Source organism: Mirounga angustirostris, unplaced genomic scaffold (assembly GCF_029215605.1).
Source record: "Mirounga angustirostris isolate CCGP_5_RB_7025 unplaced genomic scaffold, mMirAng1.0.hap1 SCAF_14, whole genome shotgun sequence".
Classification (NCBI taxonomy): domain Eukaryota; kingdom Metazoa; phylum Chordata; class Mammalia; order Carnivora; family Phocidae; genus Mirounga; species Mirounga angustirostris.
Genome location: NW_026991722.1, coordinates 64,002,634 through 64,252,758, shown reverse-complemented (window position 1 = coordinate 64,252,758; position 250,125 = coordinate 64,002,634). Strand labels below are relative to the sequence as shown.

At 57.3% G+C, this 250,125-nt stretch overlaps 7 protein-coding genes and 1 non-coding gene across 13 annotated transcripts; 3 read left to right on the top strand and 5 right to left on the bottom strand.

The window, feature by feature from the left end:
* Nucleotides 1–28,124: 28,124 nt before the first annotated feature.
* RTN4R (reticulon 4 receptor) lies at nucleotides 28,125–54,242 on the top strand. The gene is made up of 2 exons (XM_064578035.1): nucleotides 28,125–28,429; nucleotides 52,570–54,242. The coding sequence occupies exons 1-2, from the start codon at nucleotides 28,408–28,410 to the stop codon at nucleotides 53,967–53,969; spliced, it is 1,422 nt and encodes a 473-aa protein (XP_064434105.1). The 5' UTR covers nucleotides 28,125–28,407; the 3' UTR covers nucleotides 53,970–54,242.
* A 78,092-nt stretch (nucleotides 54,243–132,334) lies between these two features.
* On the top strand, nucleotides 132,335–135,351 carry CCDC188 (coiled-coil domain containing 188). The gene is made up of 9 exons (XM_045886404.2): nucleotides 132,335–133,152; nucleotides 133,332–133,439; nucleotides 133,600–133,704; nucleotides 133,821–133,877; nucleotides 133,988–134,047; nucleotides 134,191–134,255; nucleotides 134,442–134,499; nucleotides 134,754–134,803; nucleotides 134,894–135,351. The coding sequence occupies exons 1-9, from the start codon at nucleotides 132,619–132,621 to the stop codon at nucleotides 135,078–135,080; spliced, it is 1,224 nt and encodes a 407-aa protein (XP_045742360.1). The 5' UTR covers nucleotides 132,335–132,618; the 3' UTR covers nucleotides 135,081–135,351.
* A 444-nt stretch (nucleotides 135,352–135,795) lies between these two features.
* ZDHHC8 (zinc finger DHHC-type palmitoyltransferase 8) lies at nucleotides 135,796–151,756 on the bottom strand. Of its 3 annotated transcripts, none has more exons than XM_054510395.2 (12): nucleotides 151,553–151,756; nucleotides 144,299–144,420; nucleotides 143,967–144,124; nucleotides 143,704–143,876; nucleotides 143,421–143,523; nucleotides 142,917–143,008; nucleotides 142,609–142,750; nucleotides 142,269–142,389; nucleotides 142,087–142,196; nucleotides 139,724–140,724; nucleotides 136,545–136,766; nucleotides 135,796–136,191 (listed from the first exon to the last, which is right to left on the bottom strand). In XM_054510395.2, exons 1-12 carry the CDS (start codon nucleotides 151,654–151,656, stop codon nucleotides 136,185–136,187), a joined length of 2,355 nt encoding a protein of 784 aa, XP_054366370.1. In that variant the 5' UTR covers nucleotides 151,657–151,756; the 3' UTR covers nucleotides 135,796–136,184. The 3 variants fall into 3 exon arrangements, with proteins under 3 accessions (XP_054366370.1, XP_054366371.1, XP_045743105.1); XM_054510396.2 differs by having other exon boundaries at nucleotides 142,302–142,389; XM_045887149.3 differs by lacking the exons at nucleotides 135,796–136,191; nucleotides 136,545–136,766 and adding an exon at nucleotides 137,391–138,562.
* Nucleotides 151,757–155,511: 3,755 nt separating this feature from the next.
* On the bottom strand, nucleotides 155,512–163,111 carry RANBP1 (RAN binding protein 1). 2 transcript variants are annotated; one of them, XM_045887145.3, is made up of 6 exons: nucleotides 162,942–163,111; nucleotides 161,451–161,587; nucleotides 159,390–159,547; nucleotides 157,171–157,299; nucleotides 156,479–156,544; nucleotides 155,512–155,937 (listed from the first exon to the last, which is right to left on the bottom strand). In XM_045887145.3, the coding sequence occupies exons 1-6, from the start codon at nucleotides 162,954–162,956 to the stop codon at nucleotides 155,813–155,815; spliced, it is 630 nt and encodes a 209-aa protein (XP_045743101.1). In that variant the 5' UTR covers nucleotides 162,957–163,111; the 3' UTR covers nucleotides 155,512–155,812. The 2 variants fall into 2 exon arrangements, with proteins under 2 accessions (XP_045743101.1, XP_045743102.1); XM_045887146.3 differs by having other exon boundaries at nucleotides 155,512–155,934; nucleotides 162,942–163,110.
* LOC123853342 (small nucleolar RNA SNORA77) lies at nucleotides 156,321–156,446 on the bottom strand. The gene has a single exon (XR_006793115.1). It is a non-coding gene; the product is annotated as a small nucleolar RNA SNORA77 (small nucleolar RNA).
* A 261-nt stretch (nucleotides 163,112–163,372) lies between the features above and the next one.
* TRMT2A (tRNA methyltransferase 2 homolog A) lies at nucleotides 163,373–168,113 on the top strand. The gene is made up of 12 exons (XM_045887144.3): nucleotides 163,373–163,699; nucleotides 163,931–164,493; nucleotides 164,755–164,863; nucleotides 165,057–165,238; nucleotides 165,426–165,540; nucleotides 165,633–165,748; nucleotides 165,827–165,938; nucleotides 166,506–166,628; nucleotides 166,809–166,884; nucleotides 167,182–167,298; nucleotides 167,412–167,508; nucleotides 167,609–168,113. Exons 1-12 carry the CDS (start codon nucleotides 163,676–163,678, stop codon nucleotides 167,838–167,840), a joined length of 1,866 nt encoding a protein of 621 aa, XP_045743100.1. The 5' UTR covers nucleotides 163,373–163,675; the 3' UTR covers nucleotides 167,841–168,113.
* A 1,867-nt stretch (nucleotides 168,114–169,980) lies between these two features.
* Nucleotides 169,981–198,172, bottom strand: DGCR8 (DGCR8 microprocessor complex subunit). 2 transcript variants are annotated; one of them, XM_045887142.3, is made up of 13 exons: nucleotides 197,453–198,172; nucleotides 196,817–196,976; nucleotides 194,500–194,642; nucleotides 194,055–194,337; nucleotides 191,576–191,773; nucleotides 191,214–191,315; nucleotides 190,361–190,459; nucleotides 188,220–188,302; nucleotides 174,954–175,054; nucleotides 174,516–174,622; nucleotides 173,182–173,309; nucleotides 171,620–171,733; nucleotides 169,981–170,628 (listed from the first exon to the last, which is right to left on the bottom strand). In XM_045887142.3, the coding sequence occupies exons 1-13, from the start codon at nucleotides 198,170–198,172 to the stop codon at nucleotides 170,545–170,547; spliced, it is 2,322 nt and encodes a 773-aa protein (XP_045743098.2). In that variant the 3' UTR covers nucleotides 169,981–170,544. The 2 variants fall into 2 exon arrangements, with proteins under 2 accessions (XP_045743098.2, XP_064434103.1); XM_064578033.1 differs by having other exon boundaries at nucleotides 171,620–171,730.
* Nucleotides 198,079–246,400, bottom strand: TANGO2 (transport and golgi organization 2 homolog). Of its 2 annotated transcripts, XM_045887138.3 has the most exons (10): nucleotides 246,274–246,397; nucleotides 234,849–234,944; nucleotides 225,558–225,646; nucleotides 220,209–220,328; nucleotides 219,578–219,692; nucleotides 215,763–215,833; nucleotides 211,911–212,064; nucleotides 210,349–210,453; nucleotides 203,194–208,822; nucleotides 198,079–198,453 (listed from the first exon to the last, which is right to left on the bottom strand). In XM_045887138.3, exons 2-9 carry the CDS (start codon nucleotides 234,902–234,904, stop codon nucleotides 208,702–208,704), a joined length of 831 nt encoding a protein of 276 aa, XP_045743094.1. In that variant the 5' UTR covers nucleotides 234,905–234,944; nucleotides 246,274–246,397; the 3' UTR covers nucleotides 198,079–198,453; nucleotides 203,194–208,701. The 2 variants fall into 2 exon arrangements, with proteins under 2 accessions (XP_045743094.1, XP_064434104.1); XM_064578034.1 differs by lacking the exons at nucleotides 219,578–219,692; nucleotides 220,209–220,328 and adding an exon at nucleotides 217,147–217,270 and having other exon boundaries at nucleotides 246,274–246,400.
* Nucleotides 246,401–250,125: the final 3,725 nt, after the last annotated feature.

Sequence of the window (250,125 nt, the reverse complement as noted above, 5' to 3'; positions counted from 1 at the left end):
CCTGAAAACCCTTCAGGGGCTCCCTGCTGCCATCATGACAAAGCTGCATGGCTCAGTCTAGCTCATCCACCATCAGCAGCTGGGTCCCTGCCCACACCCACCATGCCTCTCTCACCCACGCTGGTCATTTTGCCAGCCCCCCCTCTGAGCTCCGGGCCGCTGTTTGCATGTTGCTCTCGGGTACCTGTCCTTCCCCCGCACCCCAGATTCCTTCCTTCTACTCCTCAGGGTCAGTTTGGCAGGCATGTCCCTGGCTACAACTCCCTCTTCTTGCATTAGTTGCTGGCTTTAAATCTTAAAAATAAAGCTTGCAGTTATTTTACAAAAAAAAAAAAATGGGTTTATTCGGGAATAGCAGAGAATTGCAATTCAGGACAGGGAAGATGTGGCAAAACCATAGGCAAGTCGGGAGAACAAAGGAACAGAATGCTCTTTTATAGAGGAGAGGGAGGAATTTGGAAGGAACAGTCATAAACCAAAAAAGTCCTTTGGAGTAAACAGGGAGTCTGAAGTATAGTGGCTTTTCATTGGCTGAGCTGTGACAGTCTCATTAGCTGGTGGTTGCTGGAGGAGGAGAAAAACCTTTCTCCTGCTGGCAAACTGAAGCAGCTAAAGCGCCCGGACTTGCAGCAAGCAGCTGTTCCTGTTGGGCGTGGGAGCTCCCCCTGCTGGCTTCCTGACTCCATTTCTAAACCACTTTCCGTTTTATTAATTTTCACACTGGTGACCCTGCGTGCAGAGTCCCAGCCATCTGCCCTGTTCCCCACACTGCCTCCTTAACGTGTCTTTATTGAATGAAGGAAGGAGCGAGCATGTGTGATGTGGGAAATTTGACCTCAGGCTCTAGGCTGCTGGCTGTGGGTTTGCGACGCCTTCTGGGCCCTGCCCTGATCCCTGAATCACCTTGGACCAAACCCACCCCTTGCCCAGCATCCTGGCTCCTGCTTTCCAGCAGACATCCCTTTGATGCCACATTCTGTCCTTCTGTTGTGCACACCAACTGCCCAGGCTGCGGTGTTCCCCCAAGAGCATCTGTACCCAGGTACCACAATTGGACCCAGCTTCTCAGCACTCAGACTCCCCCCAGGCATTGTGCATCAGGAGAAACAGTGCAACTGAGCAGGAGGCACAGTCCTGCCTCGTGGACAGGTGCACACACCAGTCAAGATTGGTGACATGCAAACCCAGGGCTGGGGAGGGTGGGAAGAGCGGACCCTAACCCTGATCCTCCCCACCAGGAGCCAGTACTGTGCTCAGCCCATTTGGGGGATAATCCTGTTGATTTTATCTGCTCCTGCCCAGCGACCTCCCTCTGATACACTCATATTAGGGGCAGGGAGAAGGAAGTACCTTGGCACCACCAGCTGTGCCACCTGTCACTGCCCTGATAACGGAGAAGGCTCACAACTATCCGTATCACATATACTTTGGGCAAAATGATCGAGCACATGAAATGCCAGGTCAGCCCACAGTCTAACGGTCCCATGCAGCTCTCCCCCGACCTACCAGGCATCTCCATTCCTGCTCCGACTCAGGAAATACCAGAGTGGAGTCTAAGCCAAAACAAAGCTGACAAGGTCAAGGCTAGGTCCAGGCAAAACTCACAGATGAGGTGGCCATTGTCATGCGGTGGTCAGTGATGGGGCCCGTCCTGGCACCGGCACCCCAGCCACCCGGGACTGTCCCTAGGGCTGTTCAGTCCAGCCTCAGGCAGGTGGAAGGTCACATTGGGTTTATCACATGTCTTAGAGTAAAACATTCATTCTGTAGCCTGTGGCTCATAAGCAAAGGATTCGAAGATGGTGGCAGTCAAACAGTGGAGTAGGAAGCTCCAGGAAGTCATCTCTCCACTGAATGAACAATTGAACTGTCTTAGGCAACTATTTGGGGACTCTGGAGCCTAGTAAACCACTTGCAGTCTCCAGGGGACAGCTGGATGAAAAAGCTGGTAAATTTCAGTCCATTTTAGTCAATTTCCACCTTCTTCACAGCATCTACCAAGCCCTCACCCAGGGGCAAGCAGCCTTGGGGACCGTGACAAGTAATCCTGGCTCCTGGCAGCACTATTCACAATAACCATAATGTGGAAGCAACCCAAGTGTCCACTGATGAGCAAATGGAGAAACAAAGTGCGGCCCACTCACACGGTGGGATGTTATTCAGCCATGAAAAGGGAATGAAGTATTGACGCATGTTCCAATGTGGACGAACTTAGAAAACACTATGCTAGGTGAAAGAAGCCAGGCACAAGGACCACGGGCTGTGTGATTCTGTTTTTATGAAGTGGCCAGAATAGGCAAATCTATAGAGACAGCAAGTAAATTAGTGGTTGCTACTAATAGGTATGGACTTTGGGTATGAATTGTTCCAGAACTAGATAGTGGTGATGGTTGCTCAACCTTGCAAATTATATTAAAAACCATTCAGTTGTACCCTCAAAATGGGTGAGTTGTATACTATGCGAATTGTTATAAAAGGCAAAGGGTTCACAGTCAGGCCATTTGCTTTAAGGAAGCCTATGACCTGGGGAGAGGACACAGACGCAGGGCACACACAGTGTTCGCTGAGATAGTCCACTCACCTCCAGGCTGAGGCAGGATGGGGATGAGCATCACAGCGCACCAGGTCCCCAGGGAGGATGAGGATGACCCACCTGTGACTGTGCCTGCAGAGACAAGGCTGGCCTGCAAGATGCCAGCCAAATACGAACATAAGTAAAACAACTGAGTTTTTCACAGGTGCTCAGTCAATGCTAAGACTCCAGATCTACTGGGAGTAGCTGCTGGCACATTTTGAAAGAAGGATGGCCCCTGGTCCAGAGATCCTGGTGGGAGTTTGGTGGGGAGGCAGAGGGCTGGGCTACTGTCCTCCAGCTCAGAAGACCAAGGTGGACCCAAGAGGGCCAGACTTCAGTGGATTCAGTCATGTGGCAGTCACCTGCTGGTCACCACCCCCACCCGCAAGGTTGGGCCAGTCAGCAGGGCCAGGGGATCCCAGGGAGGAAGCAACCAGGGGACAGACCTTAGCAGGCAGCCTGCCCAGCCATCTCAGGACGCGTACAGACCCCCTTTTGGTGCAGTCATGTGCCATTGCTCTTCCCAGACAGCCCTCCCTCTGAATTCCTCCTGTGTCCATTCTCATATGGATACTCGGTGAAATATTTATTTTCACTTCAGCCATGAACTTGACATTGGAACTCTGTCAAAGTTATTATTTTGCCGTGTGCCTCTTACCCATATTTCCTGGAATATCTGTCTACCCGGATCGTGGCCCCCGCGTCAGAATTCATTCTGATTTATTGCGTTTTGCCACTTGCTCTGTACCCATTTTTGCTGATATATTTGCTCTGTCAGCTCGCAGAGGAATTCATTCACATTTGTTTAATTTGGGGCTTGTTTTCCCGTTATCGGCCTACACCAAACACTGGCCAGTATTTGCTCCCCCATCGTGTAAATTCCCTCATCGGCACATTATCCCCTTATCCACTCCACGCCAGCATTCACAGATTCTGCTCAAGCTTTATTTAGCTAAGGGATGTTATTCATTGTTTTCAGAGCTAGTAAAACATGATTGTGTTTCCTGAAGTTAAGATTGTCTGCTAGATCCTTTGTACCATGTTTACATGAATGCAGTCACACTTTGCCACACCAGTGACTTTGTATGGTCACTTTCAATGCATGTGTGAGAAAAGGCACTTCGATCCCTCCCCCACCAGATTCCTTGTAAAATCAGGGTGTACTCCATATGCTGACAAGTGTGGCAATCACAACCTTCCCCTACAGGAGCTACAATTACCGCCCCAGTTTATGCGGGGGAGACTGAGGCTCACAGAGGAGGAGCCACCTGCCCACGGGCCCACAGTAGGATTTGAAACCAAGGTGGCTGCCCCCAGAGCCTCCTATCACCTTTTCCAATTGTCAGGTGTGTGCCAGGTCTACAGAGCCTGCCACCTCCCACTGGATCCCTGGCTGGCGGTGGCTGGGGAAGCAGGAATGTGGGAGCCCAGCATGGGCACAGGCCTTGAAAGGGGGCCAAGCTGGAGGGACGCTCAGCCCCTGGCAACAGAAGGGAAGCAAAAATGACAGGGTTGAGGGGTGCCTCGGTGGCTCGGTCAATTAAGCGTCTGCCTTCGGCTCAGGTCATGGTCCCGGGGTCCTGGGATCGAGCCCCGTGTCGGGTTCCCTGCTCAGCAGGGATCCTGCTTCTCCCTCTGCCTCTGCCTCTCTCTCTCTCTCTCTCTCTCTCTCAGTCTCTCATGAATAAATAAATAAAATCTTTAAAAAAAATGACAGGGTTGAGGCTGGATAAACATGTGCATCTTTGTGGTGGACAAAATAGAATCCTGCACATGAAGAAGGTGGCAGGCTCGGGCTCAAGATGCCTTTAACAGGACCAAGTAGGTGTGTGCCGCATGAAGACTGGAATAACACAAGGACAGCAGGGGCCACCCCAGCTCCCATTATGTCCTGGGCACAGCCCTGCACCAGGAGCACATGGCTAGCAGAGCCAGGCCACAGATGGCATCTAGGACCGGAGAGAGTCTGGGACTTCTATGGGGAGATGAGAAGAGTAACAGTACCCATCCCTTGGGGTCATTGCCGAGATTCAATGGGCCCCAAAGGTGTTTAGCGCAGGCCTGGCACCCGCTAAGCAGCTGACAAACCAGGCTGTGGCTTTGCCACCTGTGTGGGGCGCCTGAAAGGGACAAGGAAGCCTCAGGAGACCAGGTTCCCCGCAAGCTGGGCGGAGCTTCAGGGGAAAGCTAGCTGCTGCCTTGGAGAGATCCAGGCAGGGCTTGAAGATGAGCAGGTTACAGGTCGGGGACTCCACATGGAAGAGGATACTTGCTGCTGGTGCTAGTCCTGAGGACACGAGTGGGGCAGAGCCGCCCACAGCTTTCCTGTATGGTGGCTGGTTGTCTGAGGGGTGGTGGCAGGTCACCAAGGACCTGGACCTTGGGAGGGGCTGACAGGTTTTGGGTCAAGTCTTAGAGACAAAGCCATCCTGAGAAGCTTGACTTTGGCTTCCCTGCAGCCCTTTCTGAAGGGCCCCCCCACAGAGAGAGACCTCAGAGCTGGGCAGGGTGTTGTAGATGTGCCACCCTTGTCCTGTGGGGTCGACCAGGAGCCAGAATGCAGGCCCAGTAGGGTCTCCTGGGAGGTGTGGTGGGACAGAAAGAGCCACTTGTTACTTGGCATATCTCTGCCTACTTTGAGCTTTTTTATCCCAACAAGCATGAGTGACTTCTGTGATAAAATATATATAATGTGCTTAAATAATAGCCATAGAAAAAAAAGGCAAAGCAGAAGTCCTGGACACTCGTGAGGGGCTGGCCTGAGTCTGGATTACATGACCAGCCTTTCATAGTTTTGGACACTGGTGGAAATGGCCCTCATCCAGCCAGCTGCCTTGCATAGGTAGAACGTCCTGCTCCCTGGCTGGGACAGTCTGTTGTCCCAAGGTGGGTGGCCCCTGGTGTACAGGGATAAGCTTGTCCGTTGTCCCCAGGGCCCAGTCTGGCTGTGTATGCCAAACTGGCTGGTAGCCAGGGCTCAGTGCTGACTGTGTTTCCTGGGTACCCATACAGGGACTGGAGGGCTTCCTGGTGGAGGCGACAGCTGAGTTGAGACAAGGAGGACTCTGGCTTGGTGAGGGAGAGCTGGGGCCTGGGGGGGGGTCACAGTGAAACTTGGAGATGGAGAAACTGGTACCCCTCCACTATCAGCCAAACTCAACCTGAGTTGCCCCTCTAGCCAGCAGAGTGTCCTGGGGGAGGGGGTGGCTCGCAGTCTCTGCTTTTGATTTCTGACCCTTTGCTACGGGTACCCCATGCCCTTCAGCTCCCTTCAGCCGCGCAGGAATGAGCCCAACCCCAGCAGTCACCATCAGTCCTAGCTCCCAAACTAAGGGTGCCAAACCACAGCCTTTCGTGGTGCTCTGGGCATAGGGGGAGGTAAGGGGCTCCCTACTCTACATAGCATGGCTGAGGGCTCTGGTCTTACCTGCTGCCCCAGTGCCTCCCAGGGCTTCAGGCCTCCTGTAGGGCAGGCTCCTTGAGCTGCTTGGGAGGCATTTCAGCCCAGGTCTTCCTGAGGGTCGCTAGAGGCAGGGGCAGAGTAGGCCTGGCTCACTGGGTCCTTGGGGGTGGGGGGGTTGGACCAGGGCCTCTCCCTGCACCTGCTGATAAAGGTGGTTCAGGACATCCTTAAATGTCACCACTGGGGGCACCTGGGTGGCTCAGTAGGTTAGGCGTCTGCCTTCAGCTCGGGTCATGATCTCAGGGTCCTGGGATCGAGCCCCGCGTCAGGCTCCCTGCTCAGCGGGGTGTCTGCTTCTCCCTCGGCCTCTGCCTCTGCTCCTCCCCGACTTGTGCTCTCTCTCTCTCTCTCTCCCTCAAATGGATAAATAAAATATTTTTTAGAAAATAAAATAAATGTCACCACTGGGGTTGAAGGGCTCGGAGCACCATGGGGCATCCTCATGATGATAACATGAGCATCTACTTGGGTGTTGGGGGGCGTCACTGATACACAGGGAGGGAACACCCTTACAGGTGAACTTGTGTGCCCACAAAGGCAGTGGGAAGGGGACAAGAACACACGAGCTAAGGAAGGCAAGACTAGGGATGACCCTTGTTTTATAAAAGCAATAACACCATAAAATAACCCTACAGCTTAGTTTTTCAATGTGGGATCATTTGGACCAGTTGGAGATGTGGGCCACCAGGCAGACTCCTAGCCGGTGCCCTTCAGCCCAGGCTCTCCGTAGCTTATCTGAGATTGATTGGCTGGCTCTGTCCAGGATGTCTCTGGATGCTGTTCAAGGCCTCTGGCTGCTCTCTGGGAAACGCCCCAGGGCACAGTCAGCACTTCTGCTCCCTGCGTGGTGGATGGGTTCCCCCAGGGCTGTTCACTGGCTGCCCCTTCTGCAGGTGCCCAGGGTCAGTGGAAAGGCTCTCCAGGCATGTGGAGCCCGGGCTGGTGTAGCGCCCCCTCCGCATCCGCACCCCTGTCCCTGCTCCTGTCGCTGCACGAGTGCGTCTGAAGCCACGGTTAGTCTCTCAGCCCAGCATTGATTTTCATTCCTCGCTCCAGCCACGCTCTGATGTTGGTACACACTGTACCTCCAGGTGCTGAGCGATGCTGACCTTGGCCTCCTTGTCCCCGGCAGAGCACACGGCTGACGTCCACCCGTGCATCCTGCCACTGTCCCGCAGAGGCAATAAACGACCCGGCCCGCTGGCAATCTGTGTTAGATTCTGTGATCACAGAAAGCCCTGCGGCTGGGCCTCCCCCTCCTCCGATTAATGTTTAAACACACGTGGGGTGGGGGGAAAGCAGGGGGTCAGGGGGAGGCAGAGGGGAGGAGAATTGTGTCCCCTGCCAGCCCAGAGGCTGCCAGCTGGTGAGGCTGAAGGGGAAGTAGGAAACCATGGTCCTGTGTCCTGTCAGGCGCCTGAGCCTGGGGCCAGGGGTGGGTCTGGAGGACTGCAGTGAGTACCTTAGGGCAGAGTGGGGCTGTGAGGCCCAGTGGGGAGGTCCCACCTCTGGGCCATAAGGAGGGCAGCCAGGAGGAGCCCTGGCAGAGACTGGCAGCTCAGAGGTTGTGGGGTAGCTGGGGGAGAAATGTAATACACAAACACATGGCTCTAAAACAGAGCCCTACAGGGTCCCCCCCCACTCAGTGCCGCCCTACTTCTGCCTTAATCTCCACCCCAGTTTCCAGGAACCTGGCTCTGGATCACCCAGCCCTCACCCTCAGCCTCTCAGAGGCCTTGGCTTGCTTTGAACACGACCTGATGTTTTGAAAAAGCTCATTTCCTCTCTGATTATAGAGCTAGCAGCATCATCTGAGACCCCAGCACCCAGGGTGGGAAGCCAGAGCCGAAGTTCGGGTGTACCTCTCACCAGTCTCTTCTCTTTGCAGGCCTGACACACATGCAGGCACACACATCGGGCAGGTGCACACACAGATCCACGCACACCTACCTGTGCCCACTCAGCACACTCACCCCGCATCATGCATGTGCTCGTGTGTGCACACGCACCTTCCTTTCTGGGACTTCCCACCCCTCCTGGCTCCCAGCTCCCATGCTCCTGCTGCTTTCACAGCATCCTGATCCTCACAGGGGCCTGCCTGCAACCCACGGCAAGTCCCAGTTGGAGGGGGGGCTGTTCCAGGATGAGTTCTCAAGGGACCAGACAGCCCTGTGCCAGCTCATAGTAGCTCGGCGGGTGCAGAGGCCCCAGGAATGCCGAGAGGCCCTTTCAGCACTGCCCCCCACCCAGCTGCCTTCCGGGGATCTGCCGTAGGACTGGCCTCCACCCAGCGAGGGTGGGTGGGATCAGGAGCTGGAGCAATGGGGACCTGTAACACGTCAGCCCTCCAAGAGCAGGGCAGGTTCTGCGCGATGTCCTAGAAGAGCAGGAGCCTCGGGGGTGATAACTACGTGGAAGGGGAGGGATGTCCTGGGGCACCAAGGGCTCCTCAGCTAGTGGGTTCTGTCTGAGTTCCAGTGCCTCCACTCTGAGCCCTTCATGACCCCACCACTGTGCCCACAGGTAAAGACCAAGCCTCGGCTCAGCATCTGGCTGCCGAGAGCCACCGAGCCCCACAGACACAGATGGAGAACAGTAGTTACTACCTCGTGACAGCAGGTGCCAGTCACTGAGTATGCACTGGACCTGGGCACCAGGCTCAGCATCGAAGTCCCTGGACATCTGGAACAGCCCACAGGCCTTTTAAAACTGTGGACAAAACACCATTAAGATTGGTGGAATTTATTTTTTTCATGCATAGAGCTCTGGGCACTCAAACATTCTCCCCTCGATATGCTGCCCTTCACACAGTAGGTCTGGGTGGCGAGCCCTGCAATGCGAGGGGGCTGGAGGAGCTTGGCCCAAGTTCAAGGTGAAGTTGAGGGCAGAAGGCAGGAGGTCCTGACCTTAGCCTCCCTTATAGCCCCGCTCAAGGACCAAGAATGGGGAGCCATAGTGCAGGGCACACAAGGTGATGTTTCCGGTCCCCCGGCTCCGGCCACAAAGAGGTCCTCCAGCTGCTGCCTCTCTTCAGAGGGCACATGCCAGGTTGGCCCCTGCGGTCTGCCAGAGAGAATCCATCAGGAGCTCCTGGCGGGAGTGAGGCTGGGCACAGGGCTGAGCACAGGTTCCCAGCCCTGTCAGACCTCAGCAGTTCAACCCCACGCTGGCCCCTGGGCTCCAGCTCCAAGGATCCAGGGCCACAGCGGGCAGGGTCCAGGCCCACAATGACAGAGCTGGCCAGCAGAGGGCAGCAGAGGGTTATGGAGTCACCTGGCAGAGCCCCCTGCCCCCCGGGGACATTGTCCTTCCTCCAGGACATCTAGACCCTGACCCATAGCTGCAGGGGGATGTCAAGGCTCACCTTTTCCTTTCCCCACCCCAGGCAAGCTGCTAGCCTGGGGACTACCTCCCCTTTAGGCCATTCTGCTGCCTGCTCCCATCACACACACATACACGTAACACACACACACGGATCACCCTCCGGGACGCTGTCCTGGCCAAGCCTGCAGCCCCACTCAGGGTCTCCCTCCTGCACTGCTGAGCCCCAGAGGGTGGGGTGAGGCTCCAGAATGTTTCAGGCGGTGCTCATGACAAACGCGTCCCAGGGGCCACGCAGCGCATCTACGTGGCCGTTGCACCACACGTCCCGAAGAATGCAGCTTCCACAGCACAGAGACCGCTGCTTGGCAGGTGAGCTGGCGGCACCAACAGTGCTGTTTGTAGACAGACCCTAGGTCCTCCTCCATAGGCAGGGGCGCAACTTCACGGAGCAAGACAGCCTCCACGGGTCCAACTTCTGCCAGTGAGGGTCCCAACAGAGGTAACCACGGGCTGGGCCCACGTGCGGCTCCCTCCTGCCCAGCATCTTGAGGGCTGCAGAGCTTAGTTGGCTCAGCTGATGATCAGTCCCTTTTCATCCTTCAGGGAAGGGGAGCTCACCCTTTTGAGGCTGCTGGTTCCAGGACCTTCCATAGCTCCTTCCCAGCAGCCCAAGCTCTGCTCGGTCAGATCCCTCAGCCTCAGGGATGGTGTTCCAGAATTTGCTGTTAATACCCTCAAGCCCTCCTCCTCCCTGCTTCCACTGCTGGCCCTGCCTCGGTCCTAGGCCCCTCCCTTCAACAACCACCTTCTTTCTGTGGTGAACACATCCAGTGTCTTGGCCTTAACTAGGATCTACCACCATCACTAGTGAGGTCCACGGTCCTATCTCTAGCCTGGCCACTCGAAGGACCCACCCCTGGGCCCAGTTGGCCCCACACCGCACCTGACTCTTCTAAAACTAGCCCTGGTCCTGTCCTCCCCAGCCACTAAAAGGCGCTACTGGCCCTAGAGACATTCTCCTTCAATCATCACCTTTTCTGCCCCCCTCTCCCCTTCTCACTTGGTTGGCCTCTTTTCTGGACAGAAGTTTCTAACTGTCCCACTGCCCCCACCTATGCCTGAGAAACCTCCCAGGGCCACCTGCTGCACTTAGGGTGAGCCTCAGCTTCCCCCCTTCTAGCCACATCAGCACCACCCCTACCCTGCCTACAGCAGTTGTGACATAGCTGGGCCTGACCCTTTCCTGTTATGAGGACCAGGGCCTGGCTGGCTCCGCTCATCAGCACAAACTTGTCCCTGCCACAGCAGTTGGTCCAGATCAGGCAGAACCCAGGCGAGCCAAGTCACTGTGTCCTGCCCTGGGTACAGTGATGGTCCAGGTTGGTGCAACAAGAATGGAGCCCAGGGTGGCTACTGGATGGCTAGGTGAGAGATACAGACTGGGGGCTACCGGGATGAGTTGGGCCCACAGGGCAACACAGCTGAGGGAAACCCAAAGAGCAGAGCTAAGCCCTGATCAAGCATCACCTGAAACCCACCCTGCAGCAAATCCTCCCAGTTACATAAGCCCACAAGTTCCTTTCACCATCGTACTCGGTTTCCAGTGAGTTTTCTGTTCCTTGGAGCCAAAAGCTCACTGTGGATGTATCATCACCGTCCACCCCCACCTCACCCCTACCCCAGGCCAAAGCTTCTTCCCTCCGCAGCATGCCAAGTGAGCTCCAACTGCAATACCTTTGCCCTTGTTGTCCTGGTCTGGAGCATGCCCAAAGACCTGACTGGCTCCATGCCCACTCTTCCCCCACTCTGGCCAGGGTCTTTGCTGAGTGCTAGTCATTCCTTATTTATCTCTCACATCCCTCTCAAGTCAGAGGTGACTGGATTTGTCCTGGGAGAGCCATGCCCCCCAGGAGGTAGAGTGAGCTGGAGCACTGCACCCCCACCCTGGAGCCCCGGGGTTTGCAGTCAGAGGTTCACCCACCCATGCTGGGATTCACCATGCTGGTCTTCTCTCTTCTTGGGGGCCTGGGGGTGTTGTGACAATTCAGGGGAATCATGTTAGGGGCAGGGGACGAGGGTTCCATCTGTTTTAATAGGAAACTCGTGTTTCGGTTTTTCCTTTTCTGTTTCCCAATTAGGAGCGAGGAGGCCTAGGAGGCAATGTGGCTGCTGGCCCCATGGTCCGCAGGATGAAATGCAAATATCCCCTCCACAGACAAGGGGCTGTTCTAGGCCATGGTGATCTCTGGTTTAAGGACCACTGTAGTTCTCTGAGAAAGAACAGAGTGGAGGCTTCTGGGAGGTAGAAAGGAGAGTATGGGGGTACCGACTTCACTTCCAGGGTCCCCAGGCATCTGATCCGCCACACCTCAGTCGCCAAGAAAATGCCACCTCCCTAGGCGGAAAGTGGTACACCAGTGTTCCCAATTAGCCATGGGGCACAGCGAGCCGCTGAATCCCCGAGTCCCAGTTTGGGAGGACGCACGCCTGTGCTCGGTTCCACGGCCTCGTTAAAAGCCTGTCTTCCCAATTATCTGCAGCCCTCTTGCCTTGGGGATAATTGGCTCCCTGCAGCTCTTTGCGAGGTACTCTGCCTCCAGAGGAAGCAGGGGCGGGGCGGGGGCTGGGTGGTGCCCACCCCAGAACAATCACATTGGCCCACAATGAGCCCCAGAGGTGCCCATTGGCCCTCAAGGGCCCAGTGCCAACCAACAGGGATGTGCATCTGGAAGTCATTGCATAGAAGAGAAGAAGGCCCTCAACCCAGACCCTCAGGTCCAGATTCTGGAGGGACCCCTACCGTCCCCCCATCCTGTTCCATTATCCAGGGAAGGCTGTCCCTCCACGCCCCCTGGCTGTGCCCACTGCCGCACCTGCATCCACACCCTCGTCCTCAAGGGCCCACAGCCCCACAGCACCCTTTGTCCACCCTCCTGGGCCCACATCAAGAGTCTGCAGCCCCCTACCCCACATAGGGAGCACCGGGAAGACAGGCCAGGCCTGATGTGTGGCACTGGGTCTGTGGCCGGGCAGGTCGGCGGAGCAATGGCCTTGGCGGGGTCTCCGATGAGTTTGAGAAGCTGGTAAAACCCATGAGCTCCCTCTAAGAATGGGTACAAACAAATTCCGAAGCCTACCTCCCTCCTCAGGGTGTTGGGATTGATACCCCCACCCCACGTGGGCCCCCCCACCCCCTGGTAAACATTTGCAGAGTAAGTGACAGCCCATGGTGGTGAATGAGCCCAGAGGTGCACCTCAGGGCCCAGCCCAGGCCCCTGATCCTGGTGATGCCAGGCCTTCTGTCAGCCCCGTAGAGTGAGGGCTCGGCAGGGTGGTCACCTGAAGCTTTCTCCATAGGGAACAGATCTAACCCAGCTTCACCTTGCTCCTTCCAAAGCACAGTGTTTTCAAGGAGAAGGGCATTTTGTAATGAAAGGGTTTGATGAGTAACAGAAACAAATTCTCACTTACAAAAAATTGAACAGAGCCCCCGCTACAGGCTCTGCATGCAAACAGAGGCCTCCTACCTGGCTCTGCTCCCTGGAGGAGGTAAGGTAACCCTGCTGTCCCCCTCTGCGCCTGGTACCAGCCTTGGGCCTCTTAGCCTGTCACTGGGTTTCCCGGACCCCCTCATCTCTACTGTCCCCAGCAGTGGGTCGTTCTCCACAACCCCAGCCAACTGGGGACTCCAGCTGGTGCAGGGCAGTGGTCATGGTCTCCCAGCAGCTGAGAGTATCTCCAGGCAGGGTGGCTTCTGGGAGGGTGGGGAGGAGGCAAGACCGCCCACCCTGGCAGCCTGTTAGCAGCACCTCTGGGAGAGGAGTGGGGGTGGGGGCTGCGGCTGTCCAAAGGAGAGTCTGGCCACCCAGAGGCCAACAGGGGTGTGGCGAGCCCTGGGTGGCATTGACGGCGACACTCCCCCCAGCATATCTGTGGCTGGGACAGGGTCCCAGCCTCGTCACAGGCCTGGCAAGAGAAAGCCCTCAGGGGGATCGGAGAAGGGTGGATGGGAACGGGGGGGGGGGGGGGGGGGGGAAGGGAAGCACTCGGTAGCCACAAGCCTTTTTTTTTCTGAGCATCAGGAGGAGTTGGGCTTGTCTGGGCTGGAGCCCTGCAGTGGTGGACAGTGGCTACAGCTGGGAGATACCATTTGTTGCTACTGGCAGTGTGGTTTGGGGAACATCCTCTAGGCTCCCTGGGCTGGAGGGTCCCATCTTTGGAATGAACGGGCCAGGGGCTCTTCCAGACACAGTGCCCATGGGGAGAATGGGCTCTGGGCTAGCTGCCCACTCCACCTTGGCCACCTTCCTCCCACTGTGTGCTGATCCGTGCTCGCTGAGCCCGTGTCCCCTAGCCGGTCTGCTAGCTTCTCCTCCCCCTTTCCCCTTGGTCCCGCCTGGTCCCCTGGAGCTCTCCCTCCCCCGCCTCATGGTTCAGACCCCAAAGTCAAACACATGGGAGACCAAACTGACCCACGGGAAGGGAGGCAGCCTAGCTCAGGGCAGAGGTGGGAGTGGGACGGCGTTGTCTCCAAATGTGATAGAATGAAAGCTCTGAGTACCCTAAACTGCCCTGAGGCTGGTGCTCAGGGAGTCCGGAGTTGGGGGGAACACTGTGGAAGGTACCAAAAGTTCAGACGGGTCACACGGGTCTCAGGCTCCAGGCTCGCCAAAGGACTTGCAGCTTCTCAGGAACCCCGAGGCCAGGTCGCAGGTTGGGGGACACAGCATTTCCTACAAGCCCCTCTTAAGCTCCATGATTTGGCTTCTCAATAAACTGTGAAGACCATGGGGGTGGACACCCTCCCACATCCCTCCCTCAGCTCAAACCAGAAAATGTGTGCGTGGCTCACTGTATGGTTGGTTTTGAATTTCCAGTGTGGTTCCTCCAATTTCACAAGCTAATGCCCCAGTCGAGACATTTACAAGGAAAGGAAATGGGGCTGTTGTAGGTGGACATGGGGGGAGCAGGTATGGGGTTATGACACTCATCTCTCTTCCTCTCTCTCTGTCTCTGTCTCTTTCTCTCTCTCTCTCTCTCTCTCTTTCAATCTGGCTCAGATTTTTTTAAAAATGAAAATCTCTGCTCCATGATGGTGGTTTCTGCACTGTGTCCTGGGTCTCTGGGGTCAGAATTCCCCCTCATGGCACCCTATGTGCAGTTTCCTACAATTTGGGGGCTCAGAAGAACTGAGGAGAAGGTGGGACTGGCACCGAGACACCAGGAGTGGGTGACAGCTGCATCTGAAGTAGTCAGGACCCAAGGCACCCGGTGCCCAAGGCCTCTGATGCCGGCGGCATGGAGTTTGCGGCCAGGTGTGGGGGCAGGAGAGGCTGCAGTGGGTGGATCTGCCCCCTCTCACTCCTGGCTTTCCTGCCTGTCCTCACACACTGGCAGCCCTGTCCTGACGCAGGGCCCTTGCACACTGGATCTTCTGCTCCTGTCTGGCTCCTTCTGATCTCTTCTGAGCGATCCTTCTTTAGTACCTAGTAAAGCAGTCCCCCGCCCGCCCCCCCCGCCAAGTTCTGTTTCTGCAGCATCCCGTTCAGTTGTATTTCCTCACTGCCTACACCTGCCCTAACACCTGGCACGCACCTGCCCTGGCACGTGTGCCCTATAGAGACTGGGGTGCAGTGGAGAAAGGGGCTCCCTTGCCCCCCGGGGGACCTCTGGGGTCATTTCTCAGGCTGGGCGCATGCTGGACTCTTGCCCCTGGCTTTGCCCTCCGTTTGCCCACGTTCCATCCTCCTAACCAGGCAGAGTATCTCAGTGGTGCTGGGAGGGTGCTAGGTCAGGGGCCTGGCTATGGGGCAGAAAGCACAGCCTCAAGATCTTGGCCTAGCTATGGGTGTGGGCGCAGCCCAGCTCCCCGACACTCCCTCCCCATAAATAAAAGATTCCCTTCCTCCTTCTAGCTTTGCGCAGCCACAGCCTGCTTGTTGGCCCGGCCCTTTGTGCCCACGCGTTGCCATGGAGACAGCGATTCAAAGGCCTGGCACTTCAAGGCTTCCCTCCTCTCCTGGTGGGCCGGGCTGGGGCAGGGTAGCTGGAATGGTTGCAGGTGCTGTCCCCTCTCTCTGTCCAGCTAGAGGCCCGGCCCTGACAGGGCTAGGGCACCCACTGCCTCTTGCTGACTGGTCCACCCAGGAACAGGTATGCTCTTACAGGGACCTTATCCAAAGTTGGCTATCATGCCGAGCCCCGGTGAGACCTTGCTCCCCTTGGTCTCTCTGCAGCTTGGCCTGGTGCTTGGCACATGGAGGGTGCAGCATGCCACACGATGGTGGCCAGGTGACTCTGGATGTGCCCTCCCCACCCCCCAGCCCAATTTACCATCTGTACAGCGGGCTATTGTCTGCCTGGGCTCCCAGAGGGTCCTCGAGGCTCTGGGACACAGGCCTGGGGAGATGCTGCCCCCTCCTCCATGCCCACAGCATAGGACGGCCTGGGGCTGGCAGGGGGGCTGGGCTGCACGGGGCCCCTGATCCAGGACCAAGCCTGTCCCTCCACTCCTCCATGTTCCCTGTGTGAAGCCTGTCTCTGAGTCACCCCATCGAGAGCATAGCAGGGTCTTTGAGGCTCTCTCACTTTCTCTACGTCCTGTGCATCACTCATACTTTTTATCTCTGCGCAATCCACCTTTAATCATCTCCTCTGACTCCTGCAACTAGAAAAATCTACAGCAGAATTTGATGGTTGCAGCCACTCCCTCCCACCCACTCTGGCGTGGCAGAGGGAGAGGCGGCCATTTGGGATTCACTGCCACTCAGTGCGGCGTTCAGGCACATCTGGGAGGACTTCAAGCCTCAGTTTCCTCTCCTGCATCTGGAAGTGGCCGTCCACCCTTTAACAAATGTCTGCAGATGGGTGGGCCCAGGAACAGGATGCCCCGTTTATTTGGGGAGACTCTGACCCTTTGCTCCAATCCTGGATCTCTGGTGAGGGTGGCCAGTCAGAGACCTTCCTCTTGCCCCCAAGCCCAGGCAGGCTGGACTAACCAGGCACTTCCCCAGGAGTTTACAGATGGAGAGAAGGAAGCCAGAGAAAGGCAGGAGAGCTGGCTGTCCCCTGGGCTAGATCCCCTGGGCTAGCTCCCCTGGGCCTGGGCTTTGCACCCACTTTCCTTGGCAAGGGGTATGGCCATGAACAAACCCAGTTGTGCAGACCAGGGCCGTGTAACAGGGGACAGCAGGAGCTGAGCAACATTCCTAGACGTTGTCCCAGCTCAGCAGCTAGGTGACCCTCCATGTTTTCCCTTAAGCTCCTGGGAGCAGGTTCTCACTTCTGGAAGGAATTGGGGCTGGTTGGACGTCCCTTTGTAGTACAGAGTTCCCTTATGACCAGGCAGTGTCCAAAACGCAAGCTCAAGGTGTCAGATGACACCACTGGGCCCAATCCTAGCAGACAGGAGACCAACAGCCACCTCCAGACACTGCCCACTAGCGTCTTGGGTCCAAAAATGGGTGTTTAAGTGGACACGGGTGCCTTGGGGCTGGGTCAGGGCTCCAGGCTCCCAAGCGGGCCCCAGGTGAGGCCTCCAGGCCTCATAAAGAGAAAGCAAGTGTGTTAGCTGCCCCACTTCCCAACCTGAGGTTGAGTCCTGGGCTCTGTTGCTTGGTCTACTGTGGTCTAAATGTATGCCCCCCCATTCATATGTTGGAATCTTAACCCCAAAGGTGACAGTACTAGGAGGTGGGGCCATTGGGAGGTGCTTAAGCAAAGAGGGTAGAGCCCCCATGGATGGGATTAGTGACCTTATAAAAGAAGCTCCAGAGAGGTCCCTTGCCCCTTCTGCCATGTGAGGACAAAGGAAGTCTATGACCCAGAAGAGGGCCCTCACCCAACAGTGCTGACACCTGATTTCAGACTTCAGCTTCTAGAACTGTGATCAATATATTTATGCTGTTTATAAACCAGTGGTATTGGGGCGCCTGGGTGGCTCAGTCGTTAAGCATCTGCCTTCGGCTCAGGTCATGATCCCAGGGTCCTGGGATTGAGCCCCGCATCGGGCTCCCTGCTCGGCGAGAAGCCTGCTTCTCCCTCTCCCACTCCCCCTGCTTGTGTTCCCTCTCCCGCTGTGTCTCTCTCAGTCACATTAATAAATAAAATCTTTCAAAAAATAAAAATATAAATAAATAAATAAACCAGTCTTATTTTGTTATCGGACCCTGGGACAAACTGAGACAGGCTCAGTGCCTCTTCTCCACCGCATGAGCCTCCAGTGGGCCTGCCCCGGGCCCTAGGACATGTCTGGAAGGCAGGAGGCTGGGTCTGACTCTAGGGGCCTCCGGTGTGGTCCATCCTAGGGCCTGGAACATAGCAGGTCATCAAAAGAGCTAGGCCTTTCCTTACCCTACCCCCTATTGCTCCATCACTCCCAGACATGAGCTGGCAGATATCACCAGGGCTAATTGGGGCTCCCCAGCCCAGTGAGCAGAACCCCTCTTGGCCCCTCCGTAGGTAGGCATGGTTGGCTGAGCACCACTGTCCAGGAGCCAGGAGGCACCTCCCCTATGGCTTCAAGGGGGCTAAATGGTGCCTGTTCTACTGAGATCCCTCAGCCGGGTAAGGGTTAAGGCTATAGTGTGGGGTCTGAACCCAGCCTGTCTGACCCTCAGGCCTGGGGGTCCCCCAGCACACTCTACTTTCCACAGAAGAAATGGAAGGAGGCCAGAGAGTCTGGGAGACACCATCACAGCCTCGCAGAAGACAGCCCCCTGGGACTGAGTCCACGGCCCCCCTCCCCTGGGAGCTCAGATGGGCCCGCCCTCCTTCTGCCATCTGCAAATGGGGTCACCCATGGAGGAGGGCCTGACCTCAGCCCACCAGGAAAGGGACTCACTACCACGTCCAACAGTGTGGGATGGAGGGATGGATTATACCCATGGGGTCTCCCACTGCCAGGAAGCGCAGTCCAGAGGCTGTTCCAGGCAGGGCAGGTGTTGGGGGGGTTGTGCAGAGGAGAGTGTTTTGGGACTAGGCCCCACAGGGTGGAAAATGGGCACATACAAACCGTCTGAGCCACAGTCTGGGTCACCACTGGAGGGCGTGTGATCTCACTGCTCAATTCTGTATATCCCAGATTTTTTCTAACAGACCTGTCTTTTTTTTTTTTTTTTTTATAAACTTTTTATTTTAGAACAGTTTTATATTTATAGAAAAATTGAGAAGATCGTACAGGGAGTTCCCATGTATCACACACCCAGTTTTATCTATTAACATCTCACATTAAGATCTGTAATTGATGAACCAATGTTGATACATGATTATCAGCCAAAGCCCATACTTTATTCCTATTTCCTTAGCTTTTACCTGATGTCCTATTTCTGTCCCAGGATCTGCCTGATTTTTAGTCACTGAAACTCCCCAAGAGCAAAGGAACATAGAAGTGTGGTTGGCTGGCTGGGCCTCCAGCCACTTCCTCCCCCAGCACCCCCCATCCCCAGAGCCCCAGGCATCTCAGCGGCTCCCCCAGGAGGCAGGTCTGGACGAAGTAGAGAAAGGGACTCACCACACATCTGGTTTGTTGCCCTTCGTCACTCCTTACTCCTAGGGAGACCTTCCTGGGCCTCAGTTTCTTCATCTGTGACATGGGCCCAGGCTGCTGCCACATCCACACCCTGCTTGGGCATGCAGCAGAGCCTTCCTCCTGATTTTGGTGGTGGCCAGATGCTTTTGGGGCTGGACTCCCTGCTCCCAGGAGTCTGGGTCCCCCAGATAGGGTGTCCCTGTCCTAGGGCCTGGGGGGGGCACACAGCCTGCTCCTCGAGGGGTACACGGGAGGTGTTTCCTGACCTGGCAGGTGGAGTTGCTCCTGGAGATGCCTCCCCAGTTCTTACTCCCCCAACTAGTGCTGCCATCCTCCCACCTCCAGCTCAGCCTCAGCTGAAAAGGTGACTTTTTCCCCAGAAAGCTCTGCCAGGACAAGACAAGCTGGTGAGTTATGGGGCAGGGGAGAGCCACATGCTCTGCCTCACTGAGAGTCACTCTCCCATCACTCTGGTCCCTGAAGCTCAGCCCTAGGGCTGTCCAGAGCTCCAGCTTCTCAGGTACCCCCCTTCCCCGACATGAGTAGATAACGGTTGGGCAGGCAGAGGTGGGCACGTGGGTCCTTGCAGAATGGACACTCAGCCTTTGCCACCTGGCTCGGCGCTTAGGGACTAGCAATGTGGCTCTTCCAGGAAGCCCTCCCTAGATCACTGTCCCCTTCTCCCAACCGATCTATATCTCTGCACCTCCCAGAGGGACATCCCTAGGTAGGCCCTGCAAACTCAGGGACGCTTGGCGCTGCTGTTCCCCCCACGTTCCACTCTTCTTGTCCTCCCTGTTCCTGTTACTTCTCCCTCCTATAAAGTAGGTCTCATCCCATTTTGCCATCAGAGAAACCGAGGCTGGGAGGGACAGGGATGCTTAGGGACACGTGGCCAGTCTGTGGGAAGCCTGGGATTTGCTGGCCACCCGTAACACATGGGGACAGCAGGGGCTGATAATGTGATATGGGCGAAGTCGACTAGACCCAATGAGGAGGAGTAGAGCGGGCTGGAGTTAACCTGGCTCTGCTCCCCAGAAGCAAGACAAGAGACTAACTAAAGCAGGCCTCTGCCAGCACAGGACCAAATGAAGACAAAGGGGGCGCAGGTGCTTATAGGTGCTTTTCGGCAGCTCGCCACAGGTGGGAGAGCCAGGAGAGCCCCTGCCTGCCTGCTGCCTTGTCCGTAGTGGTGGACAGGAGGAGATGGTGTCATGTGTTTTATTTTAAAATAATGCTTTAGGGGTGCCTGGGTGGCTCAGTCATTGAGTATCTGCCTCCAGCTCAGGTCATGATCCCAGGGTCCTGGGATTGAGCCCCGCATCGGGCTCCCTGCTCAGCGGGAAGCCTGCTTCTCCCTCTCCCACTCCCCCTGCTTGTGTTCCCTCTCTCGCTGTGTCTGTCTCTGTCAAATAAATAAATAAAATATTTTAAAAAATAAAAAATAAAAAAAATAATGCTTTATTTCCTATTTTGGATCCCCTGGCCCATGATATGGAATAAAAGGGGCACAAAGAAGCATCTCCCTCCCTCCCCATCTCCAGTCACCTGATACCCTCAGCCCTACCTTCAGGTGTCCCCTCTCCTCCCCCCCAGCAATATAAGTGGGTTTCCTCCTCATCACTCTCAGGACCCTACAGGCAGATGTCCTCTCCCTCACCAACTCCAGCGACACATATAGGTGTCCCCTCCCCTCACCCCCCAGCCATACATACAGTTGTCTCCTCCCTCCTAACAGTAGCTGCATGTGCCCCCTCTCTCACCAGAGCGGGTACACCACCTTGATGAACTCTGCTGCCCTGTCAGGGGGTGGGGGAGCTGCATCTCACTGTAATTTAAATTTGCATCTTTCTCGTTTCAAGTGAAGTTGGCCTGTCTCTATGGGTTCATTTCAGGTCTTGGCCCATTTTTCTCTTGGGTAGTTGGTCTTTTTCTTACCAATTTGTAAAAATTTGTTATAGCAAACTGTGGCCCTTTGAGAAATGAGTTGCCTATATTCCTGGTTTCCTGTGTATCTTTTTATTCTGTGCCCCCCGCCATGCATCTGCCTTTTATTTTCATGAGAGTGAATATATCCGTCTTTTATTTTATGGCTTCTAGGTTTTGTGTAATTCTTAGAATGATTCAAAATTACAGACTTTTTTTTTTTAATCCTTCTAGTAGTTTTACAGTTTTGTTGTTCCTTTTTAAAGCTTTGATCCATTTGGAACTTATTTTAGTGTCAAGGAGCAAGGTAGGTATCCAAACGTTTCCCCCAAATGTCTGTTTAGTTGTCCCAAGACTGTATATTGAATTATTTATTGAATAATCCATTTTTTTCTCCTAGATTTCACCTGCTCCCTTCTCATATTTGCACCAGAGTCTCTTCCTGGATTTTCTTTCCTGTCATCTGACTGTCCATGGGCTGTGTTAATTATTGTGGTTCTAGAACATATTTTAGGATCCCACATGGCTGGTCTACCTCGGTTAGCTTATTTTTAAAATTTTTCCTGGATTTCCTTGCTCACATATTCTTTCATGTGAACTTCAGAATTGCTTTGGCAGGGCCTCTTGATTTATTCAAATAACAAGCAGTTAGGACTTCAGCAAGGCCAGAGAGAACGGAGCACCCAGGGCCCAGCGTTGGGTTCTTCTAGTTGACCTGTGCGCACCCACCGCCCCAGCCCTTGCTCTCCAGGCAGACCACGCCCCCCACGGGTGGAGTGCGCAGGCGCGGTGCTGTCCAGGGTGCTGGACTGTGGTTCGGCCCCTGGCCTTGGAAGGAGAGTGTCTCAAGGGAGTGGCAGAGGCCCAAGACCTACAATCTGGGTGTCTTCACTTGCCTATGAAAAGGGAGATAGTCGTGGGGTTCTTTGGGCCCAAATGTGGGTCGTTCTGTCACATGCACCTGAGCAGAGCCAGCCTGGCCCAGTGGCCAGAGCAGGTGGGCAGCCCTGGGCACGGATGTTGAGGAGAGGATCCAGGCCCTTGGAAGATGGTTATGGTCACTTTCCTGAACGCTCATTCCAGAAAAGGCCTACAGGCAGGTGGGAGGCAGCAGCCAGTAGACTTGTGCATGCTCAGCCCAGAGCCTGGAGCCTGGGGCCTGGGGCCTGGGCATTGATTGGAGTCTTCCAGGAACCTGACCCCCCAGGCTGGTCAAAAGCGGTGTCTAGGATATTTGTATCCAGGACATGGGTAGCCCATGGTTCTATGCCCAGGTTTCCCTTGCCTATTCCTCAGCTGCATCCCTGGAGCCCAGGCTCAATTTTCACAGTGGCTGACCTGGGAGAGCCTCATCCAGGAGAAACCAGCCACTTGGATGGGCTGGTGAGGCAAGGGCACAGAGCAAGGGCTAAGTTGGGGTGGGCAGACCCCAGATGTTCTGATGCAGGCTGGCAACAAACCTGGGCCCGCCTGGACAGCCAGAAGAAATCCTGGCTAAAAATACCCCAGTCTCAGAGGCCTGCCCGCTGCCACTGCCTCAGAGCCCCTCCCCACACCAGGCACCAAAAACGTGCCCTTCAACCTGTGTGCAAGACACTGGCAACAGGGCCCATTGAACAGATGAGAAAACTTGGGCCCTGTGCCCAGTGAGTCCCAGCCCAGGCCCCAGTCTCCAAGACCAGCCATAGAGAACTCTGTCTCACCTCAAGGCCCTGTCTGGTCCTTGCCCTTTTCCTTGCCCGTGACCCTGGGTAGAGGTCAGAGCAAAACTCAGTCCAGAATAAGCTAGGGCATGGGGTGAAAGCTCTGCCATCCTCACCCTGCTCGCTCTCTGTCCTGTGGCTCTTGGGGTGTAGAGCCACTTGGTGGGGGCCAAAGTCCAGAGAGCTTCAGCTGAGTCACCCTAGCAGAATGTGGGGTGTCAGGTGAGTGTCAGGGGCACTCTGTCCCAATTGCCTGCTCCATCGGTGCATCAGTCCCTGTGGGTGACCAAACAGCATAGACACACCCTTTGTTTTGGGCTTAAAGGCTGAGTGATCCAGGACAAATCCGTCCTCCCTGGGGCTCAGTTTCCCTACCTGTATCCTGTGAGGGTGAGGGGAATGGGAATCCAGCTGAGCTATGAAGGTATCTGGAATTGGCCTCCCAGTGTGTCTGTTGAATGACTAAATTACTGAGCAAGAGACAAGATGAAGGCATTGAAGGGAACAAGGTGAAGGGGTCCACCATAGTGCCCTCTGGGTGGGAGCTCTGAGCTCTAAGGGGCGGGGTGGGGGGGGCTGGCCCTTCTCTGCCCTCAAACTCTCCATCTGGGAAATGGAGCACATCTGCATGTCTGTGGATCATGGCAGCCCAGAGGAGGGGCTCAGGGGCCCAGGGAGCCCTAGGTAGAGCAAGTCTGGGCACTGAGTCTGAGCCCAGCAGTAAGCCCCTCACTGTGGCCCCAGAATGGGTCTATGATACCTGTCCTGCCCTTCACATCTTTCCACTCCAGCTGGCAGCTAGTTCCATGCCTAGTCCTGCCTTCCCCAGCCCACTGGGTGCTCCCAGGTCCCCTCACCAGGTGCCCCCCCCCCCCACCGACCTGGTTTTGACCACCTGCTGGGATCCTAGTGTGAACAGAGAATCACAATTTAGCTGTCACTCCTGGGTGGGTGGCTCTGGAAGGATCCACATTCCCTGCAGGGGTGGAGGAGGAGCATGAATCAAGCGCTGATGCCTTGGGCACAGCCTGGGGACCCCACCTTCCAGAGCTCTGCCCCTGCACCCAACTTCCAGCCCTCAGGGACCAGAAGTCTCTTACTCATCCCTAGTTCAGAGACTACCAACCTGCTGTACCTGCTAGGAGAAGACCCTGCGCTCACCCTTCAGTGACCACCAGGGAGCCCTGGGATCTCATGCCTCCCTTTGGAAGCCAGGAGAATGGGCAAATCTAGCCTTGGGGGCCAGGTGCCATCAATACATGTCCCATTCAGCCTGAATCTCCTCCCATCTCCAGGCTCAGGCTCCCATCCTGGATTCTGGCCACAGGGGCTCCAGGTCAGCAGCAAGGGGGTGGGGGGGGGAAGGGCAAGGTGGTGTGGTGAGAGCCACCACTGTGCAATGTACATGCTTCATCCGCAATCCCCAGCAGCCTCTCGGAGGTGGAAGGTGCACATGGCCTGAGGGGCACACCTAGTATGACAGGATCTGGGGCTCTGTCCTGTAGGAGGAGGCCCCTGTTCAATGCAGAGGTTGGAGGTATTTGGAGATGAGCAGACCAGTGGGATACCTTGGGATGCTGCCAGGGGTCAGGCTGTTGTCCCCTTCTCTATAATGGTTCCGATTGCTACCGTGTGTGGCTTTAAGGAATAAGAGATGAGGAAGCAGATTAATTATGGCATAATATGCACCAAAGTTGGGCAGAGGGACTCCTCAGGGGTACAGGGCTGATGACAGAAGACCAAGACACCCCCTGAAGCCATGAGGCTGGGGATGATGAGGGGTTTGTGGGGGAAGCAGTGGCTTTGGGCAAAGGTGGCCCTGCGAGGGGCTTCCAGGAGGTAGGTCTACCTAACTCCCCTGACCTCTGTTTTCCTGTCTATAAAATGGGTAGTGGTGGTGGTGTCTCCACCACAGGACAGACTGGAACGATGCACTTAACAGGCCTGGCACAGAGTCGTCTCAGGCCTCGGGCAGGCAGCCACCCTCTGTGGTGCCAGCAGATGGCAGGCCGGTGCCCCCCAGCTCCCTGGCAGTGGGACCACATTCCCAGCCGCCCACTCAGAGTGCCAGGAAGGGTCACATTGGAGCAGCGCCTGGGTGGCAGGCACAGGTTTGCTGCAGGAACTTTGGGCTTCCTTCCAGGTCTCTCCTTGCACTGCCCTGGGGTGGCCCAGAATGTGTGCAACAGAGACCATGTCCCTTGCTTCCCCACCCCCTCCCTGGGAAAGCACTGGGGGCACTGAGTGCCTGTGGGTCCCCCTCTGGGCTGCCAGAGCAAAGCCACCACAAGCCTGTCTCTCCAGGTTAGAAACAAGCTTCTGGGAACCTGTGGAACAGCAGCTTTCTAAGGAGGTTGAATTGTGTCCCTGTCAACACAGGACCAGCCGCAGCAGAAGGGTCCCCTTGTCCAAGCTGGATTCTATGAGTAAACGTGGAGGTTTGAGTGACAATCCCACACTGTCCACTAGGGCCCTGATCAGCCCTCTCAAGGGATAGGAGAGGTGGACAAAGGGGAGACAGTGACCAGCTGACCTAGCCCAGGAAGCATTAGCATCTGCCTTGTCTACAGGCTGCACTGAGCCCAGAGAGACCAAGGGACTGGGCCAAGGCCACACAGCTGGGAGAGCCTTCTCATGCCTGACATGCTGATTGTGAAGGCTGGTCCCCAGGATGGGGGGTGTTGGTGAGGCAGCCCCACAACTGTACCAGGCCTCACTGGAGGGGTGTGGTGGACTGGGTGAGCTAGCAGAAGGCCATACCCTATGTGTGGTATATCTGAGGGGGGCAATGCAGGCAGAATTCTAGCCCAGGCAGGAGTGACGGATCTGTGTAGCCAAGAGAGCAGAGCTGTCTAGAGTCTTCAGACCATGCCTACTCTTGGTCCCCAGGGCCATGTGTCCAGAAAGCCTAGGGAACTCAGATCAGTGGGACCCAATGGCCTGTCATCTCTGCACCCCTGCTGGACCTTCCAGGAATTGATTGGTGTAGACTACGTTAAAAGGGCAGTGTATGGCCAAGCTCTTCTCATGGGGCCTCTGGCTTCCCCCACAGGGGTTGACCCTCAGGGCTGGCTGCAGCCCCTGTCAGCCCTCCCCACTGACTCCTCACCAACTGTCATGTGCCCCCTCTCTTTCACCCTTTGGGCCCTGGCTGATGATGACTCCACACCCACCCCCCTGGGAAGTACTTGCACCATCCCTCATACTGTCCTGCACCTGCCCACATCCTGATAAATATTCCTCACCAAACCCTTCCCATGTCTCCAGCCTGAAGAGTGAGCCTTATCCAGCCACCTAGCCCTGCTCAGCAACCTCTCTCTACCTGCCCTCAGCCCCCTCAGCACTGGTCCACACCTACCCACCCCAGTCAACACCTGCAGCCAACACCCAGGAGTCATCCCACAGGCTGGGTAGCCCTCAAGGAGGGTGCTGGCCAAGGTACTGACTGGGAGCACAGGAAACCTGTCCTAAGGCCCATAGTGGTGGGCTCTCCCTGCACAGACCTGTGGGCAGGTGGGAGGCCCAGATGCCAGCTCAGAGCAGCCAAAAACATCCGAGCTTGGCAGCTGGAGAGGATCCTGGTGCCAGAATCCTCCACACGGCAACACTGGCTCCCCGTTCCCTCCTATCTGTACTTGTGCCCCAGAATGATTGTCCCAACTGCCCTCAGGAGGGGACTTTGAACCTACAGGAAAATGGGATCACAATCTTCAGCAGTGGCAGGCCAGCCTGGGGTCCTGGATCATTATAGCCACCAAGGAGCACGAGATCCTGGTCCACACTAGCTCAGACCACAGACCGATGGCCAGTGCCACATGACTTGTCATTTGGCCTGAGGTGGCCTTGTGGAGAGAACTTCTCCTGATCGGGGAGCTGCTGCATGCAAGGACCCTGGAGGAAGGGTGCTAGCACGGGCATAAGCCTCAGCCCCTGGCTGGCTCTGTGAGTTTGGCCTCAGGTTCCCCACTTGTACGATGGGGACACACCTCCGGTGTGGCTGTGGCAAGGATTCACTGGTGGCACTCAGCAACCAGCACCCACTGGAGACGCGACGGTGGGTGCATGGCTGGGGGCAGGAGCAAGTGCACAGGTACTGGAGTGGTCTGGGCTCCACCTCACCTCCTGTGTGTCTGGGAATTAAATGTACTCCACAATGACCTGGTAAACCAAGGCAGGGAGGAGAGCGACAGGGACAGAGCAGGCAGGGCCACAGTGCAGCCTGAGGGATCTGGGCAGTGCAGCCTCTACGCCCGGCCAGAGGGCCAATCCAGCATGGGCACCACCATTGGTTTCCACCCCATGAGGCTGCCATGCTCAGATGGGAGCACTAGGCTCGGAGAGTTACCGGCTTTCCCTTGCAGAGGCTGACAGGCCACAAACCCAGTACTCTGCTGACCTCTCCTAATGCCACCTCTATGGCCAGGAGGCTTGGTCTGGTGGGGAGGCAGAGGGCGCTAGGCTCTCTAGTGCCCAGATCGCTCAGATTCATGTCACCAAGTGACACTGGCTAGGGCTCCCAGGGGGAGCACCAAGCCCTTAGCCAGGATGGTGTAGTCACAGGGAAGGGTCCAGAGCCCGCCCTGGGCACAGGATCCTACAGATTGGTACCAAATTTGTCAGCCAGTCTCTTATCCACCTGGCCCTTGTACCTGCCGGGTGGGCTCAGAGAGGCCCAGGCCAGGCTGATCAGCTCCCAGCACTCCTCCATGTGCAGGGCAGCTGCAGGGATGCTGGCCTGGCAGCTGGCTGAAGACTCCAGGATGCACCCAGGAGCTTATCTGTGAGGCCAGATAGATGCCCCCCCCCCCCCAGGAGAGGGACAGAGGGAATTCTGTGCAGGTGTGTTTGTGGAAGGGGCAGGGTCAGTGGTTTCTCTGGCCCTTGAGAGCGGGCTGGCTTTGTGGAGGGTGGGGGTACTAAGCAGGTGGGCTGGAAGGGAATCTCCTGGGCTTCCCCATTCCAAAGGAGGAAACAGGTGGGGTGCACCTGTGGGTAGGGGCAGGACTGTGACTGCGTCCCCTCCCTGGGTTGGTGCATAGAGGGCCACAAAGACGGGTTGGGGGCTTCAGAAGTTTGTTGAGCTTTGAGCCTCAGTTTTCTAACTGCAAAATGGAGCAATCCTACTCCCACAAAGGGTTGTTCTGCGGAGGGGGCTCCAGGATTTAGTGAGGCGAGGAAGCGAGTGCACCTGGCAGAGGTGCCCCCCCTCCCCGGGCCTCCGGACAAAGTCCTTACCAACGGCTGGACCCATCGGGGATCCCCACACCCGGGCAAGTCCTGGCCGCCACGCCCTCGGGCCAGCGCCCCCAGCCGGCTACCGCCGGCGCCGCCATGCCCGCGGCCGCCTGCAGGGGCCGCCGCCTCTTCAGAAATGCGCCGCCTTTGTCTGGGGCCGCGCGGCGCCGGTGCACGGGGCGGGCTGAACGCCTCCTGCGGCCCGGCCTGTGCGCCCCGGGACCGCGCGCTGCCCACGCTCCCTCCCCCTTCCCCCGCCCCGCACCCCCCAACGCACCACGCCCGGCCCGCGCCCAGGTGAGCGCCCCGCCCACCGCGAGGCCCCGCCCCGCCCCGCCCCGCCCCGGCCGGCGGGGGGACCGGGCGGATTCCTCGCGCGTCAAACCACATGATCCCATAAAACATTCATCCGCTCCCGGCCCGCGCCGCGAGCGCCCCGCCAGTCCGCGCCGCCGCCGCCGCCCTCGCCCTCCGCACCCGCGGCCCCGCCAGCCCAGCCGACCCGGGGAGCGGAGCGCGCCCAGCCTCGTACCGCGGCCGGGCCGGGGCCGGGCCGGAGCGGCGGCGCCTGGATGCGGACCCGGCCGCGGGGAGACGGGCGCCGGCCCCGAAGCGACTTTCGGTCCCCGTCGCGCCCCGCCCGACCCCTAAGATGAAGAGAGCGTCTGCCGGAGGTGAGCGCCGTTCGGCACCCGAGCCGGGCAGGCGGGGTGGGGACGGTGGGGTCGGCCCCTCCTGGAGCCGCAGGGCCAGGCTGGGGCTGCCGAGGCAGGCAGAAGGGTCACCGGGCGGCCGTGAGGGCCACCGCAGTGCCGCGCCGGGCTGGGGCCGCGGGCGCCCCGGCCCCGGGAGGGCGGAGCCCGCGGCAGCAGGAAAAGTTGCCGCTTCCCGGGAAAGTTGGCCGTGGCGGCGGGGCCGGGGGCGGCGGGGCCGAGTGGCCCCGGACGCCGGGCCGGGGCCGGGGTGGGGTCTTCCGGCTGGAAGGGCGGGGTCCAGCCTCGGAGCGCCCCGGCCTCGAAGGGGTTAATGAGCAGGGTTGCAGAAACGTGGGTACCAACCAGGGGTGGGGGTATCGGGTCGCTTCCACCCTTGCCCCAGGACTCCGCTCTGGACCTCTGGTTTCTCTGGGGTCAGGCCGCAGCGGGATGAATCGGGGGCGTTGGCGACAGTAGAGGGCGTGGGGGGCGGGGCTGGCCCAGAGCTGCCCCCTGGGGGGGGCGGCTGGCGAGGAGAAGAGGCAGCCTTAGCAGCCCCCACCCGCAGCCTGAGTGCCCCTGGGGGGCTCCGCTAAGAGGCTCCAGAAGTGGTGGGGCTCGCAGCATCCCCTCCCTGGCAGCCCTCATGGGACCCCTTCCGCTACCTGGTGCAAGGTCCTGAGAGAAGGGTCTGGGGCGGGGGTGACCTCCTGTGAGGGAAGTTGGGCATGCCCTGCCTGGAGGGTGCTCCCTTGGTGCCCACCCAGACTGCCCTGCTGATGTCCACCGTGCCGCAGGCGGCACACACGTTTCCTTGCACGTGCACGTGTCTACAAGGGCTGTACACTTGTACACCGCGTGTGCACATGCATGCCAGGCTGCCCCAGTATGCACGCACACACACGCTGTGGATGCACATCCATGTCCTCGCCCCCACCTGCACGCCCACGGCCACACATGCATGCACATAGCATGCCTGCTGTGGTCTCCACACTTGGCACATGCTGGGGCCCCTTAGTGGGACCTGCTGCCTTGCCTACATGCACATGTGTTGAGGGGGAGGCTCTGGGCAGCCAGAGCTCACAGATGGAGGGGCGAGAAACCGGCTGCAGGAGCATGGCCCCACCTCTGTCTGCCTCCCCATCGTGTCCTGGGAGTCTCCCCTCCACAGCCCCTTGGGTCTTTGTGTGTGTGTGTGTGTGTGTGTGTGTGTGTGTGAGAGAGAGAGAGACTCAGTATGCTTCTGCTCGTGTGTGTCTCTGCACGCGTGACCGTATGTGCTTGTGGTCATATCGGCATGTGTCTCTGCCTCCAGTGTGGGTGCCCCTGTATGCCCAGACAGGCTGTAAGCAGGTTTTACCCAAATCTTTAGCAGAGGCACAAAGGTTGTGTGCTGAGAAGCTAATTCAGTGCACCCAGCCTAAGGTGTGAGGCCAAAGGGCTCCCAGCCACTCTTTGCCGTCCCCCGTGCTGGAGCAATGGTGGCCGATGGGGGCTGGGACTCACCTGGGCAGGGAAGGCCCATTTCAAAGCTCGAGGTCAACACAGTGGCAAACAGGCCAGACCCTTCCTCCATGCTCTGTAGTCACTGCCACTGAGCCCAATGGGGAGCAGGTGTGTGCCCACCCTGAGGTTGACCCAGGGTGACCTCAGGAAGGCCCTGCCCTCGGGCCTCAGTCTCGCTGTGGTAGGAGCCTTATTGGTAAGGTGTTCTATGGTATGTCACCTGCCTCAGGTGTTGTGTGGGGCACTGAGGTAAGGGTGTTGGTGACCCACTCTCACTGTAGTGAGGGGGACCTTGGGCCGGGGCTTGGAGGAGGGGCCATACTGCCTGGTCCCCATCTGTGTCCTTGTCTATACAATGAAGACAAGTGGGTCATCCTTATAGAGTGTGCGGGGGTGCAACAGAGGGGTGGGCCGGAGGTTGGGCCCCGTGGCTGGGCAGGCTGAGGGGCTGGCCACTCCTCTTTTCTAAGCCAGACAAGGTGAGGGAGAAGCAAGCTCCACGGGACGGACTGAGCCAGGTGGTGGCCAGCACCCTACCACCTGGCAGAGGGCTGCTCATAAACCCTGGCTGCCGGGCGTGGGATAGCAGAACATCCTGGATTTGGGTCCTGGTGCAGCCACCCATCGGTGGTGTGACCTTGGGTATGACAGTTCACCTCTGTGTGCCTCAGCCTTCTTGCCCATGACACGGGCCAGTAATCAGGCCTCCCTTCTGGATTGTTGGGGGCACTTCCAGGCCAAGGTCCCCACGGGGTTCTGATGCCAGTGCTTTTGCCTTCAAAATACCCAAAACATCTCTCCCCAACACGCACCACCCTAGGCAGTGGTTCCCACAAATGGAAGTCCTCCTGGAACACTTACACTGCCAACTGGACCTCTTTTCTACTGATTTGCAGATGGGGAAACAAAGGCAATAGAGGTCACAGGGGAGTTGGAAAGGGGTGATGGGCAGTTGGGGGGCAGGAAGTGAGAGCACTGCAGAAGGTGGGAGGTGGCCAGCAACGTGCTTCCCAAGCTGCTGTGCCCCTCACCGGCAGGGAGCCTGTAGAACACTTGAGCCTCAGTTTCTCTACGTGAGGATTAACAGCCAGCTGTGTGTCCTGCAGTTGGGGCTGACCTTCTCCCTGTGGTCGCAGATGGAAAGTAGCAAAGAGGGCCCAGTGGGTCTCAGGAAGCAAGAGGGCTTGTAGGGGTGTGTGTAGACGACCCCCCACCACAGGATGTGCGGGGGCTCTGGAAGGCAGAAGAGGAAGTCTTGCTGTCTGAGGAACCCGAGGGCTGGCCCGAGATCCATGTTTGTTTGCTGTTACCCATTCTGAGTGACAGACCATGAGGGGCTGGCCGTGTGCGGCCCTGGTTCCCCCGTGCTCTCTGGACTCCAAGCTCCCCCTCCCTCTGCTGCTCCCAGGCCAGGGGACTCGTGCTCACCGTGCTCACCGTGGCCAATGCTGCTGCTGGGCTCCAGCCCCTCCTTGCTCCCTGCCCCGGGCCAGAATTCATGGCTTTGTGGCACGGGTGCCCGTGGCAGCTGGTACAGCACCAGGAGGGTCCCGGCTGGTGGAGGCAGAAGGAACCCATCCCCCGGGGCTGCATTTCCTGATCTCCTGGGCCTGTGGCCAGAGAGTCTCCACAAGAGCCTCAGTCTGCAGCCTGAAGGGGGTTAGAACAGGAGCACCAGGAAGGAGTTCCACGGTGAATAAGTGAATTGCACTGAATGAGTGAATGGGTGTGTGAACGAATGTGACACTCCTGCCCCTGGGCCCTGTTGTGGGGATCCTGAGGGCTCTTGGCTGTGCAAGTTCATGCCGCCCTGCCCTCAGCCTGGTGGGCCCTGCCCTCTGACCACCCCTCCCCGCCCCCCCCCCCCCCCCGGGCAGGGCTGCCTGTCCCTTGGTGGCCACCCAGGGCCTGGGCCTCAAGGTCCATAGGAGCCGGCCTGGCTGCCCATACCCCTCTCCCCTGTCCCTTCAGCGGTGCTGGGGCACTGGCCCCCAGCCCCCACTTGCCCTCTCAAGGTAACGCCTCAGGAACCTCGGCACTCCTCGGTGTCCCCCCACTCTGTGGCCCAGCTGCCCCGTCCCAGACACTGCGTTTGCTCCTTTTCCGTTGACTCAGACACCCATTCATTTACTCATTCATTTGTCCCTAGCCTGCCAGACCCTATTTGGAGTCAGGCAAATAAAGGGATGTGATCCTTGCCCTCCTGAGTTTGTAGGACCAGATGCTTTAAGGGACAGGTGGTCACAGAGCCCAAAATGGAAGCCCAGCCAGAGGGTGAGCACGCAGTCCACACTCCCTGCCTCTCCCCGAGCCGTCACTGGAGCGTGTGGGCCCGGCCGGGTGTTGTGTGCTGCAGTTTCTTCTTTTGTCGCTGTATTTTAAACATTTTGCACGTCGGGAACTATTCTTGTGCATCATGGGTTTACTGGTGTATGTGGAATCCCTTCCTGAGGATTCGCCATAATTTATTTATCCGAACTTGCCTTGGCTTCTCACACTGTCCATGGTCCTGCAGGCGGCCCCCAGGGAGGTGCACTCAGCACATGCCCCCGGTGTCCTCACTGCAGGCCCTGACAGGTACCCCCCACCCCCAAGGGCCTGGCCACAGGCCCCCCTCCCCACTGCAAAGGTGGCAGGCCCTGATCCCCACCCCCTCCCAACATTTTATGGGTGGGGCCCCTGGGCCTCTCCCTCACCTGGGGTCCAGTTTCTCACTGGTAGTGGTGGAATCTGCTTCTGGGCTTTGATCAGGATTCTGACTCTGGGGATGGCCTTTATGCAACTGGGCTTCCGGCTGCCTCTCTTCTGCCCCCTTCACACAGCGTCTACCCTCACCCTGCAGCGTCCTGACAGTCCTGTCTCCACGTGGGCCCGCTGCCTTGCCCTGCTGAGAGAGGATGGAGGATGGGCCATGCGGCACCATCCTACAGCCTTGACCACCCCCTCCCCCCACAGGACAGGGCAGCCAGGCCCAGGAGGTGCAGCTGAAAGGCAGGACTATGGGCAGACTTCCTGGCGGGGCCGTGGAAGGTGCTGTATGGGCAGAGGCCAGGGGCTTGGGTTGGCTCAGATGGGCCTGGCAGCCTGTGAGCCCTGTAGGGGCCCAGGCACATGGAGCTGGGCCGGCGGTGATGCAGGGAGCCCAAGTGGAGGGCCCGGGGTGTCAGGAGCTGACATAGCTTTGTTCAGGCAGCCCACCCAGCACCCTGGGGGCGCTCCTCTGCTCTCTGGTCAGCACCAAGGCATTCCTAACTGGCCAATCACAGGTCACACTCCACATAATTAAAGTTCTACAGAATGTTGGTAGGGATTGAACAAGGGTTTCATGGTCAAGCAAATTTGGGACTGGCTGGGCTAAGTGGCACTGACAGATCTCCTTTACCGCAAGGTGTCTTGGGGCCTTGGGTTTGCAAGCAGATTGGGCAGGGCCTCTGACGGGCACCCCTATGCGACACACTTCAGGGACTGGTGTGTCTAGAAACTGTTTTGGGCTACAGTGGCTGAGATTCCTCAGAGGGCCTGGGAGGGAGACCTTCGGGCCCCCAGGAAGGGCTCCAGGGATGGGTGGGCCATCCTACACAAACGCTGCAGCCACAGCATCTAGTGGGTGGAGGGACCACACTTCTCCTGGCAGTGTGAGGCAATGTGCAAATTTAACCTTTGGGTTTATGACTCTATTTCTTTGCAGCAAATGTCACGGGAAATGTCAGGCTGAGGCTGAAGCTGGTGAAGGGCCCATCGAGGAAGGGGGTGGAGTGCTGAGGGGCTCAGGCCAAGGCAGCGTTCTGGGCCCCTCACCTCCTCCAGGGAGCCTTCTCGGATTGCCCCTCACTTGCCTAGGCCCAGTGCTGTGTCCTCCATCTGTCCCAGCTATTGTGACCTTGTTGAGATGTTGCCTTTATTCACCTCCTGCCAGGGCCCAGATGGGGCGGGCTCAGAGACCTGCCAGAAGTCTCCCCATCCTGAAGTCTGGGCAGGCATTGGATTAGCCCGTGTAGTGCCGGCTCGCTGTGTGACCTTGGGCAGCACCCGCCCTTTCCTGGTCACCAGAGGCCTCATCCGTAATCCACGGCTGTTGACCAGAGGTGGTGCTTCTGGATCAGTGCCTTTGTGGGTGGGAAAACGCTTGAGCCTGAGGTATGTAGGGTGCTGGGCTCTGGGGGAGACAGATGGGGGCTAGGTGGCTGGCTCCCGGTATCGTGTCACAGCCTCAAGCACACAGTAGGTGCTCCATAAAGAGCAGGGGCCAGTGAGTAGACTTGGAAGGCGAAGAGGTGGAGGGGGCGCAAGACCAGCTGGGAATCCAGAGCCTCCAGACTTCCTTGCCTCCCCACCCACCCCAGCAAGGCCAGCTCTGAGGCCCAGCCTGGCCCGTCACTGAGTTCTGCTGTGGTCCTCCAGTCCCGGAAATTGCTTAGCAAGCGTTTATTGCCTCCTTGCTGTATGCCAGGCCTATGCAGTTGAGCAGGGGTCTCAGGGCCCTAGGCCGCCCCCACCCAGCAGTTCTACATGTATTTCCCCTGCATGTGTAGCTCTGCTCCAATGGAGTTTCAGGTCCCCCCCGATCCCGTCTATCTGGTGCTAATCACCCCTGTACGACCTGCCCCTCCACCCCCAACATCTACACCCAAGGCCCAGGGTCCTGGCTGCCTCCCATCCCCAAAGGCACATCCAGTGTCAAATTGGGCTCCAGGGAAATCCATCCCCTTTTATCCCTCAGTGAGGGCCTGCTCTGGGCCAGTCTCCTCCCAGGTCCATGGCCACAGACGCCCTCAGCTGCCTGTCTGCCATCTCATCCTCCCTTCAGGCTCTGAGATGCCTGCCAGCCAGACCCCTCCTGCTCAAACTCTCCCATGTCTACCCCTGGGTGAGCCCGCATTGTTTTCAGGGCCTGGGCCATAGAGTCACATTTGGGAACCTTCTCTTCCACCCTCACTGGGGGAGGCCTCCAGCTCCCTGGTCTTAGCACCTGATATGCGCACCTGTGCCTGCCTCCCCGTCTCCACGTCCCCGAGTCCAGCCCAGGCCTGGTGCTGGGACACAGGGAGTGAGCTCCCAGGAGACACAGGAGGTGGCAGTCCTGGCCCCTGGGGATGGATGGCTGCTGGTGGTCAGGTGCAGGCCAGTTGCCCAAGGTGGCTACAAGAAGGCGGCCCCCCTCCGGGACTCAGATGAGCAAAGACATGGGTCTAGAGAGAGACAGAGACGCCATCCTGTGGGGGATGCCCTCCAGGCAAAGTCTGGGCAGGCAGTGTCTGGCCTTGGGACCCTCTTGGCTTTAGCCCCGAACCAACTGAGCACCTGGGTGTGTCACTCACCTTCTGAGTCTTTGTCACACAGGAGACTCTGAAGGGGGAGTCAATGTTGAATGTTGCCCACAAGGCCCATCCCCCTTATGGGAACCTGATTGTCCCATTCAGGTGGGACCCACCTGCCCTAGGCTGGAACTTCCTATGGAGACAACAGGTTGGTGATGGGGCTTCCAGGGCCCTGAGCAGGTCATGGGGGCCCCCACCTTCCAGGGGCGCCCTTGGTTTCCCAAGTCCTTCGCAGCTGCCCTGCCCGGAGGGGGTCTATGGTGGAACTCGGGCAGCAGGGTAGAGAAGCATGTGTGGGCCACTGTGCGCCCTAGAGCAGAAGACTCTGTGGAGCCATGGGAGCACAGAGGAGGAGCCTGTCTGGGCCTGCCACTCCCCCATCAGTCCTCCTGCCAGGAGGGTCTTTGCTACCTGTCCCAATGGGAGTCTGTGACGTATCAGTTCATGCCAAGGGGAGCCAAGTGAGGAGTGGGGCTGGGAGGCCCCGGTGGGCTGGGGATGGGATGTGCAAAAGTCCAGGCAGGGCCAGAGGCAGGGGAGCCTGGAGGGGTGTCTGGGACCCACGTAAGGTGAGGAGTCTCTAAGTCCCAGCAGGGGTCTGGGGCAGGTGGGCACTGGGCCTGGTCACCCCATACTAACTCAGAAGGAAATTCTGAGTCCCTCTGCCTTCACAATGTGGAGACTTCTGCCTCCACAATTCACTTTGCAGCAGCTTTGTGTTACGGTGGAAGGGCACCCCGTGGTCTTTGGGCAGGGTGGGGTGCAGGCAGCAGGAGGTTGGGCCATCTACCCCCTGGGTGTGGCTTCCGGCCCCAAAGCACGCCCATCCCCAAAGATGTGGCTGGAAGCAGAATTACAGAGAAAGGCTAATCCTGGCCAGCCACCAGAATGGGTGGCTGTGGGCCCCAAGGTCACACAGGATGCTCACACCCAGCTCTCCTACCTGCTTCCGCAGGCCTTCACCTGCCTCCACAGCACACCCCAGCCAGGAACTGGGAGTGGGCCTAGTGCTCAGCCCTGCCCCCACCCTTCCCAGAGCCCTGCCACATTCCTCCCACAGCCCTCTCCTGTCCACTTCCCTCAGCCGCCCTGCTTGAGGCCTCCCTGCCCTCCCAGGACACATTCAGCCCCCTCCTTGTCCTTAGAGAGCACAGTGCTGGCTAGTCACACCCCTGCCCAGCCCCCACCCCAGGCTCCAGGGGGCCTCCCCAGGGATGAAGCTGTGTGAGGCAGTGGCCCATGAGCCTGGTAGGAACTGGGCTCTTAGGTTTCCTTGGGGGCTGAGGCCAAGACCCCCAGGGCCACCATCACTATCTCCTTGGCAGTGAGCTTCCCCACGTGACAGGGACTGATGGAGGAGCTGAGGGGGGTCCTGGGGTGTGGTTCTGAAGTATGTCCTGGCAGCTGGTCCCCCAGCATCCCCTGGGCAGGACCCTCCCCACCCTCGATGGGATTAGCCAGGCACCAAGATGGACACTGGGGGGTGGGGGCTGGGAGGGAGACCTGGGCAGGTCCCCGAGGGTCACTTTTCTCTCCCTCCATTCTCTTGGTGAAGTGTTTTCTAGCCTTTAGTTTCAGGCCAGCCCTGTGTTAGGCAGCAGGGACCCCTAGATTCTTGTGACACATTCTGCCCCCCCAGGCCTCCAGGTCCCAGGGAGATACCCCAAAGCCCATGAGGTTCCCAGGAGAGAGAAGTGCTGGTGGGGATGCGGTGAGGACTCTGAAGCCCAGGCCCCTGCCCTGAGATCACACTGGCCCTAGGTCTTAAAGAGGCGCTAGAGCTATTGGTCTAGATGGGGCACTCCTGGTGGGAGCAGAAGCCGGGAAACTGGGACAGCGTACTCCAGGCCAGGGGACTGGCTGGGGCTGCTGAGCTGGGCCTAGGCTGTTTGGCAGGGGGAGGGGAGATGGGAGTTAGGTGAGGAGCTTGTGGGGGCCAAGAGGGGAGCCAAGGGGGGGTGTTGGGGGATCTCAGGCTGAAAGGACAGGGTGGAGTGGGCAGTGGCATGCCCCCCCCCAGCCCAGCCCCAGCGGGAGGCCAGCCCCCTGCTCTGTGTGCTCCCGGCCATATGACACATGGCCCCTGCACACCGGCCGTGTCCAGGCTGTCTTTCATCTCCCTGTCTCAGCCCCAATTTATGTCAGGCAGAGGCTGACACGGGGACAGGTGTGACAAGTGTCTGGCTTCCTGTTCGAAAATTGGCAAAAGAAAAACTCTCCCCATAAAGATATTCCATCTACATACCTCCTGGATGTCACCGAGCGGACCCATCACAGCTGAGACAGATGGTGGCCCTAATGGACTCCATTCTTTACCTGCTGCCGGAGCCACGGCCCAGTCCCCAGGGTGTCCCGAGGCGGGTGGTGGCAGTGTGTGCGTGTGTGTGCGTGTGTGTGTGTGTGCGCGTGCGTCCGTGCTCCTATGGAGCCCTCCCCAATGCCGTGGCTGACTCTCTCCCACCTCCAGATCACAGGAAGCCTGATACCGGCATGACCCTCTCCTCAGAGACAAGGGGACTTGTCAGGGGGGTGTGCAGTATGTTCCTAGAGCAGGTGGTGGGAATTAGGGAGTGAGGGGCTACCGACCTTCACCCTCAGGCCCTGCCAGGTGGCCAACACCAGCACTGGTAAGTTCACTATCCCCACGTTGCCCCGAGACCCAGGTGGGGTCAAGACCTGCTTGGCATGTCACTCACGCAAGAACCCTCAAGCCTAGCTGATGCTTTTCCCCGGCCATGTGCCCCTTGGTGGGAGCCCACGGCTGTGACCCTGGCCAGGCTCCAGGGCTCTGCTCGTTCACCTGCTCCCTTCAGTGGCCCCATTGGAGCTGAGTCCAGCGTTGGGGGCAGGAGTGAGGACTGACGCCACAGGCAAGGTTGTGGTGTGGGAGGGGAACAGGTTGGGAAGGGTCTAGCTCCAAGGGCTGGCATGGCGGGACTCTGAGGAGAAGAGCCCTTCCAAGAGGATGTGTTGGGAATAGGGCAGGCATTCTGGAAAGGGGAGCTGCCTGAGCAAAGGCTCGTGGAAGCCACAGGGTCCAGTGCACGTGCCAGGGTCAGAGCTGGACTGAGGCTGGGTCAGGCACGAGCGTGCCCTTTCTAGCTATGACTTGGCCTCCCTTCTGTCAGGTGAGGACAGTGGGTTCCTGTTGGGGGTGACATGAGGCACTCCTGTGATGATCCCACGGGTGAGCCAGGCATTTCCACTGTACCCACTGTGCACCAGCCCTGCGTGGGCTGTGTGGTCTCTCCATACCCTGCGAGGTGGGTTTGGTTATCCCCATTTTCCAGGTGATGGAACAGGTCCCAAGAGGTTGGGACACCTGCCTGAGGCCCCAGAGAGGCAGAGTCAGCACCAAAGCCTGGCCTTCTCCAGCCATCCTGCAGGGCTGGCTGTGGTGGGCAGGGACCCCATGGCATCGGGGGTCTTGGAAGGGGGTCTGCCCCCTTGGACAGGGCTGCCTGTCCAGTGTTGGTACATGAGACCAAACAAACCAAACTGAAAACATTTCTGATTTTACTGGTTCGTGTGTGTTGTAAAAAATCTGGGAAGATATATCAGAGATGTAAGAAAGAAGTTGTATTAGTCAGCTCAGGGTGTCATAACAAAATACCGCAGACTGGGGTGGCTTAAACAACAGAAATTTATTTTTTCACAGTTCCGGAGGCGGGCAGTCTGAGATCAGGGTGCCGGCGTGGTCCGGTTCTGGTGAGAGCTTTCTTCCTGGCTTGCAGATGGCCACCTTCTCACCATGTCCCCACATGGAGACAGTGAAAACAAGCCCTCCAGTATCTCTTCTTATAAGGGCCCTAATTCCATCATGGGGGCCCCACCCACATGACCTCATCTAGGTCCTGATCTCTCAAGGCCCCTCTTCCAAATACCATCACGTTGGGGGTGAGGCCTTCAACACAGGAATCTGGGGGTGACAAAAACATTCTGTAACACAAGTGAAATTGCCTTTGGCTTCCGGGTGCAGCTGCTCCCATGGGGATGCGAGTACCTGGTGGACTCTCCTAGGGACTCTCTGAGCACATCCTCGGGGAATGCTGTCCCTCGCAGAGTCTGCAACTTGCCTGTCTGTAGTGGTGGACATTTCTTACACTCATGTGTGACAAACATTTATGGTGTGTGCTGGTCACCAGCTGGGGTCCTGTCCCCATGGAGCCCACAGCCCAGAGGGACAACCGAAGGAAGCAAAGCAACATGGAGACCTGCTAAACTAATCAGCGAGGTGTGTGTTGAAGTGGGCGCCCTGGCAGTGGACGGCGGTGGGGGGTGGCAGGGACCCTGGGTCCACCACAGTGAGTGGAGTGGGTCCACCAAATGCCCCCTACCCCCAGGATTTGTCAGGTTCTCAGACCCAACCTCTTCATTTCACAGATGACCAACCCAGACCTGAGAGGCGAGGTCACCGCTGGTGCCGGAGCGGGGCAAAATGGCTGAGCTAGGAGGTGCCCCAGCCCCTCAGGCCTGTAACTGCTGTGCCGGGGGGCAGGGAGGCAGCTGGGGAGGAGCAGGAGTGGGGATAGGTGGGCACAGCCTGGCCTGGGAGCGAGGCAGCGACTACCTGACTAGTGCATTGCAGAGTTTTAAGTACACACTTCCCCAAAGAGGTGCAGCTCTGGTGCATGGGCCAAAGGCACCCTGTTCTCTGGTCATCTGCTTCCGCCTCTTCAGGGGGCTCCCCCGGCCCTGTGGGGCCACGAAGGCCGCAGGGTCAGTGTGCAGGGTGCGGCCTTCGGGAGTGCAGTCTTTCTCACCTTTGTTCAGTGTCGGCTGTGTGCGGTTCCTCACGCAGATCAACAAATAAGCACGCTGAGCCCCTGGGAGTTGGGAGCCAGCTAGGGGCACTGTGGGGGGACCAAGTCTGTCTGACCTGGGCCTGGGCTTACACCGGAGACCCTCGTGTATTGAGCTGGGGGAGGAGGCAATGAGGATGGGGGCAGGGCTTGAGGTTTCGGGGGCTCCTCCCCCCGCTCCCCCAGCCTGACCCTTCTTTGGCCCAGGGTACGTATGTGCCCTGGCTCTGGTGGGGTAGGCTGGGCCCCTTTTGGAGCTTCCAGCAGGTGTTGGAGGTGGGGAGAGTCCATGCTGGAGCACCTACCCTGACTCCTCCCAGGTCCCAGGAGCAGGTGCTGAGGAATAAGGCCGCCCTCCCTAGCCCCCGCCCCCAAGGCAGCCAACCCCCTTCCACATGCCAGCTCCTGGCACATCAGCCTCAGGAAGTAGCCGAAATACATTGACCTGCTTTTCCAGGAGGCAGCGGCACCTGGTCCTCCCACCCTCACTGGTGAGAAGCCGCCAACAAGTTCCATCCCAAATTGATTTCAAATAAGGACGAGTTATCACACACAATCATATAGGAATAATTTATCACTCGTTAATAAAAGAGCAATTACTTATTCACGTCGCCCCTGCCTATGTGCCTCGGGTTCGGTGGCAGAAACGTAGCTGGGGCTCTCACTGAAGCCGAGGGAGGTCTGCGCTAGGCCAAGGTCAGGGCAAGCCCTCCCCAGGGGCCACAGACCCCCACTCCTGAGGCCCCATGTGCACACAGCCCCCTGCCAGGATTACCTGCTGGGCCACCTGTTCTTGGGGGTCCTCAGTCTGTAGTGGGTGGTCTCAGGTCTGTGAGCTGGGCAGAGATGAGAAGGAGCTGGGGTGGGGCTTTGTCCAGATGTGGAAGGTCTGAGCACACTGCTGAATTTTCAGGCCAGAAGCTGTCCCGTCAAGTGTCTGACTTGTAGAGGCCTCTGGAGCCAAGAGCCCAGAGTGTCCCCAGAGATGGGGAACAGCCTCGGTGACCCTTGGCTGAGCATGGTGCCAAAGAGCTTTGTCCAGGGCCATGGAGATGCTGCTCAAGCAATCACAGGCCCACTTTCTCCTCCTGGCCCTCAGAGATGCCTGCTTCTAAACCACATTCATCTCCACCGTCGGGCAGACACACACTTTATTTTCTCTTTTTTATCTATCTCTATTTCTGAAATTTCAGTGCAAAATATGTAGTCATTTTGAAAAGATAAAATGGTCAACCATATCTTGCTCAAAGTTAAAACCTGCACCCAGTCCTTTAGGGCTAGTCTGAGAATTGGCTTGCTCTGCCCCAGCCCCATTCCTCCTTGAAGGCAGCCACTGTTGCTCTGTTCCCTGTTTTTCCTAGTGCTTGCCTTCATATTTCCGTGGCTCCTACCCCAGCCCCCTCTTCCCTAGCAGACTTCCCAGTGTGGGTGTCTCACTACCATCAGTTAAATTCATAACCAGTGTTTCCCAACCCAGGTCACATAAATGCCCTTCACCACCCCACCCCAGGTTGGAGGAGCAGGGGGTACTTACTTTGGTGACCTTTCTGCTCTTCTATGGCCTTTGGTTTCCCTGGAGTTTATAGCTGACTGTGTCTTTTCTCCCTTGTCCCATCTACTACCCTCATGCGCTTTCTCTCTCCACCTCGGGCGGTCTACTGAGTGTCTCATTTAACTCCAGGGAGGTCTGACCCCAGGCCTTTGTCTTGCTGTCCCCATATGGACCAGGCATGCTGTGGTCCCCTCATAACTGCCCAGGACTTCTGTCATCACCCAATGTTTCCTGGGCCCCACATTTTCCTCTTTCTGGGTTTATATCCTAGTTCTAGCTGAAGCACACCCCCAACTAACTCTCTAAGGAATTCACAGTGAAGAATCATTCTGAGTCCTCATATGTTAGCAAACCTATTCAGGCTGGATTGGCCTGATCCAGAATCCCATGTTGAAAAGGATGTCCCGGGTGCCTGGGTGGCTCAGTCGGTTAAGCGACTGCCTTCGGCTCAGGTCATGATCCTGGAGTCCCTGGATCGAGTCCCGCATCGGGCTCCCCGCTCGGTGGGGAGCCTGCTTCTCCCTCTGACCCTCCCCCCTCTCCTGCTCTCTCTCTCTCATTCTCTCTCTCAAATAAATAAATAAAAGCTTTAAAAAAAAAAAAGAAAGAAAAGGATGTCCCTCAGAATCTTGAAGCCGTTGCAATTTTGTTATCTTCTTGGCATCCAGTGCTCTTTAGAGAGGTCTGATGCCACATTGCTTTTCCCTCTGGAGCTTCAGGCCTCTTTTCACCCCCAGGGGACTGAAATCACATTGTGAATGTCACCTATTGTGCTAGGCACTTACTTGCCCAGTGGAGGGCTGGGTCTTCAGCTTTGGGAGATTTTCTGGTGTTATTTCTTTGATAAATTTTTTCTCCTTTATTTTCTCTGTTTTTTCAGATATTTGACCTATATTTGTCTTCTGAATCTCATCAATTTTTTTTTCTTTCTTTCTCTTTTTGTTTTTCTTTCTGGAAGACTTCCTTGACCTTGTTTTCCAACCCTTCTATTGATTTTTTTTTTTTTTTGGTAATTTTAGTAATTCTATATTTAACTTCCAGGTACTCTTCGTGTTTTCTGATGGCTCCTTGTTCATAGCACCCTGTTCTTGTTTTAAATCTCCTTCTATCCCTGAGAGGACACTGATTAGATTTTTTATTCCTAATTTTTATCTATTCCCTGCACTGTCTCTGCTTCTTTTAGAGTTGTTTTCCCTCTTGTCTGCATTAGAGTCTTTTCCAGATGCCTGGTTTTCTGGTCATGTGTTCTAGGGAAGCACTGTTGAGAGTGGGGCTTATCAACTGGCAGGTTTGGCGTGATCAGGAAGTAGTCACCCTGAGCGCCCCCAGAAGCCCATGGTGGAGACACTTTCTCTGGGTGTTTCTCCAGGGGAGCGGCCCTATCTCCCTGGTCCTTGCCCTTCTGATAATACATACTTCATCATCATCATCTTGGCTCTTGAGGAGGGGGGCTGACCACTTGTCTCTAGCACAGGTGGTGGGTGGGCAGGGAGGAGAACCACCAAGTATGTGCCCATGTTCCTTGAGAAGAAGCAGCAACTTGAGGCCATGCTGAGCACAGGCAGCGATCTCTCATGCCTCAAGTTGGGCTGCACAGGCCTGTCTGGGAGCCCCCTCCCACAACTGAGGCTGAGCCTGATGGCGGGGGTGGGGGAAATGGCTCTGGGCATGCTTACAGTGTGCAGCCTGGCTGCTGGGCCCTCCTCCTCTACCCTCCTCCTGCCCAGTTGCAACCTCTCCTGGACAAAGCAGGGCCGTCAGACCAGGCAACCAATCAGTATGGCTCTGGGATGCCACCTCTGAGTTATAGGCCTCATCTCCCTGGGTTCCTCACCTGAGATGGGGCTGACAGAAGGTCCCCTGGGGAGGCAGGACACCAGCCACAGCGCTGGAGGCATCTCAGGGCCCTGGAAAGGCTGGTGCTAGCCTGTTGTCATCCTCACCGCATGGGTGTTGACACAGACCCAGAGCTGGCCAGCAGCATCCCCAGCCACTCCGTGAAGGGTTACAGAGCCACATCTGAGCCTGGGACCACCAGACCCGAGGGCCCACTAGCCCAGGGAACAACAGGCTTGGGCTGAGGATGAGGTGCAGTAGGGGTCAGGGAGCCCAGAGCATGGGGGTGCGCTCAACAGTTGCCCCTCTGCTGTATGGGTCTCTAGGGCTCAGGGCCTGCTCTGGTCATCTGGGGCAGTGGCAGGGGTTCTTAGATCCTGTCCCCTGGCCTCAGCTGGTACGCATGGTCACCTCACCTCACTAGGCTTCAGTGCCCTTGTCTGAGGAGTAGGGTTGATGGTCATCCCCTTGCTGTGCTGTGGGATGTCATGAGACCTCAGGAAGTCTGTGCCTTGAGCAGTCCCAGGGAGGCCAAAGGTCCTATCTCTCCCCTCTCCCTCCCTGTCCCCTGGTACAGGCCCTGTGTGGACTGACTGGGCCTTGGGCCTTGATGGGAGACGTGCTTGGCCAACAAGCCCCACGCAGCCTCAAGGCTGGAATGGGCATCCTTGGGCCACAACCCTGCTCAGCGGTGTCTGGTGTCCACCCCACACTGGCCTGCTGCTCACCCACTTCTGGGGCTCCCCACCCTTGTATGAGGCTGGCTACACTCCAGAATGGCCTCAGGTTGGTCCCAGGCTGGTTCTGAGCTGTCTGTGATCTGAGGACCTTGCACATGCCTGGTGTGATGAGATGGTGGTGGTGGTGGTGACAAGGATCATGGGCCTTCACAGCCCACTTTCCGTTCAAGATTCTGGCCAGAGGTCCACAGGATGGTCCAGGGAAGCCTACTTGCAAGGAGGCCCCTACACTCAATGCCTCTCTCCTTTTCTGGACAGCGTCATCCCACCTGTACTTCTTCTTTGTTCTCAAATGGGAAGATTCTGCCAGCCGAGGCTTGGACCTTGTCCCACATCCTGGGAAGTGCATCAAACCTGACCTGCCATGTCCCCTCCTCCCGGCCCAAGTGGACAGGCTGATGGTAGTGGGCCAGCAAGCTGCCCTCAGTGTGACCTGGCCACAGAGCCCCTAGAGGAGGGCACAGGGTTCTGGTGCTGTTGGATTGGCATGGAGGGGGTTGTGGCCCAGAGACCCCAAGACCACCCCTCCCTTAGATTGTCTTCCTAAAGCACAAGCAGGTGCCGTGTGCGTCAGTGCCTCCCCCCACCACCCCAGAGCCTGAGGACATCCTCCTTACAGCCAGCTTTGTTCGACAGTGTTTTAAGTGTCCTCTTTAATGCGTGTTCCATCACCAGCCCCTCAACAGCCTCTTTAGCAAAATCACTGTGTTTCTTCCGACCTACACACCATTTGGGGGTCATCTTCCCTCCAGCCCCGTGGGAGGCCACCAGGCTCTGTCCATCCCAACAGTGTGGTCGCAGCAGTGTGGCCCTCCCGGACCCTTGGGTTCCTTTTCGTTAGGTGGGGATTCAAGCGACCTCTGCAGGACCCCTGTGAGGGTGAGGGTGGCAGCAGGTGCTCTATGTGCTCCAGTCACAAGCCAGGTCGGGAATCTGTTTCTCTAAAGGGCCAGATCCTGAAAAATTCCAGCTCTGTGGGCCACACTGTGCGTGGGGACTACTCCACTCAGCGGTGGTAGTGCTAAAGCAGCACGATAAACACCCAGGTGTGGCCATATGCGGATAACCTGTTATTTACAAAGACAGGTCGCGGCTGGTGGTCTGGTTTGCCAGATGCCGATAGAATAGGAGGCATGAGGACCCATTGGCTCAGACAAGGGTTTCACTCTGGTCACCTGAACACGGTGCCCTGGCCGGTGGTGACCCAAACGAGAGCATCTCATCACTGCCTCTGGAAACCCTCGTCCCCTGGAAAGGGCCAGACCCCGTGGCCCTTCCCACTTGTCTCTGTCCAGGGGTTCTCACCCGCCCCCAATGGACATCTCCATGGTCTCAGCAGGTGCTGCCCCCCACCCCCTGCCGTCCCCAGCAGTCCAGCGTAGTGACAAAGCCCCTGAGCGCCCTTCATTCTTTACACCCCTCCCCGAGGCCTGACTGCCCTGGTCAGGGGTGTTTGCCAGAGCTTGGCTGTCCTGGGACAGTTCAGGTAGGCTGCAATCCAGCTGCTCCCTCAGGACTAGGGCTGATCCGAGGCAGATGGCCGAGAGGTGGGACTGGCTGATCCCAGAGGGCGAGGGAAGAATAAATCCCACTCTTACAGAGGCCACCGGCCTGCCTTGTCGTTGATATTTGACAAGTGCCGAGGGCTCGGGAGCATGTGGGGACACGCCCTCCTGTCTTGTCCCACCACAGAAGAGAGCAGACCCTCTGCAGCCCTGCTTCCTGGCAAGAGCTCCCCGTGTCTGTCTGGCCTCATCACAGCAACCCTCTGCTACTTGGCCGACTCACCCACTGTGCCCTGACCCAACCCGGCTCTGGCAGCCGAAGGCCCAAAAGTGTATCCCTATTGTGTGTTCCTACAGTGTGCACCCCGTGTGTGTTTCTCTAGCAGGCACCCTCAGTGGGTGTGACTATAGTATGCACCCCAGGTGTGCATTCTTTTAAGTGCACCCAAGAGTGCACTCCTGCACTGTGTCTGCCCTGTTGGAGGCTGATGCTCTGGGCCTCACAGGGATGGTCAGCTTCTGGTAGGTATCAGATGCAGGGCCCTGGGAGGAGGTGGGATGTATCGGGGTGGGGGCTAGGCGCCCAGTCCTGGATAGGAGCTGGCAGTGGGAAGGGGTCAGAGAGGGCAGATGGGCATGGTGGCAGGTATGTGGTAGTGGGAGTGCCCCACTCCTGAGCTGCCCCCCCTGGGGTGGGGCAGGGCCATATTGGCCACCAGCTGATTCCTCATTAACATCCTCTGGGGACTTGAGCCCATGCTGGCCGCCAGACTGAATTAGTTGAGGGACCAACTGATGAGTGGTTGTGGAGACAGGTTCCCCAGGTAATTAGGCAGTGGGTGTTTGTTGGTGGTCTTAATGGAGGGGGGTAGGGGATGCCCACCCCATGTGAGGGAGGGGATGCTGGCTGAATCCCTGGAGCGAGGGGGGTGTGTCCTGCACCGTGGGTGGATTTTCAGGTGAACAGAGCCTCCAGATGCTGAGCATCATCAGCCCCCAGTGTGGGGCTCCCTGGGGTGGGGGCCAAGGAAGGTGGGCATCAGGTGGAAACATGGGCTGGACAGGGTGAGGTTCCCAGCCGTCTGGTCCAGCAGCCCACCCTTGACCAAGGATGGATTCCCAAGGCGTGATTACGGGGCCAAGGATCCCACCCATCAGAGTGTCTGCCTGGACACTCACCCTGGCAGTGGGCTCCAGTGCTCCTCCCCTGGTGTCCCCCTGATGTCTGGGGCCAGGTCAGGATTCCATGGTCCCTTAAATCCCCCATGTGGCACATGCCATGCAGCAGGGTGACCACCGATGGTCAGCCTGCTCCTTGACCATACGTGTTATAAGCCGGGGACTGGTCTCACGCTGACAGTGTCCAGCGTGGCCCCTATCGTGGGGTATCCCCTCAGGAACACACCCTTAGTGTAAGCTCTGCAGCCAAGACCTCCAGCTCTCCAGTGGGCCAGTCCCCTCCCCTGGCAGCCTTGGTTTCTTTGCTTTGAAAGGGACCCAGCGCCCTCCCAGGTGCTGTGTTGGCTGGAAATTTTAAGCGGGAACATAGCTTGGGTTTCAGGGGTGGGGGTGATGGTAAGGTGGGGACGGGGGAGCTTTAACTCTCTACTGCCAAGCAAGGCCTTCTAGTGATTAGACACCATGGGGTTGGTTGGTGTCTAAAACCAGATTAGACACCTGGTACTGTGAGCAAGTGGCTTCCCCTACCAAACCTCATTTTCCTCTCCTGTAAAATAGGAAAATAAAACAGGTCCCAAGGAGGATTCAGGAGACCTCTGTTGGCCCTGAGTCCACCTGAGCACTGAGTGCATTCAGGAGGCTGCTCCCGCTCCCTCTGCCTACGCTGGGCCTCAGTTTCCCCTGGTGCATGCAGTGTGGCCTGCTGGAACTGCTCAGCCCTGGGTCCAGTGCCCTCCTTCCCTGGCAGGTGACCTTGCCTGTTATCGACCTGGCCTGCCCCTGCAGCTACTGCCCCGACAAGATCGATAAGGAGTGGGGCCTTGAGGGGCATGACCGGCAGCAGGGGCTGACAGCCACACACCCCCAGGAGATGCAGGCCCTCTTGGGGGCGGCCTGTCCCCCCCGGGGAGTTGCTGCCACCCTCCGCCCCCTGGAGCCAAGGAAGGGGCCTAGGAAGCGCCAAGGGCGTGCACACTGCCTCCTGCGTGCGTCTATGGGTTGGAGGACAGACAGAAGGTGGGAGGTGAGTGTGAGCAAGGAGTGAAGACTGAGGGGGGGACAGATGGACGGTGGGGGGTGGGGGGTGAGCCAGTCACTGGTGGAGGGCTGGCGGGGGTGGGGAGCAGGCACGGGACAGGAAAGCGTGAGTACAGCACTGCTGGGGTGCCCTGACTCTCTGCGGTGTGTGGAGGCCCCCAGCCCTCCACCCCCGCCCAGAGCTATTTCTGGCCTTGGTGTGCTGAGCTGTGACCTCTTGTTCTGCCGTGTAACTGCGGTCTGGGACGTGACCCTTCTGGGGACGTTCCCGGTGATCGAGAGGGTCCTGAGCTGGCCAATGTCCCGGCTGTGCTGCAGCTGCCCGGCCCCCCTCTCCCAGCCTACTCACCCCAGGCTCCTGGGGGGGGTCAGGGGGGGACAGGCAGCAACTCAGAGCCTCCCGGGAGATGTCCCCTCCCAGCCCCAGATGGCACAGAAGGGAGCTAGGTACCCCTGGTGCCTGCCTACGCCCTCGCAGCCTGGGCTCCATTCCTGGCTTGGCTGGACATGGCCCCTCCTGGGTGGCCCCTCCTGGGTGGCACCGTGGCCCCTTCTCTTTCCCACCCTTCCTCCTGGACCATCGCCAGGTGGGAGCAGTCCAGGGCTTAACTGCTCTCTCCCTCAGTTACCTAATCTGTAAAATGGGCTTGTGATATTATAAAGAAAATGGATTCTGAAGCAGCTCTGACTCACGCCTTCCATGCCAACTGGTAGACTCTCGGACTGCCCCCTGGAATAGGGTGTTTCTGCCACCCCCCTGCAGCGGGGAGCCAGTGCCCTCGGGCAACCAAGGCTGCCAGCCCTGCGCTCTATCCATGACCTCATGGGCTGGAGGTGACGGGCGGTGGCACAAGTGTCCCGTAGCACCTCAACGGAGCTGCACCCCCGCATACGTCGGCCCAGCCCAGGCTAGGGGAGCCCCGAGAGAAGTAGAGGCCAGGAAACACCCCAAAGACCTCCCCTGCGCCTGCAGCCTCTGGCAATCCCTGCTCCCGAGCTGCTGACTTCAGCAGCCGCCTGCCCGCCTGCCCACTGGCTCCTGCGGTTGCCGGTGAGTCCCCAGAAGCCTCCACCCCTCCTGGCTCCCCTCCCCACTCCTCCCCTTCCTCCCCCCACACCCTGCAGTGACCATGAAGGAGAACCCGGGCCTTTTGCCGCCCAGAGGATGGGGCAGCGTACGCCCTGCAGGTGCTCTTTGGGACCACACCCAGGCGTGATGGGATTTGGGCTCCAGGGCCGCATCAGCCCTCATTCCAGCTTCGTCGGCTGCCCCAGTGGGAGAGACCTGAGCAGAATCCAGTCACCGCCTCCCTCCACAGCCTCCCGGGCAGGAGTGGCCCGTCCTTCCCCAATGGTGGCCTTTGTGTCATCACCACTGCTCCTGAGGCAGACCTGAGCTGAAAGGGGAGCCCCTCCCATGACCCCACGGGCCTCTCCACGGGGGCGCGGGGGGGCACTGGGGAAGACCCCTGACAGGGCCCTTCTGAGCCGAGGCCTAAGGAAAGAGGAGGCAAGAATCAGCCCCAGGGATGGCAGGAGACGCACTGGTTTGGGTGTGTGCGAAGCTCAGGTGGCCAGGTGGCCTGGTGTGGGAGCGTGCCTTGCTGCGGTTCCCGTGCATGAGCCAGGGCTGTGGCGGGGCTGTTTTCTTGCCATGTGTTTGGAGGCGAGCTGGTACTGAATGCTCACTGAGGACAGGAACCCAGTGAGGCTGGGCACAAGTGGGAGGTGGGGCTGAGGGGATGGGCTAGGAGGACAGGCTGGGGGGACCAGATGGCCGGGGGCACTTTTTAGGGTTCAGAGGGGTCAGATGAGTGACTGGGTCCAGTCCCTGGGGTGGGGGATCACCATCCCCGCAACCTGGCAGGGCCTCCTGTGTCCCTAGGGCCCCTGCTGTGACTATGAACACAGGTCGCAAAGTTGGGTTTGATTATCTCCTAAAAAGATGCCCCCTCTGCTTGCTCAGCAGAGGGGTTGCCATGGATACCAGCAGGCAGGCCCCAAGGGGGGCCGGGCTGGAGCCAATTACTGTGGCTGCAGCAAGGAGAGAGCCCACCGCTGGCCGCTGCCCTGACAGCAGGCCCGTGTAGGGGGACCGACCCTCAGAAGTTGGTTTCTGAAAAGCAGTTGGCTCAGCGGGAACGGAGCCGTGTTTGTGCCTGATGCCGATTCCCAGCAGCGCTAAGCCACACAGCTGCTCTGCCGCTTGCTCCCCACGGCCTAGCTCGGCCCCGGAGCCTCGCTTGGGCCCTTCTTGGAGAGGGGGTACCCCAAGCAAGTGGCTCACAGCCTCCTGGGGGCCCAGGCTGGGGAGGGCTGGAGGCTGGAGGAGCAGCTGGCCCTGGCGAGGTCCGCTGAACCTGACACCCGCCGAGCTCCCAGACCACGGCTTCGGGCCTGGCAGCCACCGGACCGCTCAGGGGGTGATGTGGCAGGCGTGGTCACGAAGGGTGGCCGCTGACATAGCCTGGTTGGTGGTGTGGCCCAGTTCGTGGCAGGGCGCGGTTGAGGACATTGGCACTGCTGTGACGTAGCGTGGTTGGTGACGTGGGCCATCCTTGGTGGTGAGGTCCAGAGCCCAGCCTGGTGAGTACCCGGGGCCCCCATCCCACCCCATCCCACGTCTTCCTCTTCCGTGAGTCCTCGGGGACAGGAAGCGCTGTTTGCATAGGCATCGTTACATCCGGTGACAGGTGAGAGGCTGGTGAGAGCAGGCATAATCAGGCCCGACCTTCCTGAGAAGGCCGGTAAGGAGAGAGCCTGAAGAGGATGTCAGCAGTTTAAGTAGAACAGCAGGCTGAGGGGGCCCCCTCACAGCCTCCTGTGCATGGCCAGCCCGGGGAGGGGTGTCCTGGGTTTGGGGAGTTCTGGACCAGGCCTGCCTCTCTGGACTGCCATCCTGGGGCTGCGGGTACCCGGCAGCTAACAAATGGCCCCGCCCTGGAGGCTGAGACAACGCAAGAGACAGAGGAGCCCCCAGGATGTGGGTGCCTATCCTGGGGACCAGAGTCCAGGAGGGCACACTCCTTATGACCACTGAACATGCTGGCCTTGCTAGGGCTCTGGGCTTGGGGCATGCATCGGCACCGGCCCAGACAGAGAGGATCCAGTGTGGCGAGGGCCCCAGCATGAGTGGGGGGCCCCCAAGGTCACAGGTCTGGGTGGGGGAAGGTGGCCCGTGGTCCTCTCCTTCCTCCCACCTGGCTCCAGCCCCAGCACTTAGCCGGCCTCCTGTCTGCAGAATCCTGCTCTTAGCTAACTGCCAGGAAAGGTGTTAGCTGTCAAGGAAGGTGTTAGCTGATAACTCAAGTGTTAGCTGATAAGCCGTAACCCTCCCAGGGGGATTCACATTTTAATAGACTCACTCCTGAAGGAGGAAAGAACCTTTGGCATTCAAAGAGGGGGGCTCTAACGGTGGGATGATAGGCAGAGAACTTCATATTGGGGTGTGTGGCCCCGATGGTGAGGCCAGGGTGGATACAGTGCCCCAGGGGTATAGGGTCTTTGGTGAGGCCCTGTGTCTGGCCTCGAGATGGTGGCAGGGGCGGGGGGGTATGAGGAATTGTGCAGGCATCGACTGGCTGGAAAGGAGTAAGCACCTCACCCGGGGAGGAGATCAAGCAGAGAATGAGGCCGAAGGGAGGAGGCTGCAGGAGGAGCTCCATGCCAAGTCAGGATGTGTGGAGGAGGGAGCAGCCTGCCTGGAGGGGGCTCGCAGGGCGGGCGGGCGGGGCTGCTGTTGCCTGCCCTCCTGACCCTGCCCTCAGGCACCCAGGCTCCTGATCCTGTAAGAACAGAGTTGCTCTGGAGCCCATAGTACCTGTAAGTTTTGTGTGTCGTGTGGGTGGGACCCAGACCCCCCTACAGGAGGGCTGCTGGGGGTTGTGGCTCCCGGCTCTAAGGCCCTCGCGGTTTCCTCATTAAAGCACAGCTTTCTGCAGTGGTGAGGCCTCCTCAGAATCCGGGCAGCCCTGGTGCCTCAGGGGCTCCGGGAGCCTGGGCAGGGGGCCTGTACAAAGCACAGGGTCTGGGCCACAGCCCCTCCCTTCCTGCAGCTTGGGAGGGCTCTGAGGAGGTGCTGCTGCAGAAGCTGCTGGAAGCCCAGCAGCTGGCTGCCTGTCAGGCCTGGGAGTGAGCCTCGGCTCTGTGTGAGCTCAGCTGGCCTGATCCTCAGCCGATAGGCCAGTGGGGCAGGGCACAGGCCAGGGACGGTGCTGGGACTGACGGGAATGGTGGGCAGGCCCAGGGCGCTCGCTGGTGTACTGAGAAGGTATCTGCAGGCATGAGTGTCCGTCTCAGGAGGGCTTCATATGGTCCTTGGTAGTGACCCCGCTAACCTCGAGCGGCTGGTGTGAGCCTGTCAGCTTGTATGTTTGAGCGCTGGGCAGGGCGGCGTGGGGCATCTGCAGGTGAGCTTTCTCAGTGTGGAGCGTGGAACTCCCCAGGCAGGTTTCAGCCAAGTCGTTTCCATGTGGCAGGTGGAGCAGGGGTCACAGCACCTGAGTCTTCAGGGGTGACAGCACGTCCTAGGCCCGGCTCAAGGCTACTCCCGAGGACTGATCCCAGGGGCCAGCCTGGCTCCAGCATGACCCCCAGCCTCACGGGGCCCCCTGCCTGTTAACCACCCCCTCCTCTGCCCACAGGGAGCCAGCTGCTGGCCTGGGTGCTGTGGCTGCAGGCGTGGCGCGTGGCCGCCCCATGCCCGGGGGCCTGCGTATGCTACAACGAGCCCAAGGTGACGACGAGCTGTCCGCAGCAGGGCCTCCAGGCCGTGCCCACTGACATCCCGGCCGCCAGCCAGCGCGTCTTCCTGCACGGCAACCGCATCGTGCACGTGCCCGCGGCCGGCTTCCGCGCCTGCCGCAACCTCACCATCCTGTGGCTGCATTCGAATGCGCTGGCCCGCATCGACGCGGCTGCCTTCACCGGCCTGGCCCTTCTCGAGCAGCTGGACCTCAGCGACAACCCGCAGCTGCGTGCCGTGGACCCCGCCACGTTCCATGGCCTGAGCCGCCTGCACACACTGCACCTGGACCGCTGCGGCCTGCAGGAGCTGGGCCCTGGCCTGTTCCGTGGCCTGGCCGCCCTGCAGTACCTCTACCTACAGGACAACGGGCTGCAGGCGCTGCCCGACGACGCCTTCCGCGACCTGGGCAACCTCACGCACCTCTTCCTGCACGGCAACCGCATCCCCAGCGTGCCCGAGCGCGCCTTCCGCGGCCTGCACAGCCTCGACCGCCTCCTTCTGCATCAGAACCGCGTGGCCCGCGTGCACCCGCATGCCTTCCGTGACCTCGGCCGCCTCATGACGCTCTACCTGTTTGCCAACAACCTCTCGGCGCTGCCCGCAGAGGCCCTGGCGCCCCTGCGGGCCCTGCAGTACCTGAGGCTCAATGACAACCCCTGGGTGTGTGACTGCCGGGCACGGCCTCTCTGGGCCTGGCTGCAGCAGTTCCGGGGCTCCTCATCCGAGCTGCCCTGCAGCCTGCCCCCACGCCTGGCCGGCCGTGACCTCAAGCGCTTGGCCGCCGCCGACCTGGAGGGCTGCGCCGTGGCTGCCAGGCCCTCCCGTCCCTTCTGGACCGGCGGGCCTACTGACGAAGAGCCTCTGGGGCTGCCCAAGTGCTGCCAGCCGGATGCGGCAGACAAGGCCTCAGTGTTGGAGGCGGGGAGCCCGGCCTCCGCCGGCAATGCGCTCAAGGGACGTGTGCCATCCGGCGACAGCCCGTCAGGCAACAGCTCCGGCCCGCGGCACATCAACGACTCCCCCTTCGGGACCCTGCCCGGCTCGGCTGAGCCCCCGCTGACCGGGATGCGGCCCGAGGGCTCCGAGCCACCAGGGCCCCCCACCACGGGCCCTCGCCGGAAGCCAGGCTGTTCCCGCAGGAACCGCACACGTGGCCAGTGCCGTCTGGGCCAGGCGAGCGGTGGGGGCGGCGGCGCTGCGGATGCGGAGGCCTCGGGCGCCCTGCCCAGCCTCGCCTGCGGCCTGGCCCCCCTGGGCCTCGCGCTGGCGCTGTGGACGGTGCTGGGGCCCTGCTGACCAGCCACCAAGCGGGAGGCCTTTCTCAGCAGTCAGGTGTGTGTACATACGGGGTCCCCTGGGCACCGCCAGCCAGCACCGGGCGGCAGGCCCTCCCTGATGGACGCGTCCCGCCCGCCCACCCCATCTCCACCCCATCATGTTTACAGGGTGCGGCGGCAGCGTTTGTTCCAGAACGCCCCCTCCCACCCGGATCGCGGTATATAGAGATATGCATTTTATTTTACTTGTGTAAAAATATCGGACGACGTGGAATAAAGAGATCTTTTCTTATGCTGTGGCCTCTCGGGCTGGGGCGCTGTGGGCAGTGAGAGGCATGGGGGCCCTGGGCTGCAGCCCCGCCGCAGTCACAGGCACGTGGAAGCCCCGGCAGGGAAGGGAGCTGCCTGCTGGTGCAGCCTGCCCTTTCAGCCCCGTAGCACCCGTGGTGGTCACCGGGGATGTGTCATGCCCGCCCCCTCCCCACCCCAGCCACGAAGACTAACGTCCGTTAGCCCGCCAGGCACCTTAGCCACCCTCCCTCCCAGCTGGGTCGATAGCAGCGTCTGTCCAGGGAGAGGCGTGTGTCCGGCACAGGCCACACAGCAGGCCCGCGGAGCAGGTTGGGGCTGCCTTTCCGGGGGTGTCTGCACTGCCGCCACATGGACCCCGGGAGCTCCCAGGCTTCCACCGCCACCAGCGCCCCCCAGATCTCCCCCCAGCTCCAGGTGGGTTGGGGTGGTCCCAGGAGGACCCCGTGCGGGTAGACAGGGTGGCCCTGAAGGAGCGCTGAGTGGGTGAGGCCAGGCCCCTCCCTCCGAGGTGTGGCAGGGCTCGTGTGTACCCCCACCCCATGGCACACGGTCTCATGCCAGACCCGCAGCCGTGCCCGCGTAAGCGCGTGCCCGGGCACGTGCGCACTTACACCACGCCACACCCCAAACCCGGGCCTGCATGGTCTGCGTGACCCTGTGCACACACGCGCACACGGCACGTACGCAGGCAGGGCGAGGACCACGCGTATGCACACCCATGCACGCACATGTGTGCTTGCAAACACAGCACACACAGCACAGGCAAAGATATGCACACGCACGCACGTTTTCTCAAGGCCCGGGCCCGTGAGGACTCAGACACAAAAGGGAAAGAGGCCACGTGGCCTGTGGCTGAAGCTCCCCCATCCCCCTGGGGCAGGGGCCTTGGGGAGCAGGGTGAGGGAGGAAGCACAGTGAGTTGGGGGAGGGAGTAGGGGGAGCCTTGCTGGTGGAACCAGATGGCGGTGGGGGCGGCCAGGGCTCCAGAAGCCCAAGGGAGGGAGGAGGAGGGGGGACTTGCTCAGCAACCAGGCTCCAGGCTCCCCTACCCAGCTCCTCTGTGCACACGGTGTGGGCTCAGGCCCTCCCCACCCCGGGGCTCAGGGCAGAGGTAAGGGCCTCTTCTTGAGCCTGGGCACACTGGCGCTGCCTGCCCCCCCACCCCCCACCCCCCACCCGCCACTATGGGCCCTTGCGGGTTGTCCCTCTGCACAAAGGATGCCAGCACATCTAAGCTCAAAGACCTGACTGCTTTGAGACTGCCCAGGCTCAGACGGGGCAGCTCAGGCAGACCCCACAGGGGTAGGGACACGGTGTGCCCAAAGCTCCTGTCTCAGCCCCTCTGGACCTAGGAGACCCTATTGCTCCCCCTTGATAGCCTTCACAGAGGCAGCTCGGTGGTCTGGTGTGGTGGTGTTGGACAGCCTTGGCCCTACGCCCGAAGGCCCACCATCAGTGCTCCCTGGCTCCTTGTCCCTGGGCATCGGTGGGCAGAGGGAGCATAGGATGAGAGTTTTTTTAATCCAGTTTTCACCTGAGCAGACCCTGCCCTGCCAAACTGCTAGGTCTGGGGAAGGGGCAGAGCTCCAAGCTGAGGCTGAGGGGCTTTTGCATAGCATGGTGGCCCCTGGGCTCCCACCACCTTCCTGGCAGCCAGGAAATGGCAGATGCCCATTGGCAAAGAGCTTTGCCGAGAGCAGATACCCACCTGAGCTCCTCAGCTTGCATGCCTCCCAGGACAGGGCACTCACTCACTATGTTGAGCCTGCTCCTCTCTGAGAGACACCTCAAGGCACTTTGAAGGCTAACTGTGTCTATCACCACAAACTGGCCCTCACGTCTGGAAGCCCACTGGCAGCTCGGGAGACCCCAGGGCCCCATGCTGAGCTGCGTGTGCCTTGGCTGACCCCCCACATGCCCTGGATGGGCCCTGCCTCCACAGCACACGTTCCTCGTGGTGCTGCCAGAGCCCACAGCCCCTCCCTTGGGACTCTGCACCCTCCTTTCCCCCAGGAGGGAGAAACCTAGGCCATGGCAAGGAGTGGGGACAAGGGGCCAACCAGGTTTTCAGAGGGTGAAGCAGGTGGATGTGTGAGCCCAGGTGGAACTGGAGGGGATAGGGGGTCGCATCCCACAGACCTTGGAGGCTTTGTCCTGAGAGGGGCAAAGGCAGGATCTGATTTCCAGAGAAGGTCCCTCTGGCTGCTGTGTGCGCAGTAGAGGCTTGTGCAGTGGGAGGGGGGCCAGGCCCGAGTAGGGTGGGGTGGGGGGCTCAGGAGGGACATGGCTGCATTTCGATTTGGATCTGGCAGAAGGCAGAGATGGTGGGCAGGACTCCCGGCGTCTGCCCTGAGCAGCCGGCATGGGGCGCCCATCCCCGAGGTGGGGGTGCAGGAGGAGCGGCCACCGTCGTCGAGGCCCAGGAGACATCTGGGCGGGGGTGTCGCGTGGGCTGTGCGGGCTGAGCTCAGGAGAGGGGCCTGGGCTGGAGGACAATTTGGGAGTCGTGAGCGTTTGGGTGATATTTACAGCCCAGGAAGTGATGAGATCACCGGCCGGTGCTGGTGAGGGGCAGGGAGGGGTGGGAGTGCTGAGCCTGAGGCTGCGGGCTCAGCTCCTGCCTGCCCCCACCGGACCCCCAACCCCTTAGCGGCCCCCTGCTGATTCCCTGAGGTGGGGCCCCTGGCCCCTGGTGGGCGGGTGGCTGATGTCCAGCCTCAGTCTCTCGAACCCTGAGATCTGCACTGGAAGCTAATTAAAACCATGAGAAGTGGTGTTGAGTGTCAGCTCCCCCCGCCACCCTGGCAGCGGCTGCTGGTTTACAGCGAATGCTCCTGGCCTCCATCCAAAGATGCCAGGCCAGCCACAGGGCAACCTGTGGACAGAGCATCCTTCACAGCTCACAGGTCAGCACTACCAAGAGCAATCGGGAGAGGATGACCCCGGGTGCCGGGGCTCACTGGGGGTCAATGGGGCGGGTGAGCAGCCCTCTCGGGTGCTTGGCTAGGGCTGGGCTGCCCCCAAGGGTCACTTCTCTGCCAGCCCTGACTCCGGGGCCCTAGGAGGGTAGTGAGGCACAATCGCAGGCCCTCTGGGAGCCATAGGGTCCCTGGGGGCCGCCCTGGGTTGCCATCCACCCCAGGGGCTGCAGGGTTGGTTCAGGTCCTAGGATAGAAGCATCTGCCCCCATTTATCTGGCTGCCGGGGCTTTGCACAGTAATCAAAAGAATTATTTTTTAATGCTTAAATTAGTTCTGAAATAATAGAAGCAGCAGAATATTCAGCAGCTGATGGTCGACTGATGTCCAGTGAGACCGAGAACATGCCGGAAACATGTTTAGAGAGAAGTTGTGTTTATCTGTTGGAAGAGCTGGGGCTTGGGGCGGCAGGGTGGAGGCCCCTCCTCACAGCCAGGGTGCCTGCCCTGGTCACGGCCCTGCCCCAGCTCTCGCCGGGGCGGGCACCTCACACACCTCGTCTCATTCATGTCCTCACAGCAAGAGGCTGCTGACGCCCCCAGTGTGCAGATGAGGACGCTGAGGCCCAGGGGCGTGAAGTGATGTGCATGGGCAGCATTGGACCTACCTGAGGCCAGCACACTTGCTCAGACACACCCCGAGAGCTGGGGCTGGCACATGGCTTCCTCACCCCAGTGCCAGGACAGCACATGAACTGAGCGTCAGTCTCTCTGCCTTGTGCCAGTAGCCTGGGGGTGTCAGCCCAGGGGTGTCCCTCAGCCTGAGGGCAGCATTCAGCCCTGTAGGCAGATACACCCCGAGCTGTAGTGGACATGTGACCACAATGACACAACTTGTCCCCCTCCCACCCAGCCTCTCTAGCAGCCTTGTTCCTGGTCCGCCTTGCTCCGCACCCCCGTCTGTCTTCTCCCACCCTGCCTCGGAGCCCTGGACAACAGGCCCAGTCACTGTGTGCAGCACAGCCCAGGAGCCTGGGAAGGCTCCCCAAGCAAGACATGGGCAGCCCCAGGGGCAACAGCATTCTGGTTGTGCCCCGCCCCATGTGGCCAAGCTGAAACCCTGAGGGAATCCAGGGGTCCTGCCTCATCTCCCACCACTGATGCCCACCCCAGCTCCCAGTGCCAGAGTGCCTCAGGATCCTCTTCCCAATACCCTCCCCTTTGCTTCAACTCTTAGCTCCGATTCAACCCCCTCCTCCAGGAAGGCCACCGTGATCCTCCCAGGCTGATCCTCACCCAGCTAGGTGGTCATGGAATAGATCCATATCACCCAGATCTTGCACAGCCAGGGCTCAGGGAGGTCCAGAATCAGGTTCTGGCCCGGGGGCAGGTCACCACACCTCACTAGCTCTCAGTTTTCCTGCCTGTCATGAGGAATGAGTAAATCCTCATGGCAGGGGTACCTGCAGCCCACAGAGCGGCTGTGAGAGGGGCCCCATTCCGACCGAGCACCGGAGAGGCTCAAAGACTGCCAATATGGCTGAGGTCCCTAGCAGAGGGGCTGGCGGAGGTGTTCCTGCTACACCATCCCAAGGCAGTCCCACCCTCCACCGACCCACCCACAGCAGGCTTGTCTTCTTGTCCCTCAGACCTCTGTGCAGAACACACACTTGGACTCTCAGGCCCAGGCAAGCCAAGGGAGTCCCCTGAGGCCATGCAGCCAGTGTTGGGGCCAGGCGGGGCCACCAGAGCATACCTCACCCCAACGGGACTGCTGGAGCTGGCCTCAGGGACCCCTCACCCTGACGTCAGCTGAGTGCCCAGTCTACCTTCTGTCCTGAGCACTGCACACACAACTGTTCCTTCCTTCCTGCAGCCACCTGGGGGGCAGGGCGGCGGGCCGAGGCCCTGCCGACCACAGGAGGGCAGCAGGACTCACAGCCAGCTATAGGGGTGACCTGGCCTCCTTGCTGGGGTGAGCTCTCCTCCAGCACATGGCTGGGCTGGGCTCAGTAAAGGGGGTCTTTATGCTCTGGCCCAGGTTGGGAAAGGGCGGGGCCCATTCATCCAGAAACTTACCAGCTCACCATGCATTTATTAGGTACCTACAGTGTGTTGGGTAGAACTAACGGGACTCCTTCCTGGAGACCAGCGGGGTACTGCTGGGGCCTCTACCATCCACCCCCTGGGCCACCTGGGCAGGAAGGGTCAGCCTGGGACTGGGCGTGGGGAAAGCCAGTTACATGGTCTGGCGTGTTGAATCCACACAGATGGATGCGTGAGGGAGGAGCCTTCTGTTGTCCCTGCACGCGCCCCAGCCTTGGTCCCCCTAGACAAAAGCACAGGGACAGTGAAAGGCTCCTTCCCTGGCCCAGGCCCAGCCCGCTCCTCTGAGGGGAGGGCTAATTAAACCCGCCGCCGACAAACACCAGGGAACTGGAGGCCTCCGATCTGTCTTCACAAAGGGCTGTGCAGAGATTTATAGGCAATAAAGGAACATCCATCTTGGGGCAGTCAGAGGAGTGGCAGCGGGGCAGGGGGTGGGGGTGGGGGAGGCAGCCCCCTCCCAAGGAGCACGGCAGCCGCATTTTGATGCCAGCAAAGGAGGTGGGGGCCAAGGCTTCAAGGGACGCTCACCAAGGCGGGAGACAAATTAATGTGAACAATTAAGGAATGATGAAGACCTTGCAGAGAAAACACCTTGACACACACATCGCGGCCTGGGAGGGTCTCAGGGATGCAGAACCAGCAACGGTGCCGGGGGAGGGGGGGCAGCCTGACAGGGAGCGGCTCAGCGACAGCCTGATGCCACACAATTATTTTTGAAAAATGATGGAACGGAGAGAAAGCAGAATCGGCGGCGGGGGGTGGGGGCGGGGGCTGCTGCTGCAGCTTCCAGGGTTTCAGGGGCTTCCGGGAGGCAGTTGCTCTGTCGAGTGGGGGGAGGAATGTCTCAATCTCGGGGCAACAGGGCCCCTGAGAACGGAGCAGCGTCCCTTGGCCACCAGGAACAGCCGCAGCCACACCTGCCCACCTCAACGTTCTCACTTACCAGCACTCTCTGGCTCTCTGTCCCCCACCCCCACCCCAGGACCCCTCTCCCGTGACTGGCTAGCCCCAGTCAGGATCGGACTCTCCCTGGGTACCAGCTGCCCTGTCCGTGCATCGCAGCCTCCTGTCTATCTTTCCACCCACCACTCAGTCCATCGATAACACCTTCCCTGCTCATCTCGATAGGTCCCGCTCTGTCCATCAGATCCTGGTTGGGGGACCATGGTTTTCCTATCCCCAGGGTCCATATCATCCAGGACATGCTCTCCCACTCTGACCACAGACCCCCTCCAGAACTGCAGAGGGACAAACTGGTCACAAGGCCACGTCCCGGGCCAAACGGACCCGGAGTGACCACCCATGCCAGCCCAGGGGTGCTATTGTCCCCATTCCTGCCTTGCCTGGGGAAGGCTATAGTCCCTCACCAAATGCTGAGTCCAGCCTGGAGGATTTGGATGACTTTAGCCCTGACATGCCCAAGAGGCAAAACGCCCCCCAAACCCGCAGGTTAACTGGAGCACGAAGACTTGCAGATTTTCCCACCGCATTAGGCTCATTCTGTAAAAACCAACCCCAATTAACACACCAAATAGAAGCACCCGGCGCCGCATTCTAGAAATAGGACATGTGCTGGGGTGAGAACGGTGGTGGGGGCGACGTGAGGGGGCGCCCGGCATCCACCATCTCCACGGTAGCATCTCGGGAGAACCTCAGTGTCCTCACTGGCTGACGTGGGCATTCCAGACAGCAAGCACAGTGTCTGGCACCCGGTTTCCTCCACCCAGTGAGTCCTACAGATGCTCTAAGACCAGGCTCTGAGGCCACCTCCTCCTGGAAGCCAGGCCTGACTGCATCCGCTCAGCCCTGGAGTCTGAGCCCTCACCCAGCGCTCCTCCCACCGCTGACAAAGCCCCAGTTGTGTGAGGTATCGACTCAAACCCTCCAAATGTAACCCAGGGTGACCCTGTCTTCTCCCTGTGACAGGCAAGTGTCGGGCACGCACCAGATGCTCCTGGAAAGGCTTCCTTGGTCTGGAGAAGGGATGAGAACAAGTGTGACACCTAGAACAACATCCACCTTCCTGGGACCACAGGACCAGCCTGAGCCAGAGCCAGGCATTGAGGACACATGGCACCGCTAAGGGGGGACCTTGGTATCCACCAGCCCTGAGTCTGCTCCCCCTCCTGCTGGCTGAGACACGGCAGCCTGCCATGCAATCAGTCGTCTGTCTCAGTCAGGGTCTCTCCTGTGGCCCTCGGGGACTGGGACCCACTGTCACCATGAGGAGGAGGGGACAGGAAAGGACAGAGGAGGAAAAGTTGGGGAGGCAGTGGGGGCCAATGCAGCTTGGATGGAAGACAGCTCTCATCCAGGGACCCTACACCAGCAGCCCCTCATCTCCCACCCAGAGAACTGCTGAAAGCCAGTGGGGAGCTAAGAAGCAGCTGTCCCTCCAGACGAGGGGGGTTCCCAGCCCAGCCGGAGAAACTAAAAACAATTTTTCCTGGCCTTGTGGAGAGCCAGCCTGTGGTAGCCAGCATCCTCCTCTATGTGTGTCACAACTGCTCAGTCCCTGAGGGCCCCGTAGAAGGAGGGACTCCTTCCTCCCCACCCCCACCTGGCCATGCAGGCACCAGGAAGGCCATCCTGGCAGAAGGAACAGCCTGTGCAGGGCACTAACACAGGAGAGCAAGAGGCTGATGGCTTACCCTGAGCTTGGGGAGCCTCACTGGGGGATGGGACAGGGTAGGGACCTGAGCCAGGTGTGCATGGCCTCACCTGGCTCCCTTACTAGCAGCCTGTGAGGGATGGGGGTGGGGGTCTTCCCAGGAAACCCGGTGAAGGGTGCTGAGCAGGGCCAGGGTGAGGCTGGGAACAGAGGGAGGTGACCCCGGACGCCGGTAGAAGGATGAAGCTGTAGGGTTTGCCTCATCTGCCTCTGGGGTCCCAGGCCCTTTTGATGGGTGACTGCTGACGCCTGACACAAAGCCTTCCTCGCTCCCAGCTGGCCTCTAGCGTGGCTGGCTGCAAACCAAGCTGGAGACCCGAGCAGGTGCTCAATAATGCAGGATTTGACTTGCAAAATTGGCGAAGCAGTGCTAATAAGAGGACACGCTCATATGGGAGTCGGAGTAGGGACCTGAAAGCCAGGTTTTGAGGGCAAAACACCCCCGGCTTCAGGGGACCCTAGACCTGCCACTCTGGCCCTTGCTGGCTCAGGGCTCAAGGGCATAAGGCGTTGTGAGCAGGCAGGCAGCCCAAACTGGAGGAACAGTGCACCCCACCTGCCCGTCCCACAGCCTGAAGTAGGCAAAACCACTGGGGCCAGGGTGGGGGATTGCAGTCCACAGCGTGTGGCAACTTTTCCTTCCCTATGCCCTTGTGGGGAAGGGGCTGGGGGCGGTTCTTGCCTGACCTCTCCCTCACACCATCTTGGTTCTGGGGGCCTCACACGTCCCTCCTGCCCAAGCCAGGACCTCCACTGCTGTGGCTCTGTGTGTGGGTGGTCCTCAGTCCTTACAACAGCAACTCACCCCCTCCTCCTGGTCCCCCATGGGGGCTCGGGGGCTGGCAGGGTGGGCCAGGCAAAGCCAGGGACCTGAGCACCCTCAGCAGGGGCTGAGCTCAGCACATGGATAGGGTGGCCTAAGGGTGACATGTGGGGAAAGCTGCTGCATCCGGGTGGGTGTCCCCATGGGACCAGCCACAGGCACATGGCTGGCGTCAGGGTTGAGGACCCCTCCCTGGGCCGTGTGCAGGCTGAGACAGGCCTGGTCTGAGCTGGGGGGCCATAGACCATGAGGAGCTCCTTCATGGACCCCTCCAGCATGTGGGGCCTTTGGGAGGGGGACGGAGGGAGGAGAGTGAGGGGCTGGCCAAGGTCCCCACTAAGCCCCAGGGTCTCAGCAACACATTCTCCTTCCCCTTCTCGACGTGTCCCCATCACGACGCCGGCCACGCCGAGTTGTGGGCCAGACCGTGATGCTGAGGAGGACCCAGTCCAGCCTGCGTACTGTGGCCAGCTGTTCATTTAGCCAGGAAATTCCCCAGTTACGGCTCTGTCACTGAGGCCGGCTGGTGCACTGGCTGCGTGTGGCCATGGCCCAGAAGCAGAGCTGATCTGGAACATCAGGGAGTGCAATGAGGAGGCACAGGGCGCCCGACAAAGGTTTGCAATCACGTGGCATTTTCCCAGCAATGGCTGAGTGGATGGGAGGGGTGCTGGGCCCCCAGCCCCTGCTGCCCACAGCAGGTCCTTGTCCTCCCGTGTCCTGCCCAAGGACTCTGTGCCCGCCCTCCACCTCCTCTATGCACTGGGCTGGAGTCTGTGTACCCAGGTCCTGTGCCCAGAGTACACCCAGCACACTGGCTGAGGGGGCGGGCAGGTGTGGCACCAGGTGGGCACCTGGGGAAAAAAACTCCCTCTCTGGTACCCAGCATTGTCACCACGGTGCTATACAGTCCACCTGCTGCCATCGGTGCCCAGAGGCTGTGTATGGCCGCCCTGGGGCAGGCAGGGCCCAAGGGCCCCCCTGCACTCAGCCTGGCCTGTGGCACACCCCCACACTTCCCCTTTTTTTTTTTTTTTTTAAGATTTTATTTATTTATTTGAGAGAGAGAGAGTGAGAGAGAGCATGAGAGGGGAGAGGGTCAGAGGGAGAAGCAGACTCTCCACTGAGTGGGGAGCCCGGTGTGGGACTCGATCCCGGGACTCCAGGATCATGACCTGAGCTGAAGGCAGTCGCTTAACCAACTGAGCCACCCAGGCGCCCCCACACTTCCCCTTTTAATTGGGCCTTCTCCCTGACAGAGCGCCATGCAGGCCTGTTCTGTCAGCGTTGGCACAATCTTTGCTCACCGAAGCCTGGCAGAGCGGAGAGGCCGGTGCAACAGAAATAGCTTTGGGCCCCTGGGAGACACGCAGCAGCAGCAGGGAGGGGCGTAGACCCCGGGTGTGTCGGCGACAGCCTGGGTCCGAGGAGGCTGCCCGGAACTCCCCTCCTCAGACCACGGCTTGGTCCAGGGCCCAGACACCTCCAAGGGACTCGGGGAGGTTCCACACGCAGCTCAGGCCACATGGGCACAGGGCCAAGACAACGTGCATGGTTAGCATCTGGTGGGGCAGCCAGCCTGGGCAGCAGGATGCAAGAAGACCCACAATAAACTGCCATCCCTCCTCCTCCTTGAGAGCTGGTGTGGGGCCCACATGGGACTTAAGTCTCCCTCCACCAACCACCTTCTCCCTACCTGCCTGACACAGAATGCCCTGGTCCTTGTTACAAATGCAGGTCCAGTCCCCTCACTGGAGGATGGGTTGGCGAGTCTGGGGATCTGAAGCTGAGCAAGTACCCTGGGTAACTCCTGTGACTGGGCACATTTGGGACATGGACCCCGAAATGCTGCCCTTCAAATGGAGAGATTTAAGTAGGAAGAACCAAGAATAAACACTGTGATTTTGTAACCAGGGAAACTACAGATAAAGACACCAAGAGGAGCATGGAGGGGGCCGGGGAGGAGATGGAGTGGGGCCATCGGGCTGGCCTCCTGTTGGCCTCCTGCTGCTGGGAGGCGGTCACTTCTCCTCCTCGGGCCTCGGTTTCCTGGTCTGTGAAATGAAGTAATGATGAGACTCATAGCAGTGCCTTCAGAGAATCATCCAAAGGCCCTGGGCCAGCTTGTCTCTGCAGTGCAGCCATGAACACTCACTGAGAAAACTGGGCACTGTGGGCTGCACCCAGGGAAGGCCAACCACAGGTGCACAAACCACATGCACATGCAGACTCTCATGCACGTATGTGCACAGAGGGAGAACCCAGCGCCGCGCCAACACATGGCCTAGTCCATCAGCGCCCAGGCTGGGATTTCAGCGGATTCATCTTCTTCTGGGGTTCCTGTGTCTGTCGCTCCCCTCCTCCAGCCTGTGTCCCCTTCGTCTAAGGCCTCCACCTATCACCACACAGCCCACGGCAGCAGTCGGCAGCAGACACTTTGTCAGCCCAGGGAATCTTGCCAGGATGCTAGGGGTCTCCTTATAGGTGCCCATGGGGAGACTCCAGCTCCTAGGGCTTGAGCTCCTGGCATAGGTTGCTGCAGGATGGATTTCTCTTCCACCCAGCCAGCCCTGGGAAGCACCATTCATGCCCACACTGGGTGTGCTGTCACCTCCAGACACTGGTGTTCAGTGCTGGAACACAAAGGTGGGCAGGAGGGTTCCACCTTTTTTTTTTTTTTTTAAGATTTTATTTATTTATTTGAGAGAGAGAGCACAAGCAGGGCAGCCGCCGACAGAGGGAGAAGCAGGCTCCCTGCTGAGCAGGGATCCCAACACGGGGCTCAATCCCAGGACCCGGGGATCATGACCTGAGCCAAAGGCAGACGCTCAACCGACTGAAGGAGGGCGCCACCTTTTAGCCCTCCCATCTGTGGGCTGATCCAAAGCAGGAAACTGTGCTCAACCTATAGTGTTGACCTCTTCCCCAGAGCTTTGCCCACCTTGACTGTGGAGTCCCTGGGCCCAGTTCAGGCAGGGAAGGTGGCCTGGAAGGACCTGTTCCCAGAAGGCTCCAGAAGCCAAGGTCCCTGAAGTCCCAGCTCTGTTCTGTGTGTTCACACACTCTTCGTTGTTGCATGGTGTGTTGTTCACAACTCTCTCAACATTATAATCAGAAGCTGCTGCTGAAACTCCAGCAAATTCTGGCCCCAAGGGAAGTTGCTTCAATGAGCAGTGAAACATGGCGGGAGCAGCTGGCTTGACCGGAAGTAGGTACCTAGCCACAAGTGCCCACACCCGGGCGACTGCTAGCCAGGAGCCTCCTGAGAGCTCAGAGCCATCTCCAGAGATGGGCATGCGGCCACTCTGGCCCCCTGCGAAGTAAAGGAGAGACCAGAGATGAAGCCAGCCCCTGACCCAGACTCAGACCCTGTCAGGGGGCTGTGGACCCTGTGGGACCGTGGGACTGTGGCACCCAGACACCACCAGGTCCTGCCTGGGTCCTGGGGCCATCCAGTGATGTGGTCATGCAGTCCAAGGCCCAGCTTCAGTCACTGGGAATGTTCCCCAGGTGCCTGGCAGGGACACTCACAGAGGACACTGCTGTGCTCCTTCAGGCCCCTTGTAGGGCAGCTGTGCCCATGGGCCATCACACAGGGACGACACAAGGTCAGACTGAGTTGCTGAGAGCTGACCCCAGAACTGTGGCTGCCCCCCCCAGACTCGCTTCCACATCCTCCCCTCAGGAGGCTCCCGGCCCACACCTTGGCTTCTCTCTGGCTGAAAGTTGGGCCACAAGGAACACCCAAGAACCCTGGCCCACTTGCCCCAGAGTCCACACTCAGCTTGCTCCTGGAACCTTTCTTTTGAAGACCCCAGGGTCAGGCTTGGACTTTGAGGGGCCTTAGTGACCTGGGTGGGAACAGCTGACTTCTCAGCCACCGTGGACATGGACCTGGGAGTCCCCATGGTGAGCCTCAGACCTATCCCCACCTCTCCCAGGCCTTCTGGCCGTGCAGTGCTGGGGCCCACTGACACCCACCCACTGTCCCTCCAGAAGCCTGTGGGCACCTCAGTCCCTGCCAGAATCACCCTGTATGTCTCCTGTCTGCTCAGGAGTCCCCTCCCCAGCCTCAGGACTCCTGCAGGGTGGGAGTAGGACAGAGACAGGTTTAACAGGCAAGTGGAGGGGACCTGGAACTGCAGAGGTGTCCCCAGGCAGTGGGCACCCTGCTCCTTGTCCTTGTGGTGTGGGTATAACCTCCGGGCCACTGCATACTGGACTCCCCCAGAGAGCAGCCCCGGGCTCCAGGCAGGCAGCGGGAGACCCTGAGTGTGCACAATCCTATGCCTCAGAAGCCCCTGTTTCAGACTGTCATTTTAAAATTCAGCAAGTATTTACGAGCACCTACTGCATATGCACACAGTTGAGGGAAACACTATGCGACCTTCATGACAGGCACAGGTGTGCAGAGTGGGAGGAGCTTACGGGTGGCACAGGAGCCTACCCCTGTGCCTTTGCACTTGCCAGTCCCCCAGCCCCACTCCTTCTCTGTGCACTCTCTCCAGGCACACCTTCACTCCTGCTCTGGGCCTGTGCTTCTAGCCCACCTTCTCAGCGGGGCCTCCCAGACTGCCCAACCACACCCCATACCTTCCCCCTCAGTGGTCCTCCCTGACCCCCTCAAGCTCACCATGGGCACCCAGGTCAGCCCCATAGAGTGCTCCCTCTCTGCATTACCACAGCACTCCCTCAGGCGGGTATCCAGAGGCCCTAATGACTACCCATGATAGCTGCCAAGGGGATGTGGACCTGAGGGTCAGAAACATCTCAGGGTCGTCGAAGTGACCAGGAAGAACATGGCCCAGCCTTCCATGGCATCCTCTGCCCATTCTGACCCTCGGCCTGGCATGGCCGTTTCTTATACAGGAAGCCAACGGGAGGCTGGATCCAATAGAATCACCACCCCAGGGAGTGGCTCAGACACGCTGACTATAAACAGCTGTTAGTTTCTTGGAGCGCAAAATAAATTGTTTTAATGGCCGAGCGGTTATTCTTCACCGTGCAGCTTGGGGCTGAGGGCCTTGGAAGTTTTGTGTCCTGTCAGTTGGCCCCCACCATGGACAGCCTAGTCAGCCTTGGAACCTTGGGTAAGCTTGTGCAGCGAGTGATGGATCCCGCCCAGGAGCAGCCTGGGTCCCTGGAACCCTCACAGGACCCAAGCTATGCCTGAAGTCTCATTCCCTATCTCCCACCCGAACATGGCTCTGGGCCTACATCTCTCATTACCTCCTTCCGCAACTTCACCCCACCCCCCTGCTGCTATACTGGGCAATCTGGGAACCTGGGAGGCTTACAGGGACCTGGGGATGTTCAGCTTCAGGGACCACACTGCATAGTCTCATGTCCCACAGCTCCTGCCAGGGGGAGCTTCTAGCAGCTCCTGAAACACTGTACGGTGAGGGTGAGGGCCGCAGAGCCCCCTCCCAGAGATGGGGTGCAGCTGCCCTTTGGCTTTGGGGAGGGTGAGCCAGGCACGGCAACCCGGGACCAATTATCACTGCAGCACCTGGCCCTGCATGCCCAGGGCCCCTGCTTTCCTCACCACAGGCCCGACAATGAGTTCTGAGTGTGCATCTGTGAACAGGACGGGTGGGGGGTGTGGGGGGGTGTGCATGTGGATACATGTGTCTGTGTGTGTGTCTACATGAGTGGGCATGTGTGAGTGCTAATGTGTCTACCCGGGAGGTCATAACATCTGTCCTCCTGTGCCTGCACCCCTACCTTTGTCTCTACCTGGCATCTTCCCCTTCCCCATCCAGGGGTCCCCAAGCCAGCCCCCCGGCCCCAACTCTCTACCCAGCGCGATGGGGGGAGGGGATCAAGGACCAGAGTGTGCACTTCTCCCAGGGCCTGGCTGCGTGATGCCGAGTGACTGATGACCCCTCTCTGGACCCATTGCCACCATACTGTCCCCCACATGAGGTCAAATGTGTGCAGAGCTCGGAGATTTTGTCCCAGTCACTCCAGCTCTAGAAAGGCTCTCGGGGTGGTGCCCTGCAGAATGGGCAGAGGGTCCTAGCTGGGGAGGGGTCTGGCTGGACAGCTGCCTGCACCCCAGGGCAGGGTCCCGTGCCCATGCCAGGTGAGGAGCCGCCACAGGCAGGAGGAGAAGCCAGAGTTCTGGGCAGCTCAGGCTCACTTGGTGCTCCTCAGCCACAACAGAAAAACATCCCCAGGCCGGTGTCCGCTCAGCAACTGCACCAGCCGTGCTCACAGCAACCTCGGTGAAGACAGGAAATCCATACTGAGCTGAGCAATATCTCCAGTGAGGTCAGACCTGTTGGCGAGGGGGAGGCTGGTGCAGGTGGGGGGATTGAGCCAGACTGCCTACCCTCACCCACTCACAGGCTGAAAGCAGGCCAAGGCATCCGGGCCAGCTTTCCACATGCCTCTGTGAGCCGAGCCAGGCCATCCAGGGGCCAGGCCCCGCTTGGGGCCAGCTTCCCTTGGGAGACATCCAGCATATGAACCCTGGGGCCAGGTCTTCTCTAACACGCAGCAGGTCACAGGCACCAAGCCACGCCCGCCCCAGTATGGGGGAGGGGGCGGCCAGAACAGGGATAGCCTTGCCGACCAAGACGGAGCTGGGCAGCCTTCTCCCAGCAGCCCTTCTCTCCCTCCCCCGCCTGCTCCAGGAGCTGGCAGAGCTTCAAAGGCCCCTGCTGGGGTCCCCCTCCACTGCTGCCTGAGGGCACAGCTAATTTCCACAGGGAGCTGTAGTCCTGCATACCACCTGCGCCCCACCCGCGGCTGGCACTGCAGCTCCGAGATGCTCCTCTGGGCCCCCAGACCCCTTGACCTGGCGGGGGTGACTGACGGGGATCAGGCTCCTCTGAGTTCTGGGGAGATCTACCTGCCAAGCGCCAAGCGTGAGCCCAAGTTGCCTGGCCCCAGGCGGGGGATGGAGTGATGCCTCTGGGGTGTTTGTGAATGAACAATGGATGAATGAGTGAATGGATGAATGAAAAAAAGGAGCAAATGCCTCAGGCCTCCCTGGGGATTGCCCCAGGTGATGACAGGAGCCAAAAGCTCCAGGGTCCCATGGGGGGGGGGTCCGTTTAGGGCCCCTGCACCCAGCTCTGTTTGAGGTCCCTGTCAGTGCTCGTGGGCCACCGCAGGACGGCCAGGGCTTCCTGGGACCAGTGCCCCGCTGCACACGGTGGGCAGAGTAGGCTGTGCGGCCCCCGGGGAAGTGGAAGCTGGGGGTGCGAGGTCTTGTCGCTGCTCCCCAAGTGTTTCCCATCGGCGCCTTTCGGCCGCAGGAGCCCACCCCTTCGCACCTGGTGGCATGTGGCTGGTTCTGGCCAATGGACTGCGGGCAGGAGTGGGGTAGGGCACGTCCAGGCTGGTTAAAGACTACAGATTCTCTCCCTCTCTCCCTCTGCCCAGAAGCCAGCAACATCCCCGTTCGGTAGCTGCCCATCCGCCTGGGTCAGCAAGTGACTTAGAACCGGGTCCCTCCGCCAAGTGTTGCGGCATTCAGTGTAAACAGGAAATCCTCCTCTGCCGCTTTAAGATTTGGGACTATTTGTTTCACCAGCATCACTTGCCCAGCCTGACTGATAGAAGGGTGAGCCACTGGGTGGGCTCCTCACCAGACACAGGATCAGGGCGACAAGCAGGGTCTGAGGTGCCCTGAGGAGTCAAGGGCAGAACCCTCCCTCCCAGGCAGATGTCCGAGATGGTGGGACAGCCCATCTCTGCAGACGTGAGGCCCGTGAAAGTGAGCCCGAGAGAGGGGACTTGACTGGGGCAGGCCAGCAGGACAGGTGTGCAACCACTGTCGCCGGGCCTTGCCAGGGTGGGTGGTGATCGCTCTGTAAGATAGGGAAGAGCCTTGAGCTACGTCCCCAGTTTGGTTGGTCTCTCCCTCAGGAGCAGCGGCCTATTGGCCCAGGGGGGCTGACTTGCCGGCGTGTCCACCCAGCTGCCCCCTGCACTGAATCATCTCATCAGGATGACCCTACCAGCCTTCATCCCTGTTTCCCTCCTCCAGGAGGGGCCTCTGCCACCCAGCCAACCCCCCTCCCTGCTCTCTCCTTCTTTCCCCACATCAGATGCTACCCTGCTCCCCTGACCTGACTGTAGAAGCCAGGGATGCATGTGGACTGGCCCCGTCTTGACCAGCACCCACTGCTCACTCCTCCAGGCCAGTCTATGTCCTTTGTCCCCTGTTGGGTCCCACGTCCTAGTGCAGCTTTCGCCTGACACACACTGAACAGCCTCGAGGGGGTACCATAGTCACCCCATTTTACACAAGGGGACACTGAAGCTCAGAGCCACGGGCCCTGGCCCCACGGGGTCTGCCACACAGAGGCCCATTGCCTGAAACACCCAACTCCCTACCCTCAGGCCAGGCTTATCAAGGAGCCCTGAGACCCCCGTGAGAGGGGGGGTGCCGTGCCGTCTGCAAAGGCATGTTTTCATTAGCAAGAGATGAATAATTAATGCCATGGTGCCTTTAAAACTGTTTTGTTTTTATTTTAAACCTTTTTTTCTATGTATAGAAAGAGCACTTCTGTTAGGCACCAAATTTATATTTTAACAAACATGGCTTTATTTATTCAATCCTTAGTGCTCCCAGGGGCCCAGGGGCATCAAGGACCTGCAGGGCACCGCCGTCAGCTCCACCTTGCGCCAGCGCAGCCTCCAAAGCTCACAGTGAGGACAGAGGGCAGAGGACAGAGGTCATGGGCAAGGGCACGGATCCTGAATGCCCCTCCTGGTTCTTCTCATCTCCTCCATCGCAGGCCTGGGCTGGAGTGATGCGTGGGTGGTACCAGCTCTGAGAAGAGGTCAGGTGGAGCCCAGGGTAAGATGGGCCCCAGGCGGAGCTCAGGTGGAGGCTGGGAGCTCCCGTGGCAGGGAGAGCATGTGATGGGGGGCGGTCACCTGTCCTGGGTGAGGCCACTGGCCCCAGGCAAGCACCTGCTTCCCACCATCCATGAGGCCCTCCTTCCTTCCGGAACAGAGCCTGTGATCCAAGTTGGGGGCCTGGATAATTCAACTCTGTGATTCTCTGGGCCGCGAGTCTGCAAAACGTTGATTCCTTGGCTCGGCAAGTCCATCCTCAAATGGTGCTTTCTCAGAGAGTAAGTCAGAAACACTTATTTTTAAATTACAGGCCAAGGAGAGTGTGGGCAGCATCTGAAAAACAATATGTTAACACTCTCCAAATGCACCTTTCCAGGGTCGGGGCTCTGAGTGCCAGGATGCCAGAGACTCCCACCCATCTGCGGCCAAGGTCACGGAGTGGCGGCCCGACCCCACACTCTTGTCCTGCTGCCCAGCCTCATTTCCTTGGCTAGACCATGACGCTAAACAAAAGAATTAGGATGTAGACTTTTTTTTTACCTCGCAAGAAGTCATCATTAATTTTTTAAAGTGTGCAATATTGTCCTCAATGAAACATGTGAAAAATGAGTTGTCTGTTCCTAACAAATATTTTCTAGATTAAGTATTTGTAATGCTATCAATTATTTATCTCCATATATGGAGAATGCCTAATTTGTAATAAATACAGAAAGGGTTTTAATTTTTCTGCACAATATATGAAATTGAGTTTTTTACTAATACACAAATAAATTGACTCTAATCCCATCCTGTCATGGTGTATGGTATTGTTTTAGGTATAAATCTCTTATTTTATAAATGTTTTCAAAAAATTAATCTCCAATATTTAAGGATCGGAGTAAATCTCCCTAACGGGGCGTTTCAGTGGGTTCCCATTTATAAGACTTGTCATTTCCACATGCCCCCTCCATCCCCAAATCGTCAACTGCACATGCCAGAATCTCGCCGGGCCTCCATAAACACTTACAAATGTTCATAACTCACAAAAGAGATGCTGCGTTGCTTATCATGAGGAGACTCCGGGCCACTCGACAGCGGGAGCCCAACTCCGAGTGAGGCTGACAGCTCTGCAGGGTACATTGCTGTTGGGATGGCTGATACCCCAGGCATCAGGGTGGGCCCAAGGCCCAGGCGGGGACAACCCCAGGACCTCCTCCTAGCCACATCACAGTGATTGGATGGAAGGAGAGTTACCTGACTTGAGCCAGGCTGATCAAGATGCCTTCTTGGAATTTTTCAAATGTAAGCAGGAGGGGGATCCCCTTTTTCCCTGGAAGGAGTTTGGGAGGTGTAAGCCTGGGGCCACAGGACCAACTTGGGGATCAGCCAGCCAGGAAGACTGACCATGGAGGGAAGTGGCAACAGGGGCTGGGAGGGGCCTCCCAGGCACTCTGCATCCTGAGCTCCTGTGTCCCAGAACCAGCTCATCCCTGTGGTCCTGAGGCCATCCCGGGAGCCATGAAGTCTTCACTCCCACTGTCCTGAAACACTTCCTTGGGCCCTGGGGGGTCCCATCAGAGCCTGGGTGCTCTTGGGCCCGCAAGAACACCCACTCACGGAGCCAGCGCTGACGTCCTCCTAACTCAGGGGATAGGCTGGAGGGGCACAGAGCCCAGGGGTCTGCATGTTAGGAAGTGACAAGTATTGTTTCCGCACAAGCACCTGATAATTGCAGAGCCAGAGGGTCAAGTGTATTTTTGAAAACCGGGACTCAAGCCCTGAGAATCAAGAACAGGACATCTATCCAGTTTACCACCCATTGCTGCGGAACACAGAAAGCCAGAATGCCAGGCAGGAAAAGGTTATAAAGCAGAGGGGTGAAACAGGCCAGACACAAAAGGACAAATACTGTCGGACTCCACTTCCGTGAGGTCCCTGAAGCCATCAGAGTCATAGAGACAGAGAGCCAATGGGGGTTGCCAGGGGTGGGGTGGGGACTGGGGAGTTGTGTTTAATGGGAACAGAGCTTCCGTTGAGGAAGATGAAGAGTTCCAGAAGGGCTGGTGGGGATGGTTGCACAATAATGTGGATGTGCTTAATGCCATTGAACTGGACACTTAAAAATGATTAAAATGGTAAATTTCATGCTACATATATTTTATCACATTAAAGGGAAAAAAAAGAATATTTCCCCTCCAAACCTTTACTCCCCAACATTATAAGTCTATATGCTATTGAATTTTTTTTAATATATAAAAATAGGTCTCTGGTTCATTCTAAGATTTACTATGCAGCATCACCTAACGAGTGAATGTCCTGAATATGCAATCTTTAACTCAATAAATGGATCATTTTAGTTATAAAAAAAAAAGGGAAGGGGAAGAAAAGAGCATAAAATGGGGCCCATTAAACTGGACGACTGAAGCAAGACCCAGCACCAGTCATGAATGATGTTGGTGTTTCACATTGTCCTTCTGGAAGGCAGATGTCCTCGGACAGGGACAAAGCCATGGAGGACTGCCTGTGCAGCCTCAGCAGAATTGGCGAAGGAGTGCCAGGCAGGTAGTGCCGAGAGCGAAGCAGCAGGACAAGCCAGGACTTGCCTCCTGAGGGCCTGGACTCGAGGCCACCGCAGCTAATGGGGCAGAGAGGGCTTTCCCAGGGGATAACTCCAGAGAACAGGAAAGAGAAAATGCCCATGTCTGAGAGGTCCCCTCCAAAAGGGATGGCTCCCCCTTCTCATACTCTTAAATTTTCCCCAAACAAAAACTGTAATGAAAGGCCACAAGAACCATGGGAAGATGGGCTCCCAGGAGGGACCCAACCTGGGACAAAGGGCCAGTCTTCTTGGGGCTCTGCCCACCCCCACCCAGGCAGGTCTCTGGATCCCAGGGACTCTAGTGGGTGACAGGCCTAGATGGCTCCATGGGGCAGGCAGGGAGGGTGGGCCCTGGGATTCCTCTGCAGACAAGGGGGGCTTGCTAGGGGCCATCCCCCTTGCTCTGGGCCTGCCCAGCTCGTACACTGTTAACCATGCCTTTTATTTTCTGTGTTCTGGTGCTCTGACATCTCAGGTCCTTGCTGCCCCTGGAGGGACTGCCCCTGCCAGGCTTAGCCAATCCCTAGAGAGCAAACAACTCATCCTCAAGCGTACATTCCACAGACAAACCAACCAATCCAGAGTCCACTCCCAACTACCTCCTCCGTGGCTTCCACACTCTGGGCCACTGCCTACGTGTCCTAATCACCCAGGGCCACGTAGCAGACAACCAGGGACAGCCCCTATGGCCCAGAGCGCTGAAACCATTCAAACTAGCCAGTTGTTAGGTTGCTTGCCCCGCAGCCTTCCCTCAGAAACCACAACAAAGGCTCCTGCCCCAGTGTCCCTCTCCCAAGCTGCCTGCCGACCCACCTTGCCCTGTGGCTCCCTGGAGCTTGGCATGCCCCCTCCTCTTAGGATCTGTGAGTAACCCACTATCTTCGCAATGACAATCGTCTCCTGGTCTTTTGGCTTTGCCAGAGCAGAATAATCATAAAACCTAGATTTAAAACAGCTCATGACAACAGGGACAATGGAAGGGGGTGTCACAAGCTGTGGGCAGCTAGCTGCAGGGATGTGCAGGGGCACGGTGGGCCCCATCCCTCTGGGCCAGCTTCTCCCTCACCCAGGAGTCAGGGACCTGAGTGTAGAGGGTGGGCAAGCAGCCCTCCCCCTTGGGCTCCGGGGCCTCGCTCGGACCACCAGCTCCCCAGAGTGGCTCAGACTGCAGTGGGCATGCAGGGGTGCTGGGAGGGTGCTGAGAGCTCTACCAGGCAGAGGCGTCCATGTGAGGAGGTGGGAGGCTGTGGGGGCACGCTGAGCCCAGCGTCCCTGTGACTGTGGCCTTACGCTGAGCCGGACTGCCCATCACACTGGGAGGACCCAGCAGCCCTGAACCCTGGCACATCTGTCTAGCATGGAGGACGTCTCTGAGGCCAAGGACATGGGAGGCTGAGTAGAGTGGTTACCAGGGAAGCTACACAGCCTCAATTTCCCTGGGGGGTCTCCCCATCCTGGGCTTGACAGACAAGAGAATCCGTCTCCGCAATGGTGGCAGGCAGGATGGTGTAGGAGCGGCTGAGGCAGTGGCCTAACTGGACACTGGGCAGGTACTAACCAGGAAGCCATGTCCTCAGAGAAGCAGCAGGCCAACTGGAGGTTTGGAACGCACGGCTGTGGGGCGCTCAGGGGCGCCAGGGCCAGGAGGGGCTGAGGGCGGGGGTTCGGGGTGGATGCAGAGCAGTGAAGGGCAGGGTGGGGTGTTAGGGAAGGCCTCACGTGTCTTCATGCAGAGAGGGCAGGGGCAGATGTGGGTGTGTGCCCCTGCCCCCCCACTTCTGCCCTCACCCCAGGATGGGATGGGAGCTCGAGTTTGCCAGCAAAGGATCCTGCAGTGGACTGGGGGGCCCGAAGCCCCAGTGCGCTGAAACCGAGGATGTGGGTGACTCTCAGGACCCAGGTTGAGGGATAGGGTAGCCTATGGGCCAGAGCTGGGTGTGAGCCATGGGTTTGGGGTGTGAGTGGGCAGCACAGGCCAGGGGACAGCGAGAGCCAAGCTGCCATTCCCTGCATGTGGCACCCCAGCTGCCCCCGGGAACCTCCCAGAGCTGTCCTCTCGGTGGTCAGTCCCCGTGAGGGGTCTCAGGGGCAGTGGAAGAGGCTCCTACACGACCGTTAGCAACATGCAGGGAGACCAGCCAGGAGAGCGGGGTGCAGGCCCCTCCGGCTGTCGGGTGGCCCTCTGGGAGCGGGGGCAGGTCTATGGGCCTGGTGGGCACAGGTGAGGCCCCATTCACTGGCCTCTTACCCACAGGGTGGCTTGGTGGACAGCAGAGGAGCCTGGAATCCTGGAGTGGCATCTGAAGGGCTTTGGGGACTGACTTGGAGCAGTGCTTGAGTCTGCAGCCCAGGGCTCGCCGTGGTCAGTGGCACTCAGGGGCCTCAGCCCCTTGGCGTTGCTGGGCATGGGTGCACTCCCAGGCACAGGCAAGACTCATCCACAGACACTGCCATTCCTGGGCTCATGGGTCCTCGGCCAGCCCGCGACCGTGGTGCAAGGCAGTGGCCCACAGCATTCCACAGGCCTGATGCATCTCCTCTGTGTCTCCTGCACCCCGGGTAGTGGGACCCCATGTGTCAGGTGAAAGGACTTGTCTGACACCCCTGGCCCTGAGCTGGGATTCGTATCCCCAGCTCAGATCCAAATCCTGGCCCCATTGGCTCCCTGCCTCCAAAGAGAGCCCCCCTCAGGTACCTGGAGGGTCCAAGGCCCAGCCCCAGCCTGCCAGCAGGCCTGACTTCCCTAGGCCCTAGCTGGCCAACATCTCTCATCTGGCCTCTCTGCCATGAGCACCACGTGTGTGTGTGTGTGTGTGTGCGCGTGAGCATGTGGGCACATGTATGTAGACATCCAAACTGTGGCGCCCGCCCTAAGGACCAGTCTCTGAAGAGCTCTGCCCCAAGTCCTCATGTCATCAGACATGTGGTACACCATGGGAACAGATTCCTAAATGCGCCGAGGCCAAAGCAGCCCCCACACTGGCAGGGCACTCATGCCCAGTGCCAGGCTGCAGGGAGCTGAGGGCCGGGCAGGGCCCTCCTCAACCAACACCCAAGTCCAAGCTCAGGGTGTCGGGGCAGGCAGAAGTAGGTGGGCCCCAGGAAGCACTCAAGGGATGGATTCTATTACTTAGGAAAGGATAGGCACTTCCTGTGTCTGAAGGACGGCACTCCCAAGACAGGGCACCCACCCTGGAGGATAGCAGCTCTGCCCACCAGTGAAGCAGGTCCCGGATCCCCCTGAAGAGCCACTCGCTTGCTGGGGACAGAGACATAGGATGGACAGAAGCTAGAAGCCTGGAGAGAGCAGAAGAGCACAATCTTCTCCTCCACATGGATATTAGGTGCCATTATTAGGGGAAATTGAGGGTAGGGGGTTGGAGGCCTTGACCAAGGAGCCAGAAGTTTCTATGGGGCCTCAGAGGGACCCCCAATTCTCAGAATCTCCAACAAAGGCCAGAAACCGTGGTGAGGTTCATGATCCATGGCAGGATCCCTTCCGTGTGAAGACAAGGGTGGCTGTAGGTGGGTTTATTGACAAGAAATCCAGAAATTGCCAACACATGACCCCAGTGGGGTACCAGAGCTGGGCCCAGAGGATCAGGTGCCAGAAGGAAACCAAGACCAGAGGGCAGCATGGCCCCAGATAGCAGGGCTGCTCTGTGCGGGAGGTGGGATTTATACCCAGCTACCCCTAGACTCGGTTCCACAGCCATTGTGGACTATTGGGGAACCCGGGGCCAGCACCATCCCCTCGGGCCCCGATCCCATGTGTGTGGACCCTTCTGCACCCACCTTGCCATGCATAAGAACTCACAGGTGCTGCTGTGAGCACGGAGACATTCCTCTTGCCTTACAGATCAACAGCTCAGGTAACGCCCCAGCCGTGCACCCAGGATCTGGGCCCCTGGAACCAGCCAAAGCCGGGCTGTCCTGATCTCCATCGTGCCCCGCAGATAGACAGAAGGTGCAGGGCCCAGCTGGACACTCCTCATGCCAACCCACAGCCTGTGCCTGCCCTGGGCCCTCGATGTCTCAGTTTACCCTCCGCTCCTTGCCTGGAGACTCTGGAGACATTTCAGTGGTCGGGCGTGGATCAGGGGAAGGCACAGTCCAGCAACTCGCCCGGGCTCCCCCTGGGCTGGGACCCACTGCCTCCCGCCCCATTCCCTGCGGGACTGCAGAGCTGGTGATGCCCCCAGAGCTTCCGGGTCAGCGATGCTCCTTCAGAACTGCTGTGTCCCCCTGCCCCAGCCACCGATGTGATGGGCCCAACAGCACCCTATTCTTTTAAGGTGCATAGCTCTGATGACGTAGAGCCAAATCCTCCTCCTGTTTCCCAAGAATGCTTATCATTTTGTTGTAAATCGCAGAGCATGCAGTTTGCCCCCTTTCTGTCCTTTTCCCTTCTAAGCCTCAGGGGCGGAGTGGAGTTCACGCTGGCTCATGAGACCTCTGGACATCAAGCCCACGGACCTGCTGTGCCGTGGGCAGCAAAGATTTCTGGGAAAACCTTCCTAACAGTCCTCATTGTGCTCCAGCGGTTCCTGGGAGCCCAGCCCCAAGCAAGGGCGGGAGGTGACGGAGCCACAGCCAGCCACCTCGGTCCCTCCACCAGCAGCCCCGGGACAGGCTACGAGGGTCAGGCTCCGAGCCCAGGGTCACGAGACTGGCGGGAGCAATGCCCGGATTCCAACCCCCCTGGGCTGATGCCCGCTCAACCTGGGGCTGTCGCCCACCCCATAGGACGTGTGTCCTGCAGGCACAGCTCCTGCCCCGCCCCCAGCAGCTGTGCCTACCCCGGAGACCCTTCCTCGGGCTCCTGCCCACCCGTGTGGTCCCTGTCACTCTGTGCCGCCCCAGGCTGGAGCCGGCTCCCTGAGTGACAGCAATTAGGGCCATGGCTGGCAGAGCAGCCTGCTCCCCCCAAAGCACCTGACGTGGCAACAGCTCCCCGGGGGGCTGCCGCACTCTGGCTGTGGCTGAGGCGCTTGGAATCGCTGCTTTCTGCTGTAAAAATGGAAACATCCCCTACGTGAGACACAAACTGGCAAGGAGAACGCCACTGTGAAATCTCGCACCCCGAGGCGGGCGGCGGCGGCCAGGGGCCAGCCAGGCAAGAAAGGCTGGGCGGGGGGGGGGGGGGGGGAGCTAAGAACTGAGGGGCGCAGGGGCGAGGCGCAGACCCCCCAGCCAGACAACCCTGCTGGGAACATGGGCTAGGCCCTCCCTGCCTGGAGCGGCCGTTTTCCAAAAACGCCAACGGAGCCAGCCGCACCCGGCTTCCAGCCCCCGCCCCACACTGGAAGAGCCGTGAGCAAGGTGGGCGAGCGGGCACCATCAGGGGGGACATCCGAATGAAAGCTAGAGTGCTTCCCTGGGGCCCAGAGGGGCAGGGCTGACCCAGAGTCTGTAGCTTTGCTGCCAGGAGGGGTACAGGGTCAGTGATGGTGGTTCTGGGCCACAGGAAGGCTCCCTGAGCTATGCCCGGCTGTCTTAGCCAGCGCTTCAGAATTCAGCATGCAAGCCAAGCACACACAGGACCTAGGCCCGTGTGTACCAGACACAGTCAGGCTGGCGGGGGCACCCTGATGACCCCCATCTGGCAGTTCTTTCCCAGCCAGGACCCTTCTTCCCAGCACCCCTGGGCACTGCTCAGCCACAGGCTTGGCAGCTCAGGTCTGAAATGTTCTTCGTGCTAACTAAACTAGCGCCTGCAAACACCCACTAGGGCCAAGAGCCTGTGTTGTGCATGTGAACCCCCCGCCCCCCACCTGGCAGGGCTGTTCTCACCCCCAGATTCACAGAGAACACTGCACGGTGCCCATTTGTTCTACCGACGGTGGCCCTTGACCAGTGCAGGCCCCGGGCTGGGAACCCCGGGGGCCCTGGTGGGGAGTGGAGCCTCCGTTTGCCCACTGGGGACAGGGGACTAAAGCAGCCACCGCTGCAGGGTGCGGTCAGGGTGCCCCTGGCAGGCCTGCGCTGTGGGCACTTTCCTTGGGAGTTGCTGGTTATCCTGAGGAAAAGAGGAGGGCCAGGGCCGGTCCTCTAGCCCTAGGGCCCAGGCCCAGCTCCCAGGCTGGTCATGACCTCCCCGCCAACACCGTCTGGCCAAGGACTCCACTCTGAGGGCCCTGGTCTCCTGTGCATGGCATCAGGCACTCCCGCCTTAGGACTGCCCCGAAGCTTGGCCACCGTCTTGGGCCCCCCAGCTGTCCAAATTAATTCCCTGGAAGCCAAAGTCAGTGTAAACCTGGACCGCCCGCATACTCACACTTATGTGCACACTCACAGACATTTGTTAATACAGACTGACTCACACATGCATACTCACGCGCTCATCAGAAACGCACTCATTCACACCAGTGCACATTAGTTGTGCATGTGCACGGACATGCGTGCACACTCGTCTCACACTTGCACACCCATATGCACGCATGCATACACCACCCAGGCACACTTGGACGCTTGCTCACTCACATTCTCATACTCCCGAACATGCACACTCACACATGTGGATGCTGACATGCTCTCCCACATGCAGCCTTGCACACGCACATGCTCATGCTCACAAGTCACATGCACACACACGAGCATGTTCTGGCTTTTCATTCTCACTCAGGCCCTTTGTGCAGGCCCCTCGCTGACCTGGAGAGGCAGCGTCCCACCTGCAGCTGCTGCCACGTGCCCTCTCCCACGTGTCAGGCAAGGGGCCGAGGGCCTGCCAACTCCTCCAGACCTTCCTGGGCACCCCCGTGACTCCAGGTCTGCCCGCATCACCCAGACAGGCCCTGGGCTGAGCGGTGAGCGGGTGGGTGGGGAGTGGCTTCAGAGGGCTGGCAGCCGGCCAGTGTGTCTGCTCAGTTGCCCACCTGCTCAGTGGCTGTGGAGATGGGGCACCCTGGGGCTTGGCGCTCTGGAGCCCTCTCTGGAATGGGTCCCCAGGAGGGCACGCAGTGGGGTGTGAGGACAGGCAAGGACTTGGGTTCTGCCCCACAGAGCTGGGAGGGCAGAAATAAGGCAGCAATGATGAGAGCAAGGCCCCTCCCCACACAAAACTCACCCCTGAGATTACCAAAGGCCTGGAAGTTGTGTGATCTGGAGGGGAACTCCCAATGAGCGGCTTTGCTGGCCTCTGGCAGCACAGGTCAAGAGGACCTTGGGGCAGGGTCCTGTGCCAAGACAGGGCAGGGCCCAAGGTGGATCCCTGGGGCCCAGGCGCCGGGAGCCAGACCGAGGGGCATAGTCAGGTGCACAGCATGGGGTCAAAGCTGCATGCAGACCCCACAGCCTGGGGCGGCCCCGCAGGTCTCAACGTGGGGCTGGGGCTGCGCAACCAGAAGGAGAGGCCACAGCCCCCCCTCCCACCCTCACTGGCAGTTCTGAGGATGCCGGGAGCGCCTTCCCCAGGGAGTTGGGGTCTGGGTCTCGGGGGGAGCTGGTCGGGGGGTGAACGAGAGTGGCGTACCCCCGTGGTGGCAAAGTGAGAGCTGTAGCCGCTGTCCGCGTGGCCCTCTGTGCCTCTGGCTGCCAGCCTGATGTGACTTGGGAGGTGCCAGGGGCTCTGAGGCATTTGGAACCCGATGCTGCCGTAGAGGCCAAGGCCCAGCCAGGAGGGTCTCCTCCGCAGCCAGGGGTAGCCTTGCCCCTCCAAGCGCTAGGCAGGAGCGCAGGGCGGCCGTCCCTGCAGGGCTGGTAAGGTGGGGCAGGACCAAGATGGGAAGGGAGGCTGGGAGACTGACTTACTGGCAGTTGCCTGTCTTAGTGCCACCGTGCATAGAGGCTCTGTGGGCAGAGTGAGGGAAGCTGCCCAGAGGAGGGAAGCCGAGCAGAGATGAGCACTCCGCGGGGCTGAGGCCGACCTGATCTCATGGGAGCCCTGGGCATGAGCGGCATCCAGCCTTGTCTGGCCCCGGGGCAGAGGTCAGCTCTTGCACCCCGCCCACATCGGTCAGATGCTGCAAGCTGCCCTGAGGGCACTCCATGCCCAAGCCTGAGCCCCCAGACCATCCTCCTGCCTGCCCAGCCCCTGTCCATGCCTGAGCAGCCCCTGAGTGTTTGGCGCCGAGCAAACAGGCTTGTTAACCAAGTTTGCACTAGGTTTGTTCAGTGTTCCGGGCCTCCCAGCAAAGACTACCTGCAGCTTCAGGCCCTTCCCAGTGCCCTGGGCCCCACCTGGCATGGCCCAGATTCCGCACTCCCAGCTGTGGGGCCCAGTTCCAAAGTGGCTATCCACGGGGGCTGCCCCACCCCCAGGCAGAAGGCCAGGCTCATTCGCACAGTGGGCTCTGGGCAGACAGTTCCAGCTTGCAAGAAAGAGGATTTGGGGTTCTAGGACAGCACCCCGGGGCGCCCCCATGCCTATACTCACAGAGCAGCAAGTGAGGAGAAGCCCACCCAGCTCTTGAGGGCTGGCTGGGGCAGGTGGAGTGTCTAGCTGGCATGGCAAGCTGCCCTCCTCACCTGAGGGAGCCCAGACCCCCCAAGAGTAGACTGAGAGAGTGAGTAGGGGGACATGGTGCTTCCACAGCAGACAGAGATGTGCGGTGCTTCAGGAACAGAAGGAAGCCAAGCTGGACGGTGTGACTCAGCCAGCTGTCGCCCCCACAGCCTGGGGGGTTCTCCACTTGCTCTCACTTTCTGTCACGTGACTCCCAGGCCAATCTGGCTTTGAGGAGGGATTGGCCTGGGGAGAGGGCCTGGGCAGAGGCCAACACACCGGTGGGTGCTGTGGTCAGGGCTGGGGCTGGATCTACCCGCTTCCCTCCCCATTGCCTGCTGTGGCTCAGACATCCGGAGCTGAGAGGCCTGAGCCTCCAGGGATGGGGGGTCTTGGGTGTGAAGATGTGGCCAGCATGGCGGGACCTCAGCTCGAACCTGGTTAGCATCCTGGGCACTCAGCCTCCCATCTGCCCTGGACACTGGCCCGAGTGGGCAGTAGGATGCTTTGCCCTGGGTCCGCATCCATTGCAGCTCCTGAGGTCGCCCAGGGAGGCTAGCCTTCAACGTGCCCTTTGGTCTCCCAGCTCAGCATTTCTCCTGTAGTCCATGCGGCCACTAGGAAAGGGCAGGGCCACAGTCGGATTGGGAGGGACCGTCAGAGATCACTGGACAGGGGGTGCACAGGGGCCCTGTCTCACCCTGGACCAAGGTCTGCAGCCTGGGTGTTTAATCAGGGGTTAAGGGGTGCTGCTTTGCTGCCTCACCACACGCTTACACCAACCCTGCTGGGCAGGTTGCCAAATGCAGGGGGAAATTGAGGCTCAGACACACATTTTGACAAGCGCTGGGATCCCTGGCCAGATTCTCAAAGAGGGGACGCGACAACACAGAGCTTCCTAGGGGGGACCAGTCTGGGCCTGGGAGTCCCAGCCCTTACCCAGCCTAGCCTAGTCACTACCAGCACGGCTTCATTTGTGCCCTTCTCTAGGGAGGGGCACTGTGTGTGGGGAGATGTCCAACATCTGGGAGGAATTTCACAAGGCCGATCATGCTGATACTACCCTGCAGCCCCCAAATCACAGGGCCTGGAGTGCCTCTCTCCCAGGCTCCAGGAGAGGAAGCCCCTTCTAGGCCCCCTTGGAAAGGGCTGACCCACTGCCTTGGGCCTCCTGGGCCCCTCACAGTCTCCCAGGATCAGGCTGGGTCGGGCCTGCAGCACCTCGACCAGGCGAGGCACTGGCTTATCTGCCCTTCCTCAGCCGGTGCCTGCCCACTCCACCTGCCACGGCTGCCAGGCCCAAGGCAGGACACAGCGGAGACCACAATCCGGAGGCTCAGGAGCCCATCCACAGCCCAGGGCCACCTGAAGTGCCCACAGGGTCCCTAGCCATATTCGCAGGCTCCAGCAGCCGTAACAAGGGGGTGCCCACCCTGCTTACCCTAACTCAACCCACGCCTGGCTCCATAGCAGAAGATGGATGGGCGGGCCGGGGCGGGGACTGCAGAGCAGGGGCCACAGGTGAACGCCAGCAGGCAGACGCAAGTGCGTGTCGGGGAGGCTCCGCACACCGGTCTGGCCTATCTTGGTTGCCACCGTGCGTCCTGCGGAGGCTCATCACTATCCCTTCACCACAGGGCTTGTCAAATGCATGAATGATTGAGCGAGAAATGAGTCACTGGCTCCCCTGGGCTCTCACTTAGGCCACCAAGACATAGAGGGGAGAGGATTGGCCTGTTCACACAGCCGGTAGGGAAGGGAGTCAGCCTCTGGTCCCTGCACAGGCAGAGAAGGGACTTGACACAAGATTCCTCCCAGAGACTGGGCAGGAGCATGAGCCCACCTCTGTCCCCAGGGCCACCCCCTCACTCCCACCTCTGTCCCGAGGGCCGCCCCTGCCCAGGAGTTGATGACCTGATTGAGAGTAGCATTTAAGTGCCCAGGGAGAAAAATCAATTCTCCTGGTTCTACTTTAATCCATCAGTTCCAATTCTGATCAATTTCCTGGTGCCCAGGGTCACCATGGAGCTGTAGTGCCCAGCGGAGATTGACTACCGGGGCAGGACTGCTGAGGTGCAGGGGCCGTCCTGGGGCCTCTCTTCCCCACATGAGTACAGTCTAGGCCCACTGCAAGGCCACCCCAAAGCCCAGGCCCTGCCTGTCGGGGGCCACTCCAGCAGCTCACTCTCTCTAAGACGTAAGTGACGGCCTCAGCCTCGGTTGGGAAGGTAGGAGGCATCGCACAGGTGGGCCCAGAGAACAAGAACCTGAGAAGCACTGAGCCAGAGGGCCATTGAGACCGGACATGGCTGTCCCTCCTGAGTCTAGCTGACCAGGAACCAGACTCCAGGCCCTCTGCGGACCCAGTTCAGACTCCACCATGCAGTGGCCCATAAGCACAAGGCGTGACAGAGGCGCAGTGCCCCTGAACCCTCCCCTTCTGGACCCCTTCTTGACACCCCCCAGGCCCCCACCTGCTGGGGGCCTGGCAGAGCCTCAGCTCCCTAACTATGACCCAGTGACATTGTTGGGGACCAGATCAAGCGAGCTGCTGTGGCTGCCGAGCTGGGAACCTCAGAGGAACAAGCCAGCGCTGGAGGACGAGTGGATTAGATGGTGGTCAATATTTGTGGAATTGAATTGAATCCGTCATCTGGGAGCTGTGTGTGTTCTGGTTAGTTTTGTGGTTTCTGCCGCGGGCTAGCAAAACCCAGGGCAAGGGCCCCTCACAGGCCCCAGTCGGAGCACAATCCAGCAGCAAGGGGCCCATGGGGGCTCTTTGTCCTCTGGGTGCGGCAGGCTGGGCTGGGTGGGCAGGGGGCTGAGGCCAGAGCAGGCAGTTAGGGACAGGCAGATCCTGGGAGTGCCGGCATGGCGGGTGGGTGGGGGGATTCAGCTGAGGTCTCAGGTTTGAGGGGAATCTGCCCTGGCCCCCCAGTGAGGCTGAGATCCCACAGCACAAGTCCCACCCCACTCCTGGCTCTCACCGGTCCTTCAGGAAACGGGGTGCACTGGGTCTGGTGTCCCGGGGGCCGGACGACAGGGCTGCACCGTGCACTGTGCTGGTTCTCATCCAGGGTGGACAGACAGACGGAGAGGGAGACAAGGTGGGGGTGAAGGCCCAGAGTGGCCCTTGCCCAGAGCCCACCCTCGCAGCCCCAATGCCGGCCTCAGCCCCAACCACAGATCCTCCGAGGACCATCCAGTGGCTGGCGCTACCCACCTCCAACCCCCAAAACCCAAATTGGATTAGTTGTGTTTAGAAAGAGGCAAAGCTGCTTATATTTGAGCAAGGGCTCAGCAGATTACGCTGGGCCGAGAGGGTGCCTGGCTGCAGGCCGGGAGTTTGACGGAGGAAAAACTGCACCAAGCAAGTGTTCATTGAAAAACTCAAGGGCTTGATCTACCTCAGCTCAGGCTTCTGCCCACCCTGTAAACACCTTCTCGGCTGTGCGCTCCAGGTTCCACGAGGAGCAGACACCGGTCTCCACCAGTGGGCCCCAAGGCTGCCCACGGGAGAAGAGTGTGGTGGCTGATGTGGTGGTGGTCACTTCATGTGCCTGTGAGCCGGCTGCCCGCCCGTCACACCCATGCCAGCAACTGGGAAAGCCTCAGAGGGGCAGAGGTCCCAGAGGCCAGACCTGGTCCAAGGGCCCTGAGCACAGGCCTGAGCCTACAGGGGACACTGAGGCAGGGCCTGTTGGGTGAGCTGTGGAGCCACATGGCTCTTCCTGGCAGTAGTTCCGGGGTGGGGAGGCCTCTCTCCCTCACCCTCCCCAGGTCCCTGGCCTTGGTGCCACAGGAGATAACCCACTTGTGACCCCCCAACCCTGGGCCAGCCACAAGGGAGGATAGCAAACATTTATTTGATAAAAATACTAATAGAATCCCTCCACTGTAAAAATCCTGGCTGGTTTGGGAAGAGTAAAGTGAGCAGGAGGTAGGGTGGGGGGGATTGCGAGCACCTCCCTTCCTGGAGGAATGCCACCTTGGCGTGGCCAAACATGTTGTCACGGACACCCCCATTACCAATAAAGAAACGCTCAAGGAGGGGGCATGTCCAGGCCTCACGGTGGTCTAGGCTCCAACCTGGCAGCCCGTTTGGCCTGGCAGGTGTCCCTCCTGCCTCCAGATCCAAGCTCAGTGCCCCATCCCCACCTGGAGGGCTCTCGGGGGCGCTCCACCCTGTCCCTGGCCCACCTGCATCCTTGGGCCAGGGAGTGGTACCCTGCTGCTGGAGATGGAATAAGGGGCAAGAAGAAACAGAGAAGAGAGAGCATATAGGAGATGAGGACAGATGTGTCCGGCAGATGAGGGGGTGCTCCTCAGAGGGAAGCTGAGGCTGTCAGGGAAAGGGGTGCTCAGAGTGCCACAGCCCACCCCCAAATCCCCTACCTCCACTTATCTCCCACGGCTCATTGGCTGAGAGCAGAGCCCAGAGGCCGAATGGGGACCACGTCCAGCCCAAAGGGGCAAGGGGCAGGCAGCAGAAGGAACAGACAGGACTGTGAGGTTGCTGGGTTGTGTGGACAGGGCGTGAGTGGGGGAGTTGGAGATGAGCTGGCCCTGGAATCTCTGAGTTCTGCTCCTGGGTACACTTGCCCCGAGGTGTCTGTGACCACTGCGGTCCCCCAGTGCCCCCACTGGTTTCCTGGCTCTCTGTGGCCAGCACCCAGCCACCCCCTCCCCTCATACCCTAGCCCTCCCTGGCTGATCCCCGAGTGAGGGAGGGCCATCAATTATTTAGCTGCTGCCTCTCAGCCTTCTCTCTGTTAGGACCTCGTAAAGTCGGGGAAGATAAATCTCTCGGCTTGCTTCCGCTGGCTGACAGGGAGTAGGCAGGCGCCTGGGCTGTGAGAGCCCGGCCCCAGCCCCCAGCCCCCGGCCCCCCGGGCCCCTGAGCCCCCGAGCCAGCGAGGAGCCTCCCCGGCGGCCTGCTTAGGTCTATTAAACCCCTAACTCAGTGGAAACGAAGCTGGGTGCGCTGCGTCTCGGTCCCCGTGCTGAGGCGAGGTCCACCCATAACTGCTAGCCAGAGTGACATTCTGGCCGAGAACGGGTCTCAGGAGCTATGTTTAAATCTGTGTCCGGTGGAAGGTTCCTGGGCACGGCCCAGGTGAAGCACAGAGTCCGGCGGCTCCCAGGGGAGGCCAGGCAGGCAAGGAGCCCAGGTGCAGGACCTGCAGAGGCAAGTGAGGGCGGAGGACATCTGGGGCACACAGTGGGCCCTGTCTGCAGGCCCCTGGCCATACCCAGGATGACCAGGGAGGTGACCCTGGCCACCCGTGGTGGAAGAGGCAGTCCCAGACCACCTTTCAAGAGCAGAGCCGTCTGCCACCATGGTGAGCTGCAGAGCCTGGGGGGCCGCCCAGAGAGGACCAGCACCTTCCCCGGGCCACCCTGGAGGAGCACTCGCAGCCCTGCGCCTCTAGCAAGGCACCTGTCCCAGTAAGAACAGATGGACAGTGGCGTCATGGAAGGTCCAGGTCAGGCCCCTGCCCCTCTGCATAGCCAGGAGAGAGTTTGTTGACTGAGCGAGTCCATGACCCCCCCCATCTCGGCAGGACTCAGGGTGGCCCCTGCAGGATGTGGAGTGTGAGCAAAGGGGAGCAATCACAAGACAGCAAGACAAGGTGGGCCAGGGAGGTATGGAGTGGGGAGCGAGGGCAGAGCCATGGGAGTGGATCCCACCCTTGTCAGAGTCATGCCCACCCTGTGGACCCTACCACACGGTAGACCTACCCAGGGGCCTACTCTTAGACCCCTTGGCTGTCTGGTGAGACAGAGCTCCAAGAATCCTGATGATTCCAGGCCAGGGGACTAAAATGCATGCAGAGCAGAGGGGCCTGGCCCAGCTGCGGGGACTCGGCAGCTGGAGGCCCCGCCAGGAGGCACGGCCCGACTGGAGCTCCAGTTCCTGGTGGGCATTCCCCTCCCACTCCCCACTCCCACTGGCTTCAATGGGGCAGAGGCTGAGACCCAGGTAATGAGGGCAGAGGTGCCACCAGTCCCCACAATTAGCAGTAACGAGTTGACAGGCGCCCGGTGCAGGCCACAGGTCAAGTGCTAATCGAGACTGGTAATTACCTCGACAAGGCTGGGAAGTGGAGCAGTCCCTCCCCACTGACCATTAATCCTCTGGATGTAGCTCCTGCCCCGCCCCGGAGCTAATGGGGTTGCATTTCAGCTGTAACCACAAGGCTACTGCACAGAGAGAGGCTGGGTGGCAGGGTGAGGGACACCCAGAGCCAGGCGGGGGCCTCAGCGTCTTCCCCCACAAGCCCCCAGCCCAGAGGCCATGCTGGCCTGCTCACTGGGTCCCTCTCAAAGCACTGGTTCTGACTCTGTCTCGCAGCCCTGCAGGTTGGGTACACCAGCAACTGTCCCAGGCCTGTGTCACAGCCAATCCAACTCTGCAAACTACCTCGAGCTCCTAACACAGCCCGCTCGACACCAGCTGTCCCAGAAACCTGGCCTTCCTCATCCACTGTTCTGTATCCCAGGCAGCCGCCAGGCCCACGCCCAGCTTTGGTACCAACCACCTGGTACCTGCTTCTGCCGCAGCTTCAGGCTCCTCCCCACCCTACAGACCTGTCCCCTCCCTCCCTCCAGGCCCCAGCCTCTGTTAACGTGGCCAGTGCTGGTATCTGAGCAGTGTCCAGCCACATCAGGGACTCGTGGGGCTTTGTAGCCTGATTCCTCCAAGTCTCTTCCTTTTCTGTGGCCAGCCAAACCGACCCTCTACCTGACCCTGGCCAAAGACCAGGCCCATCCACCACAGTTAGGGCCCATCTTGTCCCATCTGTGCTCAGGCCTAGTCTCGTCCCCACCTGTGCCCCTTGGGCCATGCCTGACTTGGTAATGCCTCCACAGTGTCCCCTGGAAGCCTACCTGGCAGGACTGCAGGACAGGAGCTCACTCCTGGGGGCCTGTTCCACATTCCATCAGCTCACTCTTCCAGAGCCTCTCCCTTGGAGGGGGCACGGCCTGCCTTGCCCGTCCCTCACCGCCCATCGGCTGGGGCTGAAGGCACGGGCTCCAGGCTTCCTCTAACCTGCCCTCATTGCCAAAGGGGCAGGAAGGGGCTTCCCTCCTGCTCTGCTTGCATGCTTGCCCCCCCACCCCCAGGCCCTACAGCCTGCCAAGGTCGGCTGCAGCACGAACCGCCATCAGGGAGAGCTCGTTTCAAGAGAGCATCCTTGACCCAACCGCCTGGCTTCCCGGAGCACAAACGTGCCTTCTGTCAACTTCATTACATCAACTTCCCTGACTCGATTGCCCTTCAAGGGTGAGGGGATCAAGCGTCAGTGCATATGGCGGGGGGGCGGCTAAAGCAGCAAGATCCACACAGACCTGAGCAAGCCGCACTGAGAGCCAGACCTTCGTGGCACAGAACGGGCTGCTGGGCCCCCCGCGTCCCCTGCCCCGGGCGCCACTGCCTGCCTTGCGCAGGCCACCTCATAGCTTTCTAAATCAAACGCACTCCGGGGCTGTGAAGGTTTTATCCCGCGTTCCCGTGGTGGCCAACGAGCAGGACCCATGGCTGCTCTGGGCACAGGACAGAGATCTGCCTTCAGCGGGCTCTTGTCCAGCTCCTGCCCCACTCTGCCACTTCCCTGCTTCCCTCTCTTGCCCTACCCCCTGCTCCAGGTGTTCCCAACGCCTGACACAGGGACAAAATGGGTCTCCTCAGAGCACTGTCCACTTCTCCACTACCTGGCCAAGTCCTGCACCACCACCACCCGCCAGTCATCACTCCAACAAGAGTTTTCCGGCATCCGCCACTCACTCGGCCACCCTCTCCTCCAGCCCCCAGCTCAGACCTCCCCGTCCTCAGCCCTGACTCCACACTTGCTTTCTTTGCTTTGCACATCTGCGCTGAGGTACCTGCCCTTCTGGAGGCCAGGGTCAGGTCTGTCCCCTCAGTAGCCACGGCACCAAGGCTATCGAGAACAATTTTGCAGGAAGGTGGGGAGGGAGGGCATGCAGGGCCCGCAGATGTGGACTGAAGGGTAAGGTGCTGCAGGCAGAAAAGAGCTGAAACCATTGAAAGGAAGCGGAAGTAAGCAGGCAAATATTGACCAAATACCCCGTGGGAAAGAACTTTCTAAGAACAAAGGCAAAGATAAGTACACTTTGCGTGAAAGCTAAATTCTCAGGTGGCTCCAGAAGAAACCGTAGATTTCAAAGAAAAGCGATGAATCGGGCAAATTTTTGACACTAACATGACAAAAAATTAATACCATTAACATAACATGAGACTATCCAAAGCCAAAACACCAAGGACTTGAGCAAACTGCAGACGAGGCAACACGCCGAAGACGAGCCCCGTTGAATGCCCTAGCCCCTCTGGCCAGGCACTGCAGAAGCCCCTTGTCCACCGAGGGCAGCTTCAGCGGGCCAGATGCTTGGGGCCCTGAGTCATGAGGACTCCCAGCCCCTTCCTGGAATCTGTGCTCATGGGGTGTGACTCAGAGGGGCAGACCCATCTGTGTGGACTCAGTGCAGCCACAGCATTTACTTGTCACTGCAGAAAAGGTGGAAACAGCTAGTATACCCAACCATACAAAGTGAAAACGAAGACCAGACAAGCCCAGAGTCACACATGAACTGAGGATAAAGAGTGTGTGCACACACCAAAATCGGGAGGAAATAAATAAACCACCGTTAACCCACGGGGGTCTCCATTATTTAGATGAAATACATGAAGAATACAGACATGAGGAGGAGGTTCCTGGGGCCTGAAGCTCAAGGCAAGAGAGCATGGGGGCTCTGACCGAGGCCAAAGCAAAATGTCAGCATTTCTGCATGGTGATATAGGTCCCCAAGGCTTTCCCAGGCTTGGGTCATCTCTGGGGGGGACAGCACAATCCCTGGGTGAGAGGCAGCTATGTGGGGGAAGGACAAATGGACAGGTCGGCAAATGGGTGGAGGACGAATGAATGGGTGGACAGACAGACAAGTAGATGAGCATATAGTTGGGTGGATGATGGTTAAGTGGACAGGTAGATGAATGGAAGGATGGACAGAGCAATGGATGGATGGATGGATGGATGGGTGGATGGATGGATGGGTGGATGGACGATTAGGCAGTAGATAGATAGATAGATGGACAGACAGATGTGTGGTGGGATGGTTGGGTGGATGATTGGGTGGGTGGACAGGTGGATGAGCGAAGGGATGGGTGGATGAGCCTCTGGTGTGTATAGCCAATGGCCCCTCCTTTATTGAAGCTGCAATAAATATTGATTCTGGCAAATCGATGCATTTCTGAGGACCTAGCTCGATAGCAAAGTTACAGGATCAGGGCAAAGTCATCCACGCACCCAATTCCAGCATCACTAGCATCCAGCATCCAGCCTGTTCCTTTGCCCCTCCCTGCCAGGAGCTCCGCTGGAATCACCACTTTTTGGGAGTGAAACATTCCCTTTGTTGTGGCCTCTGCCTCAGCATCCCCAAACCAGCCCCTTGCCTAAGGGCTGTGGTCCAACCCTCTGCCAATGAGCCTCAGATCCCTGGTGGCTAACTCTCTCCTCTGCCTGCCCTCTAGGCTGTTCAGTATGCAGGAGGACAGGCCCTGGCATGGCCACCATAAATCCTGCCCCCATCCTGTGGCCAATCAATCACTGATCGGCTCCAAAGCCCCTGGATGTCTCAGTGGCTCAGCCTGCGTGGCCCACTGGCCCGTCCATGAGAGCCACAGATGCAGCCGGCTCTGGATGCCATTGGCTACATATATTGAACTTGAAGCATCGGATTACATGTTTGTTCAATAGCAATAAACTCCCAAAGTTTTATGGGGTCATAAAACCACTGCATTGGCTCCCACTTAGGCAGTGCGTAAGGTACACAGGCCGGTTTCCCTGCTAATGGGGCAGCACGGGTGATTTGGGGCTATTAGCTGGAAACATCACATCTGCATGTCCCAAAATCTCATAAATAAAGCCACCCACCAGAGCGCACCAGAACTAGCCTTGAAGTTCTAGAAGAAGGGAGAGAGTCAGAGTGGACTGGAGACATGAGACATGATGGGTGAGTGGGGCACCAGATCAGGGGGAGCAGTGGGGGGAGGGAAGAATTATCCATGAAACAGAGTGGGATGGGCAGGTGCCCAAACACCCAAACACTGTCCCTGGAGCTATCCTGCTCAGCCCCTCCCTCCAGAGGGACGCAGAGGGTGTCCTCTGAGGGCCCTGGGCCCCCAGCCTCACCCTCCAGGGAAGACAGTTCCAGGCAGGTGGGAGCTCGGAGGAAAGATGGATGGTTGTTGAATGGTCCCTCAGAGGAGGGAGGACGAGAGCTCCAAGCAGGGGGAGCACCATGTGCAAAAGTGGGAAGGGACAATGAGATCCCCAGGGACCCCGTGAGCCAGTCAGGGATCCAGACTGATTGAGAGCGGAAGTGATCAGAGAGCTAGAGGGGCCAGATGAGGTGGCGACCGCAGAGCTGTGGGGGAAATGGCCAGAGTGACCTTGAGCAGGCAGAGGCCACCTCCTGGAGTGTGCATTGGTGGGAAAGGGTACCGCCTCTGTGGGTCTGGGGCCAGGGTGAGGTGCTGGTGGGGGTGGAGATGGAAGAGGCAGCTTAGGAGGGGGTGAGCTCCCCATCTCAGGGGCATGTCGCAAGGGGAAGGAGAGCAAGGGCTGCAGAGAGAGCCCTGAGGAAGGGGCTCTGCCCTGGCCTGGACCCGGGCCACCAGGCACACAAGTACTCATGAGATGCTCAGATGGCCTGGCATGAGGAAGGCCCTGGCAAGCATGGGGACACCCCCTCAGCCATGGTCAGGGAGGTCGAGGAGCTGGTGTCAGCCAAGCCCCTCAGGTGGCCCCAGCCATTGGCACTGGCCCCCTGGAAATGTGGCCAGGCTCTTAGCGATGCTGGAGCTGGGTGCGTGGATGACTTTGCCCTGATCCTGTAGCTTTGCTATCGAGCTAGGTCCTCAGAAATGCATCGATTTGCCAGAATCAATATTTACTGCAGCTTCAGAGTCTGGGGAGGGGGGAGCTTCAAGCTGATGAATGGAGGCCAAGCAACCAGGGAGTAGCCGCCCTGCCCCCACCCAACAGCCCAGCCCAGGCGTGCACCCCGTGTCTTGGACATCCTAATGTCCTGTTCCCTGAAGGCTGTGTGCTCGTTTGGCTTTGAGCTTCCAAGTAACCAAGGCAATCCAGGGTTATGTCTCCCCCGCAGAGGCCCCTCGCTCCAGGAATACTTTCTGCAAAAGCCCCAAGAGGGTTGGGAGGTGGGATGGGTGGGCAGTAGAGGGGCCCCTTCCCGTCCACACAGAGCACGTGTCTTGGCTCTGGGCCTGGGCCAGCAGCCATGACGCTCGCTGGGCAAGGAAGCAGAGCATCCATCTCGAGGAGACCCCCTTGCCCCGGGAGAGGGCTGCACTTGACCCATGAGACTTCTTCATGGATGACCGGGGTGCGTGGCAAGCCCCATGCCCGGCCAGTGTGAGGTTCTGGTCAAAGCTTCACAACCCGCAGGAGCTGGGCTTTGATCTGGAGCATCTGTGGGTTTCTGGGGTATAAGCCCTGCTACCAGGGCAGATTCTGGAGTGACCAATGGGCTGTCACTGCAGTCAGAGCTGGGGCGAGCCAGGTCTGACACACCACTGCCTCGAGGGAATCAGCTCCGGAGCTGCTCCCGCCCCCCAGGAATGCCACCGCCCTGGAGTTTAGGCCAAGGACAGAAGGAGGCCCCCAGTGGGCCCAGAGGCTGGGCCTATAGGACAGGAGGCTAGGAGGCTCTGGCTAGACCCCATCAGGGTGCTAGAGGGGCAGGCAGTCCCTGGCCCACACAGCACCAAGAAACTCATTTCAGGAGACATCCAGGCCCCTGCCCCCCACACAGCACAGAATCAAACAGTAGGATCAGCCAACTGAGAAGGGCAGGGGCGGAAGTGAGGCGACCAGGACACGGAAGGCAAGTTCACAGAGGCGAGTTCGAGAGGCCCGGGGCCTGTGGTGGAGCTCCTCCGGCTCATGATGAGAGAGATCCCTCTGAGGGAGCCCCTGGCGGAGGCAGGGAGTGAGCAAACCGAGAACCTGGGTGGTGGGTGCTCCCAGCCCACCCAGTGCTGGCCGGGAAAGACCGCCGCCAAGCCCAGTCAGGGAGGCCACTGGGCACCACGGCCAAGGAGGAGGACAGATGGACCCCTTCCCTCTGAAGGTGACACAGGGCTGTAACCTGACGTCTCAGCAATGCATTGGCCACAGGCCACCCTGACCGAGTCCTCCCCTGGAGAGGGTCTGCGTTCATGTCCATCCCCGCCCCGTGGCTTTCCTGCTGTCCTTCCCTGGGGCTGGAAAGGGCCTGAAGCCCCACTGTCTGGAGGTACCATCCCTGGAGAAGCCAGTGTGCCAGTGTGAGCTGGAAGGTGGCCCAGGGTGGCCGTGCAGCCTTTTAGGGCCACTGCCCCTCACAGCCTCAGCCTCCCAGCCTGCAAGATGCTGAGAGAGGCTGGAGGAGGTGGTGTGCACCTGGCAGGCAGTGGGCTCTTACAAACTAGTTTCTTTCCCATGCTCCCAAAGATGGTGGTCCTGCCAGGCTGGCCCACAGCCCCTGGGCAAGGAAGCAGAGGAGCCAGGTTGGGGGCGGGGAGCGCGGCAAGGACTCGAAAGATGGCCCTGGCCACAAAGGGAGCACCCAAGGATCAGGGGCAGGAAGGGGCTCCTGGCACAAACACAGACCCCTCCAAGGCCTGACTGGGGCTTAGAGGGATTCCTCACCAACCCAGGGTCCAGGGCGAGAGAGGGGCAGACCAGCACGGAGGCCCAGGTCTGGAGATGTCTCTGGAAGGCTTCTTGGAGGAGGAAGGCCTGTCCCCCACAGCCTCTGAGAAGCACTAAAGCTTCGTGGTGGGCATGGCCGGTGCTTGCACTGCCCTGATCCCCACTGGTAGAGAATGGAAATTGGAAGGAGGCCAGGGCCTGGCAGACAGGTGCCCTGTGGCTGGGTTCAATCTCAACCAAGCCCTGAGGCATTCCCCTCCCTCTTCCTTCCAGATCTGGGCCAAATGCCTTCTCCTGTCCTGTCCTTGGAGGCGGATGGCTGGCTCCACTGACCACTGGCCCGCCATTATTAACACACTGTTGCTTGTGCCCCGAGCCTCTCAGCCTTCCAGATTAAATACAACCGTTTAGGAGACCCTTCCAAAAAGCTGTGAATTCTGACACCTCTTTGGCAGGGGTTGAGAGCACAGCTAGGATGGCTCAAAAGGTGGGACCACTCCCCCTCCGGGGCCTGCTGGGGGGCCCTGGGACCCAAGAGGCCACGGTGGGCAGAGGAGAGGCAGAAGATGGGCCCGTGTGGATGGGACAGCGTCAGCCTCCAGGGCTGCGGGAGGCAGCCCCACGAGGACGCTGCGAACACTGGGAGAGTAGGTGCCCAGGTGGGTCTTGGGGCGGGTTGGGGAGGGGCCCGGGCAGGATGGGAGCTTTCAAAGCCCCCGGGAGCTGGCAGCACTCTGCCCTGACTGGGGAGCCCCCCTGACTGGGGGCCGGACAGTGCTATCACCCCGGTGTTGCTGTGTGTGCGCAAGGAGACACCCCACTACTGTTTCACAGACACACAGGGAAACTGAGGCTTGGAGGGCTGGAGAGGGGAAAACCCCTGCCCAGTGCGTCCGTCTATCCAGGCTAGTGTAACAAAATACAAGACTGGGCAGCTGAGAAACAACCGAGCGGTATTTCTCACAGTTCTGGAGGCTCCCAAGTCGGAGATCAAGGCCCACATAGACTGAGTGGTTCGGTGAGACGCACTTCCTGGCCCATGACGGTTTTCTCAGTGTGTCCACACGTGGTGGAAGGAGCGAGGCAGCTGTCTGGGGTCTCTTTTATGAGGACTCCAATCCCCTTGGTAAGGGCTCCACCTTTACGACCTATTCACTTCCCAAAAGCCCCGCTGCCAAATGCCATCCCCTGGGAGTTAGGATTTCAACATAGGTATCTGGGGAGGGACCCAAACACTAGGTCGATAGCACTCGCTTATACCCAGCTCACGGACTGACGTGCTAGGGGCTCCAACCGGGCCACAGCCTCTCAGAAACCGGTTTCCCCACCCCCAAGACACTCACTCATCCCGAGGCCTTGGCCCCGGACAGCGAAGCCTGCCCCGTCTCCACCTTCTCCAGGACGCTGCCCGCCCCAGGACCGCCTAGTCAGGCAGAGTCTGCCCCGCATCTGCCACCCTTCCTGACTGCGGCCCCTGCTCCCTGAGCAGAGGGAGGGGTTGGGGGTTGCTGAAGTGGAGCCCTGGATGGGCAGTAGGGACTGCAGAGGCCCAGGGAGGCCAAGGACCTTGCCTGGAAGCCGCAAGCAGGACAAAGGCCCAGGGCACCAGCAGGAGGCCCTCAGCAGCTGCCCAAGCAAGCATTAGGCACCTCCCATGTCCAGTTCTCAGCAGGTAGGGGCACTGCCTTCAGAGCCCGGCGGGCAGGTGCATGCTCCCTGTATGCCCTGAGCTGCGGTGTCAGAAGGTACTGGGGTCAGGGGACGCACTGCTACCCCTGGAGGAAGCTGAGCCAATAGTCACTGAGTACTAGTGGGAGTGAAGGCCACAACCAAACCCCCAGCCCCTCCTCCTAACGCAGGAGCCTGAGATCAGGAAGGTCTGCGCCCCTGGGGGGAAGGGCCCCCACAGGACACATCCACCTGCCGAGAGTTTTGTTTACCTGCCGGCCCTCCTGCAGAGAGGCCCCCGTGCTAGGCCTATCTCTGGTCTGTCCTCCCTGTTCTGTGGGCATCGATTTCCATGTTTCCAACAGAGCCTGGAATTAATATCTGGCATTTGGTTGTTTGGGTGGAAACAGCATCAATATTGTCGGCGGGGTGTCCCGGGCCCCTCTGAGAGGCCTATTCCCACCCGTGAGCCTGGACAACAGTCCCTGTGCCTGCCCGTAAGGATGCTGAACATGAAGACACAAGGAGGCCGCATAACCTGTCCTGGGCCGCCCCCCAAAGCCAGTCACATGGGGGTTCTGCCCTGCTGGAGGTTGCTGCCCCAAGGCCTCCCTGGCACCTCATTCTTATGGCCTGATAGCAGCATCCTGTCATACCCAGAAAGGACCTTCTCCAGTCCCCTTGCCCCGTGCCTGGAGCAACTGAGCAGAGATCACCTAAGTGCGTGGGTTCCAATCCATCTGCAGAGTTCACCAGAACTGTGGGGTGGGTACATGGCCAGGCCGGATAGGAGCGGGGAGGACACCGGGAGGCAGATGCTGCTGATGGAGGGTGCTAATGTTCAGGGACCGAGTTGGACAGGTCCCACAGCTCATGCCCCAGGAGCATCACGCAGTGTGAGACAGTGTCCTCACTACCCCCACTTACACAGAGAAGGGCTGACTGGCCCAAGGCCACCAGCCACAAGCAGTGGCCAGGACCAGTCTTCTGACCCCTCATCCACACAGAGATCTGTTTTTGATTTTCCTCATTCCTGACTCTGATCTTCACCTGATCAGCCTGGAGACCAGCGTGGAGGAAGTGACAATGATGATCCAGGAGAGGCTGATGGGGCGCAGGCAGGGCCTATGGAGGAGGGCAGACCTAGCCACATTCAGGAGGCAGGGTGGTGCTGACTGAGGCCCTCGGACAGCAGGGCTTCTGTGTGTTGGGATGTGACTCTCTGGGAGGGCTTGGCCCACAGACTCCTCTGCTTGCTGCCCAACGGATTTGTCCACTGGTAAGTGCTTATTTGCCATTTGAGGTAAATGAGCAGCTGGGCCGGAGCTCCTTCTCGCCAAGGTCTCCCTGGGGCCCAGCCTCACTGGGCTGGCCCGCACTTAGGGAGGTGTGAGGGTGACGGCAAGCAGTATTAGGCAACCCCATGTGCACGGGATGGGGATCCTGGGACGCAGACCCCCAGGGGCAGGTGGAGGTAGGGTCACTGTGGCAGACAGAGGAGGGGGAGCCTAGCAGGGGGTGTAGGTCACCTGGGTGTGCAGCCCCGAGCTGACAATAGGCTCTGCCCCTCCCCCTGCTCCTCCATCAGGCCCTGTCTGAGGTTTAAGTGAAAGTCGGACACACAGTAGGTGCTTGCAGGCCTCAGGAAGGGGAAGGCTGCTCTGGAAACAGGCTGGGGAGGCAGGCAGTCGGCAGCGCGGAAAGTCAGCCCTGGTCTACATCTGTCACCTTTGAGATTTCTGTGGGGCAGGAAATGGGCCTGGGACATATTTACCTGAGGCCCAGTCGCGAGCCGGTGTGGGGCCCAATCCTCCCAAGAACCACCCCGTGGCTGGAGCCAGTATGCCGGGACACAAAGCCAGGCCCAGGAGCCACCACCACTACCACGGGACATCATGGGATCCCCCCACCCCGTCCCCACCCCTACCCCCACCCAGGATGACTAAACATGCTTCACAGGGAAGCAATGGCTTGCAAGGGCCTGGCACACAGTGGGTGCTCATGCATTGCATGGCCTCATACACCCCTGATACTCCCTTCCGGGCCCCAAGATGGAAAGGTTGTCCTAGGATACAGGGCTGCATCTTCAGGAGCTCACGGCAGTGAGACCCCCCCAGAACCCAGCACAGCCTCGGCAGAGCACTGGTGGGGGGTCCAGGGATGCACGTGTCCCAGAGGCCATGTGCAGGTCTGACCTGTGGGAAAGGAACCAGGTCAGCCTGACTTGGGGGCCCCATGCTGGCCTCCAGGCTGAGCAGGAATGCAAGTGGCTTCCTGCTCTTTATTACAATGCACCTCCTCTGTTAATTAATCTTCAGAGCAGCCCATTTCCCAGGCTGGCTGCCAAGGAGCCTCTGGGCGCCCCCAGTGGTGGCCTCCCTTGTCCCCTGAGCCCGTCCCCCCACCCAGCACCTGCCACAGCATCTCCAAGGCCTCCAAAGCAGGTGCAGGATTACAGCTTCTTGTCAAGCAGCACTCCCAGCCCCGGGAAGGGAGTCTCCCACCTTCTGGAAAGGTCCTTGCCTGCAGGGGATAGGGTGGCAGATGGGGGTCCAAGGGCCATGCCCCCCTGAGTCTGCTGCCAGGGATTGACCTAAATCAGTCAGCAACATATGCTCAAGCTCCGTGTTTAAGGACCTGCCCCGGAGTCATTTATATCCATGAAATCCCGGAAATGACCTGTACTCCCCATGCTGGGTGATTGTGCAGGATGGAGCTGCCTCAGATCTGGAGGAGATGGCCGGGGTATGTCCATATGGCAGAGGCCTCAGGGCTCAGTGTCACCAGAGGCTATGGGCTCAGGGCACCCTGGGCTGCTTCCTCCAAACATTACGTGGGCTCTAACCATCCTTGCTCACTGCCCTGCACCAGACCCATGGCCGAGGTGACAGCCGGGCACACTGAGGCAAGAGCCCCATTCTCACCGCAGAGCGGCCACATCAGGACTCCAGCTCAGGCCTGCAGCCTCCAGTGCCCAGGGCCCTGAGCTGCCCCCATGCCTGGGTCTATGCCCCTCTTTGCCTCCCACCTTGAGGTGTCCAGGCCCCTGTGAGTGTCCATCCTGGACCCTGCCCATGTGGGTTCATGATCTAGATGACGTGAGCTCTAGCCACAGGCAGTGTCTCCCTGCACCTCGGCCTCCCCGTCCTGCTCTACTCTTTGAGTCAGGAAAGGTGCTGGGAGAACAGGTTCTAACACACAGGCCTCAGACAACGGGCCTTCAGGATGTCAGCCAGCTGGACCCACATACCTGCTCTGTGCACAGCCATGCCAACCCTTTTGCGGGAGCAGAGAGGTCAGGGCCTATCCCCCATGCCTGTCCCCTCTGCCGTGCAATCCTGGGCCAGGGGCCACACCTTGGGCCTCAGTTCACCCTCTGTGAACTGAGAGAGGGTGCTGGGGAGGCAGCCCAAGACAGGTGGCCTTTGCCATTGCCCGGGTGAGTCTGAGGACAGATGACCCCCAGCTGAGGAGGGCTCAGGGAGCAGCCCCCTCCTGACTTAAGGCACCCCAAACTTCCCCCAAAACCCTCCATCCCGGCCACCTTTCCAATGAAAAAATATGCTGACAGATTAACAGGCAAATAAAAGGCCTGGACCCAGGTTCAAGGGCACAAGTGGGCATGAGATGAGGCTGGGGGGGATCCTGGGCGCCTAGGGATAGACAAGCATGGCTACAGCCAATCGGCCCCCAGGCTGCCAAGGGCAGCCTCAGTCACCTGACAGCACCCAAGGGGGCCCAGCTGGGCCAAGCAGCAACAGAGGGGGCCCCACCCCTGTCCCTCTCCCTACCCGCATCCCCTGCCTGCTCGCCCCTAGCCCACGCACCCACCCAACAGAGCCCCATACTCCACTCAGCCCTGTGTCCGTCCGCCCACCTGCTTCACTCTTGTTTACTGGAGGGTTTTCTTCAAAAGGTTTTTTTTTTCACTTAAGTGATTATATTTTGAAAGGAAATCTTACAGCACCACTGGAAATGGAAAACAAGCATTGCAGGCAGCAAATAGAAGGTATCCGAACAAACAGAATGGCAACAAAACATGTTATGAAATCCCGTGAGGCCTGGGACCTGCAGAAGGCTGGACCCTCGCGGCGCAGCTCCCAGCTCCACGCAGAGCTGGGAGGGACACTGGTCCCGGTCACTCCTCCATGACATCCCCATCATGGGCTCTTCCACTTACAGGGAGAGCACCCCCAAACAAGAGTCAGAAAGCTCTTCCTTTATTCACTGCATTAATTAGGTACCACCTGTGACTGCTATCTAGCTGGAACATGAAATAACTGAATCTTGGCTCCAGTTCAGGACAGGGACTCCCACTTCCTACTATTTGCCTTGGGCCTTGGGGTCCTGGGAAGCCCCAGGCTCACCCCCAAGCCCCTGTACAAGGCCCTGGGCAGAGCAACAAGATAGCAGCCCCAGCCTGGAGGGGCAGATTATCTGCCCATCTCTTAGAATCCCCTACACCTGAGCTGTTCAAGGCACTGAAAAGTCCTGCAGGAGACCCTTAACCTTGTTTGACCCAGGGTTTCCTGGGGGACCTTTTTGTCCCCAGCTCTGCCCTGCATCTAGAAGGTCTCCTGGGAGGATAGACAGTGGGCATCCCTCTCGGACAGACTACAGCCATTCTCACTGATAAGAACACTTATGGATCCAGCTCTGCTCCAAGACTGAAATGATTCCCACCCAGATGGCATGTGGCCATTCTTCCTGTTGTGTCCAGCAATGCCATAGGACACATAAGGCTGCCCATGATTCCACTGATCCAGGCCAGGAGCTCCAGCCTCTCTCCCCAGCCGCCCCCTGCCCTAGTGGGAGAGCCCTGGGCTCAGCCCTTGGCTGTGTGCTCTCTGTAGGCCTTATCAGCACCTTGGCTGACATGCCTCTATTGGGACATCTTGTACTGAGATATAAAGGGAAAGTGAAGATGGCCCTCTCCTGGGTGCTCAGAGAAGGCTTCTTAGACAGAACACATACTCTAGTCCACTCCACGCCGGGCCGCAAATCTGTTGGGCCTGCCAGGTGAGGGCTGAGGGAGGGGAACCTCAGGGTGTTCTAAGCCAGGGAGGAGGTGTGGATCAGGTGTTTTGCAAGATCTCTAAGAAGTCGTGGCCTCCCAGTTCTGGGGCCTGCCCTGCCCAGGAGGGTCCTGTGATGGTGAGGCAGCTCACCAGTCCCAGTGAGACCAGTCTGTGCCTCAGAGACGGCAGAGCCCACAGCCAGGTGCCTTCTGGAAGGGGCAGCATTTGTAATGGGGCTTTCAGGATGGGGGAGCAGTTGGCCAGCAGAGGCTTGGGGAAGGAAATGCCAGGTGGAGGGAAGGACAGGAGCAGACATGACCTCTGGAAGTGCAGGAGGTGTTGGAAAACAAGGTAGCCTAGAGGCCAGAGGGCAGGTCCTGAGGATGTCAGGAGGTGCGGAGGGCTGGGGAAAAAGTGGGAGCCCCCTAGTGGCATCAGGGGCCAGGTAGGGGTGGCCACTCTAACCACCCCATGCCCTGGTTCTTCAAGGCAGCATCATACCCTGTGTGACAGGCAGCAAGCCAGGCCAGAGGGGGCCACTGCTTGGGTTCCCCTGGTCGGAGAAGGCTGGGTAGAAGGCTTATAAGCTGCAAGGAGCTGCTTCCTGGGTGGCAGGCTCCATCCTTGGGAGGGTGCAGTCCAAGCCGACGGGCAGGAGCATGGTGGGTAGAAAGACATCAGGGACAACCCTCCCCACCCCAGCCTTGAGCCCACAGGAGCCACTGCCTGAGCCCCAGCCACTGTGTCCTGCTCAAACACGTCAACATCACTGTGCGAATGGCAAACTGTCGCTGTTTTCTGTGGTTTCAGAGGTGTTCCCAGGACTTGGTGACGTTGGGAGTTGGACCCAGAGTGCAATGGAACTGTCAGGCTGGGCCTCCAGGGTGTCCCCAAGCACCCCACAGGGACTCATACCCTCTTGGGTCTAGCCCCAGGCCTCGGTGTCTCCTGTAGGGCCTTTCAGCCTGTTAGGCCCCTGGGACTCCCCCCCGGCCTGGCCTTGGGATGCTAGAGGGCATGAAATCAGACAGTCAGTGAGTCCCAAGGGCCGCTCTAGTGAACCACGGACAGCCCCACAGATGAGGGAGGATGCCAGGCTCACCGCCAGTGCCTCCTCCCCAAGGCCTCACCCACCACACTCCTCACACTCCTCACCCACCACCCACCTCACACTCACCCCTGAAAGTAGCCCCAGTGAACCCCATGAGAAGGGCCTGTGGACAGGTACCTGGAACAGTCTGGCTGGTGCCAGGACAAGAAGCCAAACTCAGCCTCTTCAGCCCTAATTTGTCCCACTCCTCCCCACCCAAGGTGGTGGCCAGACCTAGAATACCAGAGGGCTCCTTCCTCACCCCCTAGAAGACCCCAAGGGGCCCCGCACGTGCCAGGGACCCTAGAGCCCTTCTACCCAGCCACACTCATAGGCCAGGCCCTGGGGGCTGTCCTCAGGCACTCACTCAGGGAATGCTCACAGGCCCCTGCTGGCATGGCACGACCAGCCGCCTGACAAAGCTGTGAGGCCCAGCAAGTGGCAGAGCCAGGACTTGAGCCTCAGGCCTGTGAGGGCATCTGCCACAGGACATTTGCTTGGGCCTCCTTCCGTGCCACCCCAATGAGGCTGCATGATGGGTCCCACAGGAGATGCTCAAGGTGAGGGTCCCAAAGGTTCAGGCCAGGCTGGCAAGGGCACTGTTGGGGCCAGGTCTGCAGTGGGCCCAAGGTGTTGGCGGATGGCACAGAAGACAGAGAAGTTTGACTTCCCAGTCACAGTGTTGGCAAGACTGTGGGGACAGCCAGGTCCACTGTGGCCCCGTGAGTCACTGCCAGGAATTGACCCTAAGGACAAAACAGAGATGCACATGCATTCTGGGACTTTTGTCTGAGCCTCGTTTTATAATACAGAGAAGTCATAAACAACCCAAATATCCAACCAGAGGAAGATAGCTCCATGAATGATGGATCCTCACCCTGGGAACACAGGCGGCCAGCGAACCCGTGTTTCTGGAGAATCTCTAAATGCAGGGCGTGTGAGGTTATGTTCATGGAAAAGCATGGTCCCGGGCACAAGAGGCCTGTGGGACCAGGCCAACTGAGATGCACAGGAAATCCACCCCAAGAGGGGCAGGCTGGTGGGACACACCATCTAGCTTCTCTTCAACATTTTCAGACTTATTGTGTTCCAATTTCCGCAGAAATGTGCTTCCTTTCATAAAGACAAAAACAATGTAAAGTTAAGGCTGGACAGGATAGTAGTCACTTGCACTCCTGGGACCCAACCCCATCATGCATCCCGAGCCCCAACTGTAGGCCCCAAATCGTCCCTGGTGCCCTGGCCACCACCAGACCTGGCCCTTCTGTGTTTGTCTGAAGATTTGCTCCATGCCAGCTTGGGGCAGCTGGTCCCGCAGGGTGGGGGCACGTGTCCTGCCACGAGCCATCTGTTCCCACTGTGCATCAGGCACCCCAGGCAGGCTCCCCCGCCAGGGACTTCAAAACGGCCACCTGTCTCTGCCTTACCAACCCTGAGCCCTCTTAGGGCCGGGGGCCGCCCAGAGGCACTGCACGGAGAGCTCAGGCCCCGGCTGACCATGCTCAGCTCAGCTTTCAGCCAGTCCCTGCCCTAGGGAACCCTCAAGACTGACTGGGCAAGGTGTGGACCAGCTTAGGATGTGGATGAGATGGGTGCATGTCGCCTAAACTCTATATGCATCCTGTGCATGCAACATAGGGAGGCACCTGCCAGGGGGTGTGGGGGCCCCCTTTGCAGACCAGGCTTGGTGGGGGCCCGGGACAGACATGGGACATCACTGAGCGCATCTTGGGGTGGTCAGGTCCGAGGAAGTGGAGAACATACCTCTGTGGGACACCAACGGGCCAACTGCCACACACAAGGCAGATGTCCTTGGCCCATGAGGTAGGGTGGGTAGACTGAGGTACAGACAGGGCCAGGGTGCACGGGAACCATACCAAGCCAGGACTGGACCCAGATCAGCATGACTGCAGTGTCCATAACCCCACCTGGCCTGACTGAGAGCTGGGAAGAGGCCACTCCAGCTCCAGGGTGGAGATGTGAGTCCAGGGAAGAGGGGATATTGTCCCCTGGGCAGGTAGTTCCACGAATCTCCCGATTCTTCGACCCACATAACTTCGACCCAGTGGGACGAAGCAATGGGAAATGGAGACTAAGAGCAGAGATGGTGAGGACTAGATGAAGAAGCAGCCAGTGGGAGAAGTGTGGGAGCCAGTGAAGCCCAGAGGAGGAGCTCGGGGATGGGGCATGCAGTGCCATCGCTCGGGGGAGGAGCCTGGCCGCAGGCTGGGAGTGACCCTCTGGGCGGCAGCCAGCAGCAGAACGCTCACCTTCAGGAGGCACACACCAACTTGGGAGGTTCAATTGACTGTGTGATGACATCACTTGGATTAAGCCCTGCTCCTGGTCATTAATCTGGCCCCACAGTGAAACCTATTTCAGAGTCACCAGCCAGGGAAGGGCCTCTCCGCAATTAGGGCCAAAGCCTGGGTAGGCGGCTCAGTGGCCCTCACCAGTGTCAGGACCGGGAGAGTCACAAGCAGGAACTTGGATGTGGGTGGCCAGGATACAGGACGGTGTGGCCACAAAAGAGGCCATGAGGGCCTGAACCAGGAAGGGTGAGCAGGAAGGGACAGCCAGGCTGGGCTGTAAAGGAGAAGGAGAGGGGACCAAGTCCCAAGCTGGAGGCCTCTCTGGGTGCCCCAGGCCCATGTCCCTTCCTGTCCCACCTAGATCCCTCCCTCTGGGTCTCTCAGTTGTCTTGTCGCTACGTCGCCAGGCACCCTTCATCCCATAGCCCTTCACCCTGGGAGTTTGTCTTCCTTCACTCTGGCCCCTCTCCCTGCAGGGACCCTCCCCCCAGGCCCTGGCCCCTGTCCCACCCATGGCCCCACGGTGCCCGTGACCCTCATCACAGCCCATTGTGTGCCCATCAGCCGAGAGTCAGAGTCCCTCCATCAGGCCTGCCGGGCCTCCCCGCCACCCTTCCAGCTTGCAACAGTTAGTTCTTGGGGAGTGTGGTGGCCACGGCCAGCAAGGGGCCCCCGGGGACATCAGCCAACGCCAATAAACATTCTTCAGACACCCCACCGTCCCAAGTGCACCATCATTCTTCCGCATCCACCAGCCCACCAGGGCTGCAAAGAGGGCCAGGACAGGCCCTGGAGGCTGGCCTCCATTGCCCTACCCTGAGCAGCCCAGGAGGCCCCAGTGAGCCCTCCCATACTCGGCAGCGCGGCCGGCTCCATCACTGTGGCCGCAGCCTGGGGCCCAGCATCATCTGGTGGGAGTAGGGGGTGGCGGGTGGGGGCAGTGCCCGCCGCCCCACCAGCCTGACATTTCCAAACAGGCCAGCAGCGCTTCCTCAGCAAGCAGAACTCACGCTGTCAGCAGCTCCCCAGGCTCCAAATACCAGCGAGGCTGCCCAAGCATGGCAGGGAGAGGCCCAGCGGCCCCACTGGGGTCAGGCAGCCCAACAAGAGCCTGGCAGCAGGGTGTGCTGGGGGGGATCCTAGAGCTGGCCTCCTTGACACACCACCCTAGGGGTGGGGGCTGAGCTCTGTCGAGGGCAAGGGTACCGGCTTGCCTCCTGGCCAAGAGCCGGAAGGGGTCCCCACAGCCACCTCTACTCCCCCACCCCTCCGCCTGGCAAGCATCTGGGTGCAGCTGGGAACAGGGGGAGGGGCCGTGCGGCCAGGCCTGGTTCTGCCCTTCCCCAGCCCTGTGCATGGGGCCCAGACCAGCCCCTCCAGGGACCCACGTGGTCTGAGAATCAAAGCCACTTCCATCCCCAAGAGGTTCCAGCAGGTGGTTTGGGAGAGGTTTTCCCAGTGGGACAGGAGGGGACATGGGCCTGGGGCACCTGGGGAGGTCCCCAGCTTGGGACCTAGTCCACTCTCCTTGTCCAGGGACAGGTGGCCAAGGGTCTGTCTATGGCAGGGTCTCAAAACCTTAACAGACCAAGAGCCTGGGGATGGCACTTGGTCCATGTGGGAGGCACAGGCCTGGCGGCCCCAGTGGGGAGACCAGGGTAGAGGGTGCCGGGCAAGCCAGCCAGGCACCTCAGCCCCCACCTACCAAGGGCAGGAAGCTGCACGTTGACCACACAGCATGGGGGAATGGGAGTGAGGGCTTGAAGGAGCCAAGTTTGGGCCTACAGGGTGGGCACCAGCCAGGGCTGCCTCCAGGCTTTCCACTACCAGATGGAAGATGCAGGGCCTGGGGCAGGAAGAGAGCGTCAGAATGCAGAGGGGCCAGGTGGGTGGAGGGTGTGCAGAGACGGATGTCCGCCCTGATAGGCCGCAGGTCTGAGGGTGGGATATCCCTGGCAGACACGGCCACGTCTCAGGGATGGCAAACAGTGCTGGGTGCAGGGGGAGAGCCCTTCACGTACTCCCGGAGACCCCAGCCTGATCCTCGGCAAAGGAGCCTGGATGGCCATTGGGCAGGCCTGGGACGGGAGCCACAAGCTGGCTGAGGGGAGAAACCGCTCCGGGGAGGGCCCATCTCATCCAGGCGAGAAGGTGGAGGTCAGAGGGCTCAGGACCAAGAGGAGCCCACTCTCTGTGGGCTCAGCTCCCCCTGCCATTCTACCCCAACCCCTGCAAGATGCCTGAGAAAAGGGAGCATGCGATGGCTCTCCCAAAGGAGGGCCCATGAAGCCTTGACCCCCCACATGGACTCCAAACCACACTAAGATAAGGCTGGGGCAGGGTCTACTCTGCCAGTTAGCTTCCCAGAGCCTGGCTATGCCCTCTGGAGCTGTCCCCCTGATCCTGCCTCTCCTCCTCAACCCCACCTCCCCTCCACCTCGCCCCTACCTCACCCTATGTGACCCCACCTCACATTTTCTCCATACCCCTCCAAGCTCCCAGGACACTACCCATCTCACCTCCCCAAGAAAAGCCCTCTAAGACTTGGCCTGGGGCATCTGCACAGCTACCTCTCCACAGGAGCACCGTGGTCTTCCTTCTCAATACTCCAGAGTCAGTACTCACTGGTCACCGGAGGGAAATCGAGGCACAGAGTCTCTGCCCAGGGCCATTGCCGGTCAGTAGATGAGCTCAGGGAGTGTACCTGTATTTGTAGATCTGGGCTGGCTGTCCCCTGTCCTGGAGCCCTGGGCGCTCCCACAGAGGGCCAAGCTTCCCTCCTGGTAGTGGGGGACCAAGCCACCCTTCGTCCCGGGGGTGGGGCTGCTGAGTCAAGAGGCCTTGACCAGGGTTGGCCATGCCCTGCAGCACACAGGACATGCAGGCCTGCACTCTCTCTGAGTCTGCAGCACCTCACAGCATAGGGCGCCTCAGCCCACCTGCGTCACACCCTCCCAGGGTCACAACACACACACGGGAGGACTCCAAGTACAGGCCCTGGGCTCCTCCCTCCCAGGGGCTGCCTTCCCAAAAAGCTGAGCCCTGACACAGGGACAGGGCCATATGGGCTGGGACTCCTGCTCTGCCTGCCCCCACCCTGGAGGGAAGCCCTGCACCCCAAGGGGTCCCAGCACCCATTAACAGGGCTGCCAGCCCCAAGCATGAGCCAGTTGGTCGCTGATTGATGGGTAATTGTTTCACCTCTGAACAGCCCGAGCCCCATAATTTGGAGGCATAAATCCCAGCCTGTCGGGCTTGGCTGACATGGAATGACACCCAGAATTAAATGGAAGCATAACAATTAACAGCGCATAAAAATGTTCCGAGCAGAGCCCCGCCAACTGGGGAAGTGACTCTCCATATTCTCCGGGTGGGGTCCCACGGGCTTACTGGGCCTCTTGGGGGGGGGCGGGGGGGGCAGCACGATCCCAAGTCCCTGAGCCCCAGGGGCCCTGGTCTCCTCCTGGAAGGCCTAGAACTCCTCTCCACTCACAGTGCCCCCATGCAGGTCTGAGGATCTCCCTGCTCCCCCCTCTATTCCTGGGGGTGGTAGATGCTGTCAGAGCCCCCCACCTGCACATCTGTCAGGAAGGTGTGTGCTCCACAGGGCTCCCTGAGGCACCCCAGTGGGCCCAGCCCCAGTGGTCTGCAGGTGGGTCTGTACACCCATCTCCCGGGGTACCCAAGTGGCCTCCTCCCCTCCCCGCCCCTGACTCTCTGCCCCTGGCTTGTCCTCCCAAACAAGCCCCACTCCCAGCCGCGGGGCAGGGTCCACTTTGAGGACCCATGCTAACATGTGTGCCTTCCACGTATCTGAGGCTCATTTGTCCGGGTGTCGCCCCTGTGTCCCCACCGCCCATGCCTCACAGGCCAAGTACTGTCACCTTGTGCCCTCAGCCTGAGGAGTCCAAGGCTCACCACGAGGCGGCCTGGCCTCCCCTGGCCTCAGTTTCCTCCACGAGTCAAGGCGCCCCCGGCCCTGGACAGCAATGCCTGCTGCGCAGCTCTCCCCAGCGTGTCCGGTGTAAGGGCTTAGCTGGAGAACGAGGTCCCTGAAGTTGGGGAGGCTGCCTCCAAGCCCCTAAGCCCAGAGGCTCACCAGCTGAGGTAGTCCTTGGGTTCAGGTGTCCCTCATGCCCTTATGCACAAGGATGGGGGGCTGTGGCCTCAGTGGGAGGACCCTCTCCCAGCACACCATGGGGGAGAGCTGGAGGCTCTGTTGGGAGACAGGCCAAGACTCCACCCTGCCTGGCGTGAAGATGAGGCCGGGAAGAGTCAGAGAGACCCAGCCTGCCCAGCTCCAGCTGCATATGATGGTGGCCCAGGGGGGCTGCACTGGCCTCAGGGACAGAGGACCCTGGGCCCCACGGGGGACTGGGTGGGGACCCCAAGGCCTGGCTAGAGGTTTAACACCAAAAACTCTTACTGACTTGATGCAGAGCCCACTTTAAAAATCAACTTAATAAAAAGCCACTTGCCTAGCATTGGGAACAGTGAAATGGCTACTGTAACTTAATTGTCTCTGAGCTCTCAGTTTTGTAACTCAATAATTGTGATTTTGTTTTCTTATTAATGTCATTGTTTTAAACCTCCTCCACCACTTTCTCTCATGGGCCTCGGGGTGCAGAGCAGAGGCGGGGCTCCCAGAGGCTTCCTCCAAAGGGGCCAATGGTTCCAAAGAGACTTTACTCTACTAAAAGGGCCCGCCCTGCCAGGCACTCGCTGTGGGGGAACGAGGGAGCGGGGTCTCAGGGACAGGAGAAGCTCGGCAGGTGGATAAGGGCCGAAGGTATCCGGGCAAAGGCAGGGGGGCATAAGGGTGGGTGCTGAGGGAGGTTTGGTGGAGGTTGGATGCTGGGGAGGCCCGTGGGGAGGTGGAGACAGAGAAGAAGTATGAACTTGACCTGGGATGTGTCACTGAGTTGAGGGGGAGTCCGATGGCCCTGGCAAGCAGAGGGTGCCAAGGGGGGACATCCAGAGGAGAACCGCTCCTGCTTGGCTCATTCCCGTGCCCACCAAGCCTGCCAGCGCAGGGGCTGGGGAGCTGCCCTTGAGGATGTGCACTTGGGGAGGTCGCATGCAGCCCCAGGCTCTGGGCCCTGCAGACACCTCAGCCCTCTCCCGAGGCCCTTGGGCAGGAGCCGCACCCGCATTGGGAATTCCGGGCAGGTCCAGCCTGCATGCTGTGTCGGAGAAATGCAACACAATTAATTAGCCCCTAAAAAAAGCGTTTGAAGTGTTTATTGCAGGACGGCGCTCCTGGTTTTATAAGCAGATGGGGAAATAAAGTGGTGGGGATGACAAGCCGGGAACAGCTGCATGGGGACCCGGAACCTAATTCATAATTCAGCAGACTAATCAGAGAACATCTTCTGCGGGCGCTGTAATGAAGGGACGTGCGGCCGCAACTGATGAGCCGCTCCCCACTGCGCCCCGCTCCGCTGGCCACGGCGGCCGCTCCCCTGCATGGCCAGACCCTTGGCAGCCCTGCCGCCCGCCCCAGGGCCCGGGGCACCGTGCCTGAGTGCCAAGCTCTTGACATGAATTTTCTCGGCAGCGGTGTTAGTCAAAAACCCATTTTCCAGGAGAGGAAGCCAAGGCACGGGGAGGCTGAGTCTGAGTGACAGGTCCTGGCAGGCACGCAGACCCCCCCAGACACCCCAAGAATCCGAGCCCCCCCACCCAGGCGGTAGTAGCAGAGGTCCCCCCAGCCTCGTGGGGTGTCCTGCTTGAGAGGGCTTCACCCACGCAGGGAGCCTCTGGTAGTCTGAGGAGTGCTCACCTCCCTTGCAGGTCGGGAAGCGGGGTTCGAGACGGGGGGGGGGGGGGGGGGCCCTCCCCAGCGGGGGTGGGGCCAAACAGGGCCAAGGTCTGGGGGGCGGGGCCCCGAGATAATGGAACATAAAAATTCACATGCATTTTATGGGTCTCCCGGCCGCAACAGGAGTCCGCGTTCACAGCCGTCGCGGACTGTAAAATATGCAGGGTGAAATGTGTGTGACAGCCGTAAAGTCTTGGCTTTCTCCTGGGCTGCTGTGGAAACACCGAAGGCGGAGGGCCTCTCTCACCCCCTCCGGCCCCTCCTGGAGCTCCTCCGCACCCCCAGCTGGGCCCTTCCCCCACAGGTTCTGCCTTCTTGTCCGTGTGCCTGGCAAGACACGCAGACCCAGAGAAGAGCCCAGCCCACCCTGCCCTGAGCCACTCGTGGCCTCCCAGGGCAAACAGAGGTGGTCAACTGAATCTGGCACAGACCTTTTCTAAAACACACATAAAACCATAAATTATATCAGAGTCGTTGATGGTGTAACAGAGAAGGCTCAGGTACCATGGTGCCCCAATGGGAGAACGCAGGGAGCTTGCAGAGCTGGGCTTTGAGGCATAGGTAGGGGCTCACTAATGTGAGAATGTACGTCACCATCCTCTGTGCCACCAGCCCTAGATGGGATCAGACTCAGACCCCGAGTCACACTATGACCCCAATCCCATTGGATGGCCCCCCCTCCCCGGGTCAGCCTGGCTGGGGTCCTTTTCAGGGATCCAAGCCCCAGGGCACAAGCTTCCAGCCCTTGGACCAGAGTTACCGCCCCTCAGGCTGTAAGTGGAGGGTGGGGTAATGGGGAAGCAAGTGCCCAGTTACCGGCCACAGGTAAAAAAGCAGCCCAATCGCTTTTGTGTGCTTTTCTGTGGGTCGGAATCTGGGCAGGGTTACAGGGAGGATGAGGTTCTGCTCTATGTGGTGTCCGCGGGGTCCCTCAGTGGGACTCAGTTCATGCTTGGCCTTGGCTGGCTGGGTGCAGGGCCAGGCTCAGCGGGTTGCCCTCCTCCACATGGCCTCTCCAGGGCTCAAACTACTTTTGTGGCGTCAGAGCCAAGAGCTGGAGGTGGACTCTCCAGGCTCTGAGGGCCTGGGGCCGTGGCACGGCAGCAAGCCCACCTGGTATTGATGGTCAAAGCTGTCCTAGGCTGCCTCAGAGCAGGTCCGGCCCAGTGCAGAATGCCGGGGAGGACAAAGGAGCAGAAGCCCACCAAGACCCCAGTAAGGAGCCCACAGACACCAACATGGCCCCTGGAAAATAGGACCAACTGAAGCACCTGAAGCTCCAGGCAGATCCTCTCATGGGCATTCTTTCCAGAAAAACGTGAACAGGGAGTAACCCCATGATTTTAGTTGGGGCTTACCCTACCTGAATATTGATGGCAGATGAAACACACGCCAGGGTCCCCTCCAGTCCTAAGTAGATAATGTGTGTGCTAAACCCAGGACAGGCCCTCAGGAGGTGGAACCCTGCTAAAGGGACCCTTGCCAAGGCCGGGTCTCTGTGCTGAAGTAGGACTGAAGTTCTGCAGGCAGGGCTGGCTGCCTTCAATGCCCCCCGCATGCCCCAGCACCAAAATGACTCCCCTGACTGGCTCCCTGGCAGCTGTTGGCCAAGGACACTGTGGGGCTCGGCCCAGGCATAGCCAGCACATTGTTCATCTTCCCATGGGGAGACAGAGTCCTCCTTGTCCCCAGCCCACCTGCTTGAAAAGAGAGACCCACCTGCCCAGTGTCACCTAACTTACAAATAGTAGAGCAAGGATATGAACCCTGGTGTCCCTGGCTCCGGGGCCATGTTGCAGCCACAGGCTGGCCCCACCGCTTCCCTCCCAGCCAGGCCCCCGGAGCGTCTACATCAGCTGTCCATTTCTGCTGCCTCTCTTCCTGCAAGCCCCCTCCCCAAGCGAACAGGCTGCCCGGGTCTCCCTTCCCCAGGCTGCTCCTCCTGACCTCGGGCACAGGGTGGGGCCCCTCCACGGGCAGCTCAGAGCCCCAGGAGGTTAGCCAAAGGGAGGGTGGCACCGGAGGGTGATGGGGCCACTGTACAAAGACGCAATTTCCGTGGGTCCAGCACCCCACTGTGGGTGGCCGCCTTGCGACCGTGCCATCCAGCCCTACAGATCGGCTGCAACAGTGCCACCTCCAGAGTGACCAGCAGGGGACAGAGCCACTCCTGGGCTATGCTTGGTGTGCGCACACGCTCACCCCACCACACCGAGCCTGTCCCGTGGGGCGACTCTGGCAGAGGTAATCTCACTGAACAAACACGCCCCGGATTTGCTCTGTGCAAACAGCAGACGCTGCCGCACCACAAATGAGGGGTTCAGAGAATAACTGAATGCACAATGGGCCGTGGAGGGCTGTGTCCTTTGGGCCAGGAGTATGGGAGGCGACCCCTCGTTCCCCGCAGTATGGGGCATTCCAAGGGCGAGGCATGGGACCCCCGGCTATCTCCTAAGACATACGCTTGCCTAGCCACTCAGGGGCACTGAGCTGGTCACTGGGGGACCATGGGGGGCAGGGTGGACATGGTCCCAGCTTCAAGTGAGGACTGAAGAGCATACAAGCTGTAGAGGAAGAGCAGAGCCAAGCAGCTCCCGCAACCAGAAGCCTGCCTCGGATCCTGCCCTGTGCCCACCGCCAGCACACTCAGCCCCACCCTGACGCCCCACCCTGGGGTCAGGGCCACTCTTGCCTTGGGGGGTGGGGGGTCCTCCAGGCCCTGCATGGGAGCCAAGCCCAGAAGGAAGTCAGCACCTATGTGGTGATCCCCCATGGAGCTCCCCAGAGTGGTCTTCCTCCTGTCTACCTCGCCCAGTTCCTCCAGGAATGGAACCAAGACACTGAAGTGACAGGCCAACTAGGCCTGACTCCCTCGGCCACTGGAAGAGCCCCTCCCTGAGGGCTGCCCTGGACAGTGGGCCATCAGGGTCAGAGCCCGCCGTCAGCCCCAGCCCCAGGGGTCCTCCTGGAGCTGTTAGATCCCAGGGCTCCTCCCTCTTGGCCTCTGTGCCCACCGCCTACCCGAGGGATGCCCACCCGCACCCCCACCACAGGCCTTTGGCCCCCCACTGAACCCAAGGCAGGCCCACAGGAGAACAACGCAGGAAAAGGGACACCCATTTCCGGGGTAGAGGGGTCCTCACATTCCTTTCTCTAATTTTTCTGCATTTTCCCATCTGACACAGGCACACCTCTCACGTGTAGTCGGAACAGAGCATCAGCCGGGAGAAACCAGGCTCCCCTCAGGTGTGTGGCGGAGCTGGAGGCCCAGGGCTCAGGGAGCGTCGGGCTCCCTCCAGGCTGGACCACAAGCAAGTGGCCCAGTGAAGGGCCCCCTCCAGGGTTCAGGCAGGGTGCACAGCTGTCTGTCCCCCAGGGGCTGGGGGGGATGCTCCGTGCCCCTCCCCAGGGACATGCCAGCCTCATTTCATTGCCACGGCGACAGTTACATTAACTTGTATCTAATGGGACGCTCAGCTATTGGACATGGAGCAATTCCAGTTTAATTAGGCATCAGGAAGCTGGGCATTAATTAAAGTAACAAAAGACTCAGCACAAAGTGGGCAGGACCTTTTTGGAAAGGCCGCAGTCCAGATCCGCAGGAGAGGCCAGGAGCTCGGCTAGCCCTCCCCAGGCTCCCTCACTCGTCCCAAAGGCTCTCAAACCCTATTAGCCTGTCTTCGAATCTTCTGTCACCACCCCCTCCTCAGGCCCAAGCACCAAAGGCCACTTGAGGCCCTGCACCCTGACCTCCTGGCTACGCATGGCCCAGGGCTAGGTCCCTTCATGTGCTGCCCTCCCAGGAAGAGAGGGCTGGGGCCACCTTGGGACTTAGGCAGAGCCCCTACCAATGCTCCCCAGGCCCTAGCAGCCCTGGAGACTTGTCACAGCCCAGCCCAGCTTTGGCCAAAGACCCCTCCCTACAGCCCCGTGGCCCCCTGATCCCCATTGTGTGCATGGACCACGCTCATCACCTCTTTCTCCCCATGCGGACAAGCAAAGGGCTCAGACCCAGGGGCAGTGGGACCATGGCCAAGGGCAGTGGACACAGGAGACGAGCCCCCGACGCTGCAGCCAGCACATATGAACTATAATGACCCTCCCTTTTCTCCTGGCCTTCTCTTTACCCTCCCGGGCCTTGGCTCCTCCACGGCCACAGTCAAGAATCACACAAGGGTTTCTAATCACATGAAATTTGCCACATTTATGGGGGGCGTTTTATGCAACGTTTTAAGGGCAGAGTTGAGGGTTTTATATTTCTTTCTCTAAGGACAAACAGAATACTAGATTAGGTAGGCTTACAATATGACCCCAGTTACTCCTCTCCCACCTTAACTATCTCCCAGTGTATCCCTCTGCCCTTGGCCTGCCCTTACGGCCTCATAGATGTGGTTGCCCACCCCCCCCCCCATGACCGCAGGACAGGCTCCAGGCTCCAAGGCCAGACCAGAGCCCAAGGTTCTCTAATTTAAGCCACTTCTCCCAGCCCTGGCTTGGCATCACCTCCTTCTTTCCAGATGTTCTACCTCTGTTGACGTGCCCTGCTCTCCATCCTCACTCTCCTGTGGAAGCTGAACTGAGAGGTCTAAACTGAGGGGCACAGTGGTCCAGGGGTCTGATGCTGCTCATCAGACACCTGCTGCCTGATGGACCCCTGGGCTAAGTCCAGGCCTTGAAAGCCATGTGAGCGAGAGGGATTTATGTCAAGGCCACAGGGCCCTTCCCTCTTGAACTGGATGGCTGACTGGGCAGGAGCTTTGGACCTCAGTGAGACTCAGCCAGGAGTCCCCACTGCAATAGCAAGAGGATCCCAGCCACACAACTATATTGAACCACCTCCATGGAGAATTGGCTTCAGCCACCCTGAGACACATACTTTTTGGAAGCCTCTGAGTCTCCTAACAACCCCTGTTTCTGTGAGCAACTGGAGCTCAGCCAGGAGGTGACAATTCAGGGACACCTGGCCAGGAAGTGGCAGAGCCATCCCTCCCAGAGGGTCTGGATGTCAGTTCTGAGCGAGGGCTGAGTGGTCCCGGCCCAGAGCATGGGCTTCTCGCCACAGTAGGGTCCGGGCCTGCTCTATGCTGAGACAAATGCTCCACGCTCTTAATATCGACATTTCCCATAATGATGATCATATTTTCCCCATCGGTCGAGACCTGAATCAATGGCATTTGAGTAATTGGAGATTGATTTTAATTAAGTCTCGGAAGTTTTGTGCCCGTGCCTTAAAGGACTCCTTTCTGCCGGCTACGGAGGGAATCGTGAGACCAGGATTCTGGTCTCCCTGACCCTAAGGGGGGGCGGGGCTGCCTCCTGGGGTGGCCTTAGGCCCTGGCCTGAAACTCCCCCCACCGGTCCCCCCCAAGATCAATCCCCTCTTTTGTCCCAGCGAGGTCTGAGTCTCAGCCCATGGCGCAGGGCTGGATGGGGTGGGGCCCAGTTGGGACTGGGGGTAGATTCTGGGGAAAGAGCCTGGTGGGTGTGGGCAGGACCCTCTCCCAGGCCCCGCTTCCACAGCTGGATCTTGGACACTGCCCCGTGCTGGGTGCCCTCCCTGACCCCCATTTCCTCAAATGTAAAGTGGGGTCATACTGACCCCCCACCCCACCCAGTGACCCAAGCCCCACCCCCACGGAGCATTACCTCCTTGTTTCTCTTCTGTCACCTGATGGTCGAAACAGAACATGCGGTCCACACCGCCTTCTGCCCAAACCTCCTCTTCTAACATTTCCGCCATCCCCAGGCCTCTGCCCCAGGGCGTGGGCCACCCCCAGCACTGTCCTGATCACACACACTGACCACAGGACACTGAGGGCTCATGTGGGTTCCCCGCCCGGCACCCCCCACCAGCTGTCTTCTGGGCCAGGCCACTGCCCCTGCCGACCCTCCAGACCCTGCCTGGGGCTCCCCACCCAGCCTCCCACAGCCTGCTCACCCCTGGGGAGCCCACGCCTCCCCAGCTGCCCCAGCAATCTCCCACCACCCACCTCCCACCACCCACCAGCCCCACTGGCAGGTTTAATGCCACAGAGAAGGTCATTAGCAAGAATGTATTATTAATGAGGAGGCCTAATTAAGCGGACCGCTAAATCCCTTGGTCTCCCCTTGAATCCCTGAGGACTAATGGGGAGCAGTCAAGCCCTCAGGAGCAGCTGCCGACTGCAGGTGGGTGGGCCCCGGGTGCCAAAGACGCTGGTGGTGCCCAGCCCCGGGCAGGAGCTCAAGGATGATCAACGCCACAGCCCTGGGGACGCTCCGCTCGGACCCCAGCCACTGGCTGAGGCTGAGTGCCCCCAGAGAGCCTGATCACTTGGTTCAGGTGACAGTCATGGGCGGCACCCTCCCAGGCCTTGACCCCTCTGGGGGAGCTGAGTCACGGTCCATGAGACAGTCACTGCCCATGCCAAGACCCTCAGGGGTCTGCCCTGTCCCCCTCTGTCCAACCCCCCACTTCTGAGCAGGGAGAGATACCCCCAGGAATAAAGCCGGCTTAGCACCTCTCTGATCCGACCATGGGCCCCACAGCGAGACTTCTTCACCGTAAGAGGCACCCACCCAGAACCCCCACTCCCAGACCACATGGAGCCTGCCATCAGGACCGGCTTGGAAACCTCAGCACCCAATGACAGTGCCTCACCCTGTCACCCAAACCCACCTTACAGATGAGGAAATTGAGGCCCACTTACAGAGCAGAGACTGGGGCCAGGCCCCTCCCAGGTACCCGGAAAGCCTGCGCTTCCATACACCTCCTGGCTCCTGGGGTTAGGGTGCATCCTGGCAGCAGCCCTGCAAGATCATCAGCCCCTCCCCGGCCAACGTAAGGAGGGGGAGCAATGGGCAGAGCTGCCCAGCCTGCTGCAGCGCCCATGGGGTCAGGGCCAAGGCCACTGGGTCCTCACATGGGTGGGCAGCCAACTCCTGAGCTGGGAAGGACATTTGCTGGGCATGGGAGGAGAGCAATGGGCCCGTGGGGGAGCCTTAATGAGCACTCAGGCTCAGAGGAGCCTCAATCCCACTAATAGTCTCAGAGCCTCTGGCCTCGGAACAGAGCAGTATGACGAGCTAATGAGGGGGTGCTGGCCAAGGGCACTCCCAGAGCAGCGACCCCAGACCAGAGGTCTGACCTAAGAGCCTGGGCTAGGAGAGGGGCCTGGGGGAGCAGGGGCCAAGCCTCTGCTTTCAGGACCTTGGGCCTCAGTTTTCCCATCCAGGTGTGTCCTTGGAATAGGGGTTATGAGGGAGATGGCACTTTCCTACTTTCCAAAGTGGGAAATGGGGAAACCAAGGCCAGGACCACACCTGCCTAACCCTTTAACTGTGGTGGCCATCTGTGCCAAGCCACAGAAGGTCCCCCGCTCAGCCCTCCACATGGGACTGCCACCATCACCCCTTTATTTCTCCAGCTTCTACCTCCTCTTAATGTTGTGCTCTGAAAAACTTTACCAAAAAAGCAGCAAGAGGAGCTTAAGCGGCCACCTGCTTGTCCCTGGCCCACCCTCAGGCACCGGATGCCACTGTGTCCCATCATCTTGTACTGGCCCCAGTAGGGCTCTGGAAGCTGTGATGACTGGGGAGAGGGGCATTTTGTGGCAGGCTGTGCAAGGTCCTTCTTGGAGGCCCAGGTGAAGGGACTACACAGCAATGTCAGCTAGGACTCTGGCCAGGTGGGACCTGGAACCAGGATCAGAAAAAAATGATTCATGTTAAGGGAAGCAGGTCTCCAGGTCCTGACCCTACCAGGGCTCCTGGGATCCTCCAAGCTGCTGTCCAGGGGTAGAAGAGTCCATAGTCTGGAATTGCCCTCTTCCTTTTCCTTCAATTGAAGGTTTCACATGGCTAAATGCATGAAACTATAGACCTGGAGAATTAGGGCAGCGCTGAGCAACCACTCACACTTTAGTGAGAATTGATGGATGGAGAAGCCCTGGTCCAGATCCCAGGAGCATGACAGGATAAGTCTGATGGTGGAGGTGTATTCCTAGGACCCAAAGGAGCTGTGGGCAATGGGAGGACCAAGGACTAGCTCAGGGGTCAAGAGAATGTCCCTGCCTACCAACCTTGAGACCCAGAATACCTGCAGGTATGGGGCAGTGACTTCTGGGCCCAATGAGACAATCCTATGGTCACTCCATGAATCTCTCAGGGAAGGAGACAGGCTCCACCCACCTGGCCCAGTGATTGGGCAAGACCCTACCTCTGCAAGTAGGTGTGAGAGTCCTCACCTTCTGTGTATGGCTAACTCCCAATCCTGGTATGCAGGCCCCAGGAAGGGGTTGGCGGTGGGGTGGGGGGGTGGCGGGACACAGGAGTCCAGTGGAGCCACATCCTGGCCCACATGACTTGGCCACCCCAGCCCCAAGGTATCTGCACTGTGCAGGACATCAGCAATTTAACTTCATCACAATTACTTTGAAAACTATTAAGTGTAGTTATTAATCATTAAGTAATTATATCTGTTCTTATATTAATTATCTGGCCATTGGGAATGTCATCAAGATTTAAGATTTTTAATTGTTAATAATATTTCCCAAACACAAGGGAGGTTTAATGCACCTTCATATATTCTCTCTCTGCTTGAGGTGAGGCAAGGAGGGTCCCCTTGGGCCTCAGAAGGCACTTTCCCTGGTGCAGGGAGAGGCTCTTGCCCACACCAGCACTCCCAGGCAGGGCTGCTCTCCTATGAATGCATCCTGGGTCCTGGGTATGACCCAACCTTCTCTCTAGAAATCTGTAGTGTCCCCAAACACCAGCTGAGGAGCATGGCCCACTCCCCAGCATCCACACCCAGCCCAACAACCATCAACCTCCATGAGGCCCACAAGTTGGGACATGCCCTGCCACTAAGACCTACTAGGAAGATTGCATCGGGGATACTGCAAGGTGCCCCCCACAGGGTAGATGCCCACCAATGACCCTGATGTCCCCAGGGCAGCCCCCCAACTGCCCATTCCAGGCCAGCGTGCCCCCACAAGTCTCACTGACCACTCAGCCCCACTGCAGTCTCCAGTATCCCCAGGAGCTCTGGCTTTGGCCCCATGGCCAGCAGACACGGAAGGAGCTACCAGGAGTAGGCCACAGTGAGGATAGGAAGGCAGTGCGGGGGGCTGGGAGAGACTGGGACCTGGGGATGGAGAGACATGGCTGGCACCATGGACTAACATCATGCGACACCAGTGACCTAGCACCACAGTGGACACAAGCTCCCCGCTAACTCCCCACTATTCTCAGAGAGTTGACATGGTAAGGCCATCCCGCCATCACTGGTCCATGGCCCCCTCTCATCTGGCAGTGCTCTACGCTCCTTCATGGGCATCACCTCACTTGGCCCTCGTGGTCTGCTTCACAGAAAGTGCTGCATCATCCCCATCTCACAGATGAACATGCCACCTCCTCAGCTCCTCAGGCACTGGCTGGGGTCTGTGGAGGATAGGATGGCGGGCATCTCATCCAGGCACTCCTTAGCTCTGAGAAAGCCACAGAGGCTACATGTCGGCCTGGGTGATGTGGGTATGGATAAACAGGAGGACTAGAGGTTCCTCTGCCCATTCTCCCAGCCATTGCAGCTCTCTCTGCTCCAGCACGGTCAAAGACAGAACCTAAGTCAGTGTTGAGACAAGAGGGGGCACTGGCAGTGCCCTTGACCTGTGGACTCTTGAGGGCCTAAGTCCTTCAAGACCTTCCTGAGCCTGCCCCTCTTCCCCCACAAATAGCCTAACATCCCTTCAGTGGCACTCACAACAGCATGGAGGTTCCTATGCTGGACCAAGGGATTAGTGCCAAGTGATGGCGGCCTTGAACCAGTGTGAGTTTGTCAACATGATGCTGCAATTGGTGGTGATGGCAGAGTTATCATAGTGACGGTGGAGGTGGTGGCGGTGAGGATGGTGATGGTGGAGATGGGGAAGATTTTGGCGGTGATGGTGGGGGTGGTGATGATGAGATGGTGATGGTGATGATAGTGGATGATAGATGGTAATGGTGGTGGTGATGGTGGAGGTGGTCATGGTGGTCATGGTGATGGTGGTGGAGGTAGAGGTGGGTGGTGGTAGTGATTTGGTGGTGGTGGTGGTGGAGGTGATGATGTAGGTGAAGGTAATGATGGTCATGTTCCTGGATGCAGCAGTTGCTGATAAAAACTGATTCTCCACGGTCCAGAGCTTTTCCGACCAGCCACGTCTCTTTGCCCCCAGCCCCTCTCCCAGCTGCTGGCCCCTTTTCTGCCTGGTGGGCTCTCCCCAGGAGGCAGGAAGAGGGAGGGCTTTGACCAGACCTGACAGGAGAGTGGTATATCTCGAGCTCACAGAGAACATTTAATCTTAGTTAAAAATAAATAAGTTCAATTATTGGAAAGGGAAAAAATAGCCTAGTATTTACTGCAAGTGAATCAAAGGTAATTACTCTGGGAAAAGTCCCCTTTAAGGATTCTGGGCACCATCCCCCTCCTGTCAGGGTCACAAGGAGCAGGCGGAGTAAGTTCGTGGGCCCGCGGGGGAGGAGCAGGGAAGGATCACCCAACCTCTCCCCAGGGGTGCATCCCTGACCCTTCTTCCTTGGCCCAGCACTTGACTGTCAGCCAGGTCCTGGCACATGCCCCCTGGATGCCTGGGTACGGTCACACTCCAGCCGCTGGCAGAAGCAAATGGCTCTGGACATCCCCAGGCCTTTGGCTCACCCACTCATTGCTCACCTGCTGTGCAACCGCAGAGAAGTCCTTCAGCTCTCTGAGCCTGTGTCCTCAGCTGGAAACTGGGTGATGAGGCAGCCTCCCCCATCAGGGGCTTGTCCGTGATAATGATCAGTGTCCCTGTGGCAGGAGGCAGGAAGCCTCTGGTCTGCGACCATGACCTGTCTGCTCTGTAGACAGTGGAGCCTTGCTTTCCCTCCCCAAGCCCCAACCCAGCCCAAGAAGTTCACCCTGGGCCCCTCCCTTCAGGCCAGTCGAAGACAGAATCCTGAGGCTTGGCGCCCCCTCAAGCAGAATAGTACCTACCCACCCTGGCTGTGCACCGGGCAGCCTAGAGTCAGGGATAAAAGGGTTTTCAGGGGTAGATCTGGCTTTTGGAACCAGATATAAGGCCAACCGCTCCCGGACAGGCTAGTCCCTGCCCCAAGTCTGCTTACTGGGGGCCTGGGAGTGCTGGTGCCTGGCAGACCTCCCACCCCATACCGGGGGGCCTCCTTCCAGGCCCCTCCCTGGTGTGACCCGGCCAGGCCGCCTCACCTTCCAGCAAGGGCTTCCTCTCCCCTCCGTGGCCCCTGACTGGATGAGGTCGCCACCCCCCAGAACCCACACCAGGGCCTTCTGAGGTGACCCCAGGCCGTGAGGACCAGCTCCATGCCCCAACAGGCGCGCACAGCCACGGGTGATGAGCTGCAAGGAGCTGCCGCTGTAATTAGCATGAACGTGCTGCCTTTGCAGGAGAGGAAAATCCCATCTCAGAAATACTCGTCCAATGCAAGTTCAATTTCACCCGCGGGGCCATAAAGCCCTCTTCCAATCACCTGGTGCTGTTGGTTGCTAGCACCGTTAATCCTGGGAATGTTATTTAGAGCCAAGACATCACTCGGGGAAAAATCAGGTCTGAACCCTACAAGGAGCCCCACTCCATTCCCTGCAGAGGCCTCGGGAGATGAACGATCCCCCATGGGGGTGCTGGGCACGGAACTGGGTGTCCATGGAAGCCACGGGATCCCTACGTTGTCTCCTTCCCCCACCAGCCGGCAGAGTCCCAGATGGGCCCATCTTGGGTGGGAAGACTGAGGCCAGGCAGCTCAGCCCCACTGCACTCTGCCTGCTCCCACCTGACACTGTCCTTCTCCTGGTCCCCAAACCACTGCAGGTCCTGATCCTCCTCCAGAGATTCATCCCACAGCCCTTTCTTTAAAATCGTTTCCTTGATTACCGAGGGTAACAATGAAAACACGTAATTGAATCTCCAAGAAATTACCATTTTTATAACTTGCTCCCAGTTCCTGAGATAAATTAAACGTCTCCCTTGTATGGCGAGCCCGCTCGTGGCACATCATCGAGGGATGATACTGCCCTTTATCATCGATGTGGGGCCTTATTAAGAAGAATGCCTCACGCTGCCTCCGGGGAGCTCCACCGCATAGCCGGGAGTGGGCAGCTGTTGACTTGAGAGGGGCTCGGCCAGCATGTAGTTGGGCAGGTGAGTGGGCGGCTGGCCCTTTGCTGGATAGCTGGCTCGACGGTGTGGGTGGTTGGTGCCGGGGGCGGGTGCACCTCCCCAGAAAGCCAGGCCTGAGACTGGAGGGAGGGGCAGCAGGGAGCAAGGCTACTCCCGCCTGTTGACCAAAGCTGACCTCAGGGAGCCAACCTGCCCACTGGGCTGGGCTGGGCACCCAGGGGTTCCGCAGCACCTCAGGGTCAGACACCGGAGAGGCATGGGGCAGGGAGTGCAGGTCTGTGCCAACAGGGAGGGGGGACTAGGTGACCAGTTGTTTGAATGGTCAGTAAGCTTGTAAGCCGGTTCTTTGGTGGGTTTGGTGGTCACAATTATCTAGTGGGTGAGTTAAGCTCCCGCTGCCTGGGTGGGTGGGTGGCCGTGTAGGTGGCGGGAAAGCTGGAGCCCCCAGACTGTGGATTGCGTTTGCTGCCAGTGTTTGCAGGCCGCACCCAGCAGACTCACCTTCCCACAAAGGACCCAACAGGGGGATCACTCACATGAGAAAGTCGAGTTGGGGGAGGGGGAGGGGGTGTGCTCTCTCTGCTCTCTGGGGACAGGAGGCCTAAGGCCCAAGAGCAGCTTTCCACTGAGGACATCTGGGTGTACTTGGGCCAAGGGCAACAACCTGGCGTCGCCAGGGGACTGGGCTATGCTAGCTCTGAAGGTCAGGTGGCCTTGGGGCCAAGCCCTCTGGCAGAGCAACCAAGGGGACTGGAATGGAACAGGCCGGGGAGGAGGATGGATAGCCCCAGGGAAGGACACCATCTCTCTATCCCCTGTACAGCCCCACAGGGAGCCCTGCATCCCAGGGCTTATCTGGAGGCTCTGGAGACGTGTTGGTCCTAAAACCCCATTGTCGGGTGGCAAAGTGTGACCTCAGCCCACTTTCCAGCCATGTGTTCCGGGCCTGAGTGAGGGCAGCCCAACGCCCCCTTGTCACACCGTCCCAGCCAAGTGGAAATTGCAGCTAAAGGGATAGTCTGCCTGGGGCTCCCAGGGACAGCGAGGCTGGGCTCAGGCCCCAAAGCCAAGGCTGAGATGGCCTGTGTCCCCCACCCTCTCTGGCTTGCAGCCCCATGCCGCAACCCAGGAGCCCCTAGCCCATCCCCCAGGCCCTGCCCACTTCCCTCCAACGCCGCAGCCCCCCCTCCCCGCCTCATCTTGGCCAGGCCCAGGCAGAGTCCGCAGGCAAAACACAACACCTCGGCTGTCAGCCCCACACCCCAGAGCCCCATCTCACCAGGCCAAAACCCAGATCCTGGCCTGGCTCTAAAGAATGGGGTTCATGGGGCCACGGGGCTGCCCAGGGGCCAGAAAGCCTTCATGAGGGCTGGGTCACCTAAGAGGTGGAGGCCTTGGGGGTCCAGACCCAGGTCTGGGAGCCCACACCGAGAAATCCCCCCAATACCCTGTCCCTGGTGTACAAGTAAACACCTGGTGTGTCTCCCTTGAGAAAATAAGGGGGTAGGGGTGGGGGCCGAGGGTTTCAGGGCACGCGCTCTGAGCCAGGGACCATGTGGTCATGCCAGAACAGTGGCGGTACCCAGCCACCTGGCCAGCCCTCCACCCAGGCATCTGAGATGGTGGAATCTCTGGGCGCCGACCATCAGGTCCCACCATGGCTGCTCTTGGATCCCGCAGGTGAGCCCTGTCCTGACGCCCTCGCTGGCTCCGCTGTCTTCCCTCCAGAAGGGCTCTCCCCTGCACCAGTTTCTAGCCAAGCCCCAGCCCCCAGCAGTTCCCAAGCGCAGGCCCGAGGCAACTGCGAACCTGGGCTCCCTCCACCCCAGCCATGGCTGCCCGCTAACAAACAGGGCACGATGGGGCCAGCCCAGGGATGTCAGGAGGGCTCCACCTGGGGAAGGCCCACAGATGGGAGCCCCAGGCCCTTGGGAGGAAGCAGGTGAGGGACCCCTGAGAGGGGTGTGTGTAAGTGTTGAGAGTCCCCTGGCAACTCAGGTGTGAACGGTGGGGTAGAACTAGCAAAGGACATTCTGATCCGCATGGCTAGCCTGCCACGGCCCGAGGCCAAGACAGAACCGCAGATTCAAGTGGGGAGGTTTCTGTCCCAGCACTGTCCCTCCTCCACCAGGGGCAGCCCCCTGCCCTGGGCCTGGGGTGGGGGTTGGGGGGGGGGGTGCCCTGAAACCCTCAGCCCGTCAGCAGGGTTGTGGCGCCATCTGGTGGTAGGTTCTGGGCCCCACACTTTGGCCAGTTGGCGGAGGGTAGGGCGTCCTTCAGAGAGAGGGAGCACCCTGGCACCCAGGGATGCTAGCCAGGCCTGTGACCATTCCAGGTCTCTCCACTTCACCCGACCCGCAGTTTCTCACTCAACTCCGTTGGGCACATTGCCTGGGTGAAGTGACGGGCCCCAGGAGCTCATGGCCCAGCCCTGTCTACTCCCAGCAAGAGCCAGGTAGAGGCAGAGGGTAGACAGCAAGGTGGGCAACACCCTGGATCCTGGCCGCAGTAAGGACCTGGCAAGGCGACCCTGGCACTGGCCATCGGGCACCCAGGCCAGGCTTGGTCCCTGGGCACCACTGTGCAGCTAGCAAGGGCAGATGGTCACGGAAGTCCCGAGAAAGGGGTGAGCCTGGCTGGATGGGATCTTCTTGGGGGGGGTGGTCTCTGGGCCCAGGCAGGGGTAGGCACATCCAATTCACCCAGCCAGGAGCACAGGGGCTCGGAAGCCCCCAGAATGGCCATCTCCCCAGCCCGGAGCCCTCAAGGCCTTGGCTGATAATAATTTATTGGAGCTGTGCATCCCTGAGAGGATTTTCCTTGACATTCTTATTATCCCTCTGATTCTTAAATAAAAAATGTGAGCGGTGGGTGTCCAGAGAGTCACCCTGGAAGGGAAGACAAATGGCTTGCCACTGCCCAAGGACAGGACAGACAGGGGAGCATCCCCTTCTGCCCCTAAGCCTTGGCTTTGGAAATGGGACCACCCTAGGAGGACTTCATAGGCCCAGCCCCCCCCCAGCGCCCTCCCTGCCCTTCACCTGCACCCCATCCTAGGGCCCACCCCCAATCCATCCTCTGTCCAGCAAGGCTGCCCCCACAGACTGGAGAAGGGAGGGGAGGCGCCTATCTCAGCAACTTGTGTGCACTGGCCTGGAGTGTGCGGGCTGGCCCTGGGGTGGGCCTTCATTCCCCAGGCCGCCCCGGCCCCCACACGGCCACAGCCAATGCAAGACCACCGTCAGAGCCCCATGGACCCCAGCCATGGGTCACCCTCTGCTACATGCTCAGAGCAAAGGAGATCTCACCTCCTCCCAGGCCGTGGGAGAGAAATGAGGGGCCAAGAGTGACCTGATGCCCCAGGTAAGAGGGTAACCCGAGGCCTGGGACTGCTCCAGGAAGCTTGCAGGGCCTGAGGGACATGTGGGGTGGCTCTGAGGCCTGGAGAAGGGAGAGTCTGGGCAAGGGCCTGGGTTAGGGGAGAGATGGGGCGCCTCCTGAGGGGCTGCACTGGCCCTGGTACCCCAAGTTCCATCTGCTCCAGACCTGTTTCCCACCCTTTGATATGAATGTGGGGCATTGAAGGTTGAAGTCCCAGTGAGTCCAGGCAGGAGCACCCTGGCCTGGCTCAGGGCAGGAAAGGCGTGGTCCCGCACACCTCCTCTTCCTCCCTAGCCAACCCCTGCTCACAGGCTCCAGGCTCCCTGAGGCCATTGGGCATCGTGGCAATCTGGGCAGGAAGCAGCTGCCATGGCAACTGGCATCCAGGGAGGTGCGCTGCTTGGCAACAGGGGCCACGGCCCGGTGCTCCCTACAATGCCCTAGAGCCGCACTTTCCGCCCGTGGACAGGAATTCCGGCCAGTACTGGGAGCCAACCCAGACTCACTCCCCACCCTCCTGTGGGCATCCCGAAGCCCAGACTTGAGGCAGAAGCCCCACACACCCGGATCCGGGACGCTGGTTTGCAGGGTTCTTTAAACGCATTAGCGTATCTGTCCCCATTCATGGGAATGCCATCCCAGCTGTGGATCCTAAGCACCCTCTCTCCCTCTGAGAGCACCCCCACCACTTAGGGTGTTCTCCGGCTCAGGGCCACGTTGCCAGGACCAGAGGGAGGGGGTGAAGAAGGTTTCAGGGAGTTGGAGTCTACAAGGGCCTCCAGCAAATGGGGGCACAGCCTGAGTAAAGGTGTGGGTGAATCAGGGAACGTGGGGTGCCCAGGCTGGGAAGGGAGGTGCCTCAAGGGAACAGGCAGTGAAGCCGGAGCTCCTGTGTCATCTGAGACCTCCTCAAACCCACTCAGGGATCACCACTGCCTTTGGGCCTGACAGTCCGGCCAGGGTGACCGCAGTGAGAAATGAGGACCCCATCTGGTATTTCCGTACATGACAGCCCCTGGAACCACCAGTCTCCATGAGGACCTCTTCTCTCTCCCCCATTTCACATTCCTGAGCACCTGTTGGCACCTGGCAGACTGAGGGACACTGAGGGCAGGATGCAGCTCCCACCTGCCCCCCTCCACCCTGCCCCTCCCCCACAGCGGCCCCCCAGGGGGGCCTTTGCCTGGACTCCTTCCCCACGGCTGCCTCACCTCAGAGGCCCTCCAAGAAGCCATCCTGGGCCCTCAGCTTAAGTTGTCTCCTGAAGGGTACTCTGAACCAAGCACATCTGGATACCCATGAGATTCCAGAGAAGAATTACAGGAGGGAGGCTAAGCAGACCCCACCCCCCCACTTACCTGGCAGTTTGGGGGAGGAGCTTGGGGGGGGCAGCTGGTGCCTGAGCCAGGCTCCAGGAGCATCCTCCCCAGCTCATCCCCAGGTAACACCTGTTGTTAGAGGCTAATAGAGATGGCACCCCCACCCTAGGAACACAGAGGGGCCTCCTGGGGCCGGGGCCACATGTGTCCACCTGCTCTGGCCTGTGTGACAGCCTCCTCTGTCAGTGAGCCACCCATCCGTGGCTCCTGCAGCATATCCGCCCCACATGACACAGAAGACAGGAGGAAGACATCTTCACGCAAGGGATCTTGACTAATTTCTTCAGACAGGAAGTGGGGCCTGGCTTTGGTGGCACGGCCTGGGTGGAGACCAGCAGAAAAACAGGGCTTGCTAGGGGACAGCTTGGGGGGACCATCCAACACTGAGGCGAGGCAAACAGCGCTCTACTGATCACAATGGCAGGACAGCAGGTGACCCGGGAACTCCCCATGCCGTCCCCTATTCCAGACCACAAAAATGCAGCAGGTAGATGTTTGCTCCGAGGCAGGAGGGTCTCCTTCCCGGGACCTGACATTAAGATGCTCCAGCAGCTCTTAAAGTTAATGGGGAGAGAAACGTGCCAGTCAGCTCTTTCCTGCTTCCCTTATCCACAGGAGCAGAATAAAAAGAAAGCCAGTGTCTAATAGGAGGTCCCAAGACCAAAAAGAAAAAAAAAGAAAAAAAAAAAAGCCACAAAGAGAATAAGGAAAATACAGGAAGCAAAAAGTTTCCCTCCCTCCTAAACCCACTGTATCCCTAAAACAGAGCAGGATGTTCTAGAAAAAGAATAGGGGGCATTCAAAGAACAGTAACGATGTCTTGGAAATTTAAAACATGATTTCTGACGTTCAAAAGACTGGCAGCAGAGCCTGGCCTCCTCCCAGCAGCACTGAGGACCTTGAGGCCCTCCTCAAATTCCCACGGGAAACACCCTCTGAGCTGATTCTCTCCACAGCCCCACATCCAAAAAGCCTGAGGTCAGAGTAAGGTGCTTTCTGGAGACCTGTGAGGTGTCTCATTATTCCCACGTGAGAGGCCACTACTAAACTTAGTGACTAAAACAATCATGATGTAGCCTGGGGCTTGGCGACTTGGCTCGTCCCTGGGAACCGTGCTCTAAGGGGTGCATTGGGCTTGTCAGCCCCTTTGGGCCTTTGGGGACAGGCTAGAATGACAGAAACCTCTCTCCCCATGACCTCTCATCTGATAGCAAGGCTTCCCCAATGACAGAAGCTCCACAGGACAGCAAGAGAGGGAGGTCAAGGCCTAGCACACATGCCCAAGTGATGCACAAAGTCCAGGATGAAGAGAGGGAACTTGTCTCTTGAGGTGAAGGGGAAAAAGTCACATTGTAGAGGGGCAAGGCACTAGGACAAAAGGGATTTGTGGCCGTCTGTACCATGCAAAGACTTGAGTCCACCTTTCTGAGAGTGTTACTTGAGGATGGGCTTCCACAGAACAAGGGAGAGCACTGAAGAAGAGGAAGACGTGGACCCAGGATATCCAGGGGCAGTGGGGGAGTGGGGGGACCTGCAGTAGCACAGGCCGCATCGTGGACTGTTGGAAAGAAGGGAGGAAAAACAGACCAAGGGCCTAAATCTGGCTCCAACTGTGGATGTGTGCTCAGTAGCCCTTAAAAAGACCTCTGTCACGGGGCGCCTGGGTGGCTCAGTTGGTTGAGCGACTGCCTTCGGCTCAGGTCATGATCCTGGAGTCCCGGGATCAATTCCCACATCGGGCTCCCTGCTCGGCAGGGAGTCTGCTTCTCCCTCTGACCCTCCTGCCTCTCATGCTCTCTGTCTCTCATTCTCTCTCTCTCAAATAAATAAATAAAATCTTTAAAAATAAATAAATAAAAATAAAAATAAAAAGACCTCTGTCACAGAGCTAGAACAAATAATCCTAAATTTACATGGAACCACAAAAGACCCTGAATAGTCAAAGCAATCTTGAAAAAGAAGAATACAACGGCAGGTACCACAATCTCAGATTTCAGGATTTACTACAAACCTATAGTAATGGAAACATTATGGTCCTGACACAAAAATAGACACAGATCAATGGAACAGAATCGAAAACCCAGAAATAAGCCCATGGTTATATGGTCAATTAATCTTGGACAAAGCAGGCAAGAATATTCAATGGGAAAAAGGGGGTCTCTTCAACAAATGGTACCGGGAAAACTGGACAGCCACATGCAGAAGAATGAAACTGGACCACTTTCTTACTCAGATTCAACTCAATTCAAAAATAAACTCAAAATGGATTAAGGATTTAAATGTGAGACCTGAAACCACAAAAACCCTAGAAGAGAGCACAGACAGTAATGTCTCTGACATCGGCCATAGCAACATTTTTCTAGCTAGGTCTCCTGAGGCAAGGGAAACAAAAGCAAAAATAAACTATTGGGACTACTTCAAAGTAAAAATCTTCCGACAGCAAAGAGAACAGTCAACAAAACTAAGAGGCAACCCACGGAATGCGAAAGGACATTTGCAAATGACATCTCTGATGAAGGGTTAGCATCCAAGATCTATAAAGAACTTATAAAACTTCAACACCTCAAAACCAAATAGTCCAATTTAAAAATGGGTGGAAGACATGAGCAGACATTTCTCCAAAGAAGACATGCAGACGGCCAACAGACACATGAAAAGATGCTGAACATCACTCATCATCAGGGAAATGCAAATCAAAACTACAAGATACCACCTCACACCTGTCAGAATGGCTAACCAACAACACAAGGAACAACAGGTGTTGGCAAGGTGTGGAGAAAAAGGAACCCTCATGGGGCGCCTGGGTGGTTCAGTCAGTTAAGTGTCTGCCTTCAGCTCGGGTCGTGATCCCGGGGGTCCTAGGATCGAGCCCCGCTTCAGGCTCCCTGCTCTGCGGGGAGCCTGCTTCTCGCTCTCCCTCTGCCCCTGCTCCTGCTCCTTCTCTCTCTCTCTCTAATAAATAAATAAAATCGTTAAAAAAAAAAAAGAAAGAGAAAGAAAGAAAGAAAAAAGAAAGAAAGAAAGAAAAGAAAGAAAGAGAAAGAAAGAAAGAAAGAAAGAAAGAAAGAAAGAAAGAAAGAAAGAAAGAAAGAAAGAAAGAAAGAAAGAAGGAAAGAAAGAAGGAACCCTCATGCACTGTTGGTGGGAATGCAAACTGGTTCAGCCACTGTGGAAAATGGTACGGAGGTTCCTCAAAAACTTAAAAATAGAACACCTTTATGATGCAGTAATTCCACGACCGTGTATTTACCCAGAGAATACAAAAACACCAATTCAAAAAGATACATGCTCCCCTATGTTTATTGTGGCGTTATTTACAATAGCCAACATAGGGAAGCAGCCCATTTGTCCATCGACAGATGAATGGATAAAGAAGATGTGTGTATAGTATAAACAACAGAATACTACTTCAGCCATAAAAAAGAGTTAAATCTTGCCATTTGCCACAACAAGGGCGAAGCTAAAGGGTATAATGCTAAGTGAAATAAGCCAGTCAGAGAAAGACAAATGCTGTATGATTTCACCCATACATGGAATTTAGGAAACGAAACTAATGAACAGAGGGTGGGGGGGTGGGGGGTGAACTCGGTGAAAGGCATTAAGAGTACACTTCTCAGGATGAGCAATGAGTCACGGGTAGAACTGTTGAATCACCGTATTGTACACCTGAAACTAATATGACACTGTATGTGAACTATACTGGAATTAAAATTAAAAAAAAAATAATAAAAGACCTCCGAAACACCGAAGAGAGATCCCATGTCTGATTCCATCACTTAACAGTGGTGTGACCTTGGGCAAGTGACTCAGTGTCTTTGTGCCTCAGTGTCCCCACCTATAAAGAGGATGATAATCGTCCTTATAGAACCATTGAAGTAAACGTTCAATAAATGATTTTCAAAAAATAAAATCCCAAAGGTCGGTTAGGTAAAAAAGCCAGGCCGTGGGATAAGCTGTCCTGTGTGAGGAGGAGGTGGGGGCGCACGCCGCCCAGCTGCGCAGAATGTGTGGCCGAACCCCAGCAGGAGCTTAATGACCAGGATTGTGGGTGGTGGGTGGTGGGAACTGAGGTGGGAGGGCCACACTGGATAGCACGTCCGGCCTTTGATTTTGTTTTAGCCTTGCGTCTGCATTACTTGTTTTACATTTTGAGAAAAGAGCTAATGCAGGTGGGGGAGCTGGGGTGGGGGAAGATGCACAGCGGGGGAGCAGAGAAGGGCACTTCAGGAACAGGGTCCTGGTGGGAGGGACCCCACCAGCCCTGGCTCTGGCCACCACCCCGGCCCATTGTGACCTCCCTGGCTGTGCCCAGGCCTTTGTGACAGGCACTCTTGAAGCAGACCTGTGAGCCATGACACCTAGAGGGCCCTCAATAAGAGGGTGGCAGGTCGGGCCAGGCTAGAGCCTGGAACTGGGGTTAGGAAGGGGTTACAGGGAGGTATGGAGGGGCCCAAAACCCTGGGCCCCTGTGGCCACTCCCACCCCCAGTGCCCCCAGCCGTCAGCTTCGAGCAGCCACGGAGGATGCCTGGATCCACCCTGCCAGGGGTTTGTAAGGTGGCCCTGCCTGGTGCCTCTCAGTTCCACTCACTCCATAGAGTCGGCCAGGCCTTTCCCACCTCCGGGGGCAGGGAGCGGGGGGCCCAGGGTCGGGGCTGAGGTACCTGGGAACTTTATTTCAAGCGAGGAGGGCGAGATGCAGCGACAGAGACCCAGAGACCCAGCGGGGGCGAGACAAGGACAAGTGGAGACAAGGCTGGGGTGGGGCTGGCCCCTGCACTCGGGACGAGAGCAAGGGGACCCCAGGCAGGGGGGGTCCCCCAGCTCAGGGCCCAGACCCTGCCCGTGCCCGCCCCTGCCGACGGGATCAGGAACCCCAGCCTCACCCAGGGCAGCCCCTTCCCCGCTCCAGAGCATGCCCCTGAATCCTGCAGAGCAGTCCTTCCTCCAGCTGGAGCAGGAAAACCAGAATCTGGTGAGTGGCGAGCCCGCCGAGGCTCCGGGGCCAGCCCAGGCTCAGAGCGCATCTGTGCAGTGGGCTCGCGGCCGTTGGCAGAGCCAAAGCTTCTGCCCTGGCCGGCGCGGCTTCTGTCTCCTGCCCAAGAGGCAGCTGTGACAAGCAGCCCCATCTCTCTGCCCCTCCCCACCCCTCAGAAAAGACAGAACCAGGATCTGCGGGAGCAGCTGGGGGCCCTCCTGGGGCCAGGGCAGCAGTTCCTGCCCCTGTGCCCGGAGCACTCGAGCTGCACGGCCCTGGCCTGGGTAAGTGCATACGGCAGACGCCGGGCCCAGCAGGACGGAGGGCAGTTGTCGGGAATGACCGCGTGACTCCGCGCACCGCAGCTGCGCCCCCGCTCTCCAGCCGGCCCTGAGCGCAGACGCTGCCCACAGCCGTGGGGCTGACCCAGGGGCTCTTCCACAGCCCCCCGAGCAGGCCAGTGCCCGGCCCCTGGAGGACAGGGCGCCCTTGCAGCTGCTGCGGCGAGAGATGTGCCGGGGCGAGGAGTCCTTCGTGCAGCAGTCTCAGGTGGGTCCCCGGGCGCCGGACCGCGGGAGGGCTCGTGCAGCAGGCGCCGGGGGCCCCGGGGAGGAAGGAGCTGACCCCGTTGGCCCTGCCTGTGCCCGCGCTGTGCCCCTCCCCAGAACGAGCTGCAGCAGATCCGACTGTCCTTTGAGAGGAAGAAGATGGCCATTACCGAGGTGCCCACCTGGCTGGGGTGGGAGGGCCGCTGGGGGACCCACACCTGGCGGGACACCTCCCTGGGCACCCTGCTCCTTGGAGCATGACCCAGCCTCTCCACACCCTCCAGGTGTGGGACGGCGTGGCCGAGGTACACATGGCCCTGAACAACCAGGCTACTGGGCTCTTGGTAGGTCCCCAGAGGGTGACCCCCGAGGCTGAGGGGAACAGAGGGTAGGCAGGGGGTGTGGGGGCAGGGGAGCATCGAGAAGCAGGGGGATACGGCAGAGTAGTCAGGGTGAGAGGACTTGTTTTACTTCCTCTGTCCCCCAGAACCTCAAGAAGGACATCCGGGGAGTACTAGACCAGATGGAGGACATTCAGCTGGAGATTCTGGGGTGATGTGCAGGGTCAGGGGCCTGGGGGGGCCTGGCTGAACTGGGAAAGGGGCAGGTGTCCTGGCCAGGATGGGGTGGGGGAATCAACCCCTGACCCTTCCCAGTTCCATTGCACCAGACCAAGGGGGTAGTGCGGGCTGGGGGCAGGTTATACATGGCTCTGACTGCAGCCCCCCCCCAATCCAGGGAGCGTGCCCAGTGCCGCACCCAGGCCAGGAAGGAACAGCAGATGGCATGCATAGCAGTAAGCCCCCTACCCACACCCTGTCTCAGTCTGGCCTTGCCCTAGAGGCCCTTCTCGGGGAGGGTTTGTGGGCTTCAGTGGAGGAGGCCCCAGGGCAGGAGCCCCAGCAGGAGCCCGCTGACCAGTTATCCCTGAGACATGGCTGCAGGTGCCTGGTCCTGGGTGAGGGAGTGAGGGGTAAGAACCGGCAGCACAGGGACCCCCCCACCACCCCCACCATGGGGGCAGGCTCTGACCCAGCCCCTCCCCTGCAGAAGGCAAGGCCGCAGCTGGGATGTTCCGAGGGCCTCAAAGGCCAGCTCTGGTAGGTGGCTGCGTGAGTGCACGGGCAGGGCTCAGTCCCCTGGGACCGTCCCCGAGGGCACCCCCGCCCCCTGACCACCGCCGCCCGCAGGCTGCTGGCCCTGAGGCTGCTGCTGGGCGCCCTGCTGGCCTGCACCGCTGCCTACGTGTACGTGGTGGACCCCGCGCCCTTCGAGGGGCTGGTGCCCCCCCTGCTGAGCCGCGCCGCTGTCTGGAAGCTCCGGGCCCTGCTGGGCCCGTTCCTGCGCCTGGAGGTGGACGACTTCCTGCCCTTCTAGGCCGGAGGCCCAGCGGCCCCAGCGAGGAGGAGGCCAGGCGGCCGGCGCTGCCCCGGGTGCTCAGCGGCCACGCTGGCCCCTGCCCACGGCACTGCCGCGCCCTGTCCCCGCCAGGAGCTGCGGAGAAGGGTGGAGGCGGGGTCTGTCCTGAGGGCTGGGCCTGCTGCTGGACATATAGTCGTGACACACACAGCGTGTGAGCTTGTTTCCATGGAAACGGGGGCGGGGGTGGCGGGGGCAGGAGGTTTTGCTGCCTTCTGAGGCCAATCTCACACTGAGGGTTCCTTGGGGTGGCGCCCCTGCCTTAGCGCCCATGCCCCATCTGCCCGCTGGGCAGCAGCCCCGCCACAGGAAGCCCCCAGCCCACCCCAGGCCACCAGGGAGGGCTCAGAGCAGAGGGTGTCGCACGAGGGTCTGCACTGTAAGTGAGGACCAGGGGTCCTCCGGCCTCATCCGTGGGGCCGGGCCCAATCAGCAGACCTCAGGGATCAGGTTCCGTGACCCGCCCCCCACCTCCGACTTCACACCCCTCACGTAACCCTCTGTCCCTATCTGGCCGAGCACCCCACCCTCCCCACTCTTGACCAGCCACCCTCCCCACCTCCCACTCCTGTCCCCTCCCCAACCTAGGATCCCTGTCCAGTCCAGCCTCCCGGCACTGCCCCAAGGCTCGGAGGACAGGGGGACCACGTTGGTGGACAGAGCTGTGGAGGTAAACACCAAAAATTTTATTTAGGGCATTAAATTAGGGCGGGGGGAAAATACCTTTTAGAACAATAGAGAATAGCTCTGTGGCTTGCTCATCCCCAAGTGGGAGAATTAGAGGCACCGCCCAGGCAGGAAAAGGGCTGGCCCGAGCCCCCGCCCTGCCCCTGGGGGCGTCCAGGCCCCCCCGCTGGCTGGCAGGGACCGCAGGGCCGTGGGCAGTGGGGCCCTCTGAGCTCCCCCAGGTGCCACATCTCGGAGTGAAAGAGTGAAGACTGCCGGGCAGGGCTGGGCAGAGCAGTCACCAGGAACACACTGGACTGGCAGGGTCTCCTCCCCGCCCTGGCAGGGCCCGGATGGCTCACCAGGCTGGCGGCTCCCAGAGGTTAAGGCATCTGTTCATGTGCTGGGTGTGGGGAGGAGGGAGTGCAGTGACCTGCAGGGGCAACCTGAGACCCCCACCCCAGCCCAACCCACCGAGGCCTGGGCTCCCTGGGGAGGAAGTGGCGTCTAAAGTGCTCGGTCAGGCAGGGAGCTCGGGGTGCTGGTCCCAGCCAGCTCCAGGGCCCCTGCCTGGGGAGTGGGACCCCCTGCAGCCGGTGGGGACTTCCTGAGGTGGGTGGGCACAGGGTCACAAGCCCCAGGGGGCTGGGAGTCAGGCAAGGTGCGGCTGGTGGAAAGAGGACCCCCAGCCCCCGGCCCAGGGTCTGTGGCTGCCTGGCTTCCTGGGCTGTCCTCTCGGGCCCCAGAGCTGCCTACTTGGTGTCCCGCTCAGGCCCCGAGAGACTGGGGAAAAGGCTGGAGGCAGCTGAGTGCAGGCGGCACATAGCCCCTCGGGGGGGTACCCCGGCGGCTGGGCTCCAGGGGGCCCGCAGCGGTGGGCGGTCCTCGGGGAGGCCAAGGTGGCATAGGTGCAGGCCGGGGGGCACCCTGGGCTGGCCACGCCGGCCCCATCCGCGGCTGCAGGTGCCGATCCGCCCCCTGGGGGCCGCAGCGTCCCGTGAGAGAGAAGCAGAAAGGTGGAGGTCAGCATGGGGCAGAGCTGCCCAGTGCAGGGTCCAAGGCCCAGCTAGCCTCCCACATTGGGCCAGTCCCTGCCCCAGACCGCCAGTCTTTGCCCTGGCTGGTCTCAGCCCTAAAGAGCCATGGATTCTCAATGCCCCCACCCCCAACATTTGGTGGCAGGTCAGGGGGAGGGGAGGCTCAGGTTGCCAGGAGGGTGAGTTCCAGTGAGTGTAGCTGCAAGGATGCCGCAACGGCCCCCACAGGGCCCTCAGCCAATGGGTGGCCCCATTTGCACCCCCTACTCCATCTCCCCTAAGAGCTCTTGGGTTCCCAGGGGGTCCTGGGACACCTGCAACCCCAACCTTTCTCCAAATGCCCTGTTACCACCAGGGATGATGCAGACCCACAGGAGCCTTGTCAGCCAAAGAGCCATCGGCCAGACCCCACCTCCCAAGCTTCCAACTCAGCTTAAGTCAGTGGAAACACCCACGAAGAAGAATGGCCAACCTCTCTCCCAGAGCCTGACCCACTCTGCTCCCTGCCCCCGGAGCCCCCGCATTGCAGCAACAGCCCTAGCCTTGCTCAAGGAAAGGATCAAAATGACTCTTTTTCTTTTTTTAATAAAATTATAGATATATAGATGTAGATATAAAAACATAAAACAGACACAACGCAAGCGGACGCTGCCGTGTGCTTACTCTCGGGTCCCTGGCGCCAGGCGAAACTCTGGCCCCCTCCCCCATGTGCTTCCCACGAGGGCGCCGAGGCTCCTGCAGGGCCTGGACTTGGCATGCCTTGGGGTAGGGAATCTCCAGTTTGGCAGGGAGAGGACTCCTGGTCTCATGGGTCCCCTGTGGCAGTGTCCGGCCTGTGCCTGCTCCCACCTGCCTCCCCCCGCCCACCCCGGTCACCTCCCACAAGAGCATAAAGCAGAGGTTAAGGCTTCAATGAAAGCGAGTTTCCCGGCAGTGGGGGCAGCGGGGGCCCGAGCGTTAACACATGGGACGTGGCATGGCAGCTCAGCGCACAGACATGGGGACGCACCCACCAGCTGGGCGAGACAGGACACACGGAGCCAAGACCCCACCCACAGCTGGCTGTCTGTCCATCGGCCACCTGTCTGTCAGAACCCAGAGCAATCCCAGAGCTGGGTGCCTGTAGGCTGGGGCTGGACTCCCCGAAGAAGAACTGGCCTGGCCAAGCTACAAGCTTCCAGCAGGTCCCTGAAAGGCAACGAGTTAGGAGCAGCCGGGCGGTGGGGCCTCGGTCCGGTACGGCCAGGGACCCATGGGTGCAGCAGGTGCAGATGTAGTGCACACCCCCTCGCCGCCCCCCCCCCACCTGTGGGAGCAGGGGCACCGCCACACAGATCCTGCAGCCCAGCGGCCCTTGGCCCAGCTGCGCCCTGCTGAGCAGATGGGTGGATGGACAGGCGGAAGGAAGAGGGACAGGCTTGTGGAGGCGTGGTCTCTTCCGCTGACGTGTCCACACCAGGCCTGGGCCTCCTTGTCTCCCGGGGCAGAGAAGTCGGGAGGGGAGGGCAGCCGCTGGGGGTCCTGGTCCCCGGGGCTCCACGGCGGATGGATGACAGTCAGTCCTCTCACACTGAGATCTCGTACGTGGTCCCACCCACGCCGGACACCTTCTTAACGAGCGTGTGCCGGGCAGGGCTGGCGGAGGGCCCTGGGGGGCCAGCGGCAGGCCCCAGGCGGGCCAGGCCCGGGGACTGCCCGTTAAGCTTACTTGGGGGGGTCTTCAGCTGAGGGTGGTCCCTGCATCAAAACAAGCACATACACGCACACACACAGTGAACGCGGGACCACAGCATGACAGAGGCCAGCGGAGGACAGAGGACAGAGGACGCGGACGCAGACAAAGCCTGGGGCAGCCCCTGCCTCTGAGCTCAGAAGGTCCCACCCAGAAAATGGGTGGGGGTGCACAGCCTGCAGAGGGAGGGCTATGTTGTCACAGGACAGACGTCAGAATGGCCATCATCCCCCTCCCAGGTCCCTTGGTCCCTCCCACTGGCACAGATCACAGAGCACAGGGAGGCCAGATGGACGCTGGCCAAGCCCCCAGGCCCTGCATCGTCCTAGTGCCCCAAGCCAGGGAGCCCAGTGGTGACTCTGGTTCCTTCCCTGCTCCCTCCTGGGAAAACGAGAGGCTGTCTCCCTGCCCTCCAGCCTGCCCAGTACTGACCAGTAGCATTTCTGACATCGCGGCCCAAGCACCCACGAAGCTGGGGGCTCCTCCCTCCTTCGGCTGCCATCCCGCCTCACTGCGGCTGCCACCCCCGGGCCAGCCGCATCCACAACAGGGGCCGGGGCCGCCTCGCCCACTGAGCCCGGGCTCGCGGCAGCACGAGTGACGCCCTGACGACACCCGTGCACCCACTGTGGGGCCCAGCACACCCCAGCTGCTCAGCTCGTATACTTGGACCTGACCCTGTGAGGCAGCTGGCCCAGCTTCCTATTACCCACCTGCTGGGAGCCTGGAACCAGCCTGCCCCTCTGGGCCTCAGTTTCCCCATCTCCAAGCAAGGAAGCCCTTACTTCCTGGGGCTAGGAGCACCCAGGACAGCACGTTCTGCTGTGGGATGATGTCCCCCAGACTCAGCCTCCTGGACCGACACTGTCTCCAGGGGAAGAAGCCCCAGGGTCCTCCCCTACACTCGGCTGCACCAGCTGCATGAGAACGTGCAGCCCACAGTGGGCAAATCCTCCTGCCCCACTGTCCTCAGACGTGTCAGGGTGTCCTTGGAGCTGGGCTACCCTCACACAGTCTGGCCAGGGGGTGCCTCCAAGGAGGGTGAGGCCCACGCCCGTAGGCAGCCACTGGCTTCCCAGACACCCCCCGCATGCTCAGCCAAGAGGCCCCACGGGCGGCCGGACACCTGACCTGTGCTGGGAAGCCCCCTGCCCCCCAGCACCCACCTCTGCACGGCCAGCGAGGGTGGCGACTCCGGGAGGTCCGTGTGGATGAAGGCGACAGCTTTGGGGCCTGCATAGGAGGGTGAGCGGGGCGTGCTGGGTGGGGAGGGGGGACCCTGGCGCACCGGGGACCTGTGCGAGCCGCTGCCGGGCCGAGGCCCAGGGGCGTTGTTGTTGGCCAGGTCGGCCTGCAGGGAGGAGGAGGAGGTCCGCGGCGCCCGGCTCACGGCGCTGGCCAGCGAGGACAGCGAAGTCTGCAGCGCGGGGTTGCGGGCACCGCCGAAGCCGGGCCCCGCCACGAGGTCGTCTCTGGAGCCGTAGCGCAGGGCAGGGCCGCGGGGGCCCTCGGACAGCACGCTGGCCTGCTGCAGGCTGTAGGAGCTGGGCGCGTCATAGACGCCCGAGTCGCCGAAGAGCGAGTCGGCCTGAGAGCGCAGCAGCCGCTCCCGCTCCTCTCTGTCCTTGCGCTCCTGGATGGAGGCCATGATGGTCCTGGACAGGTTGTCGTAGCGCACAGGTGAGGGCTCCCGTGGCCGGGGGCCCAGCACCGGGCTGAAGCTACGGGGCGGGGGCCGTGGTGGGTCACCCACCGCCCCCGGGTGCAGGTAGGGCGAGCGGTAGCTGGCCACGCCGGCTGTGGCGTGGGCTGGGCACGTGTGGCCGCCGGGAGAGCCGGGGTTAAGCAGACTGTCATAGGACAGGCTGCCATTGCGGTTGGGCAGCGCGTGGGGGGCGAAGATGCTGCGGTGGGGCGTGGGGGGCCCGCCCTCAGAGCGCAGAGGCTGCAGGGCCACGTGGTCCCCACCCCTCCGGCTTGCTGCCTTGAGGCTCAGGGAGCGCAAGGCACCCGAAAAGGTGTCAGCAGCACTGAGTGGCGGGGACGGCGGGTAGGCTGCGTGCAAGCCTCCGGGCGTGTAGTCAGGGAGGTCCAGGCTGGGCTCCGACGCAAAGTCCAGGCTGTGGATGCTGTCTTCCCCCAGTGTCAGGGAGTCAGGGCCAGGGACCTGTGGGGAGAGAGGGCACACGTCTACCACTGCCCGGCCACCCTGCTCCGCCCAGCCACCAGGTGCTCTGTGCCCTGACAGAGGCTACAATTTGGTGACACGTGTGACCGACAAGCTGCTCCTGGAAGTTCTCCATCCCCTAACCACCTCTTCCTTGCCCACCACAGAAGCAAGTGGGGACAGGGTAGACCAGAGCCCCCAGATGCTGCCTCCCAGGGAAGGCTGGGCACACTTCTCCTGCTCCTACTTCCCTAGGAAAGAGGAGGCAGGCCGTGGGTACAGCCTCGGGAGCTGGACCTTGAGGGGATGTAATAACTACACGGAGAGCCAGAGCCCTCTCCTGGGCACCTCAAGGCTGAGGATTGCAGTCGCTGCCATGTAAGAGCAGAGCTAGCTGCTGCATCTACCCAGGGCAGGACCCTCAGAGCCCACATGGGCCAGGACCTCCTGGGGAGGGGCCAGGGGACAGCCACAGCAACAGGGTGGAGGGGCCTCTCTGAGTTTCCGTGAATCGAGGCATGCGGTCACAGGCTTGGGCTGGGGATGAGAGCCTCCAGAACCTCAAAACCCAGAGGGGGTACTGGTAGGGACAAATGTGGCCTTGGGGTACTTGGCTAGAATCCTTGTGGGACCCAGGACAATCCCAGGAAGATGAGGCAGGCAAGGACACCTAAAGCCCCCCATTCCCAAAGAGGGCTGATCGATACCCCTCCCGGGGCAGGACCATGGCATGCTGGCCAAGGAGGCCCAGACCCCCTGCCCAGCCCACAGGGTCCAGAGACGCCGGGTCGGGCAGGACATTGGTCCTGAGGGGAGGTGACCGGTCCAGGCATACTGGCCCAGTCACAGGCTCACCTCTTAGGTGGCCATGAAAGAGGGTGGGCAGCCTGGGAATGCTCAGGGTTCTGGATCATTCCTCAGGCTGTCCAGGGTTGCCAACTGCTCCACAGTGATCGTAGAGTACTTAACACAACTCAGAGAAAATAAATGTGCTTTCTTAAACAATCTCAAATTCTTCTGGAGCCTTCCCGTGGGCCTTACAGAGTGACCAATAGTGGAATCCCAGGCATGCTGGCACACACTGCCCCTGGGGGCAGCCGCCTACCAGGCTAGCGGGCAATGCCGGCCAAGGAGCAGGGGCCAGTCAGGACTGCCTGTCCCAGCCCTTCCTTCGTGCATAGCTGGGATGCCCACAGGGTGAGGGCCTGCTGGCGCCCACAAGGCTATGACCCCATGGCCCCAGGGGCAGAGCCTCCTGGGGCGAGTCCTCTAGGAGTGGGACCTCTGGGGTGAGGCCTCTGGGGACAGGGTCTCCAGGAGGGGTAGAGCAGGACTTCCTGGGGCGGGGCCAGGCCTCCTCACCTGCTCACCAGGCCCGCAGAAGGGCGCCTTGGGACCCGAGGGAAAGGCAGGCCGGAACTTGTACATGGCAGGTGTCGGGGGGCTGGTCCTCTGCGCCGACAGGGCGCTCTCTGGGGAGATGGACCACGGTCAGGCTGGGGTCAGTCCATGTCCCTCCCTCTGTCTGGCCACCCCCACCTCACCAGCACTGCTCGGGCGTGGGGTCTGCAGGTCACCTCCGAACGTGCCGGCCTCCGCCTTGGGGGGCAGTGGCGGCCCCAGATCCAGCGGCTTCTCATCCAGCCGGTCCAGACTGCCCTTGGACTGGGAGGGGGCGTGGTCAGTGGTGGGTAGGGTGTGGGCCAGGGGTGGGGCATAACTGGGGACTCCTCCCTGGGCCCTGGGCCCTGGGGCCCTAGACCATTCTCCAGAATCTACCCAATTCCTCCCACTTCCACTTCTAGGCCCCCTCACACAGAGCTGCTTCCTGCCTTCAAGGGTCTGCCCTTTACCCCATCCCCTAGCTGACCCCAGGGCCCCCACCTTGCTGCGGCCCAGGCCAGCCTTCAGCCCGTTGTCACTAAGCTTGACCTTTAGCGGGGCAGCTCGCTCCAGGAGCTCGGGCCGAAGGAAGGGCGGCTTCAGGCGAGCGGCCAGCGGCAGCCGGGGGGGCTCCGCCACGTACCTGCACCAGGAGCAGAGGGGTCAGTGGCCAGGCTTACGTGGCCCGAACGCTCACCAAAGGCAAGGCTGGCCGCACCTGCCAAAGGCAGAGGTTGACCAGGCTGAGGGTCCACACCTGCCCACCCCAAACCCGGCAGAGGCCCCTTGACACCCCGTCCAGGCCTCACCGGGGTGCCAGAGGGCTGCACAGCACGTGCTCCACATTCCCATAGCAGCCTCGGGTGAAGGGGTTCACGCCCCCACGGAACTTCCCCGTCACCTGTGGACATGGGACCCCTCAGCCAGCCTGGCCACCCAGGGTCCGGGCCAAAGCGGACAGGGGGACAGGCAGGGACGGCTGGGGTTCCTCAGAGGCAGGGTGGGCAGGGTCAGCCCGTGGGTGCCCCCCGCCCATTCACCCTGACGGTCCCCGCCAGAAACTGTAGAATTTCTGGGCCCTGAGTTACTGGTGGCTGCAGTATCCACAGGCACGGCCCCACACTCCATGCCCCGCGCAGGGTCTCCAGGGCCAGATCCTCCCCCTACGGAAGCTGCGCAGGCCACCTCAGCTGAGGGCTCCGGCAGCCCTTCCCTGACACCACCCCAACACGGTCCTGGTGTAGCCCCGGCCCTCTTGGCCCACAGGGCCCCCCGCATCCCCATCACCATGTGGGCCCTCCTAGGGTCAGCACCTGCTCATTGGTGGTACGCCCCCGAGTGACCAGCACCACGTGGAAGCCAGTGAGGCCGATGACAGGGATGAAGAAGAGGCCAGCCACACACATGACGGCCATACTGGCCCGTTAAGGCCAATGGCCAAAGACAAAAACACAGGGCAGGTGCCTGGGGACGAACGACTCCTGCTGCCACCCAACCTGGGGACTCCCAGGCAGTCACCCCACCGCCCTGCGCCTCAGCTTCCCCTGTGGAATGTGCCCCCGGCCCACACTGTCTTTGCGGTCGAGCCAAGGATACGTGATGGCGGTGTGGGCAGCTCCCAGCCCCTCAGCGTGGTTCAGCACGTAGACCAGGCCAAAGGCGACGACGCCCACCATGTGTGCGCTGAGTGACAGCAGGAACAGGAAGAAGTATCGGTAATTGCGGCGCCCAATGCAGTTGTTGACCCAGGGGCAGTGGTGGTCAAAGTCCTGGGCAGGAGCAGTGAGTCAGGGCACAAGGTGGGGGGCGGGGAGGGGCATGGGGGGGGCACGGGGCAGACGGGGTGGCAGGACGGTCACCTCTACGCAGTTGTCGCAGACGCTGCAGTGGGAGCAGCGAGGTGGGCGGTAGAAGTGGCAGGTTGCGCACCACTTCATACGGACCTGGATGCCCCGCACATCCACGTTCTTGTACAGCGGGGCCCGGAAGTCGTCCTCCTTATCCTCGTCCTCATCCGCTGTGAGCCAGGGCCAGGGGAGGGTGGCAGGAAAGTGACTCTCCTGGCAGGAGAGTCCTTCCCGGATCCCTGCCAGCCCGCCCACCAGGAACCACCCCCGAAAGGCTCTCGCACGTCAGCCACTCACACTCTAGTGAAAGGGAGCAGATTATGTGCCCCAGCACAGGGCCCTACCTCGGGGGAAGACGCCAGGGTCCATGAAGGTGGCCATGCTGAAGTTGGCCAGGACAAAGAGGAAGATGATGCCATTGTAGACAGGAACAGCTGGGGACACAGCTCGAGTCAACCATGGGCACCTGCATTGGACAGCAGGGCAGAGCTAGGTCTGGGGGTGCAGCAGATGGGTGGGGATGGGGCGTGGGGACAGATGAATTAGGCATGGCCACACATAGGCAGGCTGGGCCATCGAAGGCCACCATCAGTGCTCAGCGTGGCAGTCAGGGAGGCCACCGCCACCACAGCCCCGCTGGGAGACCCCTACACATCAGCCTGCTGTCTCTCCACTCAACCATCGGGGCTGGGCACCTCATGCCCGGTAGGTGTGCGGGCTGCCTGCACACAGACACTGACTCCAGCAACCCTCCCGGTGCCTGTTAGGAATTCACCTCACAGTTGAAGATACTGAGGCTCACAGAGGCCTGTGGGCCTGGGCTCCCACTTTTAGGAGGGGTGGCAGACTGGAGGCAGGAGTCCAGGATGAGAAATGAGCTCACTCTGCCTGTGTGCTATGACAGACAGAGGCCAGCCCCGGTCCTCATGCAGACCTGTCCCCAGCCCAGCGGGGCCCCTTTGCCAGGGAAAATCTGGGACATGGGGAGCTCCAATTCTCAGTCAGTGAATGCATGGTGGGTGGCAGCCTTGTTTTTCCCTGAGGGGGCAGTCTCAGGGTCTGGGCCACTGGGCACATCTGCATCCAGGAAGCCCCTTCTTTTTAGTTTGTCACCTTACTATCCATATGACAATGCAGAACACCTGGAGACTCTAGACAAGCATGATACCCCCTCGCCACTCACCATCTCTTACTACCCCACGTCCATGGCTCCAAGGCTGCACCCTCTTCCAGGAAGCCTTCCCAGATTCCTGGCACCCCATAAGGATCACATACACCCCACAGAGAGTGTCCTCTTCCCCCCGCTGGGGACCTGACCAGAGCCCTCTCTGTGGATCCACCCAGTCCTTGGGCACATAAACTATGGCCCCCTGCCCCGACCCTGCAGCGTGTCCCTGAGTCCATCCACTCGGCTCCCAAAAAGTTCCTCTGGCCTCAGACTCCTGATCTCTCCCGTGGCTCCCGGCTGCTTTGACAAGTGGAGGGCACCTGGGGGGGTAGTTCCCCTCCCCATACCTAGCCCTTCTGTGGAACTGGAGGGCCAGGGGGATCCCCGCCCAGTAGCCCTGAGGGCATTGTGGCCTCCGGCATCGTGGCCTCCAGCAGGGCGAGCAATGCCCACGGCCTTGCCCACTGCCCCAGTGCACGCCGGCCACGCTGGTGCGCCCACGCCTGTCTTGGCCAGGAGCCAGCCCCGCCACCCCAGCAACCACCTCCATGGCAGCAGAAGTTCGCTATTTTTAGTGGAAAGCGAGAGGCTATTTAAAGACTCCACTTCCCACGGCAGCAGGCTCGGCGGCCAGGAGCCGCAAGTTACCCCTTCCTCTTCTCCGGGACCTGCTGTGGAGGAAGATGCACTCCCTGAGGACACAGGCTCCCTCCGCGGGGAGGGCCTTCCCCCCCCACCCCCTGCCCAGGCAGCCCAGAGTGCCCACCGGTAGATGCCTTCCACATTCCCCATCCCTGCGTGCTAAAGCGTGGCATACAGATGGTGCTCAACATATGCTGCGGTCTCTGACCCAATCCCATCCAGCAAGGTGCTGGCGGGCCCCTGAGGCATGGTCTGCCTGGCAAGGCGGGGTGGGGGGCAGAGGCCAAAATGCCAGCGGGGACGGGCTCTCCAGGCAAGTGGGAGCTGTCAGCTCAAGAGAAGCAGGAGCTGGGGAGAAGTGGGGGGCTGCAGACCCCGCGCAGGTGGGGCACGCCAGCTCCCCATGGCACCCTCTGGGAAGGGCGGGCTATGTAATCCGCACAAAATGAAAATGCGGGCCCGGTGTTTAAAAAGCATCAAGAATTCCAAGACCATGACAGCAGAGCATTAAAGGCAAGGGTGGGCTCGTGTGCACCTGCGTGGCCTGCACCAGCCGAGGCAGCCTGCTCCACAAAGGGAGGAGCTCAGAGGTCCTGTGCTATGCTGGGGCCGGCAGATGTGCGCATATGAGGTGCAGCAAGTGGGTGGGCACTGCCAGCAAGAGGATACAGCGCTGGGGGAACGGGGGGTGGTCAGAGGGTCCATCCCGGCTGTCCAGGCTTTCCCAAGGGATACTGAGAGCCTGTTGCCCTCCGGCCCTGTGCAGTGAACCACAAAATCTGCCCTTCCAGCTGCAGGGAGTGGGCGCTTCTGTTTCCCTATTTTATAGACAAGGAGTGGGTATAGGACGGCTTGTCACATACCAAGACCTCGGGGTGAGATTCAAGCTATTATGCAGGCAGGCAGGGACTGAACCCCACAGGCAGCCCCCATACTCACACTGACGGGAGTCTCCCCTGGCCCACGTAGCCTGTATGCTTTGTCCTCCCTGAGCCTCAATGACTTCCCCCCACCCCCTGGCTGGACAGCTGCCCCGAATGAGATGCCTAGGGCTAGAGGGGAGGGGGGGCGACACCTGCACAGCAACAGGGCCATGTTTGGGAATCTGCAAAGTGACAGGGCAACGTCTGCATTGACGTGGTGGGCAGCCTCTGTCCACTACAGGCACCAGCCTTCTGCATGCCTGGGCCACATGTACCAGGGAGAGTGGGCTGGGGCCTTAGCTGGTGTTGGGCAGGCTTACGGTGGGGGAGGGGGAGAGCAGGTTCTCTAACAGGGACCTGAGCCACTGCCCTGTTGGCCCACCATCACCAGGCCCCCAGGCTCAACTCAGACCCAGAATCAGGCCCTCCCATGCATTCCTGCCCCCCTCATCCTCCCTCAGGGGGCCTTTGCGCCCAGGCCATGCCAGAAGGAGGGTCCAAGCCTGGGTCATGCCTAATGAGGACCGGCTCCCTGGCCAGAGCCAGCAGGCACACGCACAGACATGTGTCCCCACGAGCATGCAGGGACACGTGCACGCACACATGTGCAATGCACACACAGACACACAAATATGCTCCCGGACACACACGTGTGAACACATGCCTGGATACACGTGTACACAGACACACGTGCATACACGACCACATTCAAAAGGCACATGTACGTGAGCACACACCAACATGTGTTGACGAGCAAGACACACGTGCATAAGTGTTTGTGAGAGGGGCGCCTGGGTGGCTCATCCGTTAAGCATCTGCCTTCGGCTCAGGTCGTGGTCCCAGGGTCCTGGGATCGAGTCCCACATAGGGCTCTCTGCTTGGCAGGAAGCCTGCTTCTCCCTCTCCCACTCCCCCTGCTTGTGTTCCCTCTCTTGCTGTGTCTCTCTCTCTGTCAAATAAATAAATAAAATCTTTAAAAAAAAAAAAATGTTTGTGAGAACAGACCTGCCCACTTGCACACACACACACACACACACGGCCGCACAGGCACACCTGCGCCCTCGTTCATGCACAAACACACTCATATGCACATACGAACACACACAGACATGCCCTTCCTCAAACCGACCCCCTCTCTATGTTCTCTCTGTTCCCTGTGGACCAGGCAAGCGTGAGGACACGTGAGGACGTGCCAGTTCTGTGGGCAAGGCGTGGCAGGCAGTCCTGCTCAGTCCACCTTGAGTCTGTCCCAGGCTCCAGGAGGGCCCCTCTGCCCACAGGGACATCACTCCATTCCCACCCAGGGGATGGTATGCTCCAGGCAGGGGTTGGCCACCCCTTGCTGGCTGCAGCCATGCTGTGGGGCCCAGGGCGGGCCTGGGTGGGGGGCCGGCCCAGCTCTGAGGCTGGAAACCCTCCTCCCTATCCAGCCCCCGCCTCCTGAGTGTTAGGGCCACACGCCACTGCCATGGGCCCCACCCAGATTGAGGCCCCAAGTCCGTCTAGCCGGGCAGGGAGACACCACCCAGTGGGGGTGGGCGGTTCTGCAGGGCCAGTATGCGCGCCACAGCTAAATGTGGAATGGAAAATTTTAACTCAGACGTTTTCATTTAAATCGGGTTCTTCATTAACACTGTTTGTGTCTAAGAGTGATGATCACGCATGGGGGCACCCGGGACCAGAGGGTCTGTGGCCACTCTGCCCTGGTCAGGCTAGGCTGGGACCTCTGTCCTCCTGTACCCATCCCATCCCTGCAGACACCTGAGCAGATGGGGAAACTGAGGCTCAGGCGGCCAAAGATACGGTAGGCCACAGGCAGTGAGGCCTGGCAGGGGGCTCACCCTGTTTCCTTCCTTCCCATGTGGCCCCTGCCAGGGGCTCTGTTCACCTGGGCCTGCCCTTCCACCGTCCCATGCTGGGTCTTCCAGCCTGTCTGGGCCTCTGGGCATGGGGAGGGCTCAGGCCCATCCTGGGGACAGACTGTGACGTCCCAGAAGTCAGCCCCCTGGTCCTGGACAGAGACAAGATGGCCCAGCTTGGCCCCAGGTGTTGGTAACCCAAAAGCAGCTGTAGCTTTCTGATGTCTCCAGGTTCCCTGTCATTCTGCAAAGTGGCTCGGGGAGGAGGAAGGGGCTGAGGTGGAGACCTGGCCTGGGGGCTCTTGGAAACCCACTCAGCACCTGACCCAGCCTGGCATTGAGCCACAGTGTGAAGGGCTTCTGGGGCCCAAGGGGACACGACTGTACCAGGAACCCAGGAAGGCTTCCTGGAGGAGAAGGACCTCTGGGAACCTGCCCTTCAGGATGCTCCCCATCCTCTGATGGAGATGCCCTGACCTCCGGTGATCCTATCCACCCTGCAGCCTCTCCTGGTAACATGTCTGAAAATTCTGCTCATCCCAGGCCCCTCAGTGAGCTGGGCCGAGGAAGGGGTCCTTGATCTTCTAGGCTCCTGGCTCCCCACCCTGCATGATGTCAGGAGCTGCTGTCTGCAAGGACCTGCCCCAAAGGGGGCAGCTTGTGTTTACTGAACAGAGAGGGGGCCATGCAGAGTCCAGTGAAGTTCAAGGGGTAAAGGCAGAGAAGAGAGAACCCCGTGGGCGCCCCAAGGGCAGGGTGGAGAAGACACAGGAGTGGGCTGCTCCCTCCTCACTACATGTCTAAGTCTGCAGCAAGCCTGGACCCAGAAAAAGGGTAAAAGTGTGGGTGCTAGGGTGACCAGAGGCCTATCCCAAGGAGGGGACCACTGGGACCCCTGCTTGCCTGGAATTCAGCACACTGTGAATAGTGTCAGTAGGCCTGGTTCACCCCGCAGAACCCCTTTTCAGGAACCCAGTTGCTTTGGGGGACCCTGGTGGAGCCAGGGTCAGGGTTGGCCAGGGTCCCCAGTGGCCTTTTGGCCCAGGGAATGTGGCCTCAGTGGTTCAGGGGAGCCCTGCCCTAAGGGTGATCAAAGCTCCCTTGGCTAGACGGTGACTGCCCCTGGCCCCCAGCTGGTGCCCCTGCACCCCCAGCTTGCTGCAGAGGCACATGCCACCTTCTCTCAGGCAGAGTGGGTCACACACAAGGCAGGACACAGGGAAAGGCCTGCAGTGCCCTGAGGGAACCCTGCCCCTTGCTGGGCTGGTGTCCCTGAACCCAGAACCTCAGCTCTGAGAACTGAAGAAGGAAGAACTTGGCAGGGTGCAGGAGCCTCAGCGCCCACATCTTGGGATGGTTAAGTTCATCATAGGACAGCCGTGTAAGGGCCCTCTAAAACCACAGCAAGGGCTTATGACAAGCATGCTACAGAGGAGCTCAGGTGAGCATAGGAGGAGAGGAGAGGAGACAGGAAGACTCCCTGGAATAGGGTTGATTTCAATTCTTTAAAGATTTATTTCCCTGCATCTCACAAGTTCTTGAAAGAGAACACGTATTACTTCCAATGTCAGGGAGGAAAAACACTGAATTGCACTTCGGGAGTGAGAAACCAGGATCAGCCAAGTGGACGCCAGGCTACCCCGAAGCACACCTGAGTCCAGGTGTGGGGGACCCCAGGGCCAGGACTGGGCTAAGCCCCACCCCTGCAGAAGACCCTGCACTTGCTGTCCACCTGCCCCTCTCCTCTCTGCCCCACAGCCAGCAGCATCTGAGTAACAAGAACACGCCTGCTTGCCAAAGCCAGAAATAAGCCCGTCCACACAGGCCTTTTTTAAACACGCTCTTGGCAGCCTGTGGCGCCCACCCAGCCCCGGCCTCCAGGTAGGGAGCTCTTGCGCCTCCATGGGCACCCAATGCAGACTCGCCATCCTCACAGCTGCTACCCTCACTCTTGCTAAGGCGAAGGGTGCCAAGCCGGCTCCTGCTCAGCCCTGCTCCAAGCTCATTTACACTCGGGCTGACCTGCCTCGGAACAGAGACCCCGCGGGCTGGGGCCATTTGCAACACCTCCAGTTCCCAGGAAGGCTTGAGCGGTCATTGCTCTAGTCACCTGGGCTGTTTCTCTGGCATGGCACTTGTGGAAGCGGGTGGTCCCAGATCTGCATGGCTGAAGCCTGGAACCCCCACCCCTCCTTGTACCTGAGGTGCCCCACAGCCATGGTGTTGCCAGCAGGCTTATATGTGAGCCAGCCTGTCTCAGGTGAAGAAGTTATGTCTGCATGGGCCCAGGGCCTTGCCTGCCCTCTGTCTCAAGGGTCCCAGTGCCCAACATGGCCGGTGTCCCTGGGTGAGGCCTGGCCTGGGCCCTCCAGCTGCGACCCCGAGCCTTCCCGAGAAGGTCAAGGGAGGGTGTAGGGCACTGCCAGGCCAGCATCAAGGGTGGCTTTGGGGCAGGCACGTGGCAGCCTGGCCAGGCCACACCTACGCGGGAACAACTTGGCTCTGGCCCTGTGCTGGACAACCAGGAGGGGACCCAAGAGCCGCCCTCAGCTCCTTGCTGGAGAGGCTGGTGGCTCTCAGCAGCCCACGTCCCCCCTCGTGCAGCCTGTGGGGAGGGGAGGGCTGCAGCCACACCCTGGGCGGCCACTGCACACACTCCCCTATTTGGGCCCAGCAACTGACACCCAGAGCCTGGCACACTCGTGAGCTGCCCGCCAGGCTCTAGTGTCCCCACACGGATAACTCACCTGTCCTTGGTGCCCCAGTATAGGCACACTCACTGTTTCTGCCTCAGCCCAGATGAGGGGGCTCACGTCACCCACAGCCCTGGTGCCAGCCCTGTCGTGCCCAGTCCTCCCGGCCCCTGGCCCCCCTGCCCTGCCCCGCCCGCGGGCCTTGTCCCCCAGGCCTGCCAGGCTGCAACCCCCGCTATACCGGCCCCTGCCCCTTCTGGCCCGGCTGTGGCCGCCTGCGCCCCCCCCCCGGCCGGTGACGCGGGGGACTCACGTGAACACGAAGAACAGGGTGCTGGAGCCGACCAGCAGCGCGGCGGCCGTGGCCACCGGGATGTACTTGGCGGGTTTGAGGCGCGTCCCGGGGCTGCGGGGCATCCTGGGCGCCGCGCCGCCGCATCCCTCCCCGGGGCCGGGCGGGCGGGGCCGGCCGGGGTCGGGCCGGGGTCGGGCGGGGCGGGCTGGACGCGGCGCAGGACCCGCGGCGGCGGCGGCGGCGGCGGCGGCGGTGGCGGCGGCGGCGGAGGAAATCCCACCCCACGAGTAGCGGCGGCGGCGGCGCGCTGATGTCAGCGCGCCCCTTAAGGTGGACCGGGCGGCAAGGCGGCGGGGGGGGGCGGGGCCGGAGGCGGGGCGGAGCTGGGACCCCTCGCGGCCGCGCCCGGCCCCCGCCCCGCCCGCCCCACGCCCTCCTCAGGAGGGCGCCGGGTGCCGGAGCCCGCCAGACTGGGGAGCCGCCGAGCCCCCCCCACCACCCCGGGCCCCGCCGGCGCTGGCGTCTGGCGCAGCGTTCAGGACCCTGGGCCGGGCGCGGCCCCTCCTCGCCTTGGTGCCCCGGCCAGGCGAGTGCCCGCGGCACTCTGAAGCCACGCAGCCGTCGCCGCGCACCTGCAGTCCTGGCCCACCGGGTGGACACCGCGGAGAGCGCCAGGCCCCCTGTTCCCAGCGCGCAGGCCCTGGCGCTATGGCATGTTGGTCCCCTCCCGGGCCTCTGTTTACACAGACCTTTCCCTTAACACCTCGGAGCCTGTCCCTGGGGTCAGGCTGATGTCCCTGCTCCATGCTATTCCCGAACAGGGCCAGACCCCTCTCATCTGGAGCTCCCCTGGCATTCATGGGGGTGGGGAGTTTGTGACACTGTAGGGGCCCCGTCATTGTTTATCTCTTGCTCCTCTCACAGCCCTCGAGCCCCTCCACTGGACCTTGTCCAGGTAGTGGTCAGGGTAGGGAGGGGCAGGGGGTGCTGGATTCTCGAGCTTCCTGGCCCAAACTGCAGGTTTGGGAGTGTGTGTAGGTGGGGGAACTAGGGTCGGGTGAGCCCCTCAGCTTCCCAGAGGGAGGGTGGAGTGCCCCTCGGGAAGCACGGGGCATCCTGCCCCTGCCTGGGATAGGCCTGTGGGCAGGCCCACCTCCTGCAGGAAATCCCACCCACCAGCTCCGCGGCCGCTGCCTGCTTAAGGTGGACCTGTGCCTTTGCAGTGCCTGGCTGCAGTGTGGACAGAACAGGCCGAGCAGCCAGGCAAAGCAGTGCAGAACCTCTGGGAGGCTGGGACCTGGTTCAAGCTCTGAAGCCCCCACAGTGAGGACCAGCAAGTCTCTGTTCCTCCAACACAGCCCCAGGGCCCTCTGCTCAGAAACCAAGACCCATCAGCACCCTCCCCAGCTGGGAATCCCTGTGGGGGGGGGGTCCTCACCCTCTTTAGCCCTAGGCACCTGCTCCTCTAATGGCCAGAATCCCTTGCTGCCCAGGAGCCACTTTCTCAGGCCATGTTGCCACAGGCCCCGGGGCTCCTTGGCCTGGAAGCCCCTCCCTGCCTGTATGTGGGCTGCTGTGAGCCATTAAAAAGACCCTGGGCTGGGGGCCAGAACTGGGGCATTAGTACAGCTGCTTGACAAAAGATCCGGTCATGGGCTTTTTCCCATAATACTCCAGTTGTAGCCTCTGCCCAGTGGGGAGCCCACGTTAGGGGGCCCAGCACAGAGTTGGGGGGCACCCTAGCACTGAGTGGCAGGCTCGGGCCACAAGAGTGAGTGAAGAGCAGACACCTCCTTACCTCTGCCCGTGGTGCCTCAGCACTGATAGCCTCAGTGCCTGGAGATGCAAGGTCCAGGGTCCTCATGAAGACTCCAGTCAAAGCATGCCCCACCCAGGACTTTGCCATTGCTCCTGCCCTTCTGCAACCCAGCACTGGGACCACAGGCCCCTGGAAGCCTCTAGATGCCAGCCTGCCCATGGGGAGCCTTCCCACAGGCTCCCAAATGGTGACTCAGGCCCACGTCTGACTCCAGGTCTGTGTAGGGGCACTAGGACAGCTGAGAGCTGTAGAGTGAGTGCCAAGCACTGGTCAATGAAAGGAGTGCTTGGTGCCTCCTTGGTGAGGTCCCTGCAGACTTCCTGGGCAGAGGAGAGTCCTGGGTTGGGGGAGGGGAGAAGAACAGGGGGAGACCCAGTGAGGCCTCCGGCCCAGGAGTCCTCCCCCCACTTAAGAGTTAAGATCCCTGGGAAAAGGAAAGCAGAGCAGAAAGCTTGCCCAATGGACTGACCTGGAACAGAAAGGTGTATCATCTCACTTCTCACTCCATCCGCAATACCATCAGCACCTGTTATGGCTCACCATTGCCTCTGTGCCACAGGGAGGAACCCACCTGAAAACACACTGGCTGAGGGGTATGGGAGATGCCCCTCTGGCATCCCTGCTCATCCCAGTGGGACTGAATGTCAGGACTGCACGTCTCCCTTTCTGCACCATTCTGCAGTGTCAGCAAGCCACCTGTAATGCAGCCTGGTCACAGCACAGCTCTGTTCCCCAGCCATCTTGAGGGGCCTACCCGGCTGTCAGGGTTTTCCCCCCTTGGAGACAACTCATCACCCAAGAGGAAAGAAGTCAGTCTGGGGTTTCACATCAAGTGGGATTTACCTTGTATTTGAGCCCAAAGCAAAAACAACGTTCAACCATTCTGTACTAAGTAAAAGGGGTGTCTGACTGTCCTTCCCTAAAGGATCAAGCCTGAGCCAACCTTTCATATGTTGATGCATCCAACGGAGGCCCACGGGGAAGCAACACCTGTCCTTTACGTCAAAATTCCAATTCATCAGGATGGGCAAGGTACACAAGCTTCAATGTCCCTCCTTGGTGGGAAGGGCCTCTGTGCCAACACTGATTTCAAGAGCACCCAGACCTGTGCCCTAGAGGCCTAAGGCTGCCAGGACACAGCAATGCTGGCCAGTGAGGTCTTAGGTTTGGTTTAAAAAAAAAAAAAAAGAGCAGCATCCTTTGGAGGTGCTTCCCCCAGAGAGAACAAGGACCCGAGGTTTGGAACCAGACACAGGTCACAGGACACACACAGAGCACACTGGGAGGTCGGACAGAGCAGGATCCAGCTGGTCAACTCTGGCCACACTGTAAAGTGCCTCCAGCAGGTGTTAATGGCCAACAGCCGAGTGATCCAGTAATCCACTCCAGGGCCGGGTCCAAACTTGCTCCTCCCCCGCTGGAGGGCAGTATGGCCACACTCCGCAGCCCCGTTGGCCTCCCAGGACACACATTACCACGTGTGACCATGTGCTTTGAAAAGCCTGCTGGTGCACCAAAAACCCTTCTCCCCGATTTAGGACAACATTCAGACACAATTTGTTTTACAAGAGGAACCCCCAAATGGCACCCATTTGCATTCGAAAGCGTCCCTTTATATTTAAAGCTATAGCAGATGTCCACAATTCCACCCAGATGCAGATGCCACGAGCGAGCGGGTAGGGCAGTTTTCTCTGAGGGTGGCAGCGGGGTATCCAAGGAGGGCTGTGGGGCCAAGCACCCCCTCACACATTGCACCAGACTGGACAAGTGTGCCAGGGGACCGGCCTTTCCCTCCGCCAGGGCAGAGGGCCAACCAAACGCAGCCTTGGCCAAAGCCTGGAAACCTACTTGGCCTTCCTGTGTGAAAAGCCAGGGCACTCTGGTGGTCTTCCTTTCCCTCCCCCAGGCCCCCCCAACCCCGAGGCAAAAAACAGCAAGACACAACCAAAGCCTACCTACTCCTTGCCATAAGGCAGAAGCACGTGGCCGCCCCACCTCAGACACAGCACAGCCCCAGGGGCCAACAGCAGCCCCCAGGCCAAGGCTAAGCCAGTGGCAGCACGTGGGCCCCACAGCGCTGCCCCAACAGCCCGGAGCCAGCAGGCACCCACACTGCTCCCAGGACAGGGCCGGCGCATACACGGTCCTGCCCTCCATGCAGGTTTCGAATGTGTCGTTTATTCACTATTTTTGATGACTATAAATAAGTGTTTCCACTATGGAAAAGAAAGTGAGCACAGTACATTTTCATGACTGGGGAATGAATTTTCTGAAGTCTTCTTCAATAGGGCAAAAACTTAGAAAAAAACAACCTGAATGTTGGAATTCAGTTCTTTATATAAAGTCCCTTGTAAAAACAAAACAGAATAAAAACAAACTGAAAAGAAGGGGCAGGGCAAAATTTAAAAAAAGAAAAAGGAGGAAAAGAACGGAAGGAAGAGAAGTCAAGGGGAGGTGGCTTATTGCTCCTCCTCCGCTCCAGCCTTGCTCTCGGTGTCTTCCGACTCCTTGCTCTCCTCCTTCACGGAGAGAGCTTCTAGCTTCTCAGTCACCTTCTCGGCATCGTCGTTTTTGCCCGACCCTGCTGAGACATAGGGGGACGCAGTAAGAAAACCGGGAAGTGCCGCTCTCTGCAGCCCATCCACCTCCTGTGGCCCTGGGCCAAGGCCGCAGGACAGGACAGGCCGCTTCACCACATGCCGGCCAAGCCAGCCTCCAGGGGCACACAAACGAGTTAAGAGCTCATGCCTGGGACGGGAGTCAGGGAGCTCAGTTAGGTCAGGTCCCTTACTAGGGCAGCCATCGTCGGGGCCCAAGCAAGCAGGTGACTGCAAGGACCTCTTGAGGCCCCTTCGGCCGTGGACTCTAGCCAGATGTCGTTACGTGACCACCTGGCTGGGTGCTGTGAGGCCAGGCCAGGGAGCATGTGCTTGGGGCCTTGATGGCCAGCTCACTCCCCAAGAAGTACCCTGTGTCTCCAGACGGCTGTATCACCCTTGACAGGTTGAGGTGGTCACAGCACCCTGGGATGTTTCTGTGGCAGACGGAAAAAGCACCCGCCTGGGGCTGCAGCCGGATGCAGAGTGAGTCTGCAAGGAAGTCCCCTACCCATGACACCATGTCACCTTTCTTTTCTCTCTCCTCGATCTCTTTCCTGCATTCTTCAAACTTTGTTTTGAATTTCTGTGCATCTGTGGAAAGAAGAGACTTCCTAAGATCCCTGAGCAGTGAAGGGGACACGTCCCGGAGGGTCTGAAGAGTCAAGATTCACAAATGGCTCATCCCATGGCCAATTTGGACTTAAGGATACAGCCCTGGGCTCACTCTTACTCAGATGGAGCAGTAACTGTTTCTCGAGTCCCTCCTGAGACCGGTGGCTATGATGGGTTGTCTCCCTCCATCTGACGCTGTGACAATCTGGGCAGAGCAGTACATGGTACTGGCAGCCGTGCACAACCAAGGGCAGAGGCCTCCCTGCCAGGCACGTCAGAGCAGCTGCTAGACGAGGCCCACTGGGCACTTCTGACAACCGGGGCTGGAAAGGGACAGGCCTGCCCCGGGGTAGACTGAATGCCCAGACCCCTTTGAGGTTAAAAGGGAAAAGACCCTGCTCGTGGCCTCAAAGCCCAGATGAGGCCTCGTTGGCACATGGCTCAACTACAGGGCTTGCATCCCTCCCCCAAGGGAGCACCAGACTGCACGGTGGGACCGGTCCCTACCACACACTTCCCAGGCACAACCAGTTCTCCCTGCAAAGCCCTGTCAGACGAGTGGCCGCAGTCAGGCAGTCCCCAGGGCCCGGCACCCTTCTGCTTACTTTCAGCATTTAGGAAGCGGATGGCCAGCAGCTCTGGCTTGGGGCACTCGTCGGCAAAGTCAGCATGGGTGTTCCAGACCCAGGCACGGTCACTGCCCGCATTCGGCTTCAGTTCCATCATCGGCGTGACTGGGGAAGAGGAGCCAAGTGAGAGTCCTGTCAACTGCGGCGAGGCCACCCCGCCACAAAAGGCCTGGTTGCCAACGCAAGGTCCCACTTTGGGGTCCACCAACCAGGCCTAAACGAAGTCCCGTGGGACAGGGATCTTAAACATGTTTCTTTGCAAATACCTCGTGTTCACTTAAAACCAAGACTGTCCTAAATCTGGAAACAGGGTGACCTGCTCCCTGACCCGAGAACACCTCAGCAAGCGTTCTCCAATTCCACTGGAACAAGGGCTCCAACACCAACAGAGCCACTCATACCTAGCCCTTCCTGTGGAGCACCTATCACGTGGCTGTGTCCACGCTCAGTCACACCATCAGAGACCTGGCCCATCGGGAGGTGGGGGACAGAAACCATAAGCAGGGTGACCCCCCCAGGAGGGCATGGAGTCGGACCAGGGCAACCACTCTGACATTGTCCAGGGACTTGGGGGACGAGGCCACCAGAAGTGGACACCGTGGGGCTTGTGATATACATCATGGAAGACAAAGCTATGACCTGGAATAAGCACAGGTACCCGAGGGTCCTCAGGCTTTGCGCAGCCCCAGTGGCGGAAAAGGGAGAAAGACTGCGCAAAGAACAAGAGCACCCCCAATGCCGCACCTTTTCCCTGGCAAAGGTCTCCAGGGATGTGGGCCGGCCCACGCCCAGCCCCAAGCACACGTGACCGTCTGAGCCGGGACCAGTCACACCATCCTCATGGAGACACGTGGCAAGCCCTCAAGCTGTACAGAGCACAGAGGCACGGCTGCCGCCTCCCGCCACCACCCGCCTGACGCCTCACGGGCTCTACGGTATGTACCAGGCCCGGAAGCCACCTACAACTTGGAAACAACCCAGTGACCTGACAAGGCTCTGGAAGAAGCACAGGGTGTCAGGAAAACCCCTGCGGAGTGATTCAAATTGGAGTGGAGGCCAAGGGCCAGGGAAGACAGGTGGGGGTGGTGGGGTTCACGAGAGGATATCTAAGCGGCCCCCTAAGGAAGGGCATGAAAGGGGCGCCTGGGTGGCTCAGTCGGTTAAGCATCTGCCTTCGGCTCAGGTCATGATCTCGGGGCCCTGGGACTGAGCCCTACATCGGGCTCCCTCCTCAGCGGGACGTCTGCTTCTCCCTCTCCCTCTGCCCCCTACTCGTGCTCACTTGCGCTCTTTCTCAAATAAATAAAATCTTATGAAAAAAAGGAAGGAGATGAAAGCCCCTCTGCACCACCCCTCAGGACCTCTGCAAACCTGCCCATCCTTCCACATCACCCTCAAGGGCTGTTCTGCTCAGGTTCCTGCCTGGTCACCCTGTGTGCCCAGATGAGGGGCCCTGCCCTGCCAGACATGCATTCTACCCAGTAACGCAGACACGGCACTGGATCAGGAATGCAGCCCAAAACACGTCTGCTTCCCAAGACACACAGCACTGCAGGACAACCCAGAAGCCAAGAGACTGTTACGGTGGGGAACTTACTGTTGCCCCTCCACAGACCAGGCCTGAGGGGGCTTTTCCCAGACTCTACCCCCACCCCCACCATGTTAAGCCCAAGGATGGTGCATCACACCTGTCCAAAGGCCTCAGCTTGTCACTACCTGTTCAGTCTCACAGGCACAAGGACAGGTAGCCACCTTCTCTCCCCACCCCTTTTCCCTTCTGTGTCTTCCTCAGGGGACACCCTGCAGGGACAAAACACACTGAAGAGTGGGAAGGCTTCCTACTGGGCACATCAAATATATATGGGAGCACACGTCCTCACAACAATGCCCAGTCCTTGGGCAGGCACCTCATGGTCCCAAGCCCACAATGGGGCTCTGTGTCCACTCCGTCACGTCCTATCTGCCTGGACTCCACACCCCGTATGCCAGAAGTTTCTCTGAAAGTCTGCTCCGAGTTCAGAGCACGTGGGAACACCTCAGTCCCTACTTTAAGTTCAGAAAACACCACGAATATGCACCCATGTCACAATGCACTCCCAGGCTCCCAGTGCAGCACTGAAGGCAACCTGCCCAAAGACCTGAAGCATCCTCGTGTGGGACTCAGCGTGAAAACACAGTCCCCAGAGGCCACCTACTATAATGGTTGGCGCATATCTTCAGGGTCTTGTCCCTCCTCATGAGGAGGCGGATGGTCCCTTTCTCCTTATGCTTCAGAAGCTTGACGTCACCAGTGCCTCGTTCCTTCCATTCTGGGAGATCATTCTCTGAAGCGAATCGGAATAGCTTTGCCCGCCTTCAAAAAAAGCCATTAAGAGAGAGCTTAGATGGGCAAAGAGGGAAATAAGTAGTCAAACATTGGCTTGGAAAGAACACTTGTTTTCTGTGCACTGAACAAATAGTTGTATCTGGTGTCTCCATAGACGCCCTTTCCTTTCTTTGCACTTTGAGGACTATTAGTCCAAAAATTACCAAAAGAGCAAAACAACAATTTCAAGTTATGAAATGAAAAAGAAAAGAGATTTCCAACAGAAAAGCCCAACTTCTCAGCAAAGATACCGCCCTGAGTACGCTGGGCTTGCCCGTCATCACAGTGCAGGGGAGCCCCTGGTGTCCCATAGGGCCACAGGGGTAGCTTGGAAGCAGATGGAGGTCAAGGACCCCTGCCCTCCAAAGGGCCAGCCCTTCCCTCTGCTGTGAGATGCCCCCTTTGCTTCCCTGGCCCCCCAACCCAAAGAGGGGGCTGCAGACCTCTGCTCAGGCCGCCAGGCTCTGGCCCAACACCCTGCCTTCCTGCCCAGAACAGCACCTCACATTGGGCCCAGCCAAGGCCCCCACCCAGGCCCACATGGTGAGCCCAGCAGTCCTGCCTTTAGGACTTTAGGCTGATGTCCTCCATTCCCTTCCCCACCCGACCCAAGCCCTGCTGGTCCATTTTCTGCACAACACTCTGCTCTCTCCCCCAAGCTCAATTCTGTTAAGGGAGACAGTGCCCTCACAAGGATGCCACCAAAGCTTTCACCTGGAGCTCAAGGGCCCAGACGCAAAGGCCTGACCTGCTGGCCTCACTTCCCTCAGGAAGGGCCTGTGTCCAGGATCACCAAAAGTTCTCAGCCGCGTGCGCGTGCGTGTGTGTGTCAGCAACAGCACCAGCAGTAGTCCCCACTCCTGGGAAGAACCAGTCCTTGGCTATTGCACCATTTCTGGGCAAAGCAGAGATGTGAAGAACCAGGGTCTTCAGGGACACGCCCACCACTCTCGGAGACCAAAAGGTTGTATGTGACTCTCCCTCCCCAGACCTTTGGGAGTGGTGGGAAGGGGCTGGTCTCCCCAGTCTGCCTTCCTTAGAGGGAGGGGTCACTGTTCCTGCCCGACCCCCCACCCCAGGAAAGCACTCAAACCCTCAGCTGGCTTCTTGGCTAGAATCTGAAGGGGTGTGGGGGAACTCCACAAGCTTGGACAGGAAAAACACTTCAGCCTATTTCCATTAACTTGTAACAGAGCCTAGTGTTTCCTGTGATTCTGAGTATAGGCAACAGGTCAGTCTCGGCAGCACTGATTTTGTCACAAACATCTCAACACATGGCTGGTGCCAGCACTACTTAAAAATGTCCCTTGCCATTGTAGCTTCTCACTGAAGGTGTCAAAACACATGCGTAGAATAATTCTTAGAAAGTAATCTTGGTAAGCATAACACCACCCCCTTTCACTTATAATTCCAGGTGTTATTTTGTGCATTAAAAACACTGAATTGGGAGCTTACAAACTTCAAGATGCCAGTCTACAGTACAAAATAATAATAATAATAATAATAGTAGAGACTCCCTGTTCAACCAGAGGAAGGGTGCCATGGGAGTCTTAGAGGTAACAAAGAGGTAACAAGCCTGTAAGGCGGCAAGGACGGGGGCTGTGGAGATGCACATTTGTGGACAGAGCAGCAGGGACAGGACACCAGGGAGCACCTGTGCTCTCCACAGCACTGGCCACCAGAAGCAGGGGCACCCAGGGAAGAGGTAACCAATGAATGGATTCTAACAGCAGCCTTAATTTCCATGTAGGATTAGTCGTCACACAATTCCAAGCCCTTTCTTTAGCCTCAGTCCAATTAAAAGTCAGGCCAAGACCTTGACACCCATAAAAACCGTACTTCCATCTTACACTAAAGATTCCTATGTCTGGAGCAACATGAGCTTACTTACATTTTAAAAAGTTCTTCTTCATCTTCTTCCAGCGTTTTAATTTCCTGCTCGGGAAGAGAAACTATAGGCTCAAACTGGGGATCGTGGTTGGACTCATCTGCATTCTCAGTGGAGGTGTCATGGTCCTCATGGGTGTCCTGTGGATTGAGGTGCAGAGAGGTGACTCTGCTGGCCCTAGAGCCTGGTCCCCACCCAGAGCTCAACAGTGCCTACAGTGGGCAATCCCTCCTAGTGAAAAGCCTTATCCCAAAGCAAGAGATTAAGCCCACAGTCTTTCACACAAAGAAAGGTTTGCACCCACATTCAGAGTGCAGTAAGATGCTAAACTTCAGCACCCTCCCCAGATGCATCAATCACATGTGTGGACAGTCGGACTGGGGCCCCTAAAGTTGGGCCCCCTACTGGCCAAAGAGACACTGCCTCACCACTTTGCACCTCAGTTTCCTCACCTGTAAAATGCTGATAATGACAATGCTAAGTGAAGATTAAAAGACATACTGACGGAAGAGAGCCTCAAGAAGAGTGCCACCCTTTAATCAAAAAGCAACCCTTTGAATTTCTACTGGTTGAAAAAAAATCAGTGCTCTTGTTTAGTAGAAGGCAAAAATGTTACTACACAACTGTTAGTATTTACATGGAATTCACAGTTCCGTCAGCAATTTTATCTTACATCAGAAAGCTGATGCGTCGACAGAAATCGTACAAAAAAGAGCCATAAAATTCTGACCCAGTTTAGAAAACTACAGGGCACAAAGGATCATATTTTAGGTTCAAGTCTTACAAAACACGTAGTCTGGTGATCTGTAGTCCATAAAAAACTAGGAAACTTCACTACCAAACTCGAGCCAAAACAGAACATATATAAGGCTTCGTTGCCTTCCTTGGTTGGACAGCACTGCTGCTCCGCCGAGGCCAGCTCAACCCGAGCAGATGTCCCGCAGTCAACAAAGCCGCCCCCACCCTGGGTCGGTGCGGCCACGACCCGACCACCCGGCTGGAATGCGAGCTTCCGCGACAGAGGCCTGTGGCGGTTCAAGACATGAGAACAGAATGAATGAAGTGCTGCGTAGGCGACGGCAGGAAGGGACGCACGGTTTTGGTGGGAAGCCTGCAAGTGGGCCGAGCCGGAGGAAACCGGCCACCCGCCCCTCGTCTCAGGCGAGCAGCGAAGTGAACTAGAGACCAAGAAGCCTGGGCGGCGGGCCGCCCCACGCCCGGATGGAGCTCCCGGCCCCACCTGGGACCGCCCCAAGGTCACGCGGGCGCCCCGCAGCCCCCAAGCCCGCGCTCCCCCAGGCATCGCGAGCCACGGCCCCGAAGGCCCCAGGCCGCGCTCCCCAAAGCTCCAACCACGCGCCACTGAGGCCCCGCAGGCACCGAGCCCACAAGCCAGCGGGGGTTGGCGGCGGCGGCGCGGGCCGCCCACGTGGCCGCCGATAGCGGCCTCGGCCTCCCGGCCCCCACCCAGTCCCCGCCCGGGCCCTGCCGCACCTTGGCGGCCGCCATGGGGGCGCGGCGGCGGCGGCGGCGGCGGCTCGGTTGGCTCGGTCGTCGCTGGCTCCGCGGCCTCTCGGCGGCTGGTCGTAGCTCCTCTCCTCCGCGTCTGGCGCCGGCGCCTCCCGCCCTCCCGCTCTTCCCTCCGCCCCGCGACCCGAACCCCGACCCCTGACCCCGGCGGCGGGAAACGCGACGCGATTCAAAACCAGTGCAGCTTTATTGGCTCACACTGCGGACACTCTCATTGTCCAGCCCGCCCCGCGCTTCCCGCCAAAACGCCCGCGGCGCATGCCCGACCCGCCCGGCAGCCAGGGGAGCGTGCCCTCCCGGCGGCCCTCGCGCGCACTTCCGCCCCGCGACGGCGCGCTCCCCCTCGGGCTCTCGAAGGGACAGGGGATCGGAGCTGGCGCGTTGTGATGACGTCACCGGAAGCCAGGATGATAGAGACGCGCTGCCTCGGCTGCACGCGCTGGCTGACGGGAGAGTGGCCAGCTAGGCGAGCGGCCGGCGCGGGCCCCTGGCGGGCGGGCGGCGTACCCCATGCCCGAGACCCGAACCTGAGCACCGAGGGTTCGAGTCCCGCCCCCGCCCGGGGCGGAGCCGGCGAGCGGCCTCGCGGCGTTGCAGCCGCCCTCTGAGCGCCTGCCTCCCTTGTGCCAGGCCCAGGACGGGGCGGTGGAGGCGGTCCTCGTGGGTGTCCCCAGTCCGGGCAGCGGACGGACCAGACGATGAGTGACAAGCTCGACAACGAAGTAAAGTGAAGGGAGATCCTGATGGGAGACGGAGGAGATGGAGGAGGGGGGGGATAGGGGGAGATGGAGGTGGGGTAGGTAACCGCTAGGAGAAAACGTGGGATATGGGAGAGGGGAAAAGAGGCTGGGCGTAGGGTGCACTAATGGAGGTCGGGTGTGGGACAAGGGGAGCTGGACCGTTCAGGTTCTAGGGTCCAGCCCTCAGCCCAGCCCTTGTCTGTCTCCACACAGGGCCCTGTGCCCATGGAGAGCTGCGGCCAAGACAGCAGCAGTGCCCAGGGTAGCCCTGCAGCCCTAGCCCCCCAGGAGGAAGACAAGGAGGAGGAAGGGGGGGCTGGGGCGGCTGCAGAGTCCGTGCCTCAGCCTGGGCTCTACAGCTACATCAGGGACGACCTGTTTACCTCGGAGATCTTCAAGTTGGAGCTGCAGAACGTGCCCCGCCATGCCAGCTTCAGTGATGTCCGCCGCTTCCTGGGCCGCTTTGGCCTGCAGCCTCATAAGACCAAACTCTTTGGGCAACCTCCCTGCGCCTTTGTGACATTCCGCAGTGCTGCTGAGCGGGACAAGGCTTTGCGTGTGCTGCACGGTGCCCTCTGGAAGGGCCGCCCACTCAGCGTGCGCCTGGCCAGGCCCAAGGCTGATCCTATGGCCAGGAAGAGGCGGCGTGAGGATGAGGGTGAGCCGACGGCCACATGCATTGCAGATGTAGTGACACCTCTTTGGACCGTGCCCTATGCTGAGCAGCTGGAGCGGAAGCGGCTGGAGTGTGAGCAGGTGCTACAGAAGCTCGCCAAGTGAGTGTGGGTGCAGATCACCCCCTTGGCCCCAGAGCTCTGCTCGTTTCTATGTTTGTTCAGCCCATCTTGTGCCCTGTACAGACATCCTGAGGGTCTGCACAGTCTTTTGGGTAGTTAGCCAGTAAGATCCACGTATAATCAGCGTGGATAGTGAGGTCCTGAGGGAGGGGCCCGGGCACCTGGGCATTTGGAGAATGGCTGGGGATGGTTGCAGGGGAAGCGGACTGAGTCCAACCTTGGCCCCACCTCATCCTGCAGGGAAATTGGGAGCACCAACCGCGCCCTGCTGCCCTGGCTACTCTCGCAGAGACACAAGCACAACAAGGCCTGCTGCCCGCTGGAGGGGGTTAGGCCATCACCCCAGCAGGTCAGGCCCGGCTGGTGTGGCCAGAAACTCATCTTATGTTCTTAAAGGAGCTCTTCTCACTTATCTCTTATCTCTACCATCCTTTTTCCTGCTTTGCATTTACTTCTGGTATTCATCGTGTGACTGTTACTTGTGGACCGCCATCCCTGGACGGCCAGGGTAAGGTCAGGCATGTCTCTCTGCCTCCCTGCAGACCGAGTATCGTAATAAGTGTGAGTTTCTGGTCGGCGTTGGGGTGGACGGGGAGGACAACACAGTCGGCTGTCGGCTTGGCAAGTACAAGGGCGGGACGTGTGCTGTGGCAGCCCCCTTTGACACCGTGCACATCCCTGGGGCCACCAAGCAGGTGGTGAAGGCCTTCCAGGAGTTCATCCGGTGAGGGCTTATGGCTGGGCTGGGGGCCCTGAGAAGTTCTGAGGTGGTCTGGGAGCAGAGGATCTGCCTGGGGGGATTCTGGGATTGTGATCTGGCAGGTGCGGCTGGAAGAGCGAGCAGGGATGCTGCTCACCCAGTCATGGTTGGCAGATGTTGGGGGACTCAGGACCACTCATGGCTTCCACAGGTCCACTCCATATCCGGCGTACAATCCGGAGACGTACTCAGGCCACTGGAAGCAGCTGACTGTGCGCACCAGCCGCCGTGGCCAAGCCATGGCCATTGTCTACTTCCACCCCCAGGTCTTAGGCGGGGTGGCTCTCCTGGGGGAGGGTGTCTGGGCCACAGTGAGCTGTGACGCAGCCTTACAAGGCCTTTTCTGCTGCCTACCCAGAAACTGGGCCCTGAGGAACTGGCTGGGCTGAAGGCCTCCTTGGCGCAGCACTTCATGGCGGGGCCAGGCAAGGCCACTGGGGTGACCTGCCTCTACTTTGTAGAGGAGGGACAGCGGTGAGGAGCCTGGGTAGGGGTGGGGCGGGTCCCTGCAAGGGCTGGTGACACTGATGGACTTAACCCTACCACCCACAGAAAGACTCCCAGCCAGGAGGGCCTGCCCCTGGAGCACGTGGCTGGAGACCGGTGCATCCACGAGGACCTGCTGGGGTTGACTTTCCGGATCTCTCCTCACGCCTTCTTCCAGGTAGCCCCAAATTTTGGGGGATCACAAGGACACACGGAGGGAGGCCTGACGTAATGTCAGGATGTGATGGGGACAGTGGGCTAGGGCAGTGATAAGGGATTAGCCTGGGGAGAACGTCCAGGCAGGAGAGCCACAAGCACTGTAAGGTAGGAAAAAGATCATTTGCCATTAGATTTTCTGACAACCCTTCGGGAAAAGGGCCCTCTGAGGGGTAGGAACAGGAGTTGGGGTGATGCCAGGGTTCTGGTGTGAGCTCTGGCACTCAGAAAAGAGGTGAGGTGTGGGGTATCAGCATCAAGTTGCTTTTCAAAGCCAGCAGACTGGGCGAAGTTGCCGGGCATGATGGGATTGAGGGTCAGTCCAAGGACTGGGCCTCTGGCACTCAGATGGCTAGATGGGGGGAGGGGTGGGGTCTGGAGACCTGGGAAGAGGGTGAGTGACCCAGGGATGGGGCCATGGAGGCCCCCAGGCAGAAGTGCCCAGGGATGCAAGTGCTTGGGGGTGCGGAGGTCAGCGTGGGCAGGGAGGCTCCGCTGACCTCCTGGATGCTGCTGGCCTGCTCTCCAGGTAAACACTCTGGCGGCCGAAGTGCTCTACACCGTCATCCAGGACTGGGCCCAGCTGGACACAGGGAGCACAGTGCTGGATGTGTGCTGTGGCACTGGCACCATCGGCCTGGCGCTGGCCCCGGTGAGCCCTCCTGCCCCGCCTGACAACCCCACCCATGTCGTCACCTGCCTCGTGACCCCCAGTGGGCCCCCCCCCACCTATTCCGGATCCTCTTTCACTCCCCAAATGCCTCCTGCCGTGGCCCTCGCTGAGGGGGTGGGGATGGGACAGGGCGCCACGACTGTCCTCTCCTGACTTCAGAGGGTGAAGAGAGTCGTGGGGATTGAGCTGTGCCAGGAGGCCGTGGAAGATGCCCGGGTGAACGCCCGAAACAATGGTGAGAACCAGTGCTCCATACAGCGGGTGGGCGACAGATGCTCCTGCTGCATACCCCAGCACCGCCCCTGGGGCCCACCAGGTGGTTCTTAGGGCCCATGGTGGGGTGAGGGGCAGAGGGTACAGGAGGGCTCCGACTGTGTGCCCAGGACGCTGGAGCTGGGTAAGGGTGAGCAAGCTCCTTAGCCAGAAGGCTTTCCCGAGACACCTCTGGCCTGGGACTTCAAGATACCAAGCAGACCCTGTGGGGAGAGCGTGTCCTGGGTCCCCTGTGACAGGGCTATGGTTCCATGTCCAGAGTTGAGCAATGTGGAGTTCCACTGTGGGAGAGCCGAGGACCTGGTGCCCGCTTTGGTGAGCAGACTAGCCTCCCAGCAGCTCGTTGCTATCCTGGACCCACCCCGTGCTGGCCTGCGTAAGTGGCCTCCATCTGGGAGGTGTCATGGGGAAGGGGGGGGGCAGGGATGTCTGGGTGGCACACCAGACTGCGCCTCAGGCCTGATGCCCATCCCGTTTGAAACTCCTCAGATTCCAAAGTGATTCTGGCAGTCCGAAAAGCTGAGAACCTCAAGCGGCTCCTGTATGTCTCTTGCAACCCCCGGGCAGCCATGGGCAACTTTGTAGAGTGAGTGTGAGGTGGGGGGCCTGGGGTGGCCCCAGGACAGGGTGGACTGGGGACCTGGTGGACCCATGTGGCTGACCCTGACGTTCCTTTTCCACCACAGCCTCTGCAGGGCCCCATCTAACCGGGTGAAGGGCAGCCCCTTCCGGCCTGTTAAGGCTGTGGCTGTGGACCTGTTCCCGCAAACCCCGCATTGTGAGATGCTCCTCCTGTTTGAGAGGGTGGAGCACCCCAATGGCGCAGGGGCCCTGGCACCCCAGGACCCTCTAGCCCAGTCCCCACCAGAGCCCCCAGAGGATACCTTACAAGAAACCGGGGCTGCTGCCTCTTGCTAGGTCCCTGGAGGACTGGAAACTTGCCCTTTCAGAATGGGGCCATCTTCATCACCCGGGCAGCAGCCGGGGGGTTCCCCAAGTCCTTGCCTTGCCTCGCCTCAGGACGCTCAGGCAGCACCTAGAGGGCACAAGACTTGGCTGACCCACTCAAGGTCCATCTGTCTCTGTGACCCTAGGCTCCTGTAGCGTGTCCCCTACCACTCCCCGCCACACCTCCAGTTCTTTTTGGGTTAGCTGGGATATAGTGCTAGAATAAATAGTTGCTGAACTACAGCTGTTATTGTGATGAAATCATTAGCACACGGGGCTCCCTTCTGCCCCCCCACTGCAGGTGGGGGGGGCAAGGTCAACGGGGCACCTTGAACAGCCTAAGTCTGAGCCTCCACCTCCCGCTAGCACACTGCCAGCCCCTCTGCACGGCTGCAAGTCACAGCAGTGTGCTGACAGCATCAGCTTTTATGCTTAACCCCAGGGGAGCAGAGATGGGGCTCTCCTGGCCCAGGGCCAGCTGTACATGTGGGGTAGAACACATGGTGAGGGGCCGTCTCCTGCAGGTAGGCCCGGTGGTCTGTCCCGTTCTCCCTGCGCCTCCTGAGGTGAGGTTCCATCCCCACCCTATCCATCCCCACCCTAGCCCTGAAGGGAAGCCACTGGAGCTGGGAGCCAGGATGGAACACTGCCCAGCTACCGAAGGAGCGGTGTGACCAGGCAAAAAGGTCTCCGCCCCCGGGGGGGGGCGACTGAAGGGGGCGTTCTGGCCAGTTGAGGGTCCACAAGCCCCATAGCCTCACAGGGTTAGAAGAAAGAAACACCAGCCATTCCCTTTGGGGACAGTTTTGCTTTATGCGTTCAGTCAAGGCTCACCCTCACAGCCATAGTTCAGCCGCCGCCTGGAAGGTACGTGACAGCCAGTGGCCACGTGGAGGTGGCATCAGCACAGGCTCCCCCTGCCCTCCGCCCCCAGGGCATGGCTGAGCGCACACAACACTCACACCCACACGGACACAGGAAGGACACGGGGAGGCTGCAGCAAGGCTCGCAGCCTCTAGTTAACATGTGTGCACGAAGCTTTGGTTCACAATGGCGCATCTGGCTGTTCTGAGGGCCAACAGTCATAGTCAAATGATTATTCACAGCTGCAGACAGAAGGCAAGACAGAAGCAAGTGTCTAATTACAGCAACTTGATTTGAGGGTTTTTATAAAGGTCAACACAGAAGCTAACCTCAGTCACATAGGTGGTAAGGGAGAGATACACTGTGGGTGGCACACAAGACCAGCATTCTGGATTCCTGAAAACAAATGCCATCATTTGCGTGCTGGTGCTCACGGGGGATGTGATGGAGAACGGGCGCAGCCGTGGACAATGCAGCCCAGCGGTGGGCCCCTGCAGCCGACCGTGTACCGTGAGCACATGGCACCCTGAACAGGCCCTAGGCACAGGAAGCGGATGGCCACCGCGACCTTGCACGTGGGGACAACCCAGGGCCCCAAGCATACCCACGTCCCCTGTGGCTCAGGGCAAGGACACACCTACCCCTGCACCTATCTGTAGGAGCCACTTGGAGAGCACTGCCTGCTGGTCAAAGGAACAGGCGGCCGTGAGGCCTGGCTGCGCAGGGCAGGTGCCTCTGAAATCCAGTGCAGCCATCGTCACAGGCAAGACCGCCGCCCTCCACATGCTTGTGCCAGCTCTGGAGAGGAGCGTCACTTTGTGACCACGGATGGACTACACGAACGGTCCTGGTTTCCTCTTCTAAAATCCTCGTGCTAAAAGGCTTCACTTGTTTATATCTGCTACGTGATTCCAAAATCTACCTTCTACTCTCACTGTAAAAGTTTCTTCCCAAATGCTAAAATATCATAAAAGCTTTAAAAATTGATGGGTGGACAGATGGACTTGACTGTGCAAAAATCTTTAGTAAAAAGTTGCCAGAGGCCAGTGAAGGTAAGGGGCCTCGGTGTCTAAGAAGGCATGATTTTAGGACATTAAGACTTACTCAGAAAAAATGGACCACACGCCAGCCCAGGGCCCGGACAACAAGCCAGGCGGAGACCAGCTGACTTCACACTCACACTGGCAACATGTTTCAAGGACTGAAAAGAATCACCTTGAGGGCTTGCCTGCAATTTCTGAAAAAGTTGATTCTAAAATTGTGTTTATTTTAAGCCAAAAAGGTCTGAAATACTCCTTCCTATTATAACCTTTTCAGAGAAAAAGGGAAAACACAAGAGGCAGGGGAGGGGGTGCCAGCGCACACCTTCTGACCAGACCTCTGCAGTGGGCTGCGGGAGCCTGGGGCACAGGGCACCACAGGACTCAGCCACCACGTTCTCAGTCTGTCACTTCTTGTCCGTGCATGTTACATACTGACACTCAGGAAAACCTTCATCAAACCAGTCTGCAGCAAGTCCCCAGAGGCAGAGGTCATCCACAGCTATTGCCAAGTTCTTGGTTCCCACCCATGTGGGCAAGCTGAGTCCATCCTTGAACACGTCCACTCAGACCTGTGGGCGGCCCCCAACGAAGAGCTGCGTGGCCCTGCTGTCCCTGTGCACCAGAGCCCCACCCCTCTGGCCCCGGCCTCAGATGCCTGGCCGCAGGGGAGGAACTCCGATCAGAGGCCCCGAGGCTGCAGAGTGAGCGGTGCGTGGTGTCCCTGGCAGCAGAGCTGGCAGTCCCCGCGCCTGCCCCTGCTGCCTCCCTCACACGTCCACAGTGCACAGGGGCTCGCCGCCAGGCTGGGCAGACGCCACAATAGACATCTTGGGCTTCTTCCGAGTCTCCTCCTGGAAGAACAACAAAGGTCAGGGATGCCAACGATGTGGGAACACATGGCCCAGCCCAACCTCCGGCAAGAGGCGCCCAAGGCGGGGGGTGCGGGGGAGGCGGGAGAGAGGGGAACGGTGAGCTCAGCACACTGGTGCCAGGTAGCCTCTGGAGTAGGAGGGCACCAGCCCTGGGGGGCCTGAGGAGTGGGCCGGATAGGGGGCTGGCTGGGTCTGCCTGGATGCCATCTCAGAGTACTGCGTGCTGGTGCTTCCCTGGCAATCACAACACACCCAGAAGTGAAAGGCCAAGGAAGTTACAGCCACCAGGGACAAGCCACATGGGTGGGTCTCTCTCCCCGCTCCAACTTGAGGGCAGAAGTGAGGCATCTCCTGGGCCAGAAAAGCCAAATAAAACCTTCTCGGGGTTTTATACAGGCCCGGGCAAAGACCACAGCTGAAAAAGGTCCTAAAGCCTCGAAGCCCCTCAGGCGGGTAGCTTCAGGAAGCTTCACCAGGACCGAGCCTTACCCGGGTCAAATTGTCCTGTGAGCAATGCTCCTCTCTCACAGAAATGCCAAGGGCCTGAAGAAGAGGTCCATGATGGCGGTCTGTCACCCACATGACCCTGAGTAAGGGAGACCTCGCAGGTGCACTGTACCGGCCTTCAAACAGCTGGTACTGGGTGGAAACACCCAGAAGCCAGGCCCTTCACAGCTGTAGGCCAGGGCTGAGAGCTCTATAATATAACTAAAAAATGTAATTTGATGCAAGTGTCATGAATGCTGAAACACAAAGAAAAGGAGATCTACTCTGGAAGTTTTGAGGACTCACTGGGAAGAGGGAGCACTACACAGGCATCAGGAGCCAGGGATGGGTTCCTGCGGGCTGACTTTACCCCCACAGCTACCAGTTTGACCTTGACTCGACACCCCTCCCCTCCCTTGAGGACAAGGGGATGAGGGAGTAGAGGGGCCATGGCCTGTAGTGCTGGCCAAGCCTGCATGCTCACCCTCTCCTCAGCCAGCCTCTTCATCTCCTCCTGCAGCTTGCTCAGGATGTGCAGGTTTGGCTTGTTCTTCTTGGCATACTGCTGCAGCTCAATCACGCTCTTATCCGAGGTCTCCTGGGGGAGCACAGTGCCTCACTCTCAGGAATGCCCGGGACAGACCTCATCGACACAGTGTGGCCAGCAGCCAGAGCTGCGTGACCCTAGACCGGCTGCCCCACCCTCAACCCACACCCGGCAGGCTGACAAAGCCACAGAGAACGTAGACCAGTCCACGGCTGCCCAGCTCACTTTCTGACCATGCCACCCCCACTTCTGCCTCGGCCCTCAGCAGGAAGAAGCTATGGCGTCTTCCCTTCATAAGGCAAGGGCACCCAGGCAACCAACTGCCTCCACTCCTGCCATCGGTGCTGAGCACTCGCACTGCCCAGACCCTCAGAACGGAATGACCAGAGCACAGCCTCAGTCAGCAGAATGGCACGCTGCCAGATGGGACATACCCTGGCACTGGGGCCCAGCTGGGAGCCCATTAGCCCTAGACACAGGGCTCTCTACATATCTGCGTGCCCTATGACCTTCAGTGCAGGACCAAGCTGTCCTGAGGCCCTTCCTGGGTGAAGAGACCATCTCTGAGGACACCTGCAGTGCCTTATACCTGTCCTCCAAAAGATGCAACCTAGTGCTGTGCCTAGACCAGACCCTCACCCTCCAACCTTGGGAGGGTTTCCACTCATGGGCCAAAGCAGGCTTTCTCTCTCTCAATCTTAGCCCAAGATGCTGCACAAAAGTAAGGCATATAAAGGTGGAAGTCAGCCTCATCTGCACTGCATCTGAGTTATATCAGCAACTCACCTTGAGGTTCCTCAAAGCACCCTATGAGCCCAGTGTCACCTCCTTCACCCCATCTTGTCATGTCCCAAACGAGCGCCTCTACAGGGATGTCACAATGACCACCCCTCCCCTTACTGGGGTGCCAATAACCCAAACTATTTCTGGAAACATCAGGGGAAAAATTAAAAACCAAAAACACCTCCCAGTATTTCCTTCCACCTCACAGCACACAAACCTAAGGGTATTGATTTAAATCTCAACAACTCAGCAAAACAGCAGAAACTAACCAGATCACATACAAGGTAAACTAGTATTCATAGCCAGGAAAAGCTGCCCTGCATCTCTTACTCTCTCTCAAGCTCCTAGGGGTCCTCAAATTAATCCAAGGGCTTCCAGCCCCATGGGGCTCAGAGCAGGGGACAACAGGGCTCAGCTCAGAAGCTTCCTCTCCACTTGGGCTGCCAGCACCACCAGCTGCACCTCCTGCTGGGCAGGCCCTTCCCACACAGCCAGTGCCAGGCCCAGGCTTCTCAGGGAGGGAGACACAGCATGAATGACCTCCCATCCCCCAAGGTCACAGACGTGGCCAGCAGAGGGCCCAAGAGGCAGCACTGAACAAGAGCAGAGCTGCCCAACTCTGTCCCGTGACAGCAGGACCCCAAACACGTGCTCCATGGTGGGGGAAGAGGATGAGAAGCATGGAGGCTGCCCTAGGCCCAGGGGGACCCAGTTACCTGTTTGACCATCTTGCTGCTTTCGCGGCCATACATGCGAAGTAAAGACCCCCAGTTCTTGACATGTGGGTGCAGCAGCTGAAGGATTTTCTGAGAGGCTAACTGTTTTCCAACTCTCTTATTCTTACCTGTGAGGAAGACGAAATGTGGAGAGGGAGTCCCTAACATCCAGCCAACACGGCCAGCTCTCTGAAACAGGAGCACACCTGCCATGCCCCCACCCAGCTAGGGTATGTTCTACAAGAGGGGGTAGAGACATGTTCTAGCCCTGCACTGGGGACCAGGTCTCACAAAGCTGAGGCCAGGACCTACCCCACCCCACTTTACAGAAGAGCCCCCTCAGAGACTCAGGAAATCAGCACAGGCCCAAGGTATAGCTGACAAGGCCTCCCTCCCACCACACCCCACACTTCCAGAGACAAAGACAAGCAACAACGAGTGTCGGCAGGCACAGGGGAGGACAGACTCCGCCAGAAAGCCCAGAGGAGTTTCCAGGGGGCGCATGCACTTTGGGGGGGTTTCTATGCAGAGGGAAGGCAGGGCCAAGGAGCAGAGTGGGTCTGGAGAACAGTGAGTGCCAGGAGACACCTATGGCAGAGCAAGGCGGGCCACACTTCCCAAAAGCGGGGGGGGGGGGGGGTGTCAATGGCCCAGAGTCCCTCCTCCGCCCCCCTGCCTGCTCCAGAAGGTGGCTCCATGAGGACTGGTGTCTGCTGGATCACGGGGACACCTGGGTGTGCAAGTGGTTCTGTGATTTTCCCAGGGACAACTGGTATGTTACCTTCCAATTTACACAGCACCGGTTTTGTGTTTATAATAGTCATACAAGGTTTTCTTTTAAAATATTTAAAAGTTTTAAAAAGTGGTTACTCCAAGAACCAAATTCGGTAAAGAGCACAGGTGGTGCACACAGACACCGGAACACAGGGACACAGAGTATGGCAGGCCAGGGGCTCTGCTACCATTCCAGGACACCCCTCCTCCTGCCACAGGGACCACGGGTTGGATGGGGCACTGGTGGCAGGAGGGGAACACACGGTCTAACCCAAACGATCAGCCCAATCCCAGGAACCAGGAGGACAGGGATGGTGTGGGCAGGACTCCCATAGTCCCGCCTGCAGGTGACTGCCTTTCTGAGGTCGAGAGGAGATGCCAGTGGACACACTGCAGGCAGTCAGCACCCAAGGCAGGAGCTCGGGAAAGATGCCAGAGCAGTGGCCAGAGACCAAGCCACAGAAGCTCAGGGCTGCCAGGCCACAAAGCAGGGAGCCACCGCCCCAGCAGTCATGAGAAATTGTGACGGGGTGGCCAGAAGCAGGGGAGGCAGTCCTTACACCAGCCGCGCACTGTGTGTTTGCCGCACGCCATGACATATTCGCTCTTCTGGTTTTTACCAGGAACCACTTCAAACTTGATGGATGTGTCACCCATTCCATGGTTTCTTTAAGAAAAAACAGAGAAAACAGGTGACATCAGCTGAGAAGGGAGGAAACAGCAACTTCAGGAAAGCCCTTTAAAGGCTCTCTGAAGACAGTGCCAACTCTTTCCCCAAACCGCTTCTCAGCTGAGAAGGAGGGCAGTCTTTGCGTACCCCCCATCACGGGCTCTGACTGACCGCCAGGCACGAGGGGCTTCTGTGCAAGCACGGAACACTTGCAACAGCCCCACCTTTAACAGCACCTCTTAAGCCAGGATAAATGGCTAGTAAAGACACTGGGCACCAAAAGAGAAGCCCCCATGACCGCTCTCAGGAGGGGAAGCACCCGCCCTACCTTTTAAGGCACTCGTGGAGGATCTGATAGGGAGACAACAGTCCGGCCTTGCTGGTCAGCTCGTAGACCCGTGAGTCCTCGATACTGATGTGGTTAAAATACTACAAAACAAAGCAGCCACTCCTAAGTGCTGGACTGAGCCTGCTGGACGCGCGGAGCTGCTCCCCATGCTGTCTCGTCTCCTTGCCCCAAAAGTTTCCTGTCCTCTTTACTGTCTCAAGGAGCATGTCACACCCCCACCTCACTGTCCAGCTGCCCCTCTGAGATGGGATGAGCAGTGCTGTGCTAAGTTGGAGAGAACATATTGCAACAGGGTGGTAGAGCCTCGTGCTGCCTGGGAGCCTTCGCTGAATCTAAGTCTGAACAGACAATTAGTCAGAAATCTAAAGACAGACAACCTTAGGAGAAAAATTTGAAGATCATCGTGAGACTATAGAAGAAAGAAGGTAAGTCAAGACAAAAGCAATGTACTCTAAAAAGGGCAAGCCTCCTGAAGGCTGAAGGGCCTGGCCTCGCTCCCATTTCAAACACAAAGTCATCTGTCCTGGCTCTGAAACCAATCACTATGAGAACCAGAGAACAGAACGACTAAGAAGAGTTAATGAGACACCACTTAACCCGTTTTTCAGGGGAAAAAAGGCAAGTTCTGCACAACAGAGGCAGGCAGCAGCCAGGAAGTGGCTCTGACTCCAACCAGGCTTGGGCCTCTGCTGAGCCACCCCCAGTGAAAGGAGGCCATGGCCTACCCATTCAGCACAGCCCACCTCCATAACAAGGTACCACAAAAAGGGTGGCTTATTTTCTCACATTTCTGGAGGCCAAAAGTCCAAAAGCAAGGAGTCAGCAGGCCACATTCCCTTTGAAACCTCTCAGGAAGATCATTCCTTGGCTTTTCCAGGTTCTGACAGCCCCAAGCTTTCCTTGGCTTGTGGCAGCGTCACTCCCATCTCCACATGGCCCCCTCTCCATCTCCCTGCCTCTTCTTTAAGAACATAACACTGCTGCTGTGGGGACGGAGGCAGGGGTTCCTCTCCCTCCACCAGCGGACTCACTTTTACTGAGTCAAAAAAAGCAAGGTACTATTTCTGAAGAGGATTCCTGATTCTGGTGAGCTGAAAATCTCCCTGCTCTCATTTGGCTATTGTCTTCCAACAGGTCCCCACAGGATACCTCCACTTACAAGTGCCCATATCAGCGTGGATCAGTTTCCAAGGAAAGTTATTCACCAAGATGTTAAGCCCTGGACCCATCCTCAATGGCTGGCCAGGTAGCCAAACCATCAGCGGAGGCTGGCTCTCTCATTCAACCTATGAGGACCAGTCTGTAACCGGCAGCCAGCACCTGGGCTATGGACCAGGCTGAGTAGGTGGAAAACAACCTGTGTGCCCAGGATCCTCCCTGCAAGAGCCGAGGCGCACACACACAGCTGGAGAACACATACTCAGAAGCCCAAAGACATCCAACAGCCGCAGGCAAAGGCCGGCACCACAGTTACCTGCACCAAGGGCCACAGCCACATGTGGCTCATGGTTAACCTATGAGGGGCATATAGGAACTACAGCACAAAGGGCAGAAGTGACCCACTGACAACAATATGCAAGAAGCCTGGAGAATCAGTGCCCAACAGACATTGAAGGACCATGAGGGAGCACCACAGACAGCCCAGCACCCATAAATTCAACAATTTAGAGAAAATGGACCAATTCCTTAAAAAATGCAAACTACCCAAACTGCCCTTTTCAAGAAGCTGATACAACTTTCCCGCAGAGAAAACTACACATGCAGATGGCTTCATTGGTGACAACTGCCAAACATTTAAGAGAGAAAAAAAAAAAACACCACCAATTCTAGAGAATCTTTCAAAAAACCTTAAGAGGAGGAACAACTGCCAATTCATTTTATGATGTTAGTAGTATTCTGTTATTAACACCAAAGAGAAAACTACAAACTAATATCCCTCATGAATACAGGTATAAAAATCCTAAACAGAGTATTAGCAATTCGCAACCAGTAACACATAAAAACAAATCTATGCCGTGCCCAAGTAGGACTTATCCCAGGGATGCAGTTTTTAAAAAATAAATCAATCAACCAAATTCACTCTATCAACAAATTAAAGAGGAAAAGGCCTATCAACAGATACAGGAAGGGCATTTGACAAACTGCCAACACCCTTTCATGATAAAAACACTCAACAAACCAAGAATAGAAGAACCCTTCCTCAACCTGATAGAGGGCACCAACAAAAAACGGACAGCTAACATCACACTCAGTGGTCAGAGGCTGGATCCTTCCCGCCTAAGATCAGGAACAAGACTAGGATGTCCACTCTCCCCACTGCTACTCAACATGTAATGGAGCTTCTAGCCAGAACACCAAGCCAAGAAAAAGAAATAAAAGGCATCTAGATTGGAAGGAAGAAATCCAACCACCTTTAATCTGAGTCAACCTAGTCTGTACACAGGAATTCCAAAGAAATCTACAGAAAAACTATTAGAACAAGTAACACAGTTTGCAAAGCTGCAAGACACACAGTCAACATACAGACAGTAAATTCCATCTCTCTACACTAGCAATCCACAGTCAGGACTGAAACTAAAGTGCTACTCACAACAGCTCCAAAACATGTGTGAAATACTTATGTCTAAATCTAAGAAAATGAGTGCAGGATCTGCACACTGGAGATGACCAAGCTACAATAAAAGACATGAACGAAGACCTCAATAAATGGGGAGACACACTGGGGTTGTGAACCGGAAGACTCAATACCGTTAGGAAGTACATTCTCCCCAAATTCATCTACAGATGTAACACAATTCCAATCAGAATCTCAACAGAACTTTCCATACTGACATACTGTTTGTTTATGGAAGGGCAAAGGAGCATGGTATGGAAGTACTTTTGAAAAAGAACAAAGTTGGAGGGTTCACACTATCTGATTTCAAGAATTCATGTCATTTGGGTGCCTGGGTGGTGCAGTCGGTTAAGCATCCGACTCTTGGTCTCAGCTCAGGTCGGGATCTCAGGGTTATGAGATCGAGTCCTGCGTTGGGCTCTGCACTCAGTGGCGGAATCTGCTTGGGATTCTCTCACTCTCCCTCTGCCCCTGCCCCCGCCACAATCGTGCTCTCTCTCTCAAATAAATAAACCTTAAAAAAAGAAAAAAAAAAAAAAAGGAATTCATGTCATCAAAAAGGTGTGGCACTGGTGAAGGGACAGACACACAGACCCAAGGAGACAGAACCAAATGTAGAGACAGACCCACACATACATGCTGCTCCCCACAGATGTGCAAAGGTATCCAGTTGAACACACACCTACCGTACAGCCCAGCAAGGCCATCTTGGGTGCTTATTTATCTACGCTCACATGGAAACCTGGACAGCCTCATAGCAACCAAGTGCTAATCACCCAAAACTGGCAATGTGCTCAACACCCCTCAATCAAGAAGGAAGAACACACCCAGCACTGCCCTGTAGTGGGCACGCTCAGCAGCAAAAATGACCCAACCATCGACACAGGCACCAACAGAGATGAATCCTACCTGCATCACTGAGTTGGAGCCTGGTTCGGGGTACCTACCCTGTGACTCCACTGATAAGACATTCGGGAACTGGCTAACCTAGGGAGACAGCTCAGTGCCTAGCAGGGTGAAAAGAGAGAATTCTGATGACAAAAGGACAGTTCAAGAGAACTGGGAGGGGGAGATTTGAAAATGTTTTTGATTGTGCTGTGGGTTACATGACAAAACTATATGCATGGTTCAAAACACAAAAGTGTACCAAAAAGTGCATTTAACTCTGTATAAATTAAAAAGTAAATTGGGGGACGGGTGCCTGGGTGGCTCAGTTGGTTAAGCAACTGCCTTCGGCTCAGGTCATCATCCTGGAGTCCCTGGATGAGTCCCGCATCGGGTTCCCTGCTCGGCAGGGAGTCTGCTTCTCCCTCTGACCCTCCCCCCTCTCATGTGCTCTCTCTCATTCTCTCTCTCTCTCAAATAAATAAATAAAATCTTAAAAAAAAAAAAAAAAGTAAATTGGGGAGAAAAAAAAAACCAAAAAGGCAAAAACAACGGGTCACTAATACCTAAATTCTAGAACAACCATGAACCAACCAGAACCCACAGGTATTTTTTTTTTTTTTAAGATTTTGTTTATTTATTTGACAAAGAGAGAGACACAGCGAGAGAGGGAACACAAGCAGGGGGAGTGGGAGAGGGAGAAGCAGGCTTCCCGCAGAGCGGGGAGCCCGATGCGGGGCTCGATCCCGGGACACTGGGATCATGACCCGAGCCGAAGGCAGATGCTTAACAACTGAGCCACCCAGGCGCCACCATCCCACAGGTATCTAAGAAGCAATAAGATATTGAGAAGAAATCACCCCAGGTCTTGTGAATGGGCATGGTGCCAGTTCTGGTCATCCGTGTTTGCCTTTTTAATCAACATCAAACACACCCTGCCCCAAGCCTCTACTTCCATGGCAGCTCTCAAACCCTGGATTTCTATATCCACGCCACCATTGCATGTGGACTTTGTGCCCCTGTACCACAAGGACAGCAGGGCACAGCGAGAGCTCCCAAAGAACCAGGGCCCACTCAGCCCACCTTGGCATCCTGCTGTCCGTCCCCCGGGAGTCCACACAAGAAGGGAATGCCCCCACAGCCTGAGCTCTGGCACCACACCTCCAGAGAGGCACCATGGGAAAGAGGGGCCACCACCTATCGAGCTACTCACAAGGATGTGACAGAAACACTGTCACAATTTTTTAGGAGCAAGACAGCAAAATCAGTCAGGATTGAGCTGCTCTAACACATCCAACCTGACAGAGAAGCTACTCTCTTCTCTGACAAATTTTAAAACAAGGGAAAAATACATGGGGCACCTGGGTGGCTCAGTCGTTAAGCGTCTGCCTTTGGCTCAGGTCATGGTCCCAGGGTCCTGGGATCGAGCCACGCATCGGGCTCCCTGCTCAGCGGGAAGCCTGCTTCTCCCTCTCCCACTCCCCCTGCTGTGTTCCCTCTCTCACTGTGTCTCTGTCAAATAAATAAATAAAATCTGTAAAAATAAATAAATTAATAAATAAATAAAACAAGAGAAAAATACAATGTGTATGTGTGCACACACCTATACAATTAAATTCTAAGTGTGAAAAACCCTCTCCAGAGAATGATATTTTTCGCCATCGGACACATATTTGGTCCTTGTATCCAGTTCCTGGCATGGAGCTCCTAAAACCCTTAGAATTTCCTGAGCAATAGGTGTATCTTTTGTTATTCAAACGAGCCCCTCTGGACCTCACCTGAGTTTATGCTAATGAGGAGACTGGAGGGGGGGAGGGGTTGGGGTTGGTGGGGACCCTAGACAGTTTCATGATGGGAGCTTCATGATGGGGCTGGTCACCAGAAAGAGCAAACACAATTAAGGACCTGTTCATCTGGCTGTCCATCTGTATCCTTTATAATAAACCAGTAAACATAAGGTGTTTCCCTGAGTTCTGAGAGTAGATTCTAAGAAAGTTCTAATTCAAGCAAATTAATGAAACTGAGGGAAGTCATGGGAACCCCTGATTCTGTCCTTGGCTGGGCAATGTGGGTGGCCTGGGCACCCCATTTGTGGCTGGAGTGGGAAGTGTGGGCAGTCTTTTGGGATTGAAGCAACTCCATGTAGACAGTGTGAGAACTGAGCAGAGTTGTAGACACCTCGCTGACGTCAGAGAATTGGAGCAGTGACATGGAAAAGCCCCTTGTGTGTACAAGGGAACTTTTACCTGGGATTTCCAAGCTGCCCATGTGGCATCCTCCACCTGAGGAAACCTCCTCTTTCCCAGCCTACTTTCTGATGTCATTTCTAGAAAGATCCCTCACTTTCCAGACGAGCCCCAGAATACATGGCCAGAACCTGAATCTTACTACTATTCAGCACAACCTGAGGCACAAATCCCTGAAACCCACAGCCCCTGTCCTGGCAGATGCCTCAGGCAAATGCAAATGCCTCACTAGAGGCGCTGACGGGAAAGGTTCCAAGGAAAAGGCTGCAGCCACAATGACCTTGCAGACTGAGGGCAGGAGGAAAGGTGGAGGACGAAACAACAGAGCACAAAGACTGCCAGCTGGTCATCATTAAACCATGCACCTCCAACAGAGAAGAGGTAACCACTGGCCTTTGATCACCAAGTGTACCCTGATAACAAAGTGTGAGGCAGTGACAAGGCTGATGGTAAAGTCTAGAGAGAGACTGCAGCCCTCCAGGTGCACATCCCACTGCACGGCCACATACGAGGAGGCCGCAACGCAGGTAGTAGGACTGCGAACGGCAGCTGGGACAGAGCAGGGAACTGGAGCGACAGGCCACTGTGCAACACACATAACCTGCCAACGCTGGAGGAGCCATGGAACACACCCTAGGTCCCTGTGCTGGCCAGAATGAAACTGGGTGGTCCCTGCTTAGGGAACTACAATGGTGCTAAACACGAGGGAACTAAAGCCAGAGCAAACACAGAGACTTTCAGATTTAAAAACTGTAATGAGCTGCTTATTCATTCAACCACCAACCAAGGAAGATGCTGGTATCTTAGAGGCCACAACACTAAAGAGAGACTGTCTTGGATGTTATCTTGAAACCAGGCATTCCTAACGCTTGTTCTACTAACCCTGGAGAATTTTCCATTATCTCAACATGTCAAAATATTTTCAAGTCAACTGTAATTTACTGAGTTACTTTAAACTTTACCATAATAATAGCCACAGGCAAGGGGTGTGTGTGTCCTGCAAGATACCCCATCCCACCCCCCACCCCACCCCCCGCCACCAGTGGCCAACAGCAGAGCCTGCTCAGATAAGCTGCTGTGACAAAGCAAAGTTCCCATCCTCCAAAAATGCTGCAGAATAGTCTAGGAAAGTCACTGTCATGGGTTGAAATATGTCCCCCCACAAATTCATATGTTGAAATCCTAACTCCCAGTATGCCATTATGTGATCTTTTTTGCAGACAGGGTCCTTACAGAGGTAATCAAGTGAAAATGAAGTCATTAGGGTGGGCCCTAAACCCAACACGACTACTGTCATTATAAAGAGGAAATTTGGAAATAAACACACAGACAGGGAGAAAGCCTGTTATCAGTTATCTTCAACAGCTATCTCCAAATGAAGGAAAGAGGGCTCAAAGAGATCCTTCCCTCCCAGCTCCCAGAGGGAACCAACCCTGCTGACACTTTGATTTTAGAGGTCTAGACTCCAGAATTGTGAGGCAAAAAATTTCTGTTGTTTAAATCACCCAGGCTGTGGTATGTTGTTATGTCAGTCCTAGCAAACTAACAAAGTCACTAAACAGACAGCAACAAAAACAGCAAGAACAACAAATCTTGGGAAGGGGAGGTAATCTGACATCCAGAGTTGCCACATTACTTGAAGTGTCCAGGTTTCGACAAAAGAAATTATGAGATATGAAATGAAACAAAGGTATATGCCCTACAAGATGGGAGAAAGCAATCAATACAAACCATCCCTGAGGAAACTGGACTTACTAAAGACTTTAAATCAGCTATTAATAAATATGCTCAAAAAACTAAAAAAAAAAACAAACACCATGTCTAAAGAATTAAAAGAAAGCACAAGAACAATATCTCACCAAACAGAATTTCAATAAAGACATAGAAATTATAAAAAAATTCACTAGAGGGGTTCAAAAGCCGATTCGGTCAGAAGAAAGATCAGCAAACTTAAGACAGGCAAATCAAAGGGCAGGCAAATCAAAGGGGTGCCTGGGTGGCTCAATCGGTTGAGCTTCTGACTCTTGATCTCAGGGTCCTGAGTTCAAGCCCCACACTGGTTGGGTTAATATCCAGTCTGAGGAACATTTAAAAAAAAAAAAGAGGAAAAAGACTAGTGACTATGAGGTCTGTGTGTCTATGAGACCTGTGGGATAGTGTGGGAGTATACCAGCTTACATATAATGGGAGTCCCAGAAAGGAGAAATAAAAGGGCAAAAAAAAATATGTGAGGAAATAAAGGCTGAAACTTCCCAAGGATGAAAAACATTACATATTCAAGAAGTTCAACAAACTCCAAAATAATAAGCTAAAGAAATCTATACCTAGACATACCTGTCAAAGACCAAAGAGAAAACCTTGAAAACAGTAAGAGAAACAACTCATCAATAATGTGACTCAGTAAGATGAACAGCTGGCTTCTCATTCCTTGTAGAGGCCAGAAGGCAGTAGGATGACATATTCCCACTATGAAGAAAAAGAACGTCAACCAAGAATTCTATAACCAGCAAAACAATGCTTCAAAAAAGGAAATCAGGGGCGCCTGGGTGGCTCAGTTGGTAAGCGACTCTGCATTGGGCTCCCTGCTCTGCGGGGAGCCTGCTTCTCCCTCTCCCACTCCCCCTGCTTGTGTTTTCCTCTCTCGCTGTGTCTCTCTCTGTCAAATAAATAAAAATCTTTAAAAAAAAAACAAAAAAGGGAATCATTAAGACATTCTCAGATCAACAAAACCTGAGAATCCACTGCTAGCAGAACTGCCCTCCCAGAAATACTAAGAGCCTTCCAGCTGAAATAAAAGGAACACTACAGACTGTTAACAAACTGAGGGCACTACAGAAGGTAAAGATAACTACAGTAAATAAAAGACAATATAAACACATACTATTTCTCTTTATTTCTACCTGAATTAAAAGACAACTACATAAAGCAATAATTATAAATCCATGTTTATGGACACACAGCATACAGAGATGTCATTTTTGACAGTGAAAGCATAAAAGTGGGGGTAAATAGAACTATATAGGAGCAAAGTTTTGTATATGATTGAAGTAAGCTGGCAGTCCAAGCTAGACTGTTTTTAGTTTAGATGTGACTGAAATTCCCTAGGACAACCACTGAGAAAATAACTAAAGTATCTAAGACAAAGAAGACAGTAATGGAGGAACTGAGGAATAGAAAGACATAAAACAGAAAGCAAACAGTGCTGTGGCATACATCAATTCTACCTTATCAGTAATTACATTTCAATGGACTAAGCACCCCCCCCCCAACCAGCTGAAAAACAAAACAAAACAAGTCAATAAACTGAAATTAAAACGGGTGCCTGGCTGGCTCAGTCAGTGGAGCATACGACTCTTGATCTCAGGATTGTGAGTTCGAGCCCCACGTTGGGTGCAGAGATTATGTAAAAATGAAATCTTTAGGGGCGCCTGGGTGGCTCAGTTAAGCATCCCACTCTTTGTTTTGTCTCAGGTCATGGTCTCATGGGTGCTGGGATTGAGCAGGGCAGCTCCACGCTCAGTGAGAAGTCTGCATGGGGATTCTCTCCCTCTGCCCCTCCCCCCACTCTCATTCACACTCTCTCAAATAAATTAATTCTTTAAAAATAAAATGAAATCTTCCCCAAAAATTGCCTAAGCCCTTGGATCAAAAGGCAGAGACAGAAGGATAAAACAAAACCCAATTATATGCTGTCTATAAAAGACATGATTTAGATTCAAAGTCACAAATAGGCTAAAAGTAAAAAGAAGGAAACACATATCACACAAAGAGTAAGTAAGAGAGTAGGAGTGACTATATCAGATAAAACTGACTCTAAGACAAAAACTGTTATTAGAAATAAAGGATATTTAATAATGACAAAGGGCCCATCCATCAAGATGACATTAATATTATAAACATTAAAACAGAACTGACTTCTAGTTTCAACACTTGACACCAAATGAGTGGGTTTCCACACCAAGCAGTTCTAACGCTAAATGCCAGGAGTTGGAGCAGACTCCACAGGTTAAGGGCTCAGTCCCACAAGACTGTTGCCATCACTTGACCTCAAGTCCAGGTTATCACCTGTGCTCTGACTGAGCAGCTGTATAATACCGGTTCCCAACCCTTCCTCAGCTTCAGTAATTTTCCAGAACAGCTCACAGAGCTCAGGACAACAGTTTACTTAATAAAGAACTGGTTTATTACAAAAGGATATAACTCAGGAACAACCAGATTGAAAAGATAAATAAAGTATAAAGGGGTACAGAGCTTCCATGCCTTCTCTGAGCATGCCATCTTTTTTTAGCACCTCAATGTGTTCATCAACCCAGATGCTCTCTGAACCCCTTCAGTTTTGTTTTTTTTTATGAAGGCTTCACTACACAGGCATAACTGATTACATCACTGGCCATTAGCGATTAGCTCAACTTCCACTGCCTCCTAAACAAACACACACACACACACACAACACATGGGAAAGGGGGGGCTGAAAGTTCTAACCCTCTAATTATATGGTAGATTCCACAGGCAACCAGCTCCCATTCAAAGGGATGGTCCAAAAGTCACTTTATTAACATAAACCCAGGTGTGGTTGAACGGGATGTGTTGGGGGAATCTAGCTGGCTCAGTTGGTGGAACATGCCAACTCATGATCTTGGGGTCTTGAGTCTGAGCCCCACGTTGGGTATAGAGATTACTTAAATAAATAAAATATAAAAAAAGAAAGAAAGGGGTGTGTTAAAAATAAGAAAAGACATTCCATTCACCTTTATCCACCTGCAGCTTTTTAAAGAACTGGGGACAAAAAACAAACATTAATATATTGTAGAAGCTCCGCACCAGGAACCAAGAACAAACACCAAACATATACCTCTTATTATTATCACAATACCACAAACATGTATGTATCTAACAACAGCCCCAAAATACGTGAAGCAAAAATGGACAGAACTGAAGGGAGAAATAATTCAAGAATAACAGTTGGAGACTCCAATACCCACTCTCAATAACAGAAGGCAGGGCACCTGGGTGTCTCAGTCGGTTGGGCATCTGACTCTTGATTTCGGCTCAGGTTGAGACCTCAGGGTTGTGAGATTGAGTCCCGAGTCGGACTCGGACTCCGTGCTGGGCATGGAGCTTGCTTGGGATTCTGTCTCCCTCTGCCCCTCCCCCACCACGGGCGCGCACACGCCCACTCTCACTCTCTCTCTCTCAAGGAAAAAAAAAAAAAACAGAAGAACAAGGCAGAAGACCAACAAAGATATAGAACAAACACCATAACCCAACTGGACCTAACCCGACACCTGCTTCACCCAGTAACAGCAGGAAGTGCACTCGCCTCATGCACACAGGTAACATTCTCCAGGGCAGACTGTATGCTAGGTCCTAAGACAAGCCGCAATGAACTTAAAAGGACTGACTGAAATCATACAAACTATGTTTTCGAACCACACTGGAATTAAATTAAAGATCAACAACTAAAGGAAATTTGGGAAATTCACAAATATATGAAAAGTAAATATTCCTAAAATCACCTATCATTCAAGGAAGAAATCCCAAGGGAAATTAGAAAAATACTGAGATGAATGAAAACAGAAACACAACACACTAAAGCTTATGGGCTGCAGTTAAAGTAGTACACAGAAAAAAAGTTATAGCCATAAATTCCAGTATTTAAAAAGAACACCTCAAATCAATACCCTAACCTGAAAATACTAGAAAAGAACAAACTAAACCTAAGACTGGCCAAATAAAGTATTGAAATAAAGGCTAGAGCAGAAATAAATGAAATAGGAAATAAAAAAGCCAATAGGAAAAAACAAACAAAACCAGAAGCTGGATCGTTGAAAGATCAATGACAGTGACAAACTTAGACTGACCAAGAGAAAAAGAGAGGGAAACTACTAAAATCAGGAGTGAATGCAGGATCAGCACCACAACCTTACCAAATAAAGCGGGTCATGAGGGCACACTATGAAAGATGTATGCCAATGAATGAGATAACCTAGAGCAAACGGAAAAATTCCTATAAAGATACAAAGTCCCCAGACCAGCTCAAAATGGAGGAGGAAATCTGAAGAGAAGTACACGTGAAAATTAAATAACGTAATTAAATAATGTCAAAGTCCAGTCTAAACTCAGATGGTTTCACTGTGAATTCTACCAAATGTTTAAAAATTAATACTAACCTTTCACAAACTATTCCACACAAGAGAAGAGAAAAGAACATTTTCACCTCATTCTGTAAAGACAGTATCCCCCCAACACCACACATTACAAGAAAACTACAGACCAGTATCCCTTATAAATATAGCTGCAGAAGTCCTTAACAAAATACCAGCACGCTAAATCCAGCAACACATAAAACTTATGTATACCAAAACCAAGTGGAATTTGTCCCAGAATCCAAGATTGATTTAATATTCAAAAGCCCACGCAATATACCACTAATATGAATAAAGTAAAAGACAAAAACCACACAATCATCTCAATAGAAGAAGGAAAAACATCTGACAACATCCAACATCCATTCCTGAAAAAAACTCTTAGCAAAACAGAAGGAAACTTCCTCAATCGGATAAAACTCACAGCTAACACAGCATGGTTTAAAAAGAAGCCAGTCAATAAAGGACCACATGTCATATGATTTCACTGATATGAAGTGTCCGGAGCTAGCAAATCCATCAAGACAGAAAGGAGATTAGTGGTTGCCAGGGATTGAGGGGCTGGGGGACACGGAGAATTAGGAGTGACTGCTAATGGGTACGGGGTTTCCTTTTAGAAAGATGAAAATATTCTAAGATTAGACCATTGTGATGAAGGCACAACTCAATATACAAAAATCCACTCAACAGTATGGTTTAAAGGAGCAAAATATATGGTAGATATAGATCAATAGAGCAGTTATAAAAAAGAAAGCCTTCTTCAGAGTTTGAAAAGCCCTCACTACAAATAACCATAGAATCCTATCTACCCAGAGGCGCCTGGGTGGCTCAGTTGTTAAGCGTCTGCCTTCGGCTCAGGTCATGATCCCAGGGTCCTGGGATCGAATCCCACATCAGGCTCCCTCCTCCGCGGGAAGCCTGCTTCTCCCTCTCCCACTCCCCCTGCTTGTGTTCCTGCTCTCTGTCAAATAAATAAATAAAATCTTTAAAAAAAAAAACAAATCTACCCAAAAAGGTTTACAAGTAGTTTTAAACAGTTCTTAATACAAAGAACAACATAACTTACAGACTCTGTCTCAAAGATTCCCACCATGGATCTACAGTCAGGGGAGAGCTGACTGTGCACATTCTTTGCCACCCATTACAAGACACAGGGGGCAAAAATCTCAGAAAAAAATGACATTTCCCCGCCTTGCTTGCACAAAGACAAACATGTTTCCCTTTATGAAATATGAACAAACAAAAATCACCTGGAGCTTGGATGATTTAAATCCACACCTGCACTAGCCTGGGGGGTGGCGCAGACACTGCCTTGGAGGCACAGTTCTAGACAGAGCAGGATTATGACACTCACCTCAAGCTCTTCACTGTCTTTGGGCTTCTCCTCAGAGGTCTGCTTGACAAAGTCAGGGATAAGGATCTCCAGCGTAGCTCGGGCTACGAAAAGAAAAACCCCAAGGGTGAGGGCTTGGACCCAGCTTGCTTCCTGACTCCAGAGCAAGCTGCACGCTGGCTCCTGCGCAGGACCAAGGTTCCCATGGCTCAGAGGGAAGCAAGGGCCCTGGGGAACAGCACTGCTTCCAAGGCAGGGAGAGTAGAGGATGGAGGAGCACATCCTGAGCAAAGGACACAGTGGGGCAAGTGTTAGGCTGTGGGCAGCCTCCTAAGCCACAAAAGCGGCATGTACTCTTGCCCTGAGGTACTTGTAGCAGGCAAGGCAGGCGAGATCTGTTTCAAAGAAATCACGGTGGTGGCGTGCAGGCGAATGGCTCAGCAGGACCCAGGCCAAGTAGTGAGGCCTGAGGACTAAGCAGGCTGCTGTTGAGTGTGGGAGGGAAAAGCAGCGAGACTGGACGGATACTCTTGAGAAAGCGTCTGCAGGACGGAGGAGAGGGATGGCTCAATGCTGAGCACAGATTTCTGAATGAGCAGGGCTGCCATTCACCACTGGGGTGGGGAAGTGAGGAGTGCTGGGGAATGGGGAGGGGTAACAATCTGACCCTACAGAGTCGTAGGTGCTAGCAAGTGAGATATCTAGAGAGCAGCTGGGATCTGGGCAGAGGAAGTGGATCCTCACACGTGAGGAGAGCAGAGCCCTACTGCCAGGACGCTTCCACCCCCACAATGGACCCTACTCTGAACTATTTGCCCCATGACCTTGGTAGCACTAGTTTGCTGAGCTGAAAAAGCCTTTTGGCACAATCTCTCTAAAATGGACAGCAGGCCTTCCTGGAGAAGGGGTGTAGTGCATGATCCCAGCACAGCCTCAGAGAAGGAAGGACAGAAAGTAACATATCCTCTCAATCATCCTCAGCATATACCACAAAAGAAAGCAACTCCAAGGTAAACTCAGAGTCACATGAACAAAAGCACTTTCACCACCCAAGACCTGGTAAGAATGTGATGAAACTGACATACTTCATGCCTGTACAGGGCAGAGTGCTTTGGAAGACACTACAGCAGAGGTAGAAACCTTAAGAATAGAACTGTGGGGGGCACCTGGGTGGCTCAGTTGGTTGGGCGTCTGCCTTCGGCTCAGGTCATGATCTCCGAGTCCTGGGATCGAGCCCCACATCAGGCTCCCTGCTCAACGGAGAGTCTGCTTCTCCCTCTGCCCCTCCCCCCAGCTCATGCTTTCTCTCAAATAAATAAAATCTTAAAAAATATATAAAAAGAATAGAACTATGGGCACCAGGCCTGAGGTGCACCCGCAACACCCACCCTAAAATGTGCTTCACTTCCAATAAGAGGCCAAGTAACCCTGATGGTGAGGCAGAATGGCTTCCCTTTTAACTGGAAAACATAGGCCCTTCCAAGGGATCTGACAGGCTACATTCAGTGAGTGGCAGTCCCAAATCTAGAGATTGAAGGACTCAGGAATTCATCCTCTCACATGTCAAAACCACTCAAGAATGCCAACAGTGTGAAAATCCACCTCGGGTGCCTGGGTGGCTCAGATGGTTAAGCGTCTGCCTTCGGCTCAGGTCATGATCCCAGGGTCCTGGGATCGAGTCCTGCATCCGGCTCCCTGCACCATGGGGAAGCATGCTTCTCCCTCTCCCACTCCCCCTGCTTGTGTTCCCTCTCTCGCTAGGTCTCTGTCAAATAAATAAATAAAATCTTTAAAAAAAAAAAAGAAAAGAAAATCCACCTCTTTGTCATCTAGCATGCCCACGTTTTGCACGGTTTACGAACAACCCCACTCTAGAATGTGTGCTCACCACGGCCCAGTGAGCTCTGTGAGCAGTGGGGACAAGGGCGGGAGATTCTGGCCCAGCTGCCACAGAGCAGAGAAGGTTTGAATTTTCTAGTTTTATTTCTCATATTTTACTTCCTCTATTTGAGTCTTTTCCAATGAGCACATACTTTTAAAAAACCAAGTTAGAGGATTACATAAATCAAATGGATTTGCCCCACCCCCAGCCCTCCCTAGCCAAGGGGAGGGGCAGACACTGTGGGCAGCATGGGTCTCTGACACCCAACCAGGCACATTACCAGCTTTATTCTTCGCAAGTTTTTTGCTGCTTGCAGTTCCAGATCCATAGGTCACACCATCAATGGTCACCGAGGCACCAAAAGGCTCACTTGGGTTCTCTTAAAATTAAAATCACGGTTTTAAAAATACTTGCCAAGACAATAAAAGCGCGCACGCACGCACACATACAATCTGCTCGCACCAACAGACAAGGCGGGGTCAGGGCTACTGCTGAAAGGCAGAGACGGGGGCTCCCTGAGGCATGGAGATAGGGCCAAGGATTGGTCAGCAGGCAGAGAGCATGCCAGGAAAACTGGGAAACGGGGGACCATAGGTTCGTAAGCTGGAGGGGAAACAGGAGGCCAGAGGCCAAGCCACCAGGGACAGGGATCAATGTCTGTGAAGGATGGACAGAGGACTGTGAACAGCAGAGATGCTGAAGCCAAGGGAACAACATTAAAACAATGAGTGACTCCTGGGTTCAGGGTTCTACAGGGAAGACAAACTAGTTTTCACAAAGGTGTGATGTGGATGGTGACAGGAGAAGGGCTGGTGGGAAGTGCAGGCCGGAGGCCCCTTCATCCACCTCGGGGCAGGTGGAGACAGTGGGGGGCCTTCCTCAGAGCAAGGGATGAGAAGAAGGTGGGAGTGGGGGGAGTGTGGATAAAGAAAGGGGGAAGCAGGGGCATTTGTCCTCAGAAGGGACACACAGCTGTAAACACAACCCGCCCACCTGCAGCACGCTTCTCCCCGCCCTGCCCTTTCACTTCTATCCCAGCAGAGTGGGGTTAATGATCAGTTCCCGCCTCCCCAGCCGTGACCCCAGAGAGGTGTAGGATTCTTCAGGGCCAAGATGAGGGAAGTCAAACTTACCACATTCAAAGAAATTATAAACGGGGCGGACCTTGAGGACGCGCTGCATGTACTCGTGCAGGATACAGACCTCGGACTTCCCGTTGGGGTTAATGACAAACTCTGTGACAAGAAGGCCTATCTCAGCAACAGCGTGAGGACCTGCCGCAAGCTAGCACTCGGGACCTGGCACCATCCAAGTTAGCGACTCACTGAATTAGGGGCTCACCACCGTGAACGTAGTGCACCTCTGCATTCGTAGGGTAAACATAAGCTTTGAAGTAAATGCAACTCGCACACAAAGCATATGTTCTAAGACCATCAAGTGAAAAACAACAGGATAACCAATCTGCCCAAGATAAAATTTACGTGCCCCAACTCACCTTTCTTTGTGGGTGCATCCTGCACAGACAGAGTGATGAGCTTCTGATTGGCCGGCAGGATGGGCCTCTCGGACTCGGCCTGTTTCCGTTTCATTTCTCGGTTAAACTGTCGCCGCTCGGCCCAAGTCCTGAATTTCTTCACAGTGACTTGCTCAAAGTCAAAACGCTTTTCCAGGTAGTTCCGAAATTCCTCAAGATCTGTGTGGATTTACCAGAGAACAAAACTGCTAACTTCCAACCTAAGAGTCATGTTCCCTCTGTCCAGTGAGTAGGATGGTGACGGGCTGCCCATCAAACAGGCCCCGCCATGCCATTCCCCACTCCCCTTTCCCTTTTGAAGGGCAAACAAAGCAAAGGATCAGGTCCTTTCTTTTTTCTTTTTTTAAGATTTTATTTATCTATTTGAGAGAGAGAGAGAGAGCGCAAGAGAGAGAGCACAAGTAGGGGAGAGGCGCAGAAGGAGAGGGAGAAGCAGGCTCCCCGCTTACATGGGGCTCGATCCCAGGACCCTGGGATCATGACCTGAGCTTAAGGCAGACACTTCAGACTGAGCCACCCAGGCGCCCCTGAACCAGGTCCTGTCACTCAAATTACTCAGGAAGGTCCCTTATGGACAAATTTCTGAAATGCTCTTTTAGTCTATTTGGAACAAGAGAAAAAAGAAAAAGCTTTAAACAAAAAAAAAAAAACCAGATGGCCTTCAAGACTTTTCTCCCTGTATCAAAACAAGTACCACAGCAGCCGAAGCACTGTGCACCTTGCGCTCTTCCCCTCCGGCCATCCTGGCTGCCTGCACACTCAGCAACACACCCAGGCAGCTAGGGCCCTGGCACCTGTCATGCCTCCCCCCACACAGCCCCTGGCCCAATCCCATTGCTCACCACCCACCTCCACTCAGTGAAGTTCCCAGGGGCCTCCTGCTTTTACTGTTGCACCCACTACCCCTCTCGCTCCCAGGATATCCTAGAGGGTCACATCACCCTCACTGGTTTCTTATGCAAGTGTAAGCCCTGAGGCAGGGACTCTTGTGGTTCACACCGAGCCCTAACAGCAATGCCTGTGGAAGTAGAGGGAGGAAGTCCATGTGCAAGACCGAGAAATACATGGTTAAAACACAAGGCTGTGAAACAATATACCTGCACCCACTTAGTTACACACTAAACCACGTATTTCTTTACATGTGAATGCAGGGAAAGAAGTCTGGAAATAAGTACAAGTGGTCACCTCTCCAAAAGGAGTAAAATTAGAAGTGAAAGAGAGGTCTTTTCCAAAAAACAAGAACACATTCAGGTGTTACATGTGCATAAAAGATGGATTTGAGGGGCGCCTGGGTGGCTCAGTTGTTAAGCGTCTGCCTTCGGCTCAGGTCGTGATCCCAGGGTCCTGGGATCAAGTCCCACATCAGGCTCCCTGCTCAGCTTCTCCCTCTCCCACTCCCCCTACTTGTGTTCCTGCTCTCGCGATCTCTCTCTCTGTCATAAATAAATAAAATCTTTTAAAAAAAAAGATGGATTTGAAAAAAGAAACCATTACGTTGAAGTCTTAAAGTGAAAACTCTGTTCCAGCTGGGTCCTTAGAAAAGCCCGGACACATGGACAGAAGACGGGGCAGCTAACGTGGATGGGGAGGGAGGCAACAGGCAGGCAGGTTGCAGAGAGATAGCAGTCTGTCCGTGGGGGGATGCTGGGGGCCAGTGACACACCCTGCCTTTCCCTAGATGCCTAAGGCTCCAACCAGCCCTCTCCACCAAGGCCCCTCCCTCAGCAGTGGTGCACCCCCCCCACCCCGCCCCAGCTTTTCTAGGCTCCACACACTTAAGAGTTACAAGGAAGGCTGGGCAGCAATATTCAGACAGTATCTAAATAGCAAAAACCAAAATCCTGAAAACACAAAGTCCTCTTTGAAAGAGATTCAGCAGGTGGGCTGAGAGAGGTCGGACACCACTGTAGACAACTAAGAATTTCACGGGTAGGCCTAAGCTAAAAGACACAGAAGAGAGAAGAGAAACACCAATACATAGCCAAAAGCAATTATGGGGTTGAAGAGGGAAACATCCACAGAATAGTGGCTGTCTCCCAGTACTGAATCTGTGGATTGAAGAAGTTCATTCTGAGCGCATCAAGACAGATCAAAACAACGCCACATGAGCATATCCTACTGAAAAACCAAGATTTCAGGAAAGGTCACAAAAGTAACCAGAGAAAAACGCCAGTGTGCACGGACAGTAGCCATCTCCACGGCAGCCCCGGCCATGTGGGGCCTGCAGACCCAGGCAGGTTCTAAGATCAGGGAGACAGGCATTTCCAACCACGAAAGAGTGGAGAGAGGTCCCCAGAAGTCCCTTCCTCACAGACAAAAGCAGGAACAGGTGGCCTCAGCAGGAGGAACGTGACCCCGGGGAAGGCGTGGAGTGCAGCCACATCCCTGCAGACGGATCCCAGCCAACAAGGAAGGAAGAAAGTTCACCCCAGAAACTTACCAACTGATTCGTCTTTGCACACCTCAACCTTGGCCTTCACCTGCCCCAGGGCCCCGGGGGCACCCTCAGCCCCCAGTGGGTCCTTCTCATCGAGGGCCCCCGAGTCAGCTCCCATGGAGTCAGGCTCTTCCAGGGGGAACTCCAACTCTGCAGATCGGCTCAGGGGCTTGACAGGGGACACTTCTCCACTGGGGGTGAGCTCACTGTTTTGCTCTCTTTCCTCATTGTCCTTCATTTTCTTGTAATGCAGACAAGGAATGCTGCTCAGAGGAGGATCATGTTTCTGTGGATAGTGAAATTGCAACACAGATTACAAGGATGACCTCAAAGCTCTGAACATCTGAAGCCTTCCACTTGCCTCTGCCTGGCTAGCATGCAAACACAGCGTGTGTATGTTCAGTCTGCAAACTTACAAGACTAAATTCATGACTGATGCATCCCCTACCCGTATGCTTCCCGTTCCCAGGAAGTACGGCCTGGACCAGGTGACCACCCGAGACTCTCTGTGTAGGTACACCGGGACTCCGGAGTTATGGAATGTCATGATCCACCCGTCGGGCAATGGTTCTGTAGGAGGACGGCCACGACCTGCACAGAAGACGAGAGCATCCTACAATCACTTCAGAAACACTCTGAGTTGTAGAGATGGCTTCAAAATTATGACACATGGCAGATAAAAATAGTAAAGTCAACCAAGGATTGATTGGAAAGAACCTCTAAGAACTAGGGGAGTAGAGGAGGACCCTCCCCTCCACCAGACAGAGCCTACCCAGCCCTGCCTGCCACTCAGCGCCTCCAATGCACGAAACTCTTCTCAATTGTTGTGCTTGTTTATATGGCTCCAACCCAGAGAATCTAAGTCCCTCCTCAATAGCAGGAAGCTGTCCACCTTGTTTACTGGTGTACTCTTGGGCCTAGAACAGCACATGGTGCACAAAGGAGCCTGGGATGAGGTTCTACAAGACAAGAGTCCTAGCCTCAGCTGCTGCCTGCACAGCTGTGGGCACCACGGCCATCAATCCCTCACTGCCTGCCTTGGCTATGGCCAGAGGCACCCCAGGGGCTGAGTAAACTTTGCTAACAAATTGCATGTCTGCCGACCACTGCTCCCTGTGACTCGACAGCAAGTGTTCATTGTACCTGAGCTGCATACTCTCACCAGCACGTGAAACTACTTCCAATTCATACATTTCTAAGTCAGTTTTAGAACACTACTCCCAACCCCTTCTTTGCTTTACAGGCGGTCAAAGAAAAAAGCTCAAGACTTGTTACCCACTTGACACCTGCCACTAACAGGCCCGGTGACTAGGAAAAGCACAAAGATTTAACTGAAACGTAATTCTCTAACAGGAATTGGGAACAAGTGAGAAATTTAGGGACAAAAGAAAAAAGCAAATGAAATTTTAAAAACACAGACATAATGAAATGGCATGAGGGACTCTCACGGACAAGGGAGTAGCATCCCAGTGCCTGGTCCCCACCCGGCAGTGTTAACCCTTGGCCTGACATCAGAACATAACAATCCTGGCTGGATGGCTGATGTCAGGATGGCCCCCAGGAGGGAGCACAACAGGTCAGAGGTGCACAGACACTGTCACACACTTTCCCCTACCCGGGCTAGAGCCAAGGAGCTGCCTCACACCATCTTTGGGCTAAGTCAGGACAAGGAGAAGCAAACAAAATGCTAGCAAAGTACAACAGGGGTCACTGGTGCACCTGGGCTACTCATTTGTAACAAGTAGCAGTCATAAAGCTGGCCCAGCCGTCTGAAGAGCTCACATGCAGCTTACACGCAGCCTGTGAGCCTGAGGCCCATGCCACAGCTCCTGGGAGGCAGCACGGTGGGGCAGGCTGCCAGGTGGGTGAGGTGGAGCAGAAGGCTGCAGAGGGAAAGGCAGAGCAGTGCCCGGTGCAGGCAGGCCCAGTGGCATCCCTGAAGTCATGGCCAGGCACACTGTGAACCTGAACCAGGCTGCTCAGAATGGACACGGCTTTGTGGCACCTAGCATAGCCACCCCGTCCACTCTGCAGTGGGAGACTGCACAACACCTGCCCTTCGATTTCCTCCCATCACGCCAAGCCACCTTCTGCACTCCCAGCCCTCAGCCTAAGGTCTCAACTGTGTGCCTGAGTCCCCACGCATCCGTTCAGCCCCTTCCCACTGCCCAATGCCCAGCCCCAGAAGCAACTCCAGGCCGACTGCCCCACCCCCCAAATCCAAGTGCAGCTTTGGAACACCTTCACCCCTACCACAGGAGCTCCCACTCTAGCCACCTAAAGTCCACACACCACGCTGCAGCCGTAGGAGCTGTGCCTTTAGACAAAAATTGTGTAACACCACCACCTGCCTGCTTCTAGAGGTTTCCCCTGACACTTGGTGGAGAATCCAGAAGCCAGACTACAACCATCACCTGCCACAGTGCTGCACCCACCTCTGGCCTCGGCCTCACATCCTCTAGTTGCCCATCTTGTCATCTCCCAGCAACTTCATCCCCCTCCACCACCCCATCAGAAGTGCCTCCCCACTCCCCTGCACAACACCAGCCGCTCCAGTGTGTGTCCACGCATGACACCACAATCTGCACCCGGGTCACTGTGCATCTGGTGCTTCCTTGTGTCTTGTCTGTCTCCCCTTCACCACACATGACTGTCCTCCCTCAAACATGTGCCCACTGCTAAGACCACTGCCTGGCACCCAAGGGCTCTCAAAACGGCACTTCTACCGCCCCACAAACACACTACTTTCTGACTGGCTGACTTACTTTTTAGCACAGTTTTAATCTTGGTCATCATTGGCTGCACACTTGTCTCTCCGTCAGATGGATGGTCACTGTCTCCTCCGTATTTCTCCTCCATTCGTCTCTTTTTGGGAGCACAAAGGCCCTCTTCCAGCAGAGCATCAACATCATTGTCAAAATCATCCTGCAAAACACGCTGTTCAGACACCAGGGCCCCCGGAGCCTGCATTCCTGTACCGTAGGCAAGCTTAACAGCATTAGTGAGAACAGACACAGAAATGAGGCACTCTCAAGTGGGGCCTAGGTATGCCTTTATGTTGCGTGATCATCTGAAAAACAAACAGGAAGAAACTGACAACTGCAACCAAAACACTTGACGCTTGGCACAGGTGCACACGCCACCAGGAAGCGCTTCTCAGCAGCACCTTCCAACTTAGGTTGCATAAAGGGTACAAGGTCGACTGCTCAGCCAAACCTTTCTTTAGGAAAATTTAAGAACCTGGACTTCTTACAGCTTTTTCTTTTCCACATTAACATTATTCCACCTGATATGGGTTTTTTTTTTCCTCTGCAACATCAGCTTTCAAAAGATGCTGCGGTTCCCAACACCTCTCTTTGGGTTTTGCTAAGAGTGCTCCAAAGGCGGGGTCGCCGACATACCTCATAGGAGAAGTTCAAGGCCTCTTCATCCACTCTGTCTCTCTGCACGATTGCTTTAGCCGTGAACCCGCCTGTTCCTTCTTCATCTAGCTCCAAATTGTCAGTAAAATCTTCTAACTCATCGAGCACTGCGTACTCCACTCTCTTTTCCTGATCCAGCTCAGTCTCCTCATCCTTCTTATCAGCACTCTCACCCCCTACACCTACCCCATTCCCAACACTCCCGCCAAAGGGACAAGCATGCACGTCTCCACTGACAGGGCTAAGGGCCAGACCGCACTCTGCGCGAGCGTCGCGCTCCACTCCTGTGTACAGCACCTTCCTGTCCTTACTCCTGCAGCTCTCGGTAAAGCTCACGCTAATCTTTACATCCTTAAGCAACTTAAGGTCAGGGGAGAACTTCCGGACCGCAGGTGCGTGCCGGGCGGTGCGCGGGCTGTGGCCACTACAGTTCGGGTCTATGAGGAGGCGGGCCTTAGAGAAGGATCCTTTGGAGAGAAGAGAAGCTCCGTAGAAGTTGAGCGGGTCCTCAGCAGGGGGTTCGGCCTGTCCATCACCACCAGAGCCAACGTCCATTACCTCTGCATCACTGGACGTTTGCAGGGGAGGTGGTGGAGACTGTTCACGGGGCAGCGCTTGAAAGGGGCAAGCTCGGTTCTCCATCACCGCTTCTCCTGCGGGCTCACGCGGGAGAGGAGAGGGACTCTCATATGTCTCCATAGTAAAAGTGGTTAAGACTATTTTAAAAGACCAGAGTTTTAAAAAACCTTACATAAATCTATACAGCTAACATGCACAAGTCCGCTGAGACCCGGGTGCCGTCCTGCCCGCGCTGCACACGCCGGCGGCTTAGTCAAGCTGGCCACATTGCTCTTTTCATTAATGTAGACAGCTTTTAGAACCACTGCCTCAATTATTGGAAATCACAATGCACTCAGCTTAAATGACTGACGACTAAGCGAGTCTGTCTTCATGCCAAAGTGGCACCTTTCTTCTTCCACCTGCAAAGAGATTTAAAAACATCGTCACAAAATGACAGAAACCTTCTGCTTCCCTGGTACTAAGAGTCAAGTGCTATTAACAGTGTAGTAAAGAACTTGAAATACTACTGCCTTAAAGAACCTTCTAGGCTTCAAAACAAACTAGCTCTACATTCTTCCTTCAGAACCTAAATTATAATTTAAGTCCTAAGTTAAATATCTTACTAATTGTCCACTGTAATTCCTACTTCAGAAGCACAAAAAGTATTATCTTAAGGCTCAAAAAAGATTTTTAAAAACTAGGCTAAGCTTCACCGCAGCATTCCCCTAACTCAGTTTATTAGGTAAGCAAGCTCGCGGTGCAAGGCTGCCCTTTCCAGAACACACATAAGGTGTGTGGCCTCCCTCTGGCCATCAGAGCGACATGGATCCACTCACCTGCTAGGGCTGGGTCAGTCAGAGGGCGAGGGCGAGTGCGAGACCCTCAGCTCAACTCTGCGGCACTAGGGCCTCAGAGGTACAGCCAGGCGCTCTGCTACCCAGGGACCCCAGGGCTCTCCTGGGCCCACAAGGTGGCGGGTGGACCGGGATAGTGATGCAGCGTGCTGAGGTCGCCAGAGGTGGCGTGGTTCTGTTCCCAGTAGAGGAGGGGATGGTGGCTGTGGGGAAGGGAACCTGGCCAGGGTTGGTCGGGGGAGCCTCAGGAGACAGCTGGAGCCAAGGCACAGGAAGTCCTGGGTGCCATCTGGAACCTGGCTCCCTCCTGGGGGCAATAAGGAGCCACCAAGGGTGAAGTGATTCCCATGCCACAATTCAGCCCCTATTTGAAAAAGGAAACTGACAGCTGTGCCAGGCCCAGTGCCTATGCCCGAGGCACAGAGGGCAGTCCTCCAGGCCAAAGCACAAAGGTGTGAATGAGGCTCTGGTGACGGGGCTGGAGCCCTCAAGAACAGTGAAGACACAGAACTGACCACACTGCTGACTGGGTAGAGGTGGAGAGCAAAGACAAGAGGAAACTGAAGGCAAATGAGGCTTCTCCCCTGGGAGGACACACGTGTTCCAGCATCAGGCAAGAGCCTGCCGAGGAGAATGGATGGAGCCTCTAGGCAGACCTGTCCAACAGGTGCTGAGGCCACAGCTCTGGAGCTGTGACTGGCCCAGAAACAGAAGGCCAGAACACATCAGCGAGGTGATAGTCGCCAAAACCACAGGAGAGAGGCTGCCCAGAGAGGCAACACAGACCAAGAAGAGGGTTAAGGATGCAACTCTGGGAAGCTTCCCTTCAGAGAAAAGACAACAAAAGGGATGACGTGAAAAGGCAGGTCAGAGGGACAATCCAAAAACCCAGAGGTCTGCAGGAGGGCCGGGCATCAAAGCAGGAGAAGCACGTGCAGACGCAAACGTGTATGCGCACACACTCCCACACCATGCAGACACACACACACACACACACACGAACATGCCATGCACACGGGTGCAGATACGCACATGCATGCCCATGCCCACATAGGGCAGGCCTGGCTGGCTGCATGGACAGAGCAGAAGACAGCAGACATCACACACTTAAGAAGTTTACAGTGAAGGAGTAGAGCGTGGTGGTTGTACTTTCAAGGAGACACAACATAAAAACCAAAGACTTACTCAGATTTAATTAATTCCTTCAACCAATATTCACTAGCCTTCTACTCTAAGGGATGTACTACCATGAGCAAGAGACAAGGTCTCCACCACCTGGACACAGATGGAAGGGCAATGACCACTGAGCTGTCACTCTATTTCCTAGACTCTAAGATGTCCTTACATTTCTGAATTCAATGGGAATTTTATCACAATACCTCCCCCAAAGGTGTATCTGTCAAAGGTGCTAAAGATCAAGGGAATACAGCATACAGATAACAAGACTCAGAACTGAGGTAAACGCTAAGGAGGCTGCAGCTGAACAGGCATGAGGAGAACCGAATGAAATAAGGCCAGTCTCCTGGCAACCAACAAAGATCATTTCAGAGAAGGACAGACAGGTCAGCATGTCCAGTGCTAAAGAACACAGATAAAAATCAGGACCAAACCCCTCAGCTTCTGGTAGGTCTGTGGAGACACTAGCCAAGAGCCAATCCAGTGATTCTGGGGGCTGAAGGGGGGGGGGGCTGAAGACAAAGGGTGGTACAGGATGGGGACACCTGCTAGTGTTAAAAGACCAAGCAGCTGCCATCACCAAAGCACAAAGCAAAGATGATAATGACAACAATGCAGAGGGTGGGGTCAGGGAGCCGTAGAGAAAAAAGAGTGTTCTTTCTCCCTGGAGGATCAGGAAAGCCTGCCCAGCCCCAGGGGGCAGCAGCTCAAGGCTCAGAACTCCGCAGTAGGGCAGTCCTGGGCAAGTTCCTTACTTTCCCCTGTAAGCTTGCTCTACTCATTCAACAAGTGTTTGCTGAATGCTTTCCACATGGCCCACGTACCATTCTAGATGCTAAGGACGCAGAACAGACAAAATCTGTACCCACAGAGCTCACTTTTTAGCAGGACAGATGGAGAAACAACTAAGAAAAGCTGATTAGTATTCAAGAGAAAACAAAGGGGGGGGCAGCTTCATAAAGGGCAGACAGCAAAGACTGCACAGTCGGAGTCCATCTGAAGGCAGAAGAGAGTGAGCTGGGTGGGTGGGAGCAAGGGACATTCCACGTGACAGAAGAGCAAAGACCCTGGGGTAGAAGTGCAGTGAAGGAGGTGAAAGCAGCGTGCTAAGTGAAACTGAGACCAGGACTGTGGCTCTTATCTTAAGAGATGGGCCACTGGACAGGAGGGTCCAAGCACTGAGGTGGCATGACCCAAGGACAGCAGTGGCAACCAACCCTCAGCCAGGCCCTGCTCTAAGAGTGTTATGCATTTTCACTCACCAGTTCTCACACAGCACTAAGAGAGAGGTTAAGGACAGAAAGGTTAAGCAACTTCCTCAAGGTCACACAGCTAGAAAGCAGTGAAGCTGCTTTACCACCCAGGCAAGCTGGCTCCCCTCCTCACTTCCTTGGTTTTACACTATCCTACAGTTTAAAAGAATCATTCTGTGTCCAGAAAAACTATCATGGGTGAGTGGCGGGGAGGAGCAAGAGTGAGAGCAAAGTGAAGAATTAAGAGGCTCACCAGGCAGTTCAGAATAGCACGTTAAGCTGGAGGTGGTAAGAAATTGTCCTGAGTGTTGCATGGAGGCCTAAGAGAGGAATCCAGGTGACTCTAAACTCATAAACGGAGTTGTCGTGCACTGAGGTAGTGAAGGCAGCATGAGAAGTGTTGTGGGGTGGGTGAAGATAAGGATTTAGGTTTGGCTATGGCTACTTGGCATCAGAGTAACATATGAAGATTTGGAAGAGACAGCAGCTCAGAAGGGAGGTCAGGGCTGGAGAAGGCGATGGGAGCTGTCAAGGAGAGAGGGCATTAAAGCCAGGAAGCTGGATGAGACCACCAAAAGGGGAAGGGCAGCTACTAAGAGGGACCAAGACCAGGCAATCCAGTGAGATTCATGTTTTCTACTACCAAGGTCACGGTCAGATTATAAAACAATCCCCAGGAAGTGCCCTACAGAGTGCCTGGCCATAAAGAGCTCAAAGAGTGACTCTCCCACCATCAGCCTCACTGCTACTGCAGCTGATTGAACACACCGATGCAAACCTTGCTTGCCAAGTGGACTGCAAGCCAGCAGCAGGCTCCCCTGGATCCCTGGTACATGGGGTAAAACCAACAGGCTTGGACAGCGCCCTTCACTGAAGTCCACTTGCTGAGCTGGCATCGAGTCGCTGACTGTAACGTCCAGGGCTGGGGCTGGTGCCTTTCGGTCAAGCCTCTCACACTGCAGCCTCCCGCCCAACCCAGCAGCAGTATGACCTCATCCATTCCTTTTGTCATCCTCCAACAGGCCTCACATCCTGTACTCACAGGCGCACTCCTGACTGGCCATTCACTCCCTCTGGTGAGTAACAGCCTGCGGCAGGGTTTGAGCCACCGTGCGCGAGGCGCCTGACTGGGAGTCCAGGCTTAGACCAGGAAACAGAGGGTCTCCGCCTGCTGGTTGGCCTCACACAGTCACCAGCCCTAGCCTGGACTGCCGTGCATCAGGTAACAAGGTACATGCAAGCATGCAGAACAGCAAATCAAATTCCTACCATGAGCAACCCAAGTCCATCGAATGATACTTGACAGGTACCACTATCAACAGGTTGCCACCTTCCATTTATTTCTACCACGACCACTGTTACAACAAAACCACGCTCCGCTTATCTAAGTGACACTCAATCCATAAGCATTTGGCGGAGAAAAAGACTCAGGCGACTTCTCAGATTTCCCAAACTGTTACACCCGGCAGGATCCTGACGAGCACTACCCATGTTCATACCTTTCCCGCCTGAAAGCGACGCTACGGCTTCAGGCCCACAGAGCGAAGGGCCTCTTTACACTCGGGCTGTTTACCCGGGCGGAGAGCGACCGGCGTCGGCGCCACCTGGGCCTGGGGCCCGCCCCCACCCCACCCCACCCCCGCCACGGCGAGACCCCCGCCCCGCGTTCTCCGAGGCCCGCGGCCATGATGTTTCACAAAGGCCGGGACTCCGCGTGGCTGCCCCGCCTCGCGCCCTCCCGCCCCGCCCCACCCCGCCGCCCGGGCCCTCAGCCCTTGGCCCAGGAAGCAGGGAGGGGAAGGGCGCGCCCTCGCGCAGGCCGCAGCGCCCACCCGCCCGCCCGGCCCGCGGGGCGCCCCTCGCGCCCCGCACCTACCTCCGGCGCCCGCGGCCTGCCCGAGCTGCCCGCAGCCCGACCAAGGCAGGGAGACCCTCACGGCCTAGCCGCCATCTAGAAAGGCCTCCCAAGCTCTCTCCGGTCGGCGGACCCGCCTGCCGCGCGGGGCGAGCGGAGGGCGGACCTTCGCGGTTCGCGGCCAATCCCTGCGCGCGGGCGCCCCGCATTGGGGGAACCGCGGAGCGGGCTGCGGAGGCCGCCAATCGGCAGCGCGTGGCGCTCGCGGCCACGGCACGCAGCCCAATAGCGCGGCCGCGTGGGCGGGACCAGGCGCTCAGGCCGCGGCCGCGCTAACGGTCGCCGCCGGGGCGGGGCTCGCCGCGCGGAGGGCGGCGGCCGCGCGGAGCGCCGGGAACGGGTAGCGCAGGGGATGCCGGGAACAGGAGAGCGCGGGAAGCGCAGGGGATGCCGGGGAAGGGGGAGCGCAGGGGATGCCGGGAGCGGGAGAACGCGGGAAGCGCCCGCAGCCGGGCAGCGCAGAGTACGCCGGGAGCAGAGGGCGCCTCCGTGGTCTACGTAGTGCAGACGAGACCATATACACACAATCATTAAACGTTTGCAATTAAAAGCATTAAGCATAATCAGTAGGAAAAAAGGACAAATATGCTGAACTTCCGGCATTTTTCCACTTGCTAATGCCATTTCAGGAACCTCAGAAAAGGGAGGGTATGAGTAAGTGGAGAAGGGACAGCTCTTCCTTAGACCAGAATTCCAGTGAATAAATGTAGAAGGAATGATGGAAGTAGGAAACCTCCCTTTTGGCAGCCTGCACAAACCTGCTGCAGACAAAAATCACGGATGCTAAAAATAGCAAAGTAGGAGAATTGGCGATTTTTTTGTTGCTTTACAGAGATGCAACGTTTCTCCCCAAGACACTAACTGCAAACCTAAAATAGTAACTGCGGTGGAGAAAAACCTGAGAGAGAACCAGGTAACCAAGTGATCGAGGTCACCAACAAACGTATACACATCCAAACTTACCAAATTTATACTTTAAAGATATTCGTTGTATAGTATACTAATGATACCTCAATAAAAATGAAGACAAAGGTCAGCACCAGTAAAGACATATTGTGGGCCTCCTGAGAAGGACATGCATCACTACCCAAAAGGCAAAACCTGAATGAAGAAAGATCAGACAAACTCAAATGAGGGACATTCTACCAAAAAACCGGCAGGTGCTTTTCAAGTGGCAAGATCATTCAAGTCAAAGATACACTGAGGAGCTGTCTTCAATTACAGGAAACACAACTATGTGATGTGGGATCTGAACCCTGTATCGGAACCTAGCTCAGGAAAGGGACAGAAGTGGGACAACGGGTCATTCAAATCAGGTTTGTAAATTAGCTGGTAGTAATGTATCAATGCTAATTTCCTGGTTGTAATCATTTTAGTATGGCTAGAGGTAGGGTGTTAACATTTGGGGGAACTGGGTGAAAGACACTGGAATGTTTTGTTCTATTGTTTCAAGTTTTTAGTAAGTTGAAATCATTTCAAAATGAAAAGATTAAAAAAGGTGGGTTAAAAGAGTGTTGCAGGTGAGGAAGCTGGAAGGCTATCCAGGCCCTTCCCTCCCTTCCTGCCCCTTTCTGTTTACCTGGCTGTCCAGGGGTCAGCACCAGACACTTCACAATAAAAATGTGACCAAGCCCCATGAAGTTCTAGCTCCTGGACTTAGCCAGGGGAGGCCAGCCTCTCTGTGGCTGGGCCAACTGCTCTCCTTGGCCCAGTGGTCAGAGCTCATGGGAACCCTTGGCATGCCACCATCCAGCCTTAGCAAACTCTCCACACTTTATTGCTTGGTGAGTTGCCTCAGACTCGAGACCTCAGACCAACAGCTGGCTTCCCACATGGCCTTCCCACACAATGTCCCCACAATCCCCATCCGACTCCAACCTCAGGTGGATGCCTAGAAGCCGGAGCTCTAGCCCAAACTGAGGAAACTTTTCCTTCCAGGCTCCTATGTTTCCACCTGAGCCCAGCTCACCCATGAGCCAGGTCTCTGCTAAAGGGCCTGGATGATGCTATCTGCTGGCAGATGAGACCAAAAGATCAGGTGTTAGTGGTGGGGCAGTGGCGGGGGGTGTCTCTGCAGGCAGAAGGCCAGGATCTCAGGCCTGCCATGACAAGCCTCAAGGCCAGGCTGCATTCCTGGGCTGGTCTTGTTTACTCAGACTTAGCTTCCATATCAGTCAGCTCCACACCTCCAGTCTGCATGCCAACACACTTCAACTGGCTGTCTTAGAACCAGAGAGCAGAAGCAGCTCATCAGGGGCATCTGAAGAGGAGGTGAATTACCCCTCCATCTGGGAAAAGAAGACCCATGTTGGGAACTCAGGGATCCAGTGCATCTGATGACTAGCTAAGCCATGCCAAGGTCAGGTCCAGGCCTTCCTGTGTGGCATGTCAAAAGCACTTCTAGAAAGCACAGCTTCCTAGGGTCCCTTCTAACCACACAAGGGTCTCACTTCAAGGCCTAAATAAATGGGGGCTTGGGAAGTGCCAGCAATGTCATTTTTGGTTCAAATGTCTACCTGACCTGGGCATCAGGATATAGTGATGGACAAGAGAGGAATGGCCTTGCCTCCTGAAGCTCTTGTTCTGACAGGGAGACACACAAGAAACAATCAAGCAAAACACATAGCATGTCCCAGTGCTAACTGCTATAGAAAATAGAGCAGGGACCAAAGCAGGGCAGATTGCAGCTTCAGATGGGATGCCTCCCCAAGACTTTACCAAAGAGCTGCAGGATGTGAGGGACAGTGTGGTTTGGATATATGGGGGGGGGGGGGGGGGAGTTCTTCAACCAGAAGGGCCAGCAAGTGCCAAGGCCCTGGGGCAGAAGCTGTGCAGAAAGCGCGACCAAAGGCAGTGGCAGAGGCAAGAAAAATGTGATGGGGGGGGAGGGGAGTGCAGGGCAGCAGGTGAAACCAACGTGGGAGGACCATGAGCCTACAAGGGAAGACACCCCAAGATGCATCCTCTCCTTCCTGGCCCCATGGCTCTGCCTCCCTACCTGCCTGGGGACTGAGACACTGTTATGGTATCTCCCCAAGCTTCAGTTTCCTCATCTGTAAAATGAAGGTCACAATTGATTTAGTTTGCTAGAGCTGCCATAACAAAGTACCATAAATGAGTGGCTCAAACCACAGAAATTTATTGTCTCACAGTTCTGGAGGCCAGAAGTTTGAGCTCAAAGTGTTGGCAGAGCCACGCTCCCTCTAAAGGCACCAGGGAAGGATCTGTTCCAGGTCTCTCTCTCAGCTTCTGGTAGTGTCTTGGCATGGGACAGCATAGCTCCAGTCTTTATAGGGCATTCTGCCTGCATGCATGTCTGTCCCCGTGTCCAAATTTTCCCTTTTTTATAAGGACATCAGTCATACCTGATTAGGGCCCACCCTAATGACTGCATTTTATCTTGATTACTTCTGTAAAGACCCTAATAAGGTCATATTCCGAGGTACAGGGGCTAGGATGCCAATAGATCTTTCGGGGGGCACACAACTCAACCCATAACAATAGAATTACATCAGGCACTTGGGAAGCCCAGGGCAGGTTGAGGGCTGGGGTATCCCTGTGCAGGCCCTGTCCCTGGCGTAGAGACAAACATCAGGGAGAGCACTCCAGATGGCTTTGCACCAGCCCAGTGGTGCCCCATGAGGGCAGACATGCCTGGCCAGGGTGGGTGCTGGTGTGGGGCACTGAGGCAGACGAAGGGCATCGGCAGTGCCTGGGCTGAGAGCCTGGGTCGGTGTGCCTCAGCCAACAAGTGTTTGCCCCTGGGCCTGGGGCTGTGGGCTAAGCCACCACTGGGGACCCCATTCAAACCTGACCATGCTCAAGCACTTTTCCTCTGAGTTCAAAGTGAGCCAAGGAGGGCATCAAGCCCCTGAGGGGTGCTCAGGGTGAGAAGAGGGAAGGGTTGAGAAGGCAAGTGGGGCCGGGTGCAGGTCCACACCCCACCCCGAGCTCTCACTGGCTCTGAGGAGCCCAAGTTGGGGGTCAGCTGCAAAGGCAGATGGAAGTCTGGGTCTCAGCAGTGGACACACAACGGGACCCCCTGATGCTCAGCCTGGGCCAGGGACAGGAACTCCTGAGTACCTGCCGCAAACCAGGGTCCTGCACTTAAGACAGACTCCACTTGCCCCCTTGCCCTGAAACCCATTCCTACCATCCCCTGGCCTCCACAGTCCACCCCAAGTGCAGGCCTGACCACACCACTCCATGGGGAGGTCCCCAAGGGCTCTTCACTACACCCAGATGAGTCCCTGGCTCCTCAGCCCAGCTCAGGAGGCCCTGTAACTGGCACCTACCGTGTCCCATGCATGTAGGCTCTCTCTCGAACCCCAGCCCAAGGACAGACAGATGGACAGGCTGATGGACCCTTGGGTTTCTATCAGGGTGCTCAGAGACCCATGAGCAAAAGAAGAAAGTGGGAAGAGGCTTGTTCTGGTGAGTGTGCCTTGGGAGCTCCTGCAGACCAAGAGAGCAGCCCTACTGACCCCCCGCACAGTTGTCCCCCATCACACAAGGACCTGAAATGCACTGACTCACCACAGCCTCCGAGTTTTATTATCAAGGTCTCACGTTCAAGTACAGATTCCTATGAAGTCTGACTCCCCAAGGAGAAGGGAAATAGCAAGGGCTGGCTGTGTCCCCTCACTGAGAGGGCCTGCCCAAGACCCATGACCCCCAATGGGCAGGTAGTTGCCTGAGAGCCTACCAAGGTGCCCCAGCATACACAGGACCCCTGGGGCATCATGCAGGACCACCCCCCTCCCCCCACAGGACCACCCCATGCACACAGGAGACCCCCCAGAGCACAAAGGACCACCAACCAGCCTGTGCTTCTGTTATGACAGTGGGTTTTTCTGGGGTTGTTCTCATTTCTCATTCCAAATGGGGCCTCTCCTCTCCAAGAGCAAGTCTAGCTGTCCAGAAGTGGACTATGCCCAGGAGAAAGGGAGCCACTTTTAAACAAAAGTCTACACCCTATTGTTTTGATCAAAGCAAAGACCCACTGGCCAGAAGCACCTGCAGATGCAAGTGGCACATCTCTGCCTGTCTAGCATGCATACGTGTGTATGCCGGGGGTTGTGTGTGCATTTGAGCATGTGTACACCTATCTGTTGCCTGTGCATGGTGTGTGTGTGCCCGTGCACCTCCAGGTGTGCATGGAAACATGTGCCTCGACTCTGTACCTCTGTGCTTGGACAGGGGCAGACCCAGGTGCCTTCACATGGGCACAGCACACCTAGGCCTGCCCCAGGCCTGGCTGTGGGACTCTGTCACTCCTACTGGCGTAAGGGCAGACCCTGAGCTGGACACGTGAACACAGACAGGTCACAGAAACACCAGAGGGCCCTGGTCCTGGGGGATGCTTGGCCAAGTCACAGGCAGTGCATGTGCCTACGGAAGGTTCCTATCCACACTGGTCCTTGAGGCAGGGCCTTCCAGGAGCCCAATGGCCACACCCAGGGAGAGGGGTTAGCTCTGCAGCTTGAACTCGTGGGTGCTGGTCTCCCAGCAGGCGGGGTCCTTGTCCAGCATGCTACGCTCTGTGAAGGTCACGTGCCCGTCCGCATCCACGAGGATGACCGTGTTGGTTCTGAAAGAGAGCAGGGGGCCCACGTTCAGCCCTCTGCCCTCAGCCCCCTGCCTGCCTGGTAGAGCCCCAAATGGGGCCTCTATCACCAGGAACCCTCTCCTGTCCTCCTCCCCTTCTACCCATCCCAAATGCTCAGTGCACCTTCTCTCCTCCTGCCAGCCGTCCCCAAGGCCAGTCCTCACTTTGTTAGCACCTGTCTCCCCCTGAGAGAGGGCAGCCCCTGTGCAAGCTGAAACCCAGAGTGGGCACACCCATGCCGAAGACTGGGGATCCCAGTCGGGCTTGGACCCAGCAGCCACACACCTGGCCAGGGAGCAGACCTGGCACTCTGCCTCACGCACATGAGTACACGTGAGCATGTAATTTGTCAAGAAAAAGGTCTGTGATGGAGAAGCCTGAGAGAATTCATGACCCGCCACCTGCCAAGGGAAAAGCCTAAGAATGGAAAGGCCACCATTCAGGCATACAACCCTTGAGCCCTGGAGCATCAGTGCTGGGCAGCGACACCACCATGGCCCTGCCTCCTATCCCATCCCCCAGCTAGAGGGCTCGAAGCTGTCATTTCCTGGAGAATGGAAGCCTCGGGCCAACCTGAACTCGAAAACCAAGCATTACGTGTGACATCACCATGTACCCAGAGTACATGCGGTATCACCGTGGCATCACTCAGCACCTGTCACCACCCAAGCACCCCATCCCTGAGTCCTTAGTGGCCACGGGCCCCCAAGAGCTTGGCCTATCCACAGTCCACTGCAGGTCACCAGCCCAGCACAAGGCTGGTGCCCATGGGGCCTGGTGCAAGCCAAATCCGGGCAGATGTTGCTTTGCACGAGGCCACAGTCTGCCTCCAGGCTAGGTGGGCCAGGTGGGCCAGGTGAGCAACAGCACTCCTAGGGCATCCTGGCTGGTCCAGCAACCCACCCACCTCCAAGTACAGCAGGTAGGCTACCCCAGACAGAATCGCAGGGATGGGCTGGGCCTCCCAGACACAGAGCCAATCTTCCTCTGCCCAGGAGGGAGAGAGGCAGAGAAAGAACTTGATGGGACAGCAGACACCCATGCCAACAGCTTCTCCTTCCCAGGCATTCTCCCCTTGTGGCTGAGGCCAGAAGTTGCCCTTTTCTTGGGTGATGTGCCCAGGCCGACATGACCTGATTCCTGCTCTGGTCACACAGAGAATGTAACAGATCCAAGGACACAGGGCAATGTGAGAGGAAGAGCTGGGCAGTGGGACCTCTGGGCCCACAGGGATCTGCCAAGCCGAGTGCGTCCATGGCCATCCCAGCCCCCTCGTGGCTGTGGAGGGAGCAGGAAGCAGCCCAGGAACCATTTCTACAGTATCCCTGGGAGCCAGCGAGCTTGTTGTGCAAAACCATCCGCTGTGGTGTCTGCTGGCCCCATAGCCGCCCCCCAAGCTGAAACGGCAGCTGCTTTTAGATAGGGCAGAGGCTCTGGGATCCACAGAGTTCAGGGAAGGCCGGGTTCCTCGTGGGACAGGACTGAATGCACCCAGCAGCCCCTCGTACCTGGTGCCATAGCCCGGGCAGCGCACACACACAGCCGCATACTTGCTCAGGAAGGGCTGCACGTACTCCCTGCCCTGGTCCTCAATGGCCGGGTCTGGCAGCTGCCTGGAAGGACAGAGGACGGGTCACTGCCACCCCTACCCACCCACCCACAGCCCCACCTGCCATCCTCAAGGCCTGCAGTGCCTAGGGAGCCTACCAGCCTCATGAGGCGGTTTGGGGGATCCACAGGGGCTGTTCTGTGCACTTTTCTGCTGAAGGCCTCAAATCTCAGTCCAGTCTTTTATTTAGGACTCCATCACTGGGCCCAGGCTGCCAGACAGTGAGTGCCAGGCCAGCTCCCCCTGCCAGGGCCCCCAGGAGCTTTCCCAGGACCCAGGGACATGAGCTCAGCACTGGGGAAGGCTCTGCTGAATCTGCAAATGCCGGGGGTCAATCTGGTCAGAGCTGTGCAGGGCCCCCCCCAGGAAGGACAGAAGTCATCTCTCAGAGCAAACTTACCTTCCTGTCTTGGTGAGGTCTCAGTGGTTAGGGGTGCTATGGGGCCGGGGCCTGGCTGAGGGGTCACTGGCCACACACACGCCCTGCCTACCCCAAGAGGTACCCTATGGGCATCTCTCCACATGACAGGAGCCCACTTGAGCCCTGCAGCTTGCCAGCCACTGAAGCTGGTGCTGGGCCACAGCTGTCAAAGCAGCCAGGACCCCATTTCAGGCCAGAGGGGATGACAGCCAGTGACTGAGGGCCACATGACTCACAGCTGAGCAGGGGATGCTGGACCAGCCCTAGCAGGGCTTCCCTGAGAGGTGGCTATGCTGAGGCTGAAAGTGCCCTACTTCATGGTTCCAACAGGAGACGGAGAGTAAGCGAGGGGCAGGGAGGGGCTGCAGGAGACAGGAGTGGGAGGCAGCCCATGAGGGCTTCTCTGAGGGGCTGCTGGGGCATCTGGGCAGGATAGCAGCCTGGCCTGAGTATGGGCCACATTGTGGCATGGGAAGAAGGTAGCTTGGCCAGCACCTCTGACCCCCAGGTGGGATGGCCAGGACACGCCAGGGGGTGGCGTCCCTGAGGCAGGTACTGTGTGCAGAGGCCACCGAGGTGCCTTAGGGAAGTTGGGTCAGGAGCTCCTTTCCCCGAGGAGATTCCCGGGACAGGTTTGTCTGTGCCACAGCACTGGCAGGACAGCATGTGGGAAGAACAGTTAACCCCTAGATATAGTCCCAGGCTGGCTGCTTGCTTCTGTGGTTGGCTAAGCACCTGGAGCTTTCTAGAATCTCTGACTAGTGGTGTGCAGACACGGGGAACCTCCAGCTACTCTCTGCCTCACACAGGCCCACATCAAGCCTCTGAGAGCATTGAGCTTCTAAGTGCACTGGCCCAGGAGGGGAGCAGTTAGGAGAGGAGCAAAGGACAGTATGTCCATCAGGTTCCCCCTGGCTGAGGAGCTGGACCCAGTCACTTCCACAAGCCTCCTAGGGCAGCACAGCCTGCCTGCCTCTACATCCCAGGGCTAGAGAAGAAGGGGGACACACTGCTCGCCATGGCAGGATCCGCCCACTCACGCCTCGTCATTGTTGAGCACATGCAGGAGCTGGGCAATGAGGACATCCTTGGGGAGCGCCTGGCTCCGCTCCACGGCCTCCAGGAAGAGCTGCTTCCCAAAGCACAGCTTCCTCCAGGGCGTCTCCAGCAGCGCATTGCTTAGTCCATAGGTCCCTGCAGAGAAGGGGACAGCCCAGCCAGTGCAGAGGCCCCACTGTGGGAATTCAGAATAAATGCCCACCCGCGAACCTCAAGAAGGAACCACCTCCCCATCTCAGTCCTGTCTCTAAGCTAGGAAGAAGCTGCAAGGTGTGGATCTGCTTGAGAAGGTCAAGGGTGGGAGAATAGCAACCTGAGGCCAGAGGGGTACCTGCTGGGTATCAGTCAGTGGTTAGGGAGTCTGCCAAAATCAGAATGGCCTCAACTCAGTGGGAGTAGGCAGGGCCCACCTCTACTCTACACTGGCCAGGACCCTGGCCTGGGGAACGATAGGGTCTCAGCACAACCTTCTCAGAACAAGTTTTCAGTGAGTTAAAAGAATGGGTGACAAAAAAGAAAAGGGTTTCTCATGTCAAAAAAAGGAGAGGCCCGGCCTTGAAGTGGAGAGGCCCCACTCTCAGGAAGCTTCAGGAAGCAGTGGCAGGTGACCTTGGAGTCATGCACCTTGAAAAATGCACCAAAGACAGGAAGCCAGCACCCCCTGCTGCAGCTCCTCACAGGGTGAGGATCTTGACTGAGTCTGAGGTGATTGCAGCCACTTCCAAGGAAGATAGCCTTGGCTCTGCTGGGCCACCAGGCTGGGGTATCACTGTGCTTTATCCATCAAGAGAAGCAGGAAAGACTACTCCATAGTGGTGCTGGGCACTTGGGTAGCCACTTGCAAATAAGAAGTGGAATCCCTACCTCACACCATACAGAAGAATCAATTCAAAATGTCCCATAGATCTAAACATAAAGGCTAAAACTACAAGCCTTAGAAGAACGCATAGGAGAAAACCTACCAACCTTAGATTTGGCAATGATTTCTTAAACATGACACCAAAAGCACGAGCAACTGAAGAAATAAACTGGACTTCACCAAAATTTGAAATGATGTGCCCCAAAAGACATCAACAAGAAAGTGAAAAGAAAACCCACAGAAGGGGGACAGTTTTTGCAAATCATACATCTGGTACAAGACTGGTAGCTAGAATATATAAAGAACTATAACATGGGGCGCCTGGCTGGCTCAGTTGGAAGAGCATGTGACTCTTGATCTTAGGGTTGTAAGTTCCAGCCCCACGCTGGGCACAGAGATTACTTAAAAATAGAATCTTAGGGGCGCCTGGGTGTCTGCCTTCAGCTCAGGTCATGATCCCAGGGTCCTGGGATCGAGTCCCGCATATGGCTCCCTGCTCAGCGGGGAGTCTTCTTCTACCTCTGCCCCTTTCCCCGCTCAGGCTCGCTCTCTCTCAAATAAATAAAATCTTAAAAATAAATAAAATAAAAAAGTAAGATCTTAAAAAAGAGAAAAAAACCTACAACTCAAAATTAAAAATAACAAACAACCCAATTTAAAAATAGGCAAAGGATCTGAATAGACACTTCTTCAAAGAAGACATATAAATGACCCATAAGCATATGACAAGATGCTCAACATCATTTGTCATCAGAGAAACGCGAATCAAAATCACCATGAGGTACTACTTCACATCCGCTAGGATGGCTGTAATCAAAAAGACAGACAGGGGCGCCTGGCTGTCTCCGTCCGGGGAGCGTGAGACTCTTGATCTCGGGGTTTTGAGTTTGAGCCCCACATGGGGTATAGAGATTTTTTTTTTTTTAATTTTAAAAATCTTTTCAAAAAAGACAATAATAGGGGCTCCTGGGTGGCTCAGTTGTTAAGCGTCTGCCTTTGGCTCAGGTCATGATTTCAGGGTCCTAGGATCAAGTCCCACATCGGGCTCCCTGCTCAGCAGACAGCCTGCTTCTCCCTCTCCCTCTGCTTGTGCTCTGTGTCTGTCTCTCTCTCTGTCAAATAAATAAATAAAATCTTAAAAAAAAAAAAAGACAGGGGCGCCTGGGTGGCTCAGTTTTGGTTAAGTGACTGCCTTCGGCTCAGGTCATGATCTGGGATCGAGCCCTGCATCGGGCTCCCTGCTCGGATGGAAGCCTGCTTCTCCCTCTCCCACTCCCCCTGCTTGGGTTCCCTCTCAACGCTGTCTCTCTTTCTCTCTGTCAATTAAATAAATAATATCTTTAAATAAATAAATAAATAAAAGACAATAGTAACTGCTGGTGAGGATGTGGAAAAACTGGAACCTCAGATGCTGCTGGTGGGAAATGTAAATGGTGCAGCTGCTTTGGGAAAGTTTGGCAGTTCCCCAAAGGGGTTAAACAATTATCTTACCATCCAGCACTTCCACTCCTAAGTATACACATAAAAGAGAGAAAAACACAGGTCCCCACAAAAACTTACAACAAATGTTCATGGCAGCATGATCCACAATAGCCAGAAGCTGAAAACAACCCAAGGGTCCATCAACCAGATGAATGGAAAAACAAAATGTAGAATATCTGGACAATGGACTATTATTCAGCCGTAAAGAGGAATGAAGCCCTAATTCATGCCACAACGTGGATGGACCTTGGAAACATGATGCTAATAAAGAAGCCAGTCCCAAAGGCCACATATTGGATGATTACACTTGTACAAAATTTCCAAAATAGGCAAATCCACAGAGACAGAAAGTAGATTAGTAGTTGTCTGGGGCTGAGGGGTCAAGGGGGGGGGGTGACCGCTAATGGAGACAGGGGTTTCTTTTTGGGGTGATGAAAATGTCATGGGGTTCCATAGCAGTGATAGTTGCACACCTTTGCAGATAAACTAAAATCTACCGAATGGTACAGCTTTTTTGTTGTTGTTGTTTTTTAAAGATTTTATTTATTTATTTGAGAGAGAGAGAATGAGAGACAGAGAGCACGAGAGGGAAGAGGGCAGAGGGGGAAGCAGACCCCCCGCTGAGCAGGGAGCCCGATGTGGGACTCGATCCCGGGACTCCAGGATCATGACCTGAGCCGAAGGCAGTCGCTTAACCAACTGAGCCACCCAGGCACCCCCGAATGGTACAGTTTAAGTGAGTACATTGTATGATATGTGAATTACATCTCAATAAAGCTGTTATTTGGGGCGCCTGGGTGGCTCAGATGGTTAAGCATCTGCCTTCGGCTCAGGTCATGATCCCAGGGTCCTGGGATCGAGCCCCGCATCGGGCTCCCTGCTCAGCGGGAAGCCTGCTTCTCCCTCTGCCTCTCTCTCTCTCTCTCTGACTCTCATGAATAAATAAATAAAACATTTTAAAAATAAAGCTGTTATTTTTAAAAAGTGACACGGTCAGGCAGGATCAAGCTCAGGGAAACACAATGTATTTGAAATGACCTCGCTCCCTCCCTTCAACCTTCCCTCTCTCTCTCTGTCCCTTCCTTCCTCCCTTTAGCAGAAAATAAGCATCTCCAGTCACAGGATCTCAAGTACTGAGAAATGAGAGAGGGTATCACAGGGGAAGTTTCCAGATGCTTCCACAAAGGCCTCTGGGCCAACGCATAGAAGTGGGGGTAGGAGGGGCCTCTGTGTCCTTTTGCGGATTGTCCTTTTTCAATTCTCTCTGGGCAGTCACAGGCTCAGTGCTAGGAGAAGGTGGCCCTGGCTGTGGGCAGCCTGACATGTGGACCAAGTGTAGGCCATGGGCCACTATGGGGGCATAAGGCACACAAACGGCCAAGGAGCATAATCCCAGGAGAGAAATGTGACAGGGACCCAGTCTCTGAAAAGTACAGAAGTGTCCCCACAGAAGCAGCCCCCACCTTGTCACCACCCACCAGAGTAGGCTTACCTGGTGCCAGGACGACTGGCTCGGGCTCCCCCCGGTTTCCATAGTAGCAAATGACATCTCCCTTCTCTGTGCTGTGGACAGGAGGAAAGAGAGTCAGATGGGAGCTATGGGGCATCCAAATCTCTCACTGTCTGGCAATCTCCACAGTCCAGGACAGGGACAATGGCTCGCTGCAACCAGGACAGGAGCTGGTCAGGGCCCCTGCCTCCCAGGTAGGATCTTTGAGACCCCTGGCTCCTGACTCCTGGCTCACCAGAGACCACTGGCCTGGGAGCAGCATCTAAAAGACCCTCCTGCCTCACCACATGCCCCCGTGACACAGGTACTCGCATGCTATGTGCGTTAATAACTGCACTGTGCCCACAGACACCAGTCCCCACCCCCACAGCCCATCTCTGGACACCTCCAGACACAGTGGAATACCCCAGGGTAACAGAGGCTTCCAAACAAAGCACCAAAGATCACATTTGCCTACTTTTATGTGCTGAGTGTGCATTTAAAAATAGTTCAAAATGCTCAGAGCTGAAAATGTTCCCACTCCTAAATACCATAGTAAATCTTCCTTGAAATTGCCTTCTCTGCAAACTAGGAAGGACTCTTCCTGGCCTGTGAGCCGCCTTGCTACAGGTGCAGGGAACGCCACACAGGAACCTTAACCTCCAGGATGAACCACTGCAAAGAAAGAGCCGGGTGGGCTGCCAGGGAGTCCCTCTGGCTGTGCCCACCCTGGCCCCAGGGGGCTTCACATTCTGCTTGTGTTCTTCCTCCCCACAGCCCCTGGCTCATTTCTCAAGATATGTGGCTAATGACTTCAGAAATTGTGTTTATAGGCACAAAGCTAGAAAGCATGAAGACCTGTGGATTGGACACCCACTCCTGCCATGCTTGGTCAGGGACAAGCCGTGATAGCAATGAGGCTCTCTTCTTTTTTTTTTTTTTTTTTAAAGATTTTATTTATTCATTTGAGACAAAGAGACACAGAGAGAGAGACAGAGAGAGAACATGAGCAGGGAGAGAGGCAGAGGGAGAGGGAGAAGCAAGCTTCCTGCTGAGCCAGGAGCCCGATGTGGGGCTTGATCCCAGGACCCTGGGATCATGACCTGGGCGGAAGGCAGATGCTTAACCATCTGAGCCACCCAGGTGCCCCAAGGCTCTCTTCTTCTTGACCCTGACTTCCTTCTGGCACCTACCACTGGGGTTCCTTGCTGACTGCCGACTCCCTCCACCCTCTGGCCTCAGCCCTCCACACCTGGCCCTTGGGCATAACCCACTCAGTTGCCCTGCGACCCCCTGGCCTTGAGAGCAGTGTCTAGGGAGGCAGGCTCTGACCCTGTGGCCCCAGGAGCCAGGAGAGCTGTTCAGGCACGGATGGGCCCAAGCCCACCTGCAGAAGCCGCCTGCCCATGCATGTGTCCACTCAGAGAATGGGGCCCTCGTCACCCAGCCACTTTGACATGGCTGCTGAGCACTGAGTCCTGCTGGTCTACTGGTCTTCCAGACTGGGTCAGCTGTAGAGAGAATGACAAGCAAAGGGGTCCCTGCTGGGCATGGAAGTCTCCCTGCAGTAGCTGCCCATGGTGCGGAGGAGAGGTCCAGGGCAGCAAGTACCTACGCCAGCCCCACCTCCTCCCATGGCCACTGCAGCCTCCACATCAATGTGTCGGTCCGTGCAGTGGGGCTGAGCAGGCCACATGCAGTGGACACTCAAGGCACAGTGGGCCTGGGCCTGGGGCTCCTTGTGGAAGGAAGTAGGCTCAGGCCAGGTATCTGGTCATGGGCCAACCACGGGGTACTGACCACCTCCCCTGGTGGAAGCTGACGACATCCACTGACCTCTGGGGCACTGGCAGCGGGGTGCATAAGGGGAGGGCAGGAGGGAAGGACGATGGATGCTCGCTTCACTGAAGGACAAATTCACAAAACCCCTGCCGTCCCCAGCCCACATCTGTAAAGTGCAAGTCCTCCTCCAGGAGGGAGCACAGGACGCCCCACCCGCCCTGTCGGGCTGTTTCCACCAATGCCTGAATCCACCAGCCACTCTGTGCGGCCTGCTCTGAGGAATGCACGTGGGCCCTGGGGCATCGGAGGTGAGGACACCCAGTCAGGGCCTCTCCACATCGGCCACCCTTCATGGCTGTGGCATTACCACTCCCCCACCTGCCGTGATCTGCCTTATGCACCAAGACTGTCAATAGTGTCTACTCATCTGTCGCCACATCTGTCTGCACACCTGGAGAAAGGGCCGGGTAGGCGCCTGGCACCCAGCACGCAGCCCCAGCCGCTCCCCCTGCCACTGTCCACTGGCATCTGATCAACAGTCCTGGGCACAGGCTCTGGGGTCACCACCCCCCTCCGGGGTACAAGGGTACCACAGGACTCCCACTACTCTGCACCAAACACCAACAATCACTTCACCTCACGACTCAGCGTCCCCCGGGGGAGGCGGACCATGGGCAGTGCCCGCCTCTCAGCCGGCACTCAGCAAACACTGCTGAGCAATAGGCCCTGGCCTAGAGACAGCCCTGTGGAGGCCCACAGCAGTGCGGCTGGCGCCTGAGCTGCTGCAGGGCCATGGCCAGGGTCCAGGCACAGGAGCCACACAGATAAATGCACTCGGAGAAGCCAGGCCACAGCCCAACAATGGCCAGCGAGCACCTCAGCTAGAAACACAGATGCTGCAAGCCGCCACGGCCGTGAGCGCAGTGCTCCTCCCCAACCTGGTGCCCACTTGGTGGGATGGGGCTGCGGTCTCCAGGGGCACCTGGACCCCAGCCAACAGCCCAGAGCAGCACGGGGACCCCAGCCCCACTGCACACCAGCAGGGGTCTTCGCCACGTCGGAGCTCGGCCACAGCAGGTGCACACGGGATGGCTGTGAGGATGTGCCAGGCGCTGCACATGAAGGGCTCAGCATCCACCCCCACACGGCCATGCGGGCACCTGCCGGCTACTGCTGCACCTCTGAGCGCCTCACTGGGCCTGGCAACACCCCAACTGTCGCGGGCCCCTGCCCAGTTCCAGCAACCAGCCTCCTGACTCATGGCCGGCACAGGCGCCCCTGAGGCTCCAGGCCTCTTGGGGACCCGTCCTCCTGCCTCTGCTCCTTACCTATCTGCCCGACTCCAAGTAGGGGAAGACTTCCCCCAAATGACTGAGCAGCAGAGCCTCCACGTCCTCTGGTGACGGGGCCCATGGGCAGCTGGGACAGCTATGTTGCCCCTTGACAACTCCAGACGGGCCCTGGGAGCTGTCCACTGAGCCCCTTGCAGAAGCTGAGATGATCCAGGCCACATGCTCAGACACACCTCCCTAAAGAAGCCACCGTGAGGCCCCAGAGCTCAGCAGCACCTGACCACCAGCAGCTGCTCCGGACCCCGGTCAGCGGTGCTTGGGCCTTCCTCCTCCAGCCTGGGGCACCTCTGTGCAGCACAGAACAGGGCAAGTGAGGTGAAGCTCCACAACAGGGCACTCCTGAGCCACGGACACGTAGAGGAGAGCTCAGGGGCAAGGGGCCGGCGTGGGCAAGGGGTGCCCCCCGTGACTGGAGATGCCCACTGCAGTCATGTTATAGCTCGCATGTAGAAGCCAGCGACCCTGACACTGCTTCAGGAAGCCCGGGCTCTGATCCCTGCACTCCCGCAACAGTCGGCCGGCCCTGGGGACCCTCACCATGCCCACCAGGAGCGATGTCCCTGCAGAGGCTGCCGCAGTACCCCAAGGTGAGTGGCAGGGCGGGAACCCCATTTCCCATCAATCCCACAACTCAGCTTTGTGGCAGTGCCCGATGGGCTGCCGTCTCCCTCCCAGCAGACCCACCTCAGGTCGGCTGCTATGAGGTTAAAGCCGTTGTACAGATGGCCCTCCGCAGAGACCTTCTTCAAGTAGGACAAGCTGTCCATGTCTGTAGTCAGAAAGTGGGTCACAAGTTCACCTGTGGGTAGGGGACAGATACACATGGCCAAGGCAGCAGGGCTGAGTCCCTCGTCCTGGGGAGCCACACCTCATTCCCCTGGCAGCTAAGGAGGTCTGCTCCAAGAACTCTGTTTTTGTTAGGTTTTAATTTTTTTTTTCTGCCATTACACCCTAAATGGAAGTATAGCATGAGGGGAAAAAAATCTTCAGTGGGGACAATGTGTGTCCACGGAGCTGTCTTCCCACGGGGTACTGCTCTGCAAACATCTGACAGGTGCGGGACAATGACAACAGCCAGAAGTGACACTTTGGCCTGGGGCACAAATGTGGAGAGTGTTCCCTGAGAGGGGCAAACCATGTCTGTGCAGGTAGGTGCTGTGTGGGCCAGGCGGAGGGGGGGTTCCCACAGTGATGCCAGCCAGTGGGCCTCAGAGCCGGAAACACCCCACTTCCCCTTCTTCCTCCTCCTGTGTCCACATGTGCCCAGGAAAGCCCACCCCCCTGCCCCGCACCCTCCACCACAGCCCCATGGTACCTCGGCCCCGGGCATCTGGGTCCTGCCGTGGCTGCAGGTAGTTGGTGAGTGCAGCCAGCTTCCCCCGTGTGCTGATGCCCAGCCACGTGCCTCCTTCCTTGCCTTCCTCCATGTCAAGCCCTGTGGCAGATGATAGTGTCACCACCAGTAGCGCCTACTGCCCTGGCCCTGGGTGCTAGGGAGATACATGCTCAGCCCAGCAGCCCTGGCTAAGGAATAGGGGCTTGAACTACTCAGGGCAACGCAGCCCTAAAGCCCACAGGGCATGTGAGACAGATCATGCTCCCAGGATGACATCTGATGCCCATGGAGCCCCTGAAAGCTTGCGGTGGGACCTGGCATGTGTGGAATGCATCCTGATGCTTGGATCAACACTGGGCTGGGAGCACAGTACCAGCTCCATCCTAGCAATAGCACCAGGCCCCAATCCCACATCCTGGATCAGGTGCAGGGCCGCTGGCTTTCCTCCCCCAGCAGGACACACAGGCCCTCAGGCTGGGTGCTTCACTAGGAGCCCGGAGCACATCCAGGCCCACCTGTTTGCTTGATTCCCACCCCATAGGCCCAGGTCATGGTTAGCCCTCCATGGGGTCTCACCACTGGGTCAGTGAGGCCCTTTAAGTCATAGCAAAGTGTCTTTCTAGATTAGAGGATCATTTCAGTTGAAGACTGGGGTAAAAGCAGCTAAATCATTAAAATATCATTTTTATAATAATAATAAATTATAACAATAAAAGAAAGAAAGATGGAAAGATCAGAAAGGAAGGAGTAAACTGTATTTGTAGATGAGGGGATTACAGGTGAAGAAAATCCAAAAGGAATCTACAAAAAAAAAAAAAAAAAAATCTGCTGGGGGCACCTGGCTGGCTCAGTCAGAAGAGCATGGGACTCTTGATCTCAGGGTCCTGAGTTTGAGCCTGGTGTTAGATACAAAAATTACTAAAAAAAATAAATTAACTTAAAAAAATCTACTAGAACTGCTAAGTAAATAAAGGCAAGAATCAGAAAATGAAAATTTAAAGATACCATTTACAATAGCATTAAATAAAACAAAACGTAGGAAAACATTTAAGGAAAAATGCGTAACACCTAAAGACTGAAAACCACAGAGCAGCGCTGAGAGAAGTCAAGAATCTGTAACTAAAAGAGAGACAGGGATGCCCCGTTCCTCAACCGAAGAGTCAATGTTGTTAAGACGACAGTTCTCTCCAAATGGCCAGAAGAGTCAACACAATCCAAATCCAAATCCCAGGAAGCTTTTCTATTTTATAGAAATTAACAAGCTGACTTTAAAATTTATGTGCACACACAAAAGAGCCAGGATGGCCAAAGGAGTCCTGAAATAGAACAAAGCTGGAGGACTTAACACCACTTGATTTCAAAACTTGCTAAAAAAACTGCAGCAATCGAGACAGTGTGATGTTGGCATTAAGACAGACAAACAGATCAATGGCACACAAAGGAGTCCAAAATAGATCCACACATGTGTTCAACTGATTTTCAACCACGTTGCCATAGGAATGCAATAGGCAAAAGAGTTATCTATTCAATAAATAAGGCTAGGAGAACTTGAGATATGAATCTCAACCCCTACCTCACACCAAGTACAAAAATGTAAGATAAATCATAGACCTAAACACAAAACCCTAAATCAAAAGGCTTCTAGAAGCAAAAAGAGGAAAACATCTTTATGGCTTTAGGGTAGGCAAAGACACAAACAGAATAAACCATAAAAGAGTAAACTTCACTTCACGAAAAGAAAATATTCTGCTCACCAGAAGATGTCATTAAGAAAATGAGGAGGCAATACATTTATCCAACAAGGGACTCCAATCCAGAATGCATAAAAAACTCCTACAAATCAAACACTGAAAAGTAAACAAGAATTCCGTATCTGGCCAATCACCAGGGACCAGATTTACTCTCCTACCTAAAACCACCAAAAGAAAATACATGAAACAATGCGTTTCAAGATACTGGACATCAAAAAACAAAGGACACAGATCTCTGAGACAAGAAATAAACTAGGCGAACCCCAAGACTGGAGAGAGTCTCCAGGACACTGCATGGGGAGGAGACCCAGGCCGAGGGTCTGGACTCCACCGGACTCCCTGGCCGAGGAGAAGGGCTGGGAGCTTGAGGAGACTGAGGAGACCAGAGCTCCCAGGACAGAAGACCAGAGAGGAGAGAGCTGCACAGAACCCCAGACAACTGATCGGTACATGTGTGTGAGGAAACTACCCGTGGCCAAGAAAGAGCCATCCAGAAAGATTAGAGGAGACAGTGCTCATGCAGGGCTGGGAATAGTGCCTGTTCCTAGAAGTCAGCCTGGAAAACCTCAAGATCTAGGGAGCACAGGCAAGGGAAGACCGAAGGATCTTGCCTGAGGAGTAGGGAATCATTGGCCTTAGACTGGGCATAGCTTCAGAGCCACTTAACCAATCTTAAAAGCAAGATCTGAAAGGATCAAATTGTTTCTGAGCATCTTGACTGTGTCCCGGGACAAAGCTCAAAAATATGTATAGATATACAAAATATTCGGTCCCCAACAAGATAAAACCCATAAATGTTTGGCATCCAATCAAAAATTACCAAGCATGCAAAGAAGCAGAAAAACATGGCCCTGCTTACTAAAAGTTCAGTCAATCTAGTCAAACTGAACTGGAACAGACACAGACATCAGACTTTGCAGACAAGGATATTTAAACAGCTATTAAAACTATACTCTGTATGCTAAAATAGTTAAGAACATACAAAGAAGATAGAATAATTGAATTTCTAGAGATAAAAACTACAATGTGTGAGAGAAAAAACATATACGATGGGGTTAAAAGCAGATTAGACACCGGAGAAAGAAAGATTAGTGAATGTGGTTATGGCAATAGAAATGATCTAAAATGAAACAGAGAAAAGAGGGTTTTTAAAAATGAATTGAGCATTATCAAGGGTGCCTGAGTGGCTCAGTCAGTTAAGTGTCTGACTCTTGATTTTGGCTCAGGTCATGATCTCAGGGTCGTGAGACTGAGCCCCGCGTCAGGCTCTGCGCTCAGCAGTGTATCTGCTTGAGATTCTCTCTCTCTTCCTCTGCCCCTCCCCTCATTCATGCACACCCGTGTGCACACTCTCTCTAAAAAACTGAGAAATAAAATCTTTTTTTTTTTTTTTTTAAGATTTTATTTATTTATTTGACAGAGAAAGACACAGCGAGAGAGGGAACACAAGCAGGGGGAGTGGGAGAGGGAGAAGCAGACTCCCTGCCGAGCAGGGAGCCCGATGCGGACTCGATCCCGGGACTCCAGGATCATGACCCGAGCCGAAGGCAGTCGCTTAACCAACTGAGCCACCCAGGCGCCGAAATAAAATCTTTTAATAAAATGAACTGAGCATCATCAAAGTGTGGGACAACACAACCTATATGTGTGAATAGGCAGAGAGAAGGAAAGAGATCGAAAAGAAAGAGCAGGAGACAGAAAAAATATTTTAAAAAATAATACCTGAATTTTTCCAAACTTCTAACAAGTTCCCAAGCAATGCTGATGCTACTAGCTCACAGATCGCATCTGGAGAACCACTGGCCTACAATTCTGCACACAATTTGGTGATGTCAGATGGCGGGAGGATGCGGATCTTAGTGTCTTCCAGCCCTAACTGGTGCAGTGGCCACTGGGCCCACCCGGCACTGTCATGCAGCAGGGCCACCCTCCCACTAGGCAGGAGCCCCGTATCAGCATGCCAGAGACCAACTCCAAATCACTACAAAGGGTGAAGGATTCCAAGTGGCTGGAACCCCTCAGCAGGGATTGGCCCTGATTTAGGGGCAGGGTGCAGGCCTGAGTGCCTAAGCAGCATGGAGCCCAGGTGGCCAGGACGGCCAAAAGAGCCCAAACAGGCTAACCCTTCATCTGTGTACTGTTCTACAAAAGTACTCAAGAAGTGCCATCAGGCCCTCACCCCACCCACCCTGACCGTCCCCACCCCCCCACGCCATACAGCCACCCATTCATGCCCGGCAGCAGCAACACACACGGCCTGCCCCATCCCCATGAGCCCCTTCCATTCTACTCTAGCTCAGGATGGTTGGCATGGTACTGGCCAGGCCCACAGGCTCCCCTCAGCCCTCCTCGCATTGCCCTGCAGGCCTGACCCTCGACCTCTGGGAGAGCCATGGCTGGCCCAGCCAAGGACCCCACATACATGGCCCCCCTGGGGTTACTGTACTGAAGTACCTGGAGCTTCCACAACAGGGGTCTCTGGCCCCCCACTTCTGTCCGCACATCTAGACATTTCCAATGTCTCCCGCGCAGCTTCTGAGGAGGCCAAGACATAACCCAGAGACCTAGCCTTCTCCCTCTTGCTCTTAGTGAGAGGGGTCTCACAACAGCTTTCCCCACCACCTGCCAGACCTCCTGTCCACGACACTGCCCTGCCTCAGTCTCCCCACTCCTGTCCTCTTTCCACATGGCACCAGAACGATCCAGCCTGGGCAGTGTTTTCCTCATACCAATGCCCAACCAGTCTATACAGGAGGCCCTCTATAGAAGTTCCACAGTCAAGCTTTTAGATGCTGCAGGCGAAGCAGGGCACACCTGGTGTCCCCAGACCCCTGAGGGCACCCACTCAGCCCACTGGGCACCTGAGCACCCCTGTCAGCCCTGCCAGGTTCCTTTTTGCTTCCCTGATGCCTAGCTCGCAGGCAGAGGGACCTTGGCCTGGCCAATACCTGTCCACATGCCCTCCAAGTAGACCCCTGTCCGCCCCATGGGCAGAAACTGCTCTCTGTCCACGGGGCTCAGGGAGGCTGCCCGCTGAGCCAGCAGGGGACACAGCTGTCACCTCCGCTTCTGCCTCCCTCTGTGGGAACTCCTCATGCAGCTCCCATCTGAACGTGCTCCAACCAAGCCTCTGCTTCCCAAATTCAGACCATCTCTGGAGCAAGGCGTGCCGGTGTGTAAAGAGAAATGCATGTGCTCGCGTGCGCACACACACACACACACACCCCAACTACGATGCTTCACAGAGTGACCGAATGTGAACCTGCACCTCATACAAACCCAACCACACGTGCAAAGCGAAAAGGTGGATCCAAATAAAACCAACTGATCCTTCCAGCTACTTCTCTGGGAACCCACAACACATGAAACCATGTGGATGGCGCTGGGTAGACACTTCGGGGCTGGTCACCTCAATGCTGGCCCCAGACCCCAACCTGGGAGCCTCCCCCATGAGACCAGTCAGTGTCCACTCCTTCATTCTGCACTTACACGGAGAGGCAGCACCAGTAACAGTTAAAAGCACTCTGGGGCTCCTACTTCCTGCCATGTTGTGGCCGCCCCCCGAGGAAAGACTCACCACTGAGGACCTCATTGTTGCTCCCCCAGAAGTCAGCTAGCTTGGATGGTCTGTGGTAAAATTCATCCCTGTTGGCCGCCAGGATGAGCCTGAAAGAGAAAGCATGACCAACGGTCTCAGGGGAAAACAGAAAAGCCATTTTTTTCTCCTGTTAACAAAGAAAATTTGCCTCCTTTAGCAACATAGGCAAGTCCTAAAGAGGACAGGAACCCTCAGGAGACAAAGATCATGATGGCGCCAGACAGGTGGGTTTCCTAGGGAGCCTTCGGCCAAGACTGTACCCCAGGACCCTGACAAAGAGAGAGGCGATGCTGGGCAAAGACGCATATCCCATCCCACCCTGCATACCCCACTTACCCAAAAAGGGCAGCAGCACCTGCACAGGCATGTCCCAGGTGCCCCGGTGGCAGAGAAGTACCCCTTCTGCCCATCTGTCCCTTCCCCCGAGGCCATCCCCAGTGAGCCCCTGACTTCCTGGAAATGTGAGCAGGCCCACCAGAAGGGCCCTGGGGACATGTGGAGCAGCGGCAGAGCACAGGATCTCTGGAGGCTGCTGTCCTGCATTTTGGGGTGTTTGGGGGAAGGAAGTGGGGTAAGAACTTCTGTGTTTCTCTAGTTTTTTGCATTATGAATCCAACAAGTTTTTTGTTGGCAAGCAGAGAAGATGTCAATGTTTTCAAAAGAGTTCTAGTTTTAACATAAGAAAACAAAGTTTCTGGACATCTGTGTGGCTCAGTTAGTTAAGCGACTGCCTTTGGCCCAGGTCATGATCCCGGAGTCCTGGGATCAAGTCCTGCATCGGGCTCCCGGCTCGGCAGGGAGCCAGCTTCTCCCTTGGACCCTCTCCCCTCTCATGCTGTTTCTCTCTCTCTCTCAAATAATAAATAAAATCTTAAAAAAAAAAAGAAAACAAAGTTTCTAGTCGGCTTTGCCCTTTTAAATAAGAACACAGACTGTGACTGAGTGGGGCTGCCACGTCTGTGAGACCTCTGGGTCTAAGAAGGGACAGCCAAAGGACCCTCTGAGCACCACCGGCAGGTGCACAAAGGACACGGGGCCAGGAGCTACGGCTTGGCCACCTGTGGTCACACTGGGTCTGAAACCAAGTCAGTCTAGTCAGTGGTCAGATCCTAAGGAGTCTTCAAAAATCATTTTTGTATTGACTCTTAGATATTTATGAACATTTAGGGGCGCCTGGGTGGCTCAGTTGGTTAAGTGTCTGCCTTCAGCTCAGGTCACGATCTCAGGGTCCTGGGATCAAGTCCCGCATTGGGCTCCCTGCTCAGCGGAGAGTCCGCCTGTCCCTCTCCCTCCGTCCCTCCCCCCGGCTCACACATGTACCATCTCTTTCTCTGTCAATCAAAATCTTAAAAAAAAAAAAAAAAAGATTTTTATGGACACTTGCTTGTGGTAAAATGTGAGTTAACAAAGTTCTATTCCCCCGGGCACAGCACTCTGGGCTGCTCCAGGTCTCAGGGACAGGCACTTAGGGAGCAGTCGCTGTCCCTGATACGAAACCCAGCCATTCACAGAACAATCCTCTGCAGCGCCACCTGCCGGACCCCAGGCCCGGTCTGAGGAAGACAGCCTTAGGGAGAAGCCAGCCGGGCCCTGACCTCTTTTATCTTCTGCCACATCTGCTTTGTCCCTTCCTTCTGCGACTCAATTCTGGACCCAACCTGGCTAGCACTGCTCCCACAGGCTACGTGTATGGGCCGGGCACCCCACCAACCCGTGGGTGGAGGTCATTCCACGTGGTCAGGAAACAGTGTCCGCCTTCAGAATCCCAAGCACCGCTCCTCTGCTCACTCGTCCTGACACCTATGCTGAGAGGGGGCCGGGGAGGCCGGGGAGGCCAGCGAGGTGCTTCCCAAATGGAGACTGGTGCTTTTGGCTTCTGGTTCTGATTCTTACGTAAGTCTCCAGAAAAGGAAAAATTAGGGAAAAAAAAAAAAGCTGACTGAGCAGAAACTTGTCCTAAGATTTTCAACTCCCTACTATTTTTAAAACAAGGAGCAGTGACACGCATTTGTTAATAACTAGGAATATTAATAACTGCCCGGTTATTTCTGCCATGAGAGTCGCTATTTTGCTGAATTGCTAGTGGTTTGTTGGGGATTTCATTAAATACCTAATTGGGAGACGTGGGCATGATGAGTACCCACATCAAGGCTCCAAGTAAGAGAAAGTATTCCCTCACTCACCACTTCTGGATACTGCAACACCAATAAAAGTCCCATCTGTGCCACAGCGCCCAGGGGCAGGGGCCATGCCCACCAGTCAGGGGCTCGGAGGACAGCAAGTCAGGTTTGTTTTGTTCTAACAACTGAAACCACTAATTACTCATCGATGGGCACTCCTCACCCTGCTACTGGGGGTGAGTCTGTGCACCGTCTGGAGGTACTAGGTAGATCTGTGTACCACCTGAGTGTGAGAGTCTGCGCAACACCTGGGGGGTGAGTCTGCACACCATCTAGGATGGCGGAGTCTGCACACCATCTGGGGAGTGAGTGTGTACCATCTGGGATGGCTGAGTCTGCACACCATCTGGGAGCGTGCGTCTGTATACCATCTAGGGGGTGAGTCAGTGCACCATCTGGGGGAGGTAGGCGTGTGCACCATCTGGCAGGTGAGTTGTGTGTCGTCTAGAAGGTGAGTCAGGGCACCATCTCAGGGGCTGAATCTGTGTACTATGGGGTGGGGGATCTCGGCACCATCTGAGGGGCAAGTCTGTGCACCATCTGGGGAGAGTTTAGTGCCAGGTAGCAGGTGCACAGGCCCATGGCCCAGTGATGTCACCAGCAGTGATGAGTCCCATGGAAGCCACCAGAAGGATGTGACAGCTCGCCCAGCAGCCCCTCCAGACTGGAGCCAACAAGGGGAATTAGCTCATGAGTCTAAACAGACATTTTGATAAAGACGGTGGTTATACTACAGCCATGACAGTGTTACCTGATGGGAAGCATACTGGTTTTCTATGGGGCCTCACCAATTGCCACACACATAGCGTCCGTATACAGTAGCTCAGAGCAACGTCTACTTCTCATCTCAGTCTTTGGTCAGGAGCGCGGGCCGGGATGTGCTGGGTGCTCTGCTCAGTGGCCCCTGAGGTAGCACCCAAGGTGCCGACCAGCAAGGTGTCGCTGAGGTTCGGGATCTTATGTTCCTGAGGTTGCTGCAGAATTCCCATCCTAGGCCGGGGTCACTCTCAACTCCTAGAGGCCACCCCCAGTTCCTGGCCATGGGCCCCTCCAAGCACAGCAGCTTACCTCTTCAGGAGGGGCTTGGCCCCACCTGGGGGCTCTTCTGATTACATCAGTGCCACCCAGGACTGCTCCCATTTGACTAACTCCAACTCAACTGATTAGGGACTTTTGTCACATTGGCAAAATCCCTTCACATTGAGCCCCACAGCCCCACACACAACCAGGGGAATGAATGACACTGGTGTGTACAGCGAGGGCAGGAATCTTGGGAGCCATCAGCCTACCACAGGGGTTACGGGAGCTCACATTTTACTTTGTACATCCTGTAGGGTATGACTTCTTTTCAAAGAGCACGTACCCCTTTACAATCAGGGACATAACTAGAACCCCAGGGAAACACCGCTGCCTCCACAGAGCAAGGTCATGGGGATCCTGGGGCAAAGCTGCAGCCAGCACGGAAAAGTTCCAAGTCAGCAGCTCACAGGCTGCTAAAACCGTTTCTTACCTGCTACGCTCCTTGCCTCAGTGCTGCAGATATCCGTACTAAAATTTAAAACGAACGGAAACAACAGGCGCCCAGACAGTACTCACACTGGATAATTGTCACCAAAAATTGGAGGTTCCAAGTGCCACATAACAACAGGCATGGGAGGCAGAGGCTGGGACGACCCAGGGGAATCCCACGTCTGGGCAGGGGCCATGATGCCCCATGGCAGAAGCAACCCCAGGATGGAGTGACTCCCACGGAGCCCACCTCACCAGGGCCAGCTCAGCACCAAGAGGACAGGTTGGGAGGCCCGAGGGCATTTGGGGAGTCATGCCAGGGCAGTGCTTGCGGGGAGGCAGCAGTGGGATGTGACCTGGGGACCGCTGCCACATCTGGAGGGATGGGTATCCCCAACAGCGAGGGGCAGTGGGATGTTGACATGGGGGATGGGAGGTGTAGACCACGGGATCCATGACACCAGGGCCCAGCCCAGCGTCAGGCCTGGAGATGCTCTGCAGAAGTGGCCATGCTCACATTCACTCCTTGGGCAGGTGCTGAGCTGGCTCCCTCCCTGCCTGCACCCGGTGAGCGTCACTCAACAACACACTGTGACTGCCAAATCTGGGGGGAAGAGACCACAAGATGCATGCTCCGCGGTAGGCTACACTTTCTCTCGTGGGGAAACAGATGATACGATGCTTGAACGAGGCCCAAGAGAAGGAGAGATGCTTCAGGAGCCATGCCTTTCACCAGCAGGCCTGCAAAGTGGCAGGCACAGACCAAGCACCACCATCGCTGGGCCATCCCAGGCAGGGCATGACAGGGACAGGCTCATCTTCCAGGAACTGACTCCTGGGAGGTCAGAAAACACATTCCCGTGAGATCAGCATCTGGCAATGGCAGAGCCGTGGGTGACACTGCCCACAGCGTCAAAGGTGAGGATGTCTCATTCTTTTCTGTAGGGCAGATATTTAAATCATTTACATAGACAGTTGACCCTTGAACACAGGGGTTAAGGGAACCAACCGCCCTCCCCGCAGAGTCAAAAATCCAAGTATAACTTTTTTTTTTTAAGATCTTATCTATTCAGGGGCACCTGGGTGGCTCAGTCAGTTAAGCGGCTGCCTTCGGCTCAGGTCATGATCCCAGGGTCCTGGGATTGAGCCCCACGTCGGGCTCCCTGCTCGGCAGGGAGCCTCCTTCTCCTTCTCCCTCTGTCTCCCTCTCTGCCTACTTGTGCTCTCTATCTCTCTGTCAAATAAATAAAATCTTTAAAAAAAAAAAATCTTATCTATTCATTTGACTGAGAGAGAGAGGAAGAGAGGGGGGAGCACAAGCAGGGGAAGCAGCAGAGGGAGAGGGAGAATCAGGCTTCCCACTAGGCAGGAAGCCCAACATGGGGCTCCATCCCAGAACCCTGGGATCATGACCTGAGCCGAAGGCAGATGCTTAACCGAGTAAGCCACCCAGGCTCCCCAAAAATCCATGTATAACTTTTGACTCCACCAAAACTTAACTAGTACTGGCCTACTGTTCACCACAAACCTTACCAATAACATAAACAGTTCAATCCACATGTATTTTATATGTTATATATATTACATACCGTATTTTTTACAATAAAGTAAGCTAGAGAAAAATAAAACATTATTAAGAAAATCATAAAGAGGAGCGCCTCACTGGCTCATTGGTGGAACCCATGACTGACTCTTGATCTCAGGGTTGTGAGTCCAAGCCCCACGTTGGGTGTAGAGATCACTTGAAAAATCGAGTAAAAAAAAAAAAAAAAATCATAAGGAAGAGAAAATACATTTATAGTACTGTACTTTAAAAAATCGGCATGTCAGGGCACCTGGGTGGCTCAGTCGTTAAGCGTCTGCCTTCGGCTCAGGTCATGGTCCCAGGGTCCTGGGATCGAGCCACGCATCGGGCTCCCTGCTCAGCGGGAAGCCTGCTTCTCCCTCTCCCACTCCCCCTGCTTGTGTTCCCTCTCTTGCTGTGTTTCTGTCAAATAAATAAATAAAATCTTAAAAAAGAAAAAATCGGCATGTAAGTGGACCTGCACAGTTCAAATCCATGTTGTTCAAAGGTCAACTTTCCATGGCAAGGATGGCCACCATTCCAGCTATAAAAGTCCCCTTCGCAACCATCTGACCCTGGAGCAGCAATGACTGCAGGGATGAGCTCAACCCACAAACAAAACCAGGTGCTTCCCATTACCCCAAGTGCCAAGAGGCCACTGCATGTGTGTTGATATTGAGGGTGCCTAAGAGAGCACACGGAGCACAGGGTCTTCGATGGGTCCCAGCCATGTGGACCAGTTTGGTGGGCAGCAGAGTCCAAGTGGATGGTGGCCCTGGCACCTGGTTTGTCTGGCTTGGTGGGAGAGAACTTGGTCTGGACAGTGAACAATGATGACACACCGTGAAGACATACTCCACCACCAAACGGATACATGGGCTGGCATGGCTTGGGAAGCCTATGGCACGGCCATCGAAAGACACTCGCAGGAATCAATTTGGTAGTTCCTCAGAAAGTCGAAAACAGAACTGCCATGTGATCCAGTAGTTCTGCCTCGGGGTATACCCGCCCCCAAAAAAGAATGGAAAGCGGGACTCAAACAGACACTTGTATACTATCTCCACGGCAGCATGACTCACAATAGCCAAGAAGTGGAAATAGTCCAAGTGTCCATCAAGAGATGAATGGATAAAAATGTGGTCCTGCATACAGTGGGATGTTACTGAGCCTTAAGAAGGAAGGAGATTCTGACACATGCTACACCGTGATCTTGAGGACACTATGCTCAATAAAATAAGCCAGTCACATAAAAATACGATTCCACTTGTATGAGGTCCCCAGAGTAGTCAAGGTCATTGAAACAAAGTAGACTGGTGGTTGCCAGGGGCTGGGGGGAGGGAAACGGGAAGTCAGTGTTTGGTGGAGACAGAGATTCAGCTGGGGACAATGAAGAGTTCTGGAGATGGATGGCGGGGATGGTTGCACAACGACGTGAATGTACTTAATGCCACTGAACTGGACACTTGTCAATGGTTAGAATGGCACACACTCCTATTCCTGCCAATTATTAGGTGGGGGGGGAGGGGAGATGAAGACACAGCAGTGCATGCTAACGTGGAGGGCAGAGGCTGGTGCATCCCAGGCCAGGACAGGGATGGCTAAAGCAGGAGGGAGCCCAAGTGAGGGACGCTGGGGCAGGTCCTGCTGGCCCCATCGGCTCCTGGCAGCACTGCCTAGCCAGGGCCTCCTCCCCACCACACTGATGGCCCTGGAGCCTGGCCTGCTCCCCATTCCACTCTAGGCACCGGGAACCCCTCTCCAATCTCTGACAGGCCCAGGCTTGGCCTCTCCTCACTGGCCCTGCTGCAGTGTCCCTCCCATGCGGCCCCCTCCCTGCTCCTCCCATCCTTTTCTCCTATCACACATGTATGGAAGCATGAATACCAAGGGCCCACAGCCCACCCATTCTCAAGGGCCAGACAACCCCACAGCTAGAGTAGGAGCAGCTACCGGAAGTCCCTCTTGCCCCCACCCCCCCACGCAATAGGGTAAACAACAAGTGTATTTGGTCAGTCACCAGCGGTGGTATGTTTAGGTTTTGGCTTAGGGCTTTGGAATACACTGGAGAGAAACATTAAGGCTGTCTTGAATCACAATCCACAAGGAGTCGTTATGAAGAGAGGTCTTGGCAGTGATGCACAGGTCCCGAGCGAAAACAAGAGAGACCTCCTTCCTCCTTCTTCCCATGTTTATTTTACTGGCAGGAGACTGGAGGTAACCTCAGGAAACAGCATTTCCAGGGAGGCTGCGGCTGAATCTGGTAGTAAATATAGCCAGGAACAGACTCAGGGAATTGTCAGGCTGCGTGTCCCCGTGTGAGAAATCCTTATCAGGTCAAAACAGAGTCATTTTGTTGGTATGTGAGAGTTCACGTGAGCACAGAAGGGTGCACATGAAACCTCAGTAGCCAAAGGGGTAGACCATGTCAGTAATCCCGCTATTATGTCTCAGCCCCAAATTTGCCCTTCACTGCCTCCTCAGGATAAAGGAGCTGACGTTGGGGCTAGTACCATATTAAGTTTCGTCAGTAGAGGGCGCTGAAGAGACACCGCAGGACACTCCTGGCAACATGCCTGGCTCCCCAAGGATGAGTCCGGTTACACATGCGGCTTCCCCCACGCACCTAGTGACCAGCACCTCTCCCCAGTATCCTCCCGAGACAGTTGCCCGCACACCGGAGGGCAGACTCCTAGCAAGTTCCACTGCCATGGCACCCCAGCGATTTCTTTGCTATCCAGTGTGCCGCGGCTGAGCGTCTCCGGCAAGGTCTGGCTCTCAGCCTGAAGGTGGAAGACGGGGTTCCACCCAGGGCATTCCAATCCTGTTATAGTCAATAATTCTGGATGTTACACTTCCCCTGCTCAAATCACTGCCCCTGGATCCTGCCCACTGGCTACACCCCAGTTCATTCTGCTGGGGGTCATGCAGGGTCAGCTCCAGGACCCTGGCCTGGCCCTGCTGTCCATTCCTCTGCATGATGGGAACACTGGGGACTCTTCAGTCCCCAACTTCTGGCCTGGAATGAGTTTCATTCAGCACAAAATTAGGCAGCATGGTGTCTGTGCAATTTTGCACGGTGACTCAAGTCTAAGAAGCTAATCAAAATGGTTCAAATCATTTCTGGTATAGATTTCAAAATGATGAAAACTTTCCAAGCAATCGTACTAGTGATCAGTTTAAAATGTCATTTTGGTTGTGGGTTACCTCTCAGCCTCATACTTGGAAAAACACGGAAAAATTCCCACTGGGTACCCCAGGAAACAGAGGGGCACATCCAGAGCCCAAGGTCATGGGGAGGAAGGGGGTGCACTGGATCATGTCTCATTCCTCTCTGGCCTCAGTTTCCCACCTCCTCTGCTGATCTCCCAGCTTCCCCACCCCCACCCTCATTCCCCAGCTCAGGACCCACAGACCCTGTGTTCCTACCACCACCCAGACTTACCACTGGCAACACAGACGAGCCCAGTCTAAATGGGGCTCTTGTGGGGCGCCTGGGTGGCTCAGTTGGTTAAGCGACTGCCTTCGGCTCAGGTCATGATCCTGGAGTCCCGGGATCGAGTCCCGCATCGGGCTCCCTGCTCAGCAGGGAGTCTGCTTCGTCCTCTGACCCTATCCCCTCTCATGTGTTCTCTCTCTCTCATTCTCTCTCTCTCAAATAAATAAATAAAATCTTTAAAAATAAATAAATAAATAAATAAATGGGGCTCTTGCTCATCAAGCCAGTTCTGCTGCCCCTGGCGCCCCTGCAGAAACCACAGGGCTGCGCCCCTACCTGGCCCAACATGGCTCCTCTGTCCTGCCCCTACAGCGACCTTAAGCAGCTAAGCCTCTGCACCTTTGTATGTCAGTTCAGCTTTCCTGCCACCTGGCAGTACCCACTCCTGCATCCCACACTGAATAACTGCTGTTGGACAGGGCAGGCCCAGCCTGTACAGCTTGTCCCCACCTGGGCGCTATGAGGACTGTGGGGCACCTGAGGCCAAGCGGAGGACAGTAGACACAGAGCAAGGGGGTTACCTGTATGCATTTTTAGAAACAGGGCGAGGATCGAACTTAAAGAAGATGATGCACATGGGTCCCTGAGAGCAGCTTTGTTCACACAGGGTCACCAGTCTGCGGGAAAAGGAAAAAAAAATGTGTTGAATAAACAGCAGACAACACACCACTGCCTCCCCGAACCTGCAGTGCTCCCTGGCCCAGAAGAGAACTGCCTCTGGGATGCCCCTGACCCTTGTGGACACGGCAGAACCATACACCAGACACCGTGACGCTCACCAGCACCGCCCAACCATTTCCCTAAGTGCTCACACACATCAGCATGGGCCAGACTGGCCCCCGCTGCCTGCCACGCTCACTGGCCCTGGACACACCACGTGGAGGGTGGCCACAGGAGCAAGAATGAGAACCTGGCGGCCTCTGGGGCCAGCAGATCTTTTCCCCTAACCGAACTGAGAACAGAGATGAGATCCTGAGGCCACTGACCCTGGATAAGGTGACTGAGGGTCTCTAGCCCTGCATGTGTGCCTGAGCCAGGGCAAGGCTGCAGAGCAGAGCCAGCGGCCGCAGCCAGGGAACAGACAACACAGAGGCTGCGGAGACACTAAAGGGAGCCAAAAAAGATGCCCCCAGAAGAGCCTCAGGAGCAAGGGGGGTGAGGGAGTGTTCGGCGTATGTGCATGTACATGAGGCCTTGAGGTCTGCGTGCATGTGCAAGTGTACAGTTATGTGTGGGTGTTTGCAAGTGTGTGCTTCCGCAGATGTCTGCGTGCATGTGTGTGACTGTGTGTCCACTGAGCTCCAAGTGCACTAGCCTGGGGAGCCCTGGGACTGGGGAGGGTCCGTGCAGGACCCTGCCACCCCCCTCACCCCCGCCCAGAACACAGCACCTACTAGAGCAAGGTTTGGGGTCCGCATCTTTAAAGAGGGTCTGTGAACTGGGCCCCAGCTGGGAGAAGGTGGGATGAGATGCCCAGACCCTGCCCATCCTTGCTCCAGGTTTCAACATAAACCACGAACACCGTGCCACTCCAAACCCTCTGCCCCCAAGCCTTGGAGAAGCCACACGGAGGTGGGGGGAGGGGAGGGTACTTTAGGCATGGGAGGAGCAGGAGTGGGCCGAGAGGGGCTCCAGCTCCCTGCCCCAGGCCAGGGTCCCCACCACCCACACACGACAGTCCCGAGAGAGGCGCACCCCGGCCATAGGATTGGGCAGGTGAACAGAGGAGAGGTGAGAGCCCCCCTCTATGCCAGTACAACTTCTCCCAGGTCTTGGGTCTCCGAAGCAAAACATTTTCTGTTTTGGGACTCAGAAGGAGGACGTTCCCACCACGCCGACCCTGCCATCTAAGCTGTGCCAGCACCCAAGCATGGGTGGGTGGGTGGACAGGTGGCAGGGGCTCTGGCCACAGAGCATGGAAGAGCCAAGGAGGGGCCAAAGCCTGAGGCTGGCCCCGTGGACACGACCACAGCTCGGAGCCACATGGAGGTCTTCCTGTGGATGACATCATGCTGTCCCTGCCTCTCCACTCATTTCTGGCTCACTGGTCTGGCTGGCCTGGGAAGTAGAGGGAGGGGGTCAGGGAGGAAGGATCTACTCGACTACTGTCGCCACTGGCTCCCACAGGCCCTGGAGGGATCCCCACGACTCAGCCCCATGTTCCCCCCAGCCCCTACAGGCACGAGCATCAGTGATGCCTCAGGGGACCCAACCCTGTCCTCAGTAAAACCTTTGACTGTGCAGGTGAGACATCACCATGGTGACCAGTGCCACTGCAGAAATGCAGGGTGCCGGAAGATGGAGCCAAAGGCAGTGCCCGATGCAGAAGAGGGCCCCGAGGTGACAGGAGCAGGCTGGGTTCCCACCCTTGGCTGCCCTGGTAGTGCCCACTAGGGCCATCATCCTAGGCTTACCTGATATCAAGACTGGTGGGCAGGCTGTTGGAACTGGACCCTTCTAGTAAAAACAACTCAAAATGCTTGAAAGAATATGAAAACATCTTAAAAGCAGCCATGAACTAACAAGGTCATGCAGGATTTGGCCAATATCTCGGAGAACGTGGAAACCCAGAGAGGAAAGAAAGCGGAGTACACTGGCTTTTCCTGCCCTGAGGCACTGGCCCATCTGGGCAAACTGGGCTCTGGTCGCCCAAGGTGAGGGAGACTGAAGACGAGGCCCAGGGCTGTCCCCAAGATGGGGCTGTAGTAGGATACCCTCCCCTGAGTGGAGCTGGGACCCTGAAAGGCAGCCCTCCTAGGGTGAGGGGGGGCTCTATCCACAGCCACCCCCAGGGGCCACAGGAACAGCACACAAAGTGGGGAGAGTCCCTGAGAAGCCACAAGAGCACAGCCGGGGCCACACTGGGGGTCCAGGGATCCTCATGCCAAGACTTGGATGGAAGGGCTCCCACACTGGTAGTGCTCCTAGGCACCTGGAGAACCGAAGTTCTCATCTTCATGCTAGACCTCTGAGAAGTCTCACAAATCATTTCAAGGACAAAGAGCAGGACAGTCAGAAAGAACACCACATAACAAAACAAAGCGCCATAAGCAAAGACCAGCAGAAACGGATCCCCACACCAACCAGGCTCTCACTGCAGAAAAAGAAGCTTGAGAGTATTTGCAGGAAAAGGATGTGAGAAAGAGTAAACCAGGAGGTTCACAAAGCACCAGAAAGGACTTTTAGGACCAGAAGCTATAGAAACCACAGATTAAAACTCAGCAGTGGATTTAAGATGAGCAGATTAGACACAGCTGATGAGACAGATCAAATTGTCCAGAACGCTGTGCAGGGAGGTAGGAAGCATGTGGGGCCTCCTGAGGGGCCCCACCTGCCAGGTGCAGGGGATGGGAACCTGCCACGCAGCCGTGGTCCAGCACAGAAGACACAGGCCTTCTCACTCCCAGGGAGCTAGTCTCTCCCACAAATGAGAATACTGCAGGAGAGGCCAACCGGCACTGCCTGTGGCAACCAGGCCAACCGTGGTCAGTGGGAGAAGTCCTGCCAACCCATCACTTCTGAAATCCCACCCACCCAGAGCCCTACCAGGACAGAGGATTGTTCTGAGGATTGCTCCACCAGGGACATGCTGCCCCACCAAGGACATGCAGCTCTTGTCAGATGAGGCCCTCATGTAAGCCTTGGCCTGCTGTGCACCTCACTGGGCTGTGTGCCCAGCTGCTGGGCAAGGCCATCCACTGGGGGCAGCTCTGGCTACTGATGCTCACAAGCCAGAAGTAGAGCCCTCCAACTTGGCTGCAGGACCTTGCCATCCTAGCCAGCCTGTGTGGGTGGCAGACCTGCCCTCCAGACAGGGGTAGCAGGGAGGGCTCTGTGGTTGGAGGAAAGGCCACTGATGGGTCTCCAGGCAGCCTGGCGCCAGAGGTGTGGGCACAAAGCCCAGGGCTGCGGCCTCGATGAAGACGTGGTCATTGGGAGGGAAGGACCAGAGGAAAGCCAGCCCCTGGGGAGGGGACCATCAGGAACTGCCTTTCTCTCCAATCCCTCGCCCCCCACTCAAGCCAGGCCCGCTGCCCACTGCCCCACCCCTTCTCAGCTCCACGTCCCACCACCCCCGCAATCTCATTCACCTAGGCAGGTCCCATAGGTGCAGGGCCCTTCTCCCAGCATGCCCCCACCCAGGCCCTAGTGAAATCCTCCGACACCCTACTTGTTGGGCCACCGTCTCACTCCTGCTGACATTCAGGGCTCCCCGAGCGAGCTCCGGGTACAGACACTGTGGTCCCAGTTACCATTCCCGCCGGCTGGACACAGGGCGGGCAGGAGGCTGGAACTGCTAACAGGGGCAAACTGAGTCCTGCTCCTGCCATTGCACACCTGCCTGCCTGGCCACTTGGGGCACTAAGAAAACACTGCTCTCCACTTCCCAGGGTTCCAAGGCTGGCACAGTGGGAAAGAGATAGGGAAGGGCTTCTATAGGCCCCACCCTGCCAGATGGGGCTGGGGCTCATCCATGCTTGGTGGCTTCTCCATTTGTCATGGGGAGCTCACCCCTGAAGGACACCCGAGCTGATGAAGTGCGTAAGGGAGGACAGCATCCCGGGCAAAAGCGTGCCTGGCTTCCTCAGTGACATCCCCGTGCCCCCTCGTCCCCACCTCCGCCAGGAATGCAAGCCCAGGCCCTCTGTGGAGTGTCTGCATGCCCATGGCAGCCCCCAAGCCAGAGCCAGCCCACGGCTAGAGGAAGAGACAGGCAGGAAGGTCCTGGGGAGGTCTGATCAGGAACCTCACCTGTGGACCTTGGCAACCTCGGCGGGGACACCTTAAGGTAGTGAAGCCTGGCAGCGTCCAAGCATTGAAGGAAGTTGCACCCCACCTCTGCCTGTTGTGCCCAGGATGCTGGGCCCCAGCAGGCGAAGGAAGCTACAATGGTGATGTGCACACCCACCCCCAGGCCTGCAGATGGTACTTAAAAGTCACAGACCCATCCTTTCCACAAGGAAAGGGCTCACTTTCCCTCCTTTTCCCTCATCTGGCCTCACAGCAACCAGGAGGGCAGCCGGGCAACCCAGCGCATGGAAAAGAATACCCCTGCCGAAAAGGGGCAGGTGCCACAGAATCTGGCTCTCTGGGAGGGTGACACACAGACCCAGAGAAGGCTGGGCCCCCGCTGTCACAGAGCAAAGGACAGGACGGCTGGGGAAAACTTTCCCATGCCAGGCGCTTCACAGGGGTCATTTCCCTCTCCCCGGGAGCTTCGGCAATGCGCTTGTGGGGGGTCCCTGCTGGCTGCACTCAGAGCGAAGGAGCAGGCACCTGCGGCTGCTGGAACCAAGTGGGCCTCCCGACCCTGCATCTGCTCCCAGCAGCTCCCCAGAAGGCCAGGATACCCCCAGCACTGCACCCCAACACCACCCTGGCACATCCACAAACCACTGCCCCCGGCGCCATCGTGGAAACGCTAAGAAGCCAACATGCCCACTGCAGTGGCCCTGGTGATCTCACTGTTCTCTCAGCGCTCGACCCTGGAAAAGCCAGTGATAGGTGACAAAACGTCACCATGTCCACACGTGGTCCCACCGGGGGTGCTGTCTCACAAATGCCACAACCTCAAGGGTGCAGCCGGGCCTCGGAGCCGCCCACAGGGATGGAAGACCCCGGACAGTGGCCCAGACCAAGGAGGGGAAGCCATGCGAGCAATGGGGCTGGAAAATGGAGCCTATGATGTGGCTGACCGTCCTGACGAGTGCCCAAAACACCTGCATGGCACAGTGGCTGAGGGCGGGGGGCGCATATCATTTCACACTGTGTGTACCCGAAGAGGCGCTTATCATGGCCTGGACTATTCCATAAAGAAAACCAGGGGGCTGGGCCCCACTGCTGAGGAGGTGGCAACAGCAGTCAGTCGCTCAAGCTCCCAGCCCCTGGAGCATCCACCACGGCTTCCTAGCGACACCACATTCCAGAACTCACACAGTCTCTCGTAGCTGCACACGACAACCAGGCAATCTTTGTCACAACCAAGATTTCACATAAAGAGCTGACCTCCGTGACCCAGTGACGACTCTGTTGTAAAAAAAAAAAAACTACCCAGGACATTTCTGGAATTGAACAGGGCCCGCATGAAGTCCTGTGGGGAACAGAAAGGCTGCAGCTCTGAAGCATATTCTCTCTGATGGCATCCGACAAAGGCCCCCAACCCAGGGACTGTGACTCAGGCTGAGCAGGTGCATGAGGCTGTACATGCACGGATGAGAGCAGCATACCCACACCACACCTCACACCTGCGCACTCAGCCTGGGATGCCCGCTGTGTCCTTGGCCTGCCCAGGACACACTGTGGAAGGAAGCACTGCGTCCCCTGGGGTGGCCTCCCCGAGCCTGAGCGTGCACCTCTGCCAGGTCCTTGCACGGGGAGCCCAGGCGGATCCAGGGTAACCACCTGTGCAGCCCAGGGCCTGCACTCCCTGCACACACCTACAGTCCCTGGGCACACCTGAGCCCCGGCCGGAAGGACCTACGAGGTGTGAGGCAAAAGCAAAAAGTTCCCTTCAAACCAAAGCCACGGGCTTCCCCTTTCTTCTCTCTGAGTAAGCCAGAGGAAGTCTTCCCGGATCCCAACTTCTGCCTTCCCCTGCTCTAACCACCTGGTAATGCAAAACTGGAAGAATGGGTCATGAGTCCGGCAGTCAGTCTCAGCATGGGCATGGAAGCTTTCCAGGCACTCCCAGCCCCTCTGCTGATAAGGCTTTCGAGAGTTCTCTGCATGTTCCATCCTGCCTGCTCACCCCGCTGCCTCTGAAACCCGCCCTCTCCAGCCGGGGGACTCCTTCTTCCTCGCCTGTCTTCCAGAGGAACCAACAGGGCTGTCCTAACAGCCAAGTGCAGCCAGGTACACTCCCTCTTTCAGAATAGCCAGGCTCTTCACTTGAGTCAAGCCCCAAACCTCAGTCCACACGGCGTCTAACATGAGCATGACAAGGAAATGACTCAAGCAGGCAGGCAGACCAGCCAGTGGTCAGAGCCACATGCCAAGAGATGCGGTGATGGCTGCCGTGGCTCAGGTCAGCGCCGTGTGGGCACAAGGCCTGGCACCTGGATGGACCAATGGTGAGGATCTGCTTCCGCTGCCAAGGAAGGCAGGTCTGCAATTTCATAGAGGCTCACTGGTAGAGTAGGCATGTGGGGCCCAAGGGCCACGCTGACCGGACCTCACTGTCACCGCTAGCCCAGACGGGGAAGGACCTGGTTAGGGGACGGGGAGACCTCAGCACTGTTGGGGGTGGTCACCAACCCCCATCTCCCTCTTGTGCACTCCAGATGCCACCCAGCTGCTGGCCCACCCTGCCTGGGGGCTAATGGGCATCACGTACCAACTGTGCCGGCCACCCACCCCACACCAACCAGCACCATCTCCTCCAGCGTTTGCACCAAGGCCTGCCCCCTTCCCTTCCTCCCAGCCCACCCGTCCTCCCACACCCGCTGCCCACTCGTCCATCCCGAGCCCAAGGCTCCACGCCTCCTGTGGCCACAACCAGCAGCTCCTGTGGGAGCACATGCTCTGCAAATGGGCTGAGGACCTTCCTAGGACAGAGACGGAGAGGGGCAGAATGGCTGGTCAGAGGATGATGCTCTTAGGTGAGCAGACCTGGCCCAACTCCCTCCAAACATCCAGTACAGGTACCAGTGGCTGGGCAAGGGGGCGTCCCGCCAGCACCACAACCTGCCGCTGCTGCCCTCCTCGGGGTGGCAGGAAACACTCTCACCATGGTTACACTGGCAACTCCCAGGGGCTGCGCATCTTACAGATTCCTGCCTGTCTGTGTCCACGAATCACCGATTTGGGTATTGAATCCTGGGCTTTTGCTGCACTGATCCGTACTGCAGTGCACGTGGTGTGGGCAGGCTCACGGCCTGTCTGATCCACAAGCTGCCGATATTTCCTCCCACGCCTGCCCTGTCCTGCAGCCTTGCCTGTGGCACTGCCTACCAGGAACAGTCTGTTCCTTCAGCACAAGTTTTCCCATTGCTCCCGCATAGCGGCCACCCTCCCTGCCCCAAAGCGAAAGCCCCTTTCCCTTGCCTTCTTTGAATGGTTGTATTTTGGCTTAGTTCTCAGGTCAGCCCGTGCCCTGCTCCGGTGGGTGGTGTGAGGTACCCCTTGCTTCCCAGGTGCCAGGCGTCAGGTCTGTCCCACCTCAGCCATACCCTGGACACCCAGTCACCAGGCTCCACAGGGGTCCGGCACGCTCGGCAGGCCTCTCAGCTTCAGCACATGCTCTGGTATCTGAAGGACAGGTCTCCCTCTTGGCTAGTCATAGAATCTTCTAAAAGTCTAATGCATCGTGCTGGGCCACCACCACTGCCCATCACACCCAGCACTGAGCATGAAGCGCGGCAAGCAGGTGAGTCTTGAGTGAGCCCCGGCTCCCCAGCAACCCCACGGCAGAGACGGCACACCACCTCAGCATTTGTACCCAAGCCAGAAATAAGCAAAACTCATCCCTGAGGGCAGAAATCAGGGCAGGGCCACCTGGTCTGGGGAACAATACGGGACATCCGGGTGCTGGCACACCTTCTTGGTATGGACGCTAGTGGTGTGGCTGGGCTCCCTGTACAAGCCATGGAGCTGAACGTTTAAAACACATGCACGCTAACAGCAGGCATGCTTCATGTGCACTCTTACGGGCAGGCCGGCGAAGGGCGGAAAGAAAGGCCGAAAAAGACGCTGTCCATGCGAGACTGGGCAAAAGTGCACTCAGCCCTGGTGCCAACCCTTCAAAGCAGAGCCAGGGCTCTTGTAGAGTTCTGCATAATGACACCAGCATCTGAGCAGAGAGCAAAACCACACCTGACAACTGGGGTGCCAGGGGCAGGGGGCCTGCACCCTCGGTGGGAGCACTTTCTTTTGTCAATTGAAAAGGCAAACAGGCCTCTCAGTGGAGGAGAAACATGCCAGGTCAAAATGCAGCAGAGAATGACAGGGATGCACATGAATGAATGGGGAGCTATTGTGGCCTCCACACACAGCCAAGGGGGCCTAGACACCCGGAAAGTGAGGCTCCCGGTTCACATCACATCCATCTCCCACCGGCTGGCTGTGCACATGAAGGCTCTGAACAGAGGTTACCTGGACCAGAGAATCTGCAGCTCCAAGCACTTTACACATTGAGGGATATATTTTCAAGGCTAGCCAGCCCGTCTATCTGGTCTTGAGGGGCCATGCAGAGGACAGGGGCCCTCAGGCTTCACATGACAGGGCTGAGGAGCCAGACACCCCAGCCTCACCCAGCACAGCCTGTGCGATCACTGTGGCAGCCCCCAGGGTAGGAGCTGGAAAGCATGCACTGCTCTTTTCGCATGAGGCGGAATGTCCTCCCAGCAGCTGCCAGCAAAGGAGGTAAACACACATGGGAACACAGTGTCGCTGTGCTGTTCGGGGGCCCTGGCTGAGAAAGCCCTGACGTCTATAAATATTCTGAGCAGCCGGCCCACTGCAACTCCCCACCCTCCTCCCAGCTCAGCAACTGAGGATTCTACAATCTGTGTTTTGTCATTTTGACCAAGTGGCATTTCACCATGACAAATTTTCTACAGGGATATTCTCTTCTGAGATCTCCACAATGTTTGGGGAGCACTAATTCAACTCCACACCAAGTGTCACTGTCCCTGCAGTTCAAAGGAGCAACACAATGAGGGGAAGAATGAGCATTACAGAAAGCCGTGGACATAGGGCAGCCCCTCTACCTTAGCCCCTCCTGGCTTCCCCACAAGCCAGGGGCCAGCCCAGCCTCACAGTGACTCCTGCGGCCCCCATGCTTAATAAAAGACAATGGAGTATTCCAACGAGGATGTACCCTGAGTGTCAGGAGCCATCAAGAGATGGTGAACGGCCTTTTTTACTTTTAAGCGCACATATATCATTTTTGAAAATCTAAAAAAGAAAGTTAAAGAAAAATAAAGGGGCGCCTGGGTGACTCAGTCGTCAAAGTGTCTGCCTTCAGCTCAGGTCATGATCTCAGGGTCCTGGGATCGAGCCCTGCATCGGGCTCCCTGCTTCTCCCTCTCCCGTTCCCCCTGCTTATGTTCCTTCTCTCCCTGTGTCTCTCTCTGTCAAATAAGTAAATTAAATCTTTTAAAAAAAACTGCAATGATAACCTGGAAAGACAGCTTGGTGACCTGGGGCGACCTTGTTTTCATGGAGCCCATCACCCAACCCCATGGTCTGGACCAACAAATGCCAGATGCAACAGTGATGCCCTCACACACCGCCATGTCGCCAAAGGATGGACCCAGTTCCTGCACATCTAGAGCGTCAATGACAAGTGTGCCACCACTTTTAAAATCCTCCCAGCCTCCCTGCCACGGGCCGTTTATCTCCAGGCATGCTCTGGAGGCCCCTCGTTTCTCCACGGAAGTCCTCAGGAGTAACAGGCACACTTCCTGTGCGGGCAGGCACCAGGGCTGCCTACAGAGAGCTTCACCCTCTGATACAGAAGTCAGGCACTGGAGCGAATCCCCAAGACACCACACACAGTTACATCCACGGTGAAACACGATCAAAAAGCCCACAGAACGAGGTCACAAAAGAATCATGAGGCAAGCATAACAGTGCAGGGGCTGGGCAGCCGGGGCAGAACTGACAGCCTGTTTCCTTCATTCAGGGAAGGCTGTTGTCACCACACATCAGAGCAAACAGTGGCAGCAGCAGTGGACAGTCTAAGTGGCCCGCAGTCTGTGGACATGCCAGGAACATGAAGGCACAGGACTGGGGCTAATACTCAAAGGCCAGATAAGGTGGGGGCACCAGGGCAGCCCACCCACCAGACGGGAGCACTAGGATCCTGGAGAGGAGGGGACAGAAGCTCTGCTGTGTCCTCCTGCCTCCACCTCACCAGCCAGCTCACCCAAAGCAGGCAAGACCCTGAGACAGTGGCCCAGGTGGAGAGGAGGCGCTGGGACCTGGCCCTGGCTCTGAGTGACCTTGGGAACACCACTTGCCCCTCAGCCTGAGTTTTCTTCACTGTAGACAGCAGCCAACCAATGAACATTTGCCCAAAAAGGTTGCCCAGAGGATTAACAAGCAAGTTCGAGAAAGCATTTCCAAAGTGCTACCAGCTGCAGCCACCCCTTATAGCTGCCATCACGTCACATCTGCCTCATGGAAGAAAGCTCTGAGCCCAAACAGCAGCAGCAAAACAGCAGTCAGCAGGTTGGGAGCAGGACGCCAGGCCAGGCCTGAGCCCAGCATGTGATATCCCTGCTGGAGGAAAAGGGCTGAGGCTCACGGACTAGTCCAAGGGCAGAAGGTTCACTCTAAAGCTGTGGCCCCGAGGGAGGCCATGAAGCACCTGACACCGCTGGGGTCGGGGAAGGGGGTCTTAAAGCCAAGCACCAGGGCCAGCCCTTGCACCAGGGCCAGCCCTTGCCCCAGGCGCAACCCTGCCCAGCACCCACCCCTGATACCCTGGGGGGATGGTCTAACTGAGCCACCCCAGAAAAGGCGTGTCCAAGCGCAGGCATGACCCAGCACTTGCTGCCTACTGAGACAAACATAAGCTGTCACCCGGCTGCCCCGCAACAGGCCACAGGGTGGTGGCACCGTGACTCAGGACTTCAGAAGTGTCTGAGGCCCTAGCCCACCCACCCTGCGGCGATCACGCAGCTCCCGGCCCCGCTAGTCTCTGCTTCCCCGCAGCGAGACCCGCCCGGCCTGCCAATGGACCCTGCTTCCCATTCTGTCGGGGATCACTGGAAACGCCTTCGAGTAACGCATGGGGCGCTTCGTCAGGGTCAGTTTGGTCTCTCCGGACCCAGCCGTAGGATTTCCATTCCACGCCTCGGGAAAGGGAAACAGGCAGGGCGGGGAGGTACAGCCCTGTCCCTCCCCTCCCTACCCGCGCCCCCCGGAGCCCCGCGCCCCGGGTCCCGGGCCGGCCCTTCAGGGAAAGGAATCGGCCGCCCGGGCCGCCAGCCGCACACTCACCGCCTCCGCCGCCGCCGACTTCCGGGTGCCGCGCCCGCGCGCCACCGCCACCGCCCAGGCCACGCCCCCGCACCCTCTGAGCGCTCACCATTGGGTTGCGCCGCCAGGGGCGGGGCGGCACGCCGCGACCCCGAGCACCGTTGGCTGGGCGCGCTGTCACTCGGGGGCTGCAGCCCTCCCGGCGCTCCGCCCCCAGGGCTGCGCCAAGCCTCGGGGCTGCGGGGGCGTCTGGGGGTCTCGTGACCCCCGCGGCTTTCCCAGGCTTCTCGGCTCCCCACGCCGGAGGACGCCCGTGGGAGGTCGCTGCCGCTTGCTGCCGCCCCAAGAGCATGCCTTCGTGGACCCATCAGGGCCGCGGTCTGAACTCCAGGGGCCATAGGTCACCAAACCACCTGGCGGCCTTCTCTGGGAGCGATAGGGGGATGCCCACTTCCGGACCCGCCCCTCAGGCTGGGTCCTGTTCCACACCCACTGGCTGTAGACCTGGCCATCCCTCCCTTTTCTTTATGGCTCCCAGTTCAGTTCAGCTTCTGCTACTCTGGCCTTTGCACCAACCCCCACTACCACCCCTACCCCCCGCAATCCTGCCACACTCGGGACAGACCCTGGACCGGGTACTCCAGACCCACCCAGCCACTGTGGCCTTTGAGCCCACTTGGTCGCTGTTTTGCAGGTCCAGGCCCTAGGAGGAAGTGTTGGCCCACCCTCAGCTGTAATGCTTGAGCAAGTGAGCAAAAGGGCGGGAAGGGGCACTGACTGGGGGCCTTTCAACAGGACAGAGGCAGTTGCTGGGCTCCCTGCCTTCAGTGTCCTCTAGGCTGTGTCTAGGGCCTAAGTGCAGAGAAAGTGGAGAGTCAGAGGCCCAGGGCCCAGGGCCTACTCCAAAGTGGGCGCTCAGCAAACTAGGACAAGGATGACAGTTACATTGAGGATAATAACAATGTGTTAAGCACTCCAAACCCAGGGTCCCAGTCCACAGGTGTCATTCCCCCCATTTTACAGATGCAAACACTGAAGCTCAGAGCAGTTACACCACTTTAAAAAAGGATAGCAAGTGGCAGTGGCTGAATTAAATCCACAGTCCTGTGTGAAGACCTACTGTCCTGATCCTGACTCAGAGCACTGATGCCCTGTGGAAAACGGGTTTAGAGAAGGAAAGGGCCTGACTCGTGATCAACAAAGGCAAGAGTGGATCCCAAAACTCCCTGACACACCCAAATGCCTATTCCACCCAATTCTCTTGCCATCTTTTCTGTGTTCCTCCTGGAACCCAATAGGAGCCCTTTACAGACATGGAAACTGAGGACTCCAGATATCCAAGGACTCATGGCCAGCAGGCAGCAGACTCAACTTGATGCATGGTCCTTCCTCCCACCATCCAGCAGCAGAATCCTCCTGGGCTGGTGCCAGTGATTTCCCTCTGGGCAGCCAGACCTTTCAGTCCACCCGAGAGGTGATAGTGCTAAATAAGAAGACTTGGGGAGGGGCACCTGGGTGGCTCAGTTGGTTAAGCGACTGCCTTTGGCTCAGGTCATAATCCTGGAGTCCTGGGATCGAGTCCCACATTGGGATCCCTGCTTGTCGGGGAGCCTGCTTCTCCTCCTGACCCTTCCCCCTCTCATGCTCCCTCTCTCTTTCTCACTCTCTCTCAAATAAATAAAATAAAATCTTTAAAAAAAAAAAAGAAGACTTGGGGCTTAGACATGTGTGACCACACCCTGGGGTACAAGGCAGCAGTTGCAAAGTGGTCTGCCCCAAACCACTGGGCAACATGCCTCAGGGGAGTGGGACACAGAATGGTGCTTTCCTGTTGCTAGCAAAGAGGAATGCAGTCATGCATGGGTTGGACAGAGGTTCAAATCCTGGTCTGCCACAGAAGCATATGGCCATGGGCCAGCCCCACTTCTAGCTACACTCTCCCCATCTGGATGGAGCCATGTCAGGTACTCTGATAGTCTTTGTCTTTGCTGACTCCAATTAACAACATTCAGTGCTAGGGAGCAGATAAGACCAGATAAGATGGGTCGGGGTGGGAAGCTGACCCCTGGGGTCTCAGGGCTGCAAAGAGTTCACACATCCTTAGCTGGGGAGCTCACTGCCTTATTTGGTCACCCTTCTGGTCTCTGAACATTTGCCGCTGTTGAGAAGTTCTTCCTGACCTCCAGCTAAAACCTTTTTGTCCCTATAGCTTTGCTCACATGTCCCAGGGATGTCCCCACAGAACTGTCCCACAGCTGGGTGGAGAGGGTGGGAGAGAGGGAAGAGACTAGGTTACTGGTCCCTGTGCCACTGGTCACACTGTAGGGGCTCCCTGTTCCTGACCCCTACCTACAGCCTGGGTCATGGTGGGCCCACTGAGTGGCCTTGTGTCCTCTTGGAACTGATACTGTCCACCCTACTCCTCTGTATGTGGCTAGTGATCCAGCCTGGGAGACAGAATCCTGCCTGGAGTGGGGGGCGGAGAGGAAGTCCTCACCTAGGCCAATTCTGGAGCACAATTCTCCTTTTGCTCTCTCACCAGAGGTCTGTCTGGCTCCTCCTGCCACTATCAGCAAGTGTGGGGGGAAGGGATGATGCTGGACCACAAGCTCACTATGAGAATAGGGCTCCAGGAAGACCAGGGTCCAATGCCCCTGGAGAAATCTGTAGGGACAGTTGGACTAATGAGATCCACTCCTAATGGAGGGAAGAGAACCCCTCAACCCACACAGCCGCTGGCTCAGAATGTCACCAATGGTGCAGCTCCACAGGACAAGAGCTATCTTGCTCATAGGGGCCCCTGTGTTCCAAAGAAGGACACTGCGTTCCATCTGCCCAGAGCCGCAGGCAACATCACTATGCCAGAGTGTCAAACGGCTCTCATCTCAAGTGCCAACTCCAATTGACTGGTGGTGGCAGCCTGGCTTCAAAAGGCTAGGGTGGATTTGCTATGTGCGCCAGGTACCACAGGGGGGACCCAATGGTGGTACCAATGGTGAGTTCTAGCCCTACAGCACTTCACTTTCTTTGTTCCGAGCAAGCAACTATGGTGTGAACACTCTGGATCCCTGATGTGGGTGGATAAGACATGAATGTCTGGTCTCTCCATTAGCGCTGTCATGGGCCTGTGACTCCCTGGGTGGACATGGGGAATATGGTGGGCTGAGAATCTGGTCATCTCCAGGTGCAACCAGGGTAGGAAAGACTTAGAACTAAGCGTGAGCCAGAGTCACTGGCCAAGGGGCCACCATCTCCTGAACCCCCTGAAGTAAGCCCCACTGGGCAGCACCCCCACTGGTGCCCCCCCCCACAAAGTTAAGTGGAGCTGGCCAGGGATCATGGTCCCATTTGTGGTCATATATGTGTGCCTTGTGTCACTGCAGGGACCAGGTGGCCGCTCTCCACCTGGCAGAAAAATGCAACCTGTGCGAAACTCTACTCAGGTGGTTGCACCCCACAGGTTTCCTCCAAGATCCCAGGTAGGGTGGAGGAAATGGGACACCAGGAAGAGGAGGTGGTGATAAACACACAAACTCCTCCCCCACCCCTCCCAGGCCCTGACTGAGGTGATTTGGAGGAGATGAGGGACGGCAGTCCTGTGGCAGTCCTGCAGGGTGGGCTGAGACAAGGTGTCCGGAGATTCAGGCCTGGTGGCAGAGGAAAACCTCTATTTCACCGAAAGGCCCTTTCTGCCCTCAGAAACACGTCTCCCTATCCAGCGTCGCTGAGCCAAGGTCTCTGAGCCCCGCCTCTCTGTGAGGACCCCGGGGCGACGAGGGAGAAAGAAGCCGCAGGCCCGGGAGTGTAACGGACTAGGTTTCAGCCCCGGAGACCTAAAGCAAGTGAGAACCTTTCTGAGCTTCAATTTCCCAT

Coding starts and splice junctions, on each gene's coding strand:
- RTN4R (XM_064578035.1), top strand. CDS start 28,408: ATGAAGAGAGCGTCTGCCGGAG. Junction 28,430..52,569: donor GAAGAGAGCGTCTGCCGGAG/GTGAGCGCCGTT, acceptor CTCTGCCCACAG/GGAGCCAGCTGCTGGCCTGG.
- CCDC188 (XM_045886404.2), top strand. CDS start 132,619: ATGGAGGGGCCCAAAACCCTGGGCCCCTGTGGCCACTCCCACCCCCAG. Junction 133,440..133,599: donor GCTGCACGGCCCTGGCCTGG/GTAAGTGCATAC, acceptor GCTCTTCCACAG/CCCCCCGAGCAGGCCAGTGC. Junction 133,705..133,820: donor CCTTCGTGCAGCAGTCTCAG/GTGGGTCCCCGG, acceptor GCCCCTCCCCAG/AACGAGCTGCAGCAGATCCG.
- ZDHHC8 (XM_054510395.2), bottom strand. CDS start 151,656: ATGCCCCGCAGCCCCGGGACGCGCCTCAAACCCGCCAAGTACATCCCG. Junction 142,390..142,608: donor CTGGCCTGGGCCGCAGCAAG/GTGGGGGCCCTG, acceptor GCCCCCTCCCAG/TCCAAGGGCAGTCTGGACCG. Junction 140,725..142,086: donor TCTGCGGGCCTGGTGAGCAG/GTGAGGAGGCCT, acceptor CTCTCCCCACAG/GTCCCTGGCCCTGACTCCCT.
- RANBP1 (XM_045887145.3), bottom strand. Junction 159,548..161,450: donor GAAGAAGAACTTTTTAAAAT/GTAAGTAAGCTC, acceptor CTTTTTTTGAAG/GCGGGCAAAGCTATTCCGAT. Junction 157,300..159,389: donor GATATGCGCCAACCATTATA/GTAGGTGGCCTC, acceptor CCTCTTCCCCAG/TCACGCCGATGATGGAACTG.
- TRMT2A (XM_045887144.3), top strand. CDS start 163,676: ATGAGTGACAAGCTCGACAACGAA. Junction 165,749..165,826: donor TTTGTAGAGGAGGGACAGCG/GTGAGGAGCCTG, acceptor TACCACCCACAG/AAAGACTCCCAGCCAGGAGG. Junction 166,629..166,808: donor TCGGCCTGGCGCTGGCCCCG/GTGAGCCCTCCT, acceptor TCCTGACTTCAG/AGGGTGAAGAGAGTCGTGGG.
- DGCR8 (XM_045887142.3), bottom strand. CDS start 198,172: ATGGAGACATATGAGAGTCCCTCTCCTCTCCCGCGTGAGCCCGCAGGA. Junction 191,774..194,054: donor GTGCAAAGACGAATCAGTTG/GTAAGTTTCTGG, acceptor AAATCCACACAG/ATCTTGAGGAATTTCGGAAC. Junction 188,303..190,360: donor ACTTGCGAAGAATAAAGCTG/GTAATGTGCCTG, acceptor TTCTTTTCGTAG/CCCGAGCTACGCTGGAGATC.
- TANGO2 (XM_045887138.3), bottom strand. CDS start 234,904: ATGTGCATCATCTTCTTTAAGTTCGATCCTCGCCCTGTTTCTAAAAAT. Junction 225,647..234,848: donor GTTTCTAAAAATGCATACAG/GTAACCCCCTTG, acceptor TTTCTCTTTCAG/GCTCATCCTGGCGGCCAACA. Junction 220,329..225,557: donor CAACAATGAGGTCCTCAGTG/GTGAGTCTTTCC, acceptor CATCTGCCACAG/GGCTTGACATGGAGGAAGGC.